General features: G+C 43.3%; 1 protein-coding gene across 3 annotated transcripts; it reads left to right on the top strand.

The window, feature by feature from the left end:
• Positions 1-94,343: 94,343 nt before the first annotated feature.
• On the top strand, positions 94,344-275,600 carry RSPO1 (R-spondin 1). Of its 3 annotated transcripts, none has more exons than XM_044286162.1 (7): positions 94,344-94,683; positions 133,442-133,550; positions 225,120-225,462; positions 250,897-251,088; positions 253,500-253,646; positions 255,281-255,469; positions 273,773-275,600. In XM_044286162.1, the coding sequence occupies exons 3-7, from the start codon at positions 225,375-225,377 to the stop codon at positions 273,901-273,903; spliced, it is 747 nt and encodes a 248-aa protein (XP_044142097.1). In that variant the 5' UTR covers positions 94,344-94,683; positions 133,442-133,550; positions 225,120-225,374; the 3' UTR covers positions 273,904-275,600. The 3 variants fall into 3 exon arrangements, with proteins under 3 accessions (XP_044142097.1, XP_044142099.1, XP_044142098.1); XM_044286164.1 differs by lacking the exon at positions 133,442-133,550 and adding an exon at positions 95,648-95,798; XM_044286163.1 differs by lacking the exon at positions 133,442-133,550.
• The last annotated feature ends 12,758 nt before the right edge of the window (positions 275,601-288,358 follow it).

Below are 288,358 nucleotides of genomic sequence, written 5' to 3'. Positions count from 1 at the left end.
TAAAAAGAAAGTATATTATTGGTATATAACACCCCGCTTCTATTAGTTTTTTTGGGGGGCGACTGGTATATCTCTCAAATACACCACTGGTCAAAAGACCAAAAAAAAAAGTCCCTATAGGGGTCTACTAATTTGGAAAATAAAAGCCAAATACTTTATTTAGTTCATTTAAAAAGGGGAGTTAATACCCCACAAAAACCACACATTTTAAAACTATCAGGTGGCATTGCAAATTTGTGTAAGGATTTGCTTCTCTCTCATTTAATTTGAGAAAATATATGTGCAGGTGGGTGGTTGGTGACAGTTTACCACAATTGGATATACCCTATTGCTTGGTGTCCTGGGACCTGGGCCCAAGTTCCGGACACCGATACGCTGGTTGTCTCTACACTGGTACCAAACAGCACCACACTGATTCAATACACACAGAACTGTAGCCCTACTGATACGTGGGGTTTACACATTTGCTGCCAACTGAACTATGAACGATGGTCACGCTGTCATCAGACGGTGTCAATGACTGGCTCGGGGTGAGTGGACGCCTGGTGATGAGGTCATCGCTGGGCGCCGGTGCACGTCATGTACGAGCGACGCCCCCGACGGCCGCAACCAATAGCACAACAGCTGTTCAAACAGTGCTATGGCCGGACGTATGCAGCCTGTGGTGACCTCATCGCTAGGCGCCTGCACACGTGATTTCGGAGACACGCCCCCCCCTTTGCGGATATGACCAATGGGTCCCCTGCAACATACAAACTGGGGCGTTACCTAAGGCATAAAACCCTTGTTTGTTCAGCGCGCCGACGCTAATACCCCGAACCCCTGACGAAGCCGCATCGCGGCGAAACATGTCGGGTGGGGACTAGTGTTAGGCGCTTGTTTTAGTTCAGTTGGCAGCAAATGTGTAAACCCCACGTATCAGTAGGGCTACAGTTCTGTGTGTGTTGAATCAGTGTGGTGCTGTTTGGTACCAGTGTAGAGACAACCAGCGTAGCGGTGTCCGGAACTTGGGCCCAGGTCCCAGGACACCAAGCAATAGGGTATATCCAATTGTGGTAAACTGTCACCAACCACCCACCTGCACATATATTTTCTCAAATTAAATGAGAGAGAAGCAAATCCTTACACAAATTTGCAATGCCACCTGATAGTTTTAAAATGTGTGGTTTTTGTGGGGTATTAACTCCCCTTTTTAAATGAACTAAATAAAGTATTTGGCTTTTATTTTCCAAATTAGTAGACCCCTATAGGGACTTTTTTTTTGGTCTTTTGACCAGTGGTGTATTTGAGGGTTAAATCCCGAGGGTCTTACTAGGGCCTATTTTTGTGTATCCGCGACTGGTATATCACACCAGTTATAATTATTTTTTCAAATACCGTTTGTCACTGTGTGCAGCAGAGGGAACGCAGCAAACCCGCTAACAAATGCTGCTGTACACAAATGCACTATATAGAAAGTATATTATTGGTATATAACACCCTGCTTCTATAGTTTTTTTTGGGGGGGGACTGGTATATCACACCAGTTATAATTATTTTTTCCAATACCGTTTGTCACTGTGTGTAGCAGAGGGAACGCAGCAAAACCACAAACAAATGCTGCTGTACCCAAATGCACTATATAGAAAGTATATTATTGGTATATAACACCCCGCTTCTATCAGTTTTTTTGGGGGGGTGACTGGTATATTACACCAGTTATAATTATTTTTTCTAATTGCGTTTGTCACTCTGTGTAGCTGCAGTATCGCTGCAGAACCGCTCACCACTTCTGCACAATACAAATCCACTATAATATGCTTTCTATGTTAGAAAGTATAAGTGTATTACACCCCTCTGTACTACACACCTATCAATAGTACACCTATACCAGTCGTTAAAAGTACTTTTGTTGACCTATTTGATAGCGTTTGGTGTCCCTAACAGCCTGTCCCTGTGCCACACAGCAACCTTTCCCTACACTGACAAAAGACTGAATGGAAAATGGCGGCCAGATCGGGTCTATTTATAAGGTAGGGGGTATGTCCATGTGCTGAAACTTTTCAATTGGCTGTCCTGTACCACCTGATGGATGTGTCATGGGTCAAAGGCCATCACTATTAGGTATTGACCGGACAGAAAAGGCCTTTTATGCCGCTGTATTTACATAAGACAGGGACCATTCTTTGTACTAGGTGGTGGCATGAGGAAATTCAATTAAACGTGGTCGTCACAAGTGCCTCATTCATTTTGCGAGGTAAAATGCGAAGTAGTCCGCACTGTCATGAGCTAGGCGAGTGCGCTTTTCGGTCACGATCCCCCTTGCTGCTCTGAACGTCCTTTCGCACAGGACACTCGACGAGGGGCAAGCCAAAAGTTCCATGGCAAATTGTGCCAGCACTGGCCACGGGTCAAGCTTGCACACCCAGTAGTCCTCGGGTTCCTCGCTTCTCAGAGCGTCCACATCGGACGTTAACTCGATGTAGTCAGACACCTGTCGGTCTAGGCGTTCCCTGAGGCTGGATCTGGAGGGCGGCTGTCGATGGGTTGCTTGCAAGAATGATCTCATATCCGAAGTGACCAACACATCTTCAAACAGCCCTCTTCTTGCTTGAACGGTAGGATTGGTACCCGCACCTGGTTCTCTGTGGGTGGAAATTCCTCTGCCAGCGCCCGCAACAGCAGAATGCAGCATCTCTCGCAGCAAGGACTGGAAATGCTGCATTCTGCCAGCCCTCTGTGATGCTGAAAACATGTCCGCCATTTTGTCTTTGTACCAGGGGTCTAAGTACGTTGCCACCCAGTTCTGGTCCTTGACCTTTATGCTTTTTATACGGGGGTCCTTCTTCAAACACTGGAGCATGAAGGCCCCCATTTGCACTAAATTGGAAGCAGTAGAGTGCCCTTGCTCCTGCTCATCGCCCAGGAGAACGTTGTCCTTGGTCTCCTCCCCCTAGCCACGGACAACACCAGGGATCCCTGAAAAGTTTAAAGCCTGCTTTTCTTGCTCCACCTTCTCCTTCTCCCCCCCAGCCACCATCCTCCTCTGACTCTTTTTTAGACTCCTGCTGACTTGTCTCAGATGGAGTAGCCCCCCCTGGGATTTCATTCAGCATTGAGACTTCTTCATCTTTCAACTCCTGCTCCTCGACGGCTTGATCAATGACACGACACAATGCAAGCTCCAGAAAGAAGGCCTGGCTGCGACTGACCAGTTTAGCGATCTCATAAAATGGCCACAGAAGTCTGCATGTGTTGCGCATGAGCAGCCAATAACACCAAATCCACACGGATGCCATGGGCAGGCGTCAGAAGGTTCACCCAGTGGGCAGAAAAAGTTATGTACTTTCCCTGCCCGTGTTTGCCAGACCACGTGTCTGTGGTCAGATGTATCTTGGCACCGACACTGTGTGCCAGAGATACATTCACTTGCCACTGAACATGGCCATATAGCTCTGGCATGCCCTTCTGGGAGAAATATTTCTTTCCGGCACCTTCCATTGTGATGTGCCAATGGCAATAGTTGGCTGGCTAGCATTTCCGACAAGCCAGCAGTCAGCCGTTGGGCAAGAGGGTTATCCGCCGTCATCAACTTTTTATGTTCTATAATTTGGGCCACGGAAGCCTGCTATTTGCCAGATGAATGCGATGACGGCACGGTGGAAGGTGGAGTGGAGGACAAATGAGAGGAGAGAGGAGAAGGAGAAGAGGCAGGATGTTGAGCGCCGAGAGTGTGGATTTGTGGGTTCTGACAGTGTTGCTGCCACTGGGCTCGGGGATGGGAGGCCAAGTGCCTTCTTGAGGCGGTCGTCCCTAGGTGAGTATTGGGCTTACCGCGACTTATACTTTGACAGCACAGGCTGCAGATGGCAACACTATTGTCAGCAGATGACAAGTCTTAAGAGCGCCAGATGTGACCGTGCATGGTGGATAGCTCACTCCAGATACATTTGTAGTGTGCTTTTGGCCTCCTGTGCACTGCTTCTCCTCCTTCTACCCCCTATCAGCTGCTCTGTCTCTCCTCCTCTTCTTTCTTGTGGGCACCTACGTGACATCCATTGACACGTCATCATCATCACCTTCACCAAGACTGACATTAGAGATCTCGGAGTAGGCTGCAACAGTGGGGCCCTCCGTCCTTGGGCGGCCAGAACGCTGGGTGGCGGCCGTTGCTACCTCCTCTTCCTGATCCGAAGCCAAGAATGGCTGCGCTTCGGTAAAGTCTAGAAATTGACTCGAGTGTAGGGGCTATGGTGGTGATGGTGGTGTCTTTGGGGGTGCACACAGCAGAGAGTGAGAAGGGTTCAGATACAGAGGATGAGGAGGGTGCAGAAGCGGAAGGCTGAGTGAGCCACTCAACGAACTCTGGTGCGTCCTTTGACGTAATCGTACGCACCTTCTCCAACTTTCCACTTCGGTTCTGGCCTGGTGCACCTGCCCGGCCCTACCACCCCTGTGAAATGGCCTGCCTCTTCCTCTGCCTGTCATTTTCAAAATTACCCTGTGACAAATTCCCTATAAAAGAGCACTATTTGTGGAAGCAGGTATATCGCAGGCCTCAATCAATATTTGGTGGTAGCTGGTATATCAAACCCCTAATCAATATTTGGTGGAAGCTGGAATATCAATCTCCTCCATCAGTATTTTGTGGAAACATATATATAGAACCCCTACTGGAAGCTGGTATATCAAAACCATTAATCAATATTTGGTGGCAGCTGTTGTATCGCAATCCTCAATCAAAATTTGGTGGATGCGGGTATATCAATCCCCTCTATTAGTATTTTGTGGAAACTGATATATAGAACCCCTTAATAAGTATTTTCTGGAAGCTGGTATATCAAACCCCTTAATCAATATTTGGTGGAAGCCGGTGTATCGCAGGGCTCAATCAATATTTGGTGGAAGCCGGTATGTCAATCCTCTCTATCAGCATTTTATGGAAACATGTATATAGAACCCCTTAATGAGTATTTACTTGAAGCAGGTATATCAAACCCCTTAATCAATATTTGGTGGAAGCTGTTGTATCGCAGGCCTCAATCAATATTTGGTGGAAGCCAGTATATCAATCCCTTCTATCAGTATTTTGTGGAAACAGGTATATAGAATACCTTAATGAGTATTTGCTGGAAGTTGGTATATCAAACCCCTTTATCAATATTTGGTGGAAGCTGGTGTATCACACCCCTCAATCAGTATTTTGTGGAATCAGGTATATGAAACCCCTTGATCAGTTTTTTGGGGGGCAACAGGTATTTCACACCAGTTACAATTAGTTATTCCAATAGCGTTTGTCCCTCTATCTAGCTGCGGTATCTCAGCAGAACCGCACACAACTGCTGCATAATACAAATGCACTATAATATACTTTCTATGTTAGAAGGTATATTATAGGTATATCACACCCCTCAATAAAAAAAAATTGGGGGGGCAACGTGTATATCAAACCAGTTACAATTAGTTATTTTCAATAGCGTTTGTCCCTTTATCTAGCTGCGGTATAACTGTACACAACTTCTGCACAATACAAATGCACTATAATATACTTTTTATGTTAGAAGGTATATTAAAGGTATCAGAAAAATAAAAGCAATAACAGCCGGCACTACTGAGCGTAATATAATGTCAGTAACACCCTCTTCCAGGGAACATGCAGTGAAATCGGTGGTGCTCTGCTAGAGCAAGCAGTCCAATAATCGCATAAATGAAAAATAGAGGAAAAAGCGGCACTCACCGAATCTTCACAAAATGTAGCTTTATTGTAGGTTAAAACACAGCAGGTGCGGGTCACAAATGGAGCAAATTCAGGCAACAGCTGTTTCACACTAAGATCGCGCTTTGTCAAGCCCACTGTGACGTGGTGGAGGAGCGCCGTAAAAGTCTCCTCTCCGCATGTCACAGCCAGACAGGTGAGTCAATCATGCATATGGCTCACCTTACATTTGCATGCCTGCACATTTTAACACCTCTTTGTTACCTTGATGCACATCATTAACATGTTCTTGTCACAACCAGACAGCTGAGAAGCTCTGACAGAAGCCTTTCAGAACCTCCTCCTTGAGTTTCTTTGTTGTGATGTTCAGTTCCTCATCTCGTTAGCCTCTCTCAGCTGTCATGTAGTTGGACTAATTGCATCCCTTTAAATTCCGCCCCATAATGCATTACTGGGCAGCTTATACTACTTCCTGGAGAGTGTGTGCATGCTGATCTTGTTTTCCAGTCTGCTACAAAGTTAAGTGCTGAACATTTATCTGTTATTTTCTGTTTGCTGGATCCCAGGTGACCCTGACTCCCTCCGTGTCTGGTGTAGGGAGCCGGTGGTCGTGTCCCCTCACTATTGTAGGGTGTTCAGGGGTTATATAGTCGAGGTACGTGGATATGCAACCATCCACCTCTGGGATCTTTGCATAGGCTGAGCAGCCAGGGAAAGTCTCAGGTCTTGTGCAGGGGTCTCCCTTTTGGTTCCTTAGCTTTGGATCCAGTGAGTCATATATGCATGTTGCTTTGTCTTGTTTCCTGTACACAGTCTGTGACAGTTCTATGAGGCGCATGGCACCGGTACCTGTTGCAATCGATCTCTTATGTTCTCTAAACCGCACATATAGAGCTCTGTGAGTTTTACCAATATAAAATCTCTCACAGGGACAGTAGATCACATAAACTACAGAGGTTGATTTGCAGTTAATTAATTGTCGAACTACACACATCTTTCTTCCCATCTTGTATATTTACAATTAATAACCCCTTTGTGCAGTACATCAAGAGTTTTTTTAGATACATCGACGATGTGTTCATAATATGGGCAGGAGATCGAGATCAATTTAATCTGTTTGTGAAATACCTGAATACCAACAACGTGAACATGAGCTTTACGAGCAAAATAGAAGAACATACCATCGAATTTCTAGATCTACAAGTCAGAGTAATAATTGATTAAATAGATACAACCATATATAGGAAATCCACTTCCAGTTCCTTACGGTCAATTCGTACGGCCTGCCAGAATAATTAAAAATGACACCGAATTTGAACAACAGAGTAGGGATCTGAAGCTTAGATTCCTACAGTGTGGCTATCCATCCTCTATTATTGACAAGGCTTATGACAGAGCATGCATACGTAGATTAAATAGCAGTTTACACAAAAAGAGAAAAAAAACGCAACATGTTAAGGAACTCCCAGACACTACAAGGGCAGTGTTCACATTTGAATATTCTCCCATGGCTCAGACCATTAAAAATGCGATTTTAAGCAATCGGCATATGTTACAGAGAGATTAACAACTGAGTGAAAAAAACAAGAACAAGCCGATTGTGAGCTTTAAACGTACCAAAACTATAGGTGACATTGTCACCAATACAAATCTCCCTGATACAAGTAACACCTGGCTGGATAAATAGCGTCCCGTAGGAAATTTCAAATGTGGACTCTGTGCAATGTGCAATTCCATGCGCATAGGGACACATATTCAGATGGGAAGAAAGACGCATGTAGTTCGACAATTAATTAACTGCAAATCAACCTCTGTAGTTTATGTGATCTACTGTCCCTGTGAGAGATTTTATATTGGTAAAACTCACAGAGCTCTATATGTGCGGTTTAGAGAACATAAGAGATCGATTGCAACAGGTACCGGTGCCATGCGCCTCATAGAACATGTTAATGATGTGCATCAAGGTAACAAAGAGGTGTTAAAATGTGCAGGCATCGAAAGAGTCAATTTACCTGCGCTAGGCTGAGACAGGAAACGTATTCTATTACAGAGAGAGGCCGAATGGATCATTAAAACCGATGCCATGGGAGCATTAGGTTTTAATGACAGAAATGACCTTGCTGTCTTTGTTAGATTTGTATCATTTTAATGTTCTATTTACTTACAGAGGTGATCCGTATGCATGATTGACTCATCTGTCTGGCTGTGACGTGCGGAGAGGAGACAGGCATTTATGGTGCTCCTCCACCACGTCACAGTGGGCTTGACAAAGCGCGATCTTAGCACGAAACGGCTGTTGCCTGAATTTGCTCCATTTGTGACCCGCACCTGTTGTGTTTTGGCCTACTACGATAAAGCTACATTTTGTGAAGATTCGGTGAGTGCCGCTTTTTCCTCTATTTTTCATTTTTGGGATATTAAAGGTAAATCACACCCCTCAATCAGTTGTTTTTGGGGAGCAACAGTTATATCACACCAGTTCAATCAAAAAAAGAGACTGCGCTGCCAAAAGAATATTACTTTTCTTTTTCTCTCTTCTACAAACTTCTCTCCTCGGATTTAGGCCTCATGCACACGACCGTTTTTTTTTTACGGTCCGCAAAAACGGGGTCCGTAGGTCCGTGATCCGTGACCGTTTTTTCGTCCGTGGGTCTTCCTTGATTTTCGGAGGATCCAAACGGATGCGTCCTGAATTACAATGCAAGTCAATGGGGACGGATCCGTTTGACGTTGACACAATATGGTGCAATTGCAAACGGATCCGTCCCCATTGACTTTTAATGTAAAGTCTGGAGTCTATTTTATACCATCGGATCGGAGTTTTCTCCAATCCGATGGTATATTTTAACTTGAAGCGTCCCCATCACCATGGGAACGCCTCTATGTTAGAATATATTGTCGGATATGAGTTACATCGTGAATGGTGATGGGGACGCTTCTAGTTAGAATATACTACAAACTGTGTACATGACTGCCCCCTGCTGCCTGGCAGCACCCAATCTCTTACAGGGGGCTGTGATCCGTACAATTAACCCCTCAGGTGCTGCACCTGAAGGGGTTAATTGTACGTATCATAGCCCCCTGTAAGAGAACCGGGGCTGCCAGGCAGCAGGGGGAAGACCCCCCTCCCTCCCCAGTTTAAATTTCATTGGTGGCCAGTGCGGCCCCCCCTCTATTGAATAATAACATTGGTGGCACAGTGTGAGCCCCCCCCCCGCCCCCCTTCCTCCCTCTATTGTATTAATACGTTGGTGGCACAGTGTGCGGCCTCCCCCGGCCCCCCCTCCCTCCCTCTATTGCATTAATAACATTGGTGGCAGTGTGCGGCCTCCCCCGGCCGCCCCTCCCTCCCTCTTTTGCATTAATAACATTGGTGGCAGTGTGCGGCCTCCCACGGCCCCCCTCCCTCCCTCTATTGCATTAATAACATTGGTGGCAGTGTGCAGCCTCCCCTCTCCCCACCCTTCCCCCCCCCCCCCCCCGATCATTGGTGGCAGCGGAGTTCCGATCGGAGTCCCAGTTTAATCGCTGGGGCTCCGATCGGTAACCATGGCAACCAGGATGCTACTGCAGTCCTGGTTGCCATGGTTACTTAGCAATAGTAGAAGCATCATACTTACCTGCTGGCTGCTGCGATGTCTGTGTCCGGCCGGGAGCTCCTCCTACTGGTAAGTGACAGGTCTGTGCGGCGTATTGCTGTCACTTATTAGTAGGAGGAGCTCCCGGCCGGACACAGACATCGCAGCAGCCAGCAGGTAAGTATGATGCTTCTACTATTGCTAAGTAACCATGACAACCAGGACTGCAGTAGCGTCCTGGTTACCGTGGTTACCGATCGGAGCCCCAACGATTAAACTGTGACTCCGATCAGAATTCCGCTGCCACCAATGATCGGGGGGGAGAGGGGATGCCGCACACTGCCACCAATGTTATTAATGCAATAGAGGGAGGGAGGGGGGGCCAGGGGAGGCCGCACACTGCCACCAATGTTATTATTACAATAGAGGGAGGGAGGGGGGGCCGGGGGGGCACACACTGTGCCACCAATGTTATTAATACAATAGAGGGAGGGAGGGAGGGTGGGCCGCACTGGCCACCAATGAAATTAAACTGGGGAGGGAGGGGGGTCTGCCCCCTGCTGCCTGGCAGCCCCGGATCTCTTACAGGGGGCTATGATACACTCAATTAACCCCTTCAGGTGCAGCACCTGAGGGGTTAATTGTACGGATCACAGCCCCCTGTAAGAGATCGGGTGCTGCCAGGCAGCAGGGGGCAGTCATGTACACAGTTCGTTGTATATTCTAACTAGAAGCGTCCCCATCACTATGGGAACGCCTCTGTGTTAGAATATCTGTCGGATCTGAGTTTTCACGAAGTGCAAACTCAGCTCTAAAAAAAGCTTTTATGCAGACGGATCTTCGGATCCGTCTGTATGAAAGTAACCTACGGCCACGGATCACGGACACGGATGACAATCTTGTGTGCATCCGTGTTCTTTTTACGGACCCATTGACTTGAATGGGTCCGTGAACCGTTGTCCGTCAAAAAAATAGGACAGGTCATATTTTTTTGACAGACAGGATACACGGATCACGGTCTCGGCTGCAAAACGGTGCACTTTCCGATTTTTCCACGGACCCGTTGAAAGTCAATGGGTCTGCGAAAAAAAACAGAACGGCACAACGGCCACGGATGCACACAACGGTCGTGTGCAGGCAGCCTAAAAGGGAAAAACTGGGTTTTCACCAGGTTCACAAGAAAAATGTGAAAAAATCCTCCTCAGATCTACAAGTGCCTGCAGGGTGCAAACAGAAACTCCATATGGTGAAGTACTGCCACTGTGTTTTAAAACCGCAAGGAAGAGATATACTCACAAGATTCCATTCACAGTGTGCGTATTTATCACCACTTGTGTCCCCACATCTCCATAGGCTTCAGCAAACACCTTCTCTGGTATTCCTTGATCTTCTCATGGATCCCTGTTTCCTCATAAACCAGAGAAACGCTGAGAATAGTGAAGCACTTAGGGTACATGCACACGTTCAGGATTCATGTGCGGAGAATCCGCACTGAAATCCGCAGGTGTTCGCAGGCAAATCTGTGCGGTCAATCCGCATTAATTGATGCGGATTTGTGTGCGGATTTGGTGCGGATTCGGTGCGGATTTTCCGCATGCGGATTTCACTAAGTGAATGAAGAAAATCCGGTCAGGAAAAATAAAATAACTTGACATGCTGCGGATTTTAAAATCCGCGCGGAAAAAATCTGCATCATGTGCATTGAGAATTTCAAATTCTCATAGAATACAATGTACATGACCTACGGTGCGGATTTTCCGCATGCAAATCCGCACGGAAAATCCGCACGCAATCCTGATCGTGTGCATGTAGCCTTAAGGTGTGCGATTATAAAAATGAATTTATTACACTCACAAAGCTAAAAAACATAACAAGCATTCAGATCAGCCTGCACAGATGCCAGGGGTGTTGAACTGTGGTTAAGTGACAAAAACCCATGTCACTATTTGCGGCTTGCAGCGCCGAGGATTTACCGTAAGATAACTAGAGACATTTTCCTTTGTATTTAGTTATATCACACCAGTTGCAATTAGTTATTCCAATAACGCTTGTCCCTCTATCTAGCTGCGGTATATCAGCAGAACCGCACACAACTGCTGCACAATACAAATGCACTATAATATACTTTCTATGTTAGAAGGTACAGTATATTATAGGTATATCCCACCCCTCAGTAAGTCACACCTATCGATAGCACACCTATACCAGTCCTTAAAAGGCCTTTTGTGGCCCTATTAGCTAGCGTTTGGTGTCCCTAACAGTCTGTCCCTGCTCCACACAGCAACCTCTCCCTACACTGGCAAAACACTGAATGTTAAATGGCGGCCAGATTAGGTTTATTCATAAGGTAGGGGGTATGTCCATGTGCTGAAACGTCTCAATTGGCTGTCCTGTACCACCTGATGGATGCGTCATGGGTCAACGCCATCATGCCTTCTCATCTGGTGACACCTTGTATCTAATATTGCTGGTTCTGCTAGTGGATAGTGATCTATAGTTCTACAGCCTTTGCTCTATGGTTACTGCTCATACATTCTGAAAATGTTGAATATCTTTATAAGACAAACAATATAATTTTTTTTCTCCTGTGTCCATGTATAACAACAATCTCATTATTGTTTATATTTATTCAGCAATTTATTGAATTAGCATTTTTTTAAAGAAATCTGTAACCCGCTATATCTGTTCCCAATTTACATATATAAGTCATTTTACCTTATATACAGAAAAAAACTGACCACATTTTTATCTAAACCTTAGAATGGAGATGTATAAAAAAAAAAAAAACATGCAAATGACAAAATAAACTAGATATGAGAAATATTTAATTGGAGCTTTGATCTCCTGATAGTTGATGTATTGTAGAAGCTTTTCAAGCTCTGCTCTTTTAAACAATGCGACTAATGGATCCCATCTAATTGGTCAAAAGCTCCTTGTGAGGGTAGAAAGCTCAGCATGTCCCTTGAAGAGGCTCACTTTCTATGCACTGAGCACAGAGGTATGAATTATTAAGAGGGACAGTGATGGAAGAGACCTTTTGCAAAACAAACTAGAGAGTCCATTAACATAAGTTGAATAATCCATAGCAGATTGCTCATGGCCAATCAATAGAGGGATGGAGGATGAGATAAAAACAAGATCATTACCTATGCATGCTTAATGCTTGGCGATTAACCCTTTCTATCAAGGGATTTAATTTTCTCTGGTTACAATTTGCAACACGTGCTAGAAAGTGAACGATATAACAGGACACCAAACAGCAATGGTGGTGATATCACTCAACCATCTGTTATAATGCTTCTGCTTCCAAAGCACCTCCTTCCTTGGTCATATCTGTAACAGTGGTTGCAGATCACCAGTGCTTGCCTACTCAACACCACGGTCCCAGGCTCCGTGCTCAGGCGAGCACTGTCCTCCCTGGTCGCATTTGTCATTGCTCGTGTCCATCTGCATTGCAGGACAGGTAGCAGCAGTAATCTGCTGCCGGTGTCTCTCCATGCCCTGCTCCAGTCCTAAACTCTGTGGCTGCAGATGCTGTACCTTCTGGAATCTGCTCCACAGTTTCCTTATTGCCAGGGACACAGCATGCTTTTTAGCGTTTCCTTTGCACATGCGACCCGTGAGACCAATCCCAGACATCCTGCTCCAATATAAGTGGTTCAGCCCCCTTCCCAGTGCCTGAGCGTCAAAGGTCCTTGTGTCCTGCAAAGGTTGTTGTTATATGTGCTTATGTTCCTGTATACTTGACTCCGCTACCTGTTTGATCCTTGCCTGCTTTGCCTCAACTCTCCTGTTGATTACCTGGATTGCCTGACCTGCACCTGTGCCACCTGACCTTACCCATTGCTTGTTTGACTTCACCTCTGCCTCATCCTTCGGTCCTGCACTGGCACTCCTGGTTTGGCCTGATAACTCGTGTTGAGCACGAATATTCGAAAAGCAGATTTTTATCTCGAATATCGTAACTTTGAGAATTTGTGAATATTTAGAATATAGTGCGTCATAATAGTATATTCGTCATTTTTTTTTCCATCTGAACACATTACGAATATTCAAAAAACTAATATATAGAGCTATATTCTATAGTGCTATATATTAGTTTTTGCCACACGTCTGTATTAAGCGTGTAATATTCGCATATTACGCAATCAATACCTTGCGATTTTTTTGTAAAAAAAATAAATGTAGAATATAACGAATATTCGAATTCGCGAATATTCAACGAATATTCTACAAAATATTTGCGGAATATCGCAAATTTGAATATTGCCCTTGCCGCTCATAACTACTGATAACTATGACTGTACCTCTGGTACCTTGCACTGGTACCAGATGCCTCGTGTGCCAGTCATCTTCAGGAGGACCTGGGGTTCCCCATGGGAAAGTCTATCCCCAACATCTGGGGTACTGTGAAGAACGAGGGGTTCACTTAGACAAAGCCTTTAGAAGAGGTTAGTCACATGCCACAGTGACCGCAGTGCTCTATTTTAAAATCTGACCCCATTTTAGGTAGAATATTACCAGAGGCCCCAAAAATAGTGTACAGAAGAGCAAGGATGATAAAGGATCGAATTGTCCACAGCCACATTGGGGGAGAAAATCATGTGCAAAAAAGATTATACCAATTAAGGGCTCTTTCACACCTGCGTTCTTTTCTTCCGGCATAGAGTTCCGTCGTCAGGGCTCTATGCTGGAAGAATCCTGATCAGGATTATCCTAATGCATTCTGAATGGAGTGAAATCCGTTCAGGATGCATCAGGATGTCTTCAGTTCCGGAACGGAACGTTTTTTGGCCGGACAAAATACCGCAGCATGCTGCGCTTTTTGCTCCGGCCAAAAATCCTGAAGACTTGCCGCAAGGCCGGATCCGGAATGAATGCCCATTGAAAGGCATTGATCCGGATCCGGCCTTAAGCTAAACGTCGTTTCGGCGCATTGCCGGATCCGACGTTTAGCTTTTTTAGAGTGGTTACCATGGCTGCCGGGACGCTAAAGTCCTGGCAGCCATGGTAAAGTGTAGCGGGGAGCGGGAGAGCAGTATACTTACCGTCCATGCGGCTCCCGGGGCGCTCCAGAGTGACGTCAGGGCTCCCCAGGCGCATGGATGATGTGATCGCATGGCACGTCATCCATGCGGATCCGTCTTCAAATGCTTTCAGTACACTTGCGTTTTTCCGGATCCGGCGTGTAATTCCGGCAAGTGGAGTACACGCCGGATCCGGACAACGCAAGTGTGAAAGAGGCCTAAAAGGTTTTTTTCCTTGCAAAAAATATATAACTTGCAAAACTGTTAGATGCTGAAGCAGGACCATTTTTATTCAAAAGACAGAACAAAATATGATATAAAACAAATGTCGTCTATCTGATAAAATATCCTTGTGGACGACAATATGTGGGGAGGACAGGGAGGAAATTAAAGGTCAGACTGGGCGAGCACATTAGGAAAAATCTATTGTGATCCAAGAGGTGTGAAGGCTTTAGCTGTGTATCAACAACAAAAGAATTGGAGGTCCATTTCCCAAAAAGAAACAAAATATACATTTAACCTCAATTCCCTATCCCCAAATGGGTTAAATGTGGAGCTAGATTTGAACTGTTTTCTTTGAGTGTCTTTGGATAGAAGGGGGGAAGGGTTTCATTAGATTGCAAACAGCCCCTGAGAAAAACGCTACTAGCGAAACCGGATTACCATACCAAATGCCTGGAGGGAATACGCTATAAAGACCACTGGACTGCTGAAGTGACAAGTGGAATTTGGCCAGTACTGATGGACGAACATTGGCCAGCGATCAAATGTTTGCGAATCGCAAGTTTGCGGCGAGCCCCATTTACTTTATTGGCAGGCGAACCTGAAAAACCTTCAGGTCATATTTGCAGCCACCAAATAATTAGTATAAGTGTACAAATAGTCCCACAACATGGACAGTGACATCCTAGAGGGGGATCAATGACAAAAATTCTAACAAAAAATATGTATTTCAATCAGGGGATGCACTATATAGAAAATGTATCTGTAAAGAATAAATCAAGGCAACTGGACGTACTGTAGATTTCTTGAAAACGTTTCACTCGTTCTTCCAACGAGCTTTCTCAATTCTGAGTGACTGTACAAAAATTCTGGGAATAAATATGTAACTGAATCCACATCTGGTAATTATACCCAGCATTGGGTGTTGATTCCATTATCCTAATTGGAGTCAGTAGGTGATAAAGACTTCCCAGAAAAAGGTGTCAAGACAGCATTGTATGTGGCAGACAATAGATGTCTAACCTCCCCACCTCTATTCAAGCTTGGCTTCTCCATTTTTACGTAGATGGCCTCCTTCACGCCTCGTTTGTACCAATCGACCTCCTTATCCAAAACACGTACTTGACTGTCTTCAAAGGTGTGACCTGTTCCTTTTAGATGTAAGTACACGGCTGAATCTAGACCAGAGGTTTTGGCTCTTCTATGCTGAGCCATACGCTGATGTAGTTGTTGTTTTGTTTCGCCTATATACAGTTCTGAGCATTCCTCATTGCACTGGACTGCGTACACAATGTTGTCCATCTTGTGTTTAGGCGTTGGGTCTTTGGGGTGAACCAGTTGTTGCCTCAGTGTGTTGCTGGGTTTAAAGCAAACAGAAATGTGATGTTTGTTAAAAATCCTTTTGAGTTTCTCAGACACCCCAGCTACATATGGGATAACCATATTCTTGCTGTCAGGAAACAATCAGGAAACAGTTGCTACTAGACAACACCTTAGGCTGCAGAACAGAACTTAGCCCAGACCAAGTGTGTGCCTTACTGGACCTTTGTCTGAGTACCACATACTTCAAGTATAGGCCTCATGCACACGACCGTTGTGTGCATCCGTGGCCGTTGTGCCGTTTTCCGTTTTTTTTCGCGGACCCATTGACTTTCAATGGGTCCGTGGAAGAATCGGAAAATGCACCGTTTTGCAGCCGAGACCGTGATCCGTGTATCCTGTCTGTCAAAAAAATATGACCTGTCCTATTTTTTTGACGGACAACGGTTCACAGACCCATTCAAGTCAATGGGTCCGTGAAAGAACACGGATGCACACAAGATTGGCATCCGGGTCCGTGATTCGTGGCCGTAGGTTACTTTCATACAGACGGTTTCAAAGATCCGTCTGCATAATAGCTTTTTCATAGCTGAGTTTTCACTTCGTGAAAACTCAGATCTGACAGTATATTCTAACACAGAGGCGTTCCCATGGTGATGGGGGCGCTTCTAGTTAGAAAATACAACGAACTGTGTACATGACTGCCCCCTGCTGCCTGGCAGAACCCGATCTCTTACAGGGGGCCGTTATCCGTACAATTAACCCCTCAGGTGCTGCACCTGAAGGGGTTAATTGTGCTATCATAGCCCCCTGTAAGAGATCCGGGGCTGCCAGGCAGCAGGGGGCATACCCCCTCCCTCCCCAGTTTAAATTTCATTGGTGGCCAGTGCGCCCCCCCTCCCTCCCTCTATTGTAACGATAACATTGGTGGCAGTGTGTGCGGCCCCCCTCCCTCCCTCTATTGCATTAACATTGGTAGCAGTGTGCGCCCCCCCCTCTATTGTTTTAATACATTGGTGGCAGTGTGCCCCCCCCCTTCCTCCCTCTATTCTTTTAATACATTGGTGGCAGTGTGCTATTATTACAATAGAGGGAGGGAGGGGGGGGCTCACACTGCCACCAATGCTATTATTACAATAGAGGGAGGGAGGGGGGGCGGGGGGGGGCGCACACTGGCCACCAACACGAGTTAACTATAGGGGAGGGAGGGGGGGGGGCCCACTGGCCACCAATGAGTTAAAAACACGGGGGGGTGGGGGGGTCTGCCCCCTGCTGCCTGGCAGCACCTGCCAGGCTGCACGGGGCAGTCATGTACACAGTTTTTTGGTATATTCTAACCTGAAGCGTCCCCATCATCATGGGAACGCCTCTGTGTTAGAATATACTGTCGGATCTGAGTTTCACGATGTAGCTCATATCTGACAGTATATTCTAACATAGAGGTGTTCCCATGGTGATAGGGACGCTTCAAGTTAAAATATACCATCGGATTGGAGAAAACTCCAATCCGATGGTATAAAAGAACTCCAGACTTTACATTGAAAGTCAATGGGGACGGATCCGTTTGAAATGGCACCATATTGTGTCAGCGTCAAACGGATCCGTCCACATTGACTTGCATTGTAATTCAGGACGGATCCGTTTGGCTCCGCACGGCCAGACGGACACCAAAACGACTTTTTTTTCATGTCCGTGGATCCTCTAAAAATCAAGGAAGACCCACGGACGAAAAAACGGTCACGGATCACGAACCTGCGGACCGTGAAAAAATACTGTTGTGTGCATGAGGCCATAAGGACAAGTTCTACAAGCAAAAACATGGCTGTGCTATGGGATCGCCAGTCTCGCCTATTGTAGCGAACCTGTATATGGAGGAAGTAGAAAGGAAAGTCCTGACCACTTTCAAGGGAATTACACCGAGTCATGATGCCGGCACATTAACCCTAGATGTGTCGCGGTCAGCGCTGACCGTGGCACGTGCCATGTATAGGGAGGGAGGGAGCTTAGGTATCGCGGCTGCCTTCCTGTAAGCCTGTGAGATCCAGACTCCTGGATCTCACAGGCAAGCAGGCTGCAAGTATATATTGTTGTGTAATTCAAATGTATTGTAATGCATTGTACTGGGGATCAGACCCCCAAAAGTTGAAGTTCCAGAGTTGGAAATTGTTTAAAAAAAATGTAAAAAAAAAAGTTTTACACAATAAAGAATTAAAAGTTTCAAGTAAAAAAGTGTCCTTTTCCCAAAACTATAATTATTTTTTAAATAAAAACAGGTAAAGAATAGAGTTGAGCGAACACCTGGATGTTCGGGTTCGAGAAGTTCGGCCGAACATCCCGGAAATGTTCGGGTTCGGGATCCGAACCCGATCCGAACTTCGTCCCGAACCCGAACCCCATTGAAGTCAATGGGGACCCGAACTTTTCGGCACTAAAAAGGCTGTAAAACAGCCCAGGAAAGAGCTAGAGGGCTGCAAAAGGCAGCAACATGTAGGTAAATCCCCTGCAAACAAATGTGGATAGGGAAATGAATTAAAATAAAAATTAAATAAATAAAAATTAACCAAAATCAATTGGAGAGAGGTTCCATAGCAGAGAATCTGGCTTCCCGTCACCCACCACTGGAACAGTCCATTCTCAGATATTTAGGCCCCGGCACCCAGGCAGAGGAGAGAGGTCCCGTAACAGAGAATCTGTCTTCATGTCAGCAGAGAATTAGTCTGCATGTCATAGCAGAGAATGAGGCTTCACGTCAGCCACCACTGCAACAGTCCATTGGCATATATTTAGGCCCAGCACACACACAGGCAGAGGAGAGAGGTCCAGTAACAGAGAATCTGGCTTCATGTCAGCAGAGAATCAGTCTGCATGTCATAGCAGAGAATGAGGCTTCACGTCACCCACCACTGCAACAGTCCATTGGCATATATTTAGGCCTAGCACACAGGCAGAGCAGAGAGGTCCCGTAACAGACAATCTGGCTTCATGTCAGCAGAGAATCAGTCTGCATGTCATAGCAGAGAATCAGGCTTCACGTCACCCACCACTGCAACAGTCCATTGGCATATATTTAGGCCTAGCACACAGGCAGAGCAGAGAGGTCCCGTAACAGACGATCTGGCTTCATGTCAGCAGAGAATCAGTCTGCATGTCATAGCAGAGAATGAGGCTTCACGTCACCCACCACTGCAACAGTCCATTGGCATATATTTAGGCCTAGCACACAGGCAGAGCAGAGAGGTCCCGTAACAGACAATCTGGCTTCATGTCAGCAGAGAATCAGTCTGCATGTCATAGCAGAGAATGAGGCTTCACGTCAGCCACCACTGCAACAGTCCATTGGCATATATTTAGGCCTAGCACACAGGCAGAGCAGAGAGGTCCCGTAACAGACAATCTGGCTTCATGTCAGCAGAGAATCAGTCTGCATGTCATAGCAGAGAATCAGGCTTCACGTCAGCCACCACTGCAACAGTCCATTGTCATAAATTTAGGCCCAGCACCCAGGCAGAGGAGAGAGGTCCCGTAACAGACAATCTGGCTTCATGTCAGCAGAGAATTAGTCTGCATGTCATAGCAGAGAATCAGGCTTCATGTCAGCCACCACTGCAACAGTCCATTGGCATATATTTAGGCCCAGCACCCAGGCAGAGGAGGGAGGTCCCGTAACAGAGAATCTGTCTTCATGTCAGCAGAGAATCAGTCTGCATGTCATAGCAGAGAATGAGGCTTCACGTCAGCCACCACTGCAACAGTCCATTGGCATATATTTAGGCCTAGCACACAGGCAGAGGAGAGGTTCATTCAACTTTGGGTAGCCTCGCAATATAATGGTAAAATGAAAATAAAAATAGGATTGAATGAGGAAGTGCCCTGGAGTCCAATAATATATGGTTATGGGGAGGTAGTTAATGTCTAATCTGGACAAGGGACGGACAGGTCCTGTGGGATCCATGCCTGGTTCATTTTTATGAACGTCAGCTTGTCCACATTGGCTGTAGACAGGCGGCTGCGTTTGTCTGTAATGACGCCCCCTGCCGTGCTGAATACACGTTCAGACAAAACGCTGGCTGCCGGGCAGGCCAGCACCTCCAAGGCATAAAAGGCTAGCTCTGGCCACGTGGACAATTTAGAGACCCAGAAGTTGAATGGGGCCGAACCATCAGTCAGTACGTGGAGGGGTGTGCACACGTACTGTTCCACCATGTTAGTGAAATGTTGCCTCCTGCTAACACGTTGCGTATCAGGTGGTGGTGCAGTTAGCTGTGGCGTGTTGACAAAAGTTTTCCACATCTCTGCCATGCTAACCCTGCCCTCAGAGGAGCTGGCCGTGACACAGCTGCCTTGGCGACCTCTTGCTCCTCCTCTGCCTTGGCCTTGGGCTTCCACTTGTTCCCCTGTGACATTTGGGAATGCTCTCAGTAGCGCGTCTACCAACGTGCGCTTGTACTCGCGCATCTTCCTATCACGCTCCAGTGCAGGAAGTAAGGTGGGCACATTGTCTTTGTAGCGTGGATCCAGCAGGGTGGCAACCCAGTAGTCCGCACAGGTTAAAATGTGGGCAACTCTGCTGTCGTTGCGCAGGCACTGCAGCATGTAGTCGCTCATGTGTGCCAGGCTGCCCAGGGGTAAGGACAAGCTGTCCTCTGTGGGAGGCGTATCGTCATCGTCCTGCCTTTCCCCCCAGCCACGCACCAGTGATGGACCCGAGCTGCGTTGGGTGCCACCCCGCTGTGACCATGCTTCATCCTCATCCTCCTCCACCTCCTCCTCATCCTCGTCCTCCTCGTCCTCCAGTAGTGGGCCCTGGCTGGCCACATTTGTACCTGGCCTCTGCTGTTGCCAAAAACCTCCCTCTGAGTCACTTCGAAGAGACTGGCCTGAAAGTGCTAAAAATGACCCCTCTTCCTCCTCCTCCTCCTCCTCCTCCTCCTGGGCCACCTCCTCTTCCATCATCGCCCTAAGTGTTTTCTCAAGGAGACATAGAAGTGGTATTGTAACGCTGATAACGGTGTCATCGCCACTGGCCATGTTGGTGGAGTACTCGAAACAGCGCAACAGGGCACACAGGTCTCGCATGGAGGCCCAGTCATTGGTGGTGAAGTGGTGCTGTTCTGTAGTGCGACTGACCCGTGCGTGCTGCAGCTGAAACTCCACTATGGCCTGCTGCTGCTCGCACAGTCTGTCCAGCATGTGCAAGGTGGAGTTCCACCTGGTGGGCACGTCGCATATGAGGCGGTGAGCGGGAAGGCCGAAGTTACGCTGTAGCGCAGACAGGCGAGCAGCAGCAGGATGTGAACGCCGGAAGCGCGAACAGACGGCCCGCACTTTATGCAGCAGCTCTGACATGTCGGGGTAGTTGTGAATGAACTTCTGCACCACCAAATTCAGCACATGCGCCAAGCAAGGGATGTGCGTCAAATTGGCTAGTCCCAGAGCTGCAACGAGATTTCGCCCATTATCACACACCACCAGGCCGGGCTTGAGGCTCACCGGCAGCAACCACTCGTCGGTCTGTTGTTCTATACCCCGCCACAACTCCTGTGCGGTGTGGGGCCTGTCCCCCAAACATATGAGTTTCAGAATGGCCTGCTGACGTTTACCCCGGGCTGTGCTGAAGTTGGTGGTGAAGGTGTGTGGCTGACTGGATGAGCAGGTGGAAGAAGAGGAGGAGGAAGCCGAGAAGGAGGAGGTGGCAACAGGAGGCAAAGAATGTTGCCCTGCGATCCTTGGCGGCGGAAGGACGTGCGCCAAACAGCTCTCCGCCTGGGGCCCAGCTGCCACTACATTTACCCAGTGTGCAGTTAGGGAGATATAGCGTCCCTGGCCGTGCTTACTGGTCCACGTATCTGTGGTTAGGTGGACCTTGCCACAGATGGCGTTGCGCAGTGCACACTTGATTTTATCGGATACTTGGTTGTGCAGGGAAGGCACGGCTCTCTTGGAGAAGTAGTGCCGGCTGGGAACAACATACTGTGGGACAGCAAGCGACATGAGCTGTTTGAAGCTGTCTGTGTCCACCAGCCTAAATGACAGCATTTCATAGGCCAGTAGTTTAGAAATGCTGGCATTCAGGGCCAGGGATCGAGGGTGGCTAGGTGGGAATTTACGCTTTCTATCAAATGTTTGTGAGATGGAGAGCTGAACGCTGGCGTGTGACATGGTTGAGACGCTTGGTGACGGAGGTGGTGGTGGTGGTGTTGGTGGTACATCCCCTGTTTGCTGGGCGGCAGGTGCCAACGTTCCTCCAGAGGCGGAGGAAGAGGCCGAGGCGGCAGCAGCAGAATAGGCCGAGGCGGCAGCAGCAGAAGAGGTAGCAGGGGGAGCCTGAGTGACTTCCTTGGTTTTAAGGTGTTTACTCCACTGCAGTTCATGCTTTGCATGCAGGTGCCTGGTCATGCAGGTTGTGCTCAGGTTCAGAACGTTAATGCCTCGCTTCAGGCTCTGATGGCACAGCGTGCAAACCACTCGGGTCTTGTCGTCAGCACATTGTTTGAAGAAGTGCCATGCCAGGGAACTCCTTGAAGCTGCCTTTGGGGTGCTCGGTCCCAGATGGCGGCGGTCAGTAGCAGGCGGAGTCTCTTGGCGGCGGGTGTTCTGCTTTTGCCCACTGCTCCCTCTTTTGCTACGCTGTTGGCTCGGTCTCACCACTGCCTCTTCCTCCGAACTGTGAAAGTCAGTGGCACGACCTTCATTCCATGTGGGGTCTAGGACCTCATCGTCCCCTGCATCGTCTTCCACCCAGTCTTGATCCCTGACCTCCTGTTCAGTCTGCACACTGCAGAAAGACGCAGCAGTTGGCACCTGTGTTTCGTCATCATCAGAGACATGCTGAGGTGGTATTCCCATGTCCTCATCATCAGGAAACATAAGTGGTTGTGCGTCAGTGCATTCTATGTCTTTCACCGCTGGGGAAGGGCTAGGTGGATGCCCTTGGGAAACCCTGCCAGCGGAGTCTTCAAACAGCATAAGAGACTGCTGCATAACTTGAGGCTGAGACAGTTTCCCTGGTATGCATGGGGGTGATGTGACAGACTGATGGGGTTGGTTTTCAGGCGCCATCTGTGCGCTTTCTGCAGAAGACTGGGTGGGAGATAATGTGAACGTGCTGGATCCACTGTCGGCCACCCAATTGACTAATGCCTGTACCTGCTCAGGCCTTACCATCCTTAGAACGGCATTGGGCCCCACCATATATCGCTGTAAATTCTGGCGGCTACTGGGACCTGAGGTAGTTGGTACACTAGGACGTGTGGATGTGGCAGAACGGCCACGTCCTCTCCCAGCACCAGAGGGTCCACTAACACCACCACGACCATGTCCACGTCCGCGTCCCTTACTAGATGTTTTTCTCATTGTTATGGTTCACCACAACAACAAATATATTATTTGGCCCAATGTATTGTATTCAAATTCAGCGGGATATAAATTTGAGGCTAGTATTTAGGCGCTGGGTGACCGGTATGGATTTAGTGACAGAATTAGACTTGGAAATGCACAGAAGCGTGTGTGTGAAGTTATTCTGAATGACCCTATGTGCACCTTCAATATGATCTACCCTTTTAGGGATAGATTTCAAATAGCTCTGATATAGCAGAAACGACTAAATTATGAAATTGCTAAATTGGGAATTGTATTTCAACCCAGAACAAAAAATGTGCTTTGACGGACACTAAATAACTTTCCCAGCCACAACAGGACAGCGGTAACGAGAGATTTAGCGGGATATAAATTTGAGGCCTAGTATTTAGGCGCTGGGTGACAGGTATGGGTTTAGTGACAGAATTAGATTTGGAAATGCACAGTAGCGGGTGTGTGAAGTTATTCTGAATGACCCTATGTGCACCTTGAATATTATATACCCTTTTAGGGATAGATTTCAAATAGCTCTGATATAGCAGAAACCACTAAATTATGAAATTGCTAAATTGGGAATTGTATTTCAACCCAGAACAAGAAATGTGCTTGAACGGACACTAAATAACTCGCCCAGCTACAGCACTAAGGACAGATTTAGCGGGATATAAATTTGAGGCCTAGTATTGAGGCGCTGGGTGACAGGTATGGGTTTAGTGCCAGAATTAGACTTGGAAATACACAGTAGCGGGTGTGTGTGAAGTTATTCTGAATGACCCAATGTGAACCTTGAATATTATATACCCTTTTAGGGATAGATTTCAAATAGCTCTGATATAGCAGAAACCACTAAATTATGAAATTGCTAAATTGGGAATTGTATTTCAACCCAGAACAAGAAATGTGCTTGAACGGACACTAAATAACTCGCCCAGCTACAGCACTAGGGACAGATTTAGCTGGATATAAATTTGAGGCCTAGTATTTAGGCGCTGGGTGACAGGTATGGGTTTAGTGCCAGAATTAGACTTGGAAATACACAGTAGCGGGTGTGTGTGAAGTTATTCTGAATGACCCAATGTGCACCTTGAATATTATATACCCTTTTAGGGATAGATTTCAAATAGCTCTGATATAGCAGAAACCACTAAATTTTGAAATTGCTAAATTGGGAATTGTATTTCAACCCAGAACAAGAAATGTGCTTGAACGGACACTAAATAACTCGCCCAGCTACAGCACTAGGGACAGATTTAGAGGGATATAAATTTGAGGCCTAGTATTTAGGCGCTGGGTGACAGGTATGGGTTTAGTGACAGAATTAGACTTGGAAATACACAGTAGCGGGTGTGTGTGAAGTTATTCTGAATGACCCAATGTGCACCTTGAATATTATATACCCTTTTAGGGATAGATTTCAAATAGCTCTGATATAGCAGAAACCACTAAATTATGAAATTGCTAAATTGGGAATTGTATTTCAACCCAGAACAAGAAATGTGCTTGAACGGACACTAAATAACTCGCCCAGCTACAGCACTAGGGACAGATTTAGCGGGATATAAATTTGAGGCCTAGTATTTAGGCGCTGGGTGACAGGTATGGGTTTAGTGACAGAATTAGACTTGGAAATACACAGTAGCGGGTGTGTGTGAAGTTATTCTGAATGACCCAATGTGCACCTTGAATATTATATACCCTTTTAGGGATAGATTTCAAATAGCTCTGATATAGCAGAAACCACTAAATTATGAAATTGCTAAATTGGGAATTGTATTTCAACCCAGAACAAGAAATGTGCTTGAACGGACACTAAATAACTCGCCCAGCTACAGCACTAAGGACAGATTTAGCGGGATATAAATTTGAGGCCTAGTATTTAGGCGCTGGGTGACAGGTATGGGTTTAGTGCCAGAATTAGACTTGGAAATACACAGTAGCGGGTGTGTGTGAAGTTATTCTGAATGACCCAATGTGCACCTTGAATATTATATACCCTTTTAGGGATAGATTTCAAATAGCTCTGATATAGCAGAAACCACTAAATTATGAAATTGCTAAATTGGGAATTGTATTTCAACCCAGAACAAGAAATGTGCTTGAACGGACACTAAATAACTCGCCCAGCTACAGCACTAGGGACAGATTTAGCTGGATATAAATTTGAGGCCTAGTATTTAGGCGCTGGGTGACAGGTATGGGTTTAGTGCCAGAATTAGACTTGGAAATACACAGTAGCGGGTGTGTGTGAAGTTATTCTGAATGACCCAATGTGCACCTTGAATATTATATACCCTTTTAGGGATAGATTTCAAATAGCTCTGATATAGCAGAAACCACTAAATTATGAAATTGCTAAATTGGGAATTGTATTTCAACCCAGAACAAGAAATGTGCTTGAACGGACACTAAATAACTCGCCCAGCTACAGCACTAGGGACAGATTTAGCTGGATATAAATTTGAGGCCTAGTATTTAGGCGCTGGGTGACAGGTATGGGTTTAGTGCCAGAATTAGACTTGGAAATACACAGTAGCGGGTGTGTGTGAAGTTATTCTGAATGACCCAATGTGCACCTTGAATATTATATACCCTTTTAGGGATAGATTTCAAATAGCTCTGATATAGCAGAAACCACTAAATTATGAAATTGCTAAATTGGGAATTGTATTTCAACCCAGAACAAGAAATGTGCTTGAACGGACACTAAATAACTCGCCCAGCTACAGCACTAGGGACAGATTTAGCGGGATATAAATTTGAGGCCTAGTATTTAGGCGCTGGGTGACAGGTATGGGTTTAGTGACAGAATTAGACTTGGAAATACACAGTAGCGGGTGTGTGTGAAGTTATTCTGAATGACCCAATGTGCACCTTGAATATTATATACCCTTTTAGGGATAGATTTCAAATAGCTCTGATATAGCAGAAACCACTAAATTATGAAATTGCTAAATTGGGAATTGTATTTCAACCCAGAACAAGAAATGTGCTTGAACGGACACTAAATAACTCGCCCAGCTACAGCACTAAGGACAGATTTAGCGGGATATAAATTTGAGGCCTAGTATTTAGGCGCTGGGTGACCGGTATGGATTTAGTGACAGAATTAGACTGGGATATGGCCAAAAAATAAACAGACTATTGCTGGTTAAATGCACTTGGTGTGACAGCTTCACCCTGATGTAGGCTTTAGCCAAAAAACAACCACACCATTGAGGGTTAAATGCACTTGGTGACAGGCGCAGCTTGCCCCTGATTTAGTATATGGCCAAAAAATGAACAGACTATTGCTGGTTAAATGCACTTGGTGTGACAGCTTCACCCTGATGTAGGCTTTAGCCAAAAAACAACCACACCATTGAGGGTTAAATGCACTTGGTGACAGGCGCAGCTTGCCCCTGATTTTGTATATGGCCAAAAAATGAACAGACTATTGCTGGTTAAATGCACTTGGTGTGACAGCTTCACCCTGATGTAGGCTTTAGCCAAAAAACAACCACACCATTGAGGGTTAAATGCACTTGGTCGCAGCTTGTGCTGGCGCACCACAAGACACAAAATGGCCGCCGATCACCCCAGAAAAATGTGACTGACAAACGGTCTGGGCAGCCTAAAAACAGTGAGCAATTGAGGATCAGCAGCTCAATGATCCACAGCTGCAGATCGATCAGTTAATCAAGTCCTTTGGAGGAGTTAATCTGCCTAATCTCGCCCTACTGTCGCAGCCGCAACCTCTCCCTACGCTAATCAGAGCAGAGTGACGGGCGGCGCTATGTGACTCCAGCTTAAATAGAGGCTGGGTCACATGGTGCTCTGGCCAATCACAGCCATGCCAATAGTAGGCATGGCTGTGATGGCCTCTTGGGGCAAGTAGTATGACGCTTGTTGATTGGCTGCTTTGCAGCCTTTCAAAAAGCGCCAAGAAAGCGTCACAAAAGCGCGAAGAAAGCGACGAACACCGAACCCGAACCCGGACTTTTACGAAAATGTCCGGGTTCGGGTCCGTGTCACGGACACCCCAAAATTCGGTACGAACCCGAACTATACAGTTCGAGTTCGCTCATCCCTAGTAAAGAATAAAAAGTAGATATATTACATATCGCCGCGTCCGTATCGACTGGCTCTATAAAAATATCACATGATCAACCCCGTCAGGTAAACGCTGTAAAAAGAAAACAAAAATGTGCCAAAGCAGCCATTTTCTGGTCACCTTGCCTCACAAAAAGTGTAATACCAAGCGAACAAAAACCGTCATCTTATCCCGCAAAAAAATAGCCCCTACCTAAGACAATCGCCCAGAAACTAAAATAAATATGGCTCTCAGAAAATGTTCAAAAAAGGCTTTCATTGTGTAAAACTTAATAAAAATAAAAATAATGCACACATTGGGTATTGCCGCATCCGTAACAACCGGCTCTATTAAAATATCATATGAGATGCCCCCTCAGGTGAATTCTGTAAAAAAAAATATAAAAAAATATGCCAAAACAGACACTTTTTGTGAGGCAAGGTGACAAAAAATGGAACACCAAGCAATCAAAAAGGCGTATGTATCCCGAAATGGTACCAACCAAACCGTTCTTTCATCCCCCCAACAAATTAGCCCCTACCTATAACAATCTTCCAAAAAGTAAAAAATATATATGGCTCTCAGAAAATGGCAACACAAAAACAAGATTTTATTATGTTTAAAAAGAAATGGCAACACAAAAACAAGATTTTATTATGTTTAAAAAGGCTTTCACAGTGTAAAAATAAAAATGATAGCCATATTAGGAATCACAACGTTCGTAACAACCTGATCTATAAAAGTATCACATGAGATGGCCCCTTAGGTGAATGCTGTAAAAAATAAAACAAAATAAAAACTATGCCAAAACAGCCATTTTTTTTCCACCTTGCCAAAAGTGTAATACCAAGCGATCAAAAAGTCTAATGTACCCCAAAATGGTAAGTAGCATCTGACAGGGACAAACTAGAAGGTTCTGTCTTTGGCAAAGCACCTATTACATATTCTGAGTTCAATGCAACCTGCTTGCCCAGGAGATAAGTAATATAACTAGTAGCTAGTAATATTTTTTACAAATTATAAAACTTTCTCTGTCTGCTCTTCATGGGGCTATCACTAGACTACATATGGCATTCATGGCTGGGTACTTTATGTATATTAGGGAATTGCTGTACATGTAGGTTAGGGCTCATGCATACGACTGTATGCCCTCCGAGACATACGGTCCGTGAGCAGGCCATATGTCCGGCATACATTGTGCGCACGGGAACGCACAGAATCATAGGTTACTATGATGCTGTGCGCATCAGACCGCCCACAGGGCTATTGTCCCACACTCATAATATCATATGAGTGCGGGACAATAGTCCCGCAGGCAGACTGATGCGCACAGCATCATAGTAACCTATAATGCTGTGCTCTAGCGTGCGCATGATATATGCCGCTCCGGGACATATGGCCTGCTCACGGACCGTATGTCTCAGAGGGCATATGGTCGTGTGCATGAGCCCTTAGGGGGAGAAAAACAGGGAGTAATTTCTATAAGTCTTAATAAATTACAAAATGGGGCTTTTATGACTTTTGGGATTATTTGCTTAAAATATAGGACTCTTTGGTATTTTAAACCACTCCTGTTTTGAGAAATGGATAGGAAAGTGAGTGCAGTTAATTATGTTAACTAGTTTCAATCAAGATTTATCACTGCTACCTTTTTATATTAAGTAAAAAACAAAAATAACCAACTCTGGAGTAGCATTTCTAGACAAAAGTATTTGGTTTAGGCCTCATGCACACGCCCATTGTGCGGCCGTTCTGTGCATTGGGGACTGCAATTGCGGTCCCCAATGCACGGGCAGCATCTGTGCAGCGGGCCGCACCCATTCAACTTGAATTTCCGCCTGCATTTGTGGGAGGGGCGTAGGGGACTTCATAAGCCCCGCCTCCCAGCACATGGGGTGCGTGTCCTCTATCGCCTTGCATTCCAGGGTAGGAGGAGTCGCACCTTCGTTTGCTCCAGGCACCATTTCGCCTTTTCCTGCAATCCTGCACGCCAACACGCGGCCATCAAAGGTAAGTTTTTCCCCCTCCTCGCCTGGTCCCCACCAGTTACCTCTGCACGGCTGCCCCTTCTACCGCTTACCGGGAGAATCGCGCTCCCAGTCTGCCATGCGTTCCACTGTGGAATGCAACCAAGTGATCCCTCCCGCTGCAACTGCGCCAGGAGCCGGCAGGAGCACGCCTGCCGCTCGTCTCCTGGCGCGCTTTCGCTCCACAAACGTGTATAGGAGCTACATAAGACCGTGTATTGGCCCGAGATTCCCTGCTTTTACCATAGTCATTGCGCGCTCTCTTCGTAGCCAGTATGCTGGCATGCATGTAATCTGTACACCCAGATCCATATCCACCACAGCAGATGAACCACACAGTTTACTAGATCTTGCTGCGTTGCTGACTACAAAGATGCGCGTACAATTAATCAGTCAAGCTGGTTTCTGAAATGTCAGCAACGCCCCAATTGAATGCGACCTGTCAAAGTGCCGACAGCACTGTGACTTTCTGTTCCATATTCCTGTGAATATAAATCAAAACACCAACAGGGTGCCCCATTCAGGTAGCTATTCAAATCCTTGTACGACTGCTCCCGTGGTCTGAGAGATATTTCTCACCCAGGCATTATCATTGACTGAATGGCGGGCACCACGTTGAGGGAGGTCTATGGGGCTGCAGCGATTTCTCTAGAGGGTCTAATCCCCTCTCACCAGACGCAGTCGTCCTGCGCACGTCGCCAGGCACCCGCGTCGGAGGCCCCCTTTTAGAGATTGCTGCTGCTGTCATACACCTCTTCACCCCTGAGCCAGGACACTCTAGTTCACCATACAAATAGTCTATCTCACCAACCGCAATCCTGGTAAGCTGCAGCGCGGGCAGGGTTTAAGCAGTATCAGGAGAATGTCCTCATCGGGTTATGGCTGCCAGCAGAGATCTGGCCTGCGCCCCTGGGTTGATTGTTCTAAGTAAAAAAAAAAAAGCAAAAAAAAAAAAGCATGTTGTTTGTCTGGACACTCGGTCCACACTTCTTTTTCATTTCGTTCAGGCCCCACGGCCGGGCCCTCACTCTACCCTTCTACGGTTTCGCCCTGCCGTGTCCTGTCAACCTGTCCTTTCCACTAGGTACGCCCTGGCATCTTCACGCCACATATCTCTCATCCTTGCATGACGGGTCCCACCTGCCTGATACTCTCAGGCCTCCCCACTACCGCCTGAATTCCTCAGGTTCCCTCGTGGGTCTTTCACTCGCGTTGTCGCTACCAGGTATGCCCTGGATTCCCTCCTTTTTCGTGTGCTGTTTTCTCTTCTGTCTCCATCCTGTGGGTTCTATCTCTCTCACTCACCTTCTCTTTGGGTCACGCAACCCATGTCTTCCCATGCTTGGCGCGCCCAAGAGTCACGCGTTCTCACACCGATCAGGTGCTCCCAGGTCTCCTTTCCACTCACGTGTGACCTTCTTCTTCTATGTCCGTCTCTCTGCCACCTGGCCTGCTTACGCCCAGACCTCACGTGTCTCGCGGCAGTTCCTCATAAGGCACGCCCTGGTCCGTTTCTTGTCCGTGTCTAACTGTCTCCTAGCCTAGTCATCTCCAGGTTACATGTTTGCACTCCACTTTCGTATGTTAAATTCTTCTCCCGGTTGTGCCTGCCTAAGCTCGCAAAGCTACCCAGGTGCCGGGTCCTCCACTGCTTCTTGCGAGGATTGCCCTGGTCCATGTTTTCACAGCAGATTCTCTGTTGCTAGTCTGTCCGTCAGTCGTAATGGTTCTTGGCTTCGCGCTGTGCGCTGTGTGCCATTACCCCGTATTTTCCTGCCGGTTCCTCACGATCCGCGCATCTCCCATATCGGGCCCACTCCAGCAGCAGTCAATGCTTTTCGTTTCGTTCTGACATCAGTTCTGTCATATCCCACGAAGGTCTGGTCGCAATTTCTCTAGTCATGGTTTCGTTCAGTCAGTATTTACGGTCTCGTTCTTTTAGGTGCTAAGCTACCCCGCGGGTCCCCCTAAGAATTTAGTCGTTTTCATCCAGGTAAGTAGAAAGTACGATTAGCCAATCGTGGCAATATTTGCTGTTCCTTTCAGGCGCAGTTCCCTTAGGCTTGGCACAAGCAGCTCAGGTAAATTCAGGTAAGGGTCCATTCACACATCTGTGTGTGTTTTGCGGATCCACGGATCCACAAAACACGGACAGCGGCAATTTGCGTTCCGCATTTTGCGGACTGCACATTGCCGGCACTAAGAGAATATGCCTATTCTTGTCCGCTATTGCGGACAAGAATAGGACATGTTCTATTTTTTTCAGGATTAGAATTGCGGACCCGGAAGCGCGGGTCCGCAATTCCGGATTGGGGCCGCACATCGTGCGGCCCCATAAAAATGGATGGGTCTGCAATTCCGTTCTGCTAAATGCGGAATGGAATTGCGGATGTGTGAATGGAGCCTAAGTTGACAGTCGTACGCCTCTCTGGGGGACAGCCGCGTCACCGGCTAGTTTAACGGCTTGCACACCACTGCGAGTGTTATCAATGGCAGCTCCCCCACCGCGACCCGTGGTTAGGTTCCACCAGCTCCTATTATGTTCCTTTCATTTTCAGCTCACCATGTCTCGTGGTTCCGACATCGAGGATGCTTTGTCAACCGTAGAGCCTTCGGTTTTGGAACGAGCAAGCCTCTCATCCTACTGAAGTTGAACAATCCCTAAGTTGATTTCAGAGCTGAACAAAAGAGGAATATGCCATTCGGCTTCAGCCCGCAAGGCCGAACTGTATCGCCTGTTGTTTCCGGAGCCATCAACCACGCCCACGGAGCCTGGTGGTCTCGATGTCTACCATTCAGTTGGCCCTGACGCAACTACACGCCACCATTAAAAACCTGTCCAGTTCCATCTCCGACATCAACACCAGACTCCAGGCAGTCGAAAGTAGGGACGCGTCCCCTACTGCACCCATCAATCCCACACCAGGTTCTTCCACTTCCCGGCCTTCTTCCCAAGGTAGGGTTTCTGGGGGTTCCGCCTTCTTCCCAAGGGAAGGTTTCTGGGGTTCCAGAGATTGCTCCCTCCTTTTTCGTTCCAGAGAACTTGCGCAATGACATACTGGCAGGCAAGGACGTCAAGTTATTTCCACCCAAGACACCGTCGAAAGCAGGACCATCGCCTGCGGCGACGTGTCAGTGGTACTCAAGTCTAAAGACACGCGCCTCAGCAAAAAACTCTCCATCCTGGAGTTTGTTCTAGCGTTCAGCCTGTACCGGGACATCATCTGTTCCGCGCAGCCAGCTAGAAGGGAGGAGCTCGACACATACCTGTACAGGGTCACGGAGCTCGGGTACAAATACGGAGGATTTGCCTACTACGATTATCATAGGTCATTCTCGGCGAAGGCAGCCGCCGCCCTCGCCCAGTTTCAGCATGTCACCAACTGAGCGTCCTTAGATATGGAACTTTTCGGTAGGCATTTTGCTGGTCTTAGAGCCCCGTATTGCTCTTATTGTCAGTCAGTGCTGCATGCATCCGAATGGTGCCCCAACTCACGCGTGACTTCCCAAGCAAAACAGCTTCAGCTCCCCAAAAGCCAGGTCCGCCACCTGGACAAATTAGGTCGGCCCATAGTATTCCTGGGGAAAAATCTGATATGTAACAATTATAATTCCACTTTCTGCGACTATAATAAGTGTAAGGCACTCCATATTTGTTCCATTTGCTTCCGGGCCCATCCTCAATCCTCCTGTTCCCAACGCTCAGCGAAAAGTTCCTGACTAGCCGACATCTACGTTCCCGCTTTAGTCTCTCTCCTCAAAAATCATCACAATCCCGAATTCGTGCAATTCCTGCAATCTGGATTTACTGAAGGCTTCCATACCTGTCTCGTAACCTTGCCCCAAGTTTCATGGGAAACACCAAACCTGGTGTCAGCCACGGATGACCCGGGCTCGGTGGATTCTCTCCTGCAGGCTGAACTACAGAAGAGGTTCATCATAGGCCCCTTTTCAGAACCACCTTTTTACGTCTACAGAGTAAGCCCCATCGGTCTGGTCACCAAGAAAAATACAACTGATATTACAAATGATATTACAAATGGTGGTGGGCGCATGGCTGTCGAAAGCGGATATCTCTGAGGCTTTCAAGCTATTGCCAGTCCAATTGCATCTATGGAGGTTTCATGGAATCAAATGGAGGGACCAGTACTACTTTGCCACTCGTCTCACGTTCGGGTCAAATAGCAGCCCCTGGCTCTTTGATCAGTTCGCCCAGGCCCTCCATTGGATTCTGGTAAACTACGGCAATTGTCCCAGAGTGATCCATTACCCGGACGACTTCTTACTGAACGAAAGTCCCAACCACGTGCCCGACAGGTTGGAAAGTCTCCTCAACATTTTCGCTGCATTACAGGTCCCAGTGGCACCGTCAAAAGTCGAAGGCCCCTCCACGGTCATCACTTTCTTAGGTTTCTCCTTAGACACCCTTAGGATGGAGGCCAGACTCCCAAAGGACAAATAAGACAGGCTCCAAACATCCATTTCCACTCACGTGGGATCCAGGACCATGTCTAAGGGCGACTTACAGTCATTTTGGGGCTCTCTCAATTTCGCCACCAGAATCATGCCACAGGGTCGCTCCTTCACATCGAGACTCCTCCAATTGTTGCCCACGGCCCCGACTCAAGACTCTTTTATCCAGTTGGATCGGGAAGCCCTGGCCGACCTAGCCATGTGGAGGGTCTTCCTATCGGAGTGGCATTTCACTGTTCGTTCTGCGCTGGAGTGAGACTTTCCCGACCGTGTGGGTTCGGCGCCTTATTCGGTCAGCAATGGTTTGCGGACTCTTGGCCTCCCCAATTTTTATAAAAGACCCTCAGGCCATTAGCTCTTTCCCCCTCCTTGAATTATACCCCATTGTGGCGGCCGCTCAAGTCTGGGGCAAAGAATGGAATAATATGCCGGTATCCTTCATTACAGACAACCACACGGTAGTTGACATCCTCACCAAAGGCAGGTCTACCTCACCCAAGGTCATGCACTTCATGTGCAAACTCACTTGGCTAGCTTTAAAATATAATTTCCACATTTCTTGTGCCCACATCCAGGGCATCAAGAATGTAGCAGCAGATGCTTTGTCCCACCTAAACCTTAACCTTTTCTTCCAGGTCATGCCACAAGCCGAAAGAGTCGGAATAACCCCCCCCCCCCCCCGGATTTCGAATCACTGATGTTGGACTAGACAAGCATATTTCAGTGGCACAGTCTCTCATACGCAAGTCTCTGTCTGCGAACTCCACCAGAAACTACCAATCAGGCTGGAAGGCATTTAAGGTTTTTTCTCACCTTCACCCTAGGGGCAACACGGACGAAGTCACATTTATCATGGCTTTCCTGGCATACTGCCACAAAGACCTTCACCTTTCATATAATACCATCAGGTTGTATTTTTCAGGGGTCCAGTATCACCTCATGATCCGTCACACTGGCAGCAACTCCATATTTTCCTCCCATGCCATCAAAGCCACATTGCGGGGCATTGAGCTCCACAAAGTACGAACCCACCAGGCAACCCATGTCTGGGGACTTGTTCAGGAAGATCTCAACCTCCCTAGATGGCAATCCTTTTGGGTCATTTAAAAGCAGCATTCTCAAAGATGCCCTCTATTTAAGTTTCTACGGCTTTCTCCGGCCTGGGGAATTTGCTAGCACCTCCCCTCATAATTCGGGTCCCATACTAAGCCAACTCACCCGCAGTCTTGATCATTTCGTCTTCACCTTACCCATTTCCAAAACCTTGCAAGTAGGGCCCCCCCGTGCGGATCGAATATTTCCCAACTACCAATCCATGGTGCCCAGTGGCAGTCCTCAATAAATTACTAGCCACCCTAGGTAACCGGGCTCTAGCCAGCCCTTTACTTCCTTTACCTTCACGGCCACTCTCATCCACGCAGTTCACTAAGCACATGCACAGCCTCGCATCAGGTTTATGGTTTAACCCCCGGATCATATCGGGTCATTCTTTCTAGATCGGAGCCGCCTCCGCCACATCTAAATACGGGGTCCCGGCTCACATAATTCGCAAAATGGGACGATGGCAATCATCGTGTTTCTCGCTGTACATCCCGCATCCGAAAGATGAGATCGCCAGAGCTATTTCCGACTTGGTACTGTAAAAAAAAAAAAACGCGGGATCACCCATAATGCCATGCACGCAGCCAATCAGCAGCCAGCCAGCCCTGTGATGTCACAGCCCTAAAAATAGCCTCAGCCATCTTGGATTCTGCCATTTTCCAGAGTACTTAGTGCAGGGAGAGACATCAGCAGGCACTAGAGACAGTGCAAGGAAAGACTTCATTGTGTTAAAAAACTATTTACAAGATCAGGCCTTTTTCACACGACCGTGTGTCCCCATGGCAATACACGGGACACTGGTCGTGTGCATTCCACATCAAGGATGCGGACCCATTCACTTGAATGGGTCCACAAATCTGGAGATGCGGTGCAGAACAGAACCATGGAATGGAAGCACTACGGAGAGCTTTTGTTGGGTTCCATTCTTCAAAAAGATAGAACTTGTCCTATCTTTTTACGGAATGGACAGATCGCGACCCTATTCAAGTGAATGAGGTCGCGATGCGCATTCGGTCGGTGCCAGTGCATTGCGCAATTTGCCTCAGGGAAAGATTATTCAAGGTGTAGGGAAAGGATAGGGAGGAATCATTCCACAGCATTTATGTATAACAGGGTTCAGGATATGCCTGGTAATAGGAACAATCCTATTACACCTTGCTGCACTGACTGGGGATTGAAAGTCCCATTATACAGCTCTGTTCTTGTTATTGGGGTGCAAGTGCTGTTTGATACAGCCATTATTTATCAGGGTTTATTACAAGGAAATATTTATATGTCTAATTTGCCCTTGTGCGGTGCAGTAATATGTTCTAAAGCATTTTTTGGCTTGTATTAGTGAGAAAAAAGGGCTTATTAGCCGTTGTGTGGTGAAGTGCGAAAATTACAGCGAGTATTAGTGCCACAAAAAAAAATGTATTCAGCGGTGCAGTTATATGTTTTAAAGCCCTTTTTGTCATGTACTAGTGGCAAAAGAAAAATATATTTGCTGATCCACAGTGCAGTTATATGTTCTAAAGCCTTTTGTGGAGTGTATAAGTGGAAAAAAATAAGGGCCTATTATTTGCCGTTCAGCGGTGCAATTATATGTTCTAAAGCCATTTTGTGGAGTGTATGAGTGGAACAAAGAAAAATATATTTGCCGTTCAGTGGTGAAGTTATATGTTCTAAAGCCTAGTGTGGAATGTATAAGAGGAAAAAAATAAATATATATTTGACGTTCAGAGGTGCAGTTATATGTTCTAAAGCCTTTTGTGTCATGTATAAGTGGAAAAAAACAAGGGCCTATTTGCCTTTTTCCAGTGCAATTATATGTTCTAAAGCCCTTTTGTGGAGTGAATAAGCGGAAAAAATACTAATATATTTGTCGTTCAGCGGTGCAGTTATATGTTCTAAAGCATATTGTGGAGTATATAAGGAAAAAATAAAAATATATTTGCCGTTGAGCGGTGCAGTTATGTTCTAAAGGCCTTTTTGTCGTGTATTAGTGGCAAAAGAAAAATATATTTGCCGTTTAGAGGTGCAGTTATATGTTCTAAAGCACTTTTTTGTGTGTATTAGTGGCACAAAAAAAGTATTTGCCGTTGTGTGGTGAAGTAAGAGAATTGCAGCCCTTTTTGGCGTGTATTAGTGGGAAAAAATGGGCTTATTAGCCGTTGTGTGGTGAAGTGAGAAAATTACAGACTTTTTTAGGGTGTTTTCATTTCCTTTTTATTTATTTATTTGATCCAACAGTCTGTCAGACAGAGAAGTGCCAGGCCCTTCATAGGGGAGTGGCAGAGGCCTAAATATTTCTTGTGCAGGCACAGGTCGCAGCAGAGTAAGGGGGCGTGGCAGCAGGAGTCGCAGCGAGAGGCCTGAGATCCCGGTGTCATCTAGCGGTTGTGTCTTGACCAGCAACCCGGCGGTTCTTAAATGGTTAACTCAGTCATCCACTTTGTCCGAGTGATATCAGACACACCCAGCCAAGAGTCGGTGGGTTCGTCAGACACAACCCTTAGTTGGCATGGCCCTGTTCCCTCACCTTTCTGCAACCTGCCTCTGTCCTTTTCTGTTCCATCAGCCAGAAAAGTATTATATGCTGTGGGCTCAGCCCTACTATACAGCAAGGACGAACTACTAGAGGACAGTCAGCAGCTACTGGCCAGCCAAGATATGGAGGAGACATCCGCCGCTTCCTCCGCTAAGCAGACAAGTAGTCATGAGGAGAGGAGAGTGGAGTGGAAGCTGGTGTTGCGAGCGGTGAGGCTCCTGACCCAGAGGAGGACATCAGTGACGTGCAGATAGTACTCGATGATGATGATGTAACTGATCGCACTTGGGAGTCGGGTGAAGGTGGACCAGTCCTTGAGCCTGTCGGTGTCTGCCAAAGTGCACGGCAGCGCCGACGTGTGGAGCTGTAACTATGGTCAGGGACAATACGGTACATGTCTTTTTTGGCCCACTGGGTCAATGTGGTTCCTGCATAGCCACACCAGCAACTTGGCCAGGTGACGCCACATCCGCCGCCATGTTATCACGCCGTTGATCTTGCAATTATGTCTGCCTCTGCTTCCTCATCCTCCACCGTGTCCTCAGGTATTACTGCAGGAACAATTCACAGTGCCCCTCTAGCATACCGCATGTGCAGGGCATGGTGGTGTCATGCTGTTCTGCACCTTTTTTGCCTGGGCAAATGGAACCACAGAGGGGAGGAACTGCTCCGTGTCCTTCATCAAGAAATCGAATCCTGGATTTCTCTGCGACAACTGAAAATCGGAACCATGGTGACCGACAACAGGAAGCACATGGTGTTGGCACTGCGTCAAGGAGGGCTGGGCCATGCGCCCTGCATGGCACACGTGTTCAATCTGGTTGTCAAGCGGCCCCTGAAGTCTTCCACCCATCTGCAAGACATCCTAAAAATGGCGAGGAAACTTTGTATGCACTTCAGCCACTCGTACACTGCAAAGCACACCCTCCTTGAGATGCAGCAGCAGAACGGCATCCCCCAACATATGTGACATTTCAACCCGTTGGAATTCCACCCTCCATAAGTCGGACCGACTATACAAACAAGGCCATAAACGATTTCTTGATGATCCAAGCGGACAGGAGTACTCCTCTGTGTAACTTCGATGTCAGCCAGTGGCAGCTCATGCATGACACCTGCAGTTTGCTCAGGCCCTTTGAGGAGGCCATGTTATTTGTCAGTTGCCAGGACTACAAGATGAACAACGTCATTACACAGCTTCATATCCTGGAGCAGATGCTGGTAAATCTGGCTGGTCAGGGGACTGGACCACCTCCACACTCTGTCATTGTGCCACTCTGTGGCCTCCTGATGCTGCCACCACCTCCACACTGTCATTGTACCACTCTGTGGCCTCCTCCTGATGCTGCCGTCACCTCCAGACTCTCTCATTGTCTTCTCATGCTGCTTCCAACTCACCACTATGTCATAGGGCCACTCTGTGGACTTCTCATGCTGTTCCTACCCTCCTCACTTCATGACTGGGCAACTATTTTGCCTTTCAGCCTGGCTGACATCATCATTTATTTGACCCTTCTTCTGATCTGTCAGACGGAAGGAAAAATAAAAAACGCACAACGGATCCTGTCTGTGTAGCAGCTATAAGGCCTGTATGGTCCCATCAGAATTGGCTTGGGATTTGGTAGCTAAAAGCAGGAGTGGGTACAGAACACATGTGTTATCTCTGTTTTGGATCCACTCCTGTTTTTTTGGCATTAGCAATACTGATGGATTACTGAACAAAGGCAATTGAAGGCGGATGTTCCACAGACAGGATCAGTTTTTTGTGGGTTATTGTTCTGATGGATCAGAGGAAGGGCAAAATAATCAGTCACATCAACACAAACTTACTGCTGACACCCTCTCCATTATGTCCGGGGGCTCTACTTGTATAAGCATTTAATAGAGCAGGTTCTGTAGACATCTATATGGATTCAGCTGACAACGGTGTAAAAGGAGTGTGCTTCTTCTTTCTGCTAACACCGACCTGTAAGGCTGAGTTCATACTTGAGTTATTTGGTCAGTTTTGGCCCCGAGACTGCCCGAATAAGTGAAGTGTGCAGTGATTCTAAGGCTAGGTCTACACAACGACATTTGTTGCGCGACAATTTTTATAATGATAGTCTATGGTGTCGCACTGCGACATGTGACAAGCTGCGACTGCGACAGTCGCAAAAAATCAACTTGAGATGGATTTTTCTGCGACTGTTGCAGTCGCAGCATGTCGCATTGGCAACATCATAGACTACCGTTATAAAAATTGTCACGTGACATTGGTGCAACAAAATATTGCGTGAAAAATGTTGCAGTGTAGTTGTGCCCTATCTGTCGCGCGACACATGTCGTCGTGTAGATCTAGCCTAAGACCAAAGCCTGTCATCTGCATGTCATATTCACTACCACAGCAGTCTCCCTATGCGTGTTACTATTAGGCCTTGTTCACATGAACGTGTGTGATCCGTGGCCGTATTGTGGCCTGCAAATTGTGGGCCGCAATACACGACCACAGTTCCGTATGCATTCCACATCACGGATGCAGACCCATTCACTTCAATGCGTCCACAAATCCGGAATTGCAGAACGGCCGCACGGAACAGGACCCCTCGGAAGCACTACAGAGTGCTTCCGTGGGGTTGCGTCCTGTACTTCCGTTCCGCAAAAAGATAGAACATGTCCTATCTTTTTAAGGAACGGGCGGATCGCGGACCCATTAAAATGAATGGGTCCGCGATCCAATGTGGCTGACCCACGGCCGGCGATTGTGCACTGCAGCCCGCAATTACGTGTGAACTCGGCCTAAGGCACAGTGTTATACACCACTATAAAGGCTCTCTGCAGCTAGGAAATAACAGTTTTTAAACGCAATTCGCCGCCAATAAATTCAAATTTTTTCTAATAATGTGGCGAACATGACAATATACAAATACGAACACAGCTCTATAGCATGCACATTATAGACACAGCTCTGCAGAATGCATATTATACACTCAGCAGTATGCACACTATACACGCACAGCTCTGCAGCACACACATAATTCACACAGCTCTGCAGAATGCATATTATACACTCAGCAGTATGCACATTTTACACACAGCAGTGCAGTATGCACATTATACACACAGCAGTGCAGTATGCACATTATACACACAGCAGTGCAGTATGCACATTATACACACAGCAGTGCAGTATGCACATTGTATACACAGCAGTGCAGTATGCACATTGTATACACAGCAGTGCAGTATGCACATTATATACACAGCAGTGCAGTATGCATATTATACACACAGCAGTGCAGTATGCACATTATACACACAGCAGTGCAGTATGCACATTATACACACAGCAGTGCAGTATGCACATTGTATACACAGCAGTGCAGAATGCACACTATACACACACAGCTCTGCAGAGCACACATTATACTCACAGCAGTGCAGTATGCACATTATATACACAGCAGTGCAGTATGCACATTATACACACAGCTCTGCAGAGCACACATTATACACACAGCAGTGCAGTATGCACACTATACACACACAGCTCTGCAGAGCACACATTATACACACAGCTCTGCAGAGCACACATTATACACACAGCAGTGCAGTATGCACATTATACACACAGCAGTGCAGTATGCACATTATACACACAGCAGTGCAGTATGCACATTATACACACAGCAGTGCAGTATGCACATTATACGCACAGCAGTGCAGTATGCACACTATACACACAGCAGTGCAGTATGCACATAAGGCCTCATGCACACGACCGTTGTGTGCATCCGTGGCCGTTGTGCCGTTTTCCGTTTTTTTTCGCGGACCCATTGACTTTCAATGGGTCCGTGGAAAAATCGGAAAATGCACCGTTTTGCAGCCGAGGCCGTGATCCGTGTATCCTGTCCGTCAAAAAAATAGGACCTGTCCTATTTTTTTGACGGACAACGGTTCACGGCCCCATTCAAGTCAATGGGTCTGTGAAAGAACACGGATGCACACAAGATTGGCGTCCGTGATCCGTGGCCGTAGGTTGCTTTCATACAGACGGATCCGAAGATCCGTCTGCATAAAAGCTTTTTCTGATCTAAGTTTTCACTTCGTGAAAACTCATATCCGACAGTATATTCTAACACAGAAGCGTTCCCATGGTGATGGGGACGCTTCTAGTTAGAATACACTACAAACTTTGTACAAGACTGCCCCCTGCTGCCTGGCAGCACCCGATCTCTTACAGGGGGATATGATAGCACAATTAACCCCTTCAGGTGCGGCACCTAAAGGGGTTAATTGTACTATCATATTCCCCTGTAAGAGATCAGGGCTGCCAGGCAGCAGGGGGCAGACCCCCCCCCACCCCCTCCCCAGTTTGAATATCGTTGGTGGCACAGTGTGCGCCCCCCATCGGGCCCCCCCTTCCTCCCTCTATTGTTAGAAATCGTTGGTGGCACAGTGTGCGCCCACCATCGCCCCCCCTCCCTCCCTCTATTGTAATAAATCATTGGTGGCACAGTGTGCGCCGACTATCGCCCCCCCCCTCCCTCCCTCTATTGTAATAAATCGTTGGTGGCACAGTGTGCGCCCACCATCGGCCCCCCTCTCTCTATAGCAGTAACAACATTGGTGGCAGTGTGCGGCCTCCCATCTCCCCCCCCCCTTCCCGATCATTGGTGGCAGCGTGGTTCCGATCGGAGTCCCAGTTTAATCGCTGGGGCTCCGATCGGTAACCATGGCAACCAGGACGCTACTGCAGCCCTGGTTGCCATGGTTACTTAGCAATAGTACAATTGTAGAAGATTCATACTTACCTGCTTGCTGCTGCGATGTCTGTGACCGGCCGGGAGCTCCTCCTACTGGTAAGTGACAGGTCTGTGCTTCCTGGTTGCCATGGTTACCGATCGGAGCCCCAGCGATTAAACTGGGACTCCGATCGGAACTACGCTGCCACCAATGATCGGGGGGGGGGAGATGGGAGGCCGCACACTGCCACCAATGTTGTTACTGCTATAGAGAGAGGGGCGGTGATGGTGGGCGCACACTGTGCCACCAACGATTTATTACAATAGAGGGAGGGAGAGGGGGAGGGGCGATGGTGGGCGCACACTGTGCCACCAACGATTTATTACAATAGAGGGAGGGAGGGGGGGTCGATGGTGGGCGCACACTGTGCCACCAACGATTTATAACAATAGAGGGAGGAAGGGGGGGGCCCGATGGTGGGCGCACACTGTGCCACCAACGATATTCAAACTGGGGAGGGGGGGGTCTGCCCCCTGCTGCCTGGCAGCCCTGATCTCTGGGGGATATGATAGTACAATTAACCCCTTCAGGTGCGGCACCTGAGGAGTTAATTGTGCTGATCACGGCCCTAAGATCGGGTGCTGCCAGGCAGCAGGCGGCAGTCATGTACACAGGTTTTCAGTATATTCTAACCTGAAGCGTCCCCATCACCATGGGAACGCCTCTGTGTTAGAATATACTGTCGGAAATGAGTTTCACGATGTAGCTCATATCCGACAGTATATTCTAACATAGAGGCGTTCCCATGGTGATGGGGACGCTTCAAGTTATGTTCGGGTGTCTGCCTGGCCGTGCGGAGGCAAGCGGATCCGTCCACACTTACAATGTAAGTCAATGGGGACGGATCCGTTTGAAGATGACACACTGTGGCTCAATTTTCAAACGGATCCGTCCCCCATTGACTTTCAATGTAAAGTCTGGACGGATCCGTCTGAGGCTACTTTCACACTTAGAAATGTTTTAACAATATAATGCAGACGGATCCGCTCTGAACGGAGCCACCGTCTGCATTATATGAACGCAAGTGTGAAAGTAAAGGGACTCCTGACTTTACATTGAAAGTCAATGGGGACGGATCCGTTTGCAATTGCACCATATTGTGTCAACGTCAAACGGATCCGTCCCCATTGACTTGCATTGTAATTCAGGACGGATCCGTTTGGCTCCGCACGGCCAGGCGGACACCAAAACGACTTTTTTTTCATGTCCGTGTATCCTCCAAAAATCAAGGAAGACCCACGGACGAAAAAACGGTCACGGATCACGGACCCACGGACCCCGTTTTTGCGGACCGTGAAAAAAAACTGTTGTGTACATGAGGCCTAATACACACAGCAGTGCAGTATACACACTATACACACAGCAGTGCAGTATGCATATTATACACACAGCAGTGCAGTATGCACATTATACACACAGCAGTGCAGTATGCACATTATACACAAAGCAGTGCAGTATGCATATTATACACACAGCAGTGCAGTATGCACATTATACACACAGCAGTGCAGTATGCACACTATACACACAGCAGTGCAGTATGCACACTATACACACAGCAGTGCAGTATGCACACTATACACACAGCAGTGCAGTATGCATATTATACACACAGCAGTGCAGTATGCACATTATACACACAGCAGTGCAGTATGCACACTATACACACAGCAGTGCAGTATGCACACTATACACACAGCAGTGCAGTATGCACACTATACACACAGCAGTGCAGTATGCACATTATACACACAGCAGTGCAGTATGCACATTATATACACAGCAGTGCAGTATGCACATTATATACACAGCAGTGCAGTATGCAAATTATACACACAGCAGTGCAGTATGCACATTATACACAGCAGTGCAGTATGCACATTATACACAGCAGTGCAGTATGCACATTATATACACAGCAGTGCAGTATGCACATTTTACACACAGCAGTGCAGTATGCACATTATACACACAGCAGTGCAGTATGCACATTATACACACAGCAGTGCAGTATGCACATTATACACACAGCAGTGCAGTATGCACATTATACACACAGCAGTGCAGTATGCACATTATATACACAGCAGTGCAGTATGCACATTATACACACAGCAGTGCAGTATGCATATTATACACACAGCAGTGCAGTATGCACATTATACACACAGCAGTGCAGTATGCACACTATACACACAGCAGTGCAGTATGCACACTATACACACAGCAGTGCAGTATGCACATTATATACACAGCAGTGCAGTATGCACATTATATACACAGCAGTGCAGTATGCAAATTATACACACAGCAGTGCAGTATGCACATTATACACACAGCAGTGCAGTATGCACATTATACACAGCAGTGCAGTATGCACATTATATACACAGCAGTGCAGTATGCACATTATACACAGCAGTGCAGTATGCACATTATACACAGCAGTGCAGTATGCACATTATATACACAGCAGTGCAGTATGCACATTATACACAGCAGTGCAGTATGCACATTATATACACAGCAGTGCAGTATGCACATTATTTACACAGCAGTGCAGTATGCACATTATATACACAGCAGTGCAGTATGCACATTATACACAGCAGTGCAGTATGCACATTATATACACAGCAGTGCAGTATGCACATTATTTACACAGCAGTGCAGTATGCACATTATACACACAGCAGTGCAGTATGCACATTATATACACAGCAGTGCAGTATGCACATTATATACACAGCAGTGCAGTATGCAAATTATACACACAGCAGTGCAGTATGCACATTATACACAGCAGTGCAGTATGCACATTATACACAGCAGTGCAGTATGCACATTATATACACAGCAGTGCAGTATGCACATTATATACACAGCAGTGCAGTATGCACATTATATACAGCAGTGCAGTATGCACATTATACACAGCAGTGCAGTATGCACATTATATACACAGCAGTGCAGTATGCACATTATACACACAGCAGTGCAGTATGCATATTATACACACAGCAGTGCAGTATGCACATTATACACACAGCAGTGCAGTATGCACACTATACACACAGCAGTGCAGTATGCACACTATACACACAGCAGTGCAGTATGCACATTATATACACAGCAGTGCAGTATGCACATTATATACACAGCAGTGCAGTATGCAAATTATACACACAGCAGTGCAGTATGCACATTATACACAGCAGTGCAGTATGCACATTATACACAGCAGTGCAGTATGCACATTATATACACAGCAGTGCAGTATGCACATTATACACAGCAGTGCAGTATGCACATTATATACACAGCAGTGCAGTATGCACATTATTTACACAGCAGTGCAGTATGCACATTATATACACAGCAGTGCAGTATGCACATTATACACAGCAGTGCAGTATGCACATTATATACACAGCAGTGCAGTATGCACATTATTTACACAGCAGTGCAGTATGCACATTATACACACAGCAGTGCAGAATGCACATTATACACACAGCAGTGCAGAGCACACATTATACACACAGCCATGCAAAATGCATATTATACACTCAGCAGTGCAGTTTGTACACTATACATGCACATATCTGCAGCGCGCACATTTTACACGCAGCTCTGTAGAATGCATATTATACACACAGCAGTGCAGTATGCACATTATACACAGCAGTGCAGTATGCACATTATACACAGAGCAGTGCAGTATGCACATTATTTTATATGTAGGTCCGTGATCCGTGACCGTTTTTTCGTCCGTGGGTCTTCCTTGATTTTTGGAGGATCCACGGACATGCGGAGCCAAACGGATCCGTCCTGAATTACAATGCAAGTCAATGGGGACGGATCCGTTTGATGTTGACACAATATGGTGCCATTTCAAACGGATCCATCCCCATTGACTTTCAATGTAAAGTCTGGAGTCCCTTTTATACCATCGGATCAGAGTTTTCTCCAATCCAATGGTATATTTTAACTTGAAGCGTCCCCATCACCATGGGAACGCCTCTATGTTAGAATATACTGTCGGATATGAGTTAGATCGTGAAAACTCATTTCCGACAGTATATTCTAACACAGAGGCGTTCCCATGGTGATGGGGACGCTTCTAGTTAGAATATACTACAAACTGTGTACATGACTGCCCCCTGCTGCCTGGCAGCACCCGATCTCTTACAGGGGGCCGTGATCAGCACAATTAACCCCTCAGGTGCCGCACCTGAAGGGGTTAATTGTACTATCATATCCCCCTGTAAGAGATCAGGGGTCCGCGAAAAAAAACGGAAAACGGCACAATGGCCACGGATGCACACAACGGTCGTGTGCATGAGGCCTTATACACAGAGCAGTGCAGTATGCACACTATACACACAGCAGTGCACTATGCACATTATACACACAGCAGTGCACTATGCACATTATACACACAGCAGTGCAGTATGCACATTATACACACAGCAGTGCAGTATGCACACTATACACGCACAGCTCTGCAGCGCACACATTATACACACAGCAGTGCAGTATGCACACTATACACACACGACAGTGCAGTATGCCCACTTTGCACGCACAGCTCTGCAGCACTCACATTATACACACAGCAGTGCAGTATGCACATTATATACACAGCAGTGCAGTATGCACATTATATACACAGCAGTGCAGTATGCACACTATACACAGCAGTGCAGTATGCACACTATACACACACAGCTCTGCAGAGCACACATTATACACAGAGCAGTGCAGTATGCACATTATACACACAGCAGTGCAGTATGCACATTATACACAGCAGTGCAGTATGCACACTATACACACACAGCTCTGCAGAGCACACATTATACACACAGCAGTGCAGTATGCACATTATACACACAGCAGTGCAGTATGCACATTATATACACAGCAGTGCAGTATGCACACTATACACACACAGCTCTGCAGAGCACACATTATACACACAGCAGTGCAGTATGCACATTATACACAGCAGTGCAGTATGCACACTATACACACACAGCTCTGCAGAGCACACATTATACACACAGCAGTGCAGCATGCGTATTATACACACAGCAGTGCAGTATGCACATTATACACACAGCAGTGCAGCACTCATATTATACACACAGCAGTGCAGTATGCACACTATACACACACAGCTCTGCAGAGCACACATTATACACAGAGCAGTGCAGTATGCACATTATACACACAGCAGTGCAGTATGCACATTATACACAGCAGTGCAGTATGCACACTATACACACACAGCTCTGCAGAGCACACATTATACACACAGCAGTGCAGTATGCATATTATACACACAGCAGTGCAGTATGCACATTATACACAGCAGTGCAGTATGCACACTATACACACACAGCTCTGCAGAGCACACATTATATACACAGCAGTGCAGTATGCACATTATATACACAGCAGTGCAGTATGCACATTATACACAGCAGTGCAGTATGCACATTATACACAGCAGTGCAGTATGCACATTATATACACAGCAGTGCAGTATGCATATTATACACACAGCAGTGCAGTATGCACATTATACACAGCAGTGCAGTATGCACATTATACACAGCAGTGCAGTATGCACATTATATACACAGCAGTGCAGTATGCACATTATTTACACAGCAGTGCAGTATGCACATTATATACACAGCAGTGCAGTATGCACATTATACACAGCAGTGCAGTATGCACATTATATACACAGCAGTGCAGTATGCACATTATTTACACAGCAGTGCAGTATGCACATTATACACACAGCAGTGCAGAATGCACATTATACACACAGCAGTGCAGAGCACACATTATACACACAGCCATGCAAAATGCATATTATACACTCAGCAGTGCAGTTTGTACACTATACATGCACATATCTGCAGCGCGCACATTTTACACGCAGCTCTGTAGAATGCATATTATACACACAGCAGTGCAGTATGCACATTATACACAGCAGTGCAGTATGCACATTATACACAGAGCAGTGCAGTATGCACATTATTTTATATGTAGGTCCGTGATCCGTGACCGTTTTTTCGTCCGTGGGTCTTCCTTGATTTTTGGAGGATCCACGGACATGCGGAGCCAAACGGATCCGACCTGAATTACAATGCAAGTCAATGGGGACGGATCCGTTTGATGTTGACACAATATGGTGCCATTTCAAACGGATCCATCCCCATTGACTTTCAATGTAAAGTCTGGAGTCCCTTTTATACCATCGGATCAGAGTTTTCTCCAATCCAATGGTATATTTTAACTTGAAGCGTCCCCATCACCATGGGAACGCCTCTATGTTAGAATATACTGTCGGATATGAGTTAGATCGTGAAAACTCATTTCCGACAGTATATTCTAACACAGAGGCGTTCCCATGGTGATGGGGACGCTTCTAGTTAGAATATACTACAAACTGTGTACATGACTGCCCCCTGCTGCCTGGCAGCACCCGATCTCTTACAGGGGGCCGTGATCAGCACAATTAACCCCTCAGGTGCCGCACCTGAAGGGGTTAATTGTACTATCATATCCCCCTGTAAGAGATCAGGGGTCCGCGAAAAAAAAACGGAAAACGGCACAATGGCCACGGATGCACACAACGGTCGCTGCATGAGGCCTTATACACAGAGCAGTGCAGTATGCACACTATACACACAGCAGTGCACTATGCACATTATACACACAGCAGTGCACTATGCACATTATACACACAGCAGTGCAGTATGCACATTATACACACAGCAGTGCAGTATGCACACTATACACGCACAGCTCTGCAGCGCACACATTATACACACAGCAGTGCAGTATGCACACTATACACACACGACAGTGCAGTATGCCCACTATGCACGCACAGCTCTGCAGCACTCACATTATACACACAGCAGTGCAGTATGCACATTATATACACAGCAGTGCAGCACTCACATTATACACACAGCAGTGCAGTATGCACATTATACACAGCAGTGCAGTATGCACATTATATACACAGCAGTGCAGTATGCACATTATATACACAGCAGTGCAGTATGCACACTATACACAGCAGTGCAGTATGCACACTATACACACACAGCTCTGCAGAGCACACATTATACACAGAGCAGTGCAGTATGCACATTATACACACAGCAGTGCAGTATGCACATTATACACAGCAGTGCAGTATGCACACTATACACACACAGCTCTGCAGAGCACACATTATACACACAGCAGTGCAGTATGCACATTATACACACAGCAGTGCAGTATGCACATTATATACACAGCAGTGCAGTATGCACACTATACACACACACAGCTCTGCAGAGCACACATTATACACACAGCAGTGCAGTATGCACATTATACACACAGCAGTGCAGTATGCACATTATATACACAGCAGTGCAGTATGCACACTATACACACACAGCTCTGCAGAGCACACATTATACACACAGCAGTGCAGTATGCACATTATACACACAGCAGTGCAGTATGCACATTATATACACAGCAGTGCAGTATGCACACTATACACACACACAGCTCTGCAGAGCACACATTATACACACAGCAGTGCAGTATGCACATTATACACACAGCAGTGCAGTATGCACATTATACACACAGCAGTGCAGTATGCACATTATATACACAGCAGTGCAGTATGCACACTATACACACACACAGCTCTGCAGAGCACACATTATACACACAGCAGTGCAGTATGCACATTATACACAGCAGTGCAGTATGCACACTATACACACACAGCTCTGCAGAGCACACATTATACACACAGCAGTGCAGCATGCGTATTATACACACAGCAGTGCAGTATGCACATTATACACACAGCAGTGCAGCACTCATATTATACACACAGCAGTGCAGTATGCACACTATACACACACAGCTCTGCAGAGCACACATTATACACAGAGCAGTGCAGTATGCACATTATACACACAGCAGTGCAGTATGCACATTATACACAGCAGTGCAGTATGCACACTATACACACACAGCTCTGCAGAGCACACATTATACACACAGCAGTGCAGTATGCATATTATACACACAGCAGTGCAGTATGCACATTATACACACAGCAGTGCAGTATGCACATTATATACACAGCAGTGCAGTATGCACATTATACACACAGCAGTGCAGTATGCACACTATACACACAGCAGTGCAGTATGCACACTATACACACAGCAGTGCAGTATGCACACTATACACACAGCAGTGCAGTATGCATATTATACACACAGCAGTGCAGTATGCACATTGTATACACAGCAGTGCAGAATGCACACTATACACACACAGCTCTGCAGAGCACACATTATACACACAGCAGTGCAGTATGCACATTATATACACAGCAGTGCAGTATGCATATTATACACTCAGCAGTGCAGTATGCATATTATACACTCAGCAGTGCAGTATTCAAATTATACAGGCACAGCTCTGCATCACTCACATATGGAGGGGGTAAAAGAGGAGAAAAGTACAACTCCCAACATGTCCAGACTGTCATTATGGGGCATCAGAAGACATTATAGGGAGAGGGGTATATGAGGAGAGAACTACAACTCCCTGCATGTCCAGACCGTTATAGAGCATCAGTGAACATTATAGTGAGGGGTATAAGAGGAGAAAACTACAACTCCCTGCATGTTCAGTCTGTTAGGCCTCATGCACACGACCGTTCCGTTTCATTGCGGTCCGCAAATTGCGGATCCGCAAAACACGGAAGCCGCCCGTGTGCCTTCCGTAATTTGTGGAACGGAACAGGCGGCCCATTGTAGAAATGCCTATTCTTGTCCGCTAAACGGACAAGAATAGGACATGTTATATATTTTTTTTTTGCGGGGCCACGTAACGGAGCAATGGATGCAGACAGCACACAGAGTGCTGTCCGCATCTTTTGCAGCCCCGTAAAAGTCAATGGGTCTGCACCCGAGCCGCAAAAAATGAGGCTCAGATGCGGACCACAACAACGGTTGTGTGCATGAGGCCTTACTATGGGGGATCAGTGGACATTACATGTATAGAGAGGGGGTTAAAAGAGGAGAGAACTACAACTCCCAGCATGGCCAGACCGTCCACTTGGTATCTTCTCCACTACACGGCAAGCTTGCTACTACCGTCCTCCCACCCCCTACAGGGCCCATTGCAATTGCAAGGTAGATCTCTCATTGATCCAGAAAAGCACTGTATGAGTGCTCTGCTGGATCATTAAAGAGCATTCAGGTTGGACCACCCGGACTGCGTATTACAGGACATAGGCTGTTTTAGCAACATTTATTCTTGCTACAAAGTGTGTCTTATAGTCAAAAAATATGTTGTAAAGTATTTATAAACTTTAGAGATAAGCGAATATTCATTATTAATATGACAAAGTAGAGAAAGGCATGTTTTATGTCTCCTGGCCCATTGGGAATTCAGCCTTTTTGGAGTTGAAGATCTGTCTAATGATATGAGTTAGCTGAATGGGTTATTCCCAGGCATGGGATTCAGCCAGTTCCCTCCAGTTCTCCAGATCCGGTTGTTAAAATTACAACTGGTTCGGAGAACCATGTTACCGACTGGGTCCCGATCAGGTGCTCTGGCGGCAGCAGGAGATGTTCACTTCCATTGCTTGGCGCACTTCTGATAGTGGGTGGTATGTGTATGTAGTGTATATATAGTGTATTTATGTATGTGTACCATGTATATGGTATATTTATGTGTTTGTGTGTTGCATATATATGGTGTACGTATATGTAAACATGTGTTGTGACACCGCGAGTCCGCCGTTGAGTAGGGAACCTGTTGTTAAAAATTTGAATCCCACCCCTGAGCATCTATTTCTTACAATAATGGCTGTTATAGCTGGGGCCAGCTCATTTTCTGCAGGAAAAATATGGTGCAACATGCTTTCCCTATTGAGTCCACCAGAGCAGAAATCAAGCTTTGCAATTGCTCTCCACTCCACTCATCTCCACATGGTCCACACATTCCATACTGTGGACCATACACCTTCTGTGATGCTCAGCTTCCTTAATAGGTCCAAAAAGGCTGTCTTCGCTGCTTGGTTCTGGGCATAATGCAGAGCAAGTTCTGCAGTTATATCTGATTACCAGTGGTGTAACTAGATTTCTATGGGCCCCAGGGCAAACTTTGGATAGGGGCTCCCCGCTCCCCATAATATGTTTGAATGAATTGTAGCATACTTCCGCTGATCACTACACAAACCTGCAGTAGCTACAGCATGTGTGAACTCCCTGACCATACAAATTAAATTATGCCCCCAATTAATAAAATATTAATGACCTGTTTTAATGTCCCTTACGCTAATAAAATGTATGTGATAAAATTGATTAAATAAAAATTAATCCTCTGCTGGCTATGCTTCTGACTGTGCTCATGAAGTAATCATGGCACAATAATGGCGGCTCTCCTTGCTCTCCACAGTGCTCCTCCCCTGCCCTTCCAAAGCCCCAACAGGTATTGGCTGCTCAAGTCAGCTGGTAGCCTATGCAGGATGGGAAATTAAAGTGCCCACCCTGGATGTACCATATAACTCACTTCCAAACCGTCCATCACCCTCTGTGTCCACCACTATCTGCCCCCCCCCCCCACTTACCCAGCACCAGCACATACACCAGCAATCCATCAGCACCTCTCCAGCACCAGATATCAAAGGTCCTCCCATGCCCATGATAGAACCTTCAGTAATAGTAATACCCCCAATAATTGCCCCAGTAAAAAGACCCCTATAGTGTCTGCTATATTCCCCAATAACAATAATACCCATATAGTGCTCCTGGTAATAATAATAACCACATAGTAACTCAGTATTAAAAATGCACCCTTATTGACTCTGGTAATAAAAACAATTATTGTGTCACTGCAGTAATAATAATAATGCTCCCATAGTGCACCCAGTAGCCATATCTCTTATTGTACCTCCAGTAATATTAGTGCCCCCTATTGTGTTTCTGATAATAATAATGGTAACAGTGCCTCGCAGTAATATACCCCCACTACCACAAGTACTGTCCCTATACTGCCCCCAGTAATGTCCTTCCACTGCCCCCGGTAATATCCCTATAGTGACCACAGTAATTCTCCCCCAGTCTTCACCCACTGGTAATGGGACCTGGCATTGTTACTGAAGTTTATGCCGGGCCCCTGTCAGAGTGCTCATCACAGCAGCGTTACATCCACTCAGTCCGGCATCTAACAGGCCCCAGCGCTGCCCTACTAGTAGTATTCATGTATATGACGTGGGTGGGCGGAGCCTGACCAATATCCATCAGGCTCCTCCTACCCACTTAGTATGTAAATACTACTAGTAGGGCAGTGCTGGGGCCTGGTAGATGCAGGACCGAATGGATGGAACTCTGCTGTGATTAGCGCTCTGATGGGGGCCTGGCATGAAGTACAGTGAAAAAGCCAGGACCTGTTAGATGTGAGCGCACCCTCCAGGAACGTTACAACCCTGCTGATTTTAGATATAATCTGTATCTAAAATATTGACACTGGCAATCATTTTCCACCTCGTGCGTTCCTCCTGAAAAGCACTGGAGAATAATCCAAAAATTTGCCAGTTTTGGAAATGGGCTCTATAGAAGTGTGTATTTAGCATGTATTACAACAGGCAGATGTTTGATTTTGCTTTGTTTCTTCCTTTAAATCAACAGGAGTCAACAACTCACCTCCAGGCGCAAAGTGAAAGAGCATGAAAAATGCTGCGTTTATCTTGGCAACACATTTCAAAACCCAGGCTTGGATAGCGCTTATATTCACCTCATCTCCCCCGTAGATTGAGAAATAAAATGCCTTGTGGAGTTTCAGGAATTTTAGATTGATAGCAGTTTGGTGGTTCTTTTGGCTGCATAATGTCGGCCATCTATCTCTCATATATGTTATTATATCACATAGTTACATGATCAGAGATATTTGAAGAAAACATCCCTGCTTACCAACTCAGTTGCTTGTACAATCTGATTCCACAGTTGATTTTTTTAAAACATATGTTTAGCTAAGCTTTAAAAAAGACCCATCACCACTTCTGACAAGTCTATGGCAGCAATTGTCATGGTGGCCAGGTAAGAGGAGGAGTTATAGAAGGTTACAGTGCCTGATAGGTGGCTCCTAGTAGATATCTGTCGCACCTCGCCCACTTCCCACCACACCCCCTTTTCAGAAATTGCCAGGGACCACACAGAAATGCTAGGGTCAATTATTTAACAGAAATACGCCTATATTAGGTGTATTTCTGGCGCAGATTGTGGAGCAAATTACCTTTTCCCCGCTCACCCCATGTCTAAAAAAAAATGGGTGTGGCGTGGGCAAGGATGGGCCAGGAGGCCCATCTCATTTACAATTGTATATGCCTGTTTTAGGCGTAGAAAATTCTCTAAATGTAAGACAGCAAGCAAGCTGTTTTACATTTAGAAGGGACTGCAAATCCACCCCACATGCAGGGCTTTATTAAGACATGCGTCTAAAACGCCAGTCTTAATAAATGTGCCCCTGTGTTTGCAACTTTTTATGCCACAAAACTGGTGCAGGGAGATGATAAATCTCACCTTATGTTCCTAGAAATTTGGGTGAGTGGAAATGATGTTTTGGTTTAGGATACGTCATTTCTAAGGGCTGGCAGCTTGATGATGAGGGAATTAGAGCCTCGGCACCTTTACATGCTATTGTCCCTTTTCCTCTGATAATGCTGTTCTGGCACTGAAACATACCGGGGGACATTAGTGGATATTTTGACTTTTTAGCATACACTGAGGTGCATCACTGTGGTTAAAAATACAAATGTAAAATCAAAAAAAATGCAACAGCACTCTGCAAACAATTTTACTAATGCTACATATACTATAAAAATGAATATGAGCCAACTAACATTGTGTTTTGTCTTTGCAGTATGCATTTGGAGGAGTGGCTGTGTAAAATATTAACACAAGTGTTAATCGAGCATGCTCAGCCGAACACTGCGTGTGCTCGAGTCAGTGTATTTAAATGTAATTTCGCATCTATTTCTGAAAAGTTTCAGCTGGGATTTGAACTTCCAACCCCTTGTACATTAGAAGCAAGGACCTTATCCACTCAGCTATAAAGCTAAATGCTAAACTGTGTCAGAAAAACCTCATAGAAGTTTCTGATATAGTGAGTATTCCTATTCAGCAGAAGACTTATTTTATATTTCTGTGCAGGTTAACATGTAGCTGAATAGTGTAGTGGTTAATGTCCTTGCCTCTGACGTATGAGGTTCTATGAGGTTTTTCTCACACAGTTTAGCATTCAGCTTTATAGCTGAGTGGATAAGGTCCTTGCCTCTAATGTACAAGATGTTGGGAGTTCAAATCCTAGCAGAAACTTTTAATAGATTAGATTTAAATACACTGGGGTGTCCCCAAGCACTAACTCTATATATGGAGTCAGAGCAGGGACTCCTAAGCCAAACTATAGTCCTGACACCCTCCCCTCTTTAGAGCAGGTGGTGCCTGGGGTTCTCCCATTGACTTCCATTGTGCTCGGTAGAACACCCGAGCATCGCAAAGTATTCTACTTGAGCACACGAGCACTTGCTCAATCAACACTAATTAACACGATTGCTCACCTGATTTTGGGAACTTTAAGGTCTTGAAAGTGTCATGGAACCATGAACCAGACGTACAACAAGAGATAAGTGGAAATAAGAAGGCTTTATTGAAAATCAAGCTGTAAGCAAAAGTCCAAACGGATGGCTAAACCGAAGCAGGGTCTTGCGTAGACAGAGGTCAGGAACCAGAAGGGTAGTCAGACGAAGCCTGGATCAGGAACCAGCAGGGTAGTCAGACGAAGCCAGGATCAGGAACCAACGGGGTAGTCAGACGAGGCCAGAATCAGGAACCAGAAGCAGCAGCAGTCTTAGAAGCATGTGAACACAGGAGGACCAAGCAAGGAACTGAAGCCACAGACCTCCTATATATATGAGCTAGGCATCCAGCTCCTCCCAGTGGGAAGGAGAAGCCGCAGGGTGGGAGGCTACAAGAAACCCAGAAACCAAGATGGCCGCCAGCACATGTCAAACGAAGGAGAACAGTAAGAAGGTAAGACCATGACAGTACCTCCCCCTCAAGGGCCCCTCCTCCGCGGAGTAAGGAATGGTTTCTGAGGGAAGCGTGCGTGGAAGGCTCGGAGCAAAGCAGGAGCATGGACATCTGCGGAGGGAACCCAGGAACGCTCCTCTGGACCATAACCACGCCAATGGACCAAAAACTGCAACCGACCGCGGACCAGGCGTGAGTCCAGGATATTGCTCACCTCATATTCCTCACGATTGCCCACTTGGACCGGACGGGGCCGAGGAACCGAGGAAGTGAAACGATTACACACCAATGGCTTCAACAGGGAGACATGAAACACGTTGGAGATCCGCATGCCAGGAGGAAGCGCAAGGGCATAGGCTACCGGGTTTACCCTGCAAAGCACTCGGAAGGGACCAACAAAGCGAGGCGCCAGCTTGGGAGTGGGCACTCGAAGGTTGAGGTTGCGGGTGGACAACCATACACGGTCTCCGACCTGGTAGGAAGGAGCGGGCGCTCGTCTGCGATCAGCCTGGAGTCTCTGGCGCTGCGCAGAGACCTCAAGGGACCTCTGGATCTGTACCCAAGAAGCACGTAGGACGGAAAGGTGATCCTCCACAGCCGGAATATCCTGGGGAGAGAATACCTCCGGTAACACGGCAGGTTGGAACCCATAATTGGCCATGAAGGGAGACGTCCCAGAGGAAGAGTTCACCGCCGTGTTCCTGGCAAACTCAGCCCAAGGCAGGAGGTCAACCCAATTGTCTTGGTGATCGGAGACATAGCAACGAAGGAATTGCTCCAAGGCCTGATTGGATCGTTCTGCGGCCCCATTGGACTGAGGGTGGTAGCCGAGGAGAAAGAGAGATGAATCCCCAACTGGGAGCAAAAGGCGCGCCAGAACCTGGACACAAACTGACTCCCCCGATCCGACACAATCTCCTTGGGCAAACCATGCAACCGGAAGACCTCCCTGGCGAAAATCGTGGCCAACTCTTGTGCAGAGGGTAACTTCTTGAGAGGAACACAGTGGCACATTTTGGAAAACCGATCCACAATCATGAGAATGACCGTATGGCCTCGGGATGCAGGGAGGTCCACAATGAAATCCATCCCCAGGTGTGACCATGGGCGCTCCCCGGTGGCTATGGGTTGCAAAAGGCCCAACGGAAGGTGCCGAGGGGACTTACTCTGGGCACAAACGGAGCATGCCTCTACATATGCGGCGATGTCGGAACGTAGAGAAGGCCACCAGAACAGACGTGAAACAGCCCAGGACAGCTGATTCTTTCCAGGATGCCCCGCGGCCTTGGAGTTATGGTAGGTTCGCAACAACCGAGTGCGCAACTCCTCAGGCACAAAACACCTGCCGTTGGGTCTCCCAGAGGGAGCACCAGATTGAGCCGCCAAAATCTGCTCACCCAGGGGAGAGGTCAGGCTGGTGCGAATGGCGGCCAGGATCTGATTCGGAGGTATGACCGAAGTCGGAATCGACTCCTCCCCGGACAGCTCGGAGTACTGCCGTGATAAGGCATCCGCTCTGATGTTCTTGGAACCGGGTAGGTAGGAGACCACGTAATTAAAACGTGACAAGAACAGAGCCCATCTGGCCTGACGTGGTGTCAATCTCTTTGCCTCGGAAAGGTAGGTCAGATTCTTGTGGTCCGTCAGGATGAGAACCGGAACCACCGAACCCTCGAGCAAGTGCCTCCATTCTTTAAGGGCCTGCACGATGGCCAATAACTCCCTGTCACCAATCTGATAGTTGCACTCCGCGGAAGACAGTTTCCGGGAGTAAAACCCACAAGGAAGCAGAGGACCCTCTGGTGTTCTACGCTGAGACAGAAGGGCGCCTACTCCCGTCTCAGACGCGTCCACCTCGAGGACAAAGGGCAACCCAGGGTTGGGATGCGACAGAATCGGAGCCGACACAAAGGCGGACTTTAGAGCCTCAAAAGCTCGGATGGCCTCGAGCGGCCAGACCTGGAAATTACTGCCCTTCCTGGTCAGATCCGTGAGAGGCTTGGCTAGCATAGAAAAGTCCCTGATGAACTTCCGATAATAATTGGCGAAACCCAAAAAGCGCTGCAGGGCACGGAGACCACTGGGCTGGGGCCACTGTAAGACAGCCGAAACCTTCTCAGGATCCATGGAGAACCCCTCAGCGGAAATTATGTAACCTAAGAAGGTTACCTGGGATCGGTGAAATTCGCATTTCTCAAGCTTACCGAACAGCCTGTTCTCTCGTAACCGTTGCAACACTCGTCTGACATCCATAATGTGGGCCTCCATGGATTCAGAATATACCAAGATGTCATCCAAATAGACCACCACACACTGCTGCAACAGGTCACGGAAAACATCGTTGATGAATTCCTGGAAGACTGCGGGCGCATTGCACAACCCAAAGGGCATAACCAAGGATTCATAATGACCGGTCCTGGTGTTAAACGCGGTCTTCCACTCATCGCCCGCCTTGATCCTTACCAGGTTATATGCCGCCCTCAGGTCGAGTTTGGTAAAGACCGTGGCCCCTTTGAGGCGATCGAACAGCTCGGAAATCAAGGGTATCGGGTAAGCGTTCTTGATCGTGATGCGATTGAGACCCCTGTAATCGATGCAAGGCCTCAACTCACCGCCCCTCTTTTTCACAAAGAAAAATCCAGCCCCTGCCGGGGACGAGGATTTGCGAATGTGTCCGCGTGAAAGCGCCTCCCTCACGTACTCCTCCATGGCCTCATTCTCCGCTACCGACAGTGGATAGACTTTGCCACGAGGAGGAACGGCACCAGATTGTAACTCTATGGCACAATCGTATGGGCGGTGCGGAGGTAGGGCAACCGCGCGCACCTTATCGAATACATCCCGGTACTCTTCGTATTCAGGAGGCAACAGAGAGTCCAAGGAAGTACACAGCAACTTGACAGGCCCATGGATGCAACTAGCCCCACACTGCGGTGACCACGAGAGGATCTCGGCCGATCTCCAATCGAAAGTCGGATTATGCTTCTGGAGCCAGGGGTACCCCAAGACCACCGAGTAGTGTGGAGACGAAATCACCTGGAGACAGACCGACTCTCTGTGAACGGCACCAATGGCTATCCCCACTGGAAGGGTCTCATGAGTCACGTGTGGCGACAGAAGGGGTCTGCCGTCTATCGCCTCAAGAGCCAGTGGGGAACCTCGAGGCTGCAGAGGAATGGAATTGGCGGCAGCGAACACACTATCAATGAACAAGCCACCAGCACCAGAGTCCACCAACGCCTGGGTCGTCACCGAGCCCCCGACCCAGGAGAGGACAACAGTGATCAGTGGTTTGTCAACACGGGAAACCGGGGACGAGGAGACTCCACCCAAGATCTGCCCCCGACAGGATCTCAGGTGCGAGCGTTTCCCGGACGGTTCGGACATGCCAACCGAAAATGCCCAACGAGACCACAGTACATGCATCGGCCCTCGCATCTCCGGAGTACCCTCTCCCCCTCGGACAGGCGAGCAAACCCCAGCTGCATGGGTTCACCCCCAGACGAGTCATCCCCAGGAGGCGTGGGAGGAGAGGGAGGCACGGGTGGGACAGCAAACGTAGGCGCCAATCTGTTAGAATACCTCCGCAGGCTCTCCTTAAAGGAAGGTCTCTCCCTGAGTCTGGTGTCAATCAAAATCAGGAAAGAAATAAGAGACTCGAGCTCCACTGGTAGGTCCTTAGCTGCAACCTCATCCTTCAAGGCATCCGAGAGACCATGAGAGAAAGCAGCGACCAGAGCCTCATTATTCCAGCCCACCTCTGCTGCCAGGGTACGAAACTCAATGGCGTATTCAGCTACGGATCGTGAACCCTGTCTGATGGACATAAGGAGCTTCGCAGCAGAGGCAGCACGAGCCGGCACATCGAATACCTTCCGAAGAGAAGCAACAAAACCGGAAAACTCGGCAACCACCGGATTGTTGTTCTCCCATAAAGGGCTGGCCCAGGCCAAGGCCTTGTCCGAGAGCAGCGAGATCAAGAAGCCCACCTTTGATCTCTCAGTAGGAAAGGCATGTGGCAGCAACTCGAAATAAATGCCCACCTGGTTAAGGAAACCTCGGCACTGAGTTGGCTCTCCCCCAAAGCGCTGTGGAAGGGGGGCAGAACCGGTCATACCCCGAGACACCGCAGGCGCAGCAACAGGTGTCGGGGTAGACTCTGGCGCAACAACCGGAGCGGCTGTAGGAGCGGGCCCAGGAGCGACAACCGACCCATCGGCAACGGAAGCGAAATGAGCCGTGCGTTCAAGCAGGGTTTGCAACGCCACAGCGAACCGACCCAACAGGTGATCCTGCTGATCAAGTCTGGCAACCAGCGTAGGTAGCGAGGATGGCCCTGTACCGTCAAAATTCATGGCTTGGTCCTAATGTCATGGAACCATGAACCAGACGTACAACAAGAGATAAGTGGAAATAAGAAGGCTTTATTGAAAATCAAGCTGTAAGCAAAAGTCCAAACGGATGGCTAAACCGAAGCAGGGTCTTGCGTAGACAGAGGTCAGGAACCAGAAGGGTAGTCAGACGAAGCCTGGATCAGGAACCAGCAGGGTAGTCAGACGAAGCCAGGATCAGGAACCAACGGGGTAGTCAGACGAGGCCAGGATCAGGAACCAGAAGCAGCAGCAGTCTTAGAAGCATGTGAACACAGGAGGACCAAGCAAGGAACTGAAGCCACAGACCTCCTATATATATGAGCTAGGCATCCAGCTCCTCCCAGTGGGAAGGAGAAGCCGCAGGGTGGGAGGCTACAAGAAACCCAGAAACCAAGATGGCCGCCAGCACATGTCAAACGAAGGAGAACAGTAAGAAGGTAAGACCATGACAGAAAGTGAGTTAGAAGTCCAGTGGCTGTGACAATCCAGATTACTGGAGTTGACTGAAGCAAGGCCTAATCAAACAACAGTCAAAGCTTAGTAACAGATAAATGGAATTAGTTGTAGCGTGAGGCAGAGGCATAGACATATAAACATCCAAGTTTGGTACACCAATTAATGTTAACAGTTGTAGCATGAGGCAGAAGCGTAGTCAGGTAACAGTCCAAGTTCTGTAACAGCTAAGAACAGCAGTTTGTAGGAACCTCAGAAGCAGTAGCTAAACTACTTATTGACTTATTGTTTAAATTAAGTTTTTATGTAAAATATATTTTTAAAGAATTTTTGATTGTTATTTTTCATTTTTCATGTCAATCATCTAGAACCAAAAATCTAACCATATCTAAACCATAAATCTACCAATATCTAAACCATAAAATCCTGCAGTTTTTTGCACTGGCCACTAAGCCTAATTCTGATTTTAAAAGCTTATCTCATCTTTTTTTTGGACAATGATCTCTGCTTAGAATATGCTTTCCCATATAAGTCAATAGAGTCAGCTCCAGACCATTGTGTCTATGACCCATGTTGCTACGGTAAAGCAGTTTTCTTAATGCTTTCTACATGCTGTTAAGAACAGCTCAGACAAGATGGCCACTCCATAATCATGTTCAGGAAATAGAATAAATAAATCTGCAATCAGAAAATAAAAACAGATTAGAAGAAAAGAATATGTGTTGCTATCTGGTTTTAACTGGCGGATAAGATTTTTGGTGACACATTCCCTTTAAATAGGAAGTCCAAGCATGGAGCTAATTAGACAAGATTATCAAGGAGCAAGAAACTGTCCATCAGATTGAGAAAAGGAGCTGTCAAGAATTACCAGTAGCGCAGTGAGAAGAGATACTGTCTTGGAGGCAAGAGTTTCTGGGTTCAAATCCTGATAGACTGCTTTGTTGTTGATTGAGCACTTCTAATTACCTATCCTTACCAAAGGCTGTTTTTAATTCTTCTAGTATATTGCTGGAGCCTGTTCTCCCTGAATTAATTAGAGGTCAGTTGGCACAAGGAGAGAAGTCATTACAGAGTAGGGTCCCATCTAAAAGAAGTTACCTTGCCGTGGTGGATGGGCACAAATTATTTTGATTTTTTATTTTTTTTTGCTAAGTAGCACATATTTGTTTATATAGTTAATATATCATTAGTAAAATTCAATCTATAATCTATAAATTCAGTGCTTGCAGAGTGCTGCTGCATTGTGATAAGTTATACTTTTACATGTTCAGCCACAGCAATGAACACCTGCACATTTATTTAATTTTATAGGCTGTGTTAACTTTTACTAGTTACATTTTTAATGGCCGATATTAAGGGACATATATTTTTATGTATCTAAAGTATGTATCCAATGCAGGAAAGACAGGGGGGCAATAGCCCTAATTGCTGGGCAGCCAAGAGAGGCCAGAGGAATCTGAAGGGACAAGCTACTCTGACATCTGGTCACTGTGGTCTTATGACATATCTGCAAGTACACATCCTGTTTATTAAAATGCCCGATCATGCACGTTTATGCCAGTTAGGCGTACTCAATAAAAATACAAAGTGCTTATTTAACAGTGCCACTGTGTCCTCATAACTTTGCTACAAGGTTGGTTAGGATTATGTTAATGATAATGTAACCCTAACCCATAATGTGATGATGTAAGACGTGTTGAGGTAATGGCAGACAAGAAAGCTTAAGCGAGTGGTCAGAACTTTATGATAAACATAAAAACATCATTTAAACATTAGGTCATTTTCTGATTATACATTCCCTTTAAGCCCTTGCTTAGTGGTTAGTTCAAAACTGATAGAAAGTCAATTCTACTGCCTATTTTCAGATTAAGTATCACACTACAATGCGTTTACGATTATGGTTTCCTCTGCACATTCTTGTAACTACAGTGCTGTAAAAGTATTTCCGACTGAAGCGTACAATCAGTTGACACTATAGCTAGTGTGTGAACATTTGTGGTTTGGGGTTTTGGTTTTGTGTATGCAAAGCCAAGATTTTCTATCATGTCATGTACTAAGGGCAGACAAAGTATAGAAGGCAGAACTGAGGCATGGAAAACAATAACCTAAAACTGCTACATCTTGGTTTGGTATATTTTGCACAAATGTTTGCACACAAAATGGTACTGTTCATTATTAATGTGATGCCTTTTATGACTCTTCTTAGCCACAAGCCTTTTTCTAGACACTTTTCAAAACTGGCAAGGGAAGTGTAAAACTTTAAAACACATAATAAATTTGGCATGTACTCGATGCATTCTTTTTTAATAAATTCTTTAGGAGTTTTCAAAACTAGACAAATTAACGCATTTAATGTACCAGAAGCACCAGCGCTATTGTACAAAATACTAATGTAAGAGCTGTTTTAATACATCAGAAATACTGTCCTGCAAAAATCAGCCATCAACATAGTATAAAACCACAACAGTACATGGGAAGACAAGGACAAAAGCAGAAGTAGAGACAGAAACACAGTGAGAAGACAAAGGGGAAAAATGCATAAAAAGACATAGGGAGTGCACAATGATGAACCCAAATGTGTTACAATGAACTTGGAAAAAAAAGCTGTCTGGTATTCAACTGAAAACTGACCCAATGAAATCATGTTCTGTGTAATTCTTCATGTGTATTGTGGGCATAGACAGCAAAGTCCTCCATTCACTTCACCTCCTTAAGTCTGGCAAACCAATAGGTTGGTTGTCAGAGCCTTAGTTTTGCAAGGATACATACTCATGTGGCATTGTATAGATTTGGAGCCACTGACTAGAGCAGTGATGGTAAAACTTTTAGAGACTGAGTGCCCAAACTGCAACCCAAAACCCACTTATTTATCACAAAGTGCCAACACAGCAATTTATCCTGAATACTACAGTCCAATATAGTATATGTTCCATGTACTTCATCATTTAACTATAATAGTCTGCCTGCATTCAGGGCACTGCTTGTGCTGTTCATAATGTGCCCTGTGCTGATGAATGGCAGGAAATATCTAAGGCATATTGGTACATTCAGGTCTCTGACTTTTTGGTAATTTATTTCAAATTTAGTATATGTGAATATTTTTGTAGATCCACCAGGAGATTGGGTGTTGAGATTCTGGGTGACAAAACAAAGAATAGGAGATATTCCTCACATAAGGTGTACAACGCCAAATGTATGTCACCAAGATCAGGGTATTTACATACATGGCAGAGAAAGGGATCTGGGCAAAGGACTAAAATGAAGGTGGACAGGGGGAAGCCCTGTCAGGTGCCATTGATGATGGGAAAGGATGAGGAGTGGAGGCCATTGACTTTTTCCCTGAATGTGTTCTAACTAGAGATGAGTAAATCAGTTTTAATTTAATTAGATTCTTATTAATTTCACATAAATCAGTCTGTCAAATGAATCCAAAGTTTTTGTGATTTTCTTCAGACGACTTGAGCAAAAACAGCGCCCAGAGCCATTTTACTGTAGAATTTGGTGAGGAAAACTACAGGAAGGAAGAAGATGGAGGATCCTGGGAGGGAGGTGGGAGAGGGTTTGCCTGACATAGATCAGCCAATCGGGCAAGATTTTGGCACCTGCTGCTGAGAAAGCTATAGAATTCCATTTTGTGTTTCACTTGCAACCCGAGAGCATGTGTCTTGGATTTGTCTGCCAAAATGCAGTACTAGCTGTACTATGGACACGCTATAGGGAGAGAACAGGGAGATATAATTGTGTAGATTTTAGGGTTTTATCAGGCAAAGTTTAGAGAGTGAGGTACTGGTCATTCTGAGATGTTGTTTCATAGTTTATACATCTTGCTGGCAAGTTCTATCATAGTTTATACATCTTGCTGGCAAGTTCTATCATAGTTTATATATCTTGCTGGCAAGTTCTATTCTGTCACAAACTCATTTTTTCTGTAGATGGATAGCCAGCCAGCTTTTTCTGTAAAACTCAAAACCTAAGGTTTCTACAGTTTATAGGCTTATTGCTAGCACCCCAATGGCATACATTTGAAATTGGACATTTAGTGACATAGTTGGACATAGTGACATTCATCAATATAACCATGTTAGTGAATGCATTCCGTTACTCAGAGATTGCATTCAGTTACAGCAAAGTTGCAAAGACATTTTACTGCAATAACATCATTAGTATACCTATGTTATTGAACGCATTGTATTAATGCAAGATAGTGTTAAGTTTCAGCAATAACACAATTGGTATACCTATCTTTATGGACACATTGTATTACTGTAAGATACCATTCAGTTACAGCAAAGGCATTTTACTGCCATAATGCCATTATTGCATCCATGTTATTGAATGCATTGTATTACTGCAAGACACTGTTCAGTTATAGCAGAGTTGTACATGCAGTTTGCTGCAATAACGCCTTTGGTATGCCCATGTTATTGAACGCATAGTCTTACTGCAAGATTCCTTTCAGTTACAGCAAAAGCATTTCACTGCAATAACGTTATTAGTATACCTGTGTTATTGAAAGGATTGCATTACTGCAAGATAGCGTTCAATTACAGCAAGGGTATTTCGCTGCAATAACACCATTAGTATAACTGTGTTATGTAGCGTATTGTACTACTGCACGATACTGTCCAATTACTGCATGCCCGTGTTATTGAATGCATTGTATTACTGCAAGATAGCATTAGGTTACAGCAAAGTTACAAAGGCATTTTACTGCAATAACGCCATTAGTATAACTCTTATTGAACACATAGGGCCAGATTTATCATGACTCTGACAGCTCACTCCACTTTCACATATGGCTAAAGTCAGTTTTAGCCAAGTCAGATTTATGATCGGCCCTTTAAGACTGTAATAAATGTGGGTTGACGGTAGCAGTTTATCCATCAGTAAGCAGCTTTACAAAAGTCACACGTTTTTATGAAAAAGTCTCACGTTTTCATGAAAAAGTCGCATGTTCTATTAAAAAGTCTCATAAGATAAGCATGGTCCTCACTGGAGTGAAATTGCAACTTTTTTAAATAGTCCCAATAGTAAATCTGTCTAGAGATTCATTTACATAAGAAAACACGCCCACTTTCAGAAAACTGGCGAGCATAGTGCAGAGCAGAAAAAAGTCGCAAATTTGTGCACAGTTTTAGCGTTTGGGACTTTTTTGATGACTTTTTAACTCCATTATTCTGACCTGAGCTAATGATAAATCTGGCCCAGTGTATTACTGCAAGATACTGTTCAATTACAGCAAAGGGATTTTACTGCAAATACACCATTAGTATGCCCATCTTATTGAATACATTGTATTACTGCAAGGTTGCATTACGTTACAGCACAGTGACAAAGGCATTTACAGCAATAATGTTATTAGTATACCAGTTACTACAAGAGAATTTAGACTAGAACCTTCAGAATCACAGGTACATATCCATGAAGCAAACATAATTATAAAAAACTAAATGGCTGCACACCATTGTATATACAAACAATAGAGCTAAGAAATGGGGGTCATTCTAAATAAAAGTGGTACAATACCGACTATAAATGAGTTAATGGAAGCTCTTAGCGCACATATGTGCTCAAACATGTGTCGGGCCCATCTAGCAGGCATCGAGGTGGCGTTCGCAGATGGGTCCCTAACACTAAATATACTGCCTCTCTTTGGACTTAATACCTAAACCTACAATATTCAGGGCAGTGTAGGAACCAGCTACATACGCACTCTGCTCAGAAGTCCCAGGTAGATGGGCATGTTCAGTCTAATAAAGGCGCTACCCTCAATATATACTACAAGAGAATTTAGACTAGAACCTTCAGAATCACAGGTGTGTATCCATGAAGAAAACATAATTAAAATAAATAAATAAATGGCTGCACACCATTATACATACAAACAATAGAGCTAAGAAATGGGGGTCATTCTAAATAAAAGTGGTACGATACCGACTATAATGGAGTGTGGAAGCCACCTTGACGCCTAATAGATGGGCCCGACCACTTTTATTTAGAATGACCCCCATTTCTTAGCTCTATTGTTTGTATTAGTATACCTGTGTTATTGAACGCATTGTATTACTGCAAGATATAGTTCAGTTACAACAAAGGCATTTTACTGTATCCAAGTAAGTGAACGTGTTTTACTGCAAAAACTGAGTTAAGTATAGCCATTTTAGTGAACCTATTGTACGGCTTCAAATTACTATGTACTTACAGCAAAAGCATTTTACTGCATAAACTGCATTTATTACTATTGTAAATTAGTGCTACCAGTGCAGTGTCTTTGTAGAAAAGGAAGGGACACTTAAAAGCATCTCTTACTTTAAATTACAGAAAAAGCACTTGCAATTTTGCTAGTATTGTTTAATAATCTGGGTTCACAGCATTCCTCCTGCTCCTCCTCTTTCCATTCCCAAAAATGCCTTTCAGTTGCATCATCTCTGTCTTCACGGTTCCCTGTGTGGGAGATGGTTGTAGTGGCACTTGCAGCCATGATTGTGGAGGTAGGGAAAGTGGCAGCGACAGTGGCACTTGGGGCAAATACAGAGCAGGGAATTGGGAGGGGTCATAATGACATATTACAGTCTGATAAAAGTGACGGGGAGGATGAGGACTTCGATGATGATTGTGTGTTAGACAGGGCCTGGGAACCAGACCAGGGTGCAAATCTGCAGGATTACAATACGCCATGAGTTAGGCACCATGGATCTATTGGCATCACTAGATCCTGTGCAAAAATAGAAAATTTTTTGCTCAACAAGAGTGTCCTCCTTGTCCTGGTCTCCTTTCCGTCAGCCAGGCCACATCCACAAGCAATAAAGTGTATTTGTCATTGTCATCATAAGTTACTGCTTCTCTTACTCAGACTACTCCTCCTACTCTGCTTTGTCTTCAGTTGTGCAAGCTTAACTTCCAAGCCATTGGCGGTGCAGTCACTGTAGATCCAACTGCCCTTAGGGAACTGATGATGTGTGCTCAGCCCACTGGAAGATACCTAGCTGCCATTATTTCTCCAAAAAAGCCATCCTTGCCATGTGCTCTCAGAGAACGTGTCAGAGAACGTGGGCTACTCCTTGCAATTGTTTGTCTGGCAAGGTGCACCCCACCATGGACACCTACAGCACATGCTACAGGTAGGGACAGTACATGTCTTTTACAGCCTACTGGTTCATAGTTTTTTTGTGTCAGTGGAGAGGCAACAGCGTAGCATCGAGGCCAGGTCGAATTGACACCTCCACATTTGTGTCGGCCTGGTTTCCACACCAGGCTTATATGCCTCCTCCATGGACATCCTCCCATCCTCAACAGAGGTAGGGCAGTGCGTCACTCCCATTTTCTCTCTCTCCTATTATATGGGTCAAATGTACAGCAGAGCAGTACCAGCACTGCACAGCAGAGCAGGCTCCTGCTTTGCTCAGCTGAAAGCTCTCTTGTAATGGTGTGCTATTCAGAGCTTTCAAGTGAGCTGAGTGGGCTCAGGCCCACTGCCATAGTGCATCGGTAAGTGCTGTGCCAAGATGTATCAGCGATCCGTACACAGCACTTGTTGTGGCCCTATTACTCAATACAGTGAAATCCATACACACGTACACCGCTGACAAATGTAGTGATTCTAAAGTGCTTAGAAGAGCCGAAGCTGACTATTTCTTTGGTAAAAAAGCAAAATCCATTCAAAAAGTATAATTGAAAAATTATTTTTAGGAGATTTCAAACATTTTTAAATAAAGTTGTTTAAAAGTTTTGTAACTCTTTAACGGAAAAGTAAAAAAGGTATTGCTTTTCAAAGGGAGGAATTAGAAAACAAAAATGAGAGTAGCAAAACTGGCCCAGGAGTTAAAAGGAATCTGTCACCCCGATTTTGGACCATTATCTACAGTGATATGTGTAGTACTGCAGATATGTAGTCCAGATCACAATTTTTTAATTTCTACTGCCCCTCGTTCCCCCTCTATCAGCGCTTTGAGCGGTGTTGAAATACATGAGGACTGCCGTGCATGCACACATGAGTCCTCTCCATTATGTTAGAACAACACAGCAGTCCTGACTTTGTATTTCAGTGCAGCTTTGAGTGCTGACAGCGAGGAACAGGGGGCAGCAGGAAAATATAAAATAGTGATCTGGACTCCTTATGTAGAGTGCTACTCATCCATTAGTGTAGATAATTGTCCAAAATCCAGGTGATAGATTCCATTTAAGGATGGATTAACATGTGACAGACGTTATTGTTAAAATATCTGAAACTGTCTACAGATTTTCAGTTGCAAAAATTTCTGCAGTAAAGGAATATTTCCTAAGTCAGGGATCTGCAACCTTCGGCACTCCAGCTGTTGTGAAACTACAACTCCCAGCATGCTCCATTATTTTCTATGTGAGTTCTTAGCAGAGCACATCAAGTATGCATGCTGAGAGTTGTAGTTTCACAACAGCTGGTGTGCCGGAGGTTGCCTACTAGAGTTGAGCGAACACCTGGATGTTCGGGTTCGAGAAGTTCGGCCGAACATCCCGGAAATGTTCGGGTTCGGGATCCGAACCCGATCCGAACTTCGTCCCGAACCCGAACCCCATTGAAGTCAATGGGGACCCGAACTTTTCGGCACTAAAACGGCTGTAAAACAGCCCAGGAAAGGGCTAGAGGGCTGCAAAAGGCAGCAACATGTAGGTAAATCCCCTGCAAACAAATGTGGATAGGGAAATTAATTAAAATAAAAATTAAATAAATAAAAATTAACCAAAATCAATTGGAGAGAGGTTCCATAGCAGAGAATCTGGCTTCCCGTCACCCACCACTGGAACAGTCCATTCTCAGATATTTAGGCCCCGGCACCCAGGCAGAGGAGAGAGGTCCCGTAACAGAGAATCTGTCTTCATGTCAGCAGAGAATTAGTCTGCATGTCATAGCAGAGAATGAGGCTTCACGTCAGCCACCACTGCAACAGTCCATTGGCATATATTTAGGCCTAGCACACAGGCAGAGGAGAGAGGTCCCGTAACAGAGAATCTGGCTTCATGTCAGCAGAGAATCAGTCTGCATGTCATAGCAGAGAATGAGGCTTCACGTCAGCCACCACTGCAACAGTCCATTGGCATATATTTAGGCCCAGCACACACACAGGCAGAGGAGAGAGGTCCCGTAACAGAGAATCTGTCTTCATGTCAGCAGAGAATTAGTCTGCATGTCATAGCAGAGAATGAGGCTTCACGTCACCCACCACTGCAACAGTCCATTGGCATATATTTAGGCCTAGCACACAGGCAGAGCAGAGAGGTCCCGTAACAGACAATCTGGCTTCATGACAGCAGAGAATCAGTCTGCATGTCATAGCAGAGAATGAGGCTTCACGTCACCCACCACTGCAACAGTCCATTGGCATATATTTAGGCCTAGCACACAGGCAGAGCAGAGAGGTCCCGTAACAGACAATCTGGCTTCATGTCAGCAGAGAATCAGTCTGCATGTCATAGCAGAGAATGAGGCTTCACGTCACCCACCACTGCAACAGTCCATTGGCATATATTTAGGCCTAGCACACAGGCAGAGCAGAGAGGTCCCGTAACAGACGATCTGGCTTCATGTCAGCAGAGAATCAGTCTGCATGTCATAGCAGAGAATCAGGCTTCACGTCAGCCACCACTGCAACAGTCCATTGTCATAAATTTAGGCCCAGCACCCAGGCAGAGGAGAGAGGTCCCGTAACAGACAATCTGGCTTCATGTCAGCAGAGAATTAGTCTGCATGTCATAGCAGAGAATCAGGCTTCATGTCAGCCACCACTGCAACAGTCCATTGGCATATATTTAGGCCTAGCACACAGGCAGAGGAGAGGTTCATTCAACTTTGGGTAGCATCGCAATATAATGGTAAAATGAAAATAAAAATAGGATTGAATGAGGAAGTGCCCTGGAGTCCAATAATATATGGTTATGGGGAGGTAGTTAATGTCTAATCTGGACAAGGGACGGACAGGTCCTGTGGGATCCATGCCTGGTTCATTTTTATGAACGTCAGCTTGTCCACATTGGCTGTAGACAGGCGGCTGCGTTTGTCTGTAATGACGCCCCCTGCCGTGCTGAATACACGTTCAGACAAAACGCTGGCTGCCGGGCAGGCCAGCACCTCCAAGGCATAAAAGGCTAGCTCTGGCCACGTGGACAATTTAGAGACCCAGAAGTTGAATGGGGCCGAACCATCAGTCAGTACGTGGAGGGGTGTGCACACGTACTGTTCCACCATGTTAGTGAAATGTTGCCTCCTGCTAACACGTTGCGTATCAGGTGGTGGTGCAGTTAGCTGTGGCGTGTTGACAAAAGTTTTCCACATCTCTGCCATGCTAACCCTGCCCTCAGAGGAGCTGGCCGTGACACAGCTGCCTTGGCGACCTCTTGCTCCTCCTCTGCCTTGGCCTTGGGCTTCCACTTGTTCCCCTGTGACATTTGGGAATGCTCTCAGTAGCGCGTCTACCAACGTGCGCTTGTACTCGCGCATCTTCCTATCACGCTCCAGTGCAGGAAGTAAGGTGGGCACATTGTCTTTGTAGCGTGGATCCAGCAGGGTGGCAACCCAGTAGTCCGCACAGGTTAAAATGTGGGCAACTCTGCTGTCGTTGCGCAGGCACTGCAGCATGTAGTCGCTCATGTGTGCCAGGCTGCCCAGGGGTAAGGACAAGCTGTCCTCTGTGGGAGGCGTATCGTCATCGTCCTGCCTTTCCCCCCAGCCACGCACCAGTGATGGACCCGAGCTGCGTTGGGTGCCACCCCGCTGTGACCATGCTTCATCCTCATCCTCCTCCACCTCCTCCTCATCCTCGTCCTCCTCGTCCTCCAGTAGTGGGCCCTGGCTGGCCACATTTGTACCTGGCCTCTGCTGTTGCAAAAAACCTCCCTCTGAGTCACTTCGAAGAGACTGGCCTGAAAGTGCTAAAAATGACCCCTCTTCCTCATCCTCCTCCTCCTCCTCCTGGGCCACCTCCTGTTCCATCATCGCCCTAAGTGTTTTCTCAAGGAGACATAGAAGTGGTATTGTAACGCTGATAACGGTGTCATCGCCACTGGCCATGTTGGTGGAGTACTCGAAACAGCGCAACAGGGCACACAGGTCTCGCATGGAGGCCCAGTCATTGGTGGTGAAGTGGTGCTGTTCTGTAGTGCGACTGACCCGTGCGTGCTGCAGCTGAAACTCCACTATGGCCTGCTGCTGCTCGCACAGTCTGTCCAGCATGTGCAAGGTGGAGTTCCACCTGGTGGGCACGTCGCATATGAGGCGGTGAGCGGGAAGGCCGAAGTTACGCTGTAGCGCAGACAGGCGAGCAGCGGCAGGATGTGAACGCCGGAAGCGCGAACAGACGGCCCGCACTTTATGCAGCAGCTCTGACATGTCGGGGTAGTTGTGAATGAACTTCTGCACCACCAAATTCAGCACATGCGCCAAGCAAGGGATGTGCGTCAAATTGGCTAGTCCCAGAGCTGCAACGAGATTTCGCCCATTATCACACACCACCAGGCCGGGCTTGAGGCTCACCGGCAGCAACCACTCGTCGGTCTGTTGTTCAATACCCCGCCACAACTCCTGTGCGGTGTGGGGCCTGTCCCCCAAACATATGAGTTTCAGAATGGCCTGCTGACGTTTACCCCGGGCTGTGCTGAAGTTGGTGGTGAAGGTGTGTGGCTGACTGGATGAGCAGGTGGAAGAAGAGGAGGAGGAAGCCGAGAAGGAGGAGGTGGCAACAGGAGGCAAAGAATGTTGCCCTGCGATCCTTGGCGGCGGCAGGACGTGCGCCAAACAGCTCTCCGCCTGGGGCCCAGCTGCCACTACATTTACCCAGTGTGCAGTTAGGGAGATATAGCGTCCCTGGCCGTGCTTACTGGTCCACGTATCTGTGGTTAGGTGGACCTTGCTACAGATGGCGTTGCGCAGTGCACACTTGATTTTATCGGATACTTGGTTGTGCAGGGAAGGCACGGCTCTCTTGGAGAAGTAGTGCCGGCTGGGAACAACATACTGTGGGACAGCAAGCGACATGAGCTGTTTGAAGCTGTCTGTGTCCACCAGCCTAAATGACAGCATTTCATAGGCCAGTAGTTTAGAAATGCTGGCATTCAGGGCCAGGGATCGAGGGTGGCTAGGTGGGAATTTACGCTTTCTATCAAATGTTTGTGAGATGGAGAGCTGAACGCTGGCGTGTGACATGGTTGAGACGCTTGGTGACGGAGGTGGTGGTGGTGGTGTTGGTGGTACATCCCCTGTTTGCTGGGCGGCAGGTGCCAACGTTCCTCCAGAGGCGGAGGAAGAGGCCGAGGCGGCAGCAGCAGAATAGGCCGAGGCGGCAGCAGCAGAAGAGGTAGCAGGGGGAGCCTGAGTGACTTCCTTGGTTTTAAGGTGTTTACTCCACTGCAGTTCATGCTTTGCATGCAGGTGCCTGGTCATGCAGGTTGTGCTCAGGTTCAGAACGTTAATGCCTCGCTTCAGGCTCTGATGGCACAGCGTGCAAACCACTCGGGTCTTGTCGTCAGCACATTGTTTGAAGAAGTGCCATGCCAGGGAACTCCTTGAAGCTGCCTTTGGGGTGCTCGGTCCCAGATGGCGGCGGTCAGTAGCAGGCGGAGTCTCTTGGCGGCGGGTGTTCTGCTTTTGCCCACTGCTCCCTCTTTTGCTACGCTGTTGGCTCGGTCTCACCACTGCCTCTTCCTCCGAACTGTGAAAGTCAGTGGCACGACCTTCATTCCATGTGGGGTCTAGGACCTCATCGTCCCCTGCATCGTCTTCCACCCAGTCTTGATCCCTGACCTCCTGTTCAGTCTGCACACTGCAGAAAGACGCAGCAGTTGGCACCTGTGTTTCGTCATCATCAGAGACATGCTGAGGTGGTATTCCCATGTCCTCATCATCAGGAAACATAAGTGGTTGTGCGTCAGTGCATTCTATGTCTTTCACCGCTGGGGAAGGGCTAGGTGGATGCCCTTGGGAAACCCTGCCAGCGGAGTCTTCAAACAGCATAAGAGACTGCTGCATAACTTGAGGCTGAGACAGTTTCCCTGGTATGCATGGGGGTGATGTGACAGACTGATGGGGTTGGTTTTCAGGCGCCATCTGTGCGCTTTCTGCAGAAGACTGGGTGGGAGATAATGTGAACGTGCTGGATCCACTGTCGGCCACCCAATTGACTAATGCCTGTACCTGCTCAGGCCTTACCATCCTTAGAACGGCATTGGGCCCCACCATATATCGCTGTAAATTCTGGCGGCTACTGGGACCTGAGGTAGTTGGTACACTAGGACGTGTGGATGTGGCAGAACGGCCACGTCCTCTCCCAGCACCAGAGGGTCCACTAACACCACCACGACCATGTCCACGTCCGCGTCCCTTACTAGATGTTTTTCTCATTGTTATGGTTCACCACAACAACAAATATATTATTTGGCCCAATGTATTGTATTCAAATTCAGCGGGATATAAATTTGAGGCCTAGTATTTAGGCGCTGGGTGACCGGTATGGATTTAGTGACAGAATTAGACTTGGAAATGCACAGAAGCGTGTGTGTGAAGTTATTCTGAATGACCCAATGTGCACCTTGAATATTATATACCCTTTTTGGGATAGATTTCAAATAGCTCTGATATAGCAGGAACCACTAAATTATGAAATTGCTAAATTGGGAATTGTACTTCAACCCAGAACAAAAAATGTGCTTTGACGGGCACTAAATAACTTTCCCAGCTACAACAGTACAGCGGTAACGAGAGATTTAGAGGGATTTAAATTTGAGGCCTAGTATTTAGGCGCTGGGTGACAGGTATGGGTTTAGTGACAGAATTAGACTTGGAAATACACAGTAGCGGGTGTGTGTGAAGTTATTCTGAATGACCCAATGTGCACCTTCAATATTATATACCCTTTTTGGGATAGATTTCAAATAGCTCTGATATAGCAGGAACCACTAAATTATGAAATTGCTAAATTGGGAATTGTACTTCAACCCAGAACAAAAAATGTGCTTTGACGGACACTAAATATCTTGCCCAGCAACAACAGTACAGCGGTGGGTAACGAGAGATTTAGAGGGATTTAAATTTGAGGCCTAGTATTTAGGCGCTGGGTCACCGGTATGGATTTAGTGACAGAATTAGACTTGGAAATGCACAGAAGCGTGTGTGTGAAGTTATTCTGAATGACCCTATGTGCACCTTCAATATTATATACCCTTTTAGGGATAGATTTCAAATAGCTCTGATATAGCAGAAACCACTAAATTATGAAATTGCTAAATTGGGAATTGTACTTCAACCCAGAACAAAAAATGTGCTTTGACGGACACTAAATATCTTGCCCAGCAACAACAGTACAGCGGTGGGTAACGAGAGATTTAGAGGGATTTAAATTTGAGGCCTAGTATTTAGGCGCTGGGTCACCGGTATGGATTTAGTGACAGAATTAGACTTGGAAATGCACAGAAGCGTGTGTGTGAAGTTATTCTGAATGACCCTATGTGCACCTTCAATATTATATACCCTTTTAGGGATAGATTTCAAATAGCTCTGATATAGCAGAAACCACTAAATTATGAAATTGCTAAATTGGGAATTGTACTTCAACCCAGAACAAAAAATGTGCTTTGACGGACACTAAATATCTTGCCCAGCAACAACAGTACAGCGGTGGGTAACGAGAGATTTAGAGGGATTTAAATTTGAGGCCTAGTATTTAGGCGCTGGGTCACCGGTATGGATTTAGTGACAGAATTAGACTTGGAAATGCACAGAAGCGTGTGTGTGAAGTTATTCTGAATGACCCTATGTGCACCTTCAATATTATATACCCTTTTAGGGATAGATTTCAAATATCTCTGATATAGCAGAAACCACTAAATTATGAAATTGCTAAATTGGGAATTGTACTTCAACCCAGAACAAAAAATGTGCTTTGACGGACACTAAATATCTTGCCCAGCAACAACAGTACAGCGGTGGGTAACGAGAGATTTAGAGGGATTTAAATTTGAGGCCTAGTATTTAGGCGCTGGGTGACAGGTATGGGTTTAGTGACAGAATTAGACTTGGAAATACACAGTAGCGGGTGTGTGTGAAGTTATTCTGAATGACCCAATGTGCACCTTCAATATTATATACCCTTTTTGGGATAGATTTCAAATAGCTCTGATATAGCAGGAACCACTAAATTATGAAATTGCTAAATTGGGAATTGTATTTCAACCCAGAACAAGAAATGTGCTTGAACGGACACTAAATAACTCGCCCAGCTACAGCACTAGGGACAGATTTAGCTGGATATAAATTTGAGGCCTAGTATTTAGGCACTGGGTGACCGGTATGGATTTAGTGACAGAATTAGACTGGGATATGGCCAAAAAATGAACAGACTATTGCTGGTTAAATGCACTTGGTGTGACAGCTTCACCCTGATGTAGGCTTTAGCCAAAAAACAACCACACCATTGAGGGTTAAATGCACTTGGTGACAGGCGCAGCTTGCCCCTGATTTTGTATATGGCCAAAAAATGAACAGACTATTGCTGGTTAAATGCACTTGGTGTGACAGCTTCACCCTGATGTAGGCTTTAGCCAAAAAACAACCACACCATTGAGGGTTAAATGCACTTGGTGACAGGCGCAGCTTGCCCCTGATTTTGTATATGGCCAAAAAATGAACAGACTATTGCTGGTTAAATGCACTTGGTGTGACAGCTTCACCCTGATGTAGGCTTTAGCCAAAAAACAACCACACCATTGAGGGTTAAATGCACTTGGTGACAGGCGCAGCTTGCCCCTGATTTTGTATATGGCCAAAAAATGAACAGACTATTGCTGGTTAAATGCACTTGGTGTGACAGCTTCACCCTGATGTAGGCTTTAGCCAAAAAACAACCACACCATTGAGGGTTAAATGCACTTGGTCGCAGCTTGTGCTGGCGCACCACAAGACACAAAATGGCCGCCGATCACCCCAGAAAAATGAGACTGACAAACGGTCTGTGCAGCCTAAAAACAGTGAGCAATTGAGGATCAGCAGCTCAATGATCCACAGCTGCAGATCGATCAGTTAATCAAGTCCTTTGGAGGAGTTAATCTGCCTAATCTCGCCCTACTGTCGCAGCCGCAACCTCTCCCTACGCTAATCAGAGCAGAGTGACGGGCGGCGCTATGTGACTCCAACTTAAATAGAGGCTGGGTCACATGGTGCTCTGGCCAATCACAGCCATGCCAATAGTAGGCATGGCTGTGATGGCCTCTTGGGGCAAGTAGTATGACGCTTGTTGATTGGCTGCTTTGCAGCCTTTCAAAAAGCGCCAAGAAAGCGTCACAAAAGCGCGAAGAAAGCGACGAACACCGAACCCGAACCCGGACTTTTACGAAAATGTCCGGGTTCGGGTCCGTGTCACGGACACCCCAAAATTCGGTACGAACCCGAACTATACAGTTCGAGTTCGCTCATCCCTATTGCCTACCCCTGTACCCTCAGGTTTGCATAAAGAGGTCCCATTTCTGCACACATCCCTACAATCCCATAAAATCTGCTTTCCCTTTGGGCTCCTTCACACGCAACAGATTTTGTGGCAGAAAATGTCTGTAACAATCAGTTCCATCCATGTGCTTGCCACCAGAATAACCCCATTCAAATAAATGGAACTGATTTTAATTTAAATGGGTTTTCTCACCAAGACAAGTCCTTAAAGGGAACCCATCACCATTAAAATGCAGTATGATCTGTAGGTAGCATTGAGGTGGTTGAAGAAAATGACATCACAACTACTTAAGTCGAGCATAACCGTAATCCAAACCCACTCTTTTGCCTATCAGGTTTCACCCTATGGTCTTGCGCTTCTTATCCTTTTCTTCCAGCAACCACCACGCTGCAGGTAGCATGTCGAAGAGCACGAGCAGCTAAACAGATTGATAGTATATCAATCAATATAATATATCAATATAGTTTTATGAGAAAAGATTTAGTATAAATTATTCATTTATATCCATGCTCATTATGAATCGAATGGCAACTTTCCCTATCATTGCCTGGTTCCCACCGTGAAGCATGGAGGAGGAGGTGTGATGGTGTGGGGGTGCTTTGCTGGTGACACTGTTGGGGATTTATTCAAAATTGAAGGCATACTGAACCAGCATGGCTACCACAGCATCTTGCAGCGGCATGCTATTCCATCCGGTTTGCGTTTAGTTGGACCATCATTTATTTTTCAACAGGACAATGACCCCAAACACACCTCCAGGCTGTGTAAGGGGTATTTGACCATGAAGGAGAGTGATGGGGTGCTGCGCCAGATGACCTGGCCTCCACAGTCACCGGACCTGAACCCAATCAAGATGGTTTGGGGTGAGCTGGACTGCAGAGTGAAGGCGAAAGGGCCAACAAGTGGTAAGCATCTCTGGGAACTCCTTCAAGACTGTTGGAAGACCATTTCAGGTGACTACCTCTTGAAGCTCATCAAGAGTGTGCAAAGCAGTAATAAAAGCAAAAGGTGGCTACTTTGAAGAACCTAGAATATGACATATTTTCAGTTGTTTCACACTTTTTTGTTATGTATATAATTCCACATGTGTTAATTCATAGTTTTGATGCCTTCAATGTGAATCTACAATTTTCATAGTCATGAAAATAAAGAAAACTCTTTGAATGAGAAGGTGTGTCCAAACTTTTGGTCTGTACTGTATATATATATACAAGCTGGGCACTCACTAACACTGAGAACCAGACAATATAATTCAGTGATCCCAGCATGCTCCATTTATTTCTATAGAGTTCTGAGAGCAGCCAAGCTAGGGGGGCATCTTGGGAGTTGTAGTTTTACCACAGCTGGAGTGCCAAGGTTAGCCATCACTGATATAATTTATTATATAGTAGACAAAAATAAAACTGATAAAAAATACATAGGATCAAGTGATTTTTTATCAGTTTTATTTTTGTCTATTATATAATAAATTATATTGTCTGGTTCTAAGTACTAGTGAGTGCCCAGCTTGTTATATATATATATATTTTGTCTCCTTTTGTATAGTGAGTGAGTCTATACAGCTGTTCTATCGGTTGACACTTTAGTGCAGCCTTATCTTATAATTTACAAGCTGCAGATTACACTGCATTTCCATGGTGACAAATTCCCTTTAAAAATAAATAAAGCTGATAGCTACAGAATTAAAGGGAGTGTATCTAATGCCAGAAGCCTGACTAATAAAACTGGTGAACTGGAATTAGTGATGTGTGATGAGGACTATGACATAGTGGGAATAACTGAGTCATGGCTGGATGATAGCTATGACTGGGCAGTTAATGTGCAGGGTTACAGTCTGTTTAGAAAAGATCGTCAAAATCGGAGAGGGGGAGGGGTCTGCCTTTATGTAAAGTCCGGTCTAAAGACCACACTCCGTGAAGATATAAGTGAGGGACATGAACATGTGGAGTCACTGTGGGTAGAGATACATGGCGCTAAAAACAATAATAAATTACTAATAGGAGTTTACTATAAACCACCTAACATACCAGAGTCCACAGAAAATCTACTACTAAACGAGATAGACGAGGCGGCAAATCATAATGAGGTGGTTATTATGGGGGACTTCAACTACCCAGATATAGACTGGGAAACTGAAACTTGTATATCTCATAAAGGAAACAGGTTCTTGGCAATAACTAAAGACAATTACCTCTCCCAACTGGTTCAGGACCCGACTAGAGGGACGGCCATACTGGACTTAGTATTAACCAATAGGCCTGACAGAACAACAGACGTGCAGGTTGGGGGACACCTGGGAAATAGTGACCACAAAGTAATAACCTTCCAATTATCATTCAAAAGAGTGTTTCTACAGGGAGGAACAAAAATACCAAACTTCAAAAAAGCTAAATTTAGCCAACTAAGAGAGGCCATAGGCCTAACTAAATGGGATAAAGTCCTCACAAATAAAAATACAGCCACAAAATGGGATATCTTTAAAAGCATCCTAAAATCTCATTGTGAGAGGTACATACCGTATGGGAATAAAAGGTTAAGGAACAAAAAGAAACCAATGTGGATAAACAGAACTGTAAAGAAAGCAATAAATGACAAAAAGAAAGCATATAAAACACTAAAACAGGAGGGTAGCACGGAAGCACTAAAAAACTATAAGGAAAAAAATAGAACATGCAAAAAACAAATAAAAGCGGCCAAACTAGAGACCGAGAGATTAATTGCCAAAGAGAGTAAAACTAACCCTAAAATGTTCTTCAATTATATAAATGTTAAAAAGTATAAATCTGAAGGTGTCGGCCCGTTAAAGAGTAATGAGGGGGAAGTCGCAGAGAGCGACGAGGAGAAAGCAAAGCTGTTAAATATTTTTTTCTCCAATGTATTCACTGAGGAAAATAAACTGTCAGATGACATGCCGAATGTTGAAATAAATTCCCCATTAAAAGTGTCCTGTCTGACCCAGGAAGAAGTGCAACAGCGACTTAGAAAGATTAAAATAGACAAATCGCCAGGACCGGATGGCATACACCCCCGTATCCTAAGGGAATTAAGTAATGTCATAGCCAGACCCTTATTTCTGATATTTGCAGATTCTATATTGACAGGGAATGTCCCACAGGATTGGCGCATGGCAAATGTGGTGCCAATATTCAAAAAGGGTCCAAAAACAGAGCCTGGAAACTATAGGCCGGTAAGTTTGACATCTGTTGTGGGTAAACTGTTTGAAGGTTTTCTGAGAGATGCTATGTTAGAGCATCTTAACGGAAATAAGCAAATAACGCCATATCAGCATGGCTTTATGAGGGATCGATCATGTCAAACAAATTTAATCAGTTTCTATGAGGAGGTAAGTTCTAGACTTGACAGCGGCGAATCAATGGACGTGGTGTATCTGGACTTCTCCAAGGCATTTGACACTGTACCACATAAAAGGTTAGTATATAAAATGAGAATGCTCGGACTGGGAGAAAACGTCTGTATGTGGGTAAGTAACTGGCTCAATGATAGAAAACAGAGGGTGGTTATTAATGGTAAATACTCAGATTGGGTCACTGTCACTAGTGGGGTACCTCAGGGGTCAGTATTAGGCCCTATTCTCTTCAATATATTTATTAATGATCTTGTAGAAGGCTTGCATAGTAAAATATAAATTTTTGCAGATGACACTAAACTGTGTAAAGTAATTAACACTGAAGAGGACAGTATACTACTACAGAGGGATCTGGATAGATTGGAGGCTTGGGCAGATAAGTGGCAGATGAGGTTTAACACTGACAAATGTAAAGTTATGCACATGGGAAGGAATAATGCAAGTCACCCGTACTTATTAAATGCTAAAACACTCGGTAACACTGACATGGAAAAAGATCTAGGAATTTTAATAAACAGCAAACTAAGCTGCAAAAAACAGTGTCAGGCAGCTGCTGCCAAGGCCAATAAGATAATGGGTTGCATCAAAAGGGGCATAGATGCCCGTGATGAGAACATAGTCCTACCACTTTACAAATCATTAGTCAGACCACACATGGAGTACTGTGTACAGTTCTGGGCTCCAGTGAACAAAGCAGACATAGCAGAGCTGGAGAGGGTCCAGAGGAGGGCAACTAAAGTAATAACTGGAATGGGGCAACTACAGTACCCTGAAAGATTAACAAAATTAGGGTTATTCACTTTGGAAAAAAGACGACTGAGAGGAGATCTAATTAATATGTATAAATATATAAGGGGTCAGTACAGAGATCTATCCCGTCATCTATTTATTCCCAGGACGGTGACTGTAACGAGGGGACATCCTCTGCGTCTGGAGGAAAGAAGGTTTGTACACAAACATAGAAGAGGATTCTTTACGGTAAGAGCAGTGAGACTATGGAACTCTCTGCCTGAGGAGGTGGTGATGGTGAGTACAATAAAGGAATTCAAAAGGGGCCTGGATGTATTTCTGGAGCGTAATAATATTACAGGCTATAGCTACTAGAGAGATATCGTTGATCCAGGGATTTATTCTGATTGCCTGATTGGAGTCGGGAAGGAATTTTTATTCCCCTAAAGTGAGGAAAATTGGCTTCTACCTCACAGGGGTTTTTTGCCTTCCTCTGGATCAACTTGCAGGATGACAGGCCGAACTGGATGGACAAATGTCTTTTTTCGGCCTTATGTACTATGTTACTATGTTACTATGTATCGCCGCTCATTTTCATTGATAGGGAGATGTAGTATTACATGCCGGCCATTCAAATGAATGACAAACCAGCCATACATTGAAGGGATGAGCTTACCATTCTGGGTCATAGAGTGTGGTCTCGTGGAGAGAAACCATCCTTTATGATGTCCATATGCCCTGATAGAACAGATGGACAAGGGCTGTCTTAATTCTTTTACTATATTCAATTATAGTGAAGAGAATCAATAACTTCCTAGAGTAAGAGAAAAAATGTGTCTTACTTGTTCTCTTAGGAGAAGACACATGGGGTAACACTGCATATGTGTAACGGCAGGTGTGCTGTTCATTGGAACCACATGGCTGTTCCTCTGAACTGTTCTCATAGGATTCTTGTACGGGAATACGTTTTATACGCACTTAGTAAACTGGGGGTTCTTTTATTTCTAAAGCAATGAGCAGGCAACGTTACCTACTGTACATTATAACTTACCCAGCACATACTTACCAAGACACCAAACCACATATTTAGATGACACAATGCTGTCAGCTAACTACCAGTAAGCAAATATATTAACATAGGGTGCTACGTGCATTTTTATTTTTCCCGTACACCCGCTTTGATAAATCTATTTAGATACCAGTAATACGGATTTCAAAAACAAATGATCGGGTGTGCAGTCAAATACATAAAGGTACTGTGTTTTTCAGAAGCGTGGAGAACTCCTTTAAGATGTTAGGTGTTAACGAGCCTACTGGACTTACAGCGTATTTTAAACACTAAATGACTATTCAGTCAAGGTGCTAAATGGAGAAGCAGAAGAAGGATAGCAGATCAGACATCAGCAGATTGTTAGTGGTCTCTGGGCAGTAACCGTTCCTTTTTTCTGCACCTTAACATGAGTGAACACAAAAAGGTAACAAAGATTTATTACAGTGGTTGAGCTTCACATTACATCAGCGCAGTAAAGTGCAAATCTGATTTAAACAGATTGAAGCTATTCCTTAGAATCATATATCTAAAACATCTAGATATCAACCCTTTTCCTAAACATTCAGAATTACTCACAGAATTTAATTTAGTTAAGAGATGAATATGACATATAGTGTTTATCGTTCAATTAATCCTGGAAACCCCCAAAATTAATTTTGGCCACAGAAATTAAAATATCCAGCACAGATGTCCACTGATCAACATATGAAATTTCTGGAACCTAGAAATCACACTATCTTCTTTAGGTGCTTCATCACCAAATCTAAAAATGAGGTTTTACACAAAATGAACCAGCAAGGTAGTATTTCTCAGCTAGACCCATGGACAAAAAATGTGGTGAGGTGCCCTTGTCCACTGAGGTTGAGTCTAGATGCTGCATACTTTTTCCACAGCATATGGTCTTCCTGACTAACCCACAGCCAGTCTATATGGTACATAGTTACATTGTTGATAAGGTTGAAAAAACACCAGTCCATCAAGCCCAACGTATAATCACGTTAGTACAGGGGAAGCCAAAAACCTCTGTGAGGCAGGGGGCACCTCAGAATAAATCCCTGGATCAATAAATCCCATCTCCAGTAACCTAGTACACATATAGTAATTTGTTGTATTGTTACACTTAATTAACCATCACATCATCAGTAATAGTGAAATCTTCTTTCCTCCGGATGAGTTGTCATAGTTACAGGCCAAGGTATAAAAAGATCACGGGTAAAATCTCAGTTCTGTAGATTCATGTTTAAACATAGCAATTATATTGTCCCCCTAAGCCATTTTTATTCCAAACTAAATACCTAAGTGATAACCTGTCTTAGTACTGCAATTCACCATTGTCCATAAAGGAGCTCTCTGGGATTTCTATACTGATGGCCTATCTTTATAATAGGTCATCCATATCAGGTCAGTGTGGGTCCGACCCCTGGCATCCTCACTGATCAGCTGTTCAGCACTATATTACTTGCACGGACCATTTATATACTTGTGTAGGTTAATCATGTTCCCACTTAGACGTCTCTTCTCAAGACTAAATAAATTTAATTATTTTAATCTTTCCTCGTAACCCAGACCCTCCATGCTCCTTATCAGCTCAGGACATCATTTATATGGACTGGTGGCCAGAACCAAGTTCCAGATAAGGTTGCACCAAAGCTTTGTAAATTGGTAATATTACGTCTCTGTCCTGTGAGTACATATCTCTGTTAATGCATGATAATATCCAGCTAGCCTTAGAAGCAGCTGATTGACATTGCATGCCCTTATTTAGTCTATGATCTTAACTCAAATACGCTCAGCTCCTTCTCTACAAATGACTCTCCCGGTCCCTATTACTCCCCCTATGACATAAGATACATGCATAACTTTACATTTATACACACTGTCTCTTATTTGCCAAGTGTTTGTCCAAACACTCCAAGTCATCTACCGCAAGCCCCAGAGGAGCAGAACAGAGGATGGGAGTGGTAGTGGTTCTGACTGCAATAATTAATCACATTGGCAATCCTCACACCTATGCTCCCAAGAGCAATGATAGGAGGGCACACTCTTTCTTCCCTCTGAGCACACTCTGATGTTGGGGCTCATGCCTGATGGTAGATGGGGTACCTTTAGTGTTGTGGGGTTGGTGTGGGTGCAAGCAAGGAGGCAAAGGTGCTGTGGTGCTGGAGTCAGTAATCAGGCCAGTTGTAGAAAACAAACATGTCTCTCTTTACTAAAGTTAAAGGATTGTTCACCTTGATTCATGCAGAGATATGCAGGTACATTAAAATACATTAACATAATAAATAACATTACATAATATGGACAGTTTGCACGTACCGTGTTTTGGGGTACTAGACATCTTCAATAGATTACACCATACTACATAGCTTGGTGTCATCTGCAAAAATAGAAGCAGTGCCATTAATCCCATTTTCTATTTCATTAACAAATATGTTAGACTGAGCTTTGAACCTTGGGGTACAATACATATACAGTATGCAGAGACAGTTTACAACCCAATTACAAACTATAGACCTTATTTTACCAATTAAAGTCGTAAATATTGATAACCTATAGTTCATCAATATCAGAAAGGTTGGTGGATACCCAGAACCCCCGTCGATCAGCTGTCCTCAGCAGCCACCGTTGTAAAAAATTAATACCGATGTAGCTGGAAATATCGCTCTTTCCACTAATTGTTTATGAGGGACAGTGTAAAATGTCTTTGCAAAGTCCAAGAATACTATATCCATAGCCTCACCTATCTCGGCTTCTATTCACCTCTTCATGACAGCAAATCAGGTTAGGCTATTTTCATATGTACGTCTGTCCTCTCCGGAAAGCTGTTCCAGCATAGAATGCTGGTAATCGGCTGGATCTCTGCTGGACCCTTATAGTCAATGTGGTCCAGTGGGCATGTGGCAGTATCCAGCAGTGCCCTATCTGGAGAACTCTGCTGGAACAGCCTGCAGGAGAGCTCTGCCACAGATGGGAAACTAGCCTTAGTCTGACAACTGTTCTGGCCATCACTTATGATATTATTTACTGTACAATATCCTGTATATAGTACCTTAAGAGCCCCTCAAACCTTTTTTCTATAATGGAGGTTAAACTCACTGGTCTATAATTACCTGGGGAAATACTAAAGCCCTTTTTTTAAATAGGCACTAAATGTACTTTGCACCAATGATTAGAACTGTAGGAAACTCTGAACAGGGGCAAAGTAAAAACTAAAGTGAGTTCTTTAAGCACTCTTGGGTGTAATCCATCTGGACCTGGAGCCTTGTTCTCATTTACTTTATTTAGCTTAGCTTGGACCATATCCACATTCAGCTATTTAAGTATATTACTGGATGTTTTAACAGCCCTGGCACCACCTTACATCAGCTCCTTTCTCTTCTTTTGTATATACAAAGATAAAAAAAACATTTAGTAGCTCTGCCTTTCCCTGATCCCTAGTGACCATGTCCCGATTACTACTATTTAGGTAGCTGCTCTGACTGTGGGTTTTTTAGCGTGTTGATTTCTTTGTTTCCTTGTTTCCTTTATTTGGCCATCTACAATTAATTGTGTATTGCAGCTGAATGTATTTTTTACAGAAGTTCTTTGTAATTTTTCCAAGGCTACACTTGACACCACAGATTTATTTTTAAATTTTTAGTTTTTTATTGCCCTTTTAACAGTTGGCAAGCAATGTGGGTTTTTTAGTCCTTTTTGCATGTTAGAGATAGGTCATAAGACAGGTAGTCTAAAGATCGGCCAAATGTATCACAGTAGCTCTTGATGGATCACAGCTAGGCAATGTTGTCTAACTTTATTCCACCTCTTGGTTCACTTTCTTTGCAACAAAATTTTGTAATAAAATGGCACATCTTGAGTCACACTACTTTCCAGCCACGCCAATTTACTGCTATGCTTTGCCCCCTCAGATGGTGAGGCGCAGTGGTTTATTCTTTTTATTGCCAAATGTTGGTGTCATTTACACCAGAATTCAGGGGCAGAAGTGTGGACCTATATTTTCACTAGACAGAGGCAGTTGTATGTGAAGCCTCATAAAGTGTAGTTCAACATCATCAACACCATAAAGTAGTTGTTCTTCCATTCTTTGGCAAAGTCTATTGGAGCTTTTTCTTGCATACTACAGCGCTCATGCCTCTGCATTCAATAAGCACCTTTTGGTTTTTGTCTTCCAACCCTGTAAATCTCAGGCAGCTGCAGTTTGCCCGTTGATGTCATAAAGTTTTTATTCCATTTTGCATTGTAAACTGAATGCATTACACTTTGAAGTTAGAGCTGGACCAGTCATGTTCTCTGTCAGCCAAGTTCATGCCAGCAAAGCTATTTGGAATCTTGGGTAAATGTCTCCACCCGCTACAACTTCACTAATCAATATTAGGATCAAGATTCTAGTGACAATCTAGCGGTAGGGAATATTTACAGACTAACTGACTACAGGGTTCATGTTTTTCAGTTAATTATAAAAAAAACTCCAAGTATAATAAAACCTTGATAACATTTCGCTTCTCCATTCTTACAGTTGAGCTCAATACTGCCACTTTAATTATAACATCCTTCTAATTTTGAGCCCACAAGTTATATTTCTGTTAAGTTTCCATAACTTTCACACAAATAGCTCATGTGCATCTAAGATGATGAGAAGATAATCCATTGGTATACGGAAGGGGAAGCCAAAAAGGTTAAGAAATTGAGTTTTTCTATCTCAAGCTGGAAAATGTATAAAACTACATGAAAAAGTAAGTCTTCTAACAACTGTACAAGGTTGACCACCAAATCTTTCTCCATCAGATAAACAATACTTTATATGTAGATATCTTTAATACAATAGTTCCTAGTGTTATTACCTGAGAAAAGTGTTTTCAATTCTGTGCAAAATTTGTTACCATTACCAAGCATCTTTGAGCAGAACTGAAATTATTTTGCCATCTCTGCTGTATAAACCTCAGCCTTTGCTCCTGACGTCTCCTACAGAAACCTTGAGAGAAACACTAGCTTACTACATTTCATTTCACAACATATTGGAATATATCTTATTAGGGAAAGTGGAATCTTTCTTACCTTCTAGCAAGCTAAAGTTACTTTTCCTTCATTTAAGCTCTATGTAAATGTTCTGAAATCTCATATTCACAAAAAAAAAATCCATCAAGTGTGAAACATTAAAACAGAAGACAGGAGAGAATTGGGTGCAAAAGCATTTTCTCAGTGTTTCAGTAAAACAGATGGAGAGAATATCAGAAGAATATCAGAGGGCAGCTAGTGCAGAACACAAAGCCCTTATATCACACTAGGATGGAGCCAACACTCATAGGCTAAAGTACCAGTATAGTCTGTATAGCAGCTACTATTGGGTCCATAAACAATAGTGGAGGGGGCATCACCATATTTTATTGACAGAAAAGTCCTGGAAATGAATTCAGATCACTGAGAAACTGAGGAATGTGACACATAAACACAATGGAGCACACAACAACCATGAGCTTTTCATAATCTAATTGAGCAGGGCCCAAATTTAGGTTTTGCTATTGGGCCCTATAGTTACAGCATAGCATCATGATAGATCCTCTTTAATGCTAGCCAATAGAGTTAGAGTTAAGATGGATTTAGGGGGGGAAAGTGTCAGGCTGATTATCGGAAATGAACACTAGTATGAACTAACGAGGTCTGGGTAAGGTCTCTTTCACACGAACGTGGCGGTTTGGCTCTGGATGCGTTCAGGGTGCGTTCAGTGAAACTCGCACCATTTTGCAAGCAAGTTCAGTCAGTTTTGTCTGCGATTGCGCTCAGTTGTTCATTTTTTTTCTGCGCGGGTGCAATGCGTTTTGATGCGTTTTTCACTCGCGTGATAAAAAACTGAAGGTTTACAAACAACATCTCTTAGCAACCATCAGTGAAAAACGCATCGCTCCCGCACTTGCTTCCGGATGCAATGCGTTTTTCACTGAAGCCTCATTCACTTCTATGGAGCCAGGGCTGCGTGTAAAACGCAGAATATAGAACATGGTGCGATTTTCATGCAACACAGAACTGATGCGTTAAAAAACAACGCTCATGTACACAGACCCATTGAAATGAATGGGTCAGGATTCAGTGCGGATGCAATTTATTCACGTCACGCATTGCACCCGCGTGGAAAACTCGCTCTTGTGAAAGGGGCCTAAAGGTGTCGCAGATCACCCAATGAACAAGCAAAATGCTCATTCATCGGGTGCAATCATTGTTTATGCGGCACATGAAATCCTTATTTCTGAGCAGCAGATCATTGTTCCCACAGAATCAATGAATCTGTATGAGGATAAGTGATTGCAGCCATTTTTCATCCCCATACAGTGTAAATGCAGCTCTTACCTCCACTGATGAGCAGGTAGTTATCAGGAAGGAACAGTTAATTCCTGATAATTACCGGCACATGTAAAGGCGCGTTTAGAGGCCAATTATCATGAATGCTTATACTGATAATAGGCTCTGTGAAAGGGTACCACTAATCATCTGAGCAAAATGCTTGTTTGTCAGGTGATAACATCTTTCATGCTGCATCTAAAATGGTCATTTGTCAGCAGCACATCTCCCTGTATGCTGCCGGATGAACAATCGTAATAATGATCATTCGTCCCCCTTTCATTTAGCATGGGGCCACTTGAAAAGTCCTTTAAGCAAGCACCAGTTGACTTATCAATGGGTGCTGGTTACTGACCCCACATCAGCCCATGAAGTGGACATTAAATGAGTTTTCCGAAATGTTAATACTGATGCCCTATCCTCTGGAAAGATGATCAGTATCTGATCGGTCAGGGTCAGACACATAGGACCGCCGCCAATCACCTGTTTGAGAAGGCATCAGCACTCTAGTGAGTGCTGTGGCCTTCTCACATCTTTTCTCCTGCCAGTGTCGACATGTTCATCTGTCACGTGGCCTAGGTGCAGCTCAGCCCCGTAGAAGTAAATGGGGTTGAGCGCGATATCAAGCAAAGCCGCTATACATTTTATGGTGCTGCGCTTAGTAAGCTGTGAGAAGGCCACGATGCTCACAGGAACACCAGTGCCTTCTCAAATGGCTGAGTGTCGGACCTCCACCGATCAGATACCGATGACCTATAATCTACGTACTTCAAATGAAGATGACATGTGTCTTAAAAACTGTGTTTAGTATTGATTGCATGCCATTTCATAGAAATCTTTTAAATGCAAACTTCCGGCTTTGCATTTTTAATAGGGCCTTTTTATTCTACAGAGGGACTTGACGTATGATCTGTGAGAGACTTTCCTGGAAGCACCAGCTGTTGTAAGTATGAATGTGCATTTCCCAATCACAACTGGGAATAATGTCCAAGAGAAACATGAGGTGAGACGGAGAGGATGACTCTTTTTCTGAGCAATTTATATCTCCCTCACATATTCTGACACTTTTGTGGTATCTGATTTTCTCACAGCAATTTGCTGCAGTGTTATTTCTCCACGGCCTCCAGGCATTGTGTCAAGGTGTTAATGACAGTAGGTTTGGAATGTGCTAATTCTCATTATCATGTGTTTATTGGGAGGAGGAGAAGGAGAGAATGAAACTTATTTTTATTGCACACAATTTGAGAACATAGGTGTAATGTGGGAATTCTAACAAGCAGGAGGCGAAGGCATTAGTCCACTCTAGTGAAAGGCCTTCAGCTTCATGCAAGAGAGTCCACTATGTGACAATGCAGGAAAACAGCATTATGATAGCGGAATGGCTGGGACACTGTTTGCACTGTGTCAGCATCACAATATTGAGGCCAGGCTTTACACTCATGTGGTAGGAATTTCATTGAAAGAAAATTGATTATAAAAAGCATCTACAATCCTGTATCCGCCGATAATGCAGATGATCAAAAACAGATAGAAATGGACAAGCCTAGTCTAAAGATTTAGTTTTGTAGTGGACTTTGGCCTATCTCCATCCTTCAACTATTGTTAACATACACATTGATAGTGATAATTGTTAAAGGGGCTGTACCAAGGTTTAAACTCTTCCCTATCCATATTATAGGAGATACGTGTCTGTCCAGTGGGACTGCTGCCGATCACAAAAATGGGGATCCCATCCACCATATAAGTATAACCACGGTCAAGCATGGGCATTCATCTCTATGGGACTGCTGGAGAGATCATTAGAGTGGCAGTACACATAGGAACCCATTTTCATCATCAGTGGGGCTCCCAGTGGTTGGAGCCCCACCAATAAGACACTTATGCCCCCCTTGGTGGATAGGTGATAAGCTTAAATCTTGGCATAACCACTTTAACCCATTAGTGACCACCAATATGCCTTTTCACTGACGGGCCTTAGGCTTGACTGCAGCCTAGTCTAAGCACTGCATTGGCTCTCTCATGACAGCTATGCTCCTGTTCTAATGGCCCAGATTAGCATAAATGCGATCCATGCTGTTTAATACCGTAGATGCCATGATCAATAGTGACTGTGACATTTATGTGTTTTAGAGGGAGGGGGCTTCTCAACCATTAGGGTGCTGTTGTCTTTGCATGGCAGCGGGGTGCCTAATGACGTGCAGTGAAGTGTATGCCTATCAGGCTATATGTCTCTGATGCAGACTTATAGTACATGTCAGCATAGTATTGACAGCGTAATACACTGTACTGCTTGAGCAGTACAGTGTATTGTAGAAGCGATAAGATGATTGCCTGTCAGAGTTCTGCACTACACAATTATCATGCAACTTATCCTGCATCGTGAATTGCATAAAAAATGAATAAATAAATTGAGAATTGCAGTTTTTTGCTTGTTTGCTTATTTACATCCCCCATCCAGAAAGAGTTAATAAAATGTAATTAGTAAGTTAAACTACAACATGTCCTTCAAAAACAAGCCCTCATATGTAGGGATGAGCAAACTTGTGTTTTACAAGTTCAAGTTTGGGGTTTGGGTTTTATTACAATTCCATTATGGATTCCTTTACCACGGGCCATAACAGACTTCTATGACGGAATGCTTAACGGAATGTTTTTGAGAGGACAGATGGATCCATTATGCGGCCCATCGACTTCTATTATGATGGAATGCAAAACGGAATGCCTCTTAAAGGCATTCCGTTATGGCCCGTGGTAACGGAATCCATAACGGAATTGTAATAAAACCCAAACCCTGAATTGGAACTTGTAAAATAAAAGTTCGCTCATCCCTACTCATATGGCTATATTGAAAAAAAGCCAAAATAGTTATAGCTCTTGGAATCCAAATTGCTTGGTCACTAAGGCCCAAAACAGTCTGGTCAGTAAGGGGTTAACAATATGTTCACTATGATTGCCACAGATTTGCAGCATGGAATCCACAGCACAATTCCACAAAAAACACAAGCCATGAATCATTACAATAAAGTAGGAAAGCTGCAGAAAAATTCCCTCCCATACCTGTGTATCCATCTTTAAATGTAGCCTGCTATTTTCAGATTATAATACCGATTTTGCAAAGTATCAAAAAATGCACCTTGTTGTAAGTGAAATATTGTAGGCTAAACCAGATATGTTTTTTCTGTCCAGTATCCGTGCGCCTCAGTGATAGGAATATTACCTCTACGGTCTGGAGTGTGATCTGTTTGTTTACAGTGCTCGGTGAATTGGGCGTTTACACCCCGCCAGACAGGACATGTCACTGTGCATGAGAACAATGACTCGCATGTGGTTTCTGTGAATGCTTGCATTCTACACAGAAAGCGATATGTTACACAGAACCCCTTCTCTTCTGAGTGATGTCAGCTACACAATAAACAGGTTGACTGGTAAAGAGTTATATTCCACCATCATCTATAATCCAGAGTCCACATTCTGTCACTAAGTGTAGCTTTATGAGTTTTATATTCCGATCACCCCTTTGATTGCACTTCCTTTAGATATGTACCTTTCTAGACTTAAAAGGGTCTCCCAAGATAACAAAAAAAAATGAAAAATTTAGGAAATGTCATAAACAGCAAAAACAAAAAAAAAATGCTCACCTGTTCCATTAACCCATCACTACAGTGCCCAGTGGCGTAGCTAGAAATGACTGGACCCCACAGCAAATTTTTGAATGGGGCCCTCCTCCCCCAGTAATTTTTTCGCAACCCCTTCCTTTCATGCCGCCCCCATTCCTGTGAATAGTAAAGATCACTCGCTCAGAGCAGGCCCGACAGCTGTTCCATCCGTTTCCTACATTGTCTATACTGTCGCTGTATATCATTTCATTGTGTAATACTGTTCTCCTCCTGGATGGGCCCCTTCTGGGTCAGGTCCCCAAAGCAGCTTCTTCCCCTGCTTCCCCTATAGTTACACGCCTGACAGTGCCGCCACTCTGATGGTCTCTGCCTGTGTTTGTTGATTTTCCTGCAGCAGTGATATGTAGTACATGGCCACTGCAGCCAGTCACACAAGTACCACACAAGTCCACTGAGGCCAGTGTTTGGTCTCAACAGTCACATCAGTGTATGATGCATCACTGCTGCAAGCAAAACAAAAGTGGGCACAGACGACAGGATTGACTGTGCTGGATTGACGAAAGATTAACTGACTGAGTAATGGTTCTAGGTTATTTTATGGCATTTCCTCCCTTTCACCATGTTTTCTGATCTATGTACTGGAGTGGTGGGGGATTTATGACTCGAGTAATGTTTATTTTGTTGCTTTTTATGGCATTTCCTCCCTTTGGACAACTTTTTTCTAATCTTGGAAAACCCCTATTACTTTACTTAGTTCATATTTAGAAACTAATGCATGAATATATTTTCTTCTAGGAAAAATCCGATTAATAACAAATTCTGATATGAGGAATCACCTGGCCTGACTGCCGTCAAGCTTCTTCCCCAGGATCTCAGCTCAAGTCTACCTGTTACCGCGGCGTTAACCATACTTTAGCAAACTAAGGTTTAGAACCAAATTAAAACTCTATCTGGCATCACTATTGGGAATGTTTTTGTCCTAGGTGATTGACACATCTAGAAAAAGGCACATGACTACTGAAAGATGCCCCCACCATACTAGCACCTGTCTTTTCCGGACACTAAAGGGCGGCATTTTCTTTCAAGAGGCCATGGGAAGGCTCTTTGATCACCCGCTGCCTAACAAGAGACATCTTATTGTCAGCTAAGGTGCAAAGTATCCAAAAGAGGCAGTTAAAAATAGTAAATAAAAAAAAAACACTAGTGCTTTAGGTTTTACCAGCCTCTTTAATTAGTTAAATGGGATTACGGTTCTTTGGTAATTGTTATTTCCTTATGCTATAATGGTGGGCGAATATCATTCAATACAAAGAAATTCCCATACTATAGACTACAATGTTGATATATATATATAAATTATTATAGGTCTTTCTGTCACCATCTCCAAGGTTCACACTTGGTGACCGTATTCAGGCTCAGTGTTGATATAAAAAAAAGTAAAGGACCCCTTTAAAAGGAAGGATTTTATATCTCACTAGTTCCTGATGTAGAACTGAGCAGCAAAGAGTTAAAATCCTCTGTCAATCCCTAGAGGAGGTGGCACTGGCATGCAACAGATATCTGGCTTAAGTTAGAGGGGAAAAACTGGATGCTTTGGTCATTTAAAAAAGTGAGAGGGAAAGTGAGAGTCAGTCGACTGCATGAAAGTGGATGGAGCCAGAGCAGCAAACACGCTGGGTCTTTTCACTGCCTGAACACTTGGTTTTGCTGATGGGCTACAATACAGACACAGCCAGACCCCTCTCTCTCTGCTCTCTCTGAAATCCAGTTGGAGTTATCACTAGCTGTCTTCTGCGAGACAATATTTAGCATTGAATTCTATTCTCCTTTAAATCAGAAGAATCAAATCCACATTTCTGGAGACTTTTATACATTTTCTTTGGCTTTTGGGGAGATTTTCTTGCAAGGATTGCTTATTAAAACACATCCATCCTCTCCGTCAAGTGGAATTTATATTGAAGGTAAGATTTTGGGAATTTTAAGAAATATATTTTTAAGCTTTCATGTTGGTTTCTACACCTTTTCTGTAAAGGGATAGAAGACAAAAGCCTGACTCCACAATTAGGAAGAGTGAAAACCATTTGTACTTCTGTTTGTATAGGCAGGATAGATATGTGCCATGATGTCTCCTGAAGGCAAAATGCAAACAGTTTAGTTTCGCAGGAGAAACAGACATCTTTAATTGTCAGAAGGCATTGATTTACCGACAGGCACTTTTTGAAACAGATGCAGAAGAGCTGAATGTGTTGTTTGACTCTTTGGAGCTGTGTTGCTTGTGCATCATGACAATTCTCTGAGTTGAGCTACTGTAGTAGGCTTATCTGGAGTCCTACGTAAAGTCACATTGTGATATCACCAGGAGCTCAGGCGACCTGAGCTCTGCTACGTACGTTTCGTAATTTGGTGTGGAAGTCAAGACTGTAGCAGCAAAAAACACAAAAAAGTTCTAAAACTATTTTCTGTTGTTGCTTTTCACATTGTTTAACAGGCTTGGTGCCAAGAAGATCCTTTAGTTATCAGATTTGGAATTTAACATTCATTAGGATAAAAGTATGTTTTTGGTTTTTTTTGTGGGGGGGACGGTTCTTCTTGCACGATTTGGATCACGGAACAGAGAGCGTGAGGTTTGCTCTGTAATATGTGCATGTGTTTGGAGAAAAGTAGCTTCTGCAAGGTCAAATTTACAATTCCATTTTAATTTAAAACAGACATAACTAGGTCGTAGTTAGTTACTCCACAACAGAGAACAGAGAGAGGGCGTGGAGATATTTCTCTTTATATATTTTCTCAAACAATTTTCCCTCTTTGTGAAGAGCTTGAAACAAATTGACTTCAGCACTTGTGCGAGTTTTGTGACATTTTGCCCATGCTTAAGCAATGAGTCTTTTTTGACCTATTGCACTTTACATTTTAATTTTCATTTAGTGGCCACTGATGCAAGCTGGAAAAAGTAACTAAAAAAATGGCATTCTTTATGTCTATATATATTAAGCTAAATTACCATATTTTCTGAAACCAAGGAGAAGCTAGATGAAGACAGAAGCAAATACAGTACAAGTGGGTTCTAGAAGAAATGGTATGTATTGTCTTACAGATGGCCACCTAGCAGACAGATCAAAAAGATCAGCATTATCACTAAGAAAATCTCTGATCAGAAACTACATTCCCCCCAAAATTTGGACATACTGTATCCTGCCCATACAGGTAGATAGATCTCCTTTATTTCAACACCATTTCTTAGAGGGAGAGCTTCATCCATTCTCAAATATGTCAAATAACTAACCGCTGACACCACTAAATTTCAAGAGAAATATTAAAATCAGCATAAAACCTTGAACTACTCAAAAAAGATTAGGTTTGTAGCGTCTTGGTCAAATTCTTCCAGTTTCCTCAAATCTCAAGATTAAATATGCCTCCTGGAAGTCTAGTCAGTGACATACGGTATATACAATTCTGAGAAGCTGGGCTTCCTCGCTGAAGGTAGTGTTTTACCCTAGCTTGCTACCGTGCCAGGAACATGTGCTTTCTCTTCTTGGCACGCCCACTGATTAAAAGCTTTCATTTATGAGCTAACAAATCTGCTAACACCTGATACCTCTTTAGCTGCCGCTTTGAGTCCACATAAGCGGGGGACCTGGCAGTGTTACAGTAAAAAGTATCATTTTCTGCTTTTCAGGAGACGTACAAAGCTCCGATGACTGAGCTGATTAAATCTTTCCTAGCTAATACCCTAATATTATATTGGATTGCCCTGTGTAACAATAGTCTATGTGTCAATAAAGAAACACGTTCTAGTTTTGCAAAAAGACACATTTTGTCTCATGGTCCACCCTGGGTAACCTTATCCAGTGTTGTGGAGAAGTAGAAGCCAAGGTGACATCACACGCACGTTTATTAATGACATGCTCTTCAGGCTGAATATTTAATCCTATACTGTATATGCCAGAGGCAAATTTGCTGCTAGAGGGAGTTTTAGGCCAGCATAGTGTTTCTCTCATTCGTTTTGGCATGATTTCTATAGATTACAAAAAGCATACTCCTTCTCTATCTCGGTAAATGGTCTAATCTTCATCCAGGTTTCTCTTACTCATAAAATTGTCATCACACATATGGAAATTGAAGAAAAAGGAAAAGCAAGCTGAACCAAGAGAACTGTAAGGTTCACAGTAATGATCGCTCACTTCAGATATCAAAGATGTTGATATGAGTTGTTATGTAAGGAGGACCTGTCACTTCTCCTGATATGTGTGTTGCAATGAATAATTTTATTCTACCTGTAATAACAATGGATGTTATCAGTTGGGGAAGGGGGGTATCCCTACATAGACTGATAGTGTCCAATCAGATCTGACAAAGTCAACAAAAGGAGTAACACAACACTGAGGTCTAATAAAAACTGCTCCAGAATTGGTATTTTTTGACATGTCAATAGTGGTGGTAGGTCCTCTTTAAGGTGCTGGATCAGATGATATAAAAATTGTAAGGTCAACCTACTATTTATTTTCTATGATGGAGGGTGCTTAATCAAGTTTTATCTTTGTTGCATTATTAAGGCACTGCTATAGTCAGTGACTGTTTGACTGAGTTTAATTTTTGTCATATTATTAGGGCACTGTGACTGCAGTTTATACTGAAGTAGTTTTAATTTAACTCCTGGCTCAATACAAGCTTGCCATTCGACTCTGTCCATCAACCCCATGCTGAAGATCTGATTGTTCAGACTGTTTTATGTCTTTAGACATAAAATCCCAGTAAAAAGTCATTTTTATTTTATAATGAAGCGAACTACGATTCTAGATCAGGGATCAGCAACCTTCTGTACTCCAGTTACTGTAAAACTACAACACCCATCACGCAAACATACTTAGCTGTTCTTCTAACTCCCATAGAAGTGAATGGAGCATTTTTGGAGTTGTAGTTTCTGAACAGCTGGAGTGCCGGAGGTTGCTGTTCCCTGTTCTAGATTATAGTCAAACAAATTAAATTATTAGGTAACTGTGTTTCTTTTAAAGAGCATCTTTCAGAATGATCATCCCTATTAAACAAGGAATATTGCCTGGTAGGGTTAATCATGTTGAGTAAAACAATATATTTATTTTCTAAAAAGGGTTAATAATGGTCAAAATATATTGACTTTTATATTTATGTAGTTGGAGCACCAGAGGAATGGCCATGGAGCTAGGAGCACCCTTTGTGCAATGCCCGTGCTCCCTGTCCCCGCCTCCCCCACTCCTTTTTCAGTGACTGGGATAGACATCTCATCTAGCCTGGTGTTCTCAATGCATCGGCAAGGCTCAGTGCTTCCTGAGTTTGGGAAGCAGCAGATCCATTAAGCAAGTGCCCAGCCAGTGGATATGATGTGTGCTGTTTTCCGAGCTTATCAGATCTACTGCACAGGAGCCATGGTGCTCCAACAATGTAATTTACATAAACATAAAAGTTGATATATCATGGCCATTATTAACTCTTCATAGAAAATAAAGATACCATTTTACTCAGCGTGATTAACCATACTAGGCAATATGCCTGGTTTAAAAGGGTTGATCATGCTGACAGAGGCTCTTTAAGAAAAAAAATAGACAAGATTAAAACCAATGAGACTGGATTCCAGCATTTCTTCAGAGACGCATCTATGAGCTCAACATGACTTTTTTGGCTAGGACTTTTAATACTGACCTAGGAGGTGTTTTTCTTTTTTAAACCTACATTATCCTTAGGCCATTTTCACATATTCAGTATTTGGTCATTATTTTGCAACTGTATTTGTAAGCCAAAACCAAGAGTAGGTCCAAAACACAAAAGAGTATCTGTCAATCACTGACCATGGCATTACCAGCCTCAGCCTGTGATTGACTGAGCTAGCCTTTCCTGGAATTTCCAGCACATCTAGTATGTCCAGTTAGGACCAGAAAATAAAGAGAAGTGTGAACCAGAACAACAGTAGGGAATTGGTGGAGGTGAGTAGTGATTCTTTTTGGTTATTAAAGGGCATCTGAAGATTTGTACCTATGAAACTGGCTGACCTGTTGCTTGTGCTCTTGGCAGCTGAAGGTATCTGTGGTGGTCCCATGTTTATATGTGCTCCCATTGCTAAGAAAAAGTATGGTTTAATATATACAAATGAGCCTCTAGAAGCATTGAAGGCATTGCCGTTACACCTAGAGGCTCAGCTCTCTCTGCAACTGCTGCAGCCCCTGCACATTGATTGACTTTAGGAGAAGTCAGGACCAGGTGTGATGATGTTTTCACTGCTTGGCCCTCTCAATCAAAGTACAGAGGATGCGACAGTTGCAGAGAGAGCAGAGCCTCTAGGAGTAACAACAACACCCTCATTGCCCCTGGAGGTTGATTTGCATATATTAAAACATTTTTATAAGCAATTCGGGCACATATGAACATGGGACCAACAGAGATGCCTTCAGCTACTAAGTGCAAGTGCAACAGATCAGCCAGTTTCATAGGTACAAATCTGCTGACAGATGCCCTTCAACCTCTGCTAACCCTTATTCTTGAAATCTTGCTGGAAAATCCCCTTTATAAAACAGGACCCATTGGTATGCAACACAAGGGGACAACAGTCTGTGCAGACCATGTGCCTAAACCCTTGGGATGCTGTCAAAAGTTTCTTTGCTCTGAAGAATTTAAACTTTAGCTACAGTATCTCTGTATCTGTCTCTGATATTGAATGAAGAAGGATTCTTAACACTTTGATCCTGCAAAGTCATTTAACTTTTCAGTTAAAGCTATTTTCTGGTGATCACCTTGTCACCTTCTTGTAAGTTCTGCAGACAGCTGCGACAGCTCCTGTATCTTAAATGAGTCCTCCACAGAGGAGCATTTCAGATTCCAGATTCCTAAATTCTGTGACTTGAGGTAAAAAGTGAGGGATTGGTAGAGATTTATCAAAACTAGTAACTAATAAGATTCCTTTTGAAAAGGTGATCTGGTCAGTTGCAATGAGAACCTGTTCCATTTTACTTTGCATGACTTTTGATAAATCTCTTTTGTGTTTAATTCCAGTCAAGGTAGTTCTACTTTTTTGATCTTTTCAACACATACTATACCACCTAACCATCCCATATTTGTGGTATTGTTCTTCAAAACTGACATCAAAGGGGCTGGCTTTATGCAAATATTCCCCAAAGTGGGAGGATTTGAGGACATTCCTATGAGGCAAGCTGGTTGGGCTTAACAATTGTCCATGAATGGGAGTACAAATGTTGGGAGGTATGCTTTTTAATAAATATACTGTAAATGTTAGCTTTCAGTTGAGACTGGAGTTGCCTTTTAACATTTACAGTTCTGCCATTATAGTAGATGATAACGGGAGACTTGCCATTAAAAGGGTTGGCCACTTTCTGGCTACTGTTCATCAAAGTGTTTGTACGATGATACTAATATAGCCTTTGTTGATATTCTGCACAACTTTCTGCATTTCAAATGGTACTATGCTTACTTGTTGGACAGGTCTCTTGTGCAGTCTACACAGAGGTCCTATTAAAAAAATGGCTGCTGATGGAGGGTCATGTGAACAGGTAAATCACTCAGTCTCATCCATTCAAACTTACTGTACCTGCCATCTCCACTTGCACTGTTGGGGGTTTAGTGCAGGTGCAGTGTGTTACAATGGAGGAAGCTGAGTGATGTGTCTGGTCACATGATCCACCAGCAGCCATCTTACGGACAGGACCTCTATCTAGGCCGCACAAAAGATTAGCTCAACCAGGGGACATTGCTTATGAAATATAGCAAATGGAACAGAATATCAACAAAGCCTATATTAATAGTGTCATATAGTCAACTTACATACACATTGGTCAATAGTAATCAGAAAATGGACAATCGGTAATAATTTGGCCACTCTATATTTCTACAGAGTTATCGGCAGTATGTTCCTTGTGTGCAGGGTTGTGTTACTTCTCTTTATATGATGGCTAAACATTACAAGTAAAATGATGGGAGATGAGAAGCTGTCTGTGTTTATTATAATTGGACTTTATATAATGGGCCTGATGATCTGAGGACATGTAAATATAGTTTGTAATTATGTTGTGATTAGGGAAGCAGATGTCAAAACTGTTTAGTATCTCAAGTGTTTACTGTTCATCTGATTCGACATAACAAATGATACCACCCATAATTGCTTATCAGATGACGACAGCAGAAAGAATCACTGTCGACCCTGGCCGCTTCTAAGTGATGTCATAGAGGATGAGAAATACAAGCTATTAGTAACTGCTTATGTAAAGTTATATCAGTGGCCCAACTGGAGATCACAAATGTCTTCTTGCCAGGTAGCATCTATTAGGCAGGAAGCGGCTTATGAGATGATCCTATAGGAGCTTACTTTCCAATGCTTAGCAAGTTCCAGCATGCATATGCCAAATAGTTTTCATTTGTGCATCGGTGCTGTTATGTATAAGACATAAATATCATCATTGTCATCATTGATGATATCTGCGAACAATCAAAGGTGTGTGAACCTTGTCAAGGAAATTAACTATTGGATATTTTTTACCTTATTTAGTTGCTTTGTCTCCATGAGAGAAGCAGTGGCAAAGGCGTTTTGTGGTAGAGCCCCCTCCTTTTTGCATTGGGATGACCATGGTTCGGCTGATAGCTAAGTTTGGCCATACTAGACATGTTTGCTAGTCATGACTCTAGTCCTTGATGGGAAACACATTTATTATGTTGTCTGAGAAGTACAAGCAGTTGTAGCTATATAAGGCAGGACTCTGTAAAATTGTTGCAAATGTAAAGAAGTAAATCCTATAATTTTATTTCCTTTTGAGTAAGTGTTACAGAAAATGGTTGTGTAACCACTATGCCAACAAACCAGTTTGGTGTAGGGCTAAGCCCTAATGGTGTTATTCTGGAGCCTCCCCAGTATTCACCATTTAACCCCTGTACAGGGATCTGGACTTTGCAGCAGAGGAGTCACCAGACTGCTAAGTCCTGGGATATCCCTGGTGTAATTGGCACTCAGAGAAACTAGTGCAAAGCACCAGAGACACAGAGTAGGCATTAATTCAGAACCAGGTAGAATACAGGAAAATCCAAGGCAAACACATAATACAGGCAAGAGAAAACTTAGATCACTGGCAGACGGACAGACTCCAGGAACCCAGACATAACCATTACAGGAACCCATTAATACATGTGTAGAAACTTAGTAAGACAGACTTCAAGAACCCACAGAGACATAACGGTCACTAGAAGACATCTAGGTGAACGTAAACACAAGATGCTCACACTATCGCTACAGGGCATAGTTCAGATACAGCGGGTACAGGAAAACAGACTAAGGCTGGCAGACACTGACAGACAGATAATGCTCCAAACAGACTCTAGCAGAGCACATACAAATCCAATACAAGGTCAAGCAGAGTACATAGTAATGCATAGAACAGACTCACAGTAAAGGCATACAAAACTATGTTAGAATTCAGACAAACGGAACAATCCAGATGCAGACTTAAGAAATAAACTCCAATACAGGGCACAGACAGACTTCAAATGGATCAAAACAGGCCATGACATATTGCACAACCAGGGCAGGACACAGGACTCAAGCATATACCTGATAAAGAACTCAGGTATTTATAGCAGACTTAACAAACACATTAGAGACCATTAGCTCACACAATACTGAACAGAGAAAGGGTATAAGTACAGTAAGGCAGAATTCACAACACAAACACCTGAGGCCAGGACACACAGAACAATGGCTACATGAACCACCACTGAACGGCACCAATTCAAACCCACAAGCAGACAATTTCTGAATCCATGGTACAATAGCGACAAATGAAATGTCATTATAATATTAAAATTCACTGTGGAATTTTGGTGATCATATCAAACCAACCTGAAAAACGTATGCTGCCTGATAATAATTGGATTTGATGAATTTGTTCATTTTCGTTATTATGTATAAATGTTAAAAAAAATTATCTGAAATTCTCAGTCCTATATGTGTAAATCCAGTATTTCCGATAAATGAGATACTTGGCCAAGAGAGGTAACTGAGACTTCACCAATCAGCGCTCTCAGAAGCTCGGCACTATTTGTTCCACCGTTAAATATGAATAGCAAATGGACATATTCCAGACAAATCAAAAGAAAGCTCAACTCAATAGGGGCCAAAGACCTTCCTAACTTCTTTAGTTATGTGTTGGTAGATCATGATAATTTTGTAATGGTGGGCTCTAGAGCTCTTCTCCTTGGTTCTTCTCCTGGCATACTTGGTCATACTAACCCTCTTATATCCCAAGAACTGTATAGAACACTTTTTCAACTATCTCCCTGCACATGTTCATCAACAATACTGATGCAGGATGGCTGAAGTGCCAGTTACAGGATCTGCTGGTTCTACATTCTGCATTTTGAGGAATTTAGACTATATTCCAGTTGATGTAATGTTTCTTTAAGCAGATCAGTATATGGTTTCAATATTATGTTATACCTCATGGTACAATTTGAATCATAGGCTATGTAGACATTTTGCATATTACCCCTGGGTGTACTGTGATTTCTGTAGGTTGTGGCTCATGGTTGCAATTTTGTTGTTATGTGAGTTGTTAGTAAATCTCCCCTCTGCTAAGGCAAAAAAATTAAAAATAATCAGGAAAAATGTGGTTCAGAATCCATGGCAGAAATTGGAGGGTGACTCTCAAATTTCTACCAGGGCCTGCAATAGGAACTGCTGGTGAGTCCACACACAGATGAGCACATTTCAATGAGTGTCAAGATGTGACATGTCACTTCCTAAAGTTGATTTCCAATTTGCATAGGATAGGTCATCAATATCTGTAGCCCAGAGAACCCCTTTAATAAAGTGATCTAGATAGCCAGCATCCATGTTTGCTCTACCTTTTTGTACTTACATTAGATGACATTTTTTGTACAAGGCTCACTTTCACACTCGCGTTGTGCTGTCCGGTTTTGAGATCCGCATGGGCTCTCAATACCTTAGCACAAGGCTTCAGTTTGTCCCTATTCATTGTCAATGGAGAGAAAACTGAACAAATCAAAATAGAGTGCACCAGAATGTATTCCGTTACAGTTTGTTGCATTCCCATGCTGGACACAAAGTCGTTGCAAGATCCAGTGCCCATTGACTTACAATGGTTTTAGAGCTTGATCCGTTGCTTTCTTTTTGATAAAAACCGGATCTGTTCTGAACAAGTCTAGCCGGTTGTTGAAACTGAAGCGTTTTGCTGTGGTTTTGTGAACCCCTGCCGGTTACCCCTCCAGTTACAAAGCAAGGGTTAACAGCCAAACCAAACTTTATATTTATGGCCCAGATTCTGTAGTTTACAGAAACACCCCATATGTGGTCGTAAACCGCTCTACGGGCACACGGCAGGGCACAGAAGGAAAGGAATGCCATACGGTTTTTGGAAGGCAGGTTTTGCTGGACTGTTTTTTTTTACACCCACATCCCATTTGAAGCCTCCTGATGCACCCCTAGAGTAGAAATTCTATAAAAGTGACCCCATGTAAGAAACTACACCCCTCAAGGTATTCAAAACTGATTTTACAAACGTTGTTTATGGTGTTCATCCGAGTGGTTAGGTCATGTGATATGTTTATAGAGCCGGTCGATACGGACGCGGCGATACCTAATATGTATACTTTTTTTTTCCCCCCTATTTTTTACCAATTTATTTTTAACTTTATTTGGGGAAAATGACGTTTTTGTTTATTTTTACTTGAAACTTTAATTTTTTTGGGGGAAAACCTTTTTTTTCAACTTTTTTTCACTAAATTTTTTGTCCCACTTTGGGACTTGAACTTTGGGGGGTATATTCGTTTACAATGCATTCCAATACTTCTGTATTGGAATGCATTGGCTGTATGAGTAATACTGTGTGTATTACTCATAAAGCTTCCGGGGCCTGTGAGATCCAGGGGGCTGGATCTCACAGGCTTCTCACCGGAAGGCAGCACGATGCCCTCCTTAGACATCGCGCTGCCTTCCATGCCATCTGGTCCCCCCCACAGCCGCATGGGGAGCCGATGGCACCGCCGCACAGCCGCCCCAACCACAGGTAAAGCCGCAAACCGCAGGTCTGAATTGTCACATGACCCCCCTCAGCGTTGTGACAGGATGCCTGCTGAATGATTTCAGAGGGCATCCTGTCACAATTAACCCCCGCCGCGCCGCAATCACGTTTAAAACCCATGACGTACCGGTACGTCATGGGTCCTTAAGGACTTGGGAAACATGCCGTACCGGTACGTTATGCGTCCCTAAGGGGTTAATATTACCCCTTCATTTGCTGAAAAACACAATGCCATGTCATATTTAGCATATAACACTACTTACACATCACATATATGTCCTTATATAGTTTTATACACATCAAATAGCACTCCTCTGTACAAAAGAGCAATCTGCTAAGGCCATCCCAATGTCTCCTCTGAACATTACTCTCTACAAAGCAGATCAAGCATCTGCTGAACATAAACCGACTATATTAATCCGCACTGCAACTATTTTACAGCGTCATCCTGTTTTTCTTTCGAAATTTGAATCTGGCAAGAAGAAGCATTCCTTACACTCTTTTAAAACAGTCTTTAAGAGCTGGAAGTAAAATTTGCTCTGAATATGTTGCACTATACATTGAATCCTGCATGAACAGATAAGAAAAACTGAGTATAGCAAGAAGAACTAGAAAAGCATAGCAAATATAAAAACATTTGAATAGATATTAGTGAGTGCTCGGCCAAAAAATTCAGGTGCTCGAATACAATTTAATACAATGGAAGTCAATGGGAGACAACCAGGCACCCCCTGCCCAGAAGACAAGAAGGTGTCTGGTTCATATAAAAAGGTTAGAAATTGATGGAAACCCCATCAAAATGGTTTAGCAACAGCATTAAGAGGATAGCTGGATGCGTCTTAGACTCCTATTAAGTATGACATACAATAGACAACCACACAAAGGCTATATGCCAAAAGCCAGGTATGTACAAGCCATCAATCTATACAAGAGACAGATAACAACCAGAATACCTTACAATGGCAGCCTTGTGCACTTTGAGACATTCCAAACCAGCTCTCATCGAACTGAGAACCAATAAATCTAAAAATTATTTTGCATTTGTTGGATGGCTTGGGTGGACCTGCACACCTAGATCAATATCATTAGGGCAGCAAAAAGTTTTCTGATTGTCCTAACATAATATTCAATAACCTTTCTATACAGTTTTGTCATGTAAAAACGAATTTGCATAAACATGGGCTTATGGGGAAGACATGCAAATGAGCAGAATCTGCCTTGTTTTTCAGCTGCCATAAAACGATGAAAAACAATAGATGGCGCTATGGAGTTATGAACAGCGCCCTCTATTGGTTTTACAGTCTTATGACAAGTCTAATATTCTTGTCAGAAGACTATGAAACCAATAGAGGGCTGTATGGAGTTATGAACAGTGCCATCTATTGGTTTTACAGTCTTATGACAAGTCTAATATTCTTGATACAAAAATATGCACATGTAATATGTAGTAAATCTTTATTAGTAAAAAAGTTAATAGACAAGGTGAAGACAAAAGAAGAGGAGGAGGAGGTAACTAGATCTCCTCACTCCTGATAACCCCTGATAGAGGGAATCGCACAGGTACTCAGCTCAATATAATGATGGTGTAAATGTCCCTGGGTAAAACATGTACATATAGCCCCCAGGATGCACAATGAAGATAAGTTAAACTATCACTGTGCAAAGAGGATAAAAATTGATAATACAACCATATATACCCGATGAGTGGGGACCAATAACAGGCCGGAGCCGTGTCCAGTCAAGGATGACACATGGAAGTGTGTCAATAGGTCCGCATATCAAAGTGTGTATGCAAGGTGACCACAGATACTAGCTGCAATAAACACTAATACATAATACATAAAAAAAAGTGCCCACAGTAGATACATTAATGGACATACAGTGGAGATGGAACTGCATGCAGGTGGTTTGGGAAAACCAGTGACCTGTCAGAAGAGTATCCAATCATCAAGTCATATGCCATAGCACAATGGTGGACCCACAAACCACACAAAAATTGCATGTTAATAACACAATAATACTGTGAGGAACATTGATCAATTACCCATGATGAGCAAAGTACCCGAGGCAAATTTTGTGCCTATGCCCCACTGGGAAAGCTGGGTAAAAACTCAGTGATCTATCTGAGTTATTACCCAGCTTTTCCAGTGTTAGATATTATCACTGACTTATTACATAATTATTACATAATATTTGCTATATTGCTATATATTAATTTTTTTAGAATATTAATAATATTCAAAAAAAAAAAAGAATATATAGAAATATAGTGAATATATGTGTTCAGGCCGAACACCGAATATTTTGGTGCTCATCACTAATAGCTATACCTTGTAAGTAATATGTCTATTTGAAGGGCAATAAAAGCTTTTCAAAGGAAATAGGAAGTGACATAAATAATAAATTAGAGGGTTTCCACTCAAATATGTTCATGCCATAAAAGTCTTCTTGGTGGGGGTTCAACAGCTGGAGTCTGATCCCAGGAATGAGGAGTCCTCGTCCATAATCTCAGGAAAACACACTTAGTGGTTATATTCTACTGAAATGAATGAGACATATGGAAACAACCAGGGAGCACACTTGACTGTGTCTATCAGGGGCATTGCTAGGGTCGAAAAAGATCCAGGGCCCAAGCCCCAACGAATATGGCCCAATTCTCTAAGTCCCTCCTCCCCCCACACCGCATTTTGCTGTACTTGCTATACAGAAGCACATATCTGTCATATCCAGTGCCTCCAGGTGGCGTCTCCTCCAATGTAGATCTTCTCTGTCATAATTTTTTCCATTTGGTATGTACAACGTCTTTCAGACACACCTCGTCTCTGCAGAGTGTGACACAGACATCTTAGCTTCATCACTTTTCTGTCATCATCCCCCAACCTGGAGTCCCCACAGTGTTATCCTGCTGCTCGCTGTGCTCCCCAATATCCCCAAATACTATCCTGAAGAAAAAGAACTGCCATACTGATAGACCCCCCCCCCCCCCCCATAGTAATAGTGCTCCTCATAGTCCCACCAATAGTAATTCCCTTCTAGAATGCCCTCATTAGTACTACTGCCCACTACAGTGTCCCCAACAGTGATAATGCTCCCCAAGAGTGTCCCTATTAGTAATACTGCCCCTACATAGCCCCCAATCGTGCTAACGCTCTCCAAGAGTGCCCCCATTAGTAGAAGAGCCCTTCAGTATTAATAATACCCTCACAGAGCTCCCAGTAGAAATAATGCCCCCTATTTTCCCCCAGTGGTAATAAAGCTATCTACAGACCCCTCAGTAGTAATAAGACCCCCATAGTGCTCTTTGTAGAAATAAGGTGGATCTATAATTCCCTCCTATAGAGCCCCCAGTAGTAATAAGAATGCCTTAAATGTCCCCTGGATTTGCAGTGCCTCCTCTAGTTATATTCCTCCCTCCACTATACAGTGCCATGTAAATAACATCACACCATCTCTCCAGCCCCCTCCAATATACAGTCCCATGTAAATAACATCCCTCTCTATCTAGAGCACCCTCCAATATACAGTCCCATGTAAATAACATCACTCCCTCTAGCCCAGGCAGCCTCTTTCTGCCTGTTAGTTTCCTAACACACTCAGGCCTTGGGACACTGCCTCTTTATGACTGGGAGCTTTTGTCACGCTGCCTGCTCTGCTGTGTTACTGAGTCTTGCCAACACAACACACCTCTATATTCCTGCTGCACTGCCACTGCTGCTGTTGTTCTTGTGGGTCCCCCAAAACTTTTTAGCTTGCACTCTGTCTCAGGCTATTGCTGAGCTGAGCCTCACTTCCTGCCAGCCCAGTACTGATAAGACGAGCGAGGAGCAGCCAAGCCAGCCTGACTTCCTGTGCACCTACAGGATAACCAGTAAGAGGAGAAGTGAGGAGGAGCCAGCAGCTAATCAGGTTAGAAGATCCACTGCAGTCGTTGCTGCCATACTTAGCGCAGCGGTATGAAGAAGCAACGGAGCGGGGCGCAGCCGTAGTGAAGTGCGGCTTGACTTGGGGGGAAGACAAAAGGGCATAAAAGGGTTAAGTATTCTGTGTGTCTGGGGAGGTCAGGTTCAGGGCAGGGGGTGTGTGTCTGGGGCATTTTCCCGGGCAGTATAAGATGCAGGGTTTTAGTGGGAGGTCCATCTGACCAGTCAGTAGCCTGAGGGAAGTTGGCGGTTGTGGTTTGTGGACGCTGGATTGTGAGGTTATGGCCTCCCTGGAGGATATGCTGGCCGCGGTTCGCGCTGCTGCTGAACATCGGGGCATGGAGTGGCTGCAGCAGAATCTTATGGGATCGTTGGGGGTCCCTGCCGCTAGCCCGGAGGATCCCCCTGCGCGGCCTCGGGCTCGCAGGTCTGCCCCACCTGAACGTTGGAGCCCTGATGTTACCCCCAGGGCTCGTCGGCGCCTAAGGAGCCCCTCCGGGGACCCTCCGCTGCGGTCGGCGGTGCAGGCGCTGCCTGCCTCACCCCGCCGCAGCGGGAGGAATCTTGCACGGCGCGGCGGGCCTGCGGGAGAAGGCGGGTCCCAAGCCCGGCCTGTTTCCCGGCATCGGCGAGGGGGTGCTTCTGTTGGTGCGGCGTCCTCCCCCCGAGATGTCCCGCGGGGCGAGCGAGCCCGGCGCGTCCTACCTGTCCGCGATGTGGAGCCAGAGGAGTCGGTGGGGCGTCCGGCTGCAGGTGCGTGCGGTGCGGGCCTTCTTCCTGTTGCTGTTGGAGCGGCGGCGGTGCGGCCGCGGCCTGGTGGTACAGGCCGGCGGCTCCAGGATCGCGATGTCCGGCGTGTGGAGGAGCGGCGCAGGGTTGCTGGTGCAGCTGGTGGACGATCCGGGCGGCGGGCGGCTGTGGCTGTGCGGAGCAGTGTCTGCGCTGGCTCCGGGCCTGGTGTGTCCTCCTGCGCCCCTGCTGGTGAGATGCGGTACTGCACTCCGGCTGGAGCTGGGAGTTCTTCTCTTTCCTCTGGCCTGGTGGTACAGGAGCAGTGCCACCAGGTGGCGCACTCGTCCTGTGTTTTTCCCGGGACTGCTGATGAGGTGCCTGTGGAGCTGGCCCTGGAAGAGGGTGAAGTGGATCCGGGTTCTGGACTTGAGGATGACGGGTGCCCGCGGCCGGCGGTGGAGCCGGCTTCATCTTCGGCTGGATCGTCGAGGGCGGCTTCCGGTGGATCTGCGGCTGCTGGGCGGACCGCCCAGGGACGGCCAGGTATGGAGACGACTGGGGCTTTATGTGTTCCGGGGGTGGGGGGTGGGGTTTGTTTGCTGGGTTTGGGGTCTCAGACTTTTGCTAGGGAAATGCTGGCGAGTATATTGTCCTTATTGGCGGTGGCGGGTTCTGGGACTGGGGCGTCCCCGGCGGCGGTCTGGTCGCCCTCGGTTTCTGCGCCTTGTTCGCCGCAGGCGGCGGGGGGATTGGGTTTGCCGGGTGTGGCGGTAGCAGTGCCCACAGGGGCGGTTGGTGGTGGCGCAGCGGGCGTTGATAAGGGGGCGGTCGGTGAGGATGTGAGGCTGGCGGATTCGGCGAGAGGGGAGATTTATGTCTGTTTTGAGGGGCCTTTGGGGGCCCATTTAAAAATGGAGGTGAGGGAGAAAATCTGGAGGGGCGAGTATGTGGAGATTTTTTCCTTGCTGCCTTTGGAGAAGTTTAATCTGGATAGGGGTAGAGTGGATGAGAGCAAGAAGGAGGACGAGGAGAAGCGGCGATACAGGTTGATTCCTCGTACTTTTATGAACTGGTTGCAGGCGTTTGCTATTTTGGCGGGTGTTGTTGGGGAGAAGGCGCCGGAGCATTGTTCGGCCCTGTTTTGCTACATGGACGCGATTGGGGAGGCGTACAGGGTTTATGGCGGGTCGGCGTGGCTCCGCTATGATGAGCAATTTAGGCAGAGGAAGGCGGTCCGGCCTAACATTCGGTGGGATCACAAGGACATTAGTCTGTGGATGCGGCTGATGTCGGCGCCAAAGGTGGGGCAGCAGCCCTTTCGGGGAGCGGCCGGGGGCTCCTCGGCCTCGGACTCCCAGGGTGGCAGTAGGAGGGGTTGTTGCTGGCAATATAATGAGGGACACTGCAAGTTCTTCACGGACTGCCGGTATAAGCACGAGTGCTCGGGCTGCGGCGGCGCCCACAGTTTGTCGCGATGTTTTAAACGTGGTAGAGGGAAGAGTTCTGAGACTGGGCAGAAGAGGGGTGACGCCGGTGAAGGTGGGCGAGATGGCCCCCTTTCTAAGTGAGTACCCGGATAGGGAGGCGGCGGCCTTGCTGTTCTCCGGTTTTACGGATGGGTTCAGGATCCCATGCACTGCGGTGGGGCCTGTGGTGGCATCCCGTAATTTGAGGTCGGCCTTGCGATGTCCGGCTGTGGTTAGTGAGATGATCGCTAAGGAGGTGGCAGCGGGCCGTGTTGTTGGGCCTTTTGTTGAGTGTCCTTTGCCGGGTTTATGGGTGTCTCCTTTGGGGCTTGTTCCTAAAAAGGAGCCCAATAAATTCAGGCTTATTCATCACCTCTCTTATCCGCATGGGGGGTCGGTGAATGACGGCATTGATGAGGGCTTATGTTCGGTTTCTTATACTTCTTTTGATGCGGCAGTTCGGTGGGTGCGTTTGATGGGGCAAGGGGCTTTGATGGCCAAGACGGATATCGAAGCGGCTTTCCGTTTGCTTCCCATTCACCCGGACAGTTTTCATTTGCTTGGTTTTAAGTGGGAAGATCGTTTTTATGTTGATTGTTGTTTGCCAATGGGTTGCTCCATTTCTTGTTCGTTGTTTGAGACGTTTAGCACCTTTTTGGAATGGGTGGTGAAGCAGGAGGCGGGGTGGAATTCGGTGTTGCACTACCTGGACGATTTTTTGTTTTTGGGTCCAGGGGGGTCGCGGGTTTGTTCTGTTTTGTTACGGACTATGGAGCGGGTTGCGGCTCGGTTCGGGGTTCCCTTGGCCCCTGAAAAGACGGAGGGCCCTTCCACGTTGATTCGATTTTTGGGCATTGAGATTGATAGCATGGCAATGGAGTGTCGGCTTCCTGCTGACAAGGTGGAGGATTTCCGTACTGAGGTGGCTTTGTTGGGGCAGTTGAAGAAGGTGCAGCTTCAGCGGGTGCAATCTGTTTTGGGCAAGTTGAATTTTGCCTGCCGCATATTGCCCATGGGGCGGGTTTTTTGTCGGCGTCTGGCTATGGCGACGGCGGGTGTCACGGTTCCGACTCACTATGTTCGGTTGACGGCTGAAGTCCGTGCGGACTTGGCTGTTTGGAGGGGTTTTCTTACTGGTTTTAACGGTAAATCGGTGTGGATGGAGGAACCGGTTACTAGTGTGGATTTGGAGCTTTGGTCGGATGCGTCGGGTTCCTGCGGTTATGGGGTCTTTTGTCAAGGGCAGTGGAGTGCTGGGTCTTGGCCGGAGGAGTGGGGGTCGGCCGGTTGGTTGGGTAACTTGGTATTGTTGGAGTTGTTCCCTATTGTTTTGGCGACTGAGTTGTGGGGTGATGTGTTGCGTAATAAGCGGGTGAGGTTTTATTGCGATAACTTGGGTGTGGTTCAGGTGATCAACAAACAGACGGCTAGTTCTCCCCCAGTTTTGCGGTTGCTGCGGCATTTTGTGCTTAGGGGTTTGGAGTTGAATGCTTGTTTTGTGGCGGTTCATGTGCCGGGGGTGGATAATTCAATTGCGGACTCCCTTTCTCGTTTCCAGTGGGATCGTTTTCGGCAGCTGGTTCCGGGAGCGGAGGTTCGTGGGTTGCCTTGTCCCCAGTGGCTCTGGCGCGTGGCCTTGGGTTGTCCTCGGGATTGATCCAGCGGTCTGTGAGTGCCAGCACGTGGTCTGCTTATTCGGCGGTATGGGTCTTGTGGGAGCGGTTGCTGGATCAGGTTGGTGGGAGTGATTTGTGTGGTGATTTTCAGACATTGTTGGTTTATTGGTTGGGTGAGTCTTTTTCTTCCCAGGTGTCTTTCTCGGTAGTGTCAAAACGTGTGGCGGCTGTGGGGTTTTGGTTGCGACTCCGGGGGTTGCCGGATGTGTCCAGGAGTTTCTTGGTGCGGCAGGCGTTAAAGGGTTATCGCCGCGGGGCTGTGCGTCGTGATACGCGGCGCCCGGTTTCATTTCAGGTACTGCGGAAGTTGTGGGATGGGGCTGCGTTGGTGTGTTGTTCTGTTTTTGAGGTCTGCTTGTTCCGTGCTGCCTTTTCGCTGGCGTTTTTTGGGGCCTTTCGGATCTCCGAATTGGTGGCTCGCAGCAGGGCTTCGGGCGGAGGTTTGCTGCGGGAGGATGTGTGCGTGAGTGAGGATGGTTTGTGTTGTTTGATACGCCGGTCTAAGACTGATCAACTGGGTAAGGGTGTTCGTGTGTGGTTGCGCCCGTTGATGGGGTCGGTGCTTTGCCCTGTGCGTTGTTTGGAGGAATTTTTGCAGTTGCGGCCGGAGGTCGGGGGATCTCTGCTGGTTCACCAGGATGGGTCGGTGCTGTCGAGGTTTCAGTTTGTGGCGGTTTTTAGGAAGTGCTTGACGGCGGTGGGTTTGCCGGCTCTGGATTATGCGGCCCATTCGTTTCGCATTGGCGCTGCGACAGAGGCTGCCAGGTGGGGTTTGGGTGAGGATGCTATTAAGCGGATTGGTCGCTGGGAGTCGTCTTGCTTCCGGTCCTATATCCGTCCTCATCTTGTGTAAGTTGTTATTGTGGCATGGGGTCTTAGTGGGTCTGTTAATGTGTTTTTTCTTTTGTTCTGTTTTCTTATAGGGTCTGACGGTTGTCTGGCTTGGATATTCGGTCATTCATACGTGTATTGGGGGGCTTGTCGGGCGGATGTGCGGCGGAATGGAAGACAGTTGGGTTTTGATCCGGCCGTGTTGCAGGTTAGGTGGATTGGTTTGCGGGGTCTGATGTGGGGGCGGGTTTTGCCCGAGTTGCGGGCTAATGTGGCGTTGGATAGACCTCCTGACATTTTGGTGCTGCATGTTGGTGGCAACGACTTAGGGGTTCGGTGTTCGCGAGATGTAATTCGCGATATTAAATTGGACCTGTTGCGGTTATTGTCTGATTTCCCGGGTTTGTTGCTGGTGTGGTCCGATGTGGTGGCCAGACGGAGTTGGCGGCTTGCGAGGTCTGTGGATAGGGTGAATAAGGCCCGCGCTAAGCTAAATAAGGAGGTGGGGCGTTTTGTGAAGCGCTTGGGTGGTTTTGTGGTGCGTCATCGAGATCTGGAGGCGGCTTCGCCTCAGTTCCTACGGTCTGATGGTGTTCACCTCAATGATGTGGGGGCTGATTTGTGGGCATTGGGTGTTCAGGAGGGTTTGGAGACAGCCCTGAGAGTTTGGCGAGACGCCCATAGGTGAGGTGTCACCTCTGGTCATCTGTGGCAGGCAGGGGGAAGGATCCTGGAAGGTAATTCAAGGGTGAAAATGGTGCACTGCATGTGAAAATGTGCAACGCATGTGTTTTTTAAGCTGTACGCTGGGGCCCCTGTTTGGCAAACTGGGCCTACAGGGTTATTTACTGGAACTAAGAAATGGTGCCCTTGGGTCGGTGAGCGCGGCCAGGGGTAATGTGGTGATACTAGTAAAAGTGATGAGTAAGAGTACAGCTTGATTGGTTGCCTTCCGGGGTCCTTCTACAATGCAAGGGGTTGCAGTGTCAGGTTGGTTGGCCGTGGTCATGTTATGTTGGGTAGATATATATATGTTATATATATGTTATTATGGAAATGCATAATTGTTTGATTAAAAGAAACATGTGAACATGTTGGGTTAATAAAGTTAGGCCACGGCCCGTTTTACCACAGAAGGTCTCCGTGTCATTTGTGGGTCTGGGGGTTTAGGGACAGGTTTTAGTGACGGTTAGCCCGTAATAGTTCTTACATCCCTTTAAGTCAGAAGAAGCAACGGAGCGGGGCGCAGCCGTAGTGAAGTGCGGCTTGACTTGGGGGGAAGACAAAAGGGCATAAAAGGGTTAAGTATTCTGTGTGTCTGGGGAGGTCAGGTTCAGGGCAGGGGGTGTGTGTCTGGGGCATTTTCCCGGGCAGTATAAGATGCAGGGTTTTAGTGGGAGGTCCATCTGACCAGTCAGTAGCCTGAGGGAAGTTCCCGCCCACCCTCCCCTTTTTTGTTTAGAGGTTCGTGGTTGTCTCGAGGGGCAGGCAGGGGGAAGGATCCTGGAAGGTAATTCAAGGGTGAAAATGGTGCACTGCATGTGAAAATGTGCAACGCATGTGTTTTTTAAGCTGTACGCTGGGGCCCCTGTTTGGCAAACTGGGCCTACAGGGTTATTTACTGGAACTAAGAAATGGTGCCCTTGGGTCGGTGAGCGCTGCCAGGGGTAATGTGGTGATACTAGTAAAAGTGATGAGTAAGAGTACAGCTTGATTGGTTGCCTTCCGGGGTCCTTCTACAATGCAAGGGGTTGCAGTGTCGGGTTGGTTGGCCGTGGTCATGTTATGTTGGGTAGATATATATATGTTATATATATGTTATTATGGAAATGCATAATTGTTTGATTAAAAGAAACATGTGAACATGTTGGGTTAATAAAGTTAGGCCACGGCCCGTTTTACCACAGAAGGTCTCCGTGTCATTTGTGGGTCTGGGGGTTTAGGGACAGGTTTTAGTGACGGTTAGCCCGTAATAGTTCTTACATCCCTTTAAGTCATGCGCTGGCGCCGACGGCACACGGCTGTGTGAGTGAGTCAGCTGAGCTGAGCCCAGAAATCAGATGTCATGCCGCAGCTGATGTAAGCAGAGTAGCTGCCTTAATAGATGTAATATCGCAGTGTGCGGCACTGCAGCCAGTCACAACCAGTCACCCGAGTCCCGAGGTTTGGGGCAGAGGTAGTTTGATTCGGGGCCCTGGCCCCAGATAAAAAGCCCTAGCGACGCCGCTGGTGTCTATATCATTTCATTTCAGTGAGTAGCCACCTCTACACCAGAAGTGGATTTGAGACCGCCTTATTCAGTATATATTCATTTCAGACATTTGAAAGTGCCTCTGGGTTCTGGCACTGTATCAATAAGTGTTAGTAGCATGGAAGAGTGAACAGAAAAGGGCAGTAAGCCAATTCTTTCCGGTGTAAGGTGTATATAGCAGTAAGCCAATTCTTTCCAGTGTAAGGTGTATATACTGATTGGCATGGAACATGATGGAGTTGATAGTTCTCATCATTCAAAGTGAACTATACCACTTGTACCATCTTACTATTACTATTTTTCTCCACAAAAGTGCCCCTTCACGTTAGGTAGAACAGACAGTTTTTTAATTGATGAAACTGTTATTATGTGTTGCTATGTAATTATTATATAGTTATGCTCTATCACAGGTTTTAGGCATTTGAGCAGCTCCTGCTTTAGACAAACTGTCCAACCATGTATTACATGGTTGGCCATTGATCTTAAAGGGCACTTGTCAGCAGATTTGTACCTATGAAACTGGTTACACCTATGTAACTCTTCCTGGCCCCGTCAATCAAAGAGTAGAGGGCACAGCAGTTGCAGAGAGAGCAGAGCCTCTAGGTGTAACCAGTTTCATAGGTACAAATCTGCTGACAGGTGCCACTTAATGGCCACCACCTAGTACTACATTTCCTGGTAGCATCAAATGGCGATAACAACTAATTGGTTTCCATTTACTCTGTTTTGCTTGAGTTAGTTAACTGCATAATGTTGATTGACTATGGATTTCCAGATCATTCTGTAGGAAAACTTCAGAAGTCTGTGCATGTGCACAAATTATTCACCCAGATCTGTTTTAGTAAGAAGTTCATATAAGAACCTAGATGCCAGTATGCACATACTTTAATAAACATGCAGATAAAACTCTCCATCCTCCAAAATATACAGTGTATTCAGAAAGTCTTCACAGTTTGTTATGTGTTGGCCTTGTGCTAAAATAAAATAAAAAATCACATTTTCCCACATCAATCTGCACTTGATCCCCCTTAATGAGAAAGTGAAAACAGAATTTTAGAGATTTTGGGTAATTATTTAAAAAGGAAAAACTAAAACTTTGCATGGACATAAGTATTCAGTTCTTTTGCTATGACATTTGAAATTTTGCTCATTTCTCTTGCTCATTTTTGAGATTTTTTTTACGCCTTGATTGGATTTGATATAGAAAAATACACCCTGTCTATATAAGATCTCACAGCTGACAATGCATATCAGAGCAAAAGCCAAGCCATGAGGAGAAAATAACTATCTATAGAGCCCAGAGACAATATTGTCTGTGGAGGCACAGATCTGGAGAAGTGTACAAAACCCTTTTGCTGCACTGAAAGTTCCCAAGAGCACAGTGGCCTAGTTTGGCACAAGTTTGGAACAACCAGGACTCTTACTAGAGCTCGCCGCCCCACCAAACTAAGTAACCAATAAGGCTAGGTCTACACGACGACATTTGTCGCGCGACATTTTGTTGCACCAATGTCGCGCGACAATTTTTATAATGGCAGTCTATGGTGTCGCACTGCAACATGCGACATGCTGCGACTGCGACGCGACAGTCGCAGAAAATCCATTCAAGATGGATTTTTCTGCGACTGTCGCGTCGCAGTCGCAACATGTCGCATGTTGCAGTGCGACACCATAGACTGCCATTATAAAAATTGTCGCGCGACATTGGTGCAACAAAATGTCGCGCGACAACTGTTGCGCCCTATCTGTCGCGCAACTTTTTGTTGCGCGACAAATGTCGTCGTGTAGACCTAGCCTAAGGAAGGGCCTTAGTAAGAGAAGTGACCAAGAACTCCATGGTCACTGTGGCTGAACTTCAAAGATCTTTTGTGCAAATGGGAGAAAATTCCAGGAGGTCAACAATCAATACAGCACTCCTCTAATCTTGACTTTATGGCAGAGTAGACATAAAGAATACTCTCCTCAGTACATAAAGGACTCTCAGACAGTGAGAAACAAGATTCTCTAGTCTGATGAAACCAAGATTGAACTTTTTGGCCTCAATTCTAATTGTCATGTTTGGAGGAAACTAGACACTGCTCATCACTTGCCCAGTACAATTCCTATAGTGAAGCATGGTGGTGGCAGCATCATGATGGTGGAGTGTTTTTCAGGGGCAGGGACAGGGGTATGGGTCAGAGTTGAGGGAAAGCTGAATGGAGCAACAGAGATATTATTAAAAACCTCATCCAGAGTGCTCTGAGCCAAAAGTGTACCTTCCAACAAGACAATGACTCTAAGCAGATAGACAAGACCACTCAGTGAATGTCCTTGAGTGGCTCACCCAGAACCCTAACTTGAACCTAATTTAACATCTTTGGAGAGACCTGAAAATGGCTGACTACTGATGGGCCCCATACAACCTGACAGAGCTTGAGAGAATCTGCAGAGAAGAATTGCAGAAAATCCACAAATTCAGGTGTGCAATATTTATGGTATCATACCCAAGAAGACTGGAGTCTGTTATCACGGCCAAAGGTGCTTCAACTAAGTACTGAGTAAAGGGCCTGAATACTTATGTCAATGCAAGATTTTAGTTTCCCAATTTCAAAAATTAGCAAAAATTTCTGTTTTCACTTTTTTTTATGGGGTATTGAGTGCAGAATGATGAAGACAAATTTGACTTTTTTTTGCAATGGGGGTGCTAGGATATGCCCCCATTTTCTTGTGGGTTTTTATTGCACACATCCTTGTTCCTTGTGATGAATTGAACTGTTGCTCTGTGGTATCTGGCACCAAGATGTTAATAGCAGATCCTTTAAGTTCTTTAAATTGTGAGGTGGGGCCCCCATTGATCAGCCCCCAGATGCTTGAACAGATTGAAATCTGAGGAATTTAGAGGCTAACACCTTGTACTCTTTGTCATATTTCTCAAACAATTCCTGAACAATTTTTGCAGGGCATATACTCCCGCTGATAGAGGCCACTGCTATTAAGGAATACTGCTACTATATATGGGTATACTTAGTCTGCAACAATGTTTAGATAGGCAATAGCTGTTAAAGTAACATCCACACCAATGCCAGGACCAAGATCTTCCCAGTAGAACACTGCCAGAGCACCACACTACTTCTTTTACATAGTACATCCTCATGCCCTTTCTTTCCCAGGTAAATGATGCAAGCAAATAATGTGTGATCATCATTCCATTGCTCCATGGTCCAGTATTGATCCTCCATTGTAGGTTGTTTTAGTGGTGGATGGGCGTCATTATGAGCACTCTGACTGGTCTTTGGCTACACAGCACATACCTCTATATCTTATGCAACATTAACTTTTTCAGCAATTCTTCCACAGTAGCTCCTCTCTGGGACTGGACCAGATAGGCTAGCCTTTACTGATCCTTTGGTGCTCAGGTCCCTGTCACTGGTTCAGCAATTGCCCTTCCTCTGACCTCTTTGATACTGATCACTGCATATCAGAAACACCCCAGAAGACATTTTGGAGATGCTCTAACCCGGTTTTCTAGCCATAGCAATTTGGCCATTGTAAAAGTCATTTAGATCCCACTACTTGACACATGTTATTGCCATGAGATAATTAATGTTAATCACTTTACCACTTATGAATTTTATGTTATATATTGAGCATTGGCTAAGGCCTCATGCACACGACCGTTGTGTGCACCCGTGGCCGTTGTGCCGTTTTCCGTTTTTTTCTGCGGCTCCATTGACTTGAAAATATAACCTGTCCTATTTTTTTCACGGCCAACGGTTCACGGGCCCATTCAAGTCAATGGGTCCGTGAAAATCACGGATGCACACAAGATTGTCATCCGTGTCCGTGATCCGTGTCCGTGATCCGTGTCCGTTTTTTCCTATCATTTCAATGGCAAACTTGACTTAGATTTTTTTTTCATCTTTCATGTCCGTGGATCCTCCAAAAATCACGGCAGACCCACGGAAGAAAAAACGGGCACGGATCACGGTACAACGGAACCACGTTTTGCGGGATGTTAAAAAATACGTTCGTGTGCATGAGGCCTTATGTATTGATTACTTATTGAGTTTTATGTTATGGCTGATCAGTGAACTTTTTCCACTGCATTCTCTAAAGAGGCCTTTTTGCAGCTATTTTTCTCCATTAAATTCAAAGGAAAAATATTTAAATAAAAAACTGATCTTTTTAATGCAGTACCACACAAGTGGTTTTCAAGCAAAAATAACATTTCCTAGAATCACACACCGTCGCCAAAAATCGTATGTCAAACATGCATTTTTTGCATGGTTTTCTTTGTTTGATAGTGCCATATTTGGCAACCACACCATTATCACCCGTGTATATTGACCATAACAGGGCCTTTACTGGGTTGTGTCTACATGAAAATCATGGAAAGTGTTAAGGATTGTGCAATATAACATTTCTTCCCTCTGTCAGTGAAGCACTCTACACCTCATTTCGGAAACTTCCTGAGCAGCTCCAAAACCCACAAAATTGCATTAAGCAAGTCATTTACATACCTAAAATGACACATTTGTTATACATTATTAATTTCCCAACGCCAAATGTGGTAACTATCCCATCTAATGCCTAACACCATTGATAATTATTTCCATATGTCAAGCAGAACACGCAGCTTTAATATAAGTCCTCAACAGAAGGCTTCCATGTTCTATCAGTCTTTATTGTTCTCCTATATTGTGTAATATTCTTATCTGGTAGTTCTGATGCTCACATTTTCATCATTTGACTACTCTATATATTGCTTCTCCTGCTCTGAAGCCATGAAAGCATTTTTGTCTTGGGATAGTTGCAGGAATACCTTATGAAAAGTACAACTTCCTCACATCTCCCCTGAGCCATCCACTCAGAGCATGACCTCTTGTTCAAACACATTTTAGGATATAATTCCTCTGTCTTGTGTGTATTTTATGGGTCTCTTACCATGTATAAATTCTGTTAAGTGAGGGGGTAATGTGTCTGTAAAACAGAGCAATAGTGACCCCTGACCATTAACTAACCGCACTCAGTATGAGCATGTTGTCTTTGTTATTTATGGGCATGAATAATTCCAGCACAGTAAGCCAACCAGCATCATTTGTAACTCAGCAGCTTTCAAGATATCTGTCAACTGTGAGATGTAGTCAGGAGTACTTCTAGACTGTACCCTTAACATTGCAGAGAGATTTTAGGTTATAGCATATATCATGCAGCTGGCTATATTCTATAAAAATACTTCTCAAGTTAACGATTGCTATTATGTCTCAATCTTGGCAAAATAAAGTCTATGTGGGGCAAGAGGTAGTCAGAGTAGGTGGTAAGCTATTGCACCATTCACCATTCACTAATCACTGTATAAATAAAATAATTCAACAGAGGACCACTAAATTAAAGAGGTTGCGCTAAGTTATCAAGATATCCCCTATCCATAGGACAAGGGATAGTAAACTGATTGGGGATTGTACAACCGCTGGGACCCCTAGCGGGCCTGAGAACGGGGGTCCCATTCCCCCATCCTGATTGAACAACAGGCCTAACATGTGCCCTGCCACTCCATTTATTTTCTGTGGAACCGCTTGAGATGGCTCGGTCTGCTGCTCCATCAGGATGAGGGATTGGTGGGTCCACTGTTCTCAGGATTGGTGGGACCCCCACCACTCAGTTATCCCCTAAAGTCCATTAACATCAGGGCACATTCAGAAACTACCACATTTAGCATCAACACACTTTTGCCTTTGTTCTTTGGAACACTCCAGGTTATTAAGGAGCACTCCAACTAAAACTGATACAATGCCGCCTAGCACTGGATCAATTTGCCATTTTCCCCCATCAAATTGAGTCCTATTCTGGAGGAACCCATTAGGCCATTTACAAATAATCTGGGTGTATACATTTTTTGGGTGTTAACTTCATTCTGTACTTCCCTGCTCCTAGTGTCACTATTCAGTGTATTATGCGCACTGTCTTTATTACTTACTGATATCAGTATGAACAGTGCTCATGGTCCTATGCAAATAGGAAAATATATACATGGGAAGATAGATTTAAAATTTATGGTATATAAACAAATATGCAAAGCAATTATTATTACACATTTTTATTAGTTTTATGTTCAAATGTAGGAAGAAAAAGGTTAACTAGGTCAGAACATGCTATAAAGCTGTAATACCATTTCCAACCTCTAAATTAATTTTCGGTTTGCATCCTATAAAGTAAACAGTAATAACACAAACTCTTTCCTGCCATAAATTGTAGGCCGATAGCTGTTGCCCACACTGATACACTGTAACAAACTCTGCAAACCTCACTACTCTCATATGATATCCTCCAGTCCAAAGACCACAAACCCCACACTCCCTGAGTCTGACGTCACTGAGCCTGACTGGTTTGTTTTCATTCCGACACACGTGGAGGGCTGTTAACTGAATGAGCGGACTTGTTTGCATTCACATTACTACTTCTATACCATCTCTGGTGTGGTATTTGGACCAACTTGGAAGACCCACACTGCATAAGAGACAGTTCACATCTCCGTTTCATCTGATCCATCAGAAGAACAGAAGAAACAAACAGGATCCTGTAAAAAAAAATCCTGTTGCACATTTGGCATTGCCATTTCTGTTTGAGATTGTTTTTTTAGACTGAAAAAACTGCATTCCGTCTTTAAAAGGGGATATGTCCACCAATCTTTTATCAGGAGTAAACGTGTGGGGACCAGGAGAGAACTAGGATTTAGTTTATTGCTTATACTATTTGTTTTAAAGAATTCTGTAGTGTAAGGCCCCATTAACATGACTATGGGTCCACAAAACCGGACACCGGCGGTGTGAACTCCGAACCGCAAGTTACGGAAACAGATAGGACATGTCCTATGTTTTACAGAGCAGAGGCACGGACTCAGAAGGGTTTCCGCGGGCTTCCGGGTCCATGCCTCTGCTCTGCAAAATATAGGACATGTCCTATTTTTTGCAATATCTTGGGGTTCGTGGACCCATTCAAGTCAATGGGTCTGCAACACGGGCATTGCAGCCATACAGTCGTGTGAATGGGGCCTTACTGATATAGGTATCTGAGTAAAATTAGACTAGCTAATAGTAACATTGATAATATGTACTAGTGTGTTGCCCTGGTGGAGTGTGAGGAAGCCATTTGTGGTCTTTGGACTGGAGGATATTAAGTGAGTGCACCATTATCAGATCGGCACCACCACCGATCAGCTGTTTGAGGAGGCTGCAGCACCAATCATTCACTTGAATGCACCATGACTGATGAATGTGACGTCACTGGCCTAGAAAGGTGCCATGGCACTCAATTGAGCATTGTGACCTCTTCAAACAGCTGATCAGTTGGGAAGTGTTGGGGGTCAGGCCCCCGCCAACCTGATATTGATGATCTATCCAGAAGATTAGGCCATCAATATCAAAATCTCAGACAGCCTTTACTGAATTTACTAATCCTCCTGATCACGCAGTCTGCAAGCCTACATGATACAACTGATAAATCGAATTATAATACTAAAAGTTAAAAAAAATTTATGACTTGATGATAGTGGTTGTTATTGTTAAAGGAAGATATGACTTTTGGTAATTTTCCTTTTGTTTCCACATTTCTAAATGCATTTGGCAAGGCTTTCCTCTTTCACATTCCTTTTACAGTGTTACAGACGTTATAGCTTAGTTGTAGTAGCTATCCATGGAGCCAATCTAAATCAAGACCCTGTTTCCAGTTTTACTGTTACCATAGGACACATTAGCTCTAGTATTTTATCTAAAGCTTTAACTGCATGTGCAGGAAACCATTCTAAGTCAGCCGTGAACCATGTGAAGCAGCAGTGTTGACTTTCTAGAAGTCTGCTTAGCAGTGGAAGACATTTAAGTCTCATTTTACACTCTATAGCCTTCCAGTTGGCCAGACTAATAGACACAGCAATATAATGCATTCCTGTCGCTCCACTGAGAACACTATATTCTGATTATCTATAGTCCTAAAAGTTCCATGTGTGTAGCCTAACAACACCCCAGATAATTGTATTTATTTGGATAAACTCCATACCTCCAAACTGTTTCTAGTTTGTGAAAGGGCTGAAGATCTTCTTGTCCCTAATTCATTGCAAATTTTCTATGTTTGGCTAGATCTTTATGCATAAAGTAGCAATTTAATTCCTACATTAAGTCCAGTGATTCCCAGTCTTATTACCTCATGGGAATCCTTGGAAAAGTTTCCATCCTTAAGGGACCCCTTATGCCATTTCTTCCTCAAAGAAGCTTGGCGTAGGGTTGCATAACCCATTCTATAATTCTTGCCCATTGCTATAATTTGGCTCAGATATATTAACTACTTTGCCATGCGTCTTTGAGCTGGCTGAAATCAGATCTTGGCCACCCTGGTTGGGTTGGGATACCCTGATTTTCACCTTTTGATTTGGGTATAACAAATAATCAGAGGGCCTGATAATAAATTATCTGGCCCCCTTCAGTTGTGGCCTAATACACATTCATGCATAAATACTGTATATTCACATATGTACACATGAACATACACGAGTTGCAAATACAGTATATGGACACATAGAAATTATTACATTTTGTAGTTTTACATATTTTTTGTGAAATCACAAAAAAATTATAATATATAAATAAAGGCACAAAACTGTATTTTGTAAAGATCCCTAGACAAAGTTATAACCAGGAGCTGTTAAAAAGACTTTTACCTAGTCAGGTCCTCAAGCCATGTGGAAGAACATCATGGGTTCCACAGAAGAGGATGAGAAGAAATCTGTGTGTGTTATATTTCTGTGAGTGTGAGTGTGTGTGTGTGTGTAATGTGTCTGATGTTTGTAGTTATACTGGGGGATGTGTTTAGGAGGTCTGTCTGGGGTCTGTATTACAGTAGTTTTTGGAGTCAGGATTCTGCAATTATGTATGGTTTTAGGGTTCTGTATCTCTGTATCTTGTGTCTGCATTAGTTTAGGGGTCTGGTTGGAGGTTTGCATTTTCTCTTGTGTCTTTTTCTGGCTGGTCTTGGATCTTAAATTATTCTAAGACCTGTAGCTATACTGCAGCCATGTTTAGGGATTCTGGTCTGGGGTCTGCATCAATTTAAGAGTCTGGTCTGAGTTTTGTATTTACTGTGAAGTCTGAATTACTTTTCTGTGGTCTGTAGTTATTCTGCTGTCTGTATTTATTCTGAGGGTCTGGGGTCTGTATATATTCTGTATATATTCAGGGGTTTTGCCTGGCAGCTGTATTTATTCTGGGGTCTCATCTAGAGGGTGGATGTATTTCAGGGTTTAAACTGCATTTACTCTGGGGTCTGTATTTATTTTTGTGATTGAACTCTGATCTGAATTTATTCTTGGGTCTGTAGTTATACTGGTGGCTGTGTTTAGAGGGACTGCTCTGGGGTCTGTATCAGTTTAATAGTCTGGTATCAGGTTTATATTTACCCTGGGGTCTGAATTTATTTGCTTTTTCTGGTCTGTATTTATTCTGGGGTCTCATCTAGTGGGTGGATGTATTTCAGGGTTTAAACTGCATTTACTCTGGGGTCTGTATTTATTTTTGTGCTTGGACTCAGATCTGAATTTATTCTTGGGTCTGTAGTTATACTGGTGGCTGTGTTTAGAGGGACTGCTCTGGGGTCTGTATCAGTTTAATAGTCTGGTATCAGGTTTATATTTACCCTGGGGTCTGAATTGATTTGCTTTTCTGGCCTGTAGTTTTTCTGGGGTCTTGTGCATGTGTTTATTCTGTGGTCTAATCTCGGATATGTATTGATTCCGGGGTCTCATGTGGGGTCTGTATTTTTTTGGGTCTTCTGGGTCCTGGGTTTATTATGATTTTTTTGTTCTGAGGGCTGTAATCATTTTGAGGTCTATTTATTCTAGGCTAAGTGGTGTGTACTTATTTTGAGGGCTTTATTCTGGTCCCTATATTTATTTTGAAGTCGTTGGTTTGTAATCATTTTGAGGGTGTGATGAAAGAGTCATATGGACTATTTGTGAACACATTAGGTTATTCATTTCTGGGTGCATACCCTACATAAATGGGCTAAATTCCCTGTATTCCCATGATGTACATTGACTACTCTAAAGTAGTACAGTATGGTCACTCATTTCAAGTTAAGCCATATAAGCAAGCCCAGTGTTTTTGATGGTAAAACCTAAGCATAACACAGTCATACACACATACACTCACCTAAAGAATTATTAGGAACACCATACTAATACGGTGCTGGACCCCCTTTTGCCTTCAGAACTGTCTTAATTCTACGTGGCATTGATTCAACAAGGCGCTGATAGCATTCTTTAGAAATGTTGGCCCTAATTGATAGGATAGCATCTTGCAGTTGATGGAGAGTTGAGGGATGCACATCCAGGACACGAAGCTCCCGTTCCACCACATCCCAAAGATGCTCTATTGGGTTGAGATCTGGTGACTGTGGGGGCCATTTTAGTACTGTGAAGTCATTGTTATGTTCAAGAAACCAATTTGAAATGATTCGAGCTTTGTGACCTGGTGCATTATCCTGCTGGAAGTAGCCATCAGAGGATGGGTATATGGTGGTCATGAAGGGATGGACATGGTCCTAAACAATGTTCAGGTAGCCCGTGGCATTTAAACGATGGCCAATTGGCACTAAGGGGCCTAAAGTGTGCCCAGAAAACATCCCCCACACCATTACACCACCACCACCAGCCTGCACAGTGGTAACAAGGCATGATGGATACATGTTTTCATTCTGTTTACGCCAAATTCGGACTCTACCATTTGAATGTCTCAACAGAAATAGAGACTCATCAGACCAGGCAACATTTTTCCAGTCTTCAACAGTCCAATTTTGGTGAGCTCGTGCAAATTGTAGCCTCTTTTTCCTATTTGTAGTGGAGATGAGTGGTACCCGGTGGGGACTTCTGCTGTTGTAGCCCTCCTTTCTTTCCCATTCTGACATTCAGTTTGGAGTTCAGGAGATTGTCTTGACCAGGACCACAACCACACATGCATTTAAGCAACTGCCATGTGATTGGTTGACTAGATAATCGCATTAATGAGAAAAAGGTCAGGTGTTCCTAATAATTCTTTAGGTGAGTGTATATCACATACACATTCATAATAGATAGATAGATAGATAGATAGATAGATAGATAGTGTGAAACAGTAAAGGTAATTGTATGGCTAGGCAGGTATTTTCCTCCCAGTGTGTGCTGCTGGACTGATTAGAGGCCAGGTGGGGTCAAACACCGGACTGGACTCATGTGCTGGTCTGGGTTTTGACAACACCTATCTGCCTTTAAAAGACAGCTGGGTTCAGCAGAAAGATCTCTGTATTGGGATCTGAGGCTTGTGCTGGGCTTGGAGGTCTGAGACCATTGTGAAGGGAAACAGGCCACCTAAAGTCTGTTCATGGACTCTTTGAGGAAGAACTGCCAGCTGGGTGTAAAATGACACCAAAACCAAAAAGTGACTTTTTGTGTTGAATGTGACTTTGTTTATGAACTTGCCAAGAGTGTGAAAAAACACTGAACTGTTAGATTTAAGAACTGGTTGGTGCCTCTATACTGTGTCCGCTTATCCTGTCTACCAGAGCGAATCCCCACAATAGATAGATAGATACAGTGCCTTGCAAATGTATTCACCCCCCTTGACTTTTTGTTGTATTTTGGTGCCTCACAACCTGGAATTAACATGGATTGTTTGAGGATTTGCATCATTTAATTTACAGAACATGCCCACAACTTTGAAGATGTTTTTTTATTATTGTCAAGCAAACAACAAATAGGACAAAATAACAGAAAAAGTCAATGTGCATAACTATTTACCCCCTAAAGTCAATACTTTGTAGAGCCACCTTTTGCTGCAAACACAGCTCCAAGTCGCTTTGGATAAGTCTCCATGAGCTTGCCACATCTTACCACTGGGATTTTTGCCCATTCCTCCTTGCAAAATGCTCCAGCTCCTTCAAGTTGGATGGTTTGCGCTTGTGAACAGCAATCTTTAAGTCTGACCACAGATTTTCTATTTGATTGATATTTTGGCCATTCCAACACATTTACATGTTTCCCCTTAAACCACTCAAGTTTTGCTTTAGCAGTGTGTTTGGGGTCATTGTCCTGCTGGAAGGTCAACCTTTATCCTAGCCTCAAATCACGCACAGAGTGGTACAGGTTTTTCTCATGAATTTTCCTGTATTTAGCACCATCCATCTCTCCCTCAACTCTGACCGGTTTCCCAGTCCCGGCTGCTGAAAAACATCCCCACAGCATGATGCTGCCACCACCATGTTTCACTGTGGGGATAGTGTTCTTTGGGTGATGTGATGTGTTGGGTTTGCGCCAGACAAAGCGTTTACTTTGATGGCCGAAAAGTTCAATTTTAGTCTCATCAGACCAGAGCACCTTCCTCCATACATTTTGGGAGTCTCCCACATGCCTTTTTGCAAACTCACAATGTGACATTGTTTTTAGCTGAAAGTAATGGCTTTCTTCTGGCCACTCCACATAAAGCCCAACTCTATGGAGCGTACGGCTTATTGTCGTCCTATGTACAGATACTACAGTCTCTGCTGTGGAACTCTGCAGCTCCTCCAGGGTTACCTTAGGTCTCTGTGCTGCTTCTCGGATCAATGCCCTCCTTGCCCGGTCCGTGAGTTTTGGTGGGCGGCCGTCTCTTGGCAGGTTTGCTGTTGTGCCATGTTCTTTCCATTAGGTTATGATAGATTTGATTGTGCTCCTGGGGACCATCAAAGATTTGGATATTTTTTTATAACCTAACCCTGACTTGTACTTCTCAACAACATTGTCTCTTACTTGTTTGGAGAGTTCCTTGATCTTCATGGCAGTGTTTGGTTAATGATGCCTCTTGCTTAGGTGTTGCAGCCTCTGGGGCTTTTTAAAAAAGGTGTGTATATGTAATGACAGATCATGTGACTCTAAGATTGCACACAGGTAGACATCATTTCACTAATTATGTGACTTCTGAAGGTAATTGGTTACACCAGAGCTTTTAATGGGCTTCCTAACAAAGGGGTGAATACATATGCACAGGCCAATTTTCTGTTTTCTATTTTCTATTGTGTTCTGATCCATCACATAAAATTCAGATTAACAAAACATTGAATTTAAATAGAATTTAAGGCTGTATTGTAACAAAATACGAAAAAAGTCAATGGGGTGAATATATTTGCAAGGCACTGTAAATGCAGAGGACATAGCTTATACAACATTTCACAGTGTCATCTATAGCTTAGATTCTAAAATATCTGAAAAACATGTAGTTTATGCACAAGAGTGAGTCCTATTCATGAGTGGAAGAAAAAAATAAAATAAAAATACTATATTTTTCTCATGAGAAAAATTACTTTATTTACTCATTTTCCTTTCCTATCTAACAGAAGTATATATATATATATATATATATATATATATGAAATATGTTAGAGACAATGGTATGGAACTGACTGGACCCCGCAGCAAATTTATGAACACTTTTAACCCCCCCCCCCCCCACCTTTCCCAGCAACCCTCACTCCTGTGACTAGTCAGTTTAGCTCTCTCAGACCAGGCCCGGCAGCCACTCAGTCCATCTCCTAAACATATATACTGTATGTCATGTCACGGTATATACTGTACATATGGTATACATTGTACATAATGTCTGATACTGCTGATGAGGGGCTGACAATAAAATCTTTCAGTCCTCTCAGACGGGCCCCTTCTGAGTTTGGGCCCCGTAGCATCCGCTTCTCCTACTTCCACTATAGCTACGCCCCTGACTTGGAATGACTTGTGGCAACGGGAAACTCCACCTCTGCCATGTCTACAGTGGAGACCAAGCAACATAAGCCAAACACTTTTCAACTAAGCACTCTTCGGCTAGTCCCCTGCTGAAGATGGAACTAAGGACCAGTTTTTATCTGCCATATTTCTACAAGCGTTTCTTTCTCTCCAATTTGTAATTCAAAATCCATGAGTCTAGTGACAGGTTTAGTAAACGTCCAAATTCAAGACAACAAACTTTGCGCAAATCTCCACGACCACGTTTGTGACACATACACGTATATGGATTTCCTTGTAAACATTGTGGTTATTGATCTCCTTGTACCACTTGCATTGTTTATCATTGTCATCAGCACTACTGACTAACACTTTTAGTAGTGCTTTATACTTTCTTCTTATGTGTTGTATTTTGCTAGCATACCTTCCATGTCTTTATGTAAATTTACAATCATATTCTGAAGAAACTTTCTGTATTTTGTATCTTCTTTTTTATCAGCCTGATGAAAGGCATCTCACTCTGCCCGAAACGTTGCCTCTAGTGTACCACTATGACCGTCTGAAATGAAATAAAATTCACTAAGCATCATAACCTTTTGGAGTGCTGTCTAAATTTATATGACGTGTATAGTTCTTGGGGTGGAGCAAAGAACAAAACCTTGACAAGCACCCACACCAGCCAGGATACGAGAGAGTGCTATGATCATCTGTTTAAACTACAGTGGAGACCAAGCAACATAAGCCAAACACTTTTCAACTAAGCACTCTTCGGGTAGTCCTCTGCTGAAGATGGAACTAAGGACCAGTTTATTTTTGCTATATTTCTTCAAGAGTTTCTTTCTCTCCAATTTGTAACTAAAAATCCATGAGTCTAGTGACAGGTTTAGTAAACGTCCAAATTCAAGACAGCAAACTTTGTGCAAATCTCCCCATGTGATAACATACAGTTACCGTCATAGCCATCATATTTTTCAATTGTAATGCTCATGGAATGAAAATAATAGGTTGGATTTGGCAGACTTGAGTCTTTTTTCAACCTTGCTTGTAACACTGTAGTACTGGAAAGAATTTTAGACTGTGTGATGTGACCTATTCATCTCAAAATAAAGTTCAGAGGGAAATATCCCCATTATAAAAGTAATGCAGGATTTATTTCTATTAAATAAGTTATTGTGTACAGACATAATTCCTTTTCTGCACGCACTTGTCGGTATATGCCGGGAACAGATCTCAGTAGGCTACTAAATCAACAAGTTCATGTCTTTGCAATGGGTTCTACAGATAAAATAACATCATTTATTATGCCCAATTAAAGAAATTGAGTTATATGTGTATAATTTATGCAGTTCCTGTACTGGAAATCTACCTCTTCTAATAGCTTTTCAGTTGACTATAGAGCACACAGGAAGACATATTAAAGGGACACTTCCATCAAAATGGGGGTATTTATTTTAACTGAATTTTCATAGAAAATATGTTTCTTAGAATTTTTTAATGTCTTTCTTTTCCAGTTCAGCAGTGCTATACCATTTAAATACAAAATATTGTCCTTCTATGGCTGTCAGTGCAGATAAACCTCCTATGTAGACCTGTAATCTACTGTTAGTTTATTGCTGTTGTGAGGGACAGACCTTTTCTGTTAGTATAATTGATTAGTAGAATTTGGCTAACAGTATGGCAGCTCTATTGGTCTCTTGATAGACCAAGATAAAGAGTACTGCACTTACCAGTGTAATGTGTAATGCTCTAATTCAGTCACTCTTCCCATTTCTTCTCTGCCTGACTGAGAAAGTCCTACAAGACTGTCGGCAATTAAATTGGCCAGGAAATTAAGAGCCAGGGCAGGAGGTAAAATACATGGGGTGACTTAAAAAATGGTATCCATAACATCATCCACCTTTTTTCAAATAATTATGTGAGACTCACAATGTTGTTTTTCCTGATTTTCTAAATTGAGCCAAAGCCAGAAGTGAATCCAGCAGAATTATAACCCTTTCCTTGATATTTTCCTTATCTTTTGAATTTAATTTTGGATTCAAAACCTGCATCAAAAGCTATGGCTTTTTTTGTTAAAAACAAAACAAAAAAAACACTGTGAAACCATTAGGGATGAGTGTTCTGTCTTCATGCACGTTCACACAGTGTGCAGTCTGACATTCAGCATGAACCATTCCAAATAAGAGGAGTGTTCTTTGTAGTCTAACTTGTTTATTGGTCAACAGGTTGTACTCTCTGTGCGAGTGAGTGAGAGATTGTACAAGTGTACGATTGATTGATTGATTGATTGGTAAAACAGGATTGTTTGGTAAAACTACAAGAATACAAATATCAAGTATAAGTATAAAGTATAGACTAGCATGTACTGTAACATTTGCATAACACTGAAGCATATGGTAAAATGGCTGCCTAACATAAGATTACATGTCTAGCTAACAGTAGTAAAAACTCCCTGAGTAACAATTATAACTAACTGAACAGCTCTGCATAACATAATGTCCCTGTAACAAAGGTAGATATGCCTTTACAAGGATGGTGGAGTTTGAGAAGGAGACATGCATAGAACAGTTTTGCTGATGTGGCCTGGAGACTGGAGGGTTCTCTTTCCCAGGATGCTTTGCCCTCCCACAATGCAGTGCACCACCCACAATACAGCATTCTTTGTAACAGAAAAACAAAATATAGTACAACTTAACACCGCTAGATGGTGCTATAACCACACTAATCACTACAGAAATACCAAGACTCTGGCAGAATGAACTGAATTTTTTTTCCCTAACACTGTTGGGCAGAACAATTAGTGAATCGACTTCGGATGTTTCATCCGAAGTCGATTGGCATAAAACTTCTTTCCAATACTGTATGGAGCAGGAGCTTCGTACAGTATTAGAATATATTGGCTTCGATGAGCCGAAGTTATTACCTTGGAACCGAACCCGAGTTTGGGAAATGTTTTTTTTACAGTACTAATTCATTTATTATGTTATTACCCGAAGTCTAGCGAGACTTCAGTTCATCGGAGCCAATACATTCTAATACTGTACTGAGCTCCTGCTCCATACAGTATTGGAATAAAGTTTTATGCGAATTGACTTTGGATGTTTCATCCGAAGTCGATTCGCTCATCCCTAGAAACCAAAAACAAATCCTCCTTGACTTCAAATCTGACATTAAAATAACTCCCTGGATCAATGACCCATGTTCAATATTCTAACACATCAAACGTCTAATATTATTTCAAGAAACGCATCCAGACCACTTTTAAACAGTTTCATTTAATTAACCATTACACCATTATATGATGGACAGTTCAATAGTCTCACTGCTTTTACAATAAATAATCACTTTCTGTTACCTTATTTGCAAATCTAAGTTGTAGAACCCTGGGGACGGCCATTTGTGGTTGCCACCACAGGTCTCTGTTACAATTAGAGATAACACAGAATAAAATGTTTAATGGAGTTGTCCAGGATTGACAGAAATTTTACAAAAAAAAACCCTAACCATTGCACACAAATTAAATTCCCTGCCAATCCAGCACCACCACTACAGTGGTCTCAACTGGTTCTTCAGCAATGGTGTCACATATATCATTCATGTAACTTCTGCAGCTAATCACTGGCCTCAGCAGTGATGTTTGCATGTAAGGCACGCATTGGTCATGTAAGTCATGTTATGTGGTTATTTGGTTGCATTGCCAATTTCCAGCTCTTAGACAAATACGGTAAAATCTATGTTGAAATAGTTAGTCACTGGTGAAAACCTCTGCAATGGGTCATACTATATACCTTATTATACATACATGTTATTTCCAACAATTATTATTTTATTTCATGTTCGATACCTCCTGGTGCAATAACACAACCTCAAGTAGTTGGAGAAAATTATTTTTATTTACAAATATGTATTTGTAAATAAAAAAGAAGTGTCTACAACTACTTGAGGTTGTGTTATTGGGCCAGGAGGTCTTGAAAACGATGGACCACCAATACTCCACACCCATCTATTGTCTCTCATCACTCCTCCAGGAGGACTTGCAACTCCACAAGTGAGGAGCGAACGATACCGGCAGCCCCGACCACTATCTAAACATATGCCTACACTAGTGTTGTGCCTATGCTTGCACAACACGAAAAGGTGAGCATAACCATTACCTTTTTTAAACCAACTCATTATGAAACTATTCCCCTATGAGCGCCTCTCCCTTTCTTGCCACATATGCTTTATTTCATGTTGTCATGTCCAGGTCTGCAAGTGTTCCATGATCATTTAAGAAGGGTACTGTTTTTCAGCCACACTAGATTATTTATTAACTTCCTATTTTATATATATCACCATACTTACTAAATCACAAGAAACAGGGAAATTCTACCATTGTCAGCCACTTTAGCAGGTATGGAGCTGTTTTTTAGTTACTCAGTTGTGCAACCTGCGCAAAGGTATTCAGAAACATCATCCTGCTCATGTAATCTCTTGTCTATTAGTCTTGTCTATGTTATGTCTTTTGGTCATACCTATGTGCCTTTCAAACCTACTGCTAGGACACCATCAGCTTAGAGTTTGTATGTTCTCCCCTTGATTGAGTGAGTTTTTTCTGGGCACTCCAGTTTCCTCCCATACTCCAAAAACATATTGAAGTTTAATTGGAATATAGATTGTGAGTCCCAGTGGGGGCATGGACCAGTGTGATGATCATCTATGTAAGGTAGTTTAGAATACTATATAAATGAATAAAATAATAAATACTACTTAGATTAGCTCACACAGGGAAGATACTCCTACAGAAAGGCTGGAACGTCCATGTAACAGCTCCCTTGGATGAGCTAGCAGTGGAAATTTGTACTCTGAGAGTTTCCATTCACCTCAATGTAGGTCACAGTTTTGTAGAAAATGTAAAACATGTTATGACTGCAATATAAAAATTCTACAATATAGTAATAAAAGTATACTATGAGTAACATCTGTAAAATGATAACAAATGTCTCAAAATAAATTGAAGTTACAATGCGTTAGTCCAGAGTCCCTGTAATTTTCACAGTTTTTATTAGACATATTGTATGGCTCTGACTTTTCTTGCTTGATTATTCAAATGGAAGGATGTAAGAACAAAGTCAAAAGGACTTCGTGTTTTGCTGTACTGAAACATTTGTGCCCTTTTGTAGAACAGCTGATTCAGAGATTCTGCTCTGTTCTCTCTGCCATTGTCCTCTCTCGTCAGTTCCGATATAGAGAATGCAACAACTTCATTAATCACAACTCATCAGTTTAAGCTAATGTAGTTGATTATTCTCATTCACTAAATTCATGGTCAAATGCCATATCCTGAGATCTAACAGCATAGTAAGAACTGCCTGACCGGAGCGCTAGACTTCATATACTGAATGATTATATGAATGAACAATATACATCACACCAAATAGGCAGGCCTGTGTGAGAATTTGTGGCAACAGTTATTCTCCAAATCTGCAAATCTTCAAAATGTATCTGTGAAATGCCTGGTGAAGAAAGAAAAAAGATGTCAAGACAACAAAACAAATACAAACACGTTTGTTGACTTTCTTAATTATTATTAATTGAATTTTTTTTTTTTTATTAAAGGGATCATCCCATGATTAATGTACAAAAATTAAAATCAGACATGACATATAGTACATGACAATCTCTTTCCAACAACTCTAGAACCAGCCCTGTACCTCACATGAATCCCGAGGTCTCCTTATGCATTGCTCCAATTACTGTGCTAGATTTATTTCAAGCTGGCACTTCAGGGTGTGTGTCATTTCTACTGCAGCTCAGGGATGTGTCCTTTCTGCTGCAGTTCTCTCTCTATCACAACTCAGCAGGCAGTTGAAGGATGGAACTGAGCATGTGAGTCCACTTCAGCAAGGTGGACAGAGAAATAAGAAAAAGAACAAACAGCAGGTGGCACTATACAGATACATTTTCATTAAATAACTTGGTGGCTATACAATTTTTTTATTATATGCAATAAAAAAGTATTCAGATCTAGGTGCTGGTTTGAAAACTTGCAGAGTATTTTTTGTGGGACAACCCCTTTAAATTGAGTTTCTGGGAATTGCAGCACAGAGGCTCAATGGTTAACACCGCTGCCTTAGAGCTCTGGGTTCTGTGCTTGAATAAAATGAAGGCCAAAAACGACACAGAATTTATATGCTCTCCATGGGTTTCCTTCCACATTAAAAGACATACTGATTGGGAATTTAAATTGTGAGCTCCCCTGGAAACAGTAATTGATGGTAATGTCTATTAAAGTGATACAGAATTTGTTGGCATCTAGAAGCAAGAGAAATTAAATAAATAACAATGTGATGACCTCAAGATGTCATCAATATCTGATTGGTTGGAGTTTTACATAGTATAGTGGACGTGCTTGGTATTGCAGCTCAGTCACATCCACCTAAAGCAGGCATGCTCAACTTGCGGCCCTCCAGCTGTTGCAAAACTACAACTCCCAGCATGCCCGAACAGCCTACAGCTATAAGCCTACAGCAGGGCATTGTGGGAGTTGTAGTTTTACAACAGCTGGAGGGCCGCAGGTTGAGCATGCCTGACCTAAAGGAACTCCCAAGCCAGAATAATAAGAAAAAAACATAACCTGCTTTGTCTTAACTAGTGATGAGCGGCAGGGGCAATATTCGAATTCCTGATATTTTGTAGAATATTCGTCATATATTCGTGAATTCGAGATTATATTCTTGATTGCGGAAATCGGCAATGTATTATTCTCGTAATAAGCGCGAAATACTGGTGTGGGTCACTTATGCTACATTTTTCAAGCTGTTATAAGTTTCCTGAGACTGGAAAAAAAATGGTTGACACGGCAGAACATGAGAATAGATTTATATGCAGATAGAGTGCTCCAATATATTTGCGCTTGCGAATTTTCGGCAATTAATGATGCACATATTTTTTCGCAATACGTATAGTAAGGGGCAGGCAACTTTTCTATTGGTTGCTAGGGATATTGCTAAGCTGTGACAAAGCCTTCTCATTGGCCCACAGGCAAGAAGAAGGGAGGGATGATCACCTGATGTGTACTGTGTTAAAAAAAAAAAATGAATATTCGTTATTACTAATATATAGCACTATATTCTAAATATTCGCGAATTCTCGAAGTGCCAATATTCACGATAAAAATTTGCTTTTTCGAATATTCGTGCTCAACACTTAACGTCTTGCTGCTTGGACATCTTCAAACCGCTACTGAAAGCAGTAGTCAGAAAAGTCCACCATTCCTCTCTGCCTATCCATCTAATTCATAAATAGGCTGACCTGGCATCCTGCAATCTGGGAAAGATGGAAACAATGTCTGCGGGGCGGTGATAGGGGACAAATTGGTTTTATAAAATACACACAATACTCCTGATTGTGCACATCAATCATATGCTACCAGGACAACATGATCTGATGTCACCCATGCAGCTCTACAGTTTTGTCACTCAGCTTTTCCAGGACCCTGAACGGCAAGTTGGTCTGAAGGGATTTATCACTACATACCTAGGCAAATTTGGAATTCCGCAGTCTGGGAAAACTGAGTAACAACCTCTGCAGAGATATAATTGTAACGGATCTCCTAGCACCCCGACCGGGTACCTCCGTTGATGGATGCTCCCAGTGCTTCCCGAGGACTCCAAGCACTCCGCTCTACACCAAAACCAACACAGGAGCCAGGAACAGCTCTTACAAGAGCTAGTCGTTATAGCCAGGAGAGTATAGCAAATCTTCAGCGTATAGCAATCCCCACACACATGAGACGTGGTTCTATGTTGAATGTAAAACAGGAACTCTTTAATGGGTTATTGTTCAGCCTTTTATACAGGTCTCCTAGCAAGGGACACTCCCCCTGGGGCCCTTGTAGAAGACTGTGACAGTTTATATTTTAGCCAATCACATGCATTTACAGTATTGAAACCTTCCCAGCAATTGTACACAAAACCCCCTTCCCTCTGTCTGTAACACAATCAACAAAATACAATGAGCATTGTCTTTGACGCAATTAACTAACACACTGGCATTGTCTGAGATGCAATTAACTAATACACTGGCATTGTCTGAGACGCAATCAACAAAATACAATTACCAAGCATAATGGGCTAACTTAATCACTCACAGACAGAACACACACATTTTTCCCAACACACAGAAAACACCTCAAAACCCCATACATCCCCATAATGTATACATCCATAGATAGCTCTGATCTGGGTGAACAACATATCCAAAAATCACCCAGATCCGGGCAGGGGTTCCCAAATTCCATGGATGTCACATTTGGCCGGCCGCCAGCAGGGCTTTCCTGCCCAGAACAGTTCCACAGATTTAAGCTGTGCGGCCGGTCTGTCTTCTCCTTCAAAGTTAGTACGGGCCATAATCCTGGGGCAAGAGGCTGGCAACCAGGCCCCTCCAAAACCCAGTGGCAAGGTTGGTTTCGCCACAATAATGGAGGCCACACTTGATACATACATTCTGTATATACTATATCCATAAATATATCAGTACAACTGTGAGTATATACTATATATGTAGTTTGGTTTCCAGCATACCTCCACATGTTACCTAAATTTCTAAAGACCAATTATGCAATAAAGAGAGCAATTATCACTGTGTAACTGGGCAGATTACCTATTTGGCAGTGATGGCCAGTTCGCAGTGTTCACCCGCGAACACATGCGATCTGCCATCCTAACTGACAAGTCCGGCGAGGCACAGGTAAGTACTTACCTGTGCCTGTGCATGAGCCGGTCTGAAATGAAATGCGGTCTCCGGGTGCAGGCAGTTTCGGAACAGCCCGATGAAGGCCCCCGGAGGCTGTTCTCGGAACTGCCTGCTCCCGGAGACCGCATTTCATTTCAGACCGGCTTGCGCACAGGCACAGGTAAGGACTTACCTGTGCCTCGCCGGACTTGTCAGTAAAGATGGCAGATTGCATGTGTACGTGGGCGAACATGGCGAACTGGCCATCACTGCTATCTGGCTGTATGGACTATGGGTGGTATTATGTATTTACTAGAGCTGGTACTATGGCTGGTGCTGTTACCAAATCTATTTTATACTATTAGTAATTAGTATCGCTTTACTGTGTAGATCAAAATTATATAAACAAAATCCAGCCCTTCCTCCTATACATCCTAGCTCATAAGCACTAGCACCAGAAGGGGGAGAGGGAGTTCAAGACATGGCTGCAGCCTGAGAAAACAACGCACTGCTTTTCACTTACTGCAATTGTGATGAAACAAGAGCAAAAAACAAGACACATGTGGAGATTATGTTACATTGTGTTGTGTTCTTTTTTCTTTGTTTGGATTCTGAGTTTAGTGGCCCTTCAAATGAGACGGATAAGCAGAAAGATCATGTGACCTAAGGAGGTTATATCACAGGCTGAGGAAGAGTCTGCAGCTCTTGCTCAAGTACCATATCCCCTTCCAACTGCTGATCTGCAGGAGTGCTGGGAGTCAGAACCCCATCCATTCATATATTGATGACTAGGGATGAGCGAACACCTGGAAGTTCGGGTTCGGCCGAACTTCGGCTCAAAGATCGGGTTTGGAACCCGAACTTGACCCCGAACCTCATTGAAGTCAATGGGTACCCGAACTTTGGGGAACTAAAATGCCTGTAAAATAGACATAGTAAGGCCTAGAGGGCTCCATAAGTAAGCAAAATGGGGGTAAGATCAGGACAATTGCCCTGCAAACTAATGTGGATAGGGAAATTACTTAAAATAACATAGAATAGTAAAAAATAAAAAATAATAATCTTGAACTAGGAGGCAGAGGTCAAAGTGGAGTAGGAGGTTGAGGAGGCGGTGGATGTGGCGGTGTAGGTGGAAGCGGCGGTGGAGGAGATAACCAACACAGTTTTTTTTTTTGTTTGTTTTTTATAAATTTGGGAAGACACCAAAACATTAGAAATAGAAAACATTAAGAAACAGTGCGGCCGGTATACTTGTTTACTCAGTACAAGGTACGAACAAGTCCTGTGGGATCCATGCCTGGTTCATTTTAATAAACGTGGCTGTGGATAGGCGGCTGCGCTTGTCTGTGATCACCCCCCCTACCGTGCTAAACACACGTTCAGACAATACAGTGGCCGCAGGGCAGGCCAGCACATCCAAGGCGTAAAGGGCAAGCTCAGGCCATGTGCCCAATTTGGAGACGCAGAAGTTGAAGGGGGCAGACCCGTCATTCAGTACGTGTAGGAGTGTGCACACTTACTGTTCCACCATGTTGTTGAAATGCTGCCTCCTGCTAAGACGTTCCATATGAGCTGGTGTTGCTGGTTGTTGGGGCGGGCTGACAAAGCTTTTCCACATTTCGGCCATGCTAACCCTCCCTTCTGAGGTGCTGGCAGTGCCCCAGCTGTGTTGGCGACTTCTCCCTCCTCCTCCTCTGCCTTCGCCTAGGCTGTCAGGTGGGAAAGCCATCAGCAGCGCGTCTACCAGCGTGCGCTTGTACTTGCGCATCTTCCTATCACTCTCCAGTGATGGAATTAAGGATGGCACATTGTCCTTGTAGTGGGGATTGAGCAGGGTGGCCACCCAGTAATCAGCACATAGGCGCTCATGTGTGCCAGGCTGACCAGAGGCAATGACAAACTGTCCTCTGTTGGATGTGTATCGTCTGTGTCCTCTGTATCCCTCAGCCACGCTCCAGTGATGCCCATGAGCTGCTTTGCGTGCCATCCTGCTGTGAACATGGTTCCTCCTCCTCATTATACTCCCCCTCCACATCCTCCAGAACTGTGCCCTGGCTGCTCGCACAGTCTCTCCAGCATGTGCAAGGTAGAGTTCCACCTTGTGGGTATATCGCATATGAGGTGGTGAGCTGGAAGGCATAAGTTATGCTGCAGCGAAGGCAGGCGAGCAGCAGCAGGGTAAGAATGCTAAAAGCGTGCACAGAAGGACCGCGCATTCTGCAGCAGCTTTGACATATCAGGGTAATTTTTAAAGAACCTCTGCACCACCAAATTCAGCACATGCGCCAGGCAAGGGATGTGCATCAAACCGGCTAGTCCCAGAGGTTCTACGAGATTTTGCTTGTTATCTCACACCACCAGGCCGGGCTTGAGGCTCAGTGGCACCAACCACTCATTGGTCTGTTGTTCCATGCCTGTCCACAGCTCCTGCGTGGTGTGGGGTTTTCCCCCAAACAGATGAGTTTCAAAACTGCCTGGCTGTGCGGAAGTTGGTGGTGAAGGTGTTACGCTGTTACGCTGACTGGATGAGGAGGTGGTAGAGGAGGAAGTGGAGTAAAAGGAAACAGGAGGCAAAGAGAAACGTCCTACAATCCTCGGTGGCGGAAGGACATGCACCAAACTGCTATCCGCCTCAGGCCCAGCCGCCACTGCATTTACCCAGTGAGCAGTAAGGGAGATATAACATCCATGCCTGTGCTTACTGATCCACACGTCAGTGGTTTTGTGGACCTTTCCACAGATGGCATTGCGCAGTGCACACCTATTTTTGACAGCTGAACGTTTTTATGGGACAGTGTGGAGATGATTGGTGATGGTGACAGAGGTGATGGCATTGCTTCCACATCCTATGTTTACTGGGTGGCAGGTGCCACTGTCACTCCAGAGGGGAGGGAAGAGGCCGAGACTGCAGCAGAAGAGGGAGCAGGATAAGCCCGAGATCTTTCGTGGTTTTTGAGGTGTTTACTGCATTGCAGCTCATGCTTTTAGATGCCTGGTCATGCAGTTGGTGCTCAGGTTTAGAACATTTATGCCTCGCTTCAGGCTCTGATTGCACAGTGTGCAAACCACTCGCGTCTTGTCGTCAGCACATTGCCTGAAGAACTGCAATGCCAGGGAACTCCTTGGAGCTGGCTTTGTCCTGGGTGCGGTGGGCAGTAGCAGGCATACTGGCTAGGGGACAGCCACTCTGCTTTTGCACCCTGCTCCCTCTTTCGCTGTGCGGTTGGCACTGTGTGACCACCACCTCTTCCTCCAAACTGCACACGTTACTCGCATGACCTTGATTCCATGTGGGGTCGAGGACCTCATCATCCTCCACATCATCTTCCACCCACTCTTCACCCCTACCCTCCTTGCCGGTCTGCACACTGCCGAAAGCTGCAGCAGTTGTACCTCACACAAAAAATGGGAATATGTTACCCACCAAACTAACAGACAGATTAATTATTATATTTTTGTGTCAGGGGCGAAAAGATGGTGCATTGCACCTACAAAAGATCGCTATAGGTCTCCTACAGAATTAACAGCCAGATTTAGTATTATATTTCTGTGTCAGGGGTGCAGCCTTTCAACAAGCTTTATTAAATGCCCGAATACCGAACTCGAACCCGAACTTCTCCGGCAAAGTTTGGGTTCAGGTCCTGGTACACAAACTCGCAAAGTTTGGTATGGACCCAAACTTTACAGTTCGGGTTCGCGCAGCACTATTAATGAACTATCCTGAATATTAAAGTCCAGGAAACCCCCTTTAATGCAAACATTCATCCAAAACTGAAAATTTATAAAAATGCAGTCATATCACTGCTACAACCAAGTAAACAGAGGGTGGCAAGGAGAGTAAATAATATTTCTTATATTGCTTTATCACATTTCCCCCCACTGCTTTTAGCTAATTTTTGCCTAACTTGAACAATTCCTTCCCCTTTGGTTTACCCCATGGTCATCTCAACATTCAAGCTCCCATTAAACAAAGCTTCTGAAAAGTTATGACATGTTAACAAATTTTTATCAAATAATAAGTACCATTTAAATATATTCCATGTATTCTGGCATTACTTGAAAGAACATAACCTATAGAATTGGCGTTCAACTTGTGTCCTCCAACTCCTTATGTTGCTATCAAGAGTTAAGAGTTGTAGCTGGTCTATAGGATAAAGGTTGAGTACACCATGAAATCAATAAACAATGGCAGATTTCACATGGAGTCATCTAGTTATCATGCATCCTTAATACTTTCTACACACAGTAAATCAAATGTATGAATGGACCAGTATCCTTCCAGTAAGAAAGATGTCTTGTGGATAGAAACTAGATCCACATAAAGGTATTCCAGATAAACAAACATCTCAAACCAACAAACATTTTATTTTTAATGTCACTATACATTAGGATTATGACACAACTGTTTGTTGGATTCTCATATGAGTTAGTTTTGCGTCAAGTGTTTCTAATTTTTTGCTGTCCTAACCATACCATGCTATGTTCCTTTCTGGAACACTATGATGAGTAATACAAGGGGTATTTCAATGAATCATTTGGTTACATTTGTAGAGACAATGCAACTATAATGGAGACTATTTTTTTAGTTTGCTAAAAAAAAAAAAATGTACAAAAATATTATATCTAATCCAATCAGTTTGAAAGGAATTTAATTGGATACAACAGGTTTTAGCAGAACTAGAAAACTCTGCCTCAGTTCATAGCCCTGAGGTCATTCTGAGGGGAAAAAAATGAAAGATTTTCAAAACAATGAGACAGATTTGGAATGAAGTCAAACATCTGTAATGTTTGGGAAGCCATCCTAACCTGGCAAAGAAACTTGGGATGTAAACAGTGGTACGGTTAGACTCATACATCACTAAAGTCATGCAAACCTAATTATACACACAATAGCTTTCCAGTAAATCAGACTAATAGGTATTCTTGGAGTCCAACTGTAGATCATAAAGACTATATTGGGTATTCCATAGCCACAAGTCAATAGCCCTATTTAGTCAATATGCATTAGTAGGTATCTAAATGTACATTTTCAAAGTCCAGCCTCCACCTCCTCTGCATTTTATTTTCATAAGAAATGGTCCAAAGACCCAAGAACTGCTACCACAATGTGACTGGTGCTTGAGAGTGTTAATTCATTTCATCATCTGCTGGCTGAACACAGCACAAGTTCAGACTCATTGCATGTATTCAATAGGCCTTGATTCTTAAGCTAACATAGAACTAAGCCAGATGTTTATGCACTGGTAACAGCTGGACTAATTGATTAATGAGGTGCTAATTATACTAAACAGAATTTTTGGGGATAACTCTCATTGAAATATCTATAAACATATACTCTGCATGCCTACCTCTTGCAATTTCACATCTGCAAGTTCTTAAGTCATAATATGATTCAGAAGTACTTATAGACCAACTGGCAAGACACATTCTCTTTTCATGTAGACTTTACCTAGTTTGGTACATGTCCTCACCTTTTACTAAGGTTTTCTGTTCTGAAAGGGGGTTTCTGGTTTTCATCAATACCCTTTAAGATAATCATTTATGAAGGTAGCTGTAATTTTGGAATGTATTCCTTTAACCTTTTTTGCTCCAATTCTCCATTCTGGGCTGTGGTCACCTGAACATGTCCATCCTTCTTTCTTTACTGTGATGTTATGTACATGGGCATGTCAAAGCTGCAACAAGAACAGGGGAGTGTCTATGCGACTAGCTGGATGGGAGGAGCTAAAAACTAGCTGGGTGTTGTTAGGGGTGGTAGTGGAGCTTTGGTAGAGAAAGAAGAAGTGCATCATGGGATCTGGTTGTATACAACAACAGGAAGTGCTACATACAGGATGTAAACCAGAGCGGTCTGTTTAAATAGTATAAACAAGAGAGTGCAAATGTAAAAAAGCATGTGGAATATGTACAATGGGTAAACAACTACATGAGCATATTTGTTAAAAACTATAAATATCCCCCAAAAAACTTTAAGGGTCTTTTGCATAGGCTGATGATCGGCTGGATAAATGTTCGTAAGAATATTCACTTACGATTATTTCCCATGTAAATAGGTCAATTATCAGTAACCAGCATTCGATAATTGGTGCAATAATGTGACCTTCTTAATGGGCCATAACCCCTTCCCCCTGCATGTGATTTGGTTGTTAGTGCACAAGCAATTTTTTACATTTTGTGATTGTTGCCTTCCAAGAGGTATAACTTTTTTATTTTTCCATCGAGGGCCTGTTTCTTACGGAACAAGTTATAGTTTTTATTGGCACCATTTTGGTGTGCAAATAAACTACTGATTAATTTTTATTAATTATTTTTTTTGAGAGATGGGAAAAAATAGCAATATTGACAAAGATTTTGTGGGTCATTTATTAAGACTGGAGTTTTATACACCAGTCTTAACAACCCCCTATATCTGGTGGACAGATCTGCCGAAGTTATGAAGAGGCGCAGGCCTCTACATAACTTCAGCGCATCCAGCGCCAGTCTAAATGTAAGCCAGCTTCTATACATTTAGACCATTTTCTACACCTAAAGTTGGCACAGAAAATGATAAATGAGATGGCCTGGCTCCTTCCCCTCCCATGTCACTCCCACTTTTTTGATCTGGCATGAGCAGGGAAAAGTCACAGATTGCAGCGCAAGTAGCTGCTGCACAGCAATCTAGCCAAGGATACACCTAATTTAGGTGTATTTCATTTTAATAAATTACCCGCTTATGTTTTAAATTTTGCATTTTTCAGCATAAATAACAAGATAACTTTACTCTCTGGGTCAGTATGATTACATCAATGCCAAATTTCTTTGACATTTTACTACTTTTGCACAATAAAAACCCATTAAAAAGAAAAGAAAATCTTTTCGCATGGCTGCATCCCAAGACCCATAACTTTTTTTTTTTTCTTTCTACAGAGCTATTTGACAGTTTGATTTCTGTGGGTTTTCATTGGTATTATTTGGGGATACATAACACTTTATTGCTTTTTGTTCTGTTATTTGTGGCAATTAAGCAATAAACAGCAATTCTAGCTTTGTTTTTGTTTTTTTATAGTGTTCACTATACGAGACAAATTACATGATTCTTGTGTAGTGCGGCATGTAAAAATACCAAATATGTGGAGGGGACTGTTTTTTTTATTGAAGGGTTTTTTTCAGTGGAAAAAAAGGAGTATTTTTTTTTTACTTGATTTTTTTTTTACTTGATTTTTTTTTTACTTGATTTTTTTTTTAAATAAACCTTTTTTAACTATTTATTAGTCCCACAAGGGGAATTTAATAGGCGATCTATTGATCGCTTCTATAACACATTACATTGCTAATGCGATGTAATATTTTGTCAGTATTCTACTAATATCTACTAGCAGGCTGCCCCAGAGAGATACAGTCTGCTACTAATACACTGAAGGCAAGCCTGGGCCTTCATTGGGCTCTACACTGCCATGCCAAAACATTGGTACCCCACAATCAACGTCGTTGGGTACTGATGGGAGACAGAGGGAGTCCGCTCTCTCTGTAACCACCTAGATGCCCCAGTCGCTATTGACCACGGCATCTGAATGGGCCGCATGGGTGCTTCTGCTGGTCCGGGCCATTAGAGTCAGGCTCTCATGTGAGAGACAAGCCCCTGCTCTCCGCCGCATGAGAGATCTGTGCAGATCTTATTCTTGGCCACCGTAGAAAGCCAGCAGTCGAGGAATAAGGCCCTGTAATGATTGCCATACAAACCCGTATCAGCGATCATTAAAGGGGTTATTCAAGTTATGGGGGGAAAAAAAATTACAAAACTCATCCAGACTTACATAGACATTAGTTAAGCATGATTTCTTTAAAAAAAAAAAACACCTAACTATGTTACTATGTTACCTTTGCATAGTTCTGTTATTCCTCCTTTGTTTATATGCTGTGGGGGCATAAAACAACAATCAGTGAACTCTCCCTTATATATTTGTGGGTGTGAGCAAACTACCCAGCCCCTCCCCCTACAATTCAGATATATAGATTAGATATATATGTGTATATATATATATTTTTATATATATAGCAATATATTTATAGATATAGATCTATGTATAAATAGATATGGATGAATATATTCTTATATGCACATAGAATTACCTATGTGCGTCTGGTCATGGGGGGTTTATGGGCGGATAACTTGTGACAAGAACGCTGTTTTGGCAGGGCTGCCGCTGCACTGGTGAGAGATTGCGCATGCACGATTCTTCATAGGAGCCGGCCGGCAGCAAGATGCTGAGAGAAGCCTAGTGGATGATGTTGGGGGTCACATAATCCGCAGCACTGCAGGTGAAACAGGACCACAAGGAAATATAAAGTAATTTACAAAAGGACTGTTTAACTCGGACAACCCCTTTAAGGGGTTGAGATTGAAGAAGCATTTATCTGATGTTTAGATTCTTTTCCCTTTTTATGAAATTTTTCCTTTTTGTTAGTGTATGGTGTTTGTAAATATGTATATTTTAAATTTTTTAGGGGCACACCATTAGATTGTAGTTGTAGACTGTAGGTAATAAGAAACTACTTCATGCAATATGCAATTGTTCCATTTGTAATATATATGTGCATATACAGTATGTGCACTCAACAAGGTGCGTTTAATTTCTGTGTTGGTCTCCATTAGTATTTTCTTTTAAAGTATAACTGTCATTTCAGTTTATTTTAATATAGTGTAGGAGCAGGGATGTTAAATAGTTTTGTTATACACTTTATTAGGGAAATGTGTTTTCTTTGTACTAGAAAATGGTGCAGTCTTCTTAGCAATGTTTCAACTGAGCATTGCTAAGAAGAATCTGCCATTAGTCTTTAGTGTTGAGCATGAATATTCGAATAACGATTTTTTGTCGCAAATATCGCCACTTCGAGAATTCGCGAATATTTAGAATATAGTGCTATATATTCGTTATATCGAATATTTAGCATTTTTTTCCCATCTGAACACATGATTCCTCCCTGCTTCTTGCTTGTGGGCCAATGAGAAGGAAGCAATGTCAAGTTCACAACAATACTTAGTGCACCAATCAGTTATCTGTAGTCGGACCTGCTAAAATGTGAAGTAGCTTGTAGTGCGATAAAATATTCTAATAACTGCCGATAAGCGCATCTCGAATATATTGGAGCGCTTGACTCTATCTACATACAAAGCTATTCTAATGTTCTGCTGTGCCAACCATTTTCTCCAGTCTCAGGAAACCTATACCAGCTTGAAAAATTTAGCTAAAGTGACCCACGCCTGGATTTCGCGTTACGAATTCGCATTACACCATTTTTACATTGCCGATTTATCGCATTCAATAAAATTATCTTGAATTCGCGAAATTCGCAAATTTATAACAAATATTCTACAAAATATTGCGAGTTTGAATATAGCCCCTGCCGCTCATCACTATTAGTTTTCAGTTCTACTGATGGCAGAAGACACCTGTGTCTAACATGCAGAAGTTTCTAGCCTGCTACAGTACTTGTCACTACCCTGGTCCCAGTGTCTGAACAAGTATATGTGCCCTAACTTCACTACCTATCACCCTATCATCTGACTCGTTACACACAGGTGACTTCAGGTCTCAGTAGAACTCTAAAGACTAGAGAAAGACTCTCCTTAGAAATGCTCAGACCTTTGCTAAGAAAACAATGTACACCCTATTTTCTAGTACAAAAAACAATATACGGTATATAAAAATCACACCAAAACAGCATTTTTTTTGTCATCTCGCCTCCCAAAATACATAATATCAAGTCATCAAAAAGACTTATGTATTTGAAAATGGTACCAATAAAAAGTACATTCTGTCCTGAAAAAGAGAAGCCCTTGAAAAAAAAAATGTTATGGATGTTAGTTAGTGATGAGCGAATCGAAGTCCACAAAGTGGACTTTGATCTTTCAGGATCAATTCGATTTGCAGTGAAGCCAAATTTCTTTGTGCTTCGTGGTAGTGAATGGATTTAACATAAAATAGTGTAGAAAAACAAAAAAATTATACTTGCTTGAAGATCTCAGCCAAAATTCCTTGTAATGTCATCTTGGCCCACGAGAGATTTCACTACAGACCTCCAAGCAGGATGGCGGTGGGCGCCCGTCGCGATCAAATGGATTAGGTACATATATATTTTTTTATGCAGTATTATTTCTATCAGATGCTGCGATCAGCTATAAATGCAGCATTTGAGGGGGTACAATGATGGGGGCGGCGCACTACTTAGAAAGAAATGTGCTTCATGACAAACTAAATCGTCACAAAGCTAATTTTTTTGTAAAATTCGGTGAAGCAAAATATAACAGATTTTTAATAAAAATTCATTTTTTTATGCAAAATTAGTAAAACATGAAAAAATATATATAAATTGTGTATTGTCATAATTGTATCAATCTGCAGAATAAAGTTATGATATCATAAATACCACAAGGTGAACCTCAGAAAATAACAGAATTTCAATTTTTGCCCTCCTCACCCCCAAAAAATTAGATATACCAAAATGATGCCAATAAAAACTAAAGTTTGTGCCACAAAAAATAAGCCCTCCCACAGCTAAGTCAACAAAAAATAAAAAAGTTATGGCTCTTAAAAACCATTTCAGCAAATCCCATGTTAGAAAATCTAGATGCAGCTCCTTCCCTCCTGAGCCCTGGCGTATCTGCAAGCAGTAGTTTGCAGTCACAAATTTTTGATTTTTCAGAGTCTGTTCAAATGAAGCATGGCGCCCAAAGACCATTACAGCTAAATCTGCCCTCCAAAAACCACATGGTGCTTCTTACCTTCTGAGTACTGCTGTGTGCCCATGCAGCAGTTTATGATCACATATGGGGTGTTTCTGTAAACTTCAGAATCAGGGTAATAAATACTGAGGTTTGTTTTGCTGTTAACCCTTGATGTGTTACAGGCGAAATGGATTAAACCTGAAATTTTTTTGCGAAAAATGACATTTTGAAGCTTTACCTCCATATTGTTGTGGAATTCTTAAAGGGTAAACAACATTTCTAAAATCTGTTTTAAATAGTTTGAGGCATTTAGTTTAAAAAATTGGGTCATTTATGAGTGGTTTTGGTTATGCAAGCTTCTCAAAGTGACTTCAGAACTGAATTGGTCCTAAAAAAAATTGATTTTGGAAATTTTCTTGAAAATTTCAAAAATTGTTTTTAAAATTCTAAATATTCTAAAGGCCTGAAAAAATAAAATATCATTGCCAAAATTCTGCCAACATAAAGTAGACATACAATATGTTGAATGTGAAAGTATTTTATGAGGTATCACTATCTGTCATAAAAGCAGGGAGATTCAAATTTAGAAAATAGTGAATTTTTTCAAATTTTTTGTAAATTTTGGGGGGTTTTATGAAGAAAGGTAAAACATATTAACTTAAATTTATCCTTAACCTGACTTATAACGTGTCATGAAAAAACATTCTTATAATGGCTTGGATAAGTAAAAGCATTCCAAAGTTGCCACATAATGTCAGGTTCGCAAAATTAAGGTTTGTCAGGAAGGGGGTAAATGGCCTGGTCTGGAAGTGGTCAATGTTTTCTCTATTTAAGGTAATATGTGATCCTACTTTTAGGCATCATTGAAGGGGTTATCCCACAAAAATAATTTATCACCTATTCACACAGTTAATCTCATAATCACTATTTTAAATTTGGTTTATAATCTACATCATTCGAGTTCTCATCTGCTATTTCCTGGAAGGTACTGATTTTGCTTCTCGAGATTTAGGTAGATGGGAGTCTTTAAAGCAGTGCTCACTGGAAAAAGGAAGAAAGCTGTATCTCTAGCTCTAACACCTGTAATGTATAAAAATGGGTGTGTGACTAAGGAATTTAATATATAGCATGTGAAATACATCTACTGATTTCATCTTCCAGCCTCATTTCTTATACTATGCAGCTAAAAGCATAAGGAATACTGCAGAATTACTATAACCTCCTCTGGTAACGTTGATCTCAATACACCACTGTAATCTAGCAAGTGATTTAAACCAGACTAGACTGGGTAATGTTACTAAAAGGGAAGTCATTATCTAAAACTTTTAGGCAATCAAGTTATTTTTTTGTTGGCTTTCTGTTACATTTCACTTTTTTTCTCTCTGTGCTTTTGCTCTGGGAAAGAGCAAAATGCCAATGAAACCTTCCAATTTTATGGTGTTCTGGGTGTGAAGTTTCATCAAAATGCTCTGTTCACATTTCAGAGGTCTTCACTCTAAGGCCCTTAAAAACGCTACAGCTGTAGAAAACAAGACATATCGCAGCTACTCTGGAGATTATGTATGGGTGGTGTGACATCTTTTTAAAAGTATTAAATAAGTCCATTATTTTATTTCAACCTGAATTTTTTACTATATGCTATTACAATTACTAAGGAAAGATAACTTTGAAGAATAAGTCACTCATTCTCGGAATAAAATAAAACATGTTTTATATTCAGTACTGCTGGTATTCAGTTAAAGGGAATCACTTTCAGCAAGCCTCATTAAGTACATTACTATATGAACTGCTGCCGCTGACCTCATATCCAGTAATTTCTATTTGGATACTCACCTTCTCTTATATGCCTGCGCTCATGGTTTTCCAGGCCCATTTTGCCAGCGCACAGCAGAAAAATGGGGGCGAGTATGGGCATACAAGTTAGATAACCATTCATGTAGTACTATACTTAAAGGATTAGCCCATGATTAATGTAAAAATTAAAATTAGACATGATATAGTACAGGACACTCTTTCTGCAAAGCTAGAACCAGCCCTGTACCTCAACTGGATCCAGAGATCTCCCCATTCATTGTCCCAATTCCTGTGCTAGATTTATTTCAGGCTGGCAGCTTAGGTGTGTGTTCTCTCTTGGAGAAGTGTCCTTTCTGCTGCATCTCTTACTCCCTGTAACCATCACAGTAGTCTGTAGATCTGGCTTGTGGCAATTGATGGATGGTATTAAGCACTTGTGTCCACCTCAGTGATGTTACTGAGGTGACAGAGAAATATTTATATGTATTATATATTTCTGCCCAGAGAAATAGGGAAAATAACAAACATTACGTGGCATTATATAGATATATTTTATTGAATAACTCAGTGACTATACTAAATTGTACAATTAGAAAAGTACAGTGGTGCTTGAAAGTTTGTGAACTCTTCAGAAGTTTCTATATTTCTGCATAAATTTGATCTAAAACGACATCAGATTTTCACAGAAATCCTAAAAGTAAATAATAAGTCAAAATATTAGACTTGGTAATTTATTTATTGAGGAAAATGATCCAATATCAGTAGAGGCAGATTAATTAATTCAATGGGATGACAATCAAGTATGGGTAGGCAACCTGTTTTATTTGAAGAACAGGGATTTACCAAACTCTGCTCTTCACAGCAAGTTTTTAGAAGTGTAACTAGTAGAGAAGATCAAAGCGATGTATGAGACCACTTGTTCAGCGCTGCTGACATATAGAAGGATCCACTGGATTTATAAATATTCTTTTATTTAATGAAAGTCAACGCGTTAAAGGGCGGAGCGCCCCCCGTCATCAGGACAATTCACAGTAACTGGGAATTGTCCTGATGAAGGGGGCACTTCGTCCTTGAAACGCGCTGACTTTCATTCAATAAAAGAATATTTAAAAAATCCAGTGGTCCATCTATATGTCAGCAGCACCGAGCAAGTGGTCTCATACATGGCTTTGATCTTCTCTACTAACTTCTTTCCTGGAATCTTGGAACCGAGACAGGAAGAGACCAAGGCAGCAGCACGACATTCCCTGATGCTGGTGGGGATAGATACCAGCTAAGGCATATATAGTTGTTGTGACTCCTCACAACAACCTCCGGTAAGCGAATTACGCACCATATAATTCTAATACCCTTTAGACGTTACCACACATGAGGCGCTGTGTTTTTTTATCTCTCTTTCTATATAATGGCCTGAACTAAAGAGACTCTGGAAAAGGATAGAAAACGATCTCTAAAGAGTTTAGACTCCAGTAGAGATGAACAAATTGATTCTAAACTAATCGGATTTGTTATGAATTTCTCAAAAATGTGTTGGCCAAATAAACAGAAGTTTTGGCTATTTGCTTTGGATAAATCACACAAAAATGATGCCCATCATCATTACTCTGAAAATTGGTGGGGAAAATGACTGAAAGAAAGAATATAGAGGATCACATGACCCTGAAAGAGAGTGGGTGAGGGTTTGCCCCTTGCTAGTAGTAGTACATGGCTTCATAAGAAGATCTCGGCAGATATATGGCCATTTGCTTAGATCTTACATGTGTTATGCTACTGAAAATTTACATACGCACCTCCCCCTAAACCATGCTACCAACCCTCCCTCTTCCCCCAGTCAAAGTCCAGACCTAAATCCCATCCAGAATCTGTGGCAAGTCTTGAAAATTGCTGTTCACAGACACGCTTCATCCAATCTAACTGAGCTTGAGCTATTTTACCAAATTTTCAGCCGCTAGATGTGCAAGGCTGGTAGATACATGCCATAAAAGACATTCCACTGTAATTGCAACGAAAGGTGGCCCTACAAAGTATTGACTCAAGGGGGCTGAATACAAATGCACGCCACACTTTCCAGATTTTTTTTTTATAAAACATTTTGAAAACCATGTATCTTTTTCTTTTCACTTCACACATACTTCCAACTTTTTTGGTCTATCACATAATATCCCAATAAAATACATTTAAATTTGTGGGTGTAATGTAAATTTTTTTAGAAAAGTTCCAAGGGTATGAATACTTTTTCAAGGCAATATATATGCCTGTTAACTATTAACCCCTTCATGATGCAATGATTTTCTGTTTTTCAATCCCTGCCTTCCCAAATCCATACATGTTTAATGTTCAGATAGCCTTATAGGAAGTTGTTTTTTGTGGGACAAGTGTTACTTTCTAATGACATGAAAAATGTATTATTTATTTAGTATTCGGCGCAGGCGCAGTGAGTGAAGCCAGCAGCAGGAGAGCGTCCTTCACTCACTGCACCTGCGCTGAATACTAAACGGGACGACGCAGGCGCAGGATTTATGGGGCACTGAGGAGAACTAGGACGTCAATCAACTGGACATGGGCGTGCCAAAGAGTGAGAAGACAGAGCCTCTAGGTGCTGCATCAATGCTCCACTAGCACCTAGAAGCTCATTAGCATATTATAATAGTCTTTATTTTGAGGGACCGGCGGCAGGCAGGGAGTTAAAAATCATACAGTTATGTTCTGCTGATATTAGAACATCGCTAATATCAGCCAGATACACAACAATTTTTCTGATGACAGAAACCCTTTAACGCATTTTATTGCTTCAAGATTACTGTGCATTATTACTGAATGTAGTGAGAAATAACAGCATTTATATACCAGTTACCCAATTAGAAGAATGTAAGCACTAATGTTTTTATAATGTTTTTATGATAATAAATCTGTCAAGGAAGGTGTACAGAAAACAAGACAACACAAAATGAATATATGACTCACTGGATCCAAAACTAAGGAACAAAAAGGGAGACCCCTGCATCAGACCTGGCACTCTCCCTGACTGCTCAGCCTATGGGAAAATCCCAATGGTAGACGATCGCATATCCTCGTACCTCGACTGTATAACACCTGAACACCCTATAATAGTGAGGGGACACGACCACCGGCTCCCTACACTAGACATGGAGGGAGTCAGGGTCACCTGGGATCCAGCAAACAGAGAAACACAAAAGAATGCACAACACTTATCTTGTAGAAGACTGGAAAATAGGATCAGCATGCACACACACTCCAGAAAGTTGTATAAACCGCACACTTATGCACTATGGGGAGGAATTTAAAGGGATGCAATCAGTCCAACTACATGACAGCTGAGAGAGGCTAACGAGATGAGGAACTGAAAGCAAAACAAAGGAAGCTCAAGGAGGAGGTTCTGAAAGGCATCTGTCAGAGCTTCTCAGATGTCTGGTGGTGACAAAATCTTCACTTGATTGCCATAAGCAGAATACAGCCTAAACAGCCTTTTTCAAACAAGCACCAGTTACCCATTAATACATTGTATTGTGTCAAGATACCATGCATTATTAGTGAATGTCTTGTACTATATTAACTACATTAATATAACAGGCATTCCGCGCATTGTATTACCACTGTAAATTGTTAATACCAGTGTGTATTGTCTTTGCAGAAGGTTAGGGACATTTAATTCGGCATCTGTCTTTAAATTACAGAAACAACAATTGCAATTTTGCTAGTACCATAGGTAGCAAACCTATGACTTTTTTTATAGGCCTCATAATAAAATGTCTGATAAACAGAAGAATGAAAAACTAAAGACCCCTGCCTCATCATTCAAGAATCAGAATGTGGGTAGTGCAAACAGCAGTAGCAGCAGCACCATCCATCAGGTAGTAGTTGTAGGACACATTTCTTCCTTGCTTCCACTCTTCCATATTATTATTGAGAAGAAAAAGGAATAGACTGAACGGGGTGGTTCATTCCTCCTCTCAGTCACAGCAGGATGATGTGAATGTCACCTCTTATTCTGACACTGCGCCTCAGGGCCAGGGTTCACAGTATTCCTCCTGCTCCTCCTTCTTGCAGCTCCAGAAAAGCTTTTTACTTGCATCATCTCTGTCTTCACTGATCCCTCCTATAGGGCGCCTTACTTTTTCTTAAGAAATGGCAACAAATGTGCCATGGAAGATACTCAAGGGGGTCTCGATGTTGTTCACAAGTTGTGTGAGAACAGTCAGTGTTTGAACTGCAATGAGCAGGTTCAGGGGGACGTGGGGGACCCCATAAATAGCTGTGTTCATCGTAATAGTACTGGCACTTGTGGTGGTGGCCGTAGGGGCAGCGGTAGCAACAGTGGTGCTTGGGACAAATACATTGCAGGTTATCGGCAGGGGTGGGCCAAGGAGCCCACAATGACATGTGTATCACAGAGTGATAAAAGTGGCACAGACGGTGAGGACTCTCATGGTGATTGTGTGATGGACAGGACCTAGGACCTGCTTCTATTATGTCCAGTTTGGGATCTGATGATGCTGCTGAAACTGTGGGCACAGGCACAAAATGTGCCAGACCTAAGCCAAGTTCAGTTGCTGCTAGCTCTGTGTGAGTATCTCCAATCTGGCAGTTTTTCCCCACAGTGCCAGAAGATATGATGGAGAAAAACTGCTGACATACTGACAGGTGTATTGTTGTTATCTTCAAGTAATCTGATTATTGCTGGACAGCCATATTTAATAGCCTCTGCGTCAAAGCAAACTGCGCGCAAAATGCTGTATTATCAGGACACACTGTGAATGCAGACTCTTTCTGCCCGCATGTCTGACTGGGAGGCCCCTCATCAGGCCCCACAGATTTACCCACCTTCCCCCAACTCCACTACAACAAGTAGCAGAAGCAGCAGTCAGTTCAGTCTCGTGAACATGATGGAGCAGTTTTTTCATGTACTGTACCAGGCTGATGCAAATTAGCAAAGAGAGACATACCGCCTTATCAACCAGGTTCAGTCCTACATGGACTGTCGCCTTTCTCCTGCGTTTACCATGTTTCCTGACCGCATGGACTTCTGGGCGACCAGAAGTGGCCCAGTTTGCTCTGTCTGTACTGTCTTGTCCAGACTCCTGTGTTATATCAGAGAGGGTTTTCAGCATGGCAGATGGTGTCATTGCTAGAATACCCAGATGTTGACTTTTATGCCGGACAGTCTGGTTTCCTCGCACCCTGTCCTCCCTCCTGCATAAGACTTAGACAAACGCTTGGGTGTCGTCATTTTCAGTGGCTCCACATTTAGGGCTCATGCACACGACCATTGTTGTTTTGCTGTCCGTTTTTCACAGATCCGTTGTTACGTATCTGAGGAGTTTTTTTCTCTGATTTAAGTCCTCTTCCGTTCAGTTATTCCACAAAACATATCCATATGGTTTCCATGCGGATCGGAAACGGAAACAGTAACTTATTAATCACCAAACACATGAGCAATATGGGCTAGGCATAGCATTTCTACAGTGTGGATCCGCAAAATACAGATGAAATACGGATGACATACTGATGTGTTCCATGTGTGTTCCATATTTTTTGCGGACCCATTGACTTGAATGAGGCCTCGGACCGTGGGTTGCGGACAATAATAGGACATGTCACTCCGTGCACAGTCCACCTTCAGGTCTTCATGTATTTTTTATTTTTATTTTTTTGTCTGACACCGCTACTGGAAGGGGGCATGGCTTCGCAGAGCCCTCCTTTTTGGGGTGAAGCACGTGGCCGACCTAGTTTTCACACCCAAACAAACAAAGTTGTCCTCTACCATTGTAAAAAAACATCACTTTTGTCAAAATGAATGAAGCAAATTAACACTCCCCTGGCAGAGGCCGATGAATAGATCTGACATTGCTGATGGTATCTATCTATAGCCGACCTCATCATGTCACTGCCGCTGTCTGCCTCCTTATCATGTTCCTTACTGTATGGCTGGTGCTGCCACCGCCGCAGCTGAAAATCACTAATTCAAATCCCACTACTGCCACCTCCATTACCCCTACACAATCCACCACTAATACGAGTACTACCCCAACACAGCTGAACCCACATCTCCTTACTGCCTTGTCAGTTCCATGATGTGCTGCTACTCTTGGCGCTGCTATTGAAGCTACTATTTCTCCTACACACATTACCCTTCCCACTATTACCCCTTGTAGGAGAGTCCCCGGAATAATAATGGACGGACGATACGTGCCACCAGAGGTCCTGGCCTCGGTGGAGTAAGAACCGGATCATTGCGGTTACAGCGGCGAATGCTGCTGGCGCAGCGTGTCCGGGCCGGTTCTTACTGTTCCCCACGGCCAGCCCAGGTTTTTGGTGGAGCTGGGCCTTTAAGAACCCAGCCTGCTGATGATGGGGGTGGGGTGTGTCTTGCTGTGCTGGAGATTTCCACAGACAGAGTGAGTGCTGGTGAAGGAGAGTCTGGGCGCAGCACACATTGTAGGATAGCCCTGGGACCTGTGGTGCTACGAGCCGAAGGGGCTCTGGCCTGAGGGAGACAAAGGCAGATAGCCTAGAAGCCTGCAGAACTGCTGTGGTCTGTCCAAACCAAGGTGACTCAAACCTGCTGTTTATTTTCTATGGAAGGACTTTTGTTTTATGCACTATGTGGATATGCACCTGTGTGGTCTGCACATTGCCTGTTATGCCGTTGGTGTGAATAAAGTCACAGTGTATCACAAAGACTGTCTATGATTGCCTCAATACTGCCGCCGCTACCGTAGCCTACCACGAGCACATCCCCACAATTGGTGGCTTGGAGCGGGCATTCCTGCAGTGAGGCAGGCCTGAGGCAAAAGTTGTGTTGGACTGCATGTCATATATCAGGCCTGCAAGTTTTATGGTTCCTGACAAGATGGAGGAGGCCATTAAGCACCTGATTCAGAGTAATGTACAGCAGCAACAGGCATTGCAGGCTCAGAAGGAAAGACATGATGAGGCTATGTGTGCACAGCAGCAAACAAACAATCTCCTAATGCAGCAGCTGGTAGCCATGCAAGAGTCGGTGCGAACATCCCTGCAAGGAGTTTCAACTGCAACAACCCCGACTGTGTCTACCGCCAGGGACAAAGTCCGATCCGCCCTGAGGAAAATGGGTCCGGGAGATGATATAGAGGCATTCCTGATGGTATTCGAAAGAACCGCGGAGCAAGAGAGGCTGCCGTTGGAGCAGTGGGCCGAGGTGGTGGCGCCTTTTCTGGTGGGGGACGCACAAAAGGCCTATTTTGACCTCAGCTGCGATGAGGCCAAGGACTATGAGAGGCTAAAAACTGAGGTGTTGGCCAGGTTGGGGGTAAACACCTATGTGCGAGCGCACAGGGTGTATCAGTGGGTGTTTGCCGAGTCCCGACCCGCCCGGTCACAAGCCTATGACTTACTTCACCTAGTAAAAAAATGGCTTCAGCCTGAAATATTGAGCACTTCTCAGATGGTTGAAAGGGTCGTGGTCGACAGGTTCGTGCGTACCCTCCCGAGAGCCATACAGCGCTGGGTGGGACAAGGCGATCCAGGCAACCTGGAACAACTGGTTAGCCTGGTGGAGAGGTATATGGCCACTCAGGATTTGGTGCGGGACTCAGCGGTACTACCGAAGTCACGTCAGCCCCCGTTGCCGACCCGGGATCCTGAAAAAGGGATCCCACCACATAAGGAGGGGAGTGGATCTCCAGTCCGTGGGAGGAATACCCTGGGGAGGAGGGAGGCTGCGAGGATCAGATGTTGGCATTGTCAGGACTGGGGACATGTGGCATCCAACTGCCCTAGGGCATCCGAACCCATGGACTGCGGGTTCGCTCGCCGGTCCTCTTTTTATGCCCAACCGGTGTATATAGCTGACCCCCTGCTGGCGGTGGACAACCCTCCGGTGTGTGATGTCGTTGTTAATGGACACTCCGTGCAGGCCCTGCTGGACTCTGGGAGCCTGGTAACTCTGGTCCATGAGTCGCTGGTAACGGAAAAACTCCCAGAAAGGCGAACCCTTACCATTGTCTGTATACATGGGGATCGCAGGGAGTATCCCACCACTAAGGTTACCCTGGCAGTGTGTGGAAAGGAGGTACCACATGTCGTCGGGGTGGGGAGACGGCTCCCTTATGCCGCAATATTGGGGAGGGACTTTCCCCTGTTCTGGACTTTGTGGAGGAACGGGTTGCCTACCTATGGGGAAGGAAAATGTCCAGGTCCCGAGCCCGAGGACCCCGAGGCAGGGACCCCAGCTGTAGGGGTCACCGTAGAGGAGGTCGAGTGTAACCCTGACCGGTTTCCCCTAGAAGTATTGGCGGGTGAGACAGTAGAAAGTTCGTCCATCCTGGATCTGGAGGTACCCCGAGAAACCTTCGGGACCGCACAGCTCCAGGATTCGACGTTGTTGCGGGCTAGAGAAGGTGTGTCGGTGGTTAATGGTGTTGCCCAGCGTCCCGGCGCCGATACCGTATTTCCTCACCTGGCCTATAACCAGGACCTGTTATATAGGGTAGACAAGGTGAGGCAGGAGGTGGTGGAACAACTGGTGGTGCCCCAGCCTTACCGGCGAATGGTCTTGGATTTAGCGCATGCGCATGTGTTGGGTGGTCATCTAGGGGTTAAGAAAACGCTGGAGCGAATTCTACAACGGTTCTATTGGCCTGGGATATATGAGGAAGTCCGGAGGTTCTGTCAGTCCTGTCCAGTGTGTCAGCTGACTAGCCCCCAACCTCACTATCGCAGTCCACTGGTACCTATGCCCATTATAGAGGTGCCCTTCGAAAGGATCGCCATGGATCTGGTAGGCCCCATTATTAAGTCAGCCCGAGGTCACCAACACATCCTGGTAGTGTTAGACTATGCCACTCGCTATCCGGAGGCGGTCCCATTGCGCCATACGTCGGCCAAGGTAATAGCTAAAGAGCTCATGAGTATGTTTGCTCGGGTGGGGATACCAAAGGAGATTCTGACGGACCAGGGGACACCCTTTATGTCCAAAGTAACAAAGGAATTGTGTAAGCTATTAAATATTAAACACCTACACACGTCCGTCTACCATCCCCAAACCGATGGGTTAGTAGAACGGTTTAATAAGACCCTGAAGTCCATGCTAAAAAGAGTCGTGGCTAAGGACGGGAGGGATTGGGACTTACTGTTGCCCTATGTTTTGTTTGCGGTACGGGAGGTGCCCCAGGCGTCCACGGGGTTCTCGCCCTTTGAGTTGTTATATGGGCGACATCCCCGTGGGCTACTGGATATCGCTAAGGAAGCATGGGAACAACAGCCTACGCCTCATAAAAGTGTGATAGAGCACATAGGAAAAATGCAGGACCGAATAGGGGTCGTGTTGCCGATCGTCCGTGAGCACATGGAAGCGGCACAACTGGCCCAGAGTCGGGTATATAACCGAACCGCCCGGGTAAGGACATTTCACCCGGGGGACCGAGTTCTTGTACTCGTGCCCACGGTCGAGAGTAAATTCTTGGCCCGGTGGCAAGGACCCTATGAAGTTAAGGAGAAGGTGGGCCCAGTTGATTACAGGATATACCAGCCAGGGAGGCGGAAGCCCGAACAGGTATATCATGTGAATCTACTAAAACCTTGGAGAGACAGAGAGAATTTGTTTGCAGACAGCCCGCCCTCTGTCGGGACGTCAGGGAGTGACCCGGGGTCACCAGGTGTTCCGGAGAGCGCCGCTGGGGTGACGATAGGGGACGGACTGTCGACCAAACAAGCACAAGAGGTGAAAGAATTTGTTAGTCGGAATAGGGACGTATTCTCTGACCTTCCTGGACGTACCACCTTGATCGAGCATGACATTATCACCGAGCCCCGGGTGAAAGTCCGCCTAAGACCATACCGAGTACCGGAGGCTCGGCGACAGGCCATTTCGCAGGAGGTAAGATCGATGCTACGTCTAGGGGTCATAGAAGAGTCAAAGAGCGAGTGGGCTAGCCCGATTGTCCTTATTCCCAAACCGGATGGTTCATTACGGTTCTGTAATGATTTTAGGAAATTGAATGAGGTATCAAAATTTGACGCCTATCCCATGCCTCGGGTAGACGAGTTGATAGAGCGGCTGGGAAAAGCCCGGTATTTTTCGATCCTAGATCTCACGAAGGGCTACTGGCAGGTACCTCTGACGGAGGCGGCAAAGGAGAAGACGGCCTTTGTCACCCCGGAGGGGCTTTTTCAGTATAGGGTGTTGCCTTTTGGGTTACATGGCGCTCCGGCTACGTTCCAGCGTCTGATGGATGTCGTCCTCAAGCCCCATCACCAGTATACCTCTGCGTATCTGGATGATATAGTCGTGTTTAGCCCAGACTGGGAGGGTCATTTGTCAAAACTTCAGGCAGTGATAGATTCTCTAAGGAAGGCGGGGTTAACTGCCAACCCAAAAAAATGCTCGGTGGGACTAGAGGAAGCTCGCTATTTGGGGTATGTGATCGGACGCGGAGTCATTAGGCCCCAAGTAAATAAAGTTGAAGCAATCCGGAATTGGCCCAGGCCTCGTACGTCCAAGCAAGTACGGTCATTTTTGGGCCTGATTGGGTACTACATGAGGTTCATTCCCCATTTTGCCACCTTGGCAGCCCCGTTAACCGGCCTCTTGAAGGGTAGAAAGTCGGTGATGGTTCGCTGGGGGGAGAAGGAGGAGGAGGCGTTCTCCCGTTTGAAGTCGGCCCTATGTGAGTCCCCAGTTCTGGTGACGCCCGACTTCAAGAGGGAGTTTGTAGTTCAAACAGATGCCTCGGGAGTAGGACTAGGGGCTGTGCTTTCCCAAGAGCTCAACGGGGAAGAGCACCCCGTGGTTTTTCTAAGCCGCAAGCTTACCCCAGCAGAAACCCGGTATAGCATTGTGGAGAGAGAGTGCCTCGCCATCAAGTGGGCACTCGAGTCTCTCAGATATTACCTTCTGGGGAGAAGGTTCCGTCTGGTGACCGACCACTCCCCTCTCCAGTGGATGAGTCGGGCTAAGGAGGGGAGCGCTCGGGTTACCAGGTGGTTCTTGTCCCTCCAAAACTTTAAGTTCACTGTTGAGCACAGGGCCGGCCGCTTACAGGGGAACGCAGATGCCCTGTCCCGGGTACACTGCTGTGCGTGTGTTCACCCCCTCAGGCTTGAACGGTATGTTCAAGCCCTCAGGGGTGAACAAAGGGGGGGATATGTAGGAGAGTCCCCGGAATAATAATGGACGGACGATACGTGCCACCAGAGGTCCTGGCCTCGGTGGAGTAAGAACCGGATCATTGCGGTTACAGCGGCGAATGCTGCTGGCGCAGCGTGTCCGGGCCGGTTCTTACTGTTCCCCACGGCCAGCCCAGGTTTTTGGTGGAGCTGGGCCTTTAAGAACCCAGCCTGCTGATGATGGGGGTGGGGTGTGTCTTGCTGTGCTGGAGATTTCCACAGACAGAGTGAGTGCTGGTGAAGGAGAGTCTGGGCGCAGCACACATTGTAGGATAGCCCTGGGACCTGTGGTGCTACGAGCCGAAGGGGCTCTGGCCTGAGGGAGACAAAGGCAGATAGCCTAGAAGCCTGCAGAACTGCTGTGGTCTGTCCAAACCAAGGTGACTCAAACCTGCTGTTTATTTTCTATGGAAGGACTTTTGTTTTATGCACTATGTGGATATGCACCTGTGTGGTCTGCACATTGCCTGTTATGCCGTTGGTGTGAATAAAGTCACAGTGTATCACAAAGACTGTCTATGATTGCCTCAATACTGCCGCCGCTACCGTAGCCTACCACGAGCACATCCCCACACCCTACAAAAACTTATCCTTTCCACAAACACACTGTCTTGCTGCTGCTCCCAAATAAAAGGGAGAATTTTTCAATTTTTTTCCAGGCTTGTTCAGCTTCAGAACAAGCCACTGTTTCTTCTGACAATTTACATATGTATAAATACAAGCAGGTATTCTGCCCCATTAACACCTAATTTTTGAACGCTTGCGGAGAACAAGCTGCTGTTTTTCATGACATTAACATTTGTGTTGTGGGCCAGGGATCTTCCCCTTTTAAGGCATAATTTTTGGATGGTTGGTCAGAGCCAAGTACATTCATCCAGACACTGATGCCTGAGCGGTCAGCCATTTAGACATGGCAACAGAAGACACCAGCCATGCAGACACGGCCACCTGAAAAGAAAACTGCAGGTCTCCCGCTCCAGGGACAGGAAACCACTGAGGTTGGAGAGAGGCTCCACCTTTTTATTCTGCAGGTTTCCTGTCCCTGGGGGTGGATCCTCTCTCTGTGGTGCTGTCGTGGGGGAAGGTAAAAACTATGTTTTCTGTTTGTAATGGTTTGATCAAAACCTGGTTAGAAGGACCTGGCCTCTTGGAGCAGGGAAAGTTGGGTGAGTCCTTGCTCCAATTAGCCACTTCAGGTATTTGTGGTAACTGTGGATAATCACCTGAAAAGCTGGGTGTGCTATAAAAGGGCAGACAGCACACTAGCTGGGGGCCCCTCTGCTCCTCGTAAAGCTTTGATGTGAGTAAAATGTAACTGTGTGTTTTGTTTATGGTGCTGAGTACAAGGCTCAGCTTCCTTTAGTTAGAAACTGCTTGATGTCTAGAGGTAGTGGCCAGACGACCAGGGTTTTCTTTTATTTTGTACTGTTTTGCTTAATACTTTTGCCTGCAAAAGCCAATAAAACTGGCTGAGGCCAGTTGCACCATACTTGCTTGGACTGGACTGTGTTTTGTGTGCCAACATTGCCCGTCTATCCCAGGATACTGTGATCCCGTGAGCTAATCCCGTTACAATATATATATTGTAGTTGTTGAAGGATGAAACTGAGCATGTGCTGCCACCTCAGAGCTGAGCAAATAAATAAGAAAATAACAAACAGCAGGTGGCGCTTCATAGATACATTTAGCTAGCAAGAGTTCAGCTTGGTCCACCCTCTTCCCTCAGTGCTTTGTGGCAAGGGGCAAGGGAGCACCTAGCCTTTCTGCTGCCTGAGGCTAAAATTGAAACCTCAACCCCCCCGCGCCCCCATGCCAAATTCTCAACCTAACCCTTACCTCCAGCCCTACTGTTAAAGACATACTTGGAAAATGTTGCATACAGTGCTACACAACATACAGGGTAATACAGCACCACATACCTCTTACATCCAGTGACGTCTCCTCTGATGTAGATATTGAGAGGGGGGGGGGGAGAGGGGAGGCAGCGCCAAATGTGTAGTACAGTATAAAATAATTAAAGTGATACCAAAGTAATGCGCTTATCAGAGTGTGTTGTGAGGAGTCACAACACCTTGACGAGCCCTGCTGGTAAATGGACCCGACCAGCAACCGGGGAGTACCTTGCTGCAGCCTTGGTTCCAGGACGCATTTAAGGATTAAATGCGGGAGCAAAGTAAAATAAACCAAAAGAGGAAAAAAACTGGAACTGCTTAAAACTTTTGTTTTGGGCGCTGCTCGGCTGGATATATCACGCAGATGGTAGAGTAAAAAGTAGTATTTTACTTGTCTACGCGTTTCGAGGGAATTGGACCCTCTTCTTCAGGACAATAACTTATTAAGCAGTTCCAGTTTTTTTCCTCTTTTAGTTTATTTTACTGATGTAGATATTCTCTTTCCTCATCTTTTCCTTTCAGACCGGACCGCCATGATGATTTCTTTCAGCGGTGTCGTGACTCTGCACAGTTTGACAAACAGACATCTTAGTTTACTACTTTAGCATTATCCTCCCCACCTTCTCAACATCCCATCCTGCCACCCCCAATACTATGGCCCCTGTGCTCCCCAACACTATACTGCAGAAACAGTCCCCCTGAAAATATTGGTACCACACAGATAGCGCCCCCTTCAGTAATTATTCGCACACAGTGCCCTAAAAAATAACTACGCCCAGCAAATAGTGTCCCTGACACTAATGGTGTAAACATAATGTCTCCCAAAACTAATTGTGCTAAGCCAGTGAAACTTTTAGAGACCAAGTGCCCAAACTGCAACCCAAAACCCACCTATTTATCGCAAAGTGTCAACACAGCAATTGAACTTGAATATTACAGTCCAATATAGTATATCTTCCATTTACTTTATCATTTAGCTATAATAGCCTGCCTACATTTAATCCAAACCCCCCATGTCTAACATTATATATTTACTACACTTTTTTGACACTGTTGATATGCATATCAAAAGTGTTCATAGCAGGGGTCCCAGCTCTGAAATCCCTGCTGATCTCTATAATGAGCACTGCTTCTCCTCACTGCTGAGCAGGATGGTGAAGACGTCCCATAGACTTTATATTGAGACTTCAGTACAGCGCTCAGCAGTGAGAAAAGCACCGCTGTGCTGAGAGCTTCAGACTGCTTGTTATAAATATCAGTGGGGGTCTTAGAGCTGGGACCCCCACTAAAGCCCACTGCCCACCACTGTAACATCAGGAACCCCACTGCCCAGCAAGGCCGATTACCCTGCCAGGCACCTCTGGGTAAAGATTTCGCACCACTGCATTAGCCTCCCACTTCACATCTTGAAAGCGGTGCGCTGAATGCTCCAGCAGCCCATTCAAAACATCCAATAACAAAGCTCCTTTCTGTAAGGAGCTTTGTTATTGGTTGTTTCAGGCAGCAGCATTGCTGTGCTGCCTGTGCCATTCACAGTGCTTACTGCGCTGATGAATGACAGGAAAAGTATAAGGAGTATTGGTATGCCTTAGACTTTTTCCAGGGTGTGCGTGCCCACAGAGAGGGCTCTGAGTGCCACTTCTAGCATACTTGTATAGGTTTGCCACCACTGTGCTAAGCTGATGCCCACCACAGTATCAGTGCACCTCAAAGTCCCACCAATAGAAATAATTATCTGCTAGTGCATTGTTACAGTGCCCCCAATAGTAATAATGCCTCCATTGTGCCCATACTAGTAAACATGTTTCCCGTTTCCCCCAGTAGTAATACACTGATGAGCAAAAGGGTAACAATTTGTAGTGTACAAGAAGAAAAATATTGTTCCGCCATCAGAAGCAAAACAGTGCAATGCAGTCACATGACAAGAATCTGTATAACTAATCCAATTTATATATGAGATAGCCAATATGATTGTCTATAAGATGATGGTAGTCTCACATTCAAAGCTGTAGTGGATGGTGAGATATGAAGCCTGAAGGCGAAAAGTTCAAAACATTGTTACCTTGTTACTCTTTTGCTGGTCAGTTTAAGTCTCCTTATAATGTGTGCCAGTACAAAAAAAATACCACCTTACAATGTGTGCCAGTGCAGAAAACACCACCTTGTAATGTGTGCCAGTACACAAAATACCCCCTTACATTTCAGATCAGACCCCCCATATCACACCTCAGATCAGACCCCATATCAGATCCTCAAATCAGACCCCCTTATCAGATCCTCAGACCGCCATATCAGATCCTCAGACCTCAGATCAGACCCCCATATCAGATCTTCAGACCCCCATATCAGACCTCATATCATAGTCAGACCCCCATATCAGAACTCAGATAACACCCAAAATGAATAAATAAACTTACCTCTCCTGCTCAGCTACTTCTCTCCTGCAGTCCCCTCTCACTGAACTTCTCTGCGCCTTCGCTGCACCTGACTGTGTCAGGTCCTAGTGCATGCTGTACGTCCTGACGCTGTACCCAGTCAAGACACAGCAGCGCAGCCCGGAGAAGACCAGGGAGGACGGGTGAGTATAGCACTTGAAGTGCTTCACTCCCCCCGCTTAATGCAGACTAGTGAGCTCTTCCATAATGGAAGCGCTCACTAGTATTAGTTTTATAAGATACACTGCGTCTTATAAAGTGAAAGATACCGTAATTGGTAATGTGCTTCTTGCAAGGGGGTTCTGTGGGCCCCCCAGCTTAGGGACCCAGTCGCAATTGCGACAACTATAGCTACGCCACTGTACATTATATTGAATAACTTCAGGTGCTGGTTTGAAAACTGTAGAATATTTTTCATAGGACAATCCCTTTAAGTAGATGTATCTTCTATTACAGTATCTGTCCTGGGAAGGCCAATCTACAAGTACCGTATAAGCATGTGATTAAAAAAACTTTCAGCATTTGCCTAATTTACTCATCGAGTTTGTTAAGGAAAGTACCTGAGAATTTCTATTCAGTATAATATAGGACTATAGTGATACATGTTAGCTGCAATCTAGTAGATGACGTCTCTGGCCATTTCATTTGGTCTAGTGCACTGCCGCTGCTTAGGTCATTTACTGTAATGACATCCAGATCACTCTATGATGTAGAAGTAGTTCTCATATTGTACGGCATATTAAATTATGTGCACATGCAGGCCATGGTTCTTAGGGTTGTTGGAAACCAGGCAATTTGACACAATCCAATTTTTCTGGGCGGATGTCTTGCAGTAAATTGTAAAATTCCATCTTCTGCCTCAGTACTGTGGATTTGTAGCATGTTTAACACATTAACCCCAGGAAACATCAGCACTTGTCATTACATGATGTGTATGTCAAGACATCTCTCCTTTCTTCTCATTCTCCTTCCATCTCCCACATCTGGATCTTGTCTTGCCCTGTCGACTAATCCCACGAGACCCAGTTTACTGTAGAGAATACCATGATATGTCCAGAAAACTGCAGTACCTATATATATATATATATATATATATATATATATATACACACACATACAAGTAGTATTTAAAAATATCTGGGATGCCAGATCTGTGGATCTGTGTAGCATCGAACAGGGATGGGGCAATAATATCTGGTTTACATTACTTCTGCAAATCCTCATGTTTGTTTGAAACAGCTGAAGCCAAACGAGCATGTGGCTATAAAACTAGGAGCGGTTTCAAGATAAGGTCTTCTCAGTGAAAATCTAAATTGTTGTTGTGACGAGTATGGTTTTACTTTCAGATATCTGTCTGAAGTGGAATTAACATAGGCCATACATTTTAATTCAAAAGTCACAGCATCTTTGCCACTTCAATGTGTGTTCTCCTAGACAATTCTATTCAAATACCTTCTTTGAAACATGTGTATGGCAAAGTATTGTATTGATTTGAAAATTTAGATGGTAATTTAAAATAAACCCATTTTCTCTGAGTTCCAACATTTTTGTATATCCAACACTGTTTCACTGTGTTGTGCCTACCATATTTTGTTTACATGGTTCATAGGTAGACCTGAGCTTTGATTTCTCCTCCAACACTCTAGGGTCCTAGAAGAATTCACTTCCTCTAGAAAAATGCATTTCTCTATTTTGATTCTGGTCATACGTCTGTAGTTGCCTTACTAACTTGATGACCACTCATTTTGTACTACTCTGTCGTTGCAACATTGTATTCTCATGGTTTTGAGTTTCTGTTATACAGCTTTATCAGTACTATACATCCCAAGGCAGATGCAAGTATTTCTTTTAGAATCTAGATGATCTGCAAAAGTGAAGGTGGGAGCACTAATGGCAGTAATAGTATAATTCACCATTTATTAAATTTTGAGAAAAATCATTACCTCTATGACAACTGAACTTTATCTATTTTTTTTCACAAAAATTCTATATTGAATCTTATGTGACAATTATTATAGTTATAATATAGAGTTAATATATCTTCTTATGTGAATTTATTTCTAAATATTTTTTGTATGCCAAACTCAATATTATAATGCTATAATGCAGAAGATGGCTATTTTACCTGTCACCTGCAAAATCAGTTTCAAAGTAAGCATAGTATCTTGTAGAGTAGGTGTCCCACCAGTGGTGTCACTAGAACTGACTGGGCCCCACAGCAAATTTTTGAACGGGCCACACTCCTGTGGCTTGTCAAAATAGCTTTATCAGGCTAGCACCTTCCCTTTGTTGTTTAATTGACAGGACCAGTTTTGATGATGCGGGGGAAACCAGGTGCAGTGAACAGAATGGCCTTACCCACGGTGCACCATAAACCTTATTTGCATAAAAATAAAAAAAAGCTTTATTTTAGGATTAGTGTAACCACTGTAGGTATGGACAGACAAATACAGTTAGTCTCTAAACTAGAACCCAGCCCTCTTTCCCTACCTACTTGCAGTGTAAGCACTAAATGGCAGGACCTTAACTGGACCATAGTCCCTACACTAATATAGGTGCAAGACAAACAAGACACACAATATGGACAACAAAAAGCAGACAAAACTAAATGAGTCAGAACCAGGTGGGCTGCGCAGTACCAAAACATCAGACAGAGGGTGGTCAGAAGACAAGCCGAGGTCATAACCAGACGAGTTACACAGTACCAAAACATGAGAGAGAGTGGTCGGAAGACAATCCAGGGTCAGGAACACTGGGAACAAATAACAATACAGGAACCGGGAACAAGGGAAGCAGCTAGAGCCAAATAACACTATCACTTGCAATTGTGTATGGCCAGGAAGGGATTAAAATAGAGCACCGAGTCCCTGGATTAGAACTTGATAGGTCCATTGAATCTTTCCCAGCGTGGCCATGCTGAGGGTCGTGTCACTAAAGCCTGGACAGGTAAGTTTATTACAATTAGCAGAGCGGATTTTTACAACTCAGGTATGGTTATGAATAACGGGATTGGACACTTTCTGGTTACTGTTGATCAATGTGGATGTAAGATGACTATATAGCAATTCATAATATAGCCTTTGTTGATATTCTGCTCTATATTCTATATTTCATAATGTATGTCCCCTTGTTAGCCTTTTGTGCTGTCTACATGTAGGTCCTGTCCATAAAATGAAAGCTTATGGAGGGTCATAACGCCAGGCAAAAATAACTCCAATACACAGCACCTGCCATCCGCACTTACACGGTTGGGAGTTTAGTGCAAGTGTAGTATGTCAGAGTATTGTGTCTGGTCACATGACCATCCATCAGCGGCCATCTTATGGACCAGACCTCTATGCAGACAGCACAGAATATTTACCCAAAAAAGGCACATGGCTTATTAAATATAGCAAACATCTCAGATTAACAAAGACTATACTAGAAAGTGCCATATAGTCATCTTACCAACACATTGGTCAACAGTAGCAAGAAAGTGGCGAACCCCTTTAAAGGCACCCACTCTACATGGAAGTATGCTTAATAAACTGACTTTGGGGGAGAAAGACTCATTTTAAGCTCCCAGAAGCATTACACATATATTGACCATTCAAGGGGTTGTCTTATTACCACTTAGGGCCCCTTTTCTGAGCCAGAGTAAAGTACTGCTCAGCAATTTTATTTTATTTGAATGACCAGGCCACATTTAATGCTACGATTTTCCCTCTACTGGCCACTGTAGGCTATATGTGCAGCAGGCAGAACTTTCTCTTTTTACCTGGGGTTTGTTCCAAATATACAGAATTCATTACAAACTACTGACTTCTAAATGACTGATCCTACTAAAAACAAAGACGTGGGTTCAATTCGATAAATGCAAAAATTACAGTCACCCAATTATTTTAGGGAAACATCTGCTTGAAACTAAACTTTTCCAGTTGCTAAGAAAGCTTCAAATGATTTGCCAAACCATTTGAGATGTATTCATTTGTATATTGAGTTCTTTTACATAGTTTATCTTTAGAAAAATGTGTTTGATTTATCTAGCTAAAAATATGAAAAACTAAGCGTCATGCTGTGCATGGAATGAGGAAAGTCCAAATATGAGAATAGATTTAGATGATCAAAAATGTTTTCCACTTCTAACAAATGGTAGAACAAATGTCTTCACAACTGGATAATCACAAGTAACAGATGTGGGAAATGATCATGGTACACACAGAAAATCTAGAAAATTATTTTCTTTTTTAATCCAGTGATTCAGAATTATGGTTCATCAATCATCAAAACCGTCCCAAAGATGAGTCCCCAAAATGCCACATGGCATTTTGGGGGTCCTGCAATTATTTTTATTACTTACAAAAAAAATATGAGATCTCTATGCAGTTTGGTAGTCTCATTCTCTTAAAAGCTGCATACTCCATGCATTTCATTAAAAATTGGAGTAGGGGAAGACAGAGGTGACAGTCTCATCCAGTCATAGAGCCCAAATTTGCCTAATAGGTCCCTCTGCCTTTTGTCTCTCTTTTTTTTTTTAAGCAGAATTTTTTTTTTTAGAGTGACATCTGCCTATTTACAGAATCTTTCCATTGTACAACCATGATACATATCAAAAGTATACAGACATATAGCCATTAGTCACAGTCAGAGATATTTTCCAACTTATATCCCACCCTTCCCTCATCCAAACTCCCCGCCAGTGATGCGGGCTGCCATCTATTTTCACAATTCCGGCGAGTCACAGGTAAGCCCTTACCTGTGTCTGTGAACGAGCCGGTCTGAAAACAAGTGTAGTCAGCGGGAGCAGGCAGTTTCCGAGAACAGCCACCGGGGACCTTCATCGGGCTGTTCTCGGAACTGCCTGCTCCCGGTGACCGCATTTGTTTTCAGACCGGCTCGTGGCACAGGCACAGGTAAGGGCTTATCTGTGCCTCGCCGGACTTGTGAAAAAAGATGGCAGCCCGCATATGTTCACAGGTGAATAATGCAAACTGGCCATCACTGCTCCCCGCTACCCTTTTCCCAACCCCACCCCTTCTCATTCTCATTGTGGTCTCAGCTACAAGCGTCCATCCCTGTCTCCTCTGTCCCACAACTAAGTAACTCTCAGAGTACGAGTAGCCAGAGTGCTATTGGTTATCCATGGCAACCATAATTTGTCAAATTTAGATGCCACTCCGCTCTTCTGAAATACTGCCTTTTCTTGTATGACCATAGAGTTCATCTTCCTCACAAAGTCAACTGTCAATGGTGGAGATGTTTGTATCCAGTGGTATGTAATGAGCTTCCTAGCAACATAGAGTAATCTTCCCGCAGCCATTTTCTTGTGTTCTGTCAAATGTAGATCCTCCACCAAACCTAGTATACATATTTTAGGGTCTTTCCGCAGGGTCACTTGATAACAGTCAGAGATTATCTTTAACAAAGTAGTCGGTATACCAACAAAATCATTCCTCGGTTTACTGAACCTGGGCTCAACAATTTGAGGAAGGCATCCTTCAAGCACCTCACAAGGGTACTTAGATGCATGGTGTCAAAAGCATGCCTAAATTTCAAATACTGATCTATGAGCATCTATGAGGCAGATGGACTTCCTCCTGCAACTTACTGAAAGCTTTAAGGACATTATTCTCCAATACATGATCCAGTCTAGCTATTCCACTTTTCTCCAACGCCTCAAATGTCTCCAGTACCTTGAATTCTGGGAGCTTATCATTCCTTCATAAAGGAGAGAAAATAGTATACATTGATATATCTCAAAGCTGCCGTATTTTCCCCCATACCTTACCAAAAAACTCAACAATTGCAGGACTTCGACCTCCAGTAACTCCTCCCCCCCCCTTCCAGCCACGCCACTAGATCCTTGCATCCCGAGATATTACATAGTATCTGAGTGGAAACATCCCGTCTATTGGGGTTGTGCCAATATTGCATATGTTGACTTTGTGCTGCCAAATAATAAATCCAGGGGTTTGGCAGGGCTACACCGTCCTCTGTCTTGTTACACTGCAAAGTTTCCAGTTTAAGTCTGGCTTGTCCCTTTTTCCACACTAAGTCTCTGAAGCTAGCATTAATCTGGCATGAAACCTATCCAGGGGAATCCATATGGGGGCATTGTGGAGCACATAGAGAAGCTGGAGCATCTTTATCAGATTTGCCCTGCCTATGATCTAGAGAAAAAGTTTACACCAGGAAGATACCTTCTCCTTAAAAGTTGTTAGTAAAAGGGAGAAGGTTCAGTTTTTCTTAATTATATACCGATGGAGTGACCTCTATCCCGAGGTACTTGAATTGGGGCACGCATGGAATGGACACTTCTCTGTGAGTGGAGACAGTAGACTGCCCATTTATCAACATCAATGCGGACTTACCCCAGTTAATGGTGAGGCCATACAGGTTACCAAATTTCCTAATTATGTCCATTGCTGTCAAGGAAGCCGCCGTGTCCCCAGAAATAGCAGGGTATCATCTGTATACAGTGCTGTCTTACTCTCCAGCCCCCCATATATAAACCCCTGTACACTCTGAGAGCATAGGATATTTGAAGCCAGAGGCAGCCTTGCCTTGTTCCCCTTTCCAGAAAAAACTGTCTTGAAATCCCCCCATTTGCTCTCACTCGGACCGAGAGTCTAGAATAGAGACCTTTAACCCAAAATACAAAGCGGTCCCCAAAGCCAAAAGACCCCATCACTTGCCACAAGTACCTCCAGTCCACACTATCAAACGCCTTTGTGGTGTCTAGTGATAAGATTGCCCTGTTCCCCACATTATCCGACTGTACTTGCAAACTCATAAATACCCGTCTAATATTTATGGAGGTAGATTTCCCGTGCATGAAGCCCGTTTGGTCTTTATGGATAATGGACAGGATCACTGTAGCCAATTTATTGACGAGTATTTTGGCCAGGATCTTGATATCAGTGGTTAGGAGAGAGATAGACCTATAGGAGTCTGCTAACTGAGGGTCTTTTTCCTGACTTAGAGAGAACCACTATCAGTGACTCCTGCATTGAGGATGGCCCAAGAGCCCATCTCCAGAGTATAGTTAAATGCATGCAGGAGATGAGAGGATAAAGAATCCCTATATGTTTTGTAGATCTCTATGGGCAACCCATCTAACCCCAGAGCCTTATCATTAGCCATCCATTGTATTGCCAATTCCACCTCTTCAATAGCATATCTCTGCTTTCCATCGATAGAGTAGGGAGTTGCACCTTAGTCAAAAAGCCAGATATCTCCTCATCAGAGGGGGAAACTTTAGAGGTGTATAGTGTGTAGAACTCTGCCAGTCAAGACACCCTCCTGATTAGATACCACCATACCTGACTGTCCGGAGCGAGGTTATATACAGGTGAAACTCGAAAAATTTAAATATCGTGCAGATTATATTTATTTCAGTAATGCAACTTAAAAGGTGAAACTAATATAATAGATAGACTCATTAAATGCAAAGCGAGATATTTCAAGCCTTTATTTGTTATAATTTGGATGATTATGGCTTACAGCTTATGAAAACCCCAAAGTCACAATCTCAGGTACCCTTTGCTCACGGGGTATGGATTAATTAGCTGACTAGAGTGTGACACTTTGAGCCTAGAATATTGAACCATTTCACAATATTCAAATTTTAAGTTGCATTAATGCAACTCCTTTTAGGTTGCATTACTGAAATAAATGAACTTTTGCACAATATTCTAATTTTTCGAGTTTCACCTGTAGTTCGATTTCTGCTGCACCCTTACCACCATAGCAAGCATATGTCCCACCTGTTCTCCCTCTTCAAAGTGTTGTTGCCTATAGAGCTGCAGCTTCCTATTTGCCATTTCAAGTAAATGATCATTCCAGTCATCTTGAGCCACCTTTAATCTTCCTCCATTATCAGACAAGGGGAGCTGAACAAAGGCCTCTTCTGCCTCACACAGCGCCCTATCTTTCTCTCTGGACTTCAACTTTACCTTATGTATGTCGCTTATATACAGTCCGCTAAGATATGCCTTCATGGCATCCCACACCATATGGGGTGAGGTGGTTCCCTTGTTGGTTTGGAAAAACTCCACCAGGCCCTCCCTAATTCGATCCTCGTCTTGCACCACCTTTATCCACAAAGAATTCAGCCGCCATATTGACAGCCCACAGGGCCCTTGCTCTCCCACCGACAATATCAAGCTCATAGGAGTATGATCCGACAGGGACCTAGGTTAGTATTCCATAGTCCGAACCATAGGTAGAAAGCGCTGATTGGATAAGGCAAGGTTGATGCGGGACAAGGAAGAATACGTAGAGGAACAACAGGAGTACTGGCGTTTGTCACCATGCTTAGCTCTCCAGACATCTATTAAACCCACTTCAGCTACCAAGCGTCCAAATGAGGTGAGCCCCGACACCGACCCCACTGCCACTACCTCGTGTCTGTCCAAGGAGGTACTAATCACATTATTAAAGTCTCCCACAATCAGACAGGGTACCTCTGAATAATGAGCTATGAATGCCAGCATCCTATTGAGAGGCACACTAGTATACGGTGGGGGAATGTATATATATTGGCTAGTATCATCTGCACATCCTGTACAATACATAGCATACATATAAACTGACCCACCGGATCCACCTCTGCCCTCAAGAATTTAATTGGTATATTCTTGTACACCAGCACGCTTACTCCTCTAGAATTACTATTGTGCATAGAATGAAGGGCAAAGCCCCGCCAGTTTTTGCTCGTTAAGTGTACCCTATCTGTTGCCATATGAGTCTCCTGAAGACAATATATTGCAGGAGCGCGGCGCAGAAGGAATTGAAAAATTCCCATCCGCTTGGTTGGGTCAGCCATCCCTCGGACATTCCAACAAACAATTGATACCTGAGGTGCCATAATGTCCTATAATGTAGTAACAGTACCATGGAGTGTTTTGCCATAACCCTTCACCTCCCTATAGCCTTCACAACAACCCAAGACCAGAATTAGAATCCCACCTAGCCTCCCCCACCCCAACAACCCGCAGAACTTACAAAATTAGGTATGCCCCATCCACCAATGGGCGAGTACTAAATACCCAACTAGCAACACAACTGGAAACTATAAGCCCAAAATAAACTGCAGAGTGAACTATATAAGGCACTGTCACTTCCCCGCTCCTTTCCATGCTATCCTCTTCCAAAACTAAAGAGGCCTAGCACGATAGGTGTTGTAGTGCTGCACACCTCCCCAGCAGTAATGTAAAACATTAAAAGTAACATAAAAGGATATGCTCTGTCCTTTTAGATAGAGTCCACTCGGTGTCTAATCTGTGTCTCATGCTGATCCAAGCATTGCAGCCCGACATTAGATCCTCGAAGAAATGTGTTCCTCCCTGTGGCGGAACCCGCCTCACCACTGGGCATTGGAGAGGACTGGCTACCCGCCTCCTACCTGCTGACTATGGCCCCTGGTAAATTTGTACGTTTGAATGCAATTTGGGCATATGGTATTTTATATTGCTGCTACTGGCCCTTTAAGGACCATCCGTGGACATGTGACTTTTGGGAACAATGGCCTTTGAGACTGTGTAGCAGATTGCATTCGGGCTGTCTTGAATATTGTGTATGTTGTTATGGGTTCGGTTGGATTGTATTGCGATGTATTGTGGGCTGTGTGTATCTTGCTCTTGCTGTGATGTTAAAGGCATTGCTGTTCTGTGCCTCTTCTCCTCCCCCTTTTCCTGTCCCTCCTCCATCTCCCATCAGCCCTTGCTATTGTCGGGCCCCACCCTTCCTTGTACCATAGACCTCCATGTGCCCTATTGTATGCAAATTAGGCTGTTGGGGGGGTTTAAAGTAGGTGTGCTATGTCTAAATAAAGGGAGTTCCTGTTTTTACCCTCAAGGTGAAGTGTCGTCTCATTCTTGGGGGAGGATTTATTGCATGCTGTCCCAGTTTGACTGCTAGGAGTGTAAACCTATTCGTATGGTTTTCTATTCAACTGTCTACAGCATTCATATGCTTGAAGAAGATTTATATGCTGCTTCGGTTCGGTGATTGTGGTGTCTGCCAGAGTGCTTGGAGACCTCAGGAAACGCTAGGAGCATCCAGCAACGGAGGTACTCAGTCGGGGTGCCAGGTGATCCGTTACACTCCCAATGCCACTATCCTCAGCTTGGCGGTAAAAAAGCATAGTGTATTGTATCTGTAAGGCCCTCAGCCGCTTCTTGATGTCAAGAAATTTCACTCGTCGCTTTTGCACAGATATTTTACTGCCATTGATAGTGAAATCAGGTTGATCACAAGCTTTCTGCAGGATAGTGTCCCGATCTCTGAAATGTAAAATGTTGGCCAGTATAGGTCGAGGTGGCCTTTTAGGTAGTAGGGGGTGCATAGGCACACGGTGGGCTCTTTCTACTACATGCAAGACCGATAGGCCACAGTCCTTAAACTTTTGTGCCAGCCATTTTTAAAAAAACTCTGTGGGATTATTCCCCTCCGTCTGCTCCAGTACCCCAACCAGACGCATATTGTTAGGGCACGATCGGTTCTCTAAATCATCCACTTTAAGTAAAAAGGCCTCTATATCCTGCCCTGCTCTTTTTGTTATCGTAGTTAGGGAGGCAATCGCATCCTCCATGTCTGAGACCCTTTTCTCCACCTCCTTGGTGCGCTCTGCCACCTTGTGCAGATCGTGTCGGATAAGAGACAAGTCCTCCTGCAGCCCCCCCCCCCCCCCCATCTGTGTAGTGTGTAGTGACAAGGAGTAATTACATGTTGTCAGTGCCGCCATTGCATCTTTAAGCATGGGCTCCTTACCAGTCCTTTCAACACAAACATGGCGCCGGGGATGCTGTGACTGTGGTGAGAATCTGTTTTGTGAGGGTATGGCCTACTCCTCAAATGATTGCCCTTTAGGGTTCACACTACCGCTTCCCTGATCGCGTCTTCCTCAGGGTAAATAGTGCTTGGTTCCTCTGCCTTCCGGCCAGCCTTCTCCAGCCATGCCGTGATGTAGCGCCATGGCTCCCTCTTCACCGGTGCCATCTCGGGTTTCAACATGTGGAGAGAGCATCTGCTGTCTCTGAGGTATTGCCTGGTTGTAGCACCCATTAGGGGTTTTTTCTGTGGTGTTACAGGTGCGTTCGTGCAGCACATCAGTATAAGTTCAGGATCATGTGCAGGAGCTCCGGGCACAGCGTCCTACTCCATTGCTAGTCAGGCCACGCCCCCCATCCCTCTTTTAGTATCATGTTCAGGATTATGTCTGGATTTAGGTATAGATTCAACTGACATTCCACCATCATTTCATACCCCATTCATATTTCAGAAAAAAACCTGTGTGGAATAATAAACACGCTGCTGATTTTAGAAGCCACATTATGTAAATTATTGACACATTATGTTAGAGGCCCATGCCCATTGTAGTTCTGCTCTCCCTGGTAAGCATGGATGCCATGCTACTCAACCATTCCTCTGCACCTATGTTGTGACAAGACAGACCCATGGGCCTTCCTCTCCTTCTTTCTGTTGGACTTGGGTGCCAGAGTAGCTGGATTATTCTGCTTGTAAGCCACAGACATCTTGTCAATAGTGCTTCTCACTGCCTGCAAGCTGCACACGCTCCCTCTCCCTCTTAAAGGGCCAGCGTGCACCCTCATCTTCCTTAGTCTGTGGCTGGCCACCTAGAGGTATGTAAATACATCTTTCTCTGTGAGAGAGCAATTGAACAATGAATTCTGGTCCACTAGAATCCTGCAAAGGTGTACTGTTCTATGTTTGTCTGCCTGTGTACTGTCTTCTGCTTGTTTCCTGGATTTGACAGTTTGCTGCCTGACCTGACCTCTGCCTGTTCTGGAGCTACCTGTCCTGACCTTGGACTTGGCATGTACTCAGCCTTCCATGATTCTGGCCTGAGAGGTAGTAGCCTGGTCCTTCTTCTGCAGCAATGTACAGATCCCTGTATAGGGGTTAAAGGATGAAAACCATGGGGGGGGGGGGGACACTTACATAATGCTCTTGGGGATAACCCAAGCTAAATTTGTCCAGGTAACACAGTGGATCCACACATGTTGCGCAACAGATAGAAAGATAGATACGTCGATAGACAGACAGATACAGAGAAATAGGTAGATTGATAGTTAAATAACTTAAATATCTTAACCAAACAAGGGATAACAAGCTGTTTGTTTATGAAGAAAACTATCTAGGTAATAAAATCCTGTGAGCACAGCACTTTTGGCACTGATCCAATAAAAGGAAGAATGGCAAGTAAGCTACCACTTTCATAGAAACAATAGCAGAGACTAGGCTGCGGCTTCATTGTATCTGTAACATGGCAGACAATGAGAAATTGCTGTTCGTGAATTGGGAAGGAAAAATGAGAGGTTTGCTGCACAAATAATTGACTTTCTATTTGATGACAAATTGAATGACTGTAGACTTTAGCACATACAACCAGTTGTTGGATTATTTTATCCTGTATAAACATTCTTTTATTCTTTGGAGTATTTGTCACATTGAAGAATAGTCCTATTACTTATGTCACACTGTTGACATTATGTTCAATGTAAATAATGACAGGCATGTATATGTGAATGTTTCCTATATATGTAGCTAATAATGAGAACATCTGACTTCCCAACATGTGCAGAAACACATTTAATTATGCATTTCATCTTGTGCTCTTGTCTGCATTATAACAGCACCTGACAGTGGTAACTTTCAAGGTTTCAGGACCTGTCCTTGGTTGAACTCAGCCAAGTTTCCGATCCAACATATGAGTGTTCAAAATTGTCTGACAATAGTAAACAGTGTAGTGCAGATGCTTCCTTCTAATAGAGAACAATAGATTCAGCTCCAAGTCATCAAAAGAAAAAACCTGAAGAGAAAAACCATTTGGCCATAATTTAGTTTTCATAGAGACATTTGCTTACTGTGATGTTCACCATGGGGAAAAAAGAGTTGAGTTTTCATGTACATAAAATATATACAGCATATATATATTGTATATATATATATATATATATATATATATATAATGTAGGAAGGTGCAAGGGACCGTCGTTGACGGAAGGTATGTGTCACCGAGATTCCTGGAACCAGTTTTCATGTGTCAGCAGCAGTTGCTGTTTGACACCTTGCTTTTTAGTATAGCTATAATTGCTGTTCCAGGACGACTCTTACTGGGAGTAGTCAAAGTGCTGGGTGGGTGACTACTCCCCATGTTCCAGGATGGGTCTTGACTGGCCTATATAAAAAAAAACAGCCAGCAGTGTCAGGTGATGGGTGGTAATTACTTCTATTTCTGACAGAGGAGCCTGGCATTCACTGGATTGGGATCTGAGCCGTGTGCTAAGCTGGAGGCCTGAGTTTGGGAGGTCTGCTCTGTCCTGAGCAATGCCAATCGGGTGTGAACTAACACCTAGGATAACAGGTGACTCTTTTGCTTTATGAATTGTCTAGATGTGAATGAACACCAAAACTGCAAATGGACTGTCGTACTGTTTTGTTGCCATAAGTGTGAATAAAACACTGACGTTTTTGAGTTACAAACTGGTCTTTGCCTCTATACTGAGTCCGCTTGTCCTGTCTACCAGAGCGAATCCCCACTATATATATATATATATATATATATATATAAAAGGCTCATTTCTGACTGTGAAATTTGGGCACACAAAGGAAAACAATCCTCACAGCAGGGTATAATCCAGTTTAATGGGATAAACAGCAAAGGGAATACAGTCCACAGGACTCTGCTTACTGGTCACAAGGGTAGCAAAGCTCCAGATCTTCCTCCTCACAAGTGTCCCTCAGGTGTGTTAACCTCAGCATTAACTCCGTTCTTTAGTGGGATCCACATGCAAGTCTCTCCAGATAGCTGATCTGTAAGGGTTCCTCCACTTCTTTCAGAGCAATGAGTCTTCTTTCAGTATCTCCTAGTTTGCTGGTTGCAGCATCAGCTCCATTACGGTTTATATCCAGGTCGCTCTGAAGATCCCTGTCTCATCTTTAGCTCATGTCTTAAAATACCTGAGTAGGGGGCATCTTGGGTAGTTTCTAGTGCCTCTTAGCAGAGAAGGCTGCTTTCATTAATCAGAGCACAGCAAGAAGCATCTCGGGCATCCAGGCAATAGATGTGCAGCCGGGAAGGTGTGCAGTGTCCCGATTGTCTATTCTCAATGAGAGGTTATCTGGAGGGCCCAGCCAGCTAGAATGAGAAGCCAGCTAAGGCTACTTTAACACTCGCGTTTGATGCGGATCTGTCATGGATCTGCACAAACGCATCCATTCAGATAATACAACCACATGCATCCGTTTAGAACAGATCCGTTTGTATTATCTTTAACATAGCCAAAACATTTTCACTGATACAATATGGCACAATAGAAAACGGATACGTCCCCTATTGACTTTCAATGGTGTTCAAGACGGATCCGTTTTCTATTGTGCCATATTGTGTCAGTGAAAACGGATCCGTCTCCATTGACTTACATTGTGTTTCAGGACGGATCTGTTTGGCTCAGTTTCGTCAGACGGACACCAAAACGCTGCAAGCAGAATTTTGGTGTCTGCCTCCAAAGCGAAATGGAGGCGGAACGGAGCCAAACTGAGCCTAAGTGATGCACTCTGAGCGGGTCCTTATCCATTCAGAATGCGTTTAGGGCAAAACTGATCCGTTTTGGACCGCTTGTGACCCTGAACGGATCTCACAAATGGAAACCAAAACCCAAGTGTGAAAGTAGCCTAAGCTAATTCAATTATAACCTACTGGGTTGTTCTCCAGACCATGGTAGACTATTCAGATAATACACATGTCAACGCAAAAAGGCAACATAATGGTAAAATATAAGCCAAAATCATACATTAAATGCACTTAACATAATACACCTTCTCTTCTTAGGGGTCCGATATAAGAGAGCAACATACTGCTCAGTGTGTGTCTTTTGGGGGCTGACTTTATAGGAAAGAGCTGCCCACTGTGCTGTCCTATACAGTAACAAATGGCAAAACTGCACAAATTTCCCTGCCAACGGACAACGAGACACTCTTCTAGGTTAATGGGTGCCGACTGCACATACACTGAGTGTCTTCACGTATCGAGAAATGAACAGAGCCTTTTAGGAGGTACACTTTGACTTTAGTGGGGCCGTGGCCACAGACTCCTGCTCACAGATCAAAAAATAAATTAAAAATTCCAATCACCGGTCCAGGTAGATGTATTGCTGAATGAAACAGCATATAATAAAGAGCCACTACTAGGTCACATGCGACTTGGGAACATGTAGCCACTGAGGCCAGTTATTGACTGCAGTGGCGCACATGACCCCACCTGTGTGAAAGTTGACAGAAGAGGACCAGAAGTCGTGTGAAAGGAGCCTGGGAGACAAAATGTGGGCAGTAGGTGAGTATTGATTTCTCCACAGGTATTGTTTGGTGGTGGATAAAAAAACTAAAAACTGGACCATCCCTTTATGTGCAGAAAGACTTGGAAAAAACGCAAATTCCACAATGCTTGTGGCATGCAGTGTTTTAATGATGAATCTTAAGACAAAAGATAGGCAAAAATATACAGTATCTAAAGGGGCCCATACATCTTTAATAGCTGTCAGCCAAACCTGTTTGGCAGGTAGCTACCTCTCCCTCATACATATAACCTCTCTGCTCAGTGAATGTATATATGTTGTCATTGGGGTGAGGGGAGAAAGCTACTGCCAGACACCTCTTGTGGCGTCTTATCTCCTTGGTGTTTGGAATTCAGATTCTGGAGCTCCCTGTAAACACTGGATTGTCTTCCAGGCCCACCACAAATGTGGCATTCGGCTAAAAATAATTTGTGCATGAGGGGCATAACGCCTCATATTTGCAAATGTATTATTATACATATATTATGTTTAAATGTAAAATAAAAGTTACACTATGAAACTGAGTTGGACTATAACACCCTACAGTGTTAATACGAGAAATATTCAATCTAGACATACATGTGATCACTTATGTGTGATGTATGCTTCAGTCATTGACAATCATTAACGTATGTAGTAGATGAGATCCAACCATTCATCTGACCTGATTCATTGCTAAGCAAAGGCCCGTGCACTTTTGACAGATTAGACCAAAGCCTGGCCAGATTTTAGTCATTCTTGGTTTCATGTCCATATATGCAGTCATTTTGAGCTAACCGGTTCAAAAACGACCCATGACCCTTTCCTGACCACCTAAAGTAAATTTACATAGGCAGTCGGGTATTTTAAACAGGCACACGAGGATTGATGGTAATGTCTATCGCACACATTTAACCCCTACGATGCTGTGGTCAAATGTGACCATGGCATCTGGGAGCTCAAAAACCGGGAACGGGCACTCGGGGCCGGCTCCCCCTAACAAGTAACTGGATGATGTGTGCGGCAGCCTGTCCTACTGAATGATCCAAGGTTGTCGCAAATAGATTCCTATGGAGAGGCTGCCTGTGGAAGGGCTCCATAGGAAAGCGGTAAAATTGTCATGTCAATGAGAGGGGAACTATTAAAAAAATTTTTTAAATACACACATTTTTTTTTAAATAAACATCATGGGCATTGGTGCATGTGGAAATGCCTGTGCTATTAACATATGAAAATATTTATCCCATATGGCAAACGGTGAAACGGAAAGAAAAAATCAATATGGCCGATTAGCCCGTTTTTGATTGCTTGACCTCCCTAAAAAAATTGAATAAAAAATTATTAAAAAGTTGCACATACTCTAAAATGGTATCAATAAAAACTACAGATTGTCCCACAAGAAAAAATGAGCCCCCACACAGCTCCAAACACATAAAATTAAAAAGTTTTGGGAGTTTTAATATGGTGATGCAAAGAACAAATTAGCTTCTTCCAAAGTTTTTTTTCAATATTAAAATGCAAGAAAATACGTATGTGGTATCTTTGTAATCGTACTGACCCAGAGAATGAACTTAACAGGTCAGTTTTGTGGTTTGTGCAAGGCCTGAAATGGCACACTGCATGACACAGGATTTTTCCCTTTGGTGATCTTTGTGCATTTCAACTCGTTGATAGTGCTTGTCCTTAAGGAAGCTATGTAGAGCTTTTGTTTTTTAGAAATCATGGCACCACATGGTTCAACTACCTTGAATAAATTGATTCAACAGAGAAACGACTGCAAAGATTTACAGTCCTCAATATTACACTTTTGCTCCAGTTGCTATGGGAATTTCAGTAGTAATTTTACATGACTGTCACATTTTTATCTTTACTTCTTCTTCCTTGGCCCATCGAGAGTCTTGAACAGTAGTCAGGAAGAATTACAAGCAAATATGTTTAGATGACAGAAAAAGTCAGAAACTCCCCAGGGTCTGTCTATACAGTGGCTTATTACTGAGAAAGTGTTTTACTTAAATGCAACTGGTTTCACTCAGCGCGTGGCCAGTGACAACAGAGGATCATTCTCCTCTGATAGCTGTTTAGTCCTATGTAAAACTTTATTTTACTTGTGTAGACAGAGATAAATTGGCATGAGCTTCTCGTTATAAGGCAGTAGGTGTTCTGCACGATAGGGAACACTAGAAAAAATGGACCATTGAGTACACAATGTACATATAGAAGATCATAGTTGAGATTCTTCCTACAATGGAAGACTGAACATAAAGGGAACACAAAAAGCTTTATTGGTTGTAGTCACTTGAGAGATCATAAAAACAGTTATATACGATATAGCAACAGATCAGTTTATTAGACTATATATATACATTGAACAAAAATAATGCGCAGCAATTTCAGTTTTGCTCCCATTTTGCATGAGCTGAACTCAAAGATCTGAAAAATTTTCTACAAACACAAAAGACACATTACTCTCAAATATTGTTCACAAATCTGTCTAAATCTGTGTTAGTGATCACTTCTCCTTTGCCGAGATAATCCATCCCACCTCACAGGTGTGTCATATCAAGGTGCTGACTAGACAGCATGAATATTGCACAGGTGTGCTTTAGACTGCCAACAATAAAAGGTCACTCTAAAATGTGCAGAACTATGCCACAGATGTCGCAACGTTTGAGGGAACGTGCAATTGGCATGCTGACTGCAGGAATGTCTACCAGAGCTGTTGCCCGTGCAATGAATGTTCATTTCTCTACCATAAGCCGTCTCCAAAGGCGTTTCAGAGAATTCGGCAGTACATCCAACCGGCCTCACAACCGCAGACCACGTGTAACCACACCAGCCTAGGACCTCCACATCCAGCATGTTCACCTCCATGATTGTCTGAGACCAGCTACCCGGACAGATGCAGCAACAATCGGTTTGCATAACCAAAGAATTTCTGCACAAACTGTCAGAAACAGTCTCAGGGAAGCTCATCTGCATGCTCGTCGTCCTCATCGGGGTATGGACCTGACTGCAGTTCGTCGTCGTAACTGACTTGAGTGGGCAAATGCTAACATTCCATGGCGTCTGGCATGTTAGAGAGGCATTCTGTTCATGGATGAGTCCCGGTTTTCACTGTTAAGGGCAGATGGCAGAAAACGTGTGTGGCATCGTGTGGATGAGCGGGTTGCTGGCGTCAACGTTGTGGATCGAGTGGCCCATGGTGGCAGTGGGGTTATGGTATGGGCAGGTGTATGTAATGGACATCGAACACAGGTGCATTTTATTGATGGCATTTTGAATGCAGAGAGATACCGTGACAAGATCCTGAGGCCCATTGTTGGTGCCATTCATCCACGACTATGACCTCATGTTGCAGCATGATAGTGCACGGCCCCATATTGCAAGGATCTATAAACAATTTCTGGAAGCTGAAAACATCCCAGTTCGGGCCCAGGGAGCACAGCACACCAGCAGAAAAGCCTCTCAGATGCCATGGTCACAATTGATCACGGCATCAATTGTGCCAATTACAGACATTTCACTGAGGAGTTAAATGTCTGTAATCGGCATTATCGATGATCACAGACATTAGCCCTGGGTGTCTGCTGTTTAAAAACAGCAGAACCTCGATGGCTATGAAGCATGCTCAGATTCTCAGAGGGAGCTATGTTTATAGACCTGACTTTTTGTGTACCTATAGCAAATTTTAAGAATCTTATAAACACTAAAACTCCTGATATAATACATGTATTTCATATTTTTACATAGTCTGGAAATGACTGTAGTGTAAGATTTCATGGGGCTCTCTGAGACCAGAATTTTTACAAGTCATGTAGGGTGCAGCGATTAAAAAGAAGACCCCTGTCACTGGTAGTCTGGTGCCAGAGCTGAGCTCCCTGCTCCTCCACTTATGGTCCCTGCTTAACCAGAAGCATGATGATATGTCTACATTAACGTCACCACTGCTGGACAATCAATGGGCTTAGCAGTTTCAGTAGTTACATGCCATGCTTGCATACATTGCCACTAATTGTAATAAGGATTACCTTGCAGCAGGGGTGTAGCTAAAGGCTCATGGACCCGATGTAAGAGTTCAGCTTGGGCCCCCCTTCCCTCTTGCTTTGTGACCAGGGGCAGGGAAGCATATAGCCTTCATGCTGCCTGAGGCAAAAATGTAAACGCCTCCGCACCCCCCATGCCAAATTCTTGACCTAACCCCTTCACTCCAGCCAGAGGTGTAACTTTACTTTTCTATAACACAGTGTCTTCTTATGTAGATAGGTATAAAAAGGAGGGGGGGGAATTGGGTGTGTGGACACTCCCAATCTCCCTCCGAGGAGACCCTGGGAAAGCGCCAATCAATATATGCGAAACAATGTGTGGATGATGTAAGGCAATAAAAAAAAAAACTACGGTGTGGATTAAAATCAATGGGTATAAAAGAAAATATGAAAATAGAAAATATAAAAATATATGGTATAACTTTAAAAATCGCCACAGTTTGTGGCGAATAAATGTATATATAAATACACTTCGGTGTAAGCATGAACATTGAGATGTTACTAACTTCATAATACACCGGTAAACCAGTACCCCCCAGCCAGGTTCGCCTCAAGATGGTAAAAGATGAAGTCAACCACAGTCAGGAAGCTTCTGTTCAAATTTCTTTTATTTTGTGTATAAAATCTAGCTCAACGCGTTTCAGGACTATTTAAGGCCTGGGTGTTGGGCTGATTCCCTGAAAAATGTGGCAAAAAGAGGAGGGAGTGGTCAGAAAGGGCGCCAAAAGTTAGGGGGCGTGTTTGGCCGCTGAGTTACGTTACCTGTGGTGACGTCAGGGGTCCAGGTTGGCGGTCGCAGAGTTTTGTTCGTGCTTAGCTGGTGTGTCCGGAGTGCATTTTGGGCCTACTGCGCATGACTGGAAGTAGTGCCGGAGAACAATGCGTTCCAGGTTGAAATGCAAATCCCAGAAGTGGCGCCGCGGCTGTCCAGATCTGACAGGAGGATACTCGGACTGTCGATTGGGGGTGGGATGGTGATCTGCCTGTCACGTCTGGGTGGAACTGTCAGCTAGTGGGGTCCTCTGGAAGCTAATGGTGGCCAATATGAGATAGTGGTGTTTTTTTTATATTTACTATTATAATTTTTGGGGGGAATGTGGATGGATGATCTGTGTACTGTTATTGGTCATAAGTGTGGTGATGTCACCTGTAGGGGTACCCTCACTGTGCCCCCTTCACAGTTACCGTAATAATCCCCATTGTGTCCCCTTCACAGTAATAATCCCCATTGTGTCCCCTTCATAGTAATAATCCACATTGTGCCCCCTTCATAGTAATAATCCCCATTGTGTCCCCTTCATAGTAATAATCCCCATTGTGCCCCCTTTATAGTAATAATAACCACTGTGCCCCTTCATAGTAGAAAACCCCACTGTGCCTACTTTACAGTAATAATGCCCACTGCGCCCCCTTCATAGTAATAATGCCTATTGTGCCCCCTTCACATTAGTAATGCCCTCTGTGCCCCCTCCATAGTAGTAATGCCCTCTGTGCCCCCTCCATAGTAAAGTCCTCTGTGCCCCCTCCATAGTAATAAAGTCCTCTGTGCCCCCTCCATAGTAGTAATGCCCTCTGTGCCCCCTCCATAGTAAAGTCCTCTGTGCCCCCTCCATAGTAATAAAGTCCTCTGTGCCCCCTCCATAGTAATAAAGACCTCTGTGCCACCTTCACTGTAGTAATGACCTCTGGCTCTGTGCCCCCTCCATAGTAAAAATGCCTATTGTGCCCCCTTCACATTAGTAATGCCCTCTGTGCCCCCTCCATAGTATTAATGCCCTCTGTGCCCCCTCCATAGTAAAGTCCTCTGTGCCCCCTCCATAGTAATAAAGTCTTCTGTGCCCCCTCCATAGTAATAAAGACCTCTATGCCCCCTCCATAGTAATAAAGTCCTCCTCCATACTAGTAAAGTCCTCTGTGCCCCCTCCATAGTAATAAAGTCCTTTGTGCCCCCTCCATAGTAATAAAGTCCTCTGTGCCCCCTCCATAGTAATAAAGTCCTCTGTGCCCCCTCCATAGTAATAAAGTCCTCTGTGCCCCCTCCATAGTAATAAAGTCCTCTGTGCCCCCTCTTTATTAAAAAAAAAAAAAAACACAGTAACTACTCACCTTGTCCCATTCCTGATACGCGATCTGTGTCTGCAGGCTGAATGGTCGAGCGAGGAGAAGTCTTCCTGCTTCACCATTCAGAGCCCTGCCGGCCTGAAGGAGGGGGAGGAGCGCTGGGAGCTGAGCGGTGAGTGACAGGACCGCAGCGCCCAGCAATTAGCGTTTCCATCTATATTGATGGAAGCGCTCATTGCTTCTGGCACTCCCCTGAGAGCCAGCACCCCCATCCCCCTTAGTACACTGACATTTAGCCTACCAGACCCTGCCTCTGTCAGGGCATGGCAGGCTTCCAAACATAGAAGACCCGGGGGCCTTTGGGGCCACTGGGAGAAAGAGGGGGCCCTTCCTTCTGTGCAATACGTAGATGCAACAGTTGCTACAGACTAAGCCATTGCAGCAGGTTGTCAGCTGCATGTTACAGCAGACACTCAAGGCTAATGGTGTTGGCTCCATTCCTGAACCACTGTCATCACTATGCCATAAACGTACAGCATGGTGTGGGAATGACCCCCTTGCCATGCCATGTTTTGCATTTATGGCATGGTGCAGGAAGGGGTTAAACAAACATGTGCTTGTAGCAATTTTGTTCTAAAGAACCAATGTTAAAAATGCTAACAAAAATGCTGCAAAGAATGCAGCAAAAGATTGAGACACATTTACTAATAGTGCATCTAGACTATGGCACATAATTGCTCCAAAATGTGGTGCAATTAGAGAAATTATTTGCTCCTAGTCCAAAAAGGGGGTTATGGATTATTATAAATGGGGTGTGTCTTTGTTAGATAGAGGATGTGGCATAAAATGCCAACATTTTACCAAAATTCTGATGTAAAAGGTTGTCTGTGGTTGCGTCATTTATACTGTAGTATTAGTATATCTGCACCATGTGTGTAATTCAAGCTTAAGTGTGACTGCAGAGCCCAATTCACTTTCATGTCATATTTCAAAAGATACATGTAAGAAAAAGTGAAGAAGGAACTTCATAAATAGTAGGTCCTCAGTTTTTGAAACTTTTTACTGCATTTTACTCGAATATAATGTCTATTCTGCAGTGTGACATTTATTAACTATTAGAAATTAGCAAAACTGTTTGGTTCAAATCAAATTAAGGGTCCATTCACACGTCCGTTGTTTCTTTCCTGATCTGTTCCTTTATTTGCGGAACAGATCTGGACCAGATCTGGACCCATTCATTTTCAATAGGTCCTGAAAAAAATCGGACAGCACAATGTCCGATTTTTTTTCAGGACCCATTGAAAATGAATGGGTCCAGATCTGGTCCAGATCCGTTCCGCAAAAAACGGAACAGATCAGGAAAGAAACAACGGACGTGTGAATGGACCCTTAATCAAATATTTTTTTTAATTTGTGTTGAAACCCAATTTCACAAACCCAATTTCACAAACCCAATTTCAAAATTCAATTTGAGATAATTTCTTGGAATGGCAGTTGCATTTTTCAGATTAGAAGACAAGAAAGATGAAGAAGGATCACATGACCCCAGGAGGTGTCTTTGTATACACATCAGCAGATGCCACGTGGCCAATAACAATGCAGACCGACTATAAAGTGCTGTCTTCATTAGTTAAACAAGAGGCTGCTGCAGTCTAATTGGCCAAGCGATATTCGACCGCAGCATAGCGGTGCACTGAATGCCCCACGACCACGCCTTTTGGTCATACCCTTAAGATTGTTAATGCTGGTTTGGCGTTAAAGAGCTTGAAAGGGATTGCAGAGAGTCTTAGGAGACCCCAGAATGGAATCCACAACTTGTCAGGGCAATTGGGGCACTTTCAATTCAGGATAAATTTATTTGGCCCCAAATTAAATCTGAATTGAATTTCAGGAAATTCATTCATTATTACTATTAACTATTTGCACCGAGTACATTACTTTGAAAAAGCAAATAGTAGAACTGGCTTACTGCTTAGCCAGAATTTACAAACATTATTGAAATGCAAGGTGTTTTTTTTAGATATCTCTACTTCACACAGACCCAAGTGTGATAAAAAGTGTCAGAATTTTAGCCACTGTGAAAGTTAATAGTTTAAAAGTTAATTGGTCTAGGCTTAAATTACCGCAGATTAGTGGCTATACACAGTGTGGGACACGGTGGGCAATGATAAATGTCCTCCATTGTGTTTCTGACTAATACAAAGTTGTGGCAAACATAGCATTCATTTCTACATGTATATTATAGTACATTATATAGCAATTTCATTACAAAGCATTCTCGCAAATGCACAGCAACAATTAATGTTGTGGGGGGGTCGCTCTGGTAGACACTTGGTAGCTGTGCAGGAAGCAGGGACACAGACAGGATAATAAAGTCCAATTTAAGTGTTTTTATTTCACACTTAGATATTCCAACAAAAGCAAATAGGCTTAAACAAACAAAACCCTGCTCGGCTGAGCCAGTACCTAATACAACACGACAGTCCCTGACTATAGGTTGGACTGGCTACCCGGCCCACAGGTACAAAAGGTAAGTATTGGGTGGCACACGCAATACCTTCTGTAGTTCAGTAGTCAGCTTCTCCAGATATGGCCACACTGCTCAGCTCTACAGTGAGCTTTAAATTAGGCCTTAATGACCCATGTGACTCTCAGGTGTGTGCTATGGAAGCCCAGGACCGAAGCCCGGGTGGAGTGAGCGTCCCACTGCCAACCTCACTCACTGCAGTATAAGCAGGTCCCAGTACATATTTTACAATCTGTCTATGTTAGCTATGGTTAACATAGATAAAACAGGCTATCAACCCTGCGCATCCTGTGTCTGAGTTAACCTTTCAGTTCCCAGAGACACACCCAAGGCTTACCACCCACAGTTTAACCATTTCAAATGGATTATATCTTGAGAGAACAAACGGACTGGGTGATGAAATTTAGCATACCCAATCCTTTTCTCCCAGAACATTGAGGGAAGAGTTGAGAGTGACCACATACATTAGATTGTCAACCAGCCCCACTGAAAACTGCATTTCAACCGACAGTAATGTGTATGGACGTCTTTAGTGGCAGTTAGCATAGGCAACCTAGGAATTCAAATTCTTTCTGGTTTTACAGAATATAGGCTACTGTAAACAATGGTCATGCTAATACACAGTCAAGTCACATTATTATGACCACTTCTGACTTTATGTCGGCAGTGCTTAGCTGAAGGAAGTCACGTGTTGGGACCTGGCAAGGTGGGTAGAAAAGGTGTGCGATAGGCTGTCTGCACACATATCCCTTGTTAATATTATGGGTAAAAGGGACGATTTATCAGAATTGCAAGAAGAAATGATTATTAGCTTTTGGGACAAGGTTGGCAATATTTCTGAAACTTCACAGTTTGTAAACTTTGCACGTGCTGCTGTAGTGAAAGTGTATAGTGAGTAAACAAATGGTTTCATTGCAAATAAGCGATGTGGAAACTGCAGAGCACCTGGTGCCATGTCAGGTGAACATCAGCTACGAAGGTGCGCTAGGGCGTACTGACAAGCTACAGTGACACATCTCACTGCCAAAATGAACCAGGAGGCTGCCAGACATGTGTCTAAAAAAACAGTTCAGGAAAACCTTACTGTGTATGGGGCTCCAAAGCAGATGGATGGCAATATCAAAGATTTGCAAAGGGTTCCTTCGTCTGGTGAGTCATGTTTTCTGCTCCATCGAACGGATGGATGTTGGCATGACAGGCAAGTAAGAAATAGAGAACAAACACCCTGTAACAATTGCTGGAAAAACACAAGCTGGTGGTGGCAGTGTTCTGGTCTGGGAAATGTGTTCATGGCATTCTCTAGGCCCACTCATCCATGTGGAAGGCACTCTCAACTGATATGGGTATGTATCTGCAACCTGCGCCCCCCATCCAGGGCTGATCATGTCCTAGGTTTATCAGAATGCCAGGTGGTGTGGTGCAGCCTTAATAGTTTTTTGTGTCTTACAGTGCTCCTACCTGGACACCGTCGCTCCCCAGGGTTAGCTCCGAAGCAATAAAGGGGAGCGTAATGGTGGAGGTGGAGAAATAAGTCAAGTCCAGACTTTATATTGTTCAACAGCTTTACTTGAATAGACATGCATCCAGACAATATTCAGGCTTTTTTCTTGGTTCCAGCAGGTTGTGGCATAAACTGGCAGGTAAACTTAAATATTCTGCTTTATCTCTCTGCTGTGCTAAACTCAGCTTTAGTCTGGCAGCTGGACTTTAGGATAGTTCTGGTACCTCTGTAGTGGGGGAACCTTTGGCTGTTAACCCCCTTGCAATATTCTGTCACTAAATTGATAAGGAGTCATGGTGCTCTATGAGCTGCCTCCCTCTGGAGGGATTCCTGCTGCAGGAGGGGGGCCTCCCTTCACTGCTACATCTTCGCATATCTGCATCCAACACTAGAATCCCTAAGCCTGACTAGACACTTCCTGTAACCCATCTCTTGTAGGAAACAGGACTAGCCCACTTCTGCCCAAAAGGGGGAGAATTCTATCTACGCTGCCACCTGTTTGTAAAACAGGCATATAACATGTAATACAGCAAATACAAGTTACATAGCAGAAAAAATAATGCACAGTGTAAGAGGACCTGGAATAAATACACAGATGGCATTATAGTGTACGAATGGTAATACCACTTTGAGGTATTACAAATCGATTCTTGCAGATCATGTATATCCATACATGCTGATTGCCTTCCCTGGGTTGGATGGGATCTTCCAGCAAGACAATGTGACATGTCACATGGTTCTAAATGTCCAACATTGGTTGGAAGAGCATTACCAAGACTTTCAGATATTACCCCGGCCCTCTTATTTTTCAGATTTGAACCCATTGCATCTGTGGGACCACCTCAATCGTCATGTTCACTCTATGGATCATCCCCCACTCACCCTTCAGCAACTGTGGGTTGCACTGCAGTCATCAAGGCTCCAGATACCTGTGAAAACCTACTAGGACCTTATTGAGTTACTTCCCGGCCATCTAGCTGTTGTCTGTGCTGCATACAGTGATTACTCTGGATATCAGCTGGTGGTCATAATAATGTGACTCAACTGTGTAACTGACCAAGAAGCAAACCATACTTTATTACTAAATGCCAGTGTTTTCTGTCATGCTTCCACATAAAAAACTGCAGAAAATCCTTTGTCAGTAATATTTTATTTCTTATCATTCAATCTATGAACTTTTACGACACTACTTTGTGAAATCTCAAATATGCCTACTCTCATGAACCATAAACCATCACCCCATTTTGCAATTGATGTGTATGTCTTGAGCACACAGTTTGTGCTTTCTTTAAGTCTTTAAAGCTTTCAAAAGACTTTAGAGTCACTGCAGACAAGACACTTGTAGGTCCATTTCTCACAAAGCCTTTCCTAAACATTTAATTGTTCTTGCAGAACACCAACATTGTTATGACATCTTAGTCAAACATGTTCTGCTTCCCACTTGCCAAGACACTAAGATCATATTCCCTTTTTCTATATAATCATTCATTGGCTTTGGTTGAGCTCTTAGGCTGGTACTTTTAATAAAACAATGGAGCTAAAATTAGGCTGGAATATATTAAGGCTCGCCAGTTTACACACAGTAAAATCTGTATAAGGGTCATGTTCATGTGAGATATAGTTCATGCAGGGATTTACTCTAAATGGCACCACAGCAAATTCTAGAATAACTCCTCTAGCTAGATCATCAGCCTAAAGAAAGCCCCCACGTCTATGAATTAACCCTTACACAACTGCTAGTCTCACTGTTGCTTGGTATTCATAACTATTTAGATGGGTTGTATGCTGCTATGTAATACTTTTAGATAATCCCATACAATTACGATGACTACTGTTTGTCAGAGTGAATTACCTTGCATTGCTGCCACAGCGGAAGTATACATGGTAGTCATTGAAATCAATGTGCCATGTATGTAATGTACAGTCAGGATTGGTTATCCAGATATGTACACGGTAGTTACTCTTGACTATGACGTCAAAGCCGGGTTCACATCACCATTTAGATTTCCATTCTTCTGATCCTTTAGAAGAACAGAAAAAATCCTTTATTTTTTTATTTGATTTTTTAACTTATTTTATTTTTGATATGTAGTTTCTTTTTTCAATAGGCCCTGCCACTATATTTCTAGTCTGTCATATGAACAGAGAGCACTCTAGCACATTTTTTCAGATGGTGGTATTTTTTTTTATATACATTGTTGTCATTTTTTTCCTTTAATTTATAATTTTCTCCAATAAAAATGCAAATATACAATAATTTCAGTGTCTACATATATATACAATAACACAAAAATTTTAAAAAATTTAAAATAGGTCTTATTATTATACATTTTGGATAGCAGTACCGGAGTGTAATATAATCGATGCACAATTTAATACTGTTTTAATCTGTGGTGGATCGAGGCTTTTCTGATGTTTTGATAAATTTCTCCCCACTGAAGTGAGTTAGTCCTCCCCAAATCCTCTTCTCATTTTAACACTTTTAAACTTAGTGACATTCACTATTTATTTTTGTAGTCTAACATCAATTTGTGACATTTTAAACCTATTCCCAAAAGAGGTAAAGCAAAAAAACAAAAACGGTTGTGCCTGAACAAAATGTTTTTTTTTTATTGGTCGTGAAGTTAAAAGCTTGTGCATATCTAAATCTACTCAAAACAGAGATTGCCGTACCTGGAATAAGTTCCGTTATAGGCTTTAATTTACCTAATGTGCAGATGTGAGAAACCTTAGTGATACCTCTCCGACTCCAATAGTTATTTTCATTTAACCCAAGAAATTCCTTTAAATTTTTATCATCCCAAAGAGGGGTGAAGTGTAATGCTTATGTAACATTCAAAATTACTCTAATCTTGTTCCAAACTTTCTGCAGCATCTTACTTATAGGGCAAATGGCTGATTTCAAGGATGCTGAATATATTCTTCACAGGGCCATTATACTCTCCGGAAAGGTATTGAACAAGATAGTTCTCCCCAGTGTTCATACACCATTGTATTTGTGAACATAAATAATATCCCTAAAGATATGGTAAGGCGAGTGCCCCTTCAGTTTTAGCTAACCACAAAAATCTTTGTTTAATTTGAATCCTTTTTCTACCCCATATCAGGTCATTAATACGTTTCTCCAGCATATTAAAAAAAGCTTCCTCGATCCAAATAGGGCTAATAACGCCCATCACATAAAGTATCAAAGGGAGCAAGATCATTTTAGATAATGTGATTCTATACGCTTGTGAAAGGGGTAATTTCTGCCAAGTCCTGATCTTCTCTTTAATTTTATTTATCAAGGGGGTCACATTTAAAGGGAACCTGTCACTGGGATTTTGGGTATAGAGCTGAGGACATGGGTTCCTAGATAGCCGTTAGCACATCCGCAATACCCAGTCCCCATAGCTCTGTGTGCTTTTATTGTGGGGAAAAAAACGATTTGATATATATGCAAATTAACATAAAAGAGTCATATCTTACTTGTGTGACCAGAGAAGAGTTATGTTTTCAAACTCTGACTCATCTCAGTTTAATTTGCATATGTATCAAATCAGTTTTTATACACAATAAAAGCACACAGAGCTATGGGGACTGGGTATTGCGGATGTGCTAGGGGTGATCTAGCAACCCATGTCCTCAGCTCTATACACAAAATCCCGGTGACAGGATGGGAGAGTTCAGTATAGCTGATTCCTGAACTGACAGGGAGGGTATATCGATCTGTTTCAGATACACTGCCTGTCCTAAAAAAAAACTCGCCACCCCCAAAAAAAAGGTCACACACGCTAATATTTTGTTAGACCGCCTTTAGCTTTGATTACGGCACGCACTCGCTGTGGCATTGTTTCGATAAGCTTCTGCAATGTCACAAGATTTATTTCCATCCAGTGTTGCATTAATCTTCACCCAGATCTTGCATTGATGATGGTAGAGTCTGACTGCTGGGCAAAGCCTTTCTCCAGCACATCCCATAGATTATCAATGGGCTTAAGGTCTGGACTCTGTGGTGGCCAGTCTATGTGTGAAAATGATGTCTCATAGAACCACTCTTTCACAATTTGAGCCCTATGTATCCTGGCATTGTCATCTTGGAATATGCCCATGCCATCAGGGAAGAAAAAATCCATTGATGGAATAACCTGGTCATTCAGTATGTTCAGGTAGTCAGCTGACCTCATTCTTGGATCACATACTGTTGCTGAACCTAGACTTGACCAACCCCAGATCATAACACTGCCCCCACAGGCTTGTACAGTAGGCACTAGGCATGATGGGTGCATCACTTCATCTGACTCTCTTCTTACCCTGATGCACCCATCACTCTGGAACAGGGTAAATCTGGACTCAGACCACATGACCTTCTTCCATTGCCCCAGAGTCCAATCTTTATGCTCCCTAGCAAATTTAAGCCTTTTTTTTCTGATTTGCCTCACTGATTAGTGGTTTTCTTACGGCTACACAGCTGTTCAGTACCAATCCCTTGAGTTCACTTCGCATTGTGCGTGTGGAAATGCTCTTACTTTTACTATTAAACATAGCCCTGAGTTCTACTGTTGTTTTTCTTCGATTTGATTTCACCAAATGTTTAAGTGATCGCCAATCACGATCATTCAGGAGTTTTTTCCCGCCATTTCCCCACTATTCTTCCAGTTTTTAATAATGCGTTGGACATTTCTTAACCCCTTATCTGTCTCTCATAGTTGAAGTGTACCTATGATGAAAATTACAGGCCTCTCTCATCTTTTTAAGTGGGAGAACTTGCACAATTGGGGGCTGACTAAATACTTTTTTGCCCCACTGTACCTCCAGTCGCTTAAGCTTCTCCTCTAAACACTTCTCTATTTTGGAAATCTTTAATCTCTTCACTCTGATTTTTCTGTAATATAGACCCCGAAGAAACACTTTCAGCACATCCCACACAAAATGAATGTGAGTTGATCCTATGTTTTGTAACCAAAATTTAGATTTTTCTTTACTAATCAAGTCGTAATCTTTTATTATGTATATCCAGTGTGGGTTAAGCCTAAATTGTCTAGGGCAGTTCTTTAAGTCCCTTTCCTTAATAAATATCAGAATCAGGGAATGATCCGAGATTCCATGGGCCTCATATTTCATTTTACTTATTTGAAGAGGGCAAACAGGAATGATATTTTCTTTAGGTAGGGCGGAGTCTAGGATGAAGCGTGTGTTTCAAGCAAAGCAACAATTGCGGGAAGGTGTTTAGATATTAAATCAAAGACAATAACTCTTTTAGTTTTGTCCCCCAACCCGCGTACATTCCATGTTAGGACTTTATGAGTCATTCAGAATTACATTCTGTTGGGAGTCTCATTCTGCCCAGCAATGACAACCGTTTTCTGCCCCCGCCCCTGGATTTGGATATCGGAGATTTTAGAAATTTTTCCATTCTGGCTTGGGGGCTACCCGCCCCCCCTTCCCCCGAAAATCTGCGTACCGTCCGGCGGTCAATCCTGAAGCAGTCACAGAAGTGTACATAGAGGGGATAACAGGCCACAGTCACAAGCTTGCAATAAAAAAGTAATGAGGACCACTGTCAGCCGGAGTACTGTCAGCTGATATCAGTTATCTCACATTTTCCAAGAAGGCCTATCTATTACCCTCTCCCAATTTCTTAGCGGGCAATACCTTAAATCCTCTGGGGGACAAAAAAAACAAACACAAAGTATGTAGAGAAGTTGGTGGGTTATAGTGGGTTAGACAGTTACTAGCTGAATTGGACCCTTAAGGCCTGCGGACAATAAATATGTAGGCAGAAGTAGGATGAAGCAAGGCACCAGTCAGCCCCTTTACACCATTGAGGGTTGTCGCTTATCCCAACGCATTCTCTAGTTCCTTATACAAAGTTATTAGAAGATTAGCAGAGTAATATATGCGGCAAAAAATTGGCTGATCTCACCACTCTTCGGTCCTGTTTCCCAGGAGCTATTATCTACAGACTTATCTGATAGCAGGGGACACATCCAGGCATGTCCTCTGTACACTCCTTAAGCTCGCAACAGGGTTCCCCAAGCGCAGAGCAAAGCGGGAGTCGGCTCCTGCCAATATACAGAGATTTCAGGTTATCCCCACCAGCGCCGAGCCTCTGCAGCACTGCAATCAAGTGGCACCTGTATCCTCCTCCGAACCTCCCCTGCTATCATGCACCCAGACATACATATCGAGTGATGCTCTGCGGTAATCGGGTCCCAGCACCCTTGCCACCTATCGCCACAGCACCGAAGCGCTCCTCCAAGGTACCTTACACACGGCACCTGCAGGCTCCCATACACAGGACCCACATGATTCACCAACTCAGTGCCGGACGCCACGAGAGGGCGGGAGGAAGCATGCGAGGGCGGGCACGCAGTATGTCCACGTCACTACGTCATGCCGCTATGCTCCAAATCCTTTATTTTTTGTGTCGTTTGTGCCCACTTAGTATCCTTTTTGTCCGTTCCCTCAAATATCCATTATTTTAGATTGAAAAAAGAAGTCCTGCATGGAAGACTTTTCATCCCATCTAAAATAACGGCCCTCTGATGGAGCTGACCAAATCGGATGCAAAACTAGCACAACTGATGGTCAAAAAGCATCCTTATTTTTTAAAATGTTCTGCTCTTCTGAAAGATTAGAACGGAAAAAAAAAAAGTAATGTGAATCTGGACTAACTCATGGAGAGACTCTAGTAACTCAAAATTCCTTGAAAGCACATTTTCTAACCAGACAATCAATCCTTTTTTTTAGAAAAAGCTGAAAAATAGCAACATTTCCATAAGAAAAAAACCAGGGAGGAATCTTGTAAGACAGTCGTTTAATAAACTAAAAGTCTCAAAATTGTTTTTGCCAATAATGCTTGTGCAAAACTGTAAAATTTTATGACACAAGTTTTCTAGCGCAATTGCCATGATAAATTCCACCTTTAAAGGGATTGTCCAGGTTCAGAGCTAAACCCAGACATACCCCCATCTTCATCCCACAGGCGAAGGCTTCTGCCTAGCAGTGTTCTCGGTGACATCACTGGCTCTGATGGGTGGGCTAAAGCCCACCCATTAGTGCCGGTGTGGTCATCAGGTTCACTGCTGGGCAGAAGCCCAGCTAGTGGTCCTTGGAGCTCCATATAGGACAGCTTTAGCCTATTAGTGTTGGTGGGCTTTATTGCATGAATATACCTCTACAGTTTCTGTCAAAATATTCTAAATGAATTGCTGAAAATTCCCAACTTTTTCACTTTATCTCCCTGGAACAACTACCTTCTGTTGATCTTCAGGTCAAACACTAGAATTTGCTTCTTATATCTAGTATTTATAGTTCTAACAATAACAGCAAGTTGTCCTGGTCCCATGGTAATGGAAAACCTAAATATGTTACTGTCGGCACAGTATTTCTTAGTTGGAATCCTGCTGGAAGATAGTATTAGATTTTTAACCAGGCGTGACGTTTCTTATTAAAGTAAAAAAATTCCAGGTTTAACTTAAGTACATCCAGAGGGCATTCTTCCAGTATTCTATTGGCTCATTCTGGTGGTCTTTGGCATTTGGCAACTATAATGGGCAATAATATTCTTCTTGGTGAGTAGTAGAGTTTTCTGTGCTATTATGTCCTATGCTTGCTCAATGGACAGTTCATGCACACAGAAATTAGGCATTGCGGGTGAGGCCTGCAAATCATTACAAGTCACTCTGGAGTTCCTTTTGATAGTACAGGATATAATTTAACTTGCTAATAGAGCCATTTGTTCTGGACAACAGCTCCTGGAAAGAATAACAGTGGTGTTGAAAAGTTCCCTAAATCTTGTGGAGCATGAAATCTTTAGAATCTGTTTTGTAATTTCTACCAGTCACATGAGCATGAACAGATCAAGGCTTGGCAATTGCTCATAGACCTGTTAGGTGTAGTCTCGGTTTTAAGTGCTTTAATAAAGAATGAATGACTGTCCAGATTTTGAATGTAGGCCTGCTCCTGACAGCAAACCTGCAGTTTATATCTTCTCAAAAAAATGAATATCTGCTATTATCTCCAATTGGTTAGAAAAACTTTATTTCACCTGCAGTAATGGGTAGCTTAGTATAGAGAAGAGAATAATAATAGCATCCCTGCTTAGGCTTCTTTCACATTTGTGGTATAGTTCTGGCAGGCTGTTCCAGCAGAGAACGCAACATTTTTTGTCCTGCCGAATCCAGACATATTTTCCAGGTAACAGCTGGACCCCACTATAGTCAATCGGACTGGCAGACATTGTGGTAACATCTGGCAAAAAGGCTCCTCTGCTGTAACAGCCAGAACTATACCGCAAGTGTGAAACTAGCCTTATGTAGTGCAGTAAAGGGTTTAGTGGTAGCATCCCTGTTGGTCTAAGATAGTGAAAGACGTAATAGTACCATTCCTTGTAGGCAAAGGAAGGAAATAGTTTCATGATACCATCCCTTGTGGGCTTTATAACAACAGCAGTTTGTAGATTGCTCATACCAATATATACTGAATTATAATCAAATCACAGTGCAGTTTAGACAATTATTATAGTTATGTAATTTGGGGGATGATGGGATGATGAGATTTTTGACTGGGATGATGCAATGTCTGTGCAATCTATGAGAGACCCCTGGGTAGTGTGAGTAGTGAATGACAGAAGCAAGATACTTGCTTTAAAACTCCCTGTGGGCCCAATGAAGCTAAATAGGCTGCAAAGCCTATATCATGACCCCTGATTCTATTCCTCAGAATGTTTCTGACAAAACAGTGAATGTTTAATTGGGTCTTTGCACAATTTGTATGCCTTAGGCCTAGTTCACACGAACGTATGGCTTTTATAGTTCTTTGCGGTCCGTTTTTCACTGATCCGTTGTTCCGTTTTTGAGTTCCGTTGTGTTTCCGTTTCCTTTCTGTTTTTCCGTATGCCATGTACAGTATACAGTAATTACATAGAAAAAATTGGGCTGGGCATAACATTTTCAATAGATGGTTCAGAAAAAAACGGAACGGATACAGAAGACATACGGATGCATTTCCGTATGTGTTCCGTTTTTTTTTGCGGACCCATTGACTTTAATGGGGCCACGACCCGTAATTTACGGCCAAATATAGGACAAGCTCTATCTTTCAACGGAATGGAAAAAAGGAAATACGGAAACGGAATACATTCCGTTTTTTTTTTTGCGGAACCATTGAAATGAATGGTTCCGTATACAGACCGTATACGGAACACAAAAAAACGGCGCGTACACTCTCAAAAAAAAGTTTGTGTGAACTAGGCCTTAGGCCTTATGCACACTTCAATGGGGCTGCAAAAGATGCGGACAGCACTCCGTGTGCTGTCCGTACCCGTTGCTCCGTTCCGTGGCCACGCTAAAAAAATATAACATGTCCTGTTCTTGTTCACGCTCGCATGCGGACCAAAACAACGGCCGTGTGCATGAGGCCTTATGTGTATACCTTAGATGTAGATCTGACAATAAAAGCCAAATTTATGTACATATTCTGAAAATTTTAAAGGGTTCGCAAGCTGTCAAATACCACTATACAAAATAGTTCTATTCATTGGTAAGTATCATACAAAGTATAAAGTATTCTCTGGCCATCTGAAAGCCACACAGACCACGAATCACAATATATCATTATCTATAAAAAAAATTATATTTAATTAGATATAAAAATACACAGCTTGTACTAAAGTTACATTTGGTTGATAATAGAAAAATCACAATGTTTTTGGCAACCTTGTTTACAGTGTTTTAACGTTAGTTTTATGATTGTGGTCTTTTAGATTTATTGAGTGTCTTCTTTCTCAACATTTTATGTGTTCTGGACAAATTTGTGCTTTTTTTTTGTTTTCTACAACTGGAGTGAACTGAGCTTACATACTTTACACATCCCTTAAAGTTGCTTGGAAATCAAGTTTGCAATCGCCCTGCCAGTATATTATTACTTTAAACAAAGATTTTTTCAGTTTTTTGGTTGTGTCCCAAATCATGTCCATAAATCAGCTTTGTGACCTATTCGCTTCTTCCCTAATAACATGTTTCCTTTTTTTAAATAATTGAATTAAAATAAACATCAAATATTGTGTTATTCATCACACCATGAAAAGAAAATAACAGGCCTTGTAAATTACCATATTTTTCTCTCTATAAGGGTTCGAACGTATTTTGCGTTCCGTATAAGGGCCGTTTTCTGCGTTCCGCATACGGTCCGTATATGGAACTATTCATTTCAATGGGTCCGCAAAAGGGGCATTGAAATGAATATCATGGGTCCGCATCCGTTGTCTTTTCCGTGCCCCCACAAAAATTATGAGTCCTATCCTTTTCTATAATAAGCCTCCTGTTCTATTCTGCAAATTGCGCAAGGCACACGGGTGACATCTGTGTTTTGCAGATCTGCAGTTTGCGGACCGCAAAAAATGGCACGGTCGTGTGAATGAGCCCTAAGACAGTTTTCTCTCCCAAAAATGGGGGGAAAATGGCAGTGTGTCTTGTGAAACGAATACTAATGAGCACCTTACTCACCGCTTTGTGGTCTTCTACCGTAGCCCCACTGTGCTATATCCTAATTGCATAAAGCGTCGGGATGTACTGTGCATAAGTCTGCACTGTGACTTGAATTGTCACAGTGCGATATCAGGTCACATTGCAGAGCTGCAGAAAGAGTACACTGGATCTCCCGAGTGGCTGTGCTGTCCAGAGCAGGAAAGGTAAGTTATTTTATTTATTTTATGTCTGATCTGAGGTCTGATGAGGATTGTGGGTCTGATTTGGGGGTCTGATCTGAGGTCTGATGAAGATTGGGCGTCTAATGAAGATTGGAGGTCTGATCTGAGGTCTAATTTGAGGGTCTGATTTGATCTCTGATTGGGGGTCTAATTTGGTGGGCTGACCTGAGGTCTGATTAGGATTGGTGGGGTCTGATTTCAGGCTCTGATTTGAGGTCTGATGAGGATTGGGGGTCTGATCTGGTGTCTGATGAGGATTGGGGGTCTGGTAAAGATTGGTAGTCTGAAAAAGGTCTGATGAGGAATGGGGGTCTGATTTAGGTGTCTGATAAAGATTGGTGGTCAAATGTGAGGTCTGGTTTGCAGATTGAGGGTCTGATTTGAGAGTCTTATTTGAGGTCTAATGAGGATTGAGGAGTCTGATTTAGGAGTCTGATTTGAGGTCTGATGAGTAAATTGAAGCATACAAAGAGGAATTCAATCCAAAGTGAATGAAAATAAAAAATTACACTCACTTCATCCACTTGATCAAGTAAAACCCGCCAAAAGGCCTGCAGCTAGCGTGAAGACATCACGATATGATCACGCTGGCTACGAGGTGACGTCATCAGTGATGACATCACCACTAGTGATGACATCAATCAAAATAAGAGCAAGTGGATGAATGAGTAAGTGGATGAATGAGTAAATTTTAACGCCGGAATGACCCTTGGGCACCTGATTGTGAGTCTCAGATGCCACGATCAAAGTTGGACGTGGCATCTGAGGGGTTAAATGACGGGGGGCAGTGTGATCACCATTCCTCATCATTGCGTCTGCTCCATACAATGAAAAGCGATTTGTGACGAAGTAATTTGTAACAAATCAAGTTTCTTGATGAAGGTCGGCAAAGCTGCCGAATCAAATTTTTCAAAACTTCGCTCATCCTTTCTGATGAGGATTGAAGGTCTGATGAAAAATTTTTTTTTCTTATTTACCTCCTCTAAAACATAAGTGCATCTTATGGTCAGGCACGTCTTATAGGGCGAAAAATACGATATATGGAAGTATGGAAATATTTTAGTAATTATTTTATTAGTGGTTATTTATACAGTGTATGAATAACAGAACCTAAAGGGCCGACACACCCTGTCACAACTGGTATTTACATGAATGGTCCCTGTAATGGTATGGCCACACAGTCAGGTTTCTTGAATCTAAAACCAGGAGTGAGTCCTTTGTACCTTCTCTCCTTTTATGATCTACTCCTGATTTTGGCTTCCAAAACTGCATGCAGAAACCTGACTGTGTGACCGTACCCTAATAACTTTTTAAAAATTGAGTTCCTGAAGTAAAATAAATGAAGACAAACTAAGTAAAGTATATTTGCTACACTGTGACTAAAGCCAATCATATGTATGAGATAGCTTTTGGCTGGACATTTTTAGGGATTTCTCTCGACTCTACTATAAGCATATACTACATGCTCAGTTCGGCTAGGCCTGCATGTTTACGTCAATGGGGACAGAGGGATAAGCTGCTGTTAAACACCTCTGGCAGTGACTGCTCTCCCATGGGAACAAGGGATTAGGTATATTAAAATCCAACATTCCTGATCCCTCTTTCTCCCAGCATCTGCCTTTGGAGGACATTCAGAAGGTCCCGTACACATCAATGGCCTGCCAAATACAACTCATGATGGCCCCTATCTAATGGGTCTGGACAGCTTAACCCCCATAACGTAGATGGTTAGATTTGTTGCAGAAACTTCAGTAATTATCCTGAACATCGGAATGGAGCTGCAGAAACAACAAATGTTAGGATATCCTCAGCACTCTATGTTGTCTTTAATAATCTCCAAGCATAGTGACATTTCAAGTACAGTCTTTTTCAAGCTTGAAAATGAATCTCTAGTCGAAATTTTGTTATGCTTAGTGAATAAAAGTCACATTTAATCATTGAGGACAACATGGAGTTCTGAGGATATTCCTATCATTTGATTTTGCTAGAGCCTTGAAGCTAGAGCCTAACACTGAGCGTGAATACATTCTCCACGTCCTTGTCACCCATGTAACCACTTTTAAGATGAAGAAGTAAAACAAGGATTTTACACTGGTGAGTGTCACAACTTTTTCTCTTTTAATCCTTTGCATATATTACTATTCTCCCTGTTGAACACCACCACCGTATCATAAGAAGTGTCAGTATTCTCAACCATAGAGCCTTAGTGTCCAGCAGTGCCGACCATCTATGCATTTTGCCTTCTCATAGAGCCTAACACTGCTTAAACCGCCAGCTTTTTTTTGCATACCACCCACTGAGGAGTGCTGCATTTTTGTTTGTACTTTCTATAGCTGCAGAAACAACCCTTTTCAGAAGCATTTTTAGTTTTTTAGACCCCATTCCCCGTATGCAGAAAACTTTAATATACTGTATAATGTATATCACCCACTTCAGGTCACAATTTGCATAGCAATGAATATATTTTACTTTACTCATCATACTTCATAAAAGCAAATTATCATATATTACTACCAAAACAATTAAAAGCATTAAAGAAGTATTCTCATCACTTGGATACACTATTACTGCATGATCGGTGGGAATCAAACCTCCGTTATTCTTCAGAATGAATGCGCTGCAGGACCAAGTCAGACCTCCAGCCCCTTCTCAGTCTTTCCCCTCGCACCCGTCTATGTTTATTCTGGGTGGGCTGCAGCACCCTGCACAGCCAGGTAGTCAGGAGCATTGCTGTGCAAGGAAACATCTGATTGGTATTGATGGAATGAGAAAAGTGTCCAAAATTTCTTCTATGTTCAACTGGGCAGTGACTACAATCAGTACTATGGTACTGATTGCCAGCTCCCCTGGTTCTTTACCTGCCCTGCCACCCCAATACAGCCATCTTTACATATTTGAATAGAACAACACCAAACAAAAATCCTAGCTTCAATTCATTGGCCAATGCAAGTTTATGATCCATAAATATCACTTTTATCCAATCATTCATACTTCACAAAAAATAATGTCAATTTAAGACAATCGCAAATACTCTAAAAATCATAGAAAAATATTGACATTTTATTGAAGCTACAAAAACACACAAATTTAAAATTACCGTATACAGAGGAGACTGCATGCATCTTTTAAGTCTGCTGTAACCTTATTTTCATCTAATAAGGTGCTATCACTGGTTTTCATTTGACTTTTTTACATGAAAATCCAATTTCATTGAGAGGATTTCCAAACTTTCTGGCTTTTTTATACAGTTTTGGAAGCCAGAACCAGGAGTGGATCATAGACAGAGAGAAAATATAAAGGACAGATATCACTCTTTTTTTATTCTCTCCTCCTTTTGATTTCAAAATCTGCATCAGGAAACCTTGTGGCCTCATCCTTACTGTTGTGTCAAACAATTGATGCCTGTTTCCACCCATTTGCTTTCCATTTGTTAAGCTATACATTTTCTATTCCCATATATTACCTTGAGTTTTCTTTTTTGGTGCTTTGACGTTTTCCTTGGTCTGCCTTTATGTTTTCTTTTTATAGTCTACCAATCTTTTGCCACACTCCGTGTTGGATTTTTATCTTGAAGAATTTTTATATCCTTTCCATTGTTTCAGTTGGCCTCTTTCTTGCTGAGGCCATGTTCATTTTTAGACCTTGGACCAGTATTTGTTTTAGAAATTCAAATTACTGAGTGAGTCCATCATTTTATTTCTCAACATTGAGTGATTCCATAAAGTTTCCCTGTACTTGATCAGGGAAATCATATGCTATTAATCAAACCAATTTACTTTCATTTGAGGTATGTTTCTTGAAGCCAAAATATTTAGCTATGACGTCAAGATTATCTTGTGTAATATCTGTAAATTGTATATTTGCTAACAAGGAAAAATGTTGTGTGACCATTCTGCAAGTGTGGTGATTCCATAATTGTTGCCACAGGTTGTTTGGTTACATGAAGGTAGTTAAAGGGGTTGTCCCACAAAATATAGTCAACATTTTTTCAAAGCAGCATGTGGATCTGAATACTTTTGTAATTGAACATCATTAAAAATGTAGTATAGCCAATGAGGTATTTAATAAAAATTTCTCTGTAGAGCGCCACCTGCTGTTTGTTCACTTTCTTTTTTCAATGTCCACCTAGCTGAGGTAGGAAAGCATGCTCAGTTCCACTCTTCAACTTCCACCAGTCATATCTTCTATTAGAAGCTGTGACAGATACAGGGAGACAACTGAAGCTGAAAGGACATAGCCCCTGCGAAAGGACTTGCCCTCTTAGAAGGAACATGTCTGCTGAGCTGCTAGCTTTAAATAAATCTAGCAGAGTGATTAAAGCAATGAATTGTAAAATCACTGGATCCATATGAGGCACAGGGCTGTTTATAGCTTTGTTAGAATGACATTGTCTTCTACTATATAAAGTGCAGTTTTTAATTTTACATCATTCATGGGTTAACCCCTTAAAGTTTATGATTCAAAATGTTGTGGATATTCGGTGTTAATTAGCCATTCTATATTTAATATTAGCCGGTAATGAGCCAAGAAGACCCATAGCCCAAATGCATTCAATGTACTGTATGGAGACCTGTTGACCTGAGCAGTGGCAATAACTCTGATGGCCCATTTATAAAATAAATCATTTCACATCCATTTTTAATCACATCATAATGGTTGTCCTAGAGGGTGAGCAGGACTGGTTGCCACCACTTGCTGAGCTGCCTCAGGGGTGAGGGGACTGGGCCTCACTATATACTACATTGCTCTACAATAGATGGTAATGTGGTCCTACCTATGACACGCCATCATAACTGAGCAGCCTGACAGAACCGCTCACCAATGTGTAGTATATCCAAGTGCCAGACCGTAGTTTGTAGTGAGGGTCCACCCCCTTGTTCCCCTAGGCAGGTTGCTTGTGGGTATTTTAAATCATTTTCGGAGAAGCCCCCTAAATTCAGATACTACTGACATACCTAAAAACTTGATCATTAATTAAGGCATTGGCATAAAACATACATGACACATTACAATGCCTGATCATGAAGACTTTATTAAAGCAATGTAAACATGTAACAAAAAACATATGTATGCTAACTGGAGATTAGCAAATTTTCCCAAAAATGTTTCGGGTCAGATTTAGTCAAATCAGCCATCAGCTTTGATTCAGTCCAAATTGAAAGTACCCCACTTGCCATGAAAATTTGTGTATGACACTCTGAGGTCTCCTAGGATTGTATCCACCCCCCTGCAAGTTCTTTAACACCAAGACAACATATACTGCTATGGTTAAATTAAAGGGGTTCTGCAGTTTTTTTTTAACTGATAAGCTATCCTCTGGATAGATCATCAGCATCTGATCAGCGGGGGTCTGACACCCGGAACCCCTGCTGATCAGCTGTTTCAGAAGGCAGCAACGCTGGCAGTAGTGCCGCGGCCTTCTCGCCGTTTACTGCAGGACTAGTGATGTCACGACTAGTATCAGCTTGCCTGGTTGGGGCTAAGCTCTGTTCACTTGAATGGAGCTTAGCCCCGCCCAAGCCATTGATACTAGTCGTGACGTCACTGGGTTTGCAGTAAACAGCGAGAAGGCCGCGGCACTACTGCCAGTGTCTCTTCCTTATCAAACAGCTGATCGGCAGGGGTCCCGGGTGTCGGACCCCCGCCGATCAGATGCTGATGATCTATCCAGAGACTGCAGAACCCCTTTAATTCTAACAACAAACAACCATTTAAAACACACTAAACTGTTAAAAAAAAAATATTAAAGAAAAAAAAATAATAATATCCCTTTTAGTGGAAGATGCTTTCTTCTCTGTCTTCTGATCTGTAAAATAGAGTCACTATTTTGTGGCTTTATGTTTGCTGGACAAATCCACAAAAATGTGAACTTCTTAGAAACCCAAGTTTTTGGGAAATTTGTAACTAATTCAATCAGTTTAGAATCAATTCATTAATCTCTAACCCCTTAATAACATTTTGCAGGCCATTCTCAGGGTCTGTAGGATGCCATGAAAACTTGTTACAAAATGTTTTAAGTGGTGATTTATTTAGATGTAATGCTGTTTTCTTTTTTCTTCTTCATGTATCATAAATTTTGACCTACGGTATATAATTAATAAGAGACATTTCAAAAGTAGTGTTGCCAAAAAGAAAAGTTGCTTTGTAATTGATTCATAATGTGTTGTATCGAATCATACAGTATTACTCTATTGCAGAGTGATTTTATTGTGTCATCTTGACTAAAGTCCTTTCCTGCACATCACAATGTTACTACAGAGTATACCCTTTCATCTTATCCTTAAATACCCTGACTAAGTCAAAGAAGTTTGCGGGCACCCCTGTTTTTTTCACCAACATAGAAGAGGAATCTTTACTGTAGGAACAGAAGGACGGTGGAAAGACTATTAAAAGGTTTTAAATTAGCTTTTCCTTGAATGTTATAATATTACAAGAAACTTTAGATGCAGACTTTTGGAGATGGGTTGTTGACCCAAGGTTTCATTTTTGGAGCAGAGAAATATATTTTTTCTTAATATGAAAAATTTTGCCTCATAGGGGATTTTGCCTCATGAGTGATTTTGTCTCAAGGGGGTCATTGCATGAAAATAGGGTGAACTTAGAAGATGTTTTCAAAAAACATTATTACTGCTAACATAATGTGAATACAATTATCCATACAGCTATTTAACCTCTATATTTAACCTCTATTTAACCTCTACAGACAAACAACTTTAGAATGGCTGATTGACATTTAATGTGGCACAGACAGGACGTATTTTGGAATATGTTTTTTAGGCAGGACGTATTTTGGAATTTACATCTCTCCTGAGTCAATTACAAGTGCTGTAATTGTGATGTGGATATCACTGAAGTGCTTGCTGGCTGAGGGGGTCTCTATAAGACATGCCATAATAGATGTCACTTTGAAACGTCTCTACCCCAACCATCTAAGTTGTACAAATACTGGGGATATAAAAAGTTATATCTGGTTGTTATCCACAAGTAAATTAATTAAACTTACTAATGTACTTTAAATCTGAATTGTCCACCATTGACTCGATTATTTCTCCTGGTCCCATCATTTCCCATCATTTCCACTTACACGTTGTCACGCTCTAGTGTGGGAGGGAAACCCCCACACTGAACATAGGAGGGAAAGGGAAAAGGAAATAAGGCCTGATAACTAGGGAAGGAAGATGGACACCTCCTAGTGAAAACGCCAATCAAAGCCCTGACTGACTACCAGTATGAACAAACCCCAGAGGTAGGTGAGTTCATACACAGAAATACCTAAAGTCCTATCTAACCCTAAAGGACCCTGGTACTAGTGACAGGAATGAGACATCCTGTTCCTCCAAAAGGAAGGATAAACGGGAGTCTCACTAAGGCCTAATACAAACTAAGGCCAGTACTAGAAACAACACAACGTCCGTGACACACATTTGTTCTAACACAGTCAAAAAGTTTATTCCCCTTCACCATAAAGTAAAAATGCATTAAAAAATATAAACTCTTACTTTAATCAGTTAACAAAATGCAAAGTTAATGAACAAGAGAAATCTAAATTAAACCAATATTCAGTGTGACCACCTTTTGTCTTCAAAACAGCATCAATTCTTCGAGATACACTTGCACACAGTTTTTGAAGGAACTCGCCAGGGATGTTGTTTCAAACATCTTAAGACAACTAACCACAGATCTTCTGTGGATGTAGGCTTGCTAAGATCCTCCTGTCTCTTCATGTAATCCCAGAAAGACACAATGATGTTGAGATCAGGGCTTTGTGGGGGCAAAATTTACTTTTCAGGACTCCATGTTCTTCTATTAACAATTTACACTTTTGTTTTTGAAAACATTCTTACTTTGCAGAAATTTTCCACACCTGCCTAAAATATTAGCACAGTGCTGCCCCCCATTGTCCCTAACTACTTAAAGTACAAGCCATAGATGGCCAGACTGCAACTAGTCGATAGTCCCTATGCTACTTAAGTGCAGAGACAGACAAACAAACACAATACCAGAGTCATCAAATGGGTCAGAACCGAACGGGCTATGCAGTACCAGAACAGGAGATGGAGAGTGCACAGAAGATGATCCAAGGTCAGAAACACAGGCTATCAATACGTGATACAGGAATGAGGAACATGGAACCTAGCTAGTGAGCCAAACAAAACTATCACTGGCAATGGTGTATGGCCAGAAAGGGATTTAATTAGAGTGCTGAGTCCCTAATCAGAACCTGATAGGTCCCTGACTCTGAGCTCCGTTGGTCAGAAACACAAGAACACAGTAATAGAGCAGCTGAGCTAATCAGCCCACTTTTAATCTCCCCCAGCACATGCCCGCTGCAGGGAGAAACAGAGCATTGCATACTGGCATTAAGGATGTGGTCGCGTCACCAGGGGGTATGGCTCAGCAGCGCTACTCTGCCAGCGCGGCTGTGCTGAGGCTGAGGACTGCGCCGCTGGAGCCAGGACAGGTAAGTTTATTACATATTATATACATGGTGTTAAAGAGGTTATCCCATGAAAAATATTGAAATGCAATGACTAAAGCATTTAAAACACATGCAATAAAAATATTGCATACTATTCTATCATTATTCTAAAAAAAATTTTTATACATGTCACATTTTCTGGTAACTCCACCTGCTGATTCTTCTATGGCTGAAATTCCACTTTTTCTGCATTTAGTGGAGGCCTAACATGCTCATTAGCGTCCCTGTTCTCTTTCTTCTCTTGATGCTGGGAAAGTGATCTCATAGTGAAGTAGGTGATGCCGCCAAGACACCTTTCTTTCATTTGTTCATTACATTCATTCATCTCTACTTCTAAACTCATAGCGGCACTGTTGTTAGTGGTTTTCCCTGGTGCCTTGCAGTGCTGGGGCCCTAGGTTCAAATCTTAGCAGTGACAACATCTGCATGGAGTTTGTATGTTTTTCCGTGTTTGTGTGTTTTACTGGTAGAGAACATAGATTGTGAGCTCCACTGGTGACAGCAAGTGATGATAATGTCTGTAAAGCCTTGTGGAATATGTTGGTGCTACACTGACAAAACTGAACGGAACTGGTGGGTAACCTCAATTAAGACTTAACTTTTAATGCATCATTAAAATACCCAAAAAGGAAGCAGAAGGTCACCCGCCAGGGTGCAACACACTTGTCACAAACCACTCAGTGGTGAATGAATACAATAATGCTATATTAGTGCCAAGAGAACTAAGAGGGAGCAGGAGGTGGGAGGGGAAGGGAAAACTAGGTCTATTTCAACTAGTAAACCCTCCTCTAGTAGTGCTCCACCTGGGGATCAACAAGCTGACCCTAAACATCCCTAGGTGTCCCTATGCCTCGCCATTTGATTACCCAGCTTCGTCGTGGAAGGGAGCAAACAAGGGAACTAACACCTGGCACAATAAAGGATACACTGAGAAAAGCTACATAAAGCAATTAAGCAGGTATATATAGTCCTGCCCAAACACAAACATATAGATATGCACACGATAGCAAGCAGTATATAGCTATATCCCAGTACCACTCTCACCAACGTGTTTCATTGGCATGAGGTCAACTCATCAGGGGACTTGAATTAATAAAATACAGCAATGAAATAACAAAAAATAAACTAGATAAAGTGCAAAAAACTAGTGAAACTTAGCTTAGCAACAACAGCAGAGGCTCCATCTGGTCAATCTAATGGAGTACTTTTTCCTCATGGCACAGCCCTCTACTTTCTCTGAAGCTGATAGTCATCTAGCCGGGCTTGTGGCGGCAGCGCATGTAAAGGCGTGCAAATAGGCCTTTAAAGGCAGCCGCATTGCACATAAGCCGCATCCCATCCGGCACATGACCCGTCACGTGACCAGAGAGCCATGACATCACATTCACATGGTCAGATCAAAACAGTCTATTGAGTTTTATCTCATCACTCCAAATTACCTGTTTTCAAACTTCTACTGTCCGCTGTTCGTACTTTTTTTTTGCAAGCTCGAGTTGACGCTTCTTATGACGATATTGAAGTTGAGGCTTCTTCACCTTTTTTGGACCACCATTCCAGACTTGTGTAATTTGTATTGCACGGTGCTTGCATGGACATCAGTGACCTCATTATTACTAAGCATTCGAGCCACCTCCACTGCCATGTTTGTCGCGCTAGAACTAATAGACTTGTTGACTCCTATATTTTGCCTTGACATCCACCTCTTGGCTTTGGAATGAATGGACAGCTTCATTTTGTATTCTTCCAAATGTCATGGCACTCACATGATGCAGTTTGGCAATTTTCTTGGCCGAGATACCGCTATCAATGAGCTGGATGATGCTGATTCTCTTTTCTTGGGAAATCTTTTGCATGGCTACTCCTGGATTCAAGTGACCTTTCACTTGGGAATCAACCTAATAACACACTGATTGTTCTAGCACTAGGAGCAAAACATTAACAATGCAGTTATATGACAAAAATATGCATAACTAATCATATGCTAAATAGTTGCAAGTTCAATTTAGGTATGATATAGCCACGATGATTGTAAAATTATGGTAGTCTTACATTCAAAACTGTAGTGGATGGTGAGATATGGAGCCTGAAAGTAAAAAGCTCAAAACATTGTTACCCTTTTGCTCGTCAGTGTAAATAAGAAAGTAAGAACCAAAAAATTGTGAAAATTACAATGAAGATCAGTGTTTTTGCATTGATGTAAAATAATGCAGTCAAAACAATGATAAATTGTAATTCGAAGATAAATCTGCCCCTGTGGTGGCAGAAAAGCTACATTAGTGCTTCGTCATTTACTTTAATGTCAACAAAAATCCACTTGCCCAAGTAAAATGCAACTTCTAAAGAAGATTTTATATCAGCAGAAGAAGAATATGTGACCAGGTCCACATGGTTGAATTTTTTATATTGAAGCAGAGGGAGGATGATCATGACATTTAGAATGTGGATTACACTGCAGAAAATAAGCATTTGACCTAGGTTTACAATGAATTGAAGATATAGGAACAGCTGAATGCAATGTTGTCCTATTTAGATAATTAAGAGTGACCTTGCATACACAAATGCTGCAACACTGGAGAAAATGTAAAAAAAAAAAAAAAAAACTATGGAAAAATATATTCTCAATTTATATCACTAGCTGTAATCTTGCTCTAATATTAGAATTTGCCAAGACTGCATTACTAATATACATAATAAAACACAATAACCATGGGAATATGGGTACAAACTACAGTATTAGTCTACTTTCACAATTGTGTTTTGGCTTTCCGTTTGTGAGATCTGTTCAGGGCTCTCACAAGCGGTTCAAAACGGATACGTTTGCATTCGAATGCATTTTGAATGGAAAAGGATCCGCTCAGAATGCATCAGTTTGCCTCCGTTCAGTCTCCATTCCGCTTTAGAGACGGACACCAAAACGCTGCTTGCAGCGTTTTTGTGTCCGTCTGATGAAACTGAGCCAAATCTTTTCAATGGCACCACCATGATGGATTCGCACAAAACGTGTGAAAGTAGCCTTACAGGCAAAATCAGCAAATGTTTCACCATAATAGATGGTGTGGTATCACTGTCAAGGTTTATAGTGTAGATGCTTTAAAATATATTTGTAGAGTTAAAAGAGGGCGAGACTAGAACCCAGTTAGTTGTCCAAATGTTCACATAAAAGAATCAGTTGTTAAGTCATTTCTTGGAGTGCCGTGTGTTAAGCTGTTTCCTGGAATTGATTGGGCGGCTGTTCCAGACCCTATGCTCTCCCGCTGAGAATGGTTTCCTTCTGATTGTGTTGGATAGGAATCAAGGGACATCAAGGAACACAACATAAAAAGTTTTGTTACTTGATAACGGGCAAAAACGTTGTCAAGTGGATTATTACTATTTACTGATGTATTCTTTGGTGTGAGTAGATTTGTGAGTAGATACTGCAGGACTACATCAACCATGATATCTCACCATCCAATGTATGTTGTTTTCTATCTGCATTATGTGTTGCTTTATTATTATGGATGATAAAGTCATGGAGGCTTAAAGACAAGATTTCTATATTACAGGCCTTCAAGTCAATTAAGGTTTAAAAGGCTATGATAAAAATTCCACCTACTGCATAGCAGATGGTAGGTCAACAAGAGAGCAAAATCGTCAAGATAACAAGACAATTTTATATCAGATATGTTTTACTGTATAAAATGTGTTGTACTCATTGTACATTTATCACAATGTGGTCTATAACAAATGCCATTACCATTTTATATATAGTGGTGGAAAATGTAATGCAATTGAGCTGAGATTGACAAAGCGTAAACTGCTAGTAGCGCCTGGTCAATGATCACACAAACCAGGTGGTGCGCCCTTTATTTGAGTTTTTTTTGCAGGGTGTATTTTGAGGCAGGGTAACATTACTTACTGTACATACTGGATGGCATCTCCCCTTGCTGTGATACAGACTACTACTCTGGTCATACAGATGCTGGGTATCCTCCTGTGGTATGTCATTCCAAGCTCTTTCAACTTGGACCCATAGTTCAGCCATCCATCACCCCATCCAGTCCCAGATATTCTCGATGGGGGCGAGATCTAATGATTGAGCTAGCCAGGGGATATAAATACCCTGAAGAGCATGTTGTGTAGCGCAGGCAGTGTGTGGGCAGGTATTTTCTTGTTGAAACATCATGTCTCATAGGCAGTAGGATTGGTTCCACAATGTCCTGGACATACCGAAGACTGGTCAGTGTTTCCTCCATAAATACCAGACAGGTACAGCCATGATAGCTAATGGTACCCCACACCATGATACCTGGTTTTGGTCCTGTGTATCTACACACTATGCATGATGGCAGGAAGTGATAACCAGTCCTCAAGTAAACTTAGATAGGACTATCAATGGCAAACAATAGTGTTCCATGATAAAAAGCCTTGGGACTAATGATCAGAGTTGTGTTTTTCATTATTCACACTGTGCTTACCTGTTTAAAGTAGAATTAGATAATGTTTTCTGCTGCAGACAACTGCTATTAGAAGGAAAGAGTTACTACACCTTTTTGTTGAATTTGCCATTAATTTGTTACATAGTTACTCAGTTACATAGTTAATACGGTTGAAAAAAGACAAACGTCCATCAAGTTCAACCAAGTGATAGGTGGGGACGCAAATCCCAGAAGGAAGTGAGACTCAGATTTCTACACGTTTTCATAAGCATTTATGTTTTTTACTTTTAAGAATTCGTCTAAACCCTTTTTTAAACTGTCCACTGTTCCTGCTGTGACCACGTCCTGAGGAAGTCTATTCCACAGATTCACAGTTCTTACAGTAAAGAAGCTTTGACGCTTCCGGAGACTAAACTTTTTCCTCTCCAATTGGAGGCAGTGCCCCCTTTTCTTTTGAGCACATTTTACATGGAACAGCTTTTCTCCGTATTTTTTGTATGGCCCATTTATATACTTGTATAGGTTAATCATGTCCCCACTTAGACGTCTCTTCTCAAGACTAAATAAATTCTATTATTTTAATCTTTCTTCATAACTAAGACCCTCCATGCCCCTTAAAATTTTAGTCGCTCTCCTCTGTACTTTTTTCCAGCTGTAGTGCATCCTTTTTTATGGACTGGTGCCCAGAACTGAACTGCATATTCCAGATGAGGCCGCACCAACGCTTTGTAGAGTGGTAGTATTACATCCCTGCCTCTCGAGTCCATGCCTTGTTTAATGCATGACAATATCCTGGTGGCCTTAGAAGCAGCTGATTGACATTGTATGTTGTAATTCAATCTACCATCCACAAAGACACCCAAATCCTTCTCGCTAAGTGACTCTCCCAGTGCTATATCACCTTGGACATATGAAGCACAGAGATTATTACTACCAAGATGCATAGCTTTACATTTGTCCACATTAAAACTCATTTGCCATGTTGATGCCCAATCACTCAGAGTGTTCAGGTCAGCTTGTAGTTTATGGACATCTTCCATAGACTGTACAGTTCTACACAGCTTAGTGTCATCTGCAAAAATAGATATGGTGCTATTAATCCCCTCCTCAATATCATTAATAAATATATTAAATAATAAAGGGCCCAGCACTGAAACTTGGGGTACACCACTTATAAACTGGGACCATTCTGAATAGGAATCATTGACCACAACTCTCTGGACACGGTCCTTCAGCCAGTTTTCAATCCAATTACAAACTATACTTTCCAAGCCAATAGACCATACTTTACTTATTAAAGGGCTTCTGTCCGATGACGTCACATGTACACCCGGCACAGGCGCACTGAGGATAGAGCGGCCGAGCGAGCGTCCTCCACTGAGTGCGAGATTAAAAACACAGACAGGGCCAGTCAGAGAACGAGCGCGTCCGCTGGCCCTGTCAATCAACATGAGGAGGGGGGGTCATTATGAATGGAGGATGTGGCTGCTACCAGCAGGTAGCTGCCCTACCTGCTGCTACAGAGGTAATTTGCATATTATAAAAGTCAGTTTTTTAATATAACTACTGAACCAAACGGAGTAATAGCCCTATATATACAAAAAAAAAAAAGGAGTTTAGTGGAGTGACAGAAGCCCTTTAAGTGTCTATGAGGGACAATATCAAAAGCCTTTGCAAAATCCAGAAACACTACAGCCACTGCCGCCCCTCTGTCCAGGCTACTACTCCTCTCCTCATAAAAACTAATCAGGTTAGTCTGACAACTTCTGTCCTTGGTAAACCCATGCTGGTTATCACTTATAATATTCTTTAGAGTCACATACTCCTGTATATAGTCCCTTAAGAGTCCTTCAAACATTTTTCCCCACAACAGAGGTTAAACAAACTGGTCTATAATTACTTGTGGAGGACCTTGATGCTTTTTTGAATATGGGCACCACTGTGCCAGTCCCTAGAGAATCCTTAAAAATTATAAACAGGGGCACAGCAATGACTGAACTGAGCTCTTTAAGCACTCTTGGGTGTAATCCATCTGGACCCGGAGCCTTGTTCACATTTACCCTATTTTACTTCTCTTGGACAATATCTACAGTTAGCCAATTGAGTATATCACTGGATGTACTGACGGCCCCGGCGCCACAGATATCAGCTCCTTTCTCTTCTTTTGTATATACAGAGCTAAAAAACCTAATTAGGAACTCTGCCTTTTCCTTATCTTCAGTGACTACCCGCCCCCCCCCCCCCTTACCAATATTTAGTGGACCTACCTGCTGTTCGTTTTGTATCTTTGCTAATTTTATCTCCTTTTTGCAGACTTTATTAAGCCCTTTGTAATCTTCAAACGCTACAGGTGACCCCTCAGGTTTGTATTTTTTAAATGCCCTCTTCTTGTCTTTTATTGCTCTTTTTACAGTAGCTGTACGCCTTGGGGGGTTTCATTTTAGCCATTTATACTTGTTACCTAAAGGGATACATTTTTGTGCAATTACTCAATGTTGTTCACTTCTTGGAAATGATAATGGTGGCCATGCTGTCATTTTTAAACCATATGAAGAATAATAATGTTAGAAAGAAAGTAGAATCCTATAAGGGAAGCATATTACAGCTACATTACGTGCAGAATTATTAGGCAAATGAGTATTTTGACCACATCATCCTCTTTATGCATGTTGTCTTACTCCAAGCTGTATAGGCTCGAAAGCCTACTACCAATTAAGCATATTAGGTGATGTGCATCTCTGTAATGAGAAGGGGTGTGGTCTAATGACATCAACACCCTATATCAGGTGTGCATAATTATTAGGCAACTTCCTTTCCTTTGGCAAAATGGGTCAAAAGAAGGACTTGACAGGCTCAGAAAAGTCAAAAATAGTGAGATATCTTGCAGAGCGATGCAGCACTCTTAAAATTGCAAAGCTTCTGAAGCGTGATCATCGAACAATCAAGCGTTTCATTCAAAATAGTCAACAGGGTCGCAAGAAGCGTGTGGAAAAACCAAGGCGCAAAATAACTGCCCATGAACTGAGAAAAGTCAAGCGTGCAGCTGCCAAGATGCCACTTGCCACCAGTTTGGCCATATTTCAGAGCTGCAACATCACTGGAGTGCCCAAAAGCACAAGGTGTGCAATACTCAGAGACATGGCCAAGGTAAGAAAGGCTGAAAGACGACCACCACTGAACAAGACACACAAGCTGAAACGTCAAGACTGGGCCAAGAAATATCTCAAGACTGATTTTTCTAAGGTTTTATGGACTGATGAAATGAGAGTGAGTCTTGATGGGCCAGATGGCTGGATTGGTAAAGGGCAGAGAGCTCCAGTCCGACTCAGACGCCAGCAAGGTGGAGGTGGAGTACTGGTTTGGGCTGGTATCATCAAAGATGAGCTTGTGGGGCCTTTTTGGGTTGAGGATGGAGTCAAGCTCAACTCCCAGTCCTACTGCCAGTTTCTGGAAGACACCTTCTTCAAGCAGTGGTACAGGAAGAAGTCTGCAAGGTAAGAAAAACATGATTTTCATGCAGGACAATGCTCCATCACACGCGTCCAAGTACTCCACAACGTGGCTGGCAAGAAAGGGTATAAAAGAAGAAAATCTAATGACATGGCCTCCTTGTTCACCTGATCTGAACCCCATTGAGAACCTGTGGTCCATCATCAAATGTGAGATTTACAAGGAGGGAAAACAGTACACCTCTCTGAACAGTGTCTGGGAGGCTGTCGTTGCTGCTGCACGCAATGTTGATGGTGAACAGATCAAAACACTGACAGAATCCATGGATGGCAGGCTTTTGAGTGTCCTTGCAAAGAAAGGTGGCTATATTGGTCACTGATTTGTTTTTGTTTTGTTTTTGAATGTCAGAAATGTATATTTGTGAATGTTGAGATGTTATATTGGTTTCACTGGTAAAAATAAATAATTGAAATGGGTATATATTTGTTTTTTGTTAAGTTGCCTAATAATTATGTACAGTAATAGTCACCTGCACACACAGATATCCCCCTAAAATAGCTAAAACTAAAAACAAACTAAAAACGACTTCCAAAAATATTCAGCTTTGATATTAATGAGTTTTTTGGGTTCATTGAGAACATGGTTGTTGTTCAATAATAAAATTAATCCTCAAAAATACAACTTGCCTAATAATTCTGCACTCCCTGTATAGGTCTGTACTACTACTAGGCATACTAAAAGAATACACCAGACATGTAGAGGTCATTTATCAAAACTAGATTTGCATGCACTATTCTGTCATTTCAGTGTAGGCACAGAAATGCATGACTAAATGACCCACTTAGGAGGAGTTGAGGGAAGGTTTATAGGGCAGTCCTGTTCTCACCATGAGTATTCTGAGCATGGAGAGACACACATAGCCTGTGTGTGCCAGGCCTGAGGGGAAAGTGTCTGGAGCACACACCAGGGGTCATAGGGGAAGCTGACAAATTTGTAAGTGAGGAAGCTAGAACCACTGTATGCCCAAAGAACCTTATATGGGCTAGATCAAACCATATTTCTGCTTTGTTCTTCTGGTTGTACCAGTTAAGTTTTGCCTCTCTGTGTAGATGAATTGTTCTTATTGACTTCTGGGAACTCTAGGAAAGTTTTATTTACTTTAATTTGCGAGCCTCCATTCCTTGTTCCACTATATTACTATCACATCTGATATGGCAGGTAACAGACGTGCAGCGCAGAGGGGAGGGAAAGGGAGTACCCTTTCACTAGGGAGAGGGAAGAGTGGTGACCCCTAACTCACATAGCACTGGAACCTGGCTGCCCTGACGTCCCTAGATGGGCTGCTAACCTGTACGCCAATCACGTGCCTTGTCCCTGGCTTACCCTGAAATAAGCCCCAGATAGTGAGTAGGGCGGTGGGAGCACTAGTCCTCACCACTGACACCTAGGGAAACAACAGGGAAAGGACAAACAACACAAACACCAGAAACAATCCAAGAAGGGAGACAACAAACAACTGAAAACCAGAGATCTGACAGCACCAGTTCCAACAGCTCCACAGCAACTCAAACTCCACCAGAGGTCAGAGTAGAAGATCTGGAAAGAAGGTCTATACCTAGCAACAAGGGAAGCAGAAAGGGAGAATATATAGTAGCTGGGAGTGGCTGACAGAGAACAGCAGAAAGGGAAAGCTACAGATTCCTAAATAGGACAAAAAGGATCACAAACCAAAGCAGGAAAACCCAGAATCCATTCCCACCACCAGGTCATGGAGCGATCTCTTGAAACCGAGCGAGTAGCCACCCACTGCGACCTTCTGACCCAGGCACGAAAGGGTCAGCGATAGGTCATGACAATTATATGATCTACTGCTGTCCCCTTGGCATACATGTACCCTATAGACTGGTAAATCTCAGTATAAAGTCACCAGCATCTCCTGCTGGTTCAAGTTTCAATCTGCCTGTCATTACCCTTTCCTAGTGAAATGCTCATTGGCCAAACATGGAGAGACTTGCTTGACAAGGGCCATAAGCAGGAGTGGGTGTCTTTCACTATTGCAGCACAGTCATGCATGAAGAACACATGGCTGTGGTACAAACGCAATGGGTAATGACTGCTATAGGGCCACCGGGGTGTGTGAAAATGGAGCATGCAAAAAATTTGCTGCAGCATCCACCACATGCCGCATGCAATTGCTCGGGGTCCCTTGATAGATCACAAAAATAGATCCCCCACAGAAAAAGTTTGAGTACTCCTGCTCTAGAATGTATACTAAAGTATAAAAGTTTATAGTAATGGTAATAGAGTTGTAGTTTTTTTATTTTAGTTCTCTTTATATAAAAGTCATTTTGTTTACAGTTTTGCGAAGTAATGTAGATATCTGTTAAAAAAAAATTCAATTAGTGAGATATCTGTGCAAATTTTTTTTAATTCATTTTCAGGAATACTTTGTTCTTTACAGCGCACCCACAATCAATATTTTATTGCTTTATAGATTGCCCTATAGTGACATCTACTGGTCACATTGAAGAACATACTGTCACCCTGTATTAACACTTTTCCTATTAATCCAGGCAGAGTCTTTAAGCATTTACAATTCTAACACATTCTTTGTTACATTTTGATCAAAAATTTTACAGATTTAGGCCCCCTGCACACGAACGTGTGCACCCCGTTGCCGTATTGCGGACCGCATTTTCGGATCCGCAATACACGGGTGCCATTCCGCGGGCATTCCGTTCCGCAAAAAGATATCTTTTTGCGGAACGGCCAGATCGCGGACCCATTCAAGTGAATGGGTCCGCGATCTGATGCTGCTGACCTACGGCCAGCGATCTCGCATTGCGGCCCGCCGCAGCACGGGCACGGATCACACACGTTCGTGTGCAGGGGTCCTTAAGGAGAGGCTTTTTTAAACTGGTGTAAAGTAGAACTGGCTGAGTTGCCTATAGCAACCAATCAGATTCTACCTTTCAAAATGCTAGTGGGAAAACACACTGGGGGTCATTTACTATCCAGACATACTCCTATATTAGGTGCAGATTGCAGTGGAAAGGTCTAAAAAAGGGAAGGAGATGGGCCAGCAGACCCGTCTCATTCATCATTTTTTACACCTGTTTTAGGTGTAGAAAATGGTCTAAATGTAAGGATGTAATGGAAGCTGGCTTACATTTAGACCGGCGCTGGATGCGCTGAAGTTATGGAGAGGCCGACACCTCTTCATAACTTCGGCAGATCCACTGCCAGCGTCTAAAATGCCGGTCTTAATAAATGACCCCCACTGTTTGCAAAAACCACCCCAAAAAAATGCTATAAAAAAACACAGTTGTGCAAAAAAAAATTAAAATCTGTGTAACATGCAGAGGCTTCTTGTCACTACCCCAGTCCAATGAACATGTGCTCTATCACTGCCCAGGGTCGTAGCTATAAGGGAAGCAGGGGAAGCTGCAACAGTATTACACAATGAAATGATATACAGCGACAGTATGGACAGTGTATAAAACGGATGGAACAGCTGCCGTCCCTGGCCTGAGAGAGCGATCTTTACTAGCCACAGGAATGGGGGGTGGCAAGAAAGGAATGGGTCGCTTTGCTGCGGGGCCCATTAATTTTTAGCTACGCCACTGTCACTGCCTATCACCCTGTCTATCTGTTTTGTTACACACAGGTGTCTTCAGCTCTCAGTAGAACTGAAGACTGAAGACGGGCTCTCTTTAGCAGTGCTCAGTCACAGCTTTACTAAGATGACACTTATACCCTGTTTTCTAGTACACATAAAAAACACATTTCCCTAATAAAGTACATTACAAAAATGTTTAACATCCCCATACAAATGTTTATCCCTCAACAATCTGTCAGATCATTGGTCCATGTAAAAGGACCTTAAAGGGAACCTGTCACCGGGATTTTGGGTATAGAGCTGAGGACATGGGTTGCTAGATGGCCGCTAGCACATCAGCAATACCCAGTCCCCATAGCTCTGTGTGCTTTTATTGTGTAAAAAAAATGATTTGATAAATATGAAAATTAACATAAAAGAGTCATATCTTACTTGTATGACCAGAGAAGAGTCATATTTTCAAGCTCTGGCCCATCTCAGGTTAATTTGCATATGTATTAAATCGGGTTTTATACACACAAAAAAGCACACAGAGCTATGGGGACTGGGTATTGCGGATGTGCTAGTGGCCATCTAGCAACCTCAGCTCTATACACAAAATCCCGATGACAGGTTAACTTTAAGACAGGTGTTTCATATGCTTGTGTTAGAAAATATTCCAAAGGAACAAGATGCTCCAAAGAGGCATAGGCGTCTTAATAAATTTGGCACATCGGTTGTAAGTCCGTGCACCAGATAAAGTTTTTGCCGTGAATTATAGTGGGTATGTCGAGCTGTGGGAGGCCATACCAGCTCCCACTTAGTACCAGCCACTTTTCTCGACCCTGCCCAGCCATGATAGAGGCATAACAACAATGACAAATCTGTCCTTACACCTGGAGAGCAAGTGTGTCCTTCTGATGGACAGTGTGTGTGCTACATTGAAGATATTCCACTCAACAGCTGAAAAATACCAGTATGTTCTTTCACATAATTGTCTACCTTTTGTAAGAGGACATGATTGGGTTATTGGTTATTCCCCAGGGCCTCTCACCTCACTTAAGAAGATAAACTATACTTCAACCCTTCTACCCAAAAGAACACTCGCAGCCTGGGTTGGATTAAATCGTCCACAGCAGCCGTTTTATTAATAAAATAAAACAATACAAAACATGTATATAACAATGACAGTGACATACCCCCAGACGAGGGAGGTCATAGAAGCCCCAAATTCCTAATCATATATGTATAAACACCCCAACACGGCAATTCCATCTTGCCTCCAGCCGCAAAACTCCAGCTCGGAGACACCAACTGATGGACGCCTCTCTGAACCAACCAAATGCCTCAACTATGAGAGTCCAGCCCCCATCCTGAAGGCCCTCCCATTTTTCATACCATCCAATACCACCAGCTTCTATGACCTTCCCCCGCCTCGACTGCTGCAACATCCCAATCACCACTTCCCTGACCCGTCAACTTTTTTTTTACTTAAACCCACCAATCACCAACCCCAAGAACAAAAAAGAGGGAGGGTGGGAGGGAGATCCGCACTCCTCTCTGCTTCCACTAAAATGGCGCCGCCCTGCATGCGCCCGCCCCCCTTTATTATCTATACCCCGCCTCTCCTTACTGCCCGCCCCACTAGCTCCTTGATAACCCCTTACCTCCCGACCCTGTATTCCAAAACCCATCATGTCGGCCTCCCTTGAATGTCCAGCCTCACTGGCGAGTGTACAACTAGTCGATATATAGAAGACCGAGTGTCCCATAGCACAGCTCAGAATGGGTTTATTATGCTGCTTGGACTAAAGGGTCTGATGTTTGCTTCAGAGAGAGGACTGGTGAAACCCCATTCTCAGGATTCTGGCAGGCCCAGCAGTCACACTCGCTGTAATCTGATATTTATCACCTATCCTGTGGGTATCATGGTGTGGTTCCAGTGTGTGTATGTAGAGCACATTTATACTGCTTTTGAAGTCTTTTAATCAGTATCTTCCAATAAAGGTGAATTATTCCTAATATACTTCATTGTTTTGTGATTTTGTGGAGTGTTAGGTGTACACACCCTCTTCAGTTGTAGGCTTTTGTTGATAAATATTTATCATGGGATAAACCCTTGAAGAAAGCTAAACTCTCATTTGGTTGATAACTATCATTTCTGATCCCCCATACATATGCACATCTAGTTAATTGCGCATGTAAGTGTTCTCAGTAGGAAGAGGGGAGGAATTCACTGTCAGACTCTGGTTCTAGCTGTGGCTTCCCTCCCTGAGAACAAGAGGATTGGGCAGTTGAAATCCAACATGCCCAATGCATCTGCCATCAGGAAGCTCCTACACACATTAGATGGTTGGCAGATCACCAGTCAAGCAGTTTCAACCAAAATACTTCAAAGTTGATGGCCTGCATAAAGACCACCCATCAGTAAGATTGACTCTATTGAACTAGACATACTGCTTGGAAGGGTTGACCTGAACATACTACCTGGAAGGGTTGACCTGAGTGTTTCAGTAGACAAAGGGACAGGGCCAGCATTGGAAAGCTAAGCTGCGTTGAGGAGCTAGCCTTCCTTCAGCGCATTTTAGCCTTCAGTTACATAAACAATGAAAGGCTTTTTTCTTGGAAACGCAACCAATTTTTACAAAACAGGTATCACTTTATTTGGCAGGATCAACCCTGCCAGCCTAGTTTAATAGAGTTGATCCTGCTGACAGGTGCTCTTTACGAGGGGCTGATATCGAAGATTTTCAGTCCACAGGAAATGTTTTATGTATCCTGGTCCATGTGATTGTACAGTGCTGTGGAATATGTAGGTGCTATATAAAGATTATTATAGCTGAGACGTGGACTACACAGGAAGGTCTACCAGCCTTTGTATTAACACCTCCTTTTTGCTGTGTTGTCTGCAGGTACCCTTGAAGATTCATGTAGTCCCTTGAGTGACCACATAAATGGAACTCGATCCAAGTTCAGGATGTCAGAAGAACTACCTGCCACTTAGAGTTCATGGAGCAGATGATATGAATTTCAGATTTTTCCCTGTACCAGGCATGTACAGACTTGCACTTGTCATCAGACTCGACAGATACTGAAACAACCACAAGGGTGGCACAGACTCCCTCCAATCCGCCGGCTTTGCATGCACTCAGTGCTGGAGAGTTACTATGCAGTTTGGACTGTTCACTGTGCTTGTCTTGATCTTGATGGATATTGCAGAAAGCAGCAAGGTTTTGAAGGGGAGGAGACACAGAAGTAAGTACAACTCCCATCAAGCCCTGCCTGTACTTCAACACACTATTTCATTCCATTTCCAGGCAGATACATAATTCAGAAAAATAAAATGCTATTTCTTTATGGCTTTCAGTCCAGCAGTGTAGTTTTCATTCTTGACCACTTTCAAGATTTCTCTTTACTGTCAGTAAATTGTATCACTGATATACTTACAAACAGATGTTTTTTTTTTTTTATTGTTTTTTTTGCGCAATTGCTGTAAAGCCACTGCATTTATACAGAAATATACTGTATATTATAGTAGACATACACTGATACTTCTAACAACTAAGGCTGAATTCACATCTGCATTAATTTTTCTGTTTTTGCGTTCCGTCCAAGGAACAGAAAAGCAGGGGAAAAAATGGGTCAGTCAAATGGATAGAGACAAAAAGAACATCTTCAGTTTCTAGCCATCAACCATTGACTATAAGGTTAGAAAAAAGAAAGCTCCTTTTCGCCATATATCTGACATTTATGGCGGGAAGAAAAGTTCTGCAGACACAGCTTTTTCCGCCTCCAAAATTAGTGGAAGCCTAGTGGAGTGGATACTGACAATAATTAATACCAGATGTTCAAAAGCGCCCATTAAAAAAATGGAACTTGAAACAGATACCTCCCAAAATTTTGGGACGATCAAAGATGGTCACTAGGGCTACCTTCACACTTGCGTTGTTAAAAAAACGGAAAAAACAGATCCGCCACTGAAAACAATGGAGCCTAAAAAAAACGGATCTGTCGCCATTGACTTTCAATGTATTTAGTGACGGATCTGTTTATTTCCGTTTTTATTTCTCACAACCACATTCTAACAGAACGGATGCATTCTGAAATGCAAAATCAAAATGAATCTGTTTAATTCTGGTATTGGGATCCTCTGCCGGATCTCAATACCGAAATTCACAAGGTAAGTGTCAAAGTAGCCTTATGGTTCGTTGTGTGAAAGATCAATATCTCCTTTCTGGATCAATATTGTAAATGTAATAATGCAAATATATACCTCAGATCAAAAAACAAGGAGCAAAGAGGGACAGAGGGACTTGGTTCAAATGTAGGAACTGTCCCTCCAAAAGAGGGACACTTGGGAGGTCTGCGTATGTATGCCATTTTTCTGTTCCCCTGATGGAACAGAATAATGGAGAAGTTAACATGGATGTCTACTCAGCCTAAGGGCTCATGCACACAAACTTATATTTTTTCTGCGTCCGTTCAGTTTTTTTTTTTCTGCCCGTATGCAGCAAAACCATTCATGTCAATGGAGCCGCAAAAAAACGGGAATGAATGTGTGTATTCCGTTTCTGTATGTCTGTTCCGCAAAAATATAGTACATGTCCTATTATTGTCTACATTAAGGCTCCATTCACACGTCTACAACGTGTTTTGTGGATCCACAGAGCCGTGGATCCGCAAAACACGGAAAGCGGCAATCTGCGTTCCTCATTTTGCGGACCGCGCTTTGCCAGCATTAATAGAATATGCCTGTTCTTGTCCGCAATTGCGGACAAGAATAGGACATGTTCTATTTTTTTGCAGAAGTGCGGACCCGGAAGTGCGGATCCGCAATTCCGTGTCCGGGTCCGCAATTCCGTTCCGCAAAATGCGGAACGAAATTGGGGACGTGTGAATGGAGCGGAAGGACAAGGATAGGACTGTTCTATTAGGCACCAGCTGTTCCGTTCCGCAAAATGCAGAATGCACGCGGCCACAATTTACGAACTATGAAACATCCAACGTCGTGTGTATGAGCTCTGAATCTGCTTTCATATGTTTTTTTTTTTACATTTTGCACATGCACCAGGAAAGCTCTATATAAAATCCTCCGAATGTATGAGGAAGACCCCACGGATGTAAAAAAAATGGTGCTTTTAGCATCTGATGGGCATTTTACACTATATAGGAAAGTGTAGTCTGCTGTGTTAATCCTATGTAGAGGCATCCTACAAAAAAAACATTTACCATCCAGTATCTAGTTGTTGTTGTTTTTTATCATGGCAGCGGATGGGCAGTGTATGCCACTGAACACCTATACAGTAACTCATGCCAAAACTCTGCATCAGAGGTAGACAAAGGGAGATACTCCTGACATACACCTCTGACAAAAGGCTAAAAATGGGATGTAAAAGGAGCCTAAAGCTGCCCATGCACAGTAGATTAATGTCATTCAAACCTGCCATTCTTGCCAGTCACCTAATGTCAAACTGTCTAAAAAAAAAAAAAAGGTAATTTAGCTATGGTTGTTATGGGCAACACATCTTGTAGAAAGCTTTCATAAATCTGACCCATTTAAGGTGTACCGTATGATAGTGTAGCTAAGCCTGTAGTACTGCATAACTACACCCTGTCACATCGCTAATATGATGACCTCATATGTGCCCCTACAATAAAATGCCCCCTTATCTGCCCCCACACAGTATAATGCCACCTTATGTGGCCCCACAGTTAATGCCCCCATATGCACCCCTACAGTATAATGCATCTTTATGTGCCCACAGTATACTGCCCCTTATGTGCCCCCACAGTATGTCACCTTATGTGCTCTGTAATAAGGTACAAGGAATCATCGTGGATGATATGTACGTGTCATGGAGGTTACTGGCCTCGGAGTAAGAGACGGTTTTTATGTGTCAGCAGCAGTTGCTGTTTGACACCTTGGTACTTAGCACGGCTGTAATAGCTGATCTGGGACAGCTCTTACTGGGAGTAGTCAAAGTGCTGGGTGGGTAACTACTCCCCACATTCCAGGCTGGGTTTTGCCAGGCATAAAAAACAGCCAGCACTGCCAGGTGGAGAGGATTACCTCCATCTGACAGTGGAGCTCATCAGTTCTGTATTGCTGGGGTCTGAGGCCCGTGCTGGGCTGGAGAGCGGAGACCTGTGTGTCAGGGGAACAGGCCGCCTAAAGCCTGTATTTAAACTTTCTGAGGCAGAATATAGTCACTCACGTGTGCCAGACTGCCCAGAGGCAATGACAAGCTGTCCTCTGTGGGAGGTGTATTGTCTGTGTCCTCTGTATCCCCCCAGCCATGCTCCATTGATGCCCATAAGCTGCTTCGGGTGCCATCTGCTGTGAAAACAGTTCCTCCTCATCATCCTCCTCCTCCTCCTCGTCCTGCAGAACTGTGCCCTGCCTGGACAGTTTTGTATCTGGCCTCTATTGGTGCAGGAACCCACCCTCTGAACCACTTGTGAATGACTGGCCTGATAACTGTGGAAATGATCCCTCTTCCTCCTCCTCTTCCTCCTGTGCCACATCCTCTTCCCTCATCGCCCAAAGTGTTTTTTTAAGGAGACAAATAAATGGGATAGTAACACTGCGGACTGCGTCATCGGCACTGGCCATGTTAGTGGAGTACTAACAGCGAGACACGCATGGAGGCCCACTCGGTGGTGAAGTGGTGCTGTTCCGCAGAGCCACTCACCCGTGCGTGCTGCATCTGAAACTCCACTATCGCCTGCTGCTGCTCGCACAGTCTCTCCAGCATGTGCAAGGTGGAGTTCCACCTTGTGGGCACATCGCTTATAAGGCGGTGAGAGGGAAGGCCGAAGTTAAGCTGCAGAGCTGACAGGCGAGCAGTAGCAGGGTGAGAACGAAATACTGCACAGACGGCCTGCACGCTCTGACATATTGGGGTAATTTTTCAGGAACCTCTGCACCACCAAATTCAGCACATGCGCCAGGAAAGGGATGTGTGTCAAACCGGCTATCCCCAGAGCTGCTACGAAATTTCGCCCGTTATCGCACACCACCAGGCCAGGCTTGAGGCTCAGTGACACCAACCAGTCATCGGTCTGTTGTTCCATGCCCGTCCACAGCTCCTGCGCGGTGTGGAGTTTTTCCCCCAAACAGATGAGTTTGAAAACTGCCTGCTGTCATTTCCCCCTGGCTGTGCTGAAGTTGGTGCTGAAGTTGGTGGTGAAGGTGTTAAGGTGACTGGATGAGGAGGAGGAAGAGGAGTAGGAGGAGAAGGAACAGGAAGCAACGAGAAATGTCCTGCAATCCTCGGTGGCGGAAGGACATGCACCAAACTCCTATCCGCCTCAAGCCCAGCCGCCACTGCATTTACCTAGTGTGCATTTAGGGAGATACAAAGTCCTTGCCCGTGCTTACTGGTCCACGTATTGGTAGTTAGGTGGACCTTGCCACAGATGGCGTTGCGCAGTGCACACCTGATTTTGTCCGCCACTTGGTTGTGCAGGGCAGGGATGGCTCGCCTGGAAAAGTAGTGGTGGCTGGGAACCACGTACTATTGGACAGCCACCGCGATAAGGTTTTTAAAATTCTCTGTCTCCACCAGACAGAATGACAGCATTTCAAAGGCCAGGAATTTTGAAATGCTGGCATTCAGGACCAGGGATGGTAGGTAGGTGGGTACTTCCTCTTTATGTCCAATGTTTGGGGGATGGACAGCTGAACACTTCCATGGGACAGTGTGGACATGCTGGGTGATGGTGGTGGAGGTGGTGGTGTTGCTGCCACATCCTCTGTTTGCGGGGTGGCAGGTAGCACTGTCACTGCAGAGGGGGAGGAAGAGGTCAAGACTGCAGCAGAAGAGGGAGCAAGAGGAGCCTGAGATCTTTTGTGGTTTTTCAGGTGTGTACTCCACTGCAGCTCGTGCTTTGCATTTAGATGCCTGTTCATGTACGTGGTGCTTAGGTTTAGAACATTTATGCCTCGCTTCAGGCTCTGATTGCACAGCGTGCAAACCACTTGCGTCTTGTCGTCAGGACATTGTTTGAAGAAATGCCACGCCAGGGAACGCCTTGGAGTTGGCTTTGGTGTGCTCAGTCCCTGGGTGCGGTGGGCAGTAGCAGGTATACTGGCTAGAGGACTGCCACTCTGTTTTTGCACACTGCTTCCTCTTTTGCTGTGCGGCTGGCGCTGTGTGACCACCACATCTTCCTCCGAACTGCACACTTCACTCATGACCTTGATTTCATGTGAGTTCTAGGACCTTATCATCCTCCACCTCATCTTCCACCCACTCTTCACCCCTGCTCTCCCCTTTCAATCTTCACATGGCAGAAAGACACAGCAGTTGGCACCTGTGTTTTGTCATCATCATCAGAGACGTGCTACAGTGGTCCTCCCATGTCCACATCCTGAAACATAAGTGGTTGGGCATGGGCATCAGTGCACTAAATCTCTTCCACTTCTGGTGCAGGGCTAGGTGGATGGCCCACGGAAACCCCGCCAGCAGAGTCATCAAAAATCATAAGAGACTGCATAATGACTTGGGGCTCAGACTGCTTGGCTGATTTGCAAGGAGGTGAGAGACAGATGGCCATGGGCTGCAGGTGCCAACTCTGCGGTTTCAGCATGGGACCAGGTGGGTGACAATGTGAAAGAACTGAAGGCACTGGATGGCTATCCAATCTACTACCACCTCTACTTGTTCTGGCCTCACCATTCGTACACCTATATTCGGGCCTACAAAATGACGCTGAACATCCTGTCACCTATGTGCACCTGAGGAAGGTGGTTCATTTGGGCGTGTAGCGGGCAAAGATTGATCACGTCCTCTCCCTGCAACAGGAGCTCCAGCAGCACCAGGACCAAGTCCCTTATTTGATGCTCTCCTCATTCTTTGAGGTCACCCACCGAACTAACAGACGATTTAACTATGTTACAGTGTGTATATATACTCATAAGCACTTCCTACTTTGCTCTTGCTATATATATGCTGTGAACTGTGAATAGTAATGCTTTCTAGTGCAATGTTTTTTTTTTTTTTTAGTGTAATGCTTTAGTTTAAATGTCAGTTCTTGTTCCCCTGTCCATGGCATCTAGGATTGCTCAAAACAACATTTTCATTGTATTGTACATTGTATTACATTGTATTGTACAGTGACAATAAAGGCATCTTATCTTATCTTAATTTCCCTGTCACGTATGCAGTGCAGGTGTACTTCACACCAAAAATGGGTATATGTCACCCATTGAACTAACTGAAGGATTAACTATTATATTTTTGTGTCAGGGGTACAAAAATGGTGCATTGCACCCACAAAAAAATCACTATTGGTCACCCACAGAATTAACAGCCAAATGTATTATTATATTTCTGTGTCAGGGGTGCAAAGCTAGTGTATTGCACCCATAAAAATTATTATAGGTCACCCACAAAACAAACAGCCAGATTCCTAACACTGTCCCTCACTTCAGCTGCCTGCTTCCTGTCCCTGCACTAATTAGAGCTGATGGGCGGTGCTACACATGATCCAGCTTGTATAGAGGCTGGGTCACATGATGCACAGGCCAATCACAGCCATTACTAGGCATGACTGTGATTGCTTCTAAGTGTCCACAGCTTAAAAGCTTGTTGATTGGCTGCCTTGCAGCCTTTCAAAAGCTTTATTAAATGCCCGAACACTGAACTGGATCCTGAACTTTTCCGGCAAAGTTCAGGTTCGGCTCCAGGTACCCGAAACTCGTAAAGTTCGGTACGGACCCGAACTTTCCAGTTTCATATTCGCTCAACACTAATTGTGAGCCAAAACCAGGATCCGGTCAAAAACACAGAACAGGTTCAGTGAGGAGTTCATTCATCTACATAACTCATATTTCTAATGAATCCCTATCTCTGCACATAGCTATAATGTAATGCCTCCAATAAGGCTTTTTCAAGATGGCGGCGGGTAAATCGAGACTACAGTAGTCTCATGCATGCACTGTTACTGTAAGTAGCGGCGTATGCATTAATGTTCGTGTATGTGCGGCACAATCATTAACAAACCTGGGTTCGGATTTGTAATGTAATACATTGATGCATTAATACATTAATGATCTACTTACAGTACCGGTGCATGCATGAGACTACTGAAGTCTCGCGTTATCCACCGCCTCATCGGAGGCGATACATTATAGCCATGTACTGCGCTAGGAATATGAGTTATGTACATGAATGAATCGGGTTTGTCCTGCTTTGGTTCACTCATCACTAGTGTAAATGTTTCCATTACACCTTATCTCTATATAGGTGCGTCTCTGGTTTTGGCTCACAATGACTGATGGAAATAACTGATCAAAAACTGACCAAATACTGACTGTGTGAAAGATGCTTAAGGCCTCATGCACACGACTGTAGTTTTTGTCCACATACAATCCACATTTTTTGTGGATCGGCCGAGGACTCATTCATTTATAAAAAGATAGAACACGTCCTCTGCCGGGATCCGTGTTTTGCGGATCCGTGATTTACGGACCACAAAACTCTTACAACTGTGTGCATGAGCCCTTAGATTGAACAGCCCCTTTAAAAAAAATGTGCCACCATGAGATCTCCTTAAATATGGTGTTTGCCCTAATAATATTGAGATAGTAGGCACAGGAGTAGCAAGTGATTCCAAATGGAACCTCTTAAATATATACCCTAAAATACAATATTATTTGATGACAACATTTAGAATTATGAGTAACATATGTTTCAGTTTTTCTATATAATTTTAACCATTGTTTTTTACTGAATGAATCATTCAGATGGCTTTTGTATTGTGCAATATAGAAGTTCCCAAGAATGATGTCTCATTGATTGCTATCTGGTTAATCAGTCAATGAAGGGAAAACATGTTACTTTAGTGCGATGCTTCACTTTTCGATATGTACTTAAAAGGTTTGTCTCATCACAGACAATGGGGGCATGTCGCTAGGATATGCCCCCATTGTCCTATAAGTGCGAGTCTCGCATGTATAACGGGAACGGAGCCCCGCGAGGTGGTGGCTGGAGGACTCTGGTCCAGCCACCACTAAGCATGCTCCCCATAGAAGTGAATGGGAGTGTACCGCGCATGCACGGTCCCCGCTCCCATTTACTTCTATGGGCCCCACGGAAATAGCCGAGTCAGCGCTTGGCTTTTTTCGGCGGTCCCATAGAAAATGAATAGAGGGCAGCTGCGCATGCACAGTGTGCCCTCCAACACTTTCGGGGCTTTGTTCTCAATATAGGTGTGGGTGCCAGTGGGGACCCACACCTATAGCACAATGGGGGCAGATCCTAGCGATATGCCCCCATTGTCTGTGATGAGACAACCCCTTTATGGGTCCATTCAGATGACCGTAAGTGTTTTGCAGTCTGCAAATTGCGGATCCGCAAACCATGGTTACAGGCTGTGTGCGTTCCGCATTTTGGAGAACACACATGGCCAGCCCTATAGATGCTTATAATGCTTATATAGGGCTGTGTGTCCGCATCAGAATGGACCCTTATGTACATATCACAGGTTGAAATATGAAACATAAATGTTAAATCTATTGCATTAATGAGCCCCATGTCTAAGGAAAATAGTAGTGTCTAATGATGAAGCAGATCTATACATCTGGTGTAATATGAAGATCTTACTCTTAAATGCACATTTTATACCATGTGTCATTTATAATACAGGCGTCTTTTTATGTCTATTATCTATAGATCTAATATATGTACTTATCTATTATTTTTCTAATATCTATTACCTATTGATATAATATCTATCTACTATGAATCTATCTATTATATACAGTGCATTTAGAAAGTCTCATAATAAAACAAAAGTTCACATTTTTCCCTATCAATCTGCACTCAATATCCCATAATGAGAAAACTGATTGTTTGAAATCTTTCATTGACTTTATTGAAAAGGAAAAACTAAAATCTTGCATTGACATAACAATTCAGACTCTTTGCGTACTTAGTTGACGCACCTTTGGCAACAATTACAGTTTCATTCTTCTTGGGTATGATGCAACAATGTTTGCACACCAGGTTAGGCTTTAAAGGGATTCTGTCACCAAGTTTCAGGTTATAGAGCTGCGGACATGCACGGCTAGATCGCCGCTAGCTTGTCCGCAATATACCTGTCCTATAGGGCTGTGTGCTTTTATTTTCTTTAAAAAAAGGTTTTAGAGATATGTAAATTAGTCTTGTAAGGTGACCAAGGGGCTGTGTGAACCTTCCTGGTGCCCGGCCACGCCCGCCTGTGAAGGAGCCCAGCACCGCCTATGTCCTCCGAATCTCCTCCTTTCGTCATCGATAGATAGCCGTAATCTTGCAATGTGCAAGCTCGCGGATGCGCAGTTCCTTCCCTGAGGCTGATGCCAGCACAGAGAAGGAACACTATACCGGCATTGCGCATGCGCAAGCTCGAGAGTGTGAAAGTAACCAAGGTCCTTTTCCTTTGATTACTTAGTTTAGTGGGGCTGCCAGCTCTAGGAAGAGTCCTGGTCATTCCAAACTTATTTGATTTAAGAATTATGAAGGCCACTGTGTTCCTGCGAGCTTTCAGTTGAGCAGACTTTAGTGTACTCTTCTCCAGACCTATGCATCAACACAATACTGTTTCTGATCTCTACAGGCAGTTCTTTCCTCCTCATGGCTTGGTTTTTGCTCTGATATGTATTGTCAGCTGCAAGATCATACATTTGTGTGTCTTTTCAAATCATGTCCAATCAAATGAATTTACCACTGGTGGACTCCAATCGAGGTATAGAAACATATCAAAGACTACAAGAGAAATAGGGAGGTCGCCAGAGTTACAATTTCAAGAGTCATAGTAAGGGGTCTGAACTCTGAATACTTATATCCAAACGAAATTTAAGTTTTTCCTTTTCAATAAATTTGCAAACATTTCAAAAATTCTGTTTTCACTTACTCTCTATGGCGTATTGAGTGCAAATTGATAGGGTCTGAAAAGTTTCTGTATGTATGTCTGACTTCTGACTCCATAGTTTGAAAATAAAATAGTGCAGAAGAACATGTGCATATAGTAGTAATGAAGATTTCAAAGTACCATGTTGTAAAGTATTTGATTACAAAAATGTTTTTTTAAAGGGGTGGTCCAAGATTCTGATATTGATGGTCTATCCTCTGAATAGATCATCAATATCAGTTGGGATGGGGCAACTCCTGGCACCCTCACCATTCAGCTGCTGGAAGAGATCGTGGTGCTCCAGAGAGCAGCACAGACTCTTCTTAGGCCTGTGACGTCACCTTCATCGGTCACATAGCCTAGCTGCCAGTCCCATTCTAAATGGGGATGAGCTGTGATACCAAGCCCAGCCACTATCCAATGGATGGTGCTGTGCCTAGTAAGCTGCAAGGAGGGTGTGGTGCTCACAGTAGTGCTGCCGCCTTCTCAAACAGCAGGGTTGCTGGAAGCTGTACTCTTGCCAATCCGATATTGATGATCTATTCTGAGAATAGGTCATCAATATTAAACCCCTTTAAGCAAGTGCAGGTAGACTTGGGCTTACCGTTCTGTACTATTGAGATATGATTAAGGAGAGATTTTAAAATATGTGAGCCAAGCTGACCATGTTACATGTATGGACTTTTAATTTTGACAAAGGCTATAGTATATATTATGGTTCCTTACTTTTGGGTCTGTTCCAGGTATATGTTGAGTGAACTGGTGAGCTGATCATCGGCCATATTTTATTTTATTTAATACTATATAGAGTTGTGGGCATTCACTCCAACATCCTGGGGAGCATGGCACAATTTTCTATCTTTCAGATTCATGTGGAATGAAATTATTTGGAGGCATATAGAGGTATAATACCTTAAACTTCTTAGTGTGCTGTATTACGACCCTGTGCAACACAGACGTTGCTTTTAGCATGTCATGTTCTAATCAATAAACTTTACCCACTTGAAATGTTTAAAATGTACTTAAATTATTAATTTCAATTCAGTAAAAAAGAGAGAAGGGCTGCCCTGTTCATTGCCCTGTGATGACATTGCTTGGATTGTGTCCCGCTTGGCTCATTGGTTGTATGTTTTGCAAACCTTGGAAGCTGGCATGTGACTGATGCTATGTAATCTGCAGGAAATGCTTGTCTAAGGGATGCAATGAAGTGAGCTTTACACTGGAATTATCCAACTATTTTTTAGCTAATCATGAGATCAGAAAGGAAAGCACAAACAGACTGACGAAGCCTTTTCAAAATGTCCTTCCCATTATATAAGATGACTCTTTGAAAGCTTTGAATATTTAGTCTTGTGTAATGCTTAGAAAATGTGGTCAATAATATATAGCCCTTATTTATATTTTTGAATAAACTGCATTAGGGGAATTGTACAAATCATATGTATATAGCTATAGGAACACTACAATGCAATTGGTGAGCAACATATATCCTACTCTGAAAAATAAGTAATATAGTAATAACATTTAATTTGTTTCTAAGAGACCACCACCACTTTGGAGGACTGAGTAAAAGTAACATTTATCCAGTACTCGGAAGAATGGGCATCGATCGTTCCTTTGAGGTCAGGAAATATATATAAAAATTTTAGATGTACAGTACAGACCAAAAGTTTGGACACACCTTCTCATTCAAAGAGTTTTCTTTATTTTCATGACTATGAAAATTGGAGATTCACACTGAAGGCATCAAAACTATGAATTAACACATGTGGAATTATATACATAACAAAAAAGAGTGAAACAACAGAAAATATGTCATATTCTAGGTTCTTCAAAGTAGCCACATTTTGCTTTGATTACTGCTTTGCACACTCTTGGCATTCTCTTGATGAGCTTCAAGAGGTAGTCACCTGAAATGGTCTTCCAACAGTCTTGAAGGAGTTCCCAGAGATGCTTAGCACTTGTTGGCCCTTTTGCCTTCACTCTGCGGTCCATCTCACCCTAAACCATCAGGTCCGGTGACTGTGGAGGCCAGGTCATCTGGCGCAGCACCCCATCACTCTCCTTCATGGTCAAATAGCCCTTACACAGCCTGGAGGTGTGTTTGGGGTCATTGTCCTGTTAAAAAATAAATGATGGTCCAACTAAACGCAAACTGGATAGAATAGCATGCCGCTGCAAGATGCTGTGGTAGCCATGTTGGTTCAGTATGCCTTCAATTTTGAATAAATCCCCAACAGTGTCACCAGCAAAGCACCCCCACACCATCACACCTCCTCCTCCATGCTTCACGGTGGGAACCAGGCATGTAGAGTCCATCCATTCACCTTTTCTGCGTCGCACAAAGACACGGTGGTTGGAACCAAAGATCTCAAATTTGGACTCATCAGACCAAAGCACAGATTTCCACTGGTCTAATGTCCATTCATTGTGTTCTTCTGCTTGTTGCCTGTCCTTAGCAGTGGTTTCCTAGCAGATATTCTACCATGAAGCCCTGATTCACACAGTCTCCTCTTAACAGTTGTTCTAGAGATGTGTCTGCTGCTAGAACTCTGTGTGGCATTGACCTGGTCTCTAATCTGAGCTGCTGTTAACCTGCGATTTCTGAGGCTGGTGACTCGGATGAACTTATCCTCCGCAGCAGAGGTGACTCTTGGTCTTCCTTTCCTGGGGCGGTCCGCATGTGAGCCAGTTTCTTTGTAGCGCTTGATGGTTTTTGTGACTGCACTTGGGGACACTTTCAAAGTTTTCCCAATTTTTCGGACTGACTGACCTTCATTTCTTAAAGTAATGATGGCCACTCGTTTTTCTTTACTTAGCTGCTTTTTTCTAGCCATAATACAAATTCTAACAGTCTATTCAGTAGGACTATCAGCTGTGTATCCACCTGACTTCTCCACAACGCAACTGATGGTCCCAACCGCATTTATAAGGCAAGAAATCCCACTTATTAAACCTGACAGGGCACACCTGTGAAGTGAAAACCATTTCAGGTGACTACCTCTTGAAGCTCATCAAGAGAATGCCAAGAGTGTGCAAAGCAGTAATCAAAGCAAAAGGTGGCTACTTTGAAGAACCTAGAATATGACATATTTTCAGTTGTTTCACACTTTTTTTGTTATGTATATAATTCCACATGTGTTAATTCATAGTTTTGATGCTTTCAGTGTGAATCTACAATTTTTATAGTCATGAAAATAAAGAAAACTCTTTGAATGAGAAGGTGTGTCCAAACATTTGGTCTGTACTGTATCTGAATCCAAATTTTTGGTGAGTTTATAAGTACATTTTGAGGAGAGTCCTCAATGACCTCGAGTGTCATACACAAATTTCCAAGCCAAATTGACCACTTTTGGCTCAAGAAGAATCTCTTTAGTCTTGAATCGGTCAACTGATGTGGCCAAATTGAACTCGAATTGAACGTTGAACAGTTTGTTAATCTCTACTTACATTCATATTTTAAAATATACCCAGTTATGATCTTCTCAGTAATACGATTCTTTCGAAGTGGTGTTGTCAATATCAGTATAAATGTACAATTACAGACATTTGTAATGCACTTTTCTCACATAGGGAACTCAAAGCAAAGGGATGGTTGTATAGCTGGGGCAACTCCCTGGGGAATAAGTGGCTGCCATATAGGCACTGATCCTGAACACACTAGGGTCAATTTCATGGTAATGTTATTTACCTATTTTGTATATTTTTTGGAGTGTGGGGAGAAACCCATGCAAATATGGGGAGAATACGCAAACTCCATATTGATGTTGCCTTTGACAATGTTTTAACCCAGGACCTCAGCACTCCAAGCCACCAGTGCTAATCACTGTGTTACCATGCTGTTTACAAAAGTTTAAAAATCCTGCAGTTGCACCAGCTGACCTCACAAAGCTAAAGTATTTGAACAGTATTGACCTCTGATGATCAGACTTGGTCTAGCGTAGGACCATTGTTGAAGTGTGGATTTTTTTTTTTTTTTAAGCTGAAGTAGCAATTCTAGTAAAAGAGTTTGGGTTTAATGATGAGCCAAATTTAACAAGCAGCGTGTGCAGTTTCATAAATTTGGTGCAAAGTACATCAATGCAGACTCAAGGACAACTGGCCTCAAATATTACCATCATGATAAATTCCCCCATTAGTTCCTGGTTCCATATGTACTACTGCTAACGTAACTTGCCAGTTAATTTGGTCAGATAATAACAATAACCATAATAATAATATTTTTTTTATATAGCGCCACCATATTCTGCAGTATTTTACAAATTCAGAGGGTACAAAAAAATCCATCACAAGGTAACTGGCTAATATACAACTGAAACACTAGGAGTGAGGGCCCTGCTCACAACAGCTTACAATCTATGAGGAAATGGGGGTGACACAAAAGGTAGTTGATTGTGATATCTAGTAGTCAAGCCATTATTGTACTGAAAGCAGTGGTGTAGGCTGATTTGCTTCAGGCGTGGGACTGTTAGAAGATCGAGTTCAGGCCTGAGGAGTTGGTGGGTGATAGGCTACTCAGGGAACAGTCATTTTAGGAAGCTTGATAAGCCCTGCCTGAAAATATGTTCTTTTAAGGCACGTTTGAAGGTTGGGAAGTTGGGAATTGACCTGATATTCCGGGGCAGAGCATTCCAGTTAATTAGTTATTTTCATGGACATGAGGTCTATCTCATGGTATTTATCATTTCCACGTCATCATGGGGATCTCCGAGTATGTATACCTTATTACTGATTAACCCTGTGACAGTGAACAGTTCAGTTCAACATTACCAAAGGACACATACTTTAAAGGAGAACTACCAGAAGAATGTATAATTGTAAGGCAAAATGGGACAGATATACTAAGACTCACGTTTCATATGCCAGTCATAGTCTGAAGTCCGTTGGCGCAAAATGGGCCAAAGTTATTAAGAGGCATATAGAGTACATGCATCAGAAATTCGAAACTACACCTGCTTTGAGCTGAGGTAGATTTCAACTATAACTTATTCCAGCTTCTGACATAAATTATAGTAACTCTGTTGGACCACTGGATGCCATGCTCCACTTTTATTGCTACTTTTGGCATAAAAGCATTGATGAATCTACCATTATATTCTTCCCATTGTACAGCAGGCACTGGCTTAAAAAAAATGGCTTGAATGTGCTGACGGCTACATGACTTCCCAGCTCTCAGATTGTTCTCATATGGAATTGTAGGCTAGGAATTCAGAATTATTTAGATTTTACAAAAGACCTGTCTGAAGTATTAAATTCAATTTAGTTATTTGCTATGCATAATCTGCAGTGTAATAGCTTAAGCAAGTTGGTTTACTGGTCTCATATGGGGCAACAGGGTTAGTGGCTCCAACAGTTGTATGACAGTCAACAGGCTTAGGGTCACAGGTGCGTCACAGGTGCTCAATACCGGAATTTTTTTTATCAGTTTTATCCTAATGCATTCTGAATAGAGAGCATTCTGTTCAGTATGTATCAGGATGCATCAGTTCAGTCCCTCTTACGTTTTTTTGGCCAGAGAAAATACTGCAGCATCCTGCAGTTTTCTCTCCAGCCAAAACTCCTGAACACTTGCCGGAATGCCGGCATTATTTTTCATTGAAATGCATTAATGCCGGATCCAGTCTCAAGTGTTCTGGAAAAAACTAATCCGGTTTTGCGGTCTGTGCATGCGCAGACCTTTAAAAATGTGTAAAAGATAAATACCGGATCCGTTTTTCCAGATGACAACAGGAAAGACTGATCCAGTATTGCAATACATTTGTCAGATGGATTCGCATCCGGATCCGTCTGACAAATGCATCCGTTTGCGTCCGGATTGCCTACCGGAATCCTCTGCCGCAAGGTGAAAGTACCCTTAGTCGTTATAATCTAACGACAGGCAACATACTTAGTGGTTACAGTCTTACAACAGGCAACATACTTAGTGGTTGCAGTCTGACAACAGGCAACATACTTAGTGGTTACAGTCTGACAACAGGCAACATACTTAGTGGTTACAGTCTGGTCTCACAACAGGCAACATACTTAGTGGTTACAGTCTGACAACAGGCAACATACTTAGTGGTTACAGTCTGACAACAGGCAACATACTTAGTGGTTACAGTCTGACAACAGGCAACATACTTAGTGGTTACAGTCTGACAACAGGCAAAAGGCTTAGTGGTTTTGCCAATAGTTGTAACAGGAACATATAAAACAGACCCTTTAAGAGACAACAACTCACGGAGAGTTGCACCCAGCTCTTTGGGTGTTGACACTCCGGCTGTGCTCTCTTCAGAACTTCCAACTGGCAGTAATGAAGATGGCTAGATAGGCAATCTGCACTCTCCTCTCTTCAGGTTGGGTTATCTCTCCCTGACCCATTCTAACTCTCACCCTTTACAGTTGCAGTATCTCCTTACTCACAACTAATGGTGCATTTAGACATGCTGAGCAAGCAGGCAATTATCAGGAAGGGATCAATCTTTTCTAATAACTGTCTGCTCGTCAGTGAAGGTAAAGTCTACATGCAGAGATCACCTCTACTGTAAGGGAACAAGTCCTCGCTACTGTCATAGCTTGCCCTCATACAGATTCATTGTTTCTGGGCAGCAGATCACTGTTCACACAATATTATGCTGCATGAAAGATAATTTTACCTGATGAACAAGCATTTTGTTTGTTCATGGATGGGGGATTGGCAGCACATTTAGAAGACAATCACAGTTCTGACTATTCGCCTGTCAGAGTGCCATAATGGAGAAATAGTGGTAAAAAGTATAATTGTCACAGACCACCACCATTAAAACTTAGCCTTTATTAGAAAATACTATTAAAAAAATATCAAAAAGTGCTGTCTTAGTGTAGTATAGGCCAATTAGAGCTTAGGGATGGGAAAGTAAGGGTCTGATCCCTACTATCTGGCTCAATGCCCTACCTAAGAACAGAATGGCCACTCCAATAGAGGCGATCCCATGTCAGGAACCTCCTGTATTCCCTAGGATGGCCCTGACAAAAGGATAGAGTCCACCACCATTGTATCCAAAACCAGTAGTGATATTACCAAAAATAAAAAACAAAGGACCACATATGTATATATCCTATAATAATATAGAGGATCAGATATATCACTCCAAATATTCAAACATATAATCGGTACTAGTGTAATCAGAGGTCTAATCGATACTAGTATCAATTAGACCTCTGATTACACTAGGGAATACAGGAGGTTCCTGACACGGGATCTCCCCTATTGGGACGGCCATTCCGTTCTTAGGTAATCATTGAGTATAGGGAGACAGTAGGGATCAGATCCTTCCTTTCCCATCCCTAAGCCCTGATTGGCCTATACTACACTAAGACGGCACTTTTTGGTATTTTTATAGTATTTTCTAATAAAGGCTAAGTTTTAATGGTGGTGGTCTGCAACTATAGCACATTTACATGGGGAGATTATTGGGAACAGGTGTTTGCAGTACCATTAGTTTCTGATAATCTGCCTGGCAATTGTGTTGTATAACTTCATCTTAACTGTGCACATAATCTTTCAGCAGTCTCAGTATCTCTCCTCGCGACACACACAGTGGCTCGATTTTGTGGTCTTGACCTGGTTTTCCCACGTTTCTCTAGCTGCTTCAGGGTGCAGAAGCTAGGAAACATAAATGGCTACATTTCTCCACTGTGACATGCTCTGTGGCCCTATCTATGCCCTGAGGATGTGTATCTATATGACTAGCACCTCACAAGTTTACTTGCTAGCTGAATAAATTGGAGGACTATAGCTGGATCTATCTTCAGCTGGATCTCTCTCCAGCAGTAGCTTTACTAAAGCAATGTACATCCATCTCATTCTATCCATGGCAATCTGCATTAGAATGGTGACACCACCAGTATTCAGTAAAGTGCAGGTGTATATATATATATATATATATATATATTTATATATGTATATATATATATATATATATATATATATATATATATACATATACATACACGCTGTATCTGGTTACCTCTCTGGAATTCTTGGATTCCAGGCCCATATCAGTACACTACATTGCTAAAGTCTCTCATCAGCTTAAAAGCACAGCACATATGGTGTATCAAACATCGATACAAATTACATAGCATATGGAGAGAGAAATAATGGTATGCAGTAATGCATTAATGGCATACTGCTCAGTAATTTGCCTGTTGCACTAACATAACAGTTGAATAGTTTAACCAATATCAACAAGTTAACAGTGAAAGATACTTGTAAAACTGTCAAGACTGTTTTCAACCTTCAACCAGGTGTAAAAATAATTAGAAAACCTTAACTGACCTGACAAACCCATACAGAGGTCTTCTTCACCTATGAAATGTTATATGTGTGTTTGTTATGTTGGATCAATAAAGGTCCAGGGATTCCTGGTAGTCCTTCATCCCCATTCCTTACTCATGTCCTACTAGGAAACCATAAAGTGTGCTGCAGACTGTTATATGTTACATGGCCATGTCAATAGATCACAAACGCTTGAATCACAACAACTTCCAAAAAGAAAGGTTGCCATGAGTAACCGAACCACATCATTTTGCTGTGGAAGCACTGGCGTTGGTTCTCCTCTGAGTTCCTGCTCGCCCGCATACCTCAGAGATAAGTGTCTCTTTTTCCTTTTGTTAGTGTTTTTTTCCCTTCCTTTTGGTATTAGGCCTGAGGGGGTCTCCTGTTCCTTCAGCTTGGAAGGAACAGGCCATCTTTTGTCCTGACACTATCTCCAGGGCCCTGTTAGGGTGAGATAGGGCCTAGGTTCCGGCGTATATTCCTACCATCGAGGTCTATTCATACTGTTAGTAGTCAGGGCACGGATTAGGGACTCATTAGGTGGTGACCATTCCCCTATCCCTAGTTTCCAAGCCTAGTACCTTTCCCTCCTCCCTCTTGTGTTTGGTGTGGAGTGTTTTCCCCACACCGCGCTGTGACATTATCAACTGCCAAAAAACGTAATGTTTGTGTCAGTAAGGCTATGGATCCTATTGCTGCACTGGCTGGACAATTTCAGGGTCTGTCTTTGGAGGTAGCTGACCACCGCATGCAGATCAAGTAGTTACCAGGCCTGTCCTGAACCTAAGGTTGCACTTCTGGACAGATTTTCGGGGGGAAGCGATAATTTCATTCGGTTCAGAGAGTTGTGGAAATTGAACTTTAAGTTACGTCTAGTGATGATCGAGCATGCTCGGTTGAACACAAGTTTGGCTCGAGCATCTTGATGCTCGACAAATGGCGGTATTCGGCCGAATACCGTATGTGCTCAAGCGCAATGCTCAAGTCTCCGCCCTGTTAAACGTGCAGGTAAGTACTGCCCTTACTGTAATGCCGTAGCCATGTTGGCTGCTGGCATTACAGTGATTGGCTGGCCGGAACGCGTATATAGCACCCGATGACGCATGTTCGGCTCATTCTTAGTCAGGGAGAGCTGTGCTTAGGAAGAGACAGACAGTGTAGGGAGTGATTTAAGAATATTTTTACCATCAAAACTATTCAGAGACTCAAAAGTCCTTTTAAGGACTATTGTGTGTTGCAGCAGCAATATCTTTTTTGAGCGCATCCTGCACTAAATAGCGTACAATAGGCCGATGCACACATCAGCATTAGCTGCGCCACATCTCCAGTGTAAAGTGTGCGCATCCCCCGAAAAAAATCTGTGACATCCAGTGTACTTTTTCCGTAGACGAGGTCCGCTGCGGACAGTGACATTAGCTGCACCACATCTCCAGTGTAAAGTGTGCGCATCCAAAAAATATCTGTGACATCCAGTGTACTTTTTCCATAGACAGTGTCCGCTGCGGACAGTGGCATTAGCTGCGCCACATCTCCGGTGTAAAGTGTGCGCATCCCCCGAAAAAATCTGTGACATCCAGTGTACTTTTTCCGTAGACGGGGTCCGCTGCGGACAGTGACATTAGCTGCACCACATCTCCAGTGTAAAGTGTGCGCATCCAAAAAATATCTGAGACATCCAGTGTACTTTTTCCATAGACAGTGTCCACTGTGGACAGTGGCATTAGCTGCGCCACATCTTCAGTGTAAGGGTACTTTCACACTAGCGTTTTTTTTTCCGTCCTAGGGGCTCTATACTGGAAAAATAACTAATCCGTTTTATCCCCATGCATTCTGAATGGAGAGCAATCCGTTCAGGATGCATCAGGATGTCTTCAGTTCAGTCTTTTTGACTTTTCAGGATGGAGAAAATACCGCACCATGCTACGGTTTTATCTCCGGTCAAAAAAACTGAACACTTGCCTGAATGCTGGATCAGGCTTTTTTTTTTCCATAGAAATGTATTAGTGTGCAGATCATTAAAAATGTGGAAAAAAAATAGAAATGGATCCATTTGTCCGTATGACAAACAGACAGATGGATCCGTTCTAGCAATGCATTTGTGAGACAGACCCGCATCCGGATACGTCTACAAATGATGTCCGGTTACATGCAGATTGCCTGATCCGGCAGGCAGTTCCGGAGACAGAACTGCTTGCCGGATCACTCTGCCTCAAGTGTGAAAATACCTTAAAGTGTGCGCATCCAAATAATATCTGTGACATCCAGTGTACTTTTTCAATAGGTGGTGTCCTCTTCTGACAGTGACATTAGCTGCGCCACTTCTCCAGTGTAAAGTGTGCGCTTCCAAAAAATATCTGTGACATCCAGTGTACTTTTCAATAGACAGTGTCCTATGTGGACAGTGACATTAGCTGCGCCACATCTCCAGTGTAAAGTGTGCGCATCCCAAAAATATCTGTGACATCCAGTGTACTTTTTCAATAGACTGTGTCCGCTGCGGACAGTGGCATTAGCTGCGTCACATCTCCAGTGTAAAGTGTGCGCATCCAGAAAAATATCTGAAATCCAATGTACTTTTTCCGTAGACAGTGTCCGCGTCTGAGAGTGACATTAGCTGCGCCACATCTCCAGTGTAAGGTGTGCGCATCCAAAAAATATCTGTGACATCCAGTGTACTTTTTCAATAGACTGTGTCCGCTGCGGACAGTGGCATTAGCTGCGCCACATCTCCAGTGTAAAGTGTGCGCATCCAGAAAAATATCTGACATCCAGTGTACTTTTTCCGTAGACGGTGTACTTTGGTACTTGATCAACACTAGTTACGTCTGCTCTCATCTGGGGATGAGAGTAAAAGAGTTGGTATTATCATTTCATTGCTTAAAGGGAACCTGTCATATGAATATTTGATTATAATCTAACTAATTATATACAATCATTAACTACTAAAAAGTACCTTAGATGTATTCGCTTACTAGTGTGACAGATGGTTACCTCATAGTATACACACAAAGATGCCGCCTGCCGCATGCTAATGAGCTGATTTGAGTCCAGCGTGATGTCATTGAGTCCAGCGTATATTTAATTCAGAGCTTTAGCCACTCCCCTGCCCACCTGCTGCTGATTCATATGGAAAAAAAACTGTCATTCAGCAGCAGGTGGGCGGGGAGAGTCAGGAGCTCATGAATATTCAGGACTCATCATTATCAGCTGGAGCTTTTCAATACAAGATGTTAGCAGATTGACTGGCTCAATTAAAGAAAGTGACTCAGTCACTTATTTATGTTGCCCTTAGTTAGGACACCATAAAACTGGTGACAGGTTCCCTTTAAAGGGGACGCTCAGTCTTGGACTTTTTCTCTACCGAGCGGATCACTGTCCCTCCGGTCGGTAGATGAATTATTCAGAACTCTAGGTCTTATTTACAATGACCCGGATCGGATCTCTCTGGCCGAGACCAAGTTACGTGGTGTACAGCAGGGAGTGCGTTCTGCAGAGATCTATTGCTCTGAATTTAGGAGATGGGCTACTGATACGGAGTGGAATGATCCAGCTCTCCATAGCCAATTCTGCCAGGGATTATACGAGAGGCTACAGGATGCTAAATCCTGAATCATTGGAAGCGGCTTTGTCCCTTGCTGTACATATAGATAGACGCCTGAGAGAGAAATCTAAGTTCCCTTACTCTCAGGACGAACTATCATATAATGTGGTGGCTTCCTCTGACTGTGGAAAAAGGGGACATTTTGTTAATGTCTGTCCTTATATTCAGCATCAAGGTAAAAACAAAAGAAAGAAAACGTGTAATTCCCATCTTAATCTTGGTGCTGTGGGTGGGGAGTCAGAGAACTCTCTTTTGTCATTTACTGGTAGTACCCAATTTCTCCTGTCTGCCGAGGTGGTGCTAGAGTCCAAAACTGTGGGAATTAAGGTGTTCATTGACCTAGTTGATGGTCAGTTCATCCGTATGCATAGGTTGACAAAAAGTGCATTAGAGAAAAATATTTTGGTGTTTGCAATAGATTCCGCACCACTTACTGTTGGTCACAGATGGTGCAGGACATCCGTTTAAGAGTGGGTGATTTTCATCAGGGATTCATTTCGTGTTTTGTGCTGGAGTGTCTGCCTGCTCCATTGGTTCTGGGTTTACCATGGTTTAGCAAACATAATCCTACCATTGATTGGCAAGCAAGACAGATTCTCGATTGGAGTGAATATTGCATGGACAACTGCCCTAATACATCTCTTTCTGTCTTGACCACTAACTTTGTTCCTTCCTTCATTTCAGATTTTTCTGATGTATTCTCTGAGAGTGGTTGCCAGGGGTTACCCCCACATCAGGAATATGGTTGTCCTATCAATCTTATTCACGGAGCGAAGTTGCCCAAATCTAGGCTATATAACCCACAAGAGCGGTCATGCGACGGTATGTTGCCGAGAGTTCGGCTAAGGGACATATTAGGCCTTCCAAGTCCCCAGTGGCGGCAGGGTTTTTCTTTGTAAAGAAGAAAGACAGAACTCTTAGGCCATGTTTGGACTTCCATGAGCTCAATCGGATTATGGTCCGTGATCCGTACCCCCTTCTTTTGATTCCTGACTTGTTTAACGAGATTATCGGTGCCAAGATTTTCTCCAAGTTGGAATTAAGGGGGGCATATAATCTGGTCAGGATCAAGCAAGGGGATGAATGGAAGATGGCGTTTAATACCCCAGAGGGTCATTTTAAGGAGTTTGGTCATGCCTTTTGGGTTAACTAATGCTTTTGCGGTTTGCCAGCATTTTGTTTATGATATCTTTCATCATCTGGTGGGGAGGTTTTTTGTTGTGCTGGATTACATACTGATTTGTTCTCCAGACATGGAGACTCATCAGGATCATGTGAGACAGGTTTTACAGATCCTGAGAGAGAATAAATTGTATGCTAAGATGGAGAAGTGCGTATTTTCAGTTCAGGTAGTGCAATTTGTCTGCATACTTCGGAGTTAAGTGTCTCTTTTTCTTTTGTTTGTGTTTTTTTTCTCTTCCTTTTGGTATTAGGGATGAGGGGGTCTCCTGTTCCTTCAGCTTGGAAGGAACAGGTCATCCGTTATCCTGATACTATCTCCAGGGTCCTTTTAGGGTAAGATAGGGCCTAGGTTATGGCGTATGAACATTCCTACCATCGAGGTCTGTTCATACTGTTAGTAGTCAGGGCACAGATTAGGGACTCATTAGGTGGTGACCATTCCCCTAACCCAAGTTTCCAGGCCTAGTACCTTTCCCTCCTCCCTCCTATGTTCGGTGTGGAGTGTTTTTCCCACACCGCGCCATGACACCATCCCATCTGCGGTGTAGTCATCTACTGGTTGGATGATGCATCTGTCACATAGAGCAGAGGGGAGGGTCTGTGAGGCAGCTCGATGCAGAGAGCACTTCTCATTGAAGCTCCACTTACAGTGTACTTGCAGAAGGAGAATATGGCAAAATAAAACAACATATTAATAACACATAAATCTTGATGATAAAAGCATGGCTGAAACTGCTGATAGCATCCCTTTAAATCTATCAAGACTTTTTATCTTGTTACTTGTGGCAATAAGAATCAGCACTACAATATGTATTATCTCGAAAGTTAAAGGGACTTTTATGGCATAATATCTGGATATTCCATTAAAAGTGTTATTAGTGGGTGTCTGATTGCCGGTTCCCAGATCCAGTGGATATGCCAAGAAAACCAGTTTAACAAGTCATTTTGCATGATACATACCAGTGGTCTGTAAGACTATTAACATTTAAGAAGAAAAAGAATTTAGAACAAGGTAACCACAAACCACAAGCCACATTGTGTCCAGGATCTGCTGGAATAAAAAGGGATGTAATTTGCTTTGGCTGTTTACAGGATATAAGAAGCTGTTAAGGAACAAGAATACAAATAATCACACATTCCTTCAACTCATTGGGTTGTAAACACTCCCAGCACAGAAAGGGTTCGGCATTTTTGTGAAACCATAGTCACCACAGACACATAAGACAAACTGCTGCTTATAATGACAATACCTGACACTGCCGAACATGATAAATTTTATTGTTCTGAATTTCAAGGTCTACAGCAGTAATAATTAATTAACAGTTACTAGGTGAATATATACAGTATATACCCTCGTCACCATATGTTTCATCACATTTATGTTTTACTTAAATGTAAAAGTAGTATGAACTGGGGTAATTTACATGCAGAGGCGCCACCAGTTCGCCATACGTTGCAGCATTCTAGACCTGGGCACACTGAAATCGAGGTTTATACTATACCTTGACTAGTAGACATACTGTACGTTTTACACAATATCTACAAATATAACAGTCAATACATACAGAAAGCAAAGTAACAGCAGCTCTACCAGACTGTTAACCTTGTGGTAGAAGTTCAATATAAATGGTGGTGCAGGCAGTGTTGGGCCTTACCATGGAGGTCCCCGCAGATACTATGACGAAGAAAACTGGAGCACTCTGGGTGAAATTTATCAAACTGGTGTAAAGTAGAACTGGCTTAATTGGTTGCTATGGACGACGTTTCGCACATAGAAACCAATCCGATTCCACTGTTCATTCAGGACTGCTCCTTTTGGAAAATGAAAGATGGAATCTGATTGGTTGCTATGGGCAAAACATCGCATTTTAAGTTGGTGAATAAACCTTAATTAATACCCTTAAATAAAAACCTTAAGCTATGTGGCTTGCTAGAAAGGGGCAAGTCTTAATATTTGAGGATGTGCAGCAGAATTATGGTGCAAAGAAAGCCAACCAAAGAGTGGTATGAACTTAGACTAGACTTTATCATCCTTCCTGAGCCACAGTGATAAATCTGGCATATACTATACTGTCTAAATATTAGACCGGATCATTAAATCTGCTCACTTTGTATTATGGAGATGGTTGTACAATTCTTCAAAACTTTATGGATTCTTCTTCTGCAAAGGGTACTTTTTGCAAATGGTAGAAGTGAGTGATTGGTACTTGCTCCTTTAAATCCATACCAACCAGGAAATCATCTCAATGGCATTTGTTTTTTTCTTTTAATGATCGTGTGGGATGTCAAGGTTGTCAGAGCTCTGTGGTTCTGATGCCAACTTCCAGCAACGGAGCTACACCCAAACAGCTGATCGTCAGGGGTACGGAGTGTCAGATGCCGACTGATCACCTAGTGATGGCCAGCTCAGAGCATAAGCCCTCACATAGTAAATATTTTAAATAATGGACTTTATAAAGTTCTTGCAACAGAAAGCATAATTATTGGGATAGAGCTAGCTATGGTTCACATCATCACAGTTTCTTTGCATTGCTGCTTTGTATATAGAGGAACATAGGAATAAATACAATGAACAAACCTATGATGTATACCACAATGATTCCATATTAAAAAAATATATATAAAATGATCCCAGAAAAAAAAGGCTTTAAATTAAGATAATACTTTTTACAAATTAAGTGATTTTCTACTGAAATCTTTCTTTCAACAGGAAGTACAGACGTAAGCCAAAGCTGCACCAAAGGCTGTGAGGCTTGTTCCGAGTTTAATGGTTGTGTCAAGTGCTTACCTAAGCTTTTTATCCTTTTGGAAAGAAATGACATACGACAAACTGGGGTCTGTTTGCAATCCTGCCCTAAAGGCTACTATGGTGATCGGAATCGGGATATTAGCAAGTGCATGAGTAAGTTGACCGTCAGGGTACGGCCACAGGATTAGGTTTCCTGAGGCAGTTTCTGAAGCCAAGATCAGAAGTGGATCATAAAAAAAGAAAGTATAAAGATATGACTTCTCTTGTTTTCTTTTTATTCACTCCTGGTTTTAGCTTCCAAAACTGCATGAAGAAACCTAGATGTATGGCCGTACCCTTAAATAAAAGTATAGAAATGTCATATTTATCATGAGTGATTTTCTATGTTCTTATTGGGTATATTAAGGTTAAGAAACCAACTGCTATTGTCCATCACTTGAAGGGCAAAACCAGCCATCTAAATAAAGGGACCATTTGCTATGTCATAGTTACATATTAACAGGTTTTTTGGTAGTCTATAAAGGTTGCTATATACAAAAATGCTTTTTTTTCCCAGCCAACCGTAATAGTACATAGCAAGCCCAATTGCATATGATTCCACCCAGTGTCCATGAAACCCCATATTGGCCACACGTAGTAATCAACCAAATAAGAAGAAAAGTCACCAGCACTTGAGGGGAAAATATTATTTGCACAAAAACGTCTGTTTATTGAAGATCCATTAAAAATACATGACACAGAGCCCCAATCTGCTGACGTATTTTGAACCTGGCTGCAGGTTCTTACTTATAGTTATCCTCAAGTCTACGAGTAAGAACTTTTGCAGCTAGGTTCGAAACATGTCAGCAGATTGACCCATGGCCCCATGTCATGTGTTCTTAATGGATTTTTAATAAACTGATGTTTTTATGCAAAAGATAATTTCCCATCAAGTGTTAGACTTTTCATTCTATTTGGTGTATAAATGTTACTATATACATTAGAAGAATGTCAGCCAAACCTGCCAATTTTGGTGGGACTTGCTGATCATCTAATGTGTATGATGGAATCCTGACGCTCTTCTAATGCCAGATGTCAGAGTAAAGAATAGTCTGGCATGTTGAATTTCATCATGCCCAATAATTTCTTCTCAAGGACAATAAGCCAACAGCGACTTACTCCCTTTTCCTTAGAGCATGTTATTGGGGAAGGAGGGTCAGAAGGAGTAGCTGTCGGCCAAACAACCCCTAGTGGTCTAAGGCATAACAAGGGGTTAGTTGGTATTGTCCAGGCTCCTGTGCTGTACTGCTGTAAGCTGAACGAGGTTAGCCTGTCTCAAGCGTATGGCTTTCAGCTTACCTTTTCTCCCCTGCACTTATGTTGCAGAATAAAGGGTAGGGAGGACTGGTTGGCTTCTGATTTATTAGTGGCATGGTTTTGTAAAGCAGAGCACTCAATGTAAATAAGTCTCTTGCCTGATTACTGGAGCATGTTTTCATCTTCATACTCAGGTTGCTCCTGGAGCCAGCTTCAGTGCTCCTTTTGCTATCCCCTAAACCTTTTCCACAGCTCAATTTCTATAATCAATAAATGAGCAGCTATTGGATATATCATGGCCACACAGGAAAGGTACAAGTAGACCCAGCCTGATTAAAGAATATTGAGTCTGCTTAAAGGGATTGTCCAAGTATGTTTTTTTTATTTTAGGAAACTGCAGACAGGTTGATAAACAACCTTCCCAGACCCCTCCTCTACAGCACTCCTGCCCCATCCTCTTTTCTGTGCTGCAGCCAATGACATACTGTTTTGGGTGCAGCAGTGATGTCCCATATACCACTGCAGCCAATCACTGGCCTTAACAGTCTTGTGCCGTACAACACTGAGGAGAGTAATTGGTTAGAGCGATGTCTGGGACATCACCACTGCTGCCAAAATAGGATGTCATGGCATGGGTTGCAGCCAGCAAAACAGGATAGAGTGGCAGCACTGGAATGGCAGTGGCTAGGAAATGGACTGTAAGGCTGATTTATTTTACTTTATCAGTCTGCCTGCACTTTGCTATAATATATAAAATATTCGGCTAATGCCTTTAATGCCTCCTTGCTTTTGTAATCTATTAAAATATGTCTTACATCTGCCATCCTTTTTTAATATGAAAATAAATGGCCAAGGAGCGTATGGGGAACCACATTTTCAGTGTTACCAAAGGGATATAAATCTGTCCTGGTCATGTAACGCACACGCTGGTGAAGAACTGTTCAGTTATCAGAGGTGTGCCTTATAACAAGCCATGCAGTTGTCCACCACATGACCAGGGCAGTTCTGCATCCACTGGAAGTAAGCAATGAAGGTTCTGGTTGAATGACAGCAATGAAAGCAGTGATACAGAAAGTACATTGGAAAATTGTATAACCTTTCATTATGCTATAAATAACTATTATTTGCTGGAAACAGAATACTCCTGTAACCACAAAAAAGATGCATCCAGATATTTAGAATCTACAGATACATGATATTCAAACATATGGAAGTTATGAATTGGATTATTGTTATTCATTGACAATTATTATTATTCATTTTTCTAGGATGCAAAATGACTAACTGTGAGGAATGCTTCAGCAAGACATTTTGCACAAATTGTAATGATGGTTTCTACTTACATAAAGGAGTATGTTACTCCACCTGTCCAGATGGATTTATTGCAGCAAACGGCACAAAGGAATGCAGCTCCGGTAAGTCTAATATAAGTACAACTTTACAAAGTTTCACCAAAATACATGCTCCAGACATAGGTAACTGCATGTCTGTACAGTTGCATATGTTTAAAAAAAATACATAGTCAAGTCACATTATTATTACAACTTCCTACTTTTGATGTCGGCAGCATGTAGGAAATCACGTGTCATGACCTGGCTTGGTCGTTACAAGGTGTGCGATAGGCTGTCTGCACATACATTCCTCGTTGCTGTCAGAGGTAAATGGGGTGATTATCAGAGTTTCAAAAATGGATAATTATTGGCCTTGGGACCAAGGGTGACAGTAATTCTGAAACTGCCCAGTTTGTGAATTGTTTGCATGCTGCTGTGGTAAAAGTGTATAGTGAGGGGACAAATGAGACCATTGCGAATAAATGACATGGAAACTGTGAAGCACCAGGTCCCATTGATGTGAAAGGTTAATGTTGGCTAAGAAGCTGTTCGGGGGCTGACCAAAACACTACAGTGGAGCAGCTTACTGCCAAAATGAACCAGACATGTGTCTAAATCAACAGTTCAGCAAACCCTACTGCTTATGGGGCTCAGAAGCAGATGAATGGCCAATGAAGCAGATGAATGGCCAATGCACCTCTGCTTATGAAGTTACATCGGAATTGGACCTCTGCTGATTAGCAAAGGGTTGTTCTCTCTGATGAGACACAATTTCTGCTCTATCGAATGGATGAAGGTTGGCATGTCAGGTGAGAAACATCAGAGAACAACCCTTTGGGTTTTAGGCCCACTCATCCATATGGAAGACACTCAACTGATTGGGGTATGAATCTATCCTTGCAGATCATGTACACTCATACATGCTGATTGTCTTCCTTGAGGTGGATGGCATCTTCCAGCAAGACAATGTAACATGTCACACAGCTAGAAATGTCCAGCATTGGTTAGAAGAGTATGATCAAAACTTAAGTACTACCCTGGCCCCCTAATTTCCTAGATTGAACCCGATTGGGCATCTGTGAGACCATCTCGATAATCATGTTCGCTCTATGGATCCTCCCTCACACATCCTCCAGCAGCTGTGGGATGGACTGCAGTCCGCATGGCTCCAGATACCTTTGACAACCTACCTTATTGAGTTACTCCAGGCCAGCTAGCTGTCCATGCTACACGTGGCAGTTACTCTGGATATTAGCTGGTGGTCATAATAATGTAACTCAACTGTGTATATACTTTATGGTATATATATTTATTGCCTTACTCTAAAATGCTAAGAGGTATCTGCCAGGAAAAGAGAACCATCTCGCTTGCGCCCCCTTTTGGAAGAGGCTCCCTTTGAGTCAAAGTCCGACCTTTTAAGAAGCCCAACATGACAAGTGAAAATAACCAAGCCAAATATCCATTCATAGACAGCTGTTTCAGAGTGTTTGCCCCTCATCAGTACACAGTAGGATTTTGGCTGGCTGAGTGCGATGTTTAATTTGTCAGTGTTTGTTGAGAAGGGATCTATGAGCAGGAAGGATTATAGCACAAATAGTTAGAAATAATTATAATTTTACATTCTGATCCAACTCTGTCCAACACTTTTTATTGTCTTTTGTGTTGTCAGCCTTTACAGTTTTTATTTCTTGAAACAGAAATTAACTTTTGTGTTTCAGCACAATGTGAAATGAGTGAATGGGGACCATGGAGTCCATGTACTCCTAAAGGAAAAAAATGTGGAAGAAAAAATGGATTTGAAGAAAGAAGTAGGAAGGTTCTAAAGGCACCACTAGGAGGCGAATCTCTCTGTCCACCTACTACAGAGAAGAGGAAATGCACAATGGCCACAAACCCATGCCCTAAAGGTAGGTGTTTAAATGTGTTTAAGGGTGGTTAAGTGTACTTGCCTAACAATTCCTGATACCTGAAACAGATGCAGAAGTATCATTTGCAAGTTGGGAGGAGGGGGGCATAGTCAAATAATGCTACGTGATGACAGTAGTAGTTTATGTGGTTACCGTGGATTATAGACAGCAATAGTATCTTCAATAACTTCTTAACTTATAATAAATTACATATAGATATTATCAAATTAGATGGGGAAAAAATCTTTAATTAGGTGGTGGGTCTATATCTACTTTTTGTACTATGATCTAAAGCTGGTCACACAAAGAAGCCACTTTCTAAGCAACTTACTGTTCACAGTTGGTCTGTAAAGGTCATCGTTCTACATATCTAAAAGTTTCTGCTGGTAACGAATCAACTTTTCTACAGTTCTCTGCCTTAGGCCTTTGTTTGACATGCTTTTTAGTGTCATACAAAGGTAATAACAGCCTTCAGAAAATAGTATAAATTGGACGTTTTATCCGGCTGACATTTCTAGTTTTTGTTTCTGAATAGTCTCTGTATACACGGTGCCAGGGTTGGACTGGCCCATCAGACTACTAGAGGATCCTCCGGTGGGCCCAAGCTCTGACAATAATATATCTCTAATAAAACAGGTCTCTTAAGGTCCGATATACACAGAGGGTGGGCCCTCAGAATCATTTCCTCTAGTGGGCCTAAGGAACTTCAGTCCAGTGCTGCACAGTGTTCAAGGTAAACACTTATGACAGTAATGTCTGAAATGGGCCTGTAACAGATTCCATAGAGTGACATCCATCACTCGTAGGCTTTCTTGCTTAAATTCTTGCTTAAAAAAAAAAAAGTATGTTGTATTATATGCTTTTTTCTGGTGGTCCGTCTGTATAGGAAAGTACAACTTGCTGTGCTTTTTCCATATATACGTGAAATGTAGTGCCCAAACACTGTATGCACTTAGTCTTAATCTATAAAAAAAAAGCTAATTAATGATAACCCCAAATGGTCTCAACTGAACTATGTTTGGAACCAAAATTAGCATTTAGAAGCACCAATTTACTACTGGGGACCATAGTTACCAGATAGAAAACCTTTTTAGACACAGGCTCAAAAGTAGAGAAGTTTTTGTGTTTTTATATATACAAGCGAAAGTTTGCTTACCCTAACTTCAAGAGCTCCTCTTTGTTGATTTGGAGGCAAGGAAAAGAGATTTATTCATAGATCTAGTCCTAAAACACATAGATGGGAATTGTTAGTTGCTGCAGATGTTTTTCCCATTTTTATTTAAGTGTTTCCAGAGAAAACATATAAGTGTAACCCAACGAAAATAAAATGAAGACTTCTTGTCCTTAGTGACTAATGTTTTCGCATTATGTATGAGAGCAGATAACCACTGAAACTCACAAATCCTCCAGACCTCCAAATCGGCAGCGCAATAAAGTGTTTGGATTGGCTGCCAGGTCTGGTGGGCCAAACAAAATCAGACATGACTATAATAAAGGTTTCACCGCGAATACATATTAGACTCCCAGTAAAATACAAGGCCTGTGGGTGATGATATAAGGGTCGTCTGTGCAGCCGCCTGCCCTCTGAACAGTAGGTTCAAGTGAACTCAAGCAGTGCCACAGGCGTCTTAGTGGCTGAGCTTACAGAAGTGGACTTCTGTTTAAGATACCTTCCTGCTCCAGGAATTTCTTTGGAGTGAACTTGTAGACTCTGGTTTAGTCTGATAACGTATGATTTGTTAAAAGGGCATTAATTAAAAGGGGCCAGCTTACATTCTTCCTGTATAAACTTGGCTGGACCCCCGGATGTTATCTCCAAAACAAAACCTCAAGCTTTAGAGCTGCAAAATATCAACACAGGGAGAAAAACTGCAGAAACAAATCTATCTACAATATGCCTGCTCCTTCTCAACACCCACGGACTGCAAAGAATCTTACACAGCTGCGTCCAACACATCAGTCTGAACAGACACATTGCTTCTTAAGGTATACAAACACTATGCAAACACAAAGATATCAGTTGAGCAGCTCAGTTTTGAACACAAGATTTCATTAATGTTATTAATCTTTATTAGTAGACCTCCATCATCCAATTTCAGAAATCTATTTGGTCATATGTGAGTTATACCTCCAGATCCTTAATTTCCAAAGGTACCACCACCAATGTCTGGCAGTTCCAGACCATAGAGTCATCATTCAATTTTCCCCAGACATAAACAGGATTTCAATATCCATAGTGAGTCAAGGGTCCGATTTGTATAATTTTTGCCATCACTGACTGTAGCTATGACATCCTTCAAGCATCTTTAAAGACACTGGGCAGTAGTTAGTACTGGTGCCTTGCAGCACTGGGGTCCTAGGTTTGAATCCAAGGGCAACATCAGCATGGAGTTTGTATATTCTCCCTGTGGTACTTCAGTTTCCTCCCACACTCCAAAGATACTGATAGGGAACTTAGATTGTGAGCCCCATTAAGGACAGCCCAGCGCTAATGTCTGTAAAGCACTGTGGATTATAGTAGCGCTATATTAGTGCATAAAGTTTAAAAAAATCACTGACTGTAGCTATAACATACCTCAAGCATCTTGAAAGACACGAGTGAAAATGCTTAGCTAGTTATTGACAGTTGATTGATTGAACTGAGTAGGTGCAACCATACTCAGTAGACAGACATGCACACTACTATATGGACTAAACACCAGGGGCACCATTACAATAAAGAGAATATCTCACAACTGGAGCATTTTTGGTATATAAACTAAATAACAAAAGTAACATAGTAACATAGTACATAAGGCCGAAAAAAGACAATTGTCCATCCAGTTCGGCCTGTCATCCTGCAAGTTGATCCAGAGGAAGGCAAAAAAAAAAACTGTGAGGTAGAAGCCAATTTTCCCCACTTTAGGGGAATAAAAAATTCCTTCAATCGGGCAATCAGAATAACTCCCTGGATCAACGACCCCTCTCTAGTAGCTATAGCCTGTAATATTATTAAGCTCCAGAAATACATCCAGGCCCCTCTTGAATTCCTTTATTGTGCTCACCATCATCACCTCCTCAGGCAGAAAGTTCCATAGTCTCACTGCTCTTACCGTAAAGAATCCTCTTCTATGTTTGTGTACAAACTTTCTTTCCTCCAGACGCAGAGGATGTCCCCTCGTCACAGTCACAGTCCTGGGGATAAATAGATGATGGGATAGATCTCTGTACTGACCCCTGATATATTTATATATAGTAATAAGATCTCCCCTCAGTCGTCTTTTTCCTAAAGTGAATAACCCTAATTTTGATAATATTTCAGGGTACTGTAGTTGCCCCATTCCAGTTATTACTTTAGTTGCCCTCCTCTGGACCCTCTCCAGCTCTGCTATGTCTGCCTTGTTCACAGGAGCCCAGAACTGTACACAATACTCCATGTGTGGTCTGACTGGCGATTTGTAAAGTGGTAGGACTATGTTCTTATCACGGGCATCTATGCCCCCTTTGATGCAACCCATTATCTTATTGGCCTTGGCAGCAGCTGCCTGACACTGTTTTTTACGTTTACGTTTTAGTTTGCTGTTTATTAAAAATTCCTAGATCCTTTTCCATGTCAGTGTTACCGAGTGTTTTACAATTTAGTATGTACGGTGACTTGCATTATTCCTTCCCATGTGCATAACCTTACATTTGACAGTGTTAAACCTCATCTGCCACTTATCTGCCCAATCTATCCAGATCCCTCTGTAGTAGTATACTGTCTTCTTCAGTGTTAATTACTTTACACAGTTTAGTGTCATCTGCGAAAATTGATATTTTACCATGCAAGCCTTCTACAAGATCATTAATACATATATTGAAGAGAATAGGGCCCAATACTGACCCCTGAGGTACTCCACTAGTGACAGTGACCCAATCTGAGTGTGTACCATTGTGTCAAATGCTTTGGAGAAGCCGCTGTCAAGTCTAGAACTAACCTCCTCATAGAAACTGATAAAATTAAATTAGTTTGGCATGACCAATCCCCTCATGAAGCCATGCTGATATGACGTTATTTGCTTATTTCCGTTGAGATGCTCTAAGATAACATCTCTTAGAAAACCTTCAAACAGTTTAGGCTCCTTTCACCCCTGCGTTCAGGTGTCCGCTCGTGAGCTCCGTTTGAAGGCGTTCACAAGCGGCCCTGAACGCAGCCGTCTGGCCCTAATGCATTCTCAGTGGAGGCGGATCCACTGAGAATGCATCCGTCTGCCAGCGCTCAGCCTCCGCTCCGCTCAGTGAGTGCAAGCAGCGTTCGGGTGTCCTTCTGGCCGTGCGGAGGCGAGCGGATCCGTTCCGACTTATAATGGAAGTCAATGGGGACGGATCCGCTTGAAGATGACACCATATGGCTCAATCTTCAAGCGGATCCGTCCCCCATTGACTTTCAATGTAAAGTCTGAACGGATCCGCTCAGGCTACTTTCACACTTAGAAAATTTTTCTAAGTTATAATGCAGACGGATCCGTTCTGAACGGATCCACCGTCTGCATTAATATGAGCGGATCCGTTCAGAACGGATCCGCTCAAACGCTAGTGTGAAAGTAGTCTTACCCACAACAGATGTTGACCTTACCGGCCTATAGTTTCCAGGCTCTGTTTTTGGACCTTTTTTGAATATTGGCACCACATTTGCTATGCGCCAATCCTGTGGGACATTCCCTATCAGTATAGAGTCCGCATATATCAGAAATAAGGGTCTGGCTATGACATTGCTTAATTCCCTTAGGATACATGGGTGTATGCCATCCGGTCCTGGCGATTTGTCTATTTTAATCTTTTTAAGTTGCTGTTGTACTTGTATAATTGAAGAACATTTTAGGGTTAGTTTTACTCTCTTTGGCAATTAATCTCTCAGTCTCTAGTTTGGCCTCTTTTATTTGTTTTTTACATGTTCTATTTTTTTTCCTAATAGTCTTTCAGTGCTTCCGTGCTACCCTCCTGTTTTAGTGATTTTTATGCTTTCTTTTTGTTATTTATTGCTTTCTTTACAGTTCTATTTATCCACATTGGTTTCTTTTTGTTCCTTAACCTTTTATTCCCATATTGTATGTACCTCTCACAATGATATTTTAGGATGCTTTTAAAGATATCCCATTTTGTGACTGTATTTTTATTTTTGAGGACTTTGTCCCAGTTAGTTAGGCCTATGGCCTCTCTTAGTTGGCTAAATTTAGCTATTTTGAAGTCTGGTATTTTTGTTCTTCCCTGTTGAAATGCTCTTTTGAATGATAATTGGAAGGTTATTACTTTATGGTCACTATTTCCCAGGTGTCCCCCAACCTGCACGTCTGTTGTTCTGTCAGGCCTATTGGTTAGTATTAAGTCCAATATGGCCGTCCCTCTAGTCGGGTCCTGAACCAGTTGGGAGAGGTAATTGTCTTTGGTTATGGCCAAGAACCTGTTTCCTTTATGAGATATACAAGTTTCAGTTTCCCAGTCTATATCTGGGTAGTTGAAGTCCCCCATGATAACCACCGCATTATGATTTGCCGCCTCGTCTATCTCGTTTAGTAGTAGATTTTCTGTGGACTCTGGTATATTAGGTGGTTTATAGTAAACTCCTATTAGTAATTTATTATTGTTTTTAGCTCCATGTATCTCTACCCACAGTGACTCCACATGTTCATGTCCCTCACTTGTATTTCCCTGGAGTGTGGGCTTTAGACCGGACTTTACATAAAGGCATACCCCCCCCCCCCCCCCCTCTCCAGTTTTAACATTCCTTTCTAAACAGACTGTAACCTTGTACATTAACCGCCCAGTCACAGCTATCATCCAGCCATGTCTCAGTTATTCCCACTATCTTTTAGTCCTCCTCACATATCACTAATTCCAGTTCCCCAGTAACTTGTTTTTTAATGCCGTATTGTATTAAAATAATATTTAATGGTGGCACAACCCCTTTAGCATTTAAAAATGTTGAATGATCCAAAGGGAGGCAAAAACACCTAGAAGACACACAGACAAATCTGCCACACAGAGGAAATATTATTTTCTTATCCCCCAGTTGCAACTGCACAAATCCCTGGATCCATATATATCATTATTGCTGCTCATCTCTATGGCTCCATTATAGATGTAGCCCATAGCAGCTGATATGCCTGTTACCCCACTAGTTACGCCCTACAGTATGGAGCCTAAGACACTCCCAGTTGAAAAATATTACAATCAGTAAATAAATTGTAAGAAAAAAACTTACGACCAGTTAATAAATTGTAAGTTAGGGCATGGTTTTAACATACCTAGCATTATTTTTCTAATGTCCTACTTCTACGTTAAATCTAAGTATAAAACACCTTACAAGTGGCACTGCTACTCTAGTAAGGTACTTTATTAGTTCCTCATGCCATAACCTTGACACACTTTTCAGTTGTATCTGGCGAAAGCCCAAGTCATTCATTATTACGCATTAAAGGAGTCACAAGTTGAAGTCACTTCTGTTTGCTTATGAGATGTAATGTGGTTTCTGGAAAGTGTTTGTTCGTGTGAAACAAGCTAAAGATGAAGGATTGCAAACTGTTTCAGCCTAATGTTTGCCTGCATACTGTGCTCTCATTAGGATAATGCATTTTGCATGTACACAGAATATTCTATAGGATTCAAATAATGCTCTAATAAAAAGATGGTACATGCTAACACAAAGTGGAATATTTTTAAAGTCAGTTTTCCAGTGTACTGAATTTGAACTCATTTTACTAAACCTGGGTGGTTTAAAAATGCAAAATGTTAACTTTTAGAAGCCATAATTCTGGAGTGCAAGGTTTTATAAATTCCGCCAGAGTTTCCAGAATATATACAGTGCATTTGAAAAGTCTCCAGACCTTTTCAATTTGTTCACATTTTGTTGTTATGGTACAGCCTTGTGCTAAAATAAAAGGAAATTGAAAAATTCCCCCATCATTCTGCACTCAATACCCCATAATGAAAAAGTGAAAACAGAATGTTCACAATCTTTGCTAATTTATTGAAAAGGAAAAACTGAAATCTTACATTGATGAAAGTAGTCAAAGCCTTTACTTAGTACTTGGTGGACAGCCATTTTCAGGTCTCTCCAGAGATGTTGTATTGAGTTCAAGTCGGGGCTCTGGAGGGGCCACTCAATGACATTCAGAGTTGTCCCTAAGCCATTGCTGTGTTGTCTTGACTGTAGGCTTAGGGTCATTGTCTTGTTCGTCTGAGTCCAGATCTCACTGGGTGCTGTTTATCTCTATACTGTACTTTGCTCCATTCAGCTTTCACTCATCTCTGAGTGAAAAACAACAGCCACTGAAAAACAACCCCACAGCATGATGTTGCCACTACCATGCTTCACTGTAGGGATGGTATTGGGCAGTGCCTGATTTCCTCCAAACATGATGCTTAGAATTAAAGCCAAAAAATTTAATTTTGGTTTCATCAGACCACAGAATCCTGTTTTTACAGCCTGAGAGTCATTTAGGTGCAGTTTGCAAACATTTGTGTTTTATTAATGCCTTTTACTGAGGAGAGGCTTCTTTCTAGCCACTCTGCAATAAAATCCAGATTGGTCATGTGCTGCAGTGATGCTTGACCCTCTGGACGTTTCTCCCATCTGCACACAGGATCTTTGGAGCTCAGCAAGAGTGACCATTGGTTATTGGTCACCTCTCTTACCAAGGACATTTTCCCCCCCAATTACCAGCTCTACAAAGAGTCCTGGTTAGTGTTGGGAGAGCATGCTCGGCCGAACACTTTTTTACTCGAGCATCGCGATGCTCGGCACATCGCGGTGTTCAGCCGAACACCACATGTGCTCGAGCGCGATGCTCCAGTCTCCTCCGGCATGTTTGTTGGCTGCTACGCAGCCAATAAATGTGCAAAGAGATACTGGCACTCACTGTAATGCCGTAGCCATGTTGATTACTGGCATTACAGTGATTGGCTGGACGGAACGTGTCATCAGGAGTAGGAACAGATAGTGTAAGCACAGGAATTATATATATATTAAAGGTGTTAGAGACCCAAAAGTCCGTTTAAGGACTATTGTTTTATCTGACTGCTATATATATTATTAGCGCAACCTGTGCTAAATTGCGTGCAATTGTTTGGCCGCTGCTGACAGTGACACAACCTCTGCTACATCTGTTGTGTTACATTTGCGCTGTGAAATTCAACGCAATTATTTGGCGGCTGGTGACAGCGACATTACCTGCGCTACATCTCCTGTATAACGTTTGCGCATCCTAAATATCAGTGACATTCAGTTAAATTTTTTTGCCGCTGGTGACAGCGACATTACCTGCGCTACATCTCCTGTATAACGTTAGCGCATCCTAAATATTAATGACATTCAGTTTCAATCATTTGCACATACACTGTACGTGTGACATAATTGCAAGCATATATACCATTTAATATGCGCAAGGCGAACAGTAAGGGACGGGGAAGTGGCCGTGCTGCTGATGGTGCACGCAGAGGCTGTGGCCCTGGGTGCGGTGAAACTGTGCCTGCTGCCAGAGCACAAGAAACACACTCATCCATGATACCTAGCTTCATTTACCAGTTTGCAGGGCGGCGCAGGACACTACTCTCGAAGTCACACCAGTGTGACCAGGTGGTCGGTTGGATTGCAGCAGATAATGCTTCCAGTCTGTTAAGCACCACCCTGTATTCCACAAAGTCCAGTCTTAGTAGCCAAGAGTCTGGTCAACCGAATCCTCACCCTGATCCTCCTTCCTCCCACCATGGAGAGTCTTGGCAAACAAGTGATCCCACACTCGGAAATTCGTTGATTTGGCCCTCTCACCAAGCCAGCTTGAAGAGGCACATGAGGAGATCTTGTGCACTGATTCCCAAACTCTTGAGCATCCACGGTAAAAAAAAGATGACGGTGGGGAACGGCAATTAGTGTTTCACGAGGTGGATGATGATGAGACACAATTGCCAATAAGTCAACCACAATTAGTGTCTCAAGAGGTTCATATTGAGGATGAGACAGTTGTCAATAAGTGAGGTTCTTGTTAGGTCAACAAGTCAGGAGGATGACCCGAGTGAGCAAGTGGAAGAGGAGGTGCTGGACGATGAAATCACTGACCCAACCTGGGAAGGTGGCAAGCCGAGCGAGGGCAGCAGTACAGAGGGGAAGGGATCCGCAGCACCGCAACAGGCTGAAAGAGGCAGTAGGGTGGCAAAAGGGAGAAGGCGGACCACAACAAACAGGCCTGCAACTGTTCCCCGTAGCACCCCTTTGTGGCAATCTCCCTTGCCAAGAAGTAGATATTCCGCAGTCTGGCGCTTTTTTGAGGAAAGCGCGGATGATAAAAGAATTATCATTTGCAACTTGTAATGTACCAAAAAAGGAGCGTGAACACTATCAACCTCACCACCACCAGCATGGGCCGAATGCCTGGGTCCACAACCAGTGTCTGCGGGTCACATCACTGCCTCCTCTTCCCCTGTGTTACGTGCTGGCCAATCCCCTGTCCAAGAAGCAGGCCCGGATGCCTCCTTCTTTGCACCTGGACCTTCACAAGCACCATCAGGTAGCACATTCACTTCTGTGTCCCAGCGCAGCATACAGAAGTCCATTCCCCGGGCATTTGAACGAAAGCGCAAATACCCAGCCACCCACCCACAGGCCATAGCACTAAATGCGCACCTTTCCAAATTGCTGGCTCTGGAAATGTTGCCATTTAGGCTTGTGGACACTGAGGCCCTCAATACTCAGTCCCCAGCCACCACTATTTTTCCCGGTGTGAACATTTTCCCAACATACCAATTATGTTTATTTTTTTATTGTTTATTTTGATTAGTAAATTTGTTAAATTTTTAATATATTAGTTTTTTTATATAAAAAAAAAGAAAACTTGTATTTATTCTTAACTTTTTTTTTGTCTCCGTAGTGGAGCTTGTGCCATACCTGCAATACTATTGCAGTCTATGTGATTATTATAGGCTGCCTGTCAGGCCGTGCCTGCCGCATGGCTTTATAGGCAGTAAAATATAACAGGCCTGGGCCTTCACAAGGCCCCAGGTTGCCATAACAACCGGTCAGAGCCCCACAATTTAGCTCTATTGACAGTTATCTCCAACCCCGGTCACTGCTGGTTGCGGGTACCTGTTGTATAATACAACAGGTACCCACCACATATGGAGCAAGCACAACCATGAACTTGGCCCATAGAACTACTTAACACATGACATACAGGTACGTCATATGGAGTTAAGAGGTTCATTGGTTAAAGGGATTATCCAGTTTTATCCTGTTTAGCCCCCCCATGTGCCGGGCCCCTTAAAGGTAATTGTCACGGCTGAGGATGGGGGAAACCCTCAGCCGTGAGAATGCCAGGTGTTGTAGTGGCTACTCGGCCATGAGCACAGGATAGGGAGCAGGTCACCTCCTACAGCATCCCTACCCTGACCCTAACTCCTAACCTGCATGGGCCGACCTTTAAGGTAGGAGGGCCCATGCGCAGGAACCTCGGAGCCCTATCTTACCCTCCGCAGATCCCTGCGCTAGGAGCTGGGTAAGACGACCTACTCCTCCTTGACATGGAGGAGCAGGAGTCTCAATGGCCAAGCTGTTGGGAAAAGGGGGACAGAAACAGCAATACGTAAATGGCAGGCGAACAGAAGTTCACCAACCTGCCACAGCCTTGCTGACTGGATCCCTAAACAGACAGGGATCCAGAACCGTATGCTGCACAGACACATATGAAAGTCCCAACAGAACAACATCCACCAACAACACACAGATGACATAGAGATAGCAACAATACATATTACCATCACATAGACCTAGCATACATTAAATCTATGACCACAGTGGTGGCTCTCACAGGCAGAATGGGAAACACAGGAGGCTGCTCCAGCTAGCAAGGCTGCAGCAACCTACTGAGCCCTGCAAACGCCCCAGACTATATAGGCCAAGAAGCCACACCCACAGTCGGACACACCCAGTGACATCACACACACACTGGGAAGGGAGTTAACCCTACAAACACCACAGAAGGGAAACTCACATAAAAGGGAAAGTGTCCAACAGAACACACTGTGGCTGTTGCCGCTGGCAACGACATGGGTGGCAGCCGTCCAGGGAGTCAGCCCGAGGGCCGGGACAGTGCCACCACATGTACACAACAACCAAACGTTGCCACGGGCAACCACAGTGCGGGGAATGATGTCCGTGCGCACACAAACATAAAACACAGTGCACACCAGACATACAAACAAAGTGCATCCACACACGCACACAACTCCCCGGGAACCGCACACAAAGCTGTTGTCCGCGGCAACCGCACTGAGGCCAACTACATTATGCCTCAGCTGCGGTTGACACAACAACCACAACCGCGGGCAACTGTATGCGGCTCCCAAGGAGTCACGACCATAACCGTGGCCGTGACAGTAATATACTTACCCCGCTCCCTGCACCGCTCCTGGTCCCCACAGCGCCGCTGCTGCTTCTCCCTGTACATGGATGAAAACATCCAGTGTCGGGGGCGAAGCACCCAATGGCAGGCGGGGACGATCCTCCCTAGCGTCATCCGCAATGCTAGGGAGGCTCGTCCCCACCTGCCATTGGCTGCCTCCTCCCAACACCGGATGTTTTCATCCATGTGCAGGGAGAAGCAGCAGCGGCAGTGCGGGAACAGGAGAGGTGTCGGGAGCGGGGTATGTATATTACCTGTGAGTTCCCAGCACATGGGGGGGATAACCCCTTTAAATCTCTGCTCTTCTAGTAGAAGGTGCTATACAGTGATTGACAGCCCTTCCTAAATGCACAGTCATACACAGATAGCTGTCAGTCTCTAAAACCTTGTTTCTTTTATAACATTTTTTATTCAACTGTTTCTAGTAAAGCTTGGTGCAGTCATTAGGACTGACTGGCAAAATGCAGTTTTTTAATGTTCATTTTTAGCCATCACAAAGGCTAGATACACAAAAAGCCCGTTCTATAAATTTTCTCTTTTTAGAATTCCATCTTGTTTTGTGTTGAAAAACTGCATCAGAAACTGCAACAAACTGCTTTGTGTGAATCTGACCTGAGGCTCACTTCCCATTTTTGTTGCCACCGTGATGTCCAGCTTTACGAGACTCCCGAGTAGCAAATCTGTAATGCAGCAGTATGGCCATCACTGAAAAGCACAATTAAAACATAACTTTTAAATCATATCCTAGAAACCATAGGTAGGACCCAAAGTGAAAAAGAAACAAACATAGATCAAAGCTGTACAAGGGCAGGTAAAAGATAAATAATGGGCAGGGGAGGGGGGAATAAAGAGGAATACGTTCCCAAATTATGACCCTAAAAGTGCTCCTACAAACGCGGTAACACCCTGATGGTGGAGGCACTTCACACTCGAACCTATCCCTAGATACCCTCATACATCCTGCAAAAAAAGGGAAATTACAATTCACAAAGGAAGATCAGGTATTAAGCTGCCATCATAGTTTTGTTGCAGTAACGTGCTGTCACAGATCTCATACCAACGCGTTTCTCCCCTGTAAGGGTTTATCAGGGGTCCAGTACCCACTATATAGAAACAGACAGCAGTGAAAGTCGGCAAATGAATCATAAATGAAGAAAAGAACAGTACAAGGTAATGTGCTGAGCCCGGTAATAACACCTAGCTCACTCTACCCTAATGCTACGTATTGATAGCAAAGATACTAAGCAAACAACCTAGTAATATAATGAACCAAGAATCATAATAGAGCCCCTCACTCAGTCCTGATAGTAGTGCTGATAACAGGAACAGACAGGTGATACAGCAGTATGGGCTAGGGTCATGTATATCGCTTTGGCTTTCTATACATTCATCTTAGTTTAGTGTTTTTCACTCATCACTCGTGTTGAGCGAATATAAGTATCTGAAGTAGACTTCGATCCAAATTTCAAGGAAAATTCGATTCACTGCAAAGCCAAATTTCCCTCAATTTTCCCTGAAATGGCAGTAAAAATTAAAATAAATTATACTTACCTCATCCATTTGAGCATGAAGAGGCCGCCGTGGCCATCTTGCTCGAAGATCCCATGCGAAATGTGGTGACGTATGATGTCACCCCACTGGACAGCGGGATGGCATCTTCACACACCGTGCGAGATTTTGCGCTGGCTCTTTCAGCAAGATGGTCGCGGGGCCTCTTCACGCTCAAATGGATAAGGTAAGTACAGTATAGGAAGTATAATACCATATTTTCCCCTCTCTGCTACTTCGATAGTTACTTTGATTAGCCTTTCCTACTGTTATTCCAAATTTACTTATACAGCCATATTAGTACTATCAGTAGTTAACTGGTCTGCGGTATACTTTAAAAGGGGCTTATTAGTATCAGTATTGTAGACATTGGGTGTATGATGCAGATGCATCATATTTGGTCCCAAATTTGTGGAAATTGTTATTCTTTTTGGCCATGAGAATTTACATTATCATATGGGCATTATCACAATAGTTTAATCTGATTCGCACACATATTATTGCCTCCATTTTGTATTGTTTGATTTTGTGGAGTTTTTCTTTTATATGTAGTCCCCTGATGAACTGATCCCAGAGAACGGTTCAGAGAAACGCATCGGGACAAAGTTTGCATTCCTGGGACATATGGTATGTGCTCCTTCTTTCCACTGGTGATCATATTTGGACGCCACTGGTTTATTTGGGAGCATATATCTATTATGTGCGATTATTTATCTATGTTGTGACTTAATTATTTTCTGATACATGCATTGACCAATGACATTACTGTTCGACTGTAGTTATAATAGGTCTCTTCTCGGGTGGCGGTATCTATTCTATGCAGGGACATATAGGGCTTATCAGGAGATTCCTGACACGAGATTGCCCCTATCGGGGCGGCCATTCAGTTTTTCTAGGCAGGGCTTGTAGTTTAATAGGGCAAGTGTGAGGGTTAGATATTTTTCCTTTCCTTGTCCCGTCCAGCCTTATTGCTAAATGCTTTTTATGGGCACAATCTGGGTGAGTTTTAATGATCATCAGTAAAGGTTACGTTTTACACCGGTGAAGGTACTCTGTGAGTATAAGGCAAGTACAACAACAAAGAAATGCACTGTATGACAAAGTAATTTGCCACGAAGCAAATTTTTTTGTAAAATTAGATGAAGAAACAAAATAAAAATTTTAACAACTTCGCTCATCTCTACTTATCACATAAACTGTGCAATAAATGGTCCTCCAGCAATCTATAGGCACAGCTTTACTGCTGTACGACAAGGGCCAACACTCATTTTCTATATAATACCAGGTGATTTATTGGGGAATAAGTGTAACTGTAGAGATTCATCATTAATCTCTTCCATGAGGGACTTCCACCAGTGAATAACGTGTTAACGATGCTAGAATCTGGTTGTTCTTTTTTATGGAGAGTATAAAAAGGTCCTCTTTAACTGCATCTACTTACACAGGACATAAATAATAGGAACTGTTGTGCAACTAGATCCTTATGGGGCCCCTGAGCAATTACCATTTATGGAACTGAAGGAATACATTTCCCGTAACAATGTGGTATGGTTGGGTTATAATTTACCATGCAGAATGCTTTGTGTAAAAAGAAGCATTAATGTCCATGGAAGGGCTATAGCAATGTTTACACTTTAAGTTACTAAAACTTAAAGCGATCCTGGACTGTGGTGTTTAAAATGAGCCAAAATTGTAACCCATGTCTCGGGCGGAACACCTAAATGTTATAATAGAGGTCTCTAAGAAAAGCTTCAGTATGTACAGTCAAAATAGTATATACAGCAAATCTTTCACTTAATCTGCATACATTTGCTTTTGGTTGCTGCTTGTATTAGTGGTTTTTTTTACGCTATTCAGTGGTAGGAAGAGTCATGTCCATCCCAATCATTTGTGGTTAGAATTCACAATTTAAATATTGTTGCATATGTATTTGAATATCACATATCAGAGTACATGAATTCTTGGGTGAGGGAGCTTATGCAAACATCTGCCGAATAGAGCTGAAATATATGTACTGCTATGGCAAAAAAACTGTGACCAATTCTGTGCATGTATCAGCCACTCAGCCGCCTCTAAACTCCTGTCACTCTCTTCCTCCTTCGACCTCTGACAGTGGTCTTCCGCTCCCACCCACAGAAATGGTCACACTCTGGATCTTATCTTTACCCGCCTCTGCTCCTTATCTAACTTTTTTAATTCTTTCTGACTCTCTTCTGCCACTCTCTACTATTTGTTCCTTCCAAGACCCAGATGCTGCCACCACCCTGTATAACACCACAATAAGTACAGCTCTGGACTCAGTTGCCCCCCTCACACACAACAAAACCAGGAAAATCAATAGACAACCATAGCACATCGACCTGACCAAAAAACTCAGACAAGCTTCCAGGGCTGCTGAGTGACAATGGAAGAAATGCCATTCTAAAGATTAATTCATATTCAAATCCTCACTTGCTGATGCAAAACAGATGGCAGAAAAATAACCACTATAGACTCCTTCCAATAATCCGTGGATATAGGGAAGCAATAAGGCCACAGAAATCAGCAGAGCTTCACTGATTGTGCTTCACTATTGCGGTTATCCTTTGGTCTCTGACAGAGGCGAATGAGTGGAGGCTCTGCTGCTTTCTGTGGCCTTAGTGCTTCCCTATATCCATGGATTATTGGAAGGAGTCTACGTATAGTGGTGATTTTCCTGCCGTCTCGAGCAGCGCGGTCCAACTGGAAAAGGATTGATATTTATGTGAATTGTACCCACTTCCCGATTGGGACCTGCGATGCGGAAAAAGGCAACGTACTAGAGACTTTCTTCGTCCCCCAGCGCCCCCACCCTCTCCTTTCATTTTAGCTGAGTACTTTGCCGCATACTTCAAACAAAAGATAGTCAACATCAGAGAAAGCTTTAGTACACAGTCCCTACAGACCCTTTACACAACTGCTCAGTCCTCTTCTCCCAAAACCTGCTTCTCCACCATTACAGAATAAAAACTCTCCACTCTACTCTCCAAATCACATCTCACCACCTGAGCACTTGACCCAATCCCATCCCACCTCATCCCTGACCTCACCACAGTGTTTATCACAGTCCTAACTCATCTCTTCAACCTATCACTAACCTCTGGTGTCTTCCCCTCTGGTTTTTACCATTACACCCATCCTCAAAAATCCTTCCCTTGACCCATCTTCTTTGTCCAGTTATCACCCCATAGCACTTCTTCCTTATGCCTCAAAGCTACTTGAACAACATGTCCATTCTGAACTGTCCTCTCACACTTTCTCCTGTTCCCTCTTTGACTGGCTACAATCTGGCTTCCGACCCTACCACTCGACTGAGACTGGCCTTACCAATGACCTACTAACAGCCACTGCCTTTCACACTGTTGACCACTCCCTTTTGTTGCAAACTCTCTCATCTCTTGGCATCACTGACCTTGCCCTCTCCTAGATCACATCATGCCTAACAGATGGGACATTTAACGTCTCCTACTCTCACACCACCTCCTCGTCTCATTCCCTCTCTGTTGGTGTCCCACAAGGCTCTGTCCTAGGACCCCTGCTCTTCTCTATCTACACTTTCGGCCTGGGACATCTTATAGAGTCCCATGACTTTCAGTATCACTTTTATGCTGACGACACACAAATCTACCTCTCTGGTCCAGACATCACCACCTTATTATCCAGAATCCCACAATGCCTATCTTCCATATCATTCTTCTTCTCCTCTCGCTTTCTAAAACTTAACATAGATAAAACAGAATTCCCCATCTTTCCCCCATCTTGCTCAACCTCCCCAACATACCTATCTATTACGATCAATGGATGCACACTCTCCCCGGTCAACCAAGTCCGCTGCCTTGGAGTGACCTTCCATTCTGCCGTCTCCTTCCGACCACACATTCAAGCCCTTTCCACCACCTGCTGCCTCGAACTCAAAAACATCTCACGCATCCGCGCTTTCCTCAACTTTGAATCTGCGAAAATGCTTGTACATGTCCTCATCATCTCCCTCCTAGACTACTGAAACATTCTCCTCTGTGGGCTTCCATCTAGCACTCTCACACCCCTCCAATCTATCCTCAACTCTGCTGCCCGACTAATCCACCTCTCACCCTGTTACTCCTCTGTCGCTCCCCTCTGCCAATCCATTCACTGGCTCCCCATTGCCCAGCAAATTCAGTTCAAAATACTAACAAATACATACAAGGCCGTCCACAACCTGTCCCCTCCTGACATCTCTGAGCTACTTTCCAGATACATCCCCACAAGACCTCCTTCTCTCCTGTCCTCTTATCACCTCTTCCCATAATCGCCTCAAAGACTTCTCCCGTGCATCCCCCACACTCTGCAACTCGCTACCCCAACATATCAGACTCTCACCTACAGTGGAATCCTTCAAAAGAAACCTAAAAACCCACCTCTTCAGACAAGCCTACAACCAGTGACCCTGTTGCCTTTATACCGCCATGACTAACTTCACCCTCACCTACTGTGTCCTTCCCCCATACCGTGTAGATTGTAAGCCCTCACGGGCAGGGCCCTCTCTCCTTCTGTACCCGTTTGTAACTCGTCTTGTTCATGCTTAGTGCAATTGTCTGTATTATGTATGTATACCCCTTTTCATATGTACAGCGCTATGGAATGAATGGCACTTTAATAATAAATAATAATAATGTAGCTACATATGCGCAAATAGTGGGCACCCCAGTTGCTAGGCAATGTGATCTAACAAATCCAGCAGAATGTATTAAGGAAGGAGGGCTTCAAGAAAAGAGAGATTTCACCCATTGTATTGTTTTGGAGCTATTTGAAAACTGGCTAATGATATTTTATGTTTGTCAGTGGACCCCACCAATTTTTATACTCATTGACTTTTTTTTTATGCCTAATTCTGTGGAATCTGGCAGTACTGTACCACTGTGACATATGTTCCCTTACTTCCCACTATACTTGTTTTCAGCTTTGAAGCTCACAGAACAAATAAGGAGGAAGAGATCAAACTTACAGAAAAGCAGGACACTCCTGTTATCTTCAGAAGCAGTCTAGAAGCAGTTCTTTTATCAGGCCCAGGATCTTAGCTAGCTCTGACACGCTATCAGCTATCTTCTGAGCCTCTGTTAGTAGGCACGGGCAGTGTGCTGCAAATTAGGTGGAAGCGAGACCCCTAGTGGCCATAACTTTACAACTTGTTTTCGGGTGGATGCAGGCATATTTTTTAAATGAAGTGATTTAGAAATTTGCTATTTACCCCATTCTCTATTACATGAAATTTTGTGAAAGTACAGTGACTCTTTAAGCATTCTTCTTTAAATGCAGTTACTAAACAACATTTTATGTATTGCAACAGGAAAGAGCAGGAACAACAATGGAAAAGGGAACAAGAACAAAAACCAAAACACGGGGAAAGGAAATAAGAAGAAAAAAAAACAACAAAGAGTAACATCAATGCCCATCACTCCTTCTGTCCCAACAAAGTAGCTGTCACTATAGAGTCCAGCAACAAAAAGAGAATAATGCTGCTATATATCTAAGACGCTTTCTTGAACTGGAGCACTGCTACAACATAAGCACCTACACCATTGGCGAATGATTGGCAAACTCTTACAGTTTATACTGCCATAAGCATGGGACAATTTTACCCAGGACTTCTGCAGATGAAGAAAGGATAAAGAGCTATTTCTTGATCAATATAGGAAAGATGTGACTTTCTAGTCATAAGATAACACCTTGGAGCTGATACTAAAGATCATTTCAACTCCGGTAGAAAGGCTGAAAGTGGTTTGGAGAAACATTAATGAACTGTGTGTCGCCTAGAGTATTCCCCATTGTTCCCCTCCCTCTCTTTAAGTCTGTGTTTTCAGATGTTTGTATGACTTAATCTTTGGGGAGTGTATGTTAAACATTTGTGACCCATGGTCGTGGTCATCACTATGGAACTACTTCAGAAAAAAACAAGACAATTAAAGAAGCGGGCACACTTCTGAAGGAGGACGTTAAGGAGACATATCAATGAGTAGGGGGCAGTGACAGTGAACTAAAGAAGTTTTATTTTCAAATGGATTTCTAAGTGTTTTATTGTTACAAAAAGAAGGTAATTAAATAATAACATAAGAAAAAAAAAGAGTGATGGTATGCGTTAACACACACATAGTAGACAATGAGTATGATCCTGCTATTAGTTACAAGGCCATACACATTAGAAGAATGTTGGCCGAACCCAACGATTTTGACGGACCTGCTGAGCATCTAATGTGTATGGGGGTTTCCTGACTCGTGCCAGCTATCAGGGGAAAAAGGGGTCACGCATACTGGACTTTAATAAGCCCAATCCTTTTAAACTTAAAGAGAATCTGTCACCAATTTTATGAGGTTTCTAGCAGTAGCTTTTTGCCCTCTACCTCTTGAGAATGCATGCAACTAAGCTGAGCCCAGCATGCATGCACATGGGGGAGTCGGAAAGAGCAGCTGACGCCTGTCAAAGGTACATAACCAGCATATAGTAAGTCTCAGGAACTACTATTTAAAAGGTCCTTTAGGAATGTTCTCACACTTTGCTGACAATGAAATGAATTAAATTAATTTGTGCCTCAAAATATCTACTTGCAAGCAAACACTGGACAGTAGTACAATGGTGAAGATCTTCTGCACCAAGGCAAGACCATAAACTGAATTTAGACATCAATCACCAAGAAAGAACAATGCCTGAGTAATCCTACTTTAGCTTTTGGGTTGTACAGTAACTGTCATTGCTATAGGTAGGTCTATGAGATGCTTGGGCCACAATTAGATAATTAGAAACATAGAATGTGTCAGCAGATAATAACCAAACTAAGAAATGAAGCTTTTTCATGTCTTAGCAGAAACATGGACTAAAAGCAATTTGTCAACATAAAATTTACAGCACTACCTACTTATCAATGCAATGCATATCATAATCAAATGTTGACACTGAAGATTTGCATACCATGACCATAAGTGACATATATATTTTAAAAAATAAAATATGATACCCATTTGGGAAAGGTTTATCGAAGCTGTAAAGAAGAGAAATAGAGGTTTCTCATAGCAAGCAACAGATTTAATTTTTTTAGGCTCTTTGGTATATGAAAACAACAATCAAATGACCTGCTCTGGGCATCTTCTCCACTTTTTATCTAAACTAGATTTGATAAATATCATAAATTTTGTTCTAACCATAAAGCCAACATTTTGAGATAATCGCACACTGTTCATGTCTCATATCTTTCATGTTCTGTGTCTACAGCTTCTATACAGGCCTCCATAGTTACAGACTACAAACCCTGTGTATAGTCTGATCCTGCAGTCATATGTTACTACCTTCCTTCTGGCCATCTCCTAATGCCCTAGCCGGGAGCAGACGGAGTAACACATGACTGTAGGTTCAGACTACACAAGGTTGTTATGTTGTCTGGAACCATATAGACCTAGTTGTCAACACAAATAGTAACATAATTTACAAAGTTGCTTAATTTCATTTCATTTTTTTCAATAATTGATGTGAAAGTATTATATGCAGTATACAGATCCATTCATAAACACATTTGACTATGCATTTTAATCTAGTGATGTTGCAGGATCCTGATATATATCGGCCAAGCATATACAAAAAGGATACCTTTTTAGAAAAAGTTTGAACAATCTCATATATTGTCTCTTTGAATGTCGTGCAGTCTTAAATAACAGTTTTTATTTTTGGCGTTATATTTAACAACTTCCAGGCGGAGCCAGTTTTTACCTTCCTGACTAAATCTGACGTGTCACTTTATATGGTAATAACTTTAAATGCTTTTACTTATCCATGCAATTCTGGGACTTTCTTTCATGACACATCATACTGTACTCCATGAGAAAAAGAAAAATCCTCCAGCACGGTCGTCCGCTGTTAAAATCCAAGCTTTATTCGGTATACATTAAAAGTACAGGAACATGTGCCATAACACGTTTCAACATCAAGTCTTAGTCATAACCTACTGTTCTACCAATCCACCTTCCTTTAAAAGAGCATGCCCCTCACGACATGTGCACTCACATGTGTGTGCATTATTGATCCACCCAATCCATGTCATATACAAACTTAAAACTATGTAAATCAAATAAAAAAAAGGAAGATACATATAAATACAGATGCGGGAATAAGAGCATCCATTCAATATTCAAATATCAGATCAAGTCTATGATTTAATCCCTTTGCAATTCTGTTGTTTAACATAAAACTCCAATAGGATTCGTGATTCAATACCTTTCCATGCAAGTCACCTCCCCTGCAGGGGCTAAAAACTCTTTCAATGCCTGTAACGTCCAAGCTAGCTACATTACTCCTTAAAGTGTTCGGATAGCATGGAGATGTTCACCACTTTTTTATTAGTCACATCAGAAAAAAGAATTCTTATGCGTGTTTTCAGACTATTGGTGGTGGTCACACTCCTGGCTATATAAACCATATTGGCTGTGTTACAGTTAATGTATGTTTTTATCCGATAAGTGTCTCCAGTAACACTAGAGATTACTGCATTACCTGTTTTCATGTGTGAACAGAGCCTACACTTAGAATGTCCACACCTATAGCAACCAGTAGTTTTTAACCAGGTCTGCAGTTTAGGTGGATTGTCAGTGAATAGACTTAGAAATACAGCTAGGTCCATATATGTTTGGACAGAGACAACATTGTTCTAATTTTTGTTCTGTACATTACCACAATGGATTTTAAACAAAACAATTCAGATGCAGTTGAAGTTCAGACTTTCGGCTTTAATCCAGTGGGCTGAACAAAATAATTGCCTAAAAATTTGAGGAACTAAAGCATTTTTTAAACTCAATCCCTTCATTTCAGGGGCTCAAAAGTAATTGGCCAAATTAAATAATTGTAAATAAAATGTTCATTTCTAATACTTGGTTGAAAACCCTTTGTTGGCAATGACTGCCTGAAGTCTGGAACTCATGGACATCACCAGACGCTGTGTTTCCTCCTTTTAATGCTCTGCCAGGCCTTTACTGCAGCGTTTTTCAGCTGCTTTTTGTTCGTGGGACTTTCTGTCTGAAGTTTAGTCTTTAACAAGTGAGATGCATGCTCTATTGGGTTCAGATCAGGTGACTGACTTGGCCATTCAAGAATATCCCACTTCTTTGCTTTAATAAACTCCTGGGTTGCTTTGGTCGGCTTTTATAATACAGATAGACAGTGACCCAAAACATAAAGCCAATCAGTTTGGCTGCATTTGGCTGGTTTGAGCACACAGTCTCTGAAAACCCCAGAATTAATCCGGCTGCTTCTGTCCTATGTCACATCATCAATAAACACTAGGGACCCAGTGCCACTGGCAGCCATGCATGCCCAAGCCTATATCCTGGAGAGTGATGTTCACTTGGTTGGCTGTTGTGAAGGGGTTTCTCTTCCCCATGGTAATTATTCTGCTATCATCCACCACTGTTCCGTGGGCGCCCAGATCTTTCTGCATTGTTGAGGTCACCGGTGCTTTCTTTCTTTTTCAGGATGTACCAAACTGTAGAGTTTGCCACTCCTAATAGTGTAGCAATTTCTCGGATGTTTTTTTTCTGTTTTCGCAGGTAAAAAATGACTTGTTTCACCTGCATGGAGAGCTCCTTTGACCGCATGTTTACTTCTCAGCAAAATCTTCAAAATGCAATCATCACACCTCAAATCAACTCCAGGCCTTTTATAAGCTTAATTGAGAATGACATAATGAAGGAATTCCGCACACCTGCCCATGAAACACTTTTGGCCCCTTTAAAAACAGGTTGCCACATGTAAAGGAGCTGAAACTCCTGAACCCTTCATCCGATTTTAATGTGGATATCCTCAAATGAAAGCTAAAAGTGTGGACTTTATGCCGATGCCCATTATATAACTATAACTTGAATATGTTTTAGTAAACAGGTAAAAAAAAAACTAAATTTTTGTTGTTAGTGTCCAAATATATATGGACCTAACTGTTGTTTGGAACCCAGTGTAGGTGCTCTTCTGCTCACAATTTTAATGCCAGGGTCTAAAATAGCTTTTAATTTCTCATCCTGAAAAAGGATAGGAAGACATCTGTGTATAATCTTTGATATGTGTGTGAACTGGGGGCTATATGTAGTGACAGCGTCATTTGTTTAGTTTTGTCTTCTTTTCTTTATCATATCCCTAGTTTTTTGTTTTTTCAGATTTTTTGGGGTGATCTACTGCATGACCAATCAGGTCTTCTCTATCCACATGTCTGATTTTATCCCATCCTATCCTCTGTTCCTAAATCTAATATGTAATGTCTCTAGCTCCTTTTCAAAGGTAATGTTTTCTGTGCAGTTGTGGTGTAACCTAATGCCCTACTCATACGGAATGCTATTTATCACATGTCGGGGGTGGCATGAGGATGCCAACAGCAGAGTATTCCCACTAATGTCCTTCCTATAGTTATTAGACACTGCTCTATTACCTTAATTAGACAGCTGGATTTCCAGAAATAGAATATCCCTGTTGGTTATATGATGTGTAACATTAAGATTCATGTAATTCTTGTTTATGTATTTGACAAAATGTCCAAATTCTATGTCAGTGGAGTCCCATACCATAATCAGATCATCTATAAATCTTCCATACCGAACAATGTTTTGTAGGATTATGTTTTTGTCGCTCATAAGGTATAGCTCCTCCCAATGGGCCATATATATTTGCAAATGAGGGGGAGAATTTCGCACCCATAGATGCCCCCTTCGTTTGCAAATAGAAGGTCCCATTAAAGAAGCAGTAGTTATGTTCCAGGAGGAACTCCACCGACATGTATATGAATTCTTCTAAACGCTGGGCTATACGTACTGTATATATCTAAGTGATTTTCAAGCATGACAGACCTAAATGATGTGGAATGGAGGGATATAAAGCCGCCACATCACACGTGGCCCATTTATAGCTCTCCCTCCATTCCAATCTACTTACCATATCAAGCACATGTTTTGTGTCCCTGATATAGCTAGGGATTTTCTATACCAGAGGCTGAAGAAAATGGTCCACCCAGGCTCCCAATCGCTCCCCCAATCTCCCTATACCCACCACTATGGGTCTTAGAGGTGGTAGGAGAACACCTTTATGCACCTTGGGGAGCGAGAGGAAGATTGGGGTGACTGGATGTTGAACAAATAAATAATCTTTCATCTTTTTATTTATGTTTCAAATGTTATTTATTGAAGTTTAGAAACAGTATATCATAAAATACAGCCAAATAAAAAGATAAATGAAAAGAAAAATGAGTGGATAACATTCCAATAAGTGTACAGATATGAGTACATAGGAAAATATTGGGGTTACATAGTCACATAAATCACTGGTCGGATGCACTAGATATAAATAATAACATAGCAGTAGCACTTCACATGAGTGAGTTATCTATAAGGTAATACAATAGCGAAAATCGGTAGACTTGAAAGAGGACAACCAGGGCTCCCAGAACTTCTCAAAGGCGGCCAATGTATCTGTGTGGATGGAATTAAGCCTTTCATATAACAGTATCCTATTTGTTCTATCTAGTACCGCTTGGAAACTGAGCGTAGTAGAACGTCATTTGAAAGCTATATGAATTTTAGCAGCTAGGAGTATGTACTGTGATTGCTTGAATTTAGCAAATGTTAACCAAGAGGGTATATACAATGTAATTTGGCTGGGACCATATAGGTCCTATAGAAGTATTTTGATCGATGTTTCTGCTAAGGTGGTTTGCCAACTGCCCTTAGTCAAAGTCTGGGAGCGCTGGTGCCATCTAGAGGCTGGGTCGGCTAGATCCAGATCCTCCTCCCAAGCCTTCATATATAGTAGCTTCGCTCCCTCTGGAACAGCATTAAGTGTCCCCTAAATCCTAGACAGGAAACCCCATTTATATAAAGAGTATATAATAGAACGTTCAGAGGGTGTAAAATCAAAAGTGGTGTTAGATGGTTGTAGAGAGCGTAAAAAAGAAAAAAACAGATTAGCGTTGAACAGTTCCCTCATAGGGAGGTCATGTTTTTCCTTAAAGCCATCTATAGATATAAGTTTACCTCTGGATAGGAAATTGTGTAAAGAACAAAGCTTATGGGAGATCCACCAGGCAAATGTGTGTGCTTGGAGTCCAGGAGGGAACACAGGATTACCCAGAATATATTCTAGCGGGGAGTTGTTAGACTGTAAAGAGGATTTAAACCTGACTGATCGCCAGAGGAGCAGCGAATAAGGGGGTAAGAGGGACCTTGTGGACAATAGGCGATAAATGGAGTCAGGACCAAGTCAGGGCACTCAAAGTCTATGGGGCAAACAATGATTGCTCAAAAGATTTCCACAGAGGATGGGCTCAAGGTGTGTCAGAAACAGTTGTACTGAAAGGCCTTGTGGCGACACATTGTTTTGCCGAGATATACGAGGACGCCTATCAGCCTACACGAACTTCAGGACCTCTGCTTGCAAAACTTTCAGATCAGTACTGGGTACCGGGACTGGGAGGGTTCTAAATAGATAAAGAAGTCTGGGAAGGACCACCATTCTAATAATGTGAATCCTGCCTATTCAGGAAACTGGGAGGGATCTCCAGTCCCGGAGCTCCTCTCTAATTTTGCGATAAAGAGGGGGATAGTTAGTTTTAAAAACCGTATCTAATCTACTGGGCAATGATATTCCCATATATGGGATGTAGTTATGTTTGATCTGGAATGGGAACTTTTGCAATAGTAGAGATCTAATCTGGAGTGGGGTGTTACAAAGAAGGAGCTCCGATTTGGAATGATTGATAGAGAGCCCTGAGACAGTGGAGAAAGAGTCCAACACCTTCAATAGGGATGGGAATGACAGGACAGGTCTAGTGACGGAGAAGAGGAGGTCGTCAGCAAAGAGATTTAACTTACGCTCAATGTTACCCACAGAAAGACCAGTAATCAGGGTGAGATCTGATGTGAATATCAAGGGGTAGAAATTACGAATATATATCACTATATTCTAAATATTCACAAATTTTCAAAGTACCTATATTCGCGATAAAAATTCGCAATTCAAATATTCGTAATCAACATTAATAATAAAAAGGGGCCATTATAATAATAATGCCGAGGAGACAATAATATTAATAATACAGAGGGGTCCATTATAATAATAATAATAATAATAATACAGAGGGGGCTACTAATATTAACCCCTTCAGGACATGGCCATTTTTCACCTTCAGGAACCAGCCTAATTTTGTAAATCTGACATGTGTCACTTTATGTGGTAATAACTTTAAAATATTTCATTTTATTTATAAAAAAAAATACCAAATTTACCCAAAATTTGGAAACATTTGGAATTTTCAATATTTAAATTTCTCTGCTTTTAAAACAGATAGTGATATCTCCTAAAATAGTTATTTCTTTACATTTTCCATATGTCTACTTTATGTTTAGATAATTTTGTAAATTATATATTTTTGGGGGGGGAAACTAGAAGGCTTAGAAGTTTAGAAGCAAATCTTGAAAAAAAAATGAAAATTTCCAAAGCCCACTTTTTAAAGAGGACCTTTCACCAGAATAAAACTTCTAAACTAACTATACAGGCATGGAGAGCGGCGCCCAGGGACCCCCCTGCACTTACTGTTATACCTGGGCGCCACTCCGTTCTCCCGTTATAGCCTCTGGTATCTTCATAGTTAGGCTCCACCAAGGGGAACCTGCCGGCGTCTCTTTCTCCCATGCTGTAGCGCAGGTTCCCCTGGGTGGAGCATAACTATGAAGATACCGGAGGCTATAACGGGAGAACGGAGCGGTGCCCAGGTATAACAGTAAGTGCAGGGGGATCCCTGGGCGCCGCTCTACATGTCTGTATAGTTAGTTTAGAAGTTTTATTCTGGTGAAAGGTCCTCTTTAAGGACCAGTTCAGGTCGGAACTCACTTTGTGAGGCTTACATAATAGAAACCACCCATAAATGGCCACATTTTAGAAACTACACCCCTCAAGGTATTCAAAACAGATTTTACAAACTTTGTTAACCCTTTAGGTGTTCCACAAGAATTAAAGGAAAATGTAGATGAAATTTCAGAATTTCACTTTTTGGCAGATTTTCCATTTAAATCCATTTTTTCCAGTAACAAAGCAAGGGTTAACAGCCAAACAAAACTCAATATTTATTAGCAGTTTACATAAACACCCCATTTGTGATAGTAAACTGCTGTATGGACACACGGCAGGGCACAGAAGGAAAGGAACGCCATATGGTTTTTGGAGGGCAGATTTCACTGGGATAATTTTAAGTTGCCATGTCACATTTGAAGTCCCCCTGATGCACCCTACAGTAGAAACTCCCAAAAAATGACCCCATTTTCGAAGCTACGGGATAAGGTGGCAGTTTTGTTGGTACTATTTTTTTGTTGCTCTATATTACACTTTTTGTGAGGCAAGGTAACAAAAAATAGCTGTTTTGGCACCGTTTTTATTTTTTGTTATTTGAAATGTTCATCTGACAGGTTAGATTATGTGGTATTTTTAGAGAGCAAGTTGTTACGGACTCGACAATACCAAATATAACAACTTTCAGTTTTACATAATAAAGCATTTTAAAAAAAAATCATTTTTTTAGTGTCTCCATATTCTGAAAGCCATATTTTTTATTTTATTTTTTTCGGCGACTGTCTTATGTAGGGGCTCATTTTTTTTAATATGAGATGTGATATTTTGAGTGGTACTATTTTAGGGTGCATATGATTTTTTATTTATGGTAATACACTTTTTGTGATGTAAGGTGACAAAAAATGGCTTTTTTGACACACTTTTTATTTTTTACAGTGTTCACCTGAGAGGTTAGGTCATGTGATATTTTTATACAGCAGGTTCTTATGGATGTGGCGGTACCTAATATGTATACTTTTAAATTTTATTTAAGTTTTACACAATAACAGCATTTTTGTAAAACTTAGAGCCATAGTTATTTTATTTTTTGGGTGATTGTCCTAGGTAGGGTCTAATTTTTCCAGGATGAGATGACGGTCTCATTGGTATGATTTTGGGGTGCGTATGACTTTTTGCTCGCTTGCTATTACACTTTTTGTGATGAAAGGTGACAAAAAATTGTTTTTTTATTATTATTATTATTATGGTTTTCACCTGAGGGGTTAGGTCATGTGGTATTTTTATAGACGAGGTTGTTACAGATGCGGAGATACCTAATATGTCTACAAAAAAAATAATAATTACATTTAACACAATAAAAGCATTTTTGAAACAAAAAAATCATGTTTTAGTGTCTACATAGTCTGAGAGCCATAGTTTTTTTATTTTTTGGGCGATTGTCTTATGTAGGGGCTCATTTTTTGCAGGATGAGGTGATGGTTAGATTGGTACTACTCTGGGGGGCATATGCGTTTTTGATTGCTTGGTGTTGCATTTTTATTTTTTTTAAAACAGTTTTTATTAAAAAAAATTGACGGTGTTCACCTGAGGGGTCAGATCATGTGATATTAGAGCCGGTCCATATGGATGCGGCGATACCTAATATGTATACTTTTCTTATTTTCCCTATTTTTTACAATTTTATTTAACTTTATTTTGGAAAAAGGATGCTTTTTTTAAAATTGAAATTGTAATTTTTTTATTATGAATAAACACTTTTTTTTACTTTTTATATTTGTCTCACTGTGGGACTTCACCTTTTCAGTGTTTGTTCCCTGTTTCAATTCAGTACAATACATTATGTATTGTACTGAATCGAACTGTCAGCGTCTTACACAGTAAGACGCTGACAGTTGCCTAGGAGACCCAGCCCTCAGGCTGGATCTCCTGGGCTTCCGTAGCTGGCAGGCCCCAATGCCTGTGTAAGGCATCGGGGCTGCCATGGCAACCATCGTCCCCCTGTCAGATGGAATCAGAGGGAGCCCCCTCCCTCTGTAAACCCTGCATGTGCTGCAGACATGTGAAAGGGTTAATCCGCCAGCATAACCGCATACAGCAATGCCGGTGGATGCAGCAGGGGCCTGGCTATTAGTAACAGCCGGACCCGTGCTGCAGATCGGGCGGGTGCAGCTCCTGCACCCTCCCGATTACATCACGTACATGCACGTGGGAATGCGGGAAGGGGTTAATAATAATAATACAGAGGGGGCCATTATAATAATACAGAGGGTTCATTAAAATATACAGGGGGAATAATATTATGGGGAATGGGGGACTATCTGTATGGCTCTAGCACAGTATTGGGAGGCAGCAACATTACAGTGTTGAGACACCAGGAGGGTGAGGATGATAGTAAAGTGAGGAGTCTAAATTTTTTTCAGTGAAACTCTGCAGAGACGAAACGCTTCTGAAAGAAGGTATCATGGCGGTCTTATCTCCGAATGAAGATGTTGAGCAAAGGGTCTACATCCCAGGAGACGTCACTGGATGTAAGAGGTATGGTGCTGTAATCTAATGTATATTTAATAGTGATGTATGTAATGTCCATCCAAATATCTGTTTCACAGTAGGGTTGGGGGGAGGGGGGATATAGAATTTGGCCCACACTGCTAGAGCCCGGCCCCAGACTTCAGGTCACACTGTGTGTGTTCTGAATTCTGGGTCCTCACACCCATCTACCACATTATCTGTACTCAGAGAGTTATCACTGTGTTATCTGTGGAGTTACGTAGGACTGCAAGTGATATACTACATTATCTGTTAAAAGGGGCGTGCCCACAGGCTGGGGGGAGGGCGCAATTTTTGGCTTGCCCAGGGTGCTGGCAACCCATGCTACGCCACTGCTGTCTCCTCCTGATTGTCAGAGGAGACAGCTGAGGATAGTTCATCAATATATACGGCCTGCAAGGCCCCTTTAAGGAGTTTTCCGTTTTTTACTATTGATTGCCTATCCTCATAATAGGCCATCAATATGAGATCAGGGGGGTCCCACACCCATCACCCCTGCTAATCAGCTGTTCGAAGAGTGATGAGCAGGTGTAATTTCAATTATGGCATTCCCATTCACTTCTATGAAACAGCTCCATCTGTTCAAGAGAATAGGACAGAGCCGTCCCATAGAAGTGAATGGGAACACCATACTTATCATTGCAGCTGCTCACCATTGCAATTGCTGCAGCGAGCAGGTAAACAAAACAGACAAGGCAGTGCTAGTACAAGAGCTGCCTTCTCTTCAAACAGCTGATCTGCAGGGGTGCCGGGAGTCCTGAGGATAGGTCATCAATAGTAAAAAATGGACAACCCTTTTAAGTATGTTGCACAGACTGACGAAGGTGGCAAAAAATTAATGAGAGGCCTGTGCCTCAACATCAGCTTGTTGCAACCTCTGGCAGCACAAACTGAATCAAGACTATTGCTTAAAACGTCGGTCTTGATAAATGTCCCCCATATTCTATACGGTACATACATATATATAAAATAAGAGCTTTACTACTCATATCTAGATATCTAGGATACTAATACTACAAACCGGATTCCAAAAAAGTTGGGACACTAAACAAATTGTGAATAAAAACTGAATGCAATGATGTGGAGATGGCAAATGTCAATATTTTATTTGTAATAGAACGTAGATGACAGATCAAACGTTTAATCCGAGTAAATGTATCATTTTAAAGGAAAAATACGTTGATTCAAATTTTCACGGTGTCAACAAATCCCCAAAAAGTTGGGACAAGTAGCAATAAGAGGCTGGAAAAAGTAAATTTGAGCATAACGAAGAGCTTGAAGACTGTAATGACCGACGTCACGCACACGGAGGAAAACAGAGAAAGCCCTGCCCAAGGGAGAGCGAAAGGTGGTGACCCCTAACTCACCTTGCCGCTGGCACCTGACTGCCCTGACGTCCCTAGACGGGTTCCTCACCCGTGCGGCGATCACGTGCCTAAACCCTGGCTTTCCCTGAAATGAGCCCTAGATAGTGAACAGGCCGGTGGGATCGCTAGTCCGCACCACTGCACTAAGAGGGAAACACCAGGGAGAGGACAGACAAATACAGACGAACACATACACCCAGGTGGGCGACCACAGCGGTCCACAAAGGTCCAACAGGGATCCGGAGGGTGGCGTTCTGAATCAACAATCAGAGAACGCCGCAACACAGCTCCAGTGGGTCAGAATAGATGTCCAGGCAGGAAGCTCTATCTCTGGCAACCAGAGAAGTGTGATAGGGGAATATAAGGAGGTTTGGGAGTGCTGGACAAGGAACAGCTGAGGAGAAGGAGCTACGGATCCCTGAGTGAGCCAAAAGGGTTTGCAAAGCAAACCCAGAAAGCTACCATAAGGAAAACAGCCCTATCTTAAATAGAGCGTGCAGCCAACCGCTGCGACTTCCTGACCCCGGGTATAACGGAGTCAGGCGTGGTTCTCGATACCCTCGTGAGAAAGACCAATTAACACTAATTAGGTCAATTGGCAACATGATTGGGTATAAAAAGAGCTTCTCAGAGTGGCAGTGTCTCTCAGAAGCCAAGATGGGTAGAGGATCACCAATTCCCACAATGTTGCGCAGAAAGATAGTAGAGCAATATACGAAAGGTGTTACCCAGCGATAAATTGAAAAGACTTTGCATCTATCATCATCAACTGTGCATAACATCATCCGAAGATTCAGAGAATCTTGAACAATCTCTGTGCGTAAGGGTCAAGGCCGTAAAACCATACTGGATACCCGTGATCTCCGGGCCCTTAAACGACACTGCACCACAAACAGGAATGCTACTGTAAAGGAAATCACAGAATGGGCTCAGGAATACTTCCAGAAACCATTGTCAGTGAACACAATCCACCGTGCCATCTGCCGTTGCCAGCTGAAACTCTACAGTGCAAAGAAGAAGCCATTTCTAAGCAAGCTCAGGTGTTTTCTGTTCTGTGGTCAGACGAGTCACGATTCAAAGTTCTTTTTGGAAATCTGGGACGCCATGTCATCCGGACCAAAGAGGACAAGGACAACCCAAGTTGTTATCAACGCTCAGTTCAGAAGCCTGCATCTCTGATGGTATGGGGTTGCATGAGAGCGTGTGGCATGGGCAGCTCGCATGCTCCCATCCAGATGTCATCTTTTTCAGGGAAGACCCTGCATTTTTCAACAAGATAATGCCAGACCACATTCTGCCTCAATCACAACATCATGGCTGCGTAGGAGAAGGATCCGGGTACTGAAATGGCCAGTCTGCAGTCCAGATCTTTCACCTATAGAGAACATTTGGCGCATCAAAAAGAGGAAGGTGCAACAAAGAAGGCCCAAGACGATTGAACAGTTAGAGGCCTTTATTAGACAAGAATGGGAGAGCATTCCTATTTCTAAACTTGAGAAACTGGTCTCCTCGGTCCCCAGACGTCTGTTGAGTGTTGTAAGAAGAAGGGGAGATGCCACACAGTGGTGAAAATGGCCTTGTCCCAACTTTTTGGGATTTGCTGACACCATGAAATTCTGATTCAACATATTTTTCCCTTAAAATGGTAGATTTTCTCAGTTTAAACTTTTGTTCTGTGATTTATGTTATATTCTGTGGCACCTCCACATCATTGCATTCAGGTTTTATTTACGATTTGTATAGTGTCCCAACTTTTTGGAATCCGATTTGTAAAATACTGATACCATACCTCCCAACTTTAGAAAATTGTAAAGAGGGACAAAACATTTTCTATACTAGGCCACTCTTCTAGCTCCGCCCAAAGCATAACTAAACAATCCCAGTCCCCTTAATGCCCCCACATAGTAATTATTCCCCCTTTGTGCCAGCACATAGTAGTAATGCTCACACTGTGGTCACAACAGTAATGCCCATATGTGCCCCTTCACAGTAGTAATCAGGGCCGTCTTTAATATTGATTGGACCCTGGGCAAAAATTTACTTGGGCCCCCTGGATCCCGCCTTTCCACACCTTAGCAGCCGGGCTCAGGCTGGAAGTGGGCACCGCTCTGCAGGAAGGAGACATGGGCTCGGCTCACCCTAGTGTTACAGTGCACCCCAG

Source organism: Bufo gargarizans, chromosome 3 (genome assembly GCF_014858855.1).
Source record: "Bufo gargarizans isolate SCDJY-AF-19 chromosome 3, ASM1485885v1, whole genome shotgun sequence".
Classification (NCBI taxonomy): Eukaryota; Metazoa; Chordata; class Amphibia; order Anura; family Bufonidae; genus Bufo; species Bufo gargarizans.
The sequence above is the reverse complement of the archived record's forward strand: the minus strand, read 5'-3'. Positions and strand labels throughout refer to the sequence as shown.

Coding starts and splice junctions, on each gene's coding strand:
- RSPO1 (XM_044286163.1), top strand. CDS start 225,375: ATGCAGTTTGGACTGTTCACTGTGCTTGTCTTGATCTTGATGGATATT. Junction 225,463..250,896: donor GAAGGGGAGGAGACACAGAA/GTAAGTACAACT, acceptor TTCTTTCAACAG/GAAGTACAGACGTAAGCCAA. Junction 251,089..253,499: donor GGATATTAGCAAGTGCATGA/GTAAGTTGACCG, acceptor TCATTTTTCTAG/GATGCAAAATGACTAACTGT.